The following is a 288,358-nucleotide window of genomic DNA, read 5'->3' as shown; positions in this document are numbered from 1 at the left end:
CGATGCGGTGGGGGAGAGACGTGCCAGCTCACAAGTGATGATCTCTCCGAGGAGGCAGCATAGAAGAAAACCATTAAACCACACGTGTACGGTCAAAGCATGGCTTTTAATAAAAGTCAGCAGCAGCATCCTCCACTCCAAGGGCATCACCTCTCTACTGTGATGTCACCCTCTGCATTCTCCTCCCTCCCCATTCCTCACCAGATCAATCTTTCAATTCCGTATATAAAAATAATTGCACTCATTAAATAAAATTTTGTCAATATCATTTGCAATTTTAAAGCTTTGCAAATTATTTTATATGACCATTATCTGTTGAGTTTTCTTGTTGGTGTGTTTGTTTTCTTGGTTTGGCTTGGGTTGGGCTGGGTTTTGGCATTTTCTCTGGACCAAAAACAGTTCATTTTTTTCTCCTGATTAACTTCAGACACCCTCACGACTAATTTTCATTGAAGAATCTCTTTCTCAGTCTTCACTTGGGCAGAAGTGCAGTTTCCACCGAACAATATGCCCTTCCTACCTTGTCTTGGAGACACGCGTGGTAGACAGAGTTCTGTGACTGACCTTGTGATTCTCCGTCTTGGAGAATTTTCCTTCCTAAGTCAGTGGAAGAGGAGCTTGTGAATGCATGATAAGGTGCATGTCCAGGAGGTGGTTACAGTATACAACAGCAGAAAATCACTAATCAGCTAATCCTGTTAACCCTTTAAAGCACCTTGATTCTCCCTCTCTGGAGAATAAGAAATCCAAGAGATGTGAACTTGGAAAAGACAACGTACCACTGCTACTGGGAACCCAGTGGAAGCCATGTGCAAAGGAGAGGAGGCAGCCGCTCGATTCGGAGAGTGTGCTGTGGCTACCAGCCAGCATAATGTGGAGACCCCACCTCTACAGCTACAAGGAGCTGAATTCATCTGAAAACCTAAATGAGTTCGCAAGCACAGCCCTCCTTGACACTTCCACCAGAGTCCAATCCAGCTCAGACCTTGAATCTCGCTTTGAGCAGGGAACTCGATCAAGCCCAGAATTTTAACCTACAAAATTGTGAGATGATAAATGGGCATTATTTTTAGTCACTAAGTTTATGGTAATTAATTATGCAGTAATAGAAAACTAATACCACATGTAACTGGATTTATCAACTTCAGTGTTCTGCTAAACGGCTAAATAATGGCTCTTTCCCATCTTTCGAATGTGCACCATTAATTCTCCTGAAAGGAAGGAATTCACGTGGGACAGAGTAAGGAGGTCAGTGATGGAGAGGCTGGGCCCAACGTGGGGCAGACTAATTGCAAACATCATCAGCCCACTGAGCAGGGTATGCTTAGGGGATGCAACCAATGGCTGGGAAGGAAGGAAGAGTCAAAAAGACCAGGATAAACGAGCACACACTGAGCCACGGCGATAGGAATCTGGGCAACGCAAATGATTTTCTTTTCATTAATTAGCATGTGGGCCAGGAGTAGCCAGGAGATCATGAAATAAAGATGTCACATAGTCATGGTAGTTTCTTCATTGTGAATTCATGAGATCATATGCTGATAGTTCAGAAGCATTTACATAATGTAGGACATGAAGAATCATGTCCATCCAACGCTGTTTTATTTCTCCTTTCTCTAATACAAAGAAAGGCTTTAGTCTGGTTCCTAGCCTCACTGACCAGTAGATGGAGTTACGGTCCGTGGGGTGGAGTCAGAAATAACCAGTCACATCCTGCCTCACTCTAGAAAACAGTGTTGAGATAAGTCATACGAGGGCCGTGAATCCCTGAGTCCTAAGATGGAAGAAAGCTTTCAGAGACACCACCCAGGACTCTGTCCAGCCCTAAATGAATATTTAATATGTTACGGGTTTGAGTTAGAGGTTGAGAGAGCCCAGGCATTTTCTCACTAAAGGATAGCCTGACTTATCCTGAATGCTCAGAGGTCCTCTCAGCTGTGTCATCCACAGCTTGATAGAGCCTGTCTTCCTCAGACCCTTTTCTTCCTTTACACAGGAACTCATGTGTCAAACTTAGTTCATGCTACAAGAAATGTATGTTCTAGGCCAGGCATGGTGATGCACACCTTTAATCCCAACAAAGTTGGGAGGCAGAGGCAGGTAGATCTCTGTAAGTTTGGAACCAGCCTAGCCTACACAGTGAGTCCCAGGAAATCCTCTTCTGCTCCATCCTTATACCTAAAGTGAATTATTTCTTATATCAAACTATAAGAAGCATAAATCCTAATTTTCATATGTGTATGTGAACACACTTATGTACATGCAAATCTCTACATGATTACTAAAAATAGGAATAATGAAAAGCTTCCTCCAGCAAAACCAAATAAATGTATTTATTCATAAGTATGTTTCCACCACCACCTTTCAGTGATCCCACCCTAATCAGAGGATCCCACCTCTCTGACTTCTTGGTCTCTTTAAAAAAATGTGAACCTGGAAGTCTGACAAATCACAGTGAAGAGCAGCACTTGTTTAGCTGGTGAAAACCCATGGCGAGAGGTTAAAACAAGGTACGTTCACTGCCTGCAAAGCAGGGGGCAGAAACGACCAGACCAGGTTCCCTCTCCAACTTCTCCCATTCACTTGAAATGAATTTCAAAGGACCTAAAAAGAGACAAAGGGCTAATACCCATTCTTTAATGTACAAGATTATAATTAACCTAACGTCTGTTTCAAATTTACTATTATCTATTAAGAAATAAATAATTTTACAGCCACTAATGTAGCTCTTAAGCCTTAAATCACTGACCATAACTAATAAGCAGCTAAATAGCAAGACTTACCCTACATAGAGCCACAGACCACAGTTTCACTGGGCATAAATCATCATCATTTTTAATGCAGAGGCAACAGCAAATCTCTGTAATTACTGGGTGCATTTTGAATCATTTTTATTATTACTGCGCTGGCCCCATTAAAAATCCAAAACACTGAACTGCATGGAATATAAAACTGGAATTATGATACACTACAAACTCTAATTGAAATCCATAAATTTCCTACTAGTATTCAGAATTATTTTGTTGCCAAAAGAATTTCAGTTCTGCTGACTTAAAGAATTAACCTTGAAAGCATTTGCTGTCTGTAACAATGAGAAAGGACATTTCACACTGCAAGATTTGAGGAGTCGATTTTGGAGAGAAAGGAAGGAAGGAAGGAAGGAAGGAAGGAAGGAAGGAAGGAAGGAAGGAAGGAAGGAAGAAAGGAAGGAAGGAAAGATTGAAAGAAGGAAGAAAAGAAGGAAGGAAGAAAACCCCACAAAATTATGAGGGCTATTTCCTACTCACTCAGGATTTTATATTTCTAAAACCAGCAATGTTATACAAAAATAGAATTAAAATAATTTAACAGGATATACTATATGCATCCCAGGTTACCAACAAATATACCTTGCCCACCACAGTCAACTCTAAAAGATCCTATAGTATCAGCATCAGAATTTTTTTCTGTGAAAATAACAAAGGCATGGCACTAAATCTGCAAAAAAAAAAATGATAGAAAGAAAAGAAAAGAAAAAGAAGAAGAAATGCATGATAGCAGCATCACTCTTATTTATGCAACCAGCATACATGAGCATTCAGTGTGAGTGGTGAAGCCATTGTTATTGTCAGCCATACTCCGAATAGAACTTTAATGACTAATAAAAATAACGACCTCATAAAGTATCATAGTACTCCTCTGATAAGCATTTTTGATAACTAGGGTCCAAGTTGTTTCACTAGGCATATGAATTTGCATAAGCCTCTCTCCCCAGAACTGCTCCTTAGACAGGAAAACTGGTGTCTTAAAACTGAATCACCCTTGCCCAGTTTTGCTTTGGACCCGGTTTCAGATTGCTGGGTTGGGGAATTTGAAACATTTGCATATCCAGGATGAGCTACTTTGATGAAGGGACTGAGATCTGAGTTTGAACTACACGGGAAGTTTATTTGCTTTGCACACACACCTCACACACATCACCGGGTGGGAACTCTGTCCAATAGTCTTGCACGTTCCTCACATGAAACAATTATATAACGTGGAACTTCTCACTTCTGCTGTTGCTCAAAATCCTTCGGGCCTGGGAGCAGTTTGGTCCTTCGACTTTTGGCCAGCAGATGGTCAGCCTGCTGTCTTTCAGTCATATAAATAAATATTCTCTAAGTGCTGGAATTTGCATAAGCATATGTACAAATATTATTTCTATCATGAGACTGATTTTGCAGTACAATTTATCTTTTTTAAAACTCAAACTTCCCGGCCAGGTGTAGTGTGGCACGTACCTGTGATCCCAAACACCTGAGAGGCAGAGTCAGAAGGGTCAGATGGTGAGAGTAATTCTTAGTGCATTAACCAGTCTGAACCACATGAGACCCTAACTCAAACAAAGCAAAACAAAAGTAATAATAGAAGTTGGAAGGATAGCTCCCTTTATGACATGTTGATAGTCCTTCCTACTCTGATTTCTTAGTATGTTCAGTAAGCAGATTCTCAAATGCATTGCTTGAAGTTGATCTTAACTCATGCGTTACATATCCCACAAATCCCTATCTTTTCCTATCAACTGTCTGCTCAGTGTGGTGTCGTTCTTAGTGTTGGGAATCACAAAGAAAATTGTGCATACGCTTGTATAATGCGCTTCCTCAAGTTATCTAAACTTTAGTATTGTGAGTATGCTCACAATTCTAGTGAGTGTGTTCACAATTCTAGTGAGTATGCTCCAGTTTGCTTCAAGCACTTCAAACATATCAGCACCAATATGAACAATTTGGACATTACAACAGCGAATTTTTTGAATGTTAAAATTTCTCACTTTTACATAAAGCTAAGTTCTAATTCTGGCTCCACTATCTTGAGAGATCTCTTAAGCAAAGGACCCCTGACTCCTGTGTGCTATCATTTTAAGTGGTATAGATATTTCTAGACGGCGGAGGCTCTGTTTAAGCAGACCAATGCACAAAAGAGCAAAACTACGGGCCTTGAAAAGAAAAGTAACTTCAGGTCTTGATCTCGTCATGCCATGATCTTGAGACAGTGGTTTGTTCAGCGAGGTGGGGTAAGCATGACCCTCTCCAGTCTTTCCAGGGCAGACGGGCTCAAGAGGGCAGTTCTTTGCCATTTCCCCCAAATCATTCACTTAGATGAACAGCTGTTAACTGCTGGGGGAGGGCAGGTTTCTCAGTGGTATCCCCTTTTTCCAAAGGAGTTACATAAGAGAAAATAATAACAAAGCTCTCAGTCCATTTGCCTCTGGCAGGGTAGGTCTCTGAAAATGTTCCCACTTTATGCAGGAGAATTCAGGCTTGAGAGAGAAAAAGCCATCTCCTCCTTCAGACTGAAAACTAAAGCAACTCACAACAGAGTGGAATTCTCAACCCCCAACTCAACTGCTGCCCCCTTAGACAGCTCCATTTTAGGTGACAGAAACTGTTGTCAGTGTGTCTGGCGGTGGCCTGCTCCTGTAAGACCTCCTTATGATGTTTTGACTGATCCTCTCCCCAGCTCCAGGCCTCCCCATCTCCCTTGCCCTCACCTCCACGGTATCCCTCAGGCTCCATTATTCCTTCTTCTATCCTCAAAACCATATGTGTTCTACTTCCTTAGTGTAGGAAAATGCTACAAGGAAATCGGATACTTTGTAATCTAACTAGAAAAAGAAAACCAAATTTTAAATGTTGGGATGTAGCTCAGTGGCTGGGTGCTTGCTCAGCATGCAGAAGACACTAGCTCCATTTTCCATTATAGGGAAGAGGTAGAGAGAAAAGAAGTCACTACATTTGCGTCCAGTAATTTTCCTGTATAATATAATAATATGAGCAGGTTTCATCTAATCAATTGAAAGCTTCAGAGAAAACATTGACGTTCCCTATGAAATAGGGAACTCTGCTCCCAGGCTACCGCCAGACTCAACACTGCAGCATCAGCTTCTCCTTGAAGCTCAGTCTACGGGGGAATTCTTCAGATGGCCAGACCTGCAAAGGCTCCTCAACCCAGTGACAAAGTCCCTTAAGAGAGAACACACAGATATTCTATGCTGCTGCTTACCTAATACAGGGTTCTTTATCCTGCCAGAGTTTGGTGACCCTCCTCTTGCTGTCTCCTGTCAGCACTGACATCTAGCCCTGCTATCTACCTTCATGATAAAAGGCTTTAAGCATGATTTCTTCAACACTCTCTTTGCTGATAGAAGGCCGAGCTAACACAAGTTTAAGCCTTGTGGCCTATTGCTCAAATCCTTTATTTAACTTTTATTTTTTCCCTAACGTTTTGTTTTGTTAGCTTCTTAAGAAAAAATTTCTCTGGACCAGTCTAGCCTTGAAATCACAGATACCTGCCTGCCTCTGTCTCTGGAGTGTGTTGACTGAGGTTTCTCTCCTGCCCGGTTCCTGCAGTCATTAGGTCCCAAAGAAATCACACAGAAGTCTACATTAGTTATAAACTGATTGGCCCATTTGCTCAGGCTTCTTATTAACTCTTATAGCATATATTAGTCCATTATTCTTGCCTACGTTAGCCACGTGATTCGGTACTTTATTCGGCGAGGCAGTCACATCTTGCTTCTTCTGTGGAGTGGTGCAATTAAAAACGTGTATGACTATTGCCTGGCTCCCTAAAGCTTTTCTTAAGTATCCAGCCTCAGAATCCTGGTTTTTCATTGATTCAGTAGATTGGCTGTGTCCAAGTATCATGTCTGAAACTCCCATATGCTGTCAAGGCCCTTTTCTGTCTAAGAGCTGTACTGGCTTCCCAACATGAACACTGGACTTTGTGGTGTGTGTGTGTCTGTGTGTCTGTGTGTGTGTACTACATTGGTGAGCAAAGCTGACCCTCTCATTTAGGGCTGCACACGCTAGGTGCCCACCAGGACTTGTCTTGGATTCAGCTGACCGCATGACTAAGACACGGGGTCCTGCCTTCACATCTTATGGAAATATGAGGACTTAGAACGGTAATTGTCCTGATAATAATCTAAGATTACAATCAAACACTGTCATTTCAGGCAGGGTATTTTAAATGCCTAGCTAGATCCCGTCCTACAATTTACATAATCACAACTGATCATTATGGCTTCAGTGTAATTCCATATGTGGACTGGACTTGATTCACATAAACAAGAGTCAAGCATTCTTCTGAAAAATTAGAATAAAAACTAACACACTCTGAGGCATAAAAAAGCTTCTCTTAACTCTAAAACTGGACAGAAATGAAAAAGAAACTATTATTTTTAAATCCTCAAAGGTTTAAATGTCCTGAAATAAATGAAATTGCCATTCTGGCTTTCTTATCCGGGCTTCTCAAGCCAGAAGGGATCTGGGAAGGCGGTCTGGGTTTTATAAACAGGACACTATTTCATATGCTAGAGTCGAGACAGCAGTTTACATTTTTAAACAAGGCTAATTCTAAATGAAACCAGGTCAAGTTCAGAGGTTAACTTGGATTAACTCGGATCTGCATTTCATGATTTTGTAGTTCTCAGAATAACACATTAAGACATCAAATAGAAACCACATAGAAGGTTGATTATGCAAAAATGCCTCAGGCTCGGCACCCAGGATATGCCTGCTCTGCCATTGGGAGCCACTGGTGGGGCCAGACTCATTCATCAACTCCACTCCCATGAGACTCTGCAGGCTTGCTTCACTTCCTTTCAGCTGGTGTCTTTTTAGCAATTATAAGAACTCTCCCATCTGCAAGGTTTGCCTCTTGCTGCTGTTCTGCTTATTAAATTAATTGCACAGATCTCTTTAAGGGTTACAAGACACAAAACAAAACCGCAGCCAGTTTGCAAGTGGGGAGGCAGGCGTTGGTCGGATGGCTTGTCTCTGGGATGCCAAGGGAAGGATGGAGCTGACTGGCCCCAGAAGGCACAGCAGGCTGCCTTTTTCTTACTCCTCAGCTGAGGGGAAATGAGAACTGACGTGCCCTATCACTAAAGGGGGAAAATGCCTTCTGCACCTGCCTCCCGAAGGCTGCACACAGACCTTGCTCCTCCAAGGCAAATTCCACTAATAAGTGCAGGAACATGCACTCATGTGTTCGTATGTGCCCTGGATATGCACACATACTTATACAACAGGATAGTCTTTTCCTGCACCACTAAAATGCATTCCTCCTGCGACTCCTTTCCATATTGCCTTTATTTAGAGTTAAAAGTGTGAGGTTAATCATTACTGAATAGAAATTGCCAGTCCAAATCATTTCCTTGCTGAGGTAAAAACCTAATGCAAATATTTGATAGTTCCGTTGCTAGCTTTGAAAACATAATCTTGGTATCAGGACATTAGTTTCCCCATATACAGTAGAGCTAAGCCATTTTGAAGGAAATGCGGCTGAAGAATCTTAGCAGTATATGCTTTTAAATGTCCTCCCAAACCAGTTCTAAAATTAGAAACCATTCTTTACTAACATCACTCTTTCATATTTCTAAGATTTATTTTATGTATGTGTTTGTGTGCACATGTGCAGTTGCCTGCAAAGGCCAGAAGCTGGGGTTACAAACAGGTAATTGTGGGCCACCTGGCATGAGTGCTGGGAATTGAATTCAGGTCCTTTCCAAGAGCAGTAAGGACCTCTGAGCTATCGCTCCAGTTTTTTTAAGTTCTTTCTTTCAAACACACTATAAAGTATGTGTATTTCAGTGACATTATATAAACTGAGTAAGGTCTGAAGCTATTATAATGATAAAATTTTAAAAGAATGTTTTATATTAACATTTATATTTTAAATATATTTATAAATACATTAAATATGCTTATAAATATATTTATATTTTAAAATGCTTTATACTACAAAATATTTCAAAGTACCCTATCCCATTTTGTTTAATTATATCAAGATTTTGAAGTTTTTCTTTGTGTGTATGGATCTGGACAGGCATATGTATTTACTAGTACTTACGGAGTCCAGACAAGGGTGTCTACAGGAGCTGGAGTTGCAGGCTGGCGTGAGACACCTAATATGGGTGCTGAAAATTGAATTCATGTCTTCTGTAAGAGTAGCAAATACTCTTTCTTCAAGACAGGGTTTCTTTGTGGAGCCCTGGCTGTCATGGAACTAGCTCTGTAGACCACCTTGCTTCCCCCTACCCCGCTTCCTCCATCCACAGCACTTCCCCATCTACCCTGCTCCCCACTCTACCTGCTTCCCCCTCCATCCTGTTCCTCTCCCACATGCCCCATGCTCTACTTCACCATAAGCCCAAAGCAACAAGGCCAAGGACTATGGGTTGACCCTTCTGAAATCACTGGACAAAATCAACAGCCCCTTCTTCACATGATTTATCTCAAGTATCTTGCCCCAGTGATGGACAGTGGACACAGCCCAAATCTGGGCTGCTTCTCGTAGCAGACAGATATTCAGTTTCACCACTAACGTGAAAGAGGCTGCTAGCCTGTCTGAATCTTGGATTTGCTATTTCATTCATACTCACTCACTCAACAAATATCTTCAACAAGATGCTGAACATAGCAAAGCTCATAAAATGGGCAAGATCTGCATCTATCCACAAGCTCACAGCTTCTGAAAGCTTCCAGTGCTTAGCCCACACAGCAGCTCCCCTAGTGAGATCTATTACCCAGTCTTTACATTAGGATTCCTCTCCAAGGTTTCTTCAGAGTGCAGGCAAAATGAACAAGGTTCTCCTTGGCATTCCCATAGAGCTCTGTTTATATTTCTTCTTGGCATTCACAGTACACTAAAACGGCATATATACTCACATGTTTATACATGGGCATGTCTACATATGCATATATTCTTCTATATTATAAATTCTCTTAGGGAAAAGTTATACCACAGCCAACTTGGAGTTCTCCCACATAACACCCAACAATGCTTTGCATATTGGAATATGATAAATATGTGCTGAATGTCATCATCAACACTAATAATAACTAGATAATATGTTAAGAGCAATTTTTAGCAGAAGTATGCAACCTGTCATATCTAAGCCTTAAGAACACTAGACTTGTGCAGTGTCATCTTTTTGCCCTCTGCACATGGCCATGCTTTTTAACTGGAGCTTCACAGATCGTGCTCCCCATCCAAGCCCTGTCCCAGGGATTATATTCTGATAGTCCATTCGAAGGGGATGTGTGAGTGACGGGGATGGAGTGCCCAGAGGCTGCCAGCTGGTATCTCTGTGGTATACTCAATGATCACGTAGCCCTGTCTTTGCATCAGGAACTTATGATTGGGCTAGAAATAATGCCTTACAACCACCATTAGAACATCTCCATTTCTGGGATGCAGGTTGATTTTCTCAAAGGTGTTTTTTTTTTACCTGCATATGGTCAACAGATCAGTTCTTCTCAAGAGGCAGGAGCTGTTGAGCACAGCCAGCGGAGTGGGCAATAAACAATATTTTCCTAAGACGTCTTCATCAGACTTTAATATAGACATTGCCAATATTAATCACACAGTATTCAATCATATGGCTTATGCCTTAATTAAAATCCACGTGACTTTCTTTAGAAGGTTTTGGGTTGTTATGTTCAGCCTTCCACAATGCCAGGACAAAAATGAGGGAAAACTAGAATCACATTCTTTGTGTTCTGTGGTTATCAACTGTTGACCGAGATTTCTGTCCTGCCCTGAGCTGCAGCCATTTAGTCCCAAATAAACACACAGAGGTCTATATTAATCATAAACTGATTGGCCTAGTATCTCAGGCTTCTTATTAACTCTTCTAACTTATATTAGCCCATAATACTTGTCTGTGTTAGCCACATGGCTTAGTACCTTTTTTGGCGAGGCAGTCACATCTTGCTTGCTCCATGTCTGGCTTCCTTTACGTGTGGGTGACTACTACAGACCGAAAGTTCCCTCTTCCCAGAATTCTTGTTACCCTGCCTCTACTTCCTGCCTGGTCACCCTGCCTATATTTCCTGCCTGGCTACTGGCCAATCAGTGTGTATTTAAAATATAAGTGACAGGGTACAGATCATTTCCCCACAGCAATCAATATACTGATTCTATATGTTTCCCTCGAGTTATTAGTGCCACATAGATGTTTATTGCTATTCTTTTATATTCTCTGATAGTTTGACACACACACACACACACACGATGAATATATATCACTACCTCTTATCCTGTCTCATCCTTTCCCAACTCTCTTTCCACTGAAATCCTTCTCCCCAAGTCCCCTTCCAACTTTCAGGTCTTTTGTGTGAGAGAGAGACTCACAGAGTTAAACAGGGTTGTGTGCATGGGCATCAGTGGGATGATTTACTAGAACATGGGCATCTTAACCACAGTTATACCGCAGAAGAAAATGGTGTTCCTACCCCACCCCCGCTGTCACCACCCCATACATACACACACAGGCAACCACCATTTACTGTCAGTAGTCCCTTGATGGAATGCTGATGGCTCAATGTTGTGTAGGTAACCCCAGGTGCAACAATTCATGTGTGAATTCACAAGCGTTCTGGCCATGCCATGTTCTAAAGACACTCTCTCAAAGCAGTCCTTCCTAACCTCTGACTCTGTCATCTGTTCCATGGTGTTCCTGGAGCCTTGTGGGAGAGGGGTTTCTATGGACAGTCACCCCAAGAAATAAAAATTGAAGATCCACTTGTTTGCAAGACATCTCTCTCTGAGGCCCAGTGGCATTATCACTTTTTCCATGGGAATGTTCCTCTCTGCTTTACAGGATTCTTTTGTCTAAGGATCCCATGCCTGGTCCACAAGTCTACTCATAGTAATTAACAGAGTAAACATTGTGAGTTCTTGAGGGCAGAGACAGTATTCAACTTCATAGTAACTCTATTACATCATAACAACACTAGAAAGAATGTCAACAAGAATTTTTGAATGAGGGCAGAAATGGGGCCATGCAGCACTATAAACATCAACTTTAATATCAAATCCTAACATTCTCCATGCTCTTTTCTGCAGGGACTCAATAACACATAGTGATACAACACAGCTGCCTCTTGTCCAGCAGAATAATTAAAGCAACTTCAATGTGACAGATACATTATTTGAGAACTTACTGTGTCCTGAACATTTTTTAGGTACTACATACAAAATAATATTGTTATCCTGTTTTATATATAAGGAAACAAAGGCACTGGGGAAATGTGCCCTGCTGCTAGACAGCACGGCATGGTTATAGACTATTAATAACTTTTTAAATTTCATTTTAATTAGGAATTTTTATGATGGTTTCGAGATGTTCTCCTAGAGTTTAATAAAGCTTTATGCAGGCTTTTAAAATAACCTATGCATAATTGTTTATTTTTTTAAATGAATTTTAGCAAATCCTTGTGGTCCCATAACCAAAACTGTAATCATGATATTTTTCACTGTTATCGCAAATGTTTGCCCTGGGCCCCTTTGTAGTCAATCCTTTCCTTCCAGCCCAGTCCAGGACAATCATTGCTCTACTATCAGTAGAGTATGGCTTTGTTTTGCCTCTGGAATCAGACACAATCTTTTGTGTTTGGCTTATTTCATTTGGTACCCTAACTCCGAGATTTATCCACATTGTTGAAAACATTGGCAGTATGGGTCTTTGTATTGCTGAGTTTACTCTACACCATGAATATGTGACTATTTATTTTTTGCATTTGTGTTGATTCTACTTTGAAAATATTTCAAGTGAGGCTGCTGTTCATATTCATTCATAGGTTCCTGTAGGACTCTGTTTCGATGGCTCTTGAGTAAACAGCTAAGAATGGGACGATGAACGGTTATTTGGAAAGTTTATGCTCAGCTTTGTAAAAAAACTCTGACATTATTCTCCATTTTTTTCTTCACCAGGATGTTTAAGAGTTCCACTTGTAAATTTTTGATAGCACTTGATTCTAATGGACATTTTAATTATAGCCATACTAACTGTGGCATGTCTCGTTGTGTTTTAATTTGCATTTCCCTAATGACTAATGATGTTATCATTACATATATTTTCACATACACAATTTTCATCCATACACTTCCTTTGTTGAAGGTCCAAATATTTGTCAATTTTCTTTCTTAAAAGCTTCTTTTGTGTATGAGTGTTTTACCTACATGTATGTATGAGCACCACATGTATACATTTCCTGCAGAGGCTAGAAAAAAGGCATCAAAGTTCCTGGAACTGGAGTTACAGATGGTTGGGAAGCACCATATGGGTGCTGGGAACTGGACCTGGGTCACCTGCAAGAGCAACAAGTGATCTTAACTGTTGAGCCATTTCTACAGCTATACGTTTGTCCATATTTTTATTGCCTATCTTACTAGTTTGTTGTACAGATTATTTACGTTGTCTAGTTATAAGTCTTTTATGTTATATATGTTTTAAAAATACTTCCTCCTGGACTTTGTCATGACCTTTATTTCATTAAAGATTCATTTAAAATATATTTCTTAAAAATATGATTTCCATAGAAAACACTATCCTGAGTGAGGTAAGCCAGACCCCAAAAGAGGAACATGGGATGTACTCACTCATATTTGGTTTCAAGCCATAAATAAAGGACATTGAGCCTATAATTAGTGATCCTAGAGAAGCTAAATAAGAAGGTGAACCCAAAGACAAACATATAGGCATCCTCCTGAATATTAACCTTCATCGGGCGATGAAAGGAGAAAGAGACAGAGACCCACATTGGAGCACCGGACAGAAATCTCAAGGTCCAAATCAGGAGCAGATGAAGAGAGAGCACGAGCATGGAACTCAGGACCGCGAGGGGTGCATCCACACACTGAGACAATGGGGATGTTTTATCGGGAACTCACCAAGGCCAGCTGGCCTGGGTCTGAAAAAGCATGGGATAAAACCAGACTTGCTGAACATAGCGGACAATGAGGACTACTGAGAACTCAAGAACAATGGCAATGGGTCTTTGATCCTGCTGCACGTACTGGCTTTGTGGGAGCCTAGGCAGTTTGGATGCTCACCTTACTAGACCTGGATGGAGGTGGGTGGTCCTTGGACTTCCCACAGGGCAGGGAACCCTGATTGCTCTTTGGGCTGACGAGGGAGGGGAACTTGATTGGGGGAGGGGGAGGGAAATGGGAGGCGGTGGGGGGGGGGGAAGAGACAGAAATCTTTAATAAATAAATAAATAATATTATTTTCATACATTAAGGTTTATGAGGAAATTATGAGGACTCTGTGGAGAATTGTGTGCATGGTTTATATAATTATTGAAATTTTAAACTAGTATTTTTTATTTTTATATTTAGCTTCCATTTTTTAAATTCTGCCTGATAATTCCAACTTCTTGACCACTCTAGGTTTAGCTATTTTAAACTTTTCTTTTGTAACTCAAAGGAACTTCCTATGTTTCATCATTATTTATTGAACACAAAACACTGCATGAAAAGATTAGGTAACCCCGATATAAATTATATCTACTTCGTAAATATGCCTATTTATTCTGCTGGCTATTATTTGGGTTATTTGATTTAGTGTGTGGTTATCTGGCCACATACAGAGAGTAGTGGAAAGGCTAGGGATACAGGATTAGTAAATGCTCATTTAGCATACACAAGCACTATGGCTCAATCCCCAGAACCACATAGATGAGGCAGGATGGAGAATGCCTACAACCCTAACACTTGAGAGAAAGAAGCAGGAGGATCGAAAATTCAAGAGCATCCTTTCTACATTTAGTAGCAAGCTATTTAGTTTCCTTGAGATTGTATACAAGTTTAATCCCTGGTTGTCAGATAGGATACAGGGTGCTATTTCTTATATCTGTTGAGACTTGCTTTGCTTTGATTTTTTTAGAAAGTTCAATGAGCTGCTAAGAAGAAAGCATATGCTTTGGGATTGGGGTGAAATGTTCTGTAAATACCCGGTAGGTCCCTTTGATTTATGACATTGTTTAGTCTGTTTAGTTTTTGTCTAGGTGACCTGTCTATTGGCAGGAGCGGGATATTGAAGTTACCTCTATCAGTGTCTGAGGGCCAATACATGGTTTTAGCTACAGTAGTGTTTCTTTTATGGGTACCCTTGTGTTTGATTCATGAATATTTAGAATTGTAACATCTTCTAGGTGGGATTTTGCTTTGGTAAGTATGTGGTATCTGTCCCTATCTCTTCTGATTAATTTTAGTGTGTAGTCTATTTTATCAGATCTGCTGTACCTCTTGTTTCTTGGGTTCATTGGCTTGGAAAATCTTTTTCCAATCATTTTATTCTAAGGTGACGTCTGTCCTTCACAGTGAGGTTGTTTCCTGGAATCAGCAAAAAGATGGATCCTGTTTTCAAATCCAATCTGTTAGTCTGTGTCTTTTTTATTCGGGAATTGACACCATTAATGAAAGCTATCAATGAACACTTTTTACTGATTCCTGTTACTTTATTGTTGTGGTACGGGTCTCTCCTGTACCAATTTTGATTTACTATTCTGGTATTATTTAGTCCTTGAGTCTTTTTGAATGTGGATAACCTCTTCAGACAGGGTTCCTTTCTAGTGCCTTCTGTAGAGCTGGATTCATAGAGAGATACTGCTTAAATTAGGTTTTTATCAGAGAATGTGTCTTTGTTTTTCTCCATCTATTATGATTGAAATTTTTGCTGGGTTAACATCTGTGGTCTCTCAGAGTTTTTAGAACATCTATCCCAGCCCTTCTGGCTTCCAAAGTCTCTACTGAGAATACCATTCAAGTGTTATTCTAATGCGCCTGCCTTTATACGATACTTGGTCTTTTTCCCTTGAAGTTTTTAATTTCCTTTTTTTGTTCTGCAAAACGTTTACTGTTTTGATTGTTATCTGTCATGTGGAATGCTTTTTGCTGGTCTTGACTATTTGGTGTTCTGAGTGCTACTTGTATGTACCTTGCTAGGTATCCTCTTCTTTGAGTTGAGGAAATTTCCTTCTATGATTTTGTTTAAGATGTTTTAAATGTTGTCGGTTTATTTATTTATTTATTTAAGATTTCTGCCTCCTCCCCGCCACCGCCTCCCATTTCCCGCCCCCTCCCCCAATCAAGTCCAGCAAATTCTGTGCCTTTGACATGGCTTTCTTCTCCTTGCTCTGTTCCTATTGTTCATATCTTAGTGCCCAGACTTTCTAGATGCTTTATGTCTGGATTTTTTTTTTTTTAAGATTTGTCATTTTCTTTGACTGGGGGTTTTCATCTCTTCTATCTTATCTTCACCGCCCTAGATTTCCGTGTTTTGGGCTCTGTTGTTGAGGCTTACTGTTTAAGGTTTCTGTTGGCTTCCTAAAATTTTCATGTCTAGTTTTATTCCAATTTGGGTCTGCTATGGGGTTCTATTTCTACTTTCACATCTTGAACTGTTTTCATTATTTTATTCAACTGGTTCTTTATGTTTTCCCAGTCATCACTAAGTGATTCATTTGTATTCTCTTTAAGTTTATGAACATATACAGAATTGCTATTTTGAAATCCTTGCCTTGTGCTCTGGCTCTGCTGTACCTCCCAGGGCTGGCTGTAACAGGATTACTGGCTTCTGGTGGAGGCATCTTGTCTTGGCTGCTCCTGTTTGTGTTTTTGCCTTGGGGTCTAGGCATCTGGAATGAACATGATTGAGGTGTTTCTAGGTGGTAATGTCTGGTCTTGTCTTTGTTGGGCGAGTGTTCAGTTCTTTGGTCGCTGATACTCTCTCAGGCACTTAGCCAATAGGGAGTGCTTCAGCAAGTCAGTGGGTGCAGAGAAGAATAGATACAGAATGGGTTAAATGGAAAGAGCTAGATAAATCTGGTCCACACCAAAAGGAGAGATACTCAGGGCGTGGAGGAGTGTTAGGAGGAGGGGCTCCTGAAAGTAGGCTATAGTGGGGCAAATCAGATATCTGGTGAGACAGGGATAAAAGGGCTAGGGGGACCCTGGTCTGTCTTAAGAGGAGGAGTCTCCGGTGAATGGAGATGGTGTAGGAGGAGGTGGACTCTCAGGCATGCGTCTACAGACCAGAGATCATAATGAAGGGCAGGAAGGTCAGTGAAAATCACCAGTTTGAGTTCCAGACTTATGTGGTTATTGGGAGTCCATAGTCAAAATTTTGATGGTGCTCTAGCCCTGGTCCCATGAAAACGCATTCCTTCACAGATTCAATGCAGGCCAAGCCTTACCAGTGCTATTTAAATAACATCTAGGAATTCGGTTAAGCTTAAATGCCCCCTACACAAGATTGAGGAGAGAGTCCATTCCCCAAGTTTCTAAAAGGTTCTAATGGAATTTTAAATCTGTCAAGATTTTTCAAATACATGACTATATAAATTAGCTGCTTATTAGTAGTTTTAGGTATATTTTTAAGCAAATAAACAAAACACCATATTTGCCAAGTTATATCTTTGAAAATAATTATTGCTGAGATCCCTTGCTTATGTTATCAGTGAAGCTACCCATAGGATCAAGACAAAGGGTCATTCCCCTGTACATGTCCACTCCTTAAAACCAGACTAGATAATCACGCTTTCATTTTATTGTTATTTAAGTGTTGGGATTTGGATCTTACAATGAGACTACTCAAAAGCTAATTTGTCTACAAAAATGGCTATAGACTGTTTCCAAATTCAACCTCAGATCCAAAATAGCCATTATGAATACTCAAAACTATACAGTGTGTTATAATAACAGCCTAATTTATGTATAGAACTGACCTACGAAAAGAACCATCTGATTAAATGGCTATTGTTTTATATTGCCAAAAGAAGGAGAGCTTTGGATCCTAAGAGTATATCCTCAACTAACCTAGAAAAACATGGATTTAAAACTCATTGGCAGGCTTAGAACTCTGTTAAGAAAGCTCATGTTTGCTCTATGTGCAACAGTCACTGTCATCCATGGGTCATGAGGACAAACTAATTCTTCTAGCTATAAGCGAATAAGGAATAAGACCATGGATACCCAAGTTTAATAAGAACTTTACTTATCAAATTGCTATGATTTGACTGATAGATCACCGTTTGTACATCTTCCTGTTGTCTATCATATTTAAAACATATTTTGAAACAATGAAACCATTATATGCTAACTCAAATATAAAACATGGGTATATTCTACTACATCATTGAAATTTAATTACTGTTCTACATTAAATTTTTTTAAAAAACTACTAAAACAATGCACTACTTTCTAGGCAGAATCACAGTCATGGGTTTTGGTGTCTGAACATGAGGTTTCCCAGTGAAATTTGCTAATTGTAGGACTTTTGTAAAGTGCACTCAAACTCTTTAAGCTTCATTTCCCTCATCTATGGAGCAGAAACAACCAAAGCAACCTCTGCCTCCGAGCCTTGTCCTGGTATTTGAACGAAACAGCACACTACAGTTCTTCCCTGGACAACAACAGCTACTCTCAAATTACAGCTACCATCTGACTTATCCCAGACAGTGGTCTCACTTGTACAAGGCTGATGTACAAAGCAGATCGGGGTGAGAACTGAAACCAGCATTTTATTTTTCCAAGCTCATGGGGGAAGGGAGGAAAGGAATGCAAACTAAGATTTCTTCTCCTGATGTGAGAAGGAAAATCAAACATGTAACTGATTCACATATGGCCACATGAAGAATAAGTCTAACTATCACAATTAATAAAAATGAAAACCCCGTGAAAAGACCTTCAGTAAACTGGCCAGCTCTTGCTTTGCAATAAGCCGGCTTACAAAAAACACCATCACCCTCTGCCTTCCTTCTGAAGTCACTTCTAATATAATTCTACATATGGCTCCCGAACTAGTTTTGTTGGGGTGACTAAGCATATCATAATTGTTGTTGTTTTATTTCTAGAGACAGGGTCTCTTGTAGCCCATGCTAGCCTTGAATTTGTTACATAGCTAAGAATAATGGTAAACTCCTGGTTTTCTTGTCTCTATCTCTCAAATACTGGATTATAGGCGCACCCTCACCACAAGACGCTGGGGATCAAACCTATGGCTTTTCACCTCCTAGACAAGCACTCTGCCAAATGAGTTACATCTCCAGTCCTGGATAGCACATTTCTTGTCAGAAGTCCCTGATACGGTCCATCAGTTCTAGGGTGGAAGGGTTATATTCACCTTGTTTTAAGAAGTGGTGGGAAGATAAAAGATTCAATTCAGCACGTTTCTAGGATAAGCATATCCATTCAAGGATCCCATTAACAGAGATCTAGCTCTGGCCCAAATTGCCATGCCAAAAGCAGCAGTAAAAACTCTGATTTAAAATGACACAGCAATAAAAACTGAGCGTGAACATAGCCAATCTAACAACAACTCTCCACCACCTCTCTGTAATGAAGTAGGTCTCCAAGAGTAAATTACTTTGCATACCCTCTGGCTCCGTTCTAATGTATAATGGATGCAAGAGGCATCTCCTGACTTGTTTCCTAGTGCACAGACCAAAGCAACTACTGATACAGTGCGCCTGTCATCCCGGGTGGCGACTAATCCCATTCTCTCTTCAGATGCCTTCGGATGCCGGGGTCCTAGATGTAATTAGCAACTTATCAAATTATCAGCTTTCACATTGGGTAGAGCTACTTCCTGCCTTAACCTAATCCTGTAGGAAATGTGTCCTAAGAACTGCTCTGGGGGTTTTATGTCAAATATTTTCTTTTCACGGAGCTCATCTATAGCTTTATTACTTTCTGGCCATGAAAATATTGCTACTACTTAAAGCAGTACTATTTTTGTCAATCAGGGGCTTCCCGGAGGAGTGCTTCATAATACAGCACTGTTGGAGTCTGCATTGATACATGGGTCCCTTAAAGTGGCTATATCTTTATCGCATGATTGATGGCTAGCTTGCGGAGTATTGGGTGTATCCATTTTTGCAAACTCAGCTGCCTTCGGCACCTGATTTACACATCTCCTCTGCAAACGCACTATTCCTAAGCTTCAATTTTAATCCTTACTTCACTGACTTCTTCTATTTTTAAAAAATCTCCATCTATTTGACCTTTCAGTCAAAGTTTAAATGTAAATTGAGGTTTGTTAAATTAGTACTCCTCGTAGAGTTTTCCAGTTTTCCCTTTGTTATGCATTGAGTTGTTACTACTGTGCAAAGCCAAATATTTCAATGAAAATGAATGCCACTTTGGAATTTCTTATAAGGGTTTTCAATGTGTCGTAGCATCTGGCAAGAAGCCCGCCGTCTGTATCTTCTGTTAAGAGGCCTGGGACTTGACTGGAAACAGGAAAAGGGCAGAGCATGGGAGGGGAAGAACAGAGTGGACAAGTGGAGAGGATGGAGGAGGATGGGTTTCCAGAGCCTGGGAGGAATTTCCTTAACTACATAGAGCAGCGAGAAAAAAGTTCTTCTTTGCTATGAAAAAAGATCCACTGCCTCCCACTAGTCTGGAATGTCTGCTTTTGGTTAAAAACAAGACTGCCATGGAAGCCAGGAACAGTTAATTATCACCTGTATCCCCTAAACAGACATCACTATCTTTTAAAAAATTGTCATAAGGCCAAATATAACAACATCATGACAACGATTGGTGAAGACACTAAATGACTGAGTGCGAATGCCAAGAATTACTCACGAAAAGACACAATAGAGAAAATATGATAAGGACTGGATAATAAGATTCTTTTTTGTTTTGTTTTGTTTTTCGAGACAGGGTTTCTCTGGAGCTTTGGAGCCTGTCCTGGAACTAGCTCTTGTTACCAGGCTGGCCTGGAACTCACAGAGATCCACCTGCCTCTGCCTCCTGAGTGCTAGGATTAAAAGCATGTGCCACCACCGCCTGTAACAAGATTCTTATTAATTCATTATTTCATAACCAGTTTACTTCAAAAAACAATAGTCATCAAGTTGTGTAAGAATGCTTCCATATTGGGAAGTGTGTTAGTTCAAAACTCTCTCAACACGGAGCTCAATAAGAAAAAGGTTATCTATTTTTAATTTCATACGTTTATGATTTGTGTGTGTGTGCAAGCATCAATACATATTCACCATGACACACTAAAAGGATCAAGGGACAAAATGAAGGAATCAGTTATTTCTTTCCACCAGGAGTTCCCAGGGATCAAACTTAGGTTGTCATTCTTGGCCACATGAGTCTTTACCCACGGAGCCATCTTGATAACTTAAAAACTTAACTATTTTTAAGTTGTCAAAAACATGTTTAATGACATTTGATATCTGTTCCTAATAGAAACTATTTCAAAGTTAGAAAAAGAAGGATGCTTTCTTAACACCATGAAGGCCTACACTCTGAGTGGATGAAACAAGAGTTGAAACAAAAATCCTTACAATTTTACATTAAAATTTGTCATAACTCTATTTAACCCTGTTTTATAAACTGAGCCCAAGGCAATAACACTAGAAAAAGAAACAAGAAATGCAATTTCAGCAAATAGGGTAGACAATGATGAGTCTAACAAAATTATGAATAGTATTAGCATATTATATCACATGTACCCAAATAAAATTTAGACAAATTAACAATTAATTTTTTAAAGGAAACCAAGAAAGATACTTATATGCATATTAACTGACAATGGACTTGAAAAGGGGTTCTGTAAGGATACAAACAGTCACAAAAATCAAATAGGGTCTCCTTACTCTGTAAAGGAAAGTATACAAGGCAAATGAAGATTCAAGTAAGATGGTATTTTCAATAGTTATAACAGGGCCAAAAAGTTCTTGCTTGTTTGGTTTGATTTGGTTTGGGGTTTGGGGACTGTTACTCGGGTTTTTTTATTATGTGTTTGTTTTGTTTAAGCCAGAGTCTCATGTACCCAGATGGCCTAGAACACTGTTGTAGCTAGACTGGCTTTGAACTCCTGATCCTTCTGCATCCAATGCCCAAGTAGCTGGATTACAGGTGGGTACTTTCAGTAGTCTGGGTCTTGCCATGTATCTGAGGCTAGGTTGGAACTCACTGTGCAGCCCGGGTTGGGCTTGAATTTACAGCCTCCTCTTGTAAGCCTCCTGAGAGCTGGATTACATCATGGGGCATCATATTCAACAAGTTGTTGTTCTTGTTAGTTATTTTTAAATTTTTTTAAAATTAATTCAAACTATGAAGGGATGATCTTTTCTCAACAGAATGGCAAAGAGAAAAATAACTGAAGACATAACCTTCAGATTAAGAATAATTTACAGTCATTAGTATAATATCAGACTACTGGCTAGATGTTTATGAATGACCACTCTGCTAGGTATTACATGAGGTGCTTCTCACATAGTATCTCATTCATTCATCACAGGAGCTTAAGAAATGGGTGAGATTATAACCATTTTATGAATGAGGTTCAGTGAGATGAAACCACTTCTCCAAATAAATAATAAAGAAAAGCCCAACTCCATTCTACTTGAATACCTGTCACCTATATCCCTCCAGCTTAGAATAGTTTAAAGATTACTGATAAAGAATCTTATGTTAATGGACATACAAAAATCCATAAAATTTTAAACTAAACACATTCTTACATTTGGAAAAATCTTTGCAACCTCTATTAAAAAATGATTAATGTCCTTAATATGTAGAAAGCACTGGCAAAATAAACAGAAGAGGGCAAAGAACAGGAGGGAAAAAGTGCCAAGAATAGGAAAAACACAGCTGTAATTTTAAGAAAACCACAAGCATAGAGGGGTATTATCTGAAACTGAAGAAATGCAGTGTGGAGGGTGAGAAAATGCCATTTCTTAAAATGACATTTTCAAATAACAGAGATTATAAAAATCATCAACAATACGTGTAGGTGTCAGCCCAACGAGGGAATGCTGAAGCCAAGTAAGACTGATGAGACATAGCATGACTCAGTATTAAAATCACTTTTGAAGTGGGGTGTAATTGGGAACATATTGGTTAAAACGTATGAAGTTCCAATTAGGATGAATTGTGGAGATCCATTATGCAGTACAGTGATTAGAGTTAATATTGATGTTTTGTACATGTAATAATTGCTAGGAGATTAGACCTTCAATGTTTTTATCACAAAGACAACATGATAAATATGTGAGGTGATGAGCAAACTAATGGCTGATTGAATCATTTCACAATGAACTCATATATAAAAATATCACACTGTACAACACTATAAATATGTTTGGTTTTGTCAACTGTACCTTCACAATGATGAGAAAAGTCCATTTGCAAATGGTAATTTCTGACACAGGCTCAGCTTTGTGTATCTATCTAGACCAGGTATTTTTAAACATATATGACTTTAAACATGAAATCTAAAAATTTTCAAGCAGTGTCATGCTAGAAATTTCCACATAGGTTATTTAAATTTTCTCTTAATCCACCTCATTGTTCTCCAAATTTCTTCAGGGAAGTGGTCCTATTCTTCAACATTTAAAAACAAATTCATATCAGCAGAATATGATTTACATTGCCAACAAGAACACCTTAAATCTGAAAAGTTCATTAATATTTACAAAGTAGCTTCATATGCATTATATCATTGAGTTCATATTGCTTGTCTTTGAGATGGATTTAGGCATGGTTTCATAAAGAGATAATTCTTCTAAAACCATCAGGATTTTATTTTTTACTCTAACAGGAAAGTTGTTACCTGTAGGAGTCATTAAGAACAAAATGACTTACTTTTTAAATTAAAATTTTTAATTTATTTTACATACCAACCACAATTTTCCCTCCCTCCTCTCCCCCACCTCCATTCCATGCCCCCCTCCCATCCACTCCTTCTCTATCTCCATTTAGAAAGGGTAAGGACTCCCATGGGAGTCAACAAAGCATGGCATATCAAGTTGAGACAGGACCAAGCTCCCCTCTCCCCCTCGGCATTAAGGCTTGGTGAGACATCCCACCATAGGGAATAGGTTCTAAAAAGCTAGCTCATCCTCCAGGGACAGGTTCTGGTACCACTGCTAGGGGCCCCACAAATATACCAAGCTACCCAACTGTCATTCACATGTAAAGGGCCTAGGTTGATGCCATGCAGGCTCCCTAGCTGTCAGTCTAGAGTCCAGGAGCTCCCTCCCATGAGCCAGGTCTGCTCTCTCTGTGGGTTTCCTCATCGTGATCATGATCTGCCCCTTATGCCCCCTTGCTCATATAATCCCTCCTCCTTCTCTTCCACTGGACTCCCGGAGTTTGGTCAGGATATAGATGCGATCTTCTGGGTAAACTAGGGGTGGAGAGGGTAGGGGCATGGGATGGGGGATGGGAACAGAAGGGATCATGAGGGACCAGATGTTGGGAGCAGGACGGAGTGGGAGAGTAATGAAATAGCTGTCTTGATAGAAGGGGCCATTGTAAGGTTAGGGAGAAACCGGGTGTCAGGAAAACTTCCAGGAATCCACAAGGATGATGCTAGCTAAGACCCTAGCAATAGTGGGGAGAGTGCCTGAACTGGCCTTCCCCTGGAATCAGATCGGTGACTGCCCTAATTGTCATTATATAATCTTCATTCAAGCAGACACAGAGATCTACAAAATGACTTCTTATCAAGAGTATGTCCTATGGGAACTGAGAGGTGGTTTAGTAGGTAATAGCACTTGATGCACAAGAATGAGTCTAGATTTCTAGCACTCATGGAAAAAAGCCAAGCATGGCCTGCCATGCCTGTAACCCCAGCACTGGGGAGGACAGAGACAGGAGGGTCACTGGCAAGTGTTTGCCACCAGACGAGCTCTGGGTTTAAAGGAGTAAAACAGAGAGCGAGGTAGATTAGGACATCCATGTCCTCCTCTGGCTTTCATAGACATACATGTATATTTATATCATACATCATGTATACCACACTTATACACGTATACACTTATACAGAAAAGCATCAACCATATCAATCACTTTCAACAATATCAGTGATAAGAGTTCTTCTGGGCAGGGCTGGGGGAATGTATGCTGAACTCGAGAGGTCTGTATAAACTTTAAATTTACATCTCTTACCCACTGTCATTGATAAGTGTTGTGGTCTACAGGGATAGTAATGCAGACACTCCCACACCTGCAGATGTAGCTCCAAGAGTGCTTTCAAGAGAGTAAACTTAGCATGTCACACCTGCATCAGAGCACCACATAGTCCCAAGAGAAGTGGTCGATCTGAAGCAAATAACAGTAGTATCATGATTTATAAAACCAAAACAATAACATGTGCGTTACTTCAATTCTGTTATTCTTCTGTGACCACTTGGAGTTTATGTATTAAGATTTTTAAAGAGTAAAATGAAATACAAAGTGCAGGGTAAAATATCTAAGCAATAATTCTATTCAATAGATGACACATTTCTATTAAATTTGAACAATTTAAAATTATTTCATTTTAATTATTTATTGCTTTAAAAGTAAGGAACGAATAAAATAATAATAGTGAATTATTGTATGACTCTTACTTAAAATAATTTGTCAAATAGAGATGAGATATTGAATGATGATGTGCTGGATGTCAAGCATGGTAGGTTTATCTTTAGCCTACTGTGTTCATAGAGTAAAAAAAATCTTAGAATTTGTCACATCTGTTCATTATGAGTTTGGCTAGTAGAGAATACATAATTATTTTTTTTATCTTTCTAACCTGATCCATATGAAGTAAATCTTATTTTGTTTATATTTGTAACATTATGAAAATTTAACAGCAAGCTTTTAGAGATTCTTGGACCATTTATTTCAATTAGAAGTGGTAATGAGATCTCTTTAAACTATAAGATGTCACTTAGTCTTTATGGAAGACAAATTGTATTCTTAATGCCTCTTGGCATGATCCACAGTCATTGGTCTTTAATAGTTTTTATATTGACTGAAAACAAATATCGTCTTTTTCCCTTTTCTAGTTCTCCCTAACCCAATCAGAAATCAATTCAAATAGCATTATTTCATAAAACTTAGGGAAGGCCTGATAAAATCATTTCACCTCAGTCCTAGAAGTGGTGGTAAGACGTCTGCCTCACTCAAGGAATACACGTTGCTTCGAACTTTATCCAGGTTCTGAGCTCTGGAAGCGTTGAGCATCACAGTTTTCTTCCAAGTACCCTGGGATAGCATTTGACTATATTAAGAGCCAGCCCTAACCTTCGGCATGGGGCATGCATCATAAAATCCACTCTATACATAACAATAAAATTACATTATTTTGTTGACAGATTATCTTTCCATCTCACATTTATTAAACATCACTCCTCTTAATTGCCTGATTTTGTTTCAATTATATAGTTGTTTACCCCAAATCACATCTACCAGAGAAGAATAAGAGCTTCCTACCATCCAAGAACATCTTGGTATGCATGGAGTTCAAGAAATGCTTCAAATATCAGCCAACTAAAAATTGTCTAAGTGAATATTTTAGAGATCACAACCCAATTTTGAAAGAACTTTATTTTGAAGAAATAATTTCCATTATCATAATCTTCATCACATAGAACTGATTCAACATCATTTGCATGAAAAGTCTACTATGGGTTTATTATTATTAAATGGGTATTACCAAACTTCCCCTACCATTGGTGTCAGGAGGCCCTTGTACATATAGAGTGTTTGCATTCCATTGCATATAGCTCTGTGTGTATTACATAGCATATGGATTTGGGGTACCAAAGAAACTGGGGATAACCTAGCCAAGCACTATCATAAGCCAGACTCTCCATCTGCCAAATGCTCTTTCAGAACACCTGTTAATACAACTCACCAGAAGCCTTTTGCTTTTAGCTAGCAACACTAGCAGGGCACCTTTCCTGCCTGACTTTACATGTATATCATCTCTAGCCAGATTTAATGGTTCATGTCTGTAATCCCAGCACTGAAGATGTAGAAGCAGGCAGGTTTTCTCTGAATTCTAGGCTGACTTGAGCTACAGAACATTCTTTCTAAAAGTTAAGAATAATTTAAATCTTATAATTTAATCTCCCTGTTTGCACAACTCTAAATTATATATGTGATGTGTTCCTTTAACAAATATCACTAAACTTAACCATTTTCAAAAGCAGTAGTGTCATCTCTCCAAGGCATGAACAGTATTAAGTTCCTGAGGTGAGAAACCAATTAGAGGTCTATGACGGTGGTACCTGAAAACTCAGTATGAGCAAGGAACTGTTGAAGATGGAGTAGAAAATTTAACATCTCTTTTACCTGACAGCTCAAATTCCATGGTTTTTCAACTATGTTTCCAAGACTTTGAGTGCATTCTTTGTGTTTGTTTCTAGATTCCCTGAAGGTGTGTGTGTGTGTGTTGTACAGGCTGCTACAGAACCAACATATGTATATATTTTAAAGGTATCTTGACTTCAAAATTTTGGTCTAAGGATATGTTGTTTTTGGAAAAGAGGTTCTGCTTTTGCTTCCACAGAAGTTGAGAACCTGTGAATTCTTTCCAGTCTAATGTGGTTTCATGGAACAAGATCCTCTGAAAGGTTTCTCTAAAACCCTAAAATTACTTTGCCCAATAAAAAGCAGGAAGCAATTTGGAGAGAACTACACCCAATTTCCCAAATATTTCTTATAAATGTTTGTTTACAATTAAGGGGGTTATGTTATAGATATGAATACTTTGCATTGGTATGAATCTTGGTCTATTGATAAAATGTTTAGGTCAGTTTTGTTATATATATATTTCTGCTCTTGATTACGGTACTGTTTTTGTGCAACTCATTTAAAAATAAAATGTATAATTAAGAAATACAGGTTAATAGTCATCTATAACAGTCAAGCTTGTAGTCATATTAGTTAGGTTTTCTTGATGTACAGAAATATATTTCAGATGCACAGTTATTCTTCAAACATTTCAAACACTAACAGAATATGGCATTTAAAATATTTAAAAACTTATGACTTTTCATGACAATGAGACACATCTGCTCCTGTCCTGACAGCACTAATCTATTTCAAGAGGATGATGGGCATCTAAAGGGCTCCTTATTGACTTTGTTACTCATTTGGGCAAGAAACTGCTCTTGCCTAGACTGTTTCACTGGACATGCAGTATCCACAGAGAGATGACTGCTAACTTGTCTAAAGGGGAGATGGTCCTTTAGGGTTCCTGTTTCATGAAAGAGTCTGCCAGACATTCTGCAGGACACAGAAGAAAGTGACTGACAAACTGCCAATATAGGTGGAACTGTCTTTGAAATTTCCTGCTTCATGGAAAAGTCTTCTGGATATTATGGGCCTGTAGGTTGAAGACAGATGCCACAATGTTACAAGGCATTGATGTCTTGGCAGCAAGATGTCCCTGTCAATTCTAGAGTTTTGAATGTTGCTTACAATGCACTTCCTGTTAACTTAGGTAGTATTATATCTTTCTGGAGTCTTTGATGGAGTTGAAGAATAGATAGTAATAGTTACAGTTTTCTTCAACTATGATAAAAATAAATTAGATGTAAAACCTAAGACTCACAATGATAGGATAGATGATAGAGTATTTTCCTTAATTGTGAAATGTAAATGGACTAAATAATGTAAATAAAATTGTTGCTTGATAAGTGTTTTGGTACATGTAATTTTACTATGTTAAAGTTAAAACCGTCCTTTTTATCTAGACAGAAAAGGGGAGGTGATGTGGGATGTCCTTCTCTATGCTGTATGTAAATTGTTGAGAGCATGAAAAAAGCATCAGCTCTTGTGTCCTCTCATTTCCTCTTTCCAGTGTTCCAATTGGACCAAAACCAAAAAAGCCTAGAAGGATCTAGACTTGAGGATATTGGTTGAACTGGAAAAACTGAAGCTCATCAGCTTCCAATCTGTCTTGGTAATGTCACAGAGGCAGAAAGAATTCTTGGGAGGAATAATATTTATTGTCATGCTGTCTTCTGCCAAGACCCCAGGCAAAATTCCAAAGGACACAGCATGTCTTTGCCAGAATATCTTCTTTTCTAATGCTCTGTGCCCTCCATGCAGAGAAGTTTTTGTAGGAACATCGTCTCTCCAAACTTCTTCATCTTGGACTACCTCCTCTGAGTATCCCTCACAACCTTATTACTGCGGAGTTAATTTAATTTATACTAATGTGTGAATGACTGCTAACATTCCTACAACATTATTAAATAAAGCTACTCCATTTCAAATAGCTTTCCACTGGTAGAGAAACAAGGAAACATTTTCCAGGGAAGAACTCCGGAAGGCTGTCCAGAATAAGACGGCTAAGCAGAATAAGAGCTCACTGAGCAAACCTGACCTAAACTCAAACCCAAAGAGAGACTGAAGAGGAGAATCAACTCCACAAAGATGTCTTCACGCGGGTGCCACGGTTCATACAACCCCCCCCCCCCGCCATACACACAAATCACACACAGAGCGATAATAATGATAAATAAATTAAAAATTTAAAGAACTCTATAAATTCACCATATTAACATCCTACTTGGCCACAATGTCACCTCTTGAACAGTTCCTCTACCTTGAAATATTATGGCTTCCTAATGAGTTCCAGTAGTTTCTAGAATTCTGCTTCCTCCGACTTCTCTGCTAACATGTCCCCATGTTCTCAGTTTTTTGTAATAAGTTGGATGCACCTGTTCGTGGTATCCTATGCTTCCCAGCAAGGCAATGCCACACATAGAATCACAATTTTGGATTTTATCTATTTGTTCCCTGTTAGGCCTCACAAATCTGAGGGCAGGATACCTGCCTGAGTCCTGCCAACCACAGTAAGCTATAGCCTAAAGAAGGTATGCAATGGGGAAACTCAGTCACATAAAAGTTATATACACAAAATATATATAAATTATATGCATTTATGTTTGTGTATGTGTGCATATAAGTACATCTTATCATGGAGGTAGAAATCACAGCTATGTCTACCCCAAAACAAACAAACAAAAAACAAAACAAAAGGAGCAGCCGTGGGGTCCTCTGTGCTCTTGACTTGAAGCTTGGTCTTCCCAAGCTCTTGGTTTTCCAGTATAAAGAAAACCCTAGGAAAGGTTTTTTGTTTTGTTTTGTTTTTTTGTTTGTTTGTTTGTTTGTTTTTAAAGTTAAGTTCACTGATCAGGAAATCTGGACTGTTTTACTGATGCAAATTCTACAATCCCTTCAGGTCGTTCTTGAAAAAAATTACTCAATTCAGACTTCTTCGCAAGAGGTTTGTCATCCCTACTGTGACCATTCTTGGCATGATCACCTCCATGTCACACAGTATTCTCATTGCAGTACAAAGTCCCAAGGATGGGCCATGCTAATGGCTACTGGGCAGAGAAAGCCTGCTCTATCAAATTGAGTTCCAAAGCAATATAATGAACAGTGCACGTTCTGATCATGACCATGACAGAGCCGAGGAAATCATGAAAATCAGAACTACAATGTGATCGCATTTTAAAGGAAAAGTCCCAGCACTGTTCGTGGGAGAAAGAACTGCATCAGAAAACAAATTCCCACACAACTGAAAATCTAGAACTTAAGAGGCCATCACATATAAACAGCAAATTCCAAATGAGCAATATGATTTGCTACTTCATGGTTGTATGTTTAGTTTAATATGTATCAATTATGCGTTGATTCCCATGTCTATGTGTGTTTTTCTTTCTTACAAAAAAGTTTTCCAGCTCCATTCTTTTGGTCCCCAGAAGGAGCTTTTTGAGGGAGGTAATGAGAACATTTCTGCCCTCATTTGATTCTTCCCATCAGTTAAAGAAGGAACATATGGAAAGCAAAAGTGGCCGGGTGGTGGTGGCGCAAGCTTCTAATCCCAGCATTCAAGATAGAGCCAGGTGTATCTCGGTAAATTGGAGGCCAGGCTGGTCTACAGAGCTAGTTCCAGGATAGTCAGGACTACACAGAGAAAATTTGTCTTGAAAAACAAAACAAAAACTAGAAAGTGAAAGTGGACAAGTTTTATCATTAAATATCACTGTTGTGAGAGAGAAAGGTAGAAGTAAACTTGGAAGTGATGCGCTAAGGTGCAGGCCTAAAATCATAGACAGGGTTTCTCTGTTTAGTCATGGTTGTCCTGGAACTCACTCTGTCGATCAGGCTGGCCTCAAACTCAGACCTCAGAGATCTGTCTGCCTCTGCCTTCCAAGTGTTGGGATTAAAGGCGTGTGCCACCACTGCCTGGGCAGCAAGCTGAATTCTTTTCATACAAATCTGACTTACAAAAATGTACGGTCATTAGGTGTGATAGTCACTCCTGTGATTCCAGCACTCAAGAGACAGAGGCAGGAGGGGATGGAGTTCAAGACCAGCCTCAGTTACACAGTGAGTTCCTAAGCTACAAGAGATTCTGCCAAAAGAAAGGGAAACCCATTGCCTTGTTACTTAATGCTGTAAGCAGGACTCATAGCTCAAAGCATCTGCTTAAACATGGCATCTGTCCTTCAAATGCTTTCCAGCTTGTAAATGCGATGTTTAGGCTTGTTATTCTGTGCTTTATGATAACGGAACCAAAACGCAGTACTTTACACCATCCGCTCTCACCCCCATCCCATGACTCCCATCCTCCCGGCCACATCTCACTGAGGTTGTCCTGAAGACCAAACCAGCCCTAGCTTGCCTCTTGGTGCAACCTCACTTTACCTCCTGGGATATTAGGAACAATCATTGAGCTGGGCTCCTGCTCCTTTAATCCTGGACTAATAGTGTGTTCTGCTCACCGTGATCCTCTCGCCACACTGGGCATCCCATAAGGCTAGCCACCAATGCAACACGTGACTGTCCCTCTCCGTTTCTGATCCCCATCAATGGGACCAGCAGAGCAGGTGGCTGGGACACGTGTTTGAGACAAGCCTTCCTTGCCTATCCTTACAAAAGCAATGTATGCTATCAGGCAGGTGATGTCAGCGGCCTCCCCTACCTGCAAGATAACAGGTGGATGATAATAAACCTTCATTTCCTTTTTACTGTATCTACTTTCGCAAGCGCCGACCCTTGAACTTGCTTCCATTAGGCATTATCACCTTCCCTTGAGGCTACAGAGCACCTCTGGAGCTGGGGCACCCACAGGTATTTTCCCTTGCTGTGCTGCCATAGCAATCCTGGCCAGCTGCCTGTTCTTGCCAGGGCTCTTTAACTGGGCTTCTCCAGGCCCTTTCTTTCAGCCTGAGATGTTCGTTTTCCTATGAGTAACCCAGCATCTCTGCCACCAAACAGACATACTTAACTAAGCCAAAGCACTTGGAGCTACAGACAGCACTCCGCTGTGAAAATGCACTTTCTGGTACTTGTTCAAACCCCACTCCTTCGTGTTGCCGTGTCTCACAGGACAACTGTGAGAACTTGTAGCCTGGTCTCACCTGTGAAAATGTCTTTCTGGGCGCTGAAATGCAACTTCCTCCTGTCCTTTCCCAAACAGGTCCACTCGGACTTTCTAGAAAGATCTCCCTTCCTTTCTTTTGGATCAATAACCACAAATCCCAAAAGCATACTCTGAGGTCTAATCACCCTATTTGTTCAGCATTCCACTACCCCAGAATACGCTTAGGAAACCTGTCTCATGCGAATGGGCACCTGTTTTGTGTTTACCACCCTCCCCCCCCCCTTAGGTTCATTGTTAATGGCAAACTTCTCAGTAGCAGGGAACCAACAGAGATCAGCAGGACCTGAATTTCCCTCCTCCCTTGGGAATAGCCACCTACTTCTCTTGAAGTTTCTCAAAACTCAGAAAAAGTAAAGAAAAAGAAAACAGAAGGTTGAAAATAAGGCAGATGTAACCCAACCTTTTGGTATTCTTCAAACCCAAACACTACTAGAGGCATTCAGATTTTCCCCGGGGTCACCAAAAGCAAGTACCCATTGCCCTGAACCTGACAACCAAGCCCATATACCATCAAGTGCCATATGTCAAGTTAAGAATTGTCTAGATACAGACACTGACGGAGTGGCTATTGGTGACGCCGGCACAGAAAGAATACACAGATAAGGTAGAAAACAGAAGAGAGTCCCAGACAGCCCAAATACCCTGGCTTCTCAATTGTCACCAAGACAACTGCCGAGTTGCTGGAGAAGCGCCAGGCCTGGTCCCCACCTGCCGCGTCCCTAAGGCCGCCCAATGGGCGCCTCCTTACCTTGCGCGAGTACGGGGGCTTGCTCAGGTGGATACCATCGCGAACCAGCTTATCCCGGATCATGATCTTCAGCTTCAGCTTGGGGTAGCTCACCAGCTCCCTGCTGCGGGGAGCGCTCGTCTGGCCACGGGGGTCCCCGCGAGTGCCCTGGGCCGAGCCGCCACATGACTCCCCCCGGCGGCCTGGTGGCACCGCTTCCACCTGCGGTGCTGGTGGTACCGGCTGAGGTTCCAGCGTGAAGTAAAGGCCGGCGGCGGCCGCATCCTGCTCCCGCAACCGGCGCACAGCCTCCAGGATGCGCCGGCGGTGCGCTGGAGCCAGGACCCCGATGGCGTCCAGGTCCGGGTCTCCGATCTGCTTGCACACTTCCAGGTCATCGTAGCCATTATCCACGAAGGACTCAGCGTACTGCGGGAGCTGTAACGCTTTCAGCCACTCATAAACTATGTTGGTGCACATGGCTGAGACTGGGAACTCACCGGCGAGTACCCAAGTGACACTGGCGGTACCAGTTCTTGGAACTTTTAATCCTCTCCTGGAAGGAGGTGGGGGAGAAGAAACGGCTGGAAAAGTTTCTCGGTTAGTGGATAGGATCCGGCCTCAGAGCAAATGCCATGGGAAGCAGCCTGGGAGAGCGCGAGCTTGAGCGAGAAGCGTCTAGCAGCGAAGTGGATTCCCCGAGCAGGCGCGGCGCTCGCGGGCACAGGCGGCTGGGCGAGCCGCTCGGTTCCGCGCCGCCCCTGGATGCGCGGCCTCCGCGGGGAGGGGCGCGCGGGCGGGGCCGGGCACACCCCTCGCACCCGCGCGGGTCACCGTCGCGCCGCGCCGGCCAGGAGTTTACCCAGCCGGGACAGTCCGGGGGCTGCGCGCTGCATGTCGTTTTCTGGCCGCCGCCGCGGGCGTCAGCACCCACGTTCCCCGCGAGGGAGGCGGCTGGGACTGGCAGACCCGCAGATGCGGGCGAGCGCCTGGTCTGCTCGGGTGTCAGTCACTGTCGTTCCTGGGGTCACAGTGACCCGGCGGCTATTAAGCTTCCGGACTCTGGTGGCTACCCTTGATATTTTTCGACATTTTTATTGAATCCGACTTCTCTGAATCCTTGGATTTCTCTTTGCTCAGTTCCCAAGCTTATAGTGACTCTCGCTGGTGTGTCCAAGGGCAAGTCCACACCACCCTACTGGGCTGAGCGAGGCTGTTAAGTCCAGGGTTCCTTCTCCTTTCTCGATGCACGTAGAATGTCTCTTCTACGGAGCAGCTGCCAGGCTCGAGTCGCACGGTGTGTCTACCTCTGTGATCCTGCGCTCTGTGCCCAGAGCAGCAGCGTTTTGGCAGCAGGGTGGGCGCAACGTGGGGACTGTCCAGCCCGATGGGCGTGCGGCCCCTCCTCGCTACAGCTAGTCATGCGTGTGGGCCTCAGGAGGGGCACTCCTGCTCCTGATTGATTTTCCCTTCTAGGACCATCAGATCTGAGAAAGTTTGGGATGGTTTTTACTTTCTCCTTGACCAGCATGGCCCTACCTGGTCCATATACCCCCCATCTACTCCCACCCCCATCCTGACACACACACACCGTGTTGTGTCAGGCCCCCTCAATCTTGCCTGCTTTTTTGCCTTTTCTCCACCTCTCATCACAATCATTTTGCCCCGGGTGGGCGGCTGCGTGCCCAGGGACACGTGAGGTTTACAGTCTCAGAGGCAGGGATCACAGCAGACTGTCCCTTTCCTGCCCCAGGATCGCCTGTTAATCCATACACCACCATGCAGTTTGCTTTAAAAAGAACGCTAGGGCATCTAGCACTTTCTGTCTAGATGAGAGCAACAAAATCAACAGAGATTCCTCCTGGTGCCGATGTCCCAACTTTGAAGGTGTGGGGCGGGTGACCCGAGCTCCTGCACAGCCTTTCCCTGGGTCTGATCTTTTGGGGGATAAGATAAAACCTTAAGAAACCTTGCAGGTGGCAACAATTTCCTCCCTTTTCACAAAAGTAAAGACTCAGCTCACTTGACTCCTATCTTCTTCCTGAAGAAATCTCAATGGGGCCGTGATTGTCACTTGCCACGACATAGATGGGTGGACACTAGTGGTTTTAGGGTCGTGTCCCTATCCGCAGGACTTCAGGTTGTGGGGAAGGGACTATGTCTCTCTTCCTCTAAACTGGCGGAGCCTAAACCCGCTTGGAACAGGGACACTGAAAATCCGATGATATCTTTATGGCCTGGAAAATGCCTGATAGACCTGGACCCAAAATGCTCCTGTATTTCTACAGTTATAGGATGTGTGGGAGTGGGTATCCGTGTTTCCAAGCTCCTAGACCCAAGAATCTCGCCTTGAAAAATAGCTGCGGGTATTTTATTTGGGGAAAGAAGAGAGGCATCGCGGGCAGTTGTGGAGCTGCTCTGTCCCCAGCCCTAGATCACCCGAGTGGCCCCTTCCAGAGCCTGGATTAAGGTCCTGATCCTGTGCAAGACTGTGGGTAGCACAGACCCTCCCTGTCTAACACAGATCACAGCAAGCCCTCCATCCCTTGCCAAAGCAGGCTCACAGTGCCCCCTTGTGTACAAGTGCTGGAATTTTAAGGCGTTGCCCAAGTCCCAAACCTGTTTTGTTCACCAGAAGGAAGAGGGCTTTGTGGTTCCTAGTGTCCTTAAAGTACAAATAATGTTCTCACGTACATTATATGACCACAATGCTTTGTCATGAAAACCTTTGAATTTTGGAGGGGGGAATATTTCAATAGGTTCAAAATAATTCTGCTACAAGGAAACAGAAGTTATCAGCAGATACTTGTTTGTAAGTTGTTATATGCCAGCATCTCCATGTATGACTAAACATATGTGGTAAATAATCACATTATTCACTATCTTACAGAAAAAGACAATACATCTCTGAAACGTTCACTCCCTGTTTGTTCACTGCAGAACCAAGGGGTGGAGAACTATGAAGAAAGAAACCCAGGGCCAGGCTTCCTGCTACTGGACTTTTAGAACCCCAGCAGCTGCTAGAGAAACACGCAGGAAATGTTGGGCTAGTTGTAACAGCTGCGTGTCTTATTTATTTTTGATGCTTGTATTTTAAAAGAGGAAGCTCAAAGCTCCTGAGTTTATTGCCGTGGTTTTTCTTTCCCAAGTTGCCTGAAAAGTCCAATAACATTACTTAATAGTCCTTTGCCTTCTCAAGCACAGACTCTTCCCCTCAGGGAGCCTAGGGGCATTCATTTTGTCTCATTAATCTTCAGCAAGCCAGTGAGTATTTTTATTTCCATTTTACAATTAGGGAAACTGTATTGGAGGAAGATGAATGGCTTGCCCAAGGTCATATGGTAAATCAGGATAGAGACAAGAACAAGCCGGTCTTGTTGAAGCCTCTCCTCCCTCAGAGGCAGCAGGGATTGTCCCTTATTTATGTTCAGGGCACTGTCCAATTGGGAAATAAAGCATCCCTCTCGGGAGGGGGCGGCTTTTATGAATTAATCATTTGTTAATCAGTCATAAATAAAATCTCCTGGCTTATGACATCTCGTTTTCCTCTTTGGCACACTTTTCCCGTGCTTGCTCAAGTCTCTGTGTGAAGCGGAAGGACTTCTATGGCTCTGCTGCTGGCATAGCAAGGCTCTTAAGAGACTTCCCTTATTTCTGAAGTCACAAATGCATAACTACTACAGTATGCACTTGCCTCTACTTCCTACAGAGGTGCCTGGCTATAGTCCAGAATGGAAAGACAAAACAAGAATGGGGTGGGGGTGAGTCGATGGTTCAGTGGGCAGAGAAACTTGCTGCATGGAGTTCTGATCCTGAGTCCAAATCCTTCTGCATCTAACTAAGAAGAGTTCAGCTGGGTGCAGGGGCATGGGGGAGGGGGAGAAGTCAGAGACAGGTAGAACCCAGGGTTGGGGAGGTCCGGGTTCACTGAGATACTGAGACCATTTCTCATACAGTAAGGTTGATAGTGATCTGGGAAGTTTTCAGAGGCTGACTTATGGCCTTAGACATACACCCAGGAAATCACCACGTGCACACAGACACACACAGACACAGACACACACACACACACACACACACACACAAACACACATAAAGAAGTGACTAATTGTAAGATTTAGAAGCCATCAGGAGCTAAAAGCCCATTCCATAGCAATTCAGCATCCATATTTGCACAGAGGAAGTAGAGTTCCAGAAAACTCAGGTTTCCTATTGAAGTTCACTTACGTGATGGATCCCATTTCTCTTTGCCCTGCCCCGGACTTCGTGCAACATTATCTCTTTTTATGTGGTTATTGTCAAAATCATATTTATTCATCAGTGTTTCTTGAGTAGACAGTTCCAGACACCAAAGCAAAAACCAGTTTTTTTCTTCATTAATGGGAACTGAAGAGGTTTAACTGGCAGGGTTTTCTGTTGTTGCTGTTGTTGTTTTTTAATGTGCTCTCCCATCCAATTACTGACCACATCTAACCCATCTTAGCTTCCAAGATCAGACACACCCAGGGGCGTGTGGCTGGAGACCTGTGCTCTGTGAATTGTATCAACTTGACACAAGCTACAGTCATCAGAGAGGAAGGAGCCTCAGTTGAGGACATGCCTCGATGAGACTCAGCTGTAAGGTTTTTTTTTTCTCAGTGATCCATGTGGGGAGGCTCCAGCCCATTGTGAGTGGTTCCATCCCTGTCCTGGGTTCTATAAGAAAGCAGACTGACCAACCCATGTGAAACAAGCCAGTAAACAGCACTCTCCCATGGCCTCTGCATCAACTCCTGCCTCCGGGTTCTAACCCTGCTTGAGTTCCTGCCCTAACTTCCTCCAATGATGGACCGGAAGTATAGGCCATATAAACCTTTTCCTCTCCAACTTGCTTTTGGGTCATGGTGTTTTGCCACAGCAATGGAAACCATAACTAACACACATATTATTAACTAGATTTTGAAATTGGACCTTGAAGTTCAAAGGCCCTCACACTTCTCTTAAGTGGCTATCATGGTCCTGGTAATAAACACCAAGATAATTTACCCCACACACCTTTTCAAGTACTTTTAGTTTTTACAAGGTATTTTTGAGGAATACTACTTTCTAGAGTTTTTCATTAAAGAAAATTAAAGAAAAAAACCCAATACTGATTATTATTTAGTATATTGAGGTTTGGGTTCTTTCCATTTGATTGCTTCATTGATTTAACCAGGTTTTGTTTTGTTTGCAGCAGTGACTCCTCTTTAAATGAAAATCACTGGGAAAATAGATTGTGGAGAAAGTTTCTATTTAAATACCATTTCAGAACTATTTTGCAATGATAATAACTATGGAACATGCAAAGTTAACACTGACATTCTCGGTGTAATTAATGATAATTAGATTCAGGTTTTAAAGTCTAAATATCAAAAAAGCAGCTTTTTGGCTCAGTAACTCGATTCGGGGTTGCCAGATGAAAAAAAATAATAATTTGTTTTGAAATTTTCCTGGTGTTACATAAGGTTCCATACTATTTTATTTTAGAAGATAAATGTTCATACCTAGTGTGTATAAAAATTAAATTCCATTAACATCTATTAAACATCAGTTCCCTGGGTATCTAGCCTTGTAAAAGTCCGGAATATATAATATTAATCTTAAAATGCTAAATATGCCTTGCCTTTGCTTAAACCACAAGCAGAAAGCATCTAAAATGGCCACACGCCAGAGGGAGAAAAGAGAATTACTGCCTTGAGTGATTTAACAGGTAATCTGTTCCTCAGTGGCTGGGAGTGAGGTGTGGGTTTGGCCCCTTAATTGGGGGCAGGCTGGGTGGGGGTTTCTGTTAATGGGTTTGGGCTCTAGATGTTATATTTATGTGTGACAACATATTTGAAAAAGGGAGAGACAAGGAGCAGCGGGGAGTACCAGCAGGGTGCCATTAGATTAGGGCTTGCTATCCTCACAGGCCTTTCTCTTTTAAAGGAAGGCACACAGGGCGGAAAGAATGCTCTAGAAGTCTTTGGCTTAGAGGTCACCAAGAGGAGAACAAGAAACTATATTTGCGATAGAGAATAAAATGAAACCCACGAAAGAACACTCTTGTCCTATTATCTCCGCTCATCTCCAGATAGTCTCTACTTGAAATGCACCTCTAAGATGAACCCAGCGTTCCCCACGGTGAACATAGTGGGTACAGGGCTCTGCTAGGCAACACAAGCGACACTTGGGAATACCGCCCCCTCCCCGTTTCTTTTCCTTTTCAGTCTAAGAAAAACTAACTTAGCACTTAAAAGTTAGGTTATGTAACTTTTAACAAGTGATGTGATACTGATAAAAAGCTCTTTTAGGCAAGTGAAAAATTAGTCAAATTATGTAATCAATCACAACAATGAAATCCTTCCACTTAAGCAGAAAACTGTTGCTTCCAGGTGAGGGTTTATTTCTAAGCAGGAGACAGGACAAATGACTCCGATTCCAGGGCGTCTGGCTCCTGAAATGGACTCGGTTCCTGAAGACTGGACAGCTATCGATCTCTTTTTGTAGGTAAAGAAACCTTGTGTTTTTGCTGAAACATTCTGTTCCTTCTTATATGGAACGAGGAACATGGGCAGGAGTCTCACGAACACCATGTTTTCCTCCTCTGGTTTTGCATTTGACTCCTTAACCACCTTGGATTTTAAGAATAGGGTGGATGGATAAACATCTTTACGACAAATATTAGAAACTGCTTCCAAGCACTGGGCCAGTAGCCTGCAGGACAGACAACTCCTGAGGGTTATTATCCATGACAGCAGGTCACACGCTGGAACAAGAATGATCAGATCCTGAGAACCAGACTGTTCCCCTCGAGCAAAAACAAGAACAACTTCTGCAGGACCAGAAGTGAGGCAGTAATCACCAGACTGCTTGGACCAGCACTACTTAATCATGACAACCTCTTATGCTCCTTGCCACATCTCTTCCTCTCCATAAACCTAGAGTTCCTGTCCATCAAATGACGACCCCTTTATCTGTTCCACCCACAATTTCACCACATTGATGAAATCACCTCTCTGTGCTTTTAACTGTTGCTTTTGTCTTTAACTGGTATATTAGGAATGAGTGGCTGACCTACCCTGTTGGTATTACCAGAACTGTTAGGGTCAAACAGTCTGCCCTGGCAGCCCTAATGAGCTTGCCCCAGCCACCTGACCCTAATAGATCAATTTAACTGATGAGAGAGAGATGGAAAGACAGACGGAGAGAAAAGAGACAAGACAAAAAGACACAAAGAGAGACAAGTTGTCCTCTGACCTCCACACATAAGCCAAGATAATATGTGCACATACAACCCCACAAATAAATAAAAAAATAAACTCAAAACACAATGATAGAGAAGCATGGGTTCCAACTATTCAAACAAGCCTATTGTTATCTATCAAGTTCTCAAAAATTCAGAAGTTTAGCAACAAACTCTTTGGCAAGGTGGGACGATGCAGAGGTGTTCTCACAAACTCAGAGTTAGAAAAAGAGAATGAGTGTGGCCTGCTGGCACAAGACTATAATCCCAGCTACTTGGAATGCCAAAGCAGGCTGGATCCAAAGTCTAAGGTCTGCCTGGGCTACAGAGAGTGTCAAGACCACTTTGGACCAATTGTGAGGCGCTGTCTAAATATAAAGGGTAAAAAGAGAGCCTCAGTTTCAGGCACTAACCTAAATGAGTCCCTACCCAGCAAAGTACAATCATTTGAAGATTACCAACACGGATGATAAGTAAGATGGATCAAAGTTCATCAACTATGGGACCCTGTATTTAATAAAACTTCAGTTAACAAAGTAAAAGTTGCCGATATTAGGACCAACATCTTCATGCCAGACACAGACAATTTCATCGCTAGGAAACAACTAAGGAAAAGGCTCATGCCTGCCTGCCTGAGATAATCCCTGTTTCAAGTGAAACAGACAAGCATAGGGAATACTTTAATAACTGTAGACTCCTCTTGGCTTGGGCTATGCACAAAACCGTCTTTTAATAATGTATTTGATAACTTAGATTCTTCTATAGCATGTCCTGTGTATACACACACCTCCCTGAACAATGTCCATAGCAACCTGTTAGCAACCTAGGATCCCTGCCTGGATGCACACCCCATTCAGAACAGTGGAATAGGTTTTCCCTTGTCAACAATAAAACCTAGATTCTATCCAATTGTACTCTCCTTTGGTATGGATATGAAACCAGAAGGCACCATACACTGCAAGTGATATTTAAAAAAAAATATGAAGTGAACAAAGTGGAGGAAGGAATAAAATAATACACACAACAGCTGGGAGAAAATGCTGAGCAACCAGCTCCAGGTCTGGTGTGTTTGGAAAGCCTACGGCTGGAATAGGGTGAGGCTGGAGAGGGGCAATGACTGTAATAGTAAGGGAGGCAGGACCAAGTCACTGAAGGTTATGGAGCTTCTTGCATGTGTGTTGTTGGAGCTCTTGGAGGTCTGGTCATAGGTGCAGTATGAGCTGCTCCAACGTTTAGCAGGACCTCTCTGGATGCCTCATGGAGTAGAAGCCCCAGTGGTCCAGAGTTGAAGTAGTAAGACCAGTTAGGAGCCAAGTTCATAGGCCCAGAAAGAAAGGATGACTGGGCCCTGGGCATGACAGTAGGAAAGATGCCAAGAAGCCTGTGGAATGTACGGCGTGTTGTTAGTATTTGCTGGAAGTAGACAGGGAGAAAAAAAGGACTCGAGGGCGACTCTTGAGCATGTGCACTTCCCTGAGCGGGTTGTTGCGACCTGTCATGTTAACCTTGGTTTTCAGTTTCTTTGCACCTGGACCCAACTAGGAGAAAAGCTGCTGGGCACACATGTAAGGGACGGTTTTGAACCGCTTACTTGACAAGGAAAGGGTCACCCTAAACACAGGTGGGACCTTCAGGTGGCAGCCAGATAAAAGAAATTCTGGTTATAATTTTGGTACACGGACCTAGATGAGAAATTTAATGAACAGTGAGACATTCATGCTTATTGTTCCTTGGGAAACCCAGAACTTTGGGTTCAAAACAAAAGAGATGTTTGTGTACCAGTCTTTCTCTCTTGGGCCAGCAACCAGCTCCCAAACCATGACACAGAGACTTGGTATTAGTTATGAATGCTGGGCCTTAGCTTGTACTTGTTTCTGGCTAACTTTTTTCCTTTAACTTAAATTGACCTGTGGCTCTTCATCTACAATTTGCCTCAGGGCTTTAAACTTTCTTTCTGTATGTCCTACTTCATGTTTGCTAGCTGGTAGCTGCCTGACTGGCTCCAGGGATCTCCCTCTCTTTCTCCCTCATTCTCTTCTTCTTCTCTTCTCTCATTCCTAGATTTCTCCTCCTATTTATTCTCTCTGTCCACCAGCCTGACCTATCTCTCATCTACCTAGCTATTGGTCATTCAGCTTTTTATTAGATGAGTACAGTCCTTGGGCAGGCAAGATGAAAGAGTATCACATCTTCTCATAATTAAACAAACGCAGCAGAAACAAATGTAACACATCTTTAAGTTGTTAAATTAATATAACCCAACAGTTTGGGGATGGACTAGCTTTTGAGTCATTCACAGAGAGCCTGTGAGTTGCATGGAGAAGAAGCATACTGAGAGAACTATGGGAATTGGGATGGTTTTCTACCACATAAGGCCAAAGGAAGAAGCTCACAAAGTAAAAAGCTAGGGGAGAGCAGTCAGCAGCTTGTTATCTCAACCAGGGAGGTGCATAGACGGAGAAACCAGTGTCCAGTACGGGGAGGCAATAGGTCAGAATGAAACCAGACAGAGTTTGCAGGATCTAACATCTGCAGTGTATCCTATTGATGTGTGTTGTTGCTACAAATGTGTAACATTTTTTTCTTAATGATTGAACACAATCCATGCTTCCCGTTTGTTTTAACTTCATTGTCTTGAAATACTTGCAGAAGAAAAAACCAATTCAGAATTTCATAGTTTTATGAAAAATAGAATTTATCTGAAACAAGTTATATCAACCCAGTTTGTTTATAGATCACTCTGAACCAAGAAAGAATATTTTTAAAATGTGCCTGATGGTGCGCATGAGTGTGAGTGCCCACAGAAGACAGAGGAGCCAGGACACCCTGGAACTGGAGTTAGCAGGTCATTGTGATTTGTCCAGTGTGGGTGCTGGAAACCAAACCTGGGTCCTCTGAAAAGCAGGGCTGGCTCTTAACCACTAAGCTATCTCTCCAGCCTCCCTGCACCACCCTAGAGCTTGCTTTTAATATTGACTAATTTCTTCGACTCATCATATTGCGTTAAGTTTCTCTGAACAGAGGAGTCAGGCATCTTTTCTCTATAGAAACTGCACATATTTTAAAGAGAGGCACAGAATTTCTACCACACACTCTCACTGATATCATTTATTTCAAAGAACCTTGTCCCCCCACCTCACAATCCCATGAGGAGCTAAAAGATCTATGAACATATATTCATTCAAGGTTACATAATCTATCATTGTGTTCTTATTTATCATCTCGTGTCTTCCTTGTTGGATTTCCATTTTAATGCATACTCTAAGTTTTTTGTCAAAAAAAAAAAAAAAGGAAAAACCTCCGTCTCCATTAATCTAGTGGGGCTTCTGGAGAGCATGGTTTTTGCAAAGATCTTAAATTTTTACCTCTTCAGGAAAAGTCTACTTTATAGCTTTTATATTTTATAAACCCCTTGTGGTGATTCTCGTGAGTTATTCTCGCCTCCCTTTTACCAATCAAAAGAACAATCTTTTGGATTTTCTGGAAAGAAAAAAAGAAATTGCCTTAAGTCATTTTCTATTATTTCCAGGAATAGAATTAAATTAATGCAATAAAAGTTAAGAAAGTCTCCCTTTCATCTAGCCTTTGTGCTCATTTTTCTTTTATTTCTTTTGTACCTGGAATTTATGTCGCTGTGCCCAGTCAGTGACTTGTAAATTGTCTTCGCTCAACCGACACCACTGATCTCAGGCCCTGGGAAAAGACTTCCAAGACCTGTAATTTCTGCTCTTGCAGTTTCTGTAGGGTGGCGGGTTATGTTAAGGTGGTTTTTTTTTTTTTTTTTTTTTTTTTTTGAAGAGACTGTAAGTTGGATTCTCTGGAATTCCATCAGGGCTTCGCCTGCCCTTGTTTCTATGATGTCAGGGCTGGCACTTCCTCACTGTGCTGTAACTGTTCTGTATATAACTGTAACTTGTGCCAAGTGACACATTGCCTTCTGGACCACCAAGGTTACCAGTATGGCTTCCCAAGGTGATATATCAAAACAAGCCCTTTCAAAGTTATCACCTCGTGTCCTACGTAGGTGTCTGTTGCTTTGATAAAAACACTATCACCAAAAGCAACTCAGGGAAGAGAGGGTTTATTTCAGCCTCCAGCTTCTGGTTCCTTGTGAAGGGAAGCTTGGGCAAGACTCAAAGCAGAAACCTGGCAGCAGGAACTGAAGCAGAGACCGTGGAGGAATTCTAGTTACCAGCGTGTCCCCATGTCTGGCTCAGCCTGCTTTCTTATGCAGCCCAGGACCACAGCCCAGATGAAAGAAACTTGAAGAATGTGTGATGCACATGCGTGAAAGGGGGATTTATTAGCCTAGCTTATGCAGGCCAGCAATGGCTGTTTTTACACAGAAAAAGCTGAGAACCAAGTAGACTAGTGGTTCAACCTTCCTAATGCTGCGACTCTTTAATACAGTTCTGCATGCTGTGGTGACCCCCAACGATAAAATTGCTTCATTGCTACTTCATAACTGTACTTTTGCTACTGTTTTAAGTTGTAAGTTATAGTGCAATACAAGTATCTGATTTGTGATTCCTGTGGGAGTCAGGACCCACAGATTGAGAACTACTGCAGTAGACATTCGGTACCCAAGGCTGGGTACATTAGCAGTCTTAACCCACTGGTGAAGAGCTACAGGATTCTTGGAGAGCCCTGGTCTTTGATTCATTTTGGAAACTCACGGAAGCTTGGTCCTGATGCCAGCTAAGGACCACTGTGGCAACTTCAGTAGCTGTGACAGTAGCAGCAAGACGATAGACGAAACTTCAGATGACATCGGTGAACATCCCAGCATCAGTGAAAGGGCCAGCACTCCCTGGCCTCTGTGTGCTTGTAGCCGTATCATAAGACAGCACCTGCATTCAGCACAACTCAGGTCCCCATAATCCGTAATAGAGTAACAGTTTCAAGGAGCCACACCTCCTAATGTTTCTAATTCTTTCAAATAGTGTCGCCCACTGGTGACTAAGCATTCATATCCGTGAGGCTATGGCAGGGGGGGGGGGGGCTTCTTATTCAAACCACCACACCAAGCTTCAAACTGCCAGACAGCCTGGAACTGGCATCGGAGCTGGAAAGAAAGTTTGACTAAATGTTGGTTTTTCCCTGTTTAATGTTTAAAAAAATAACAACGAGGACCAGTAAGAGGAAAAGATGATTGCCTGCAAAGCCTGGTCACCTGAACTCACATAAAGGTAGAATGAGAGAACTGTCTCTGCAAAGTTACCTCTCTCTCTCTCTCTCTCTCTCTCTCTCTCTCTCTCTCTCTCTCTCACACACACACACACACACACACACTTACATACACCTCACACCCCAAGCGCCCATATACATACAAATAAATACATTTTAAAATAATAAGATAAAATGACAACAGTACCAATATCTCATTGAAGAAAGATATATGTACTTAAAAATAGCTGGAGCTACACACAGAAAAAAAATCCATGTTGTCATTTTTTTGATAATTTACTTTTCCTAATGATCAAACTCACCTAGAGGTAAAGTAATAAAAATGTTCACAGTGTTTACTTTGGATGGCAAGATAATTAGTGAAATTTAATTTTTGCTTTATACGTTTCAATTGTTAGCAATTACCATATCTGTACCTGCTGCCCTAAGCAATAACAGACAGATGCGTTGTATTCAAGCTCTCCTGCATGAGTGTTCTCAGAAAAGTTTCCTCTTGTCTCAACCCCAGCAGCAGACTCAGTTCCTGTGTTCCCAGAGGACAGTCCAGAAAGATGGTGAGCACCTGTGCACACGCAACAGTTGGGAATTTCCCCACAGGTTTTTAAGAATGTGGAACATCATTCCTTCATTTTCCTTAGCTTACAGGCTATACCATCATCAGGGGAAACTTACTCTTGGTATAGTCCGTGTGCCACTGTACCACTCGCAAGCTGGGCAAGGGCCTGGAGATTGAAAGAATACACGAGAGACCTGGGTCATTCGAAAGGAGATCACCGAATGCCGTTTATTCAAATTTAGGAAAAACCTTAAATACCTAGCTGCTGCACAATGGAATACTTCCCAGGCAGGTGAGAAATTACCACACCCAAGCTGGAGTCAACAATGCCCTATAGCTAATCACTAGGTAGGCAGAGCAGAGAGAGCACAGGAACAAACAGGAAACCCTGGCTGGCCAGAAACTGTCCTCAAAATGAACCCCAGGAGCAGGGGCAGACCCATGGGCCCTACACCAAGGTTTGATGTTAAGGCAGGAACCTTGACCAGGAACCTAAATAGAACCATGGAAGAATGTTACCCACTAGCTTACTCCCTCTGATTTGCTTAGCTACCTAGGCCCGTGTACCTATGGATGGAAATGTCCACAGTGGAATGGGCCCTCCTACAGCAATGATCAATTAAGAAGACATCCCATAGATATGGTCACAGGCCAATCTGAACTAGAAAGTTCACTACTGAGGCCCCTTCTCTTCAAGTGATTCTAATCATGCCAACCTGACAGTTGAAGCTAACTGTGACTGATGATCACTTGTCTGTTGTTGTGAGAAAACACCATGGCCAAGGCAATCCGTGGAAGAAAGAGTTTATTTGGGTTCAAGGTTATAAGGGGTTAGAGTCTATGGTGGTGGACACAGCAGGGCATCAGGGGCCGGCATGGCAGCTAGAGCAGAAAGCTGAGAGCTATTATCTTCCATTACAAGCACACAGCAGAGAGAAGAAAACTAAAAATGGCAAGAGACTTTAAACTATCCAAAGCCCACATCCTCTGAAGTCCTTCGTCCAATAAGGCCGTTCCTTCTAAACCTCCCGAAACAGCGCCATCAGCTGGGGACTTAGTGTTCAAAAACAAGAGCCTATGGGGGACATTCTCACTCAAACCACTACAGGGCCATGACTTTTAAGGATTTGTCTCATCTCAGGACTCTTTTCCTTCTAGCCTCTGTCTACTCATGCCATGAAGTGAGTGTTGCTCCCCCTGATGTTCTGCCTCCCAATAAAGCCAACTATGCACAGGCTAAGGGTCAAAAATGAACTCTTATTCTTTTAACTTGTTTTCCTGGAAATTGATGACAGCGATGCAAAGCTGTCTCACATAACTAGAATCCTCCATACTATTTGTCATGGTCCCTTTACTTTTGTTCAAATGTGTTTAATTAAAGCCAGATGTGTGCTAATAACTCATTAAAATGTTAATGTAGTTTTCTAGTGAGTAATGATATACACCATAATTTTCCTGTATTTAAATCTTTTTGGTAAAGCACTGACTTGTTGCCCATCTTGTTTAATTAAGTTACTTTTAAATGGCATAGAGACCTCTATTAAACTGGATGTATGTTCTTTATCAAGATGCATATCTGCATGGTTTTGGATTTTCTTGAATTTTCATTGTCAATGTGTTTGTAAATTTTGACATACAGGTTTTAAAAACTTTTATGGACTTATTTCTAAATATTTAATGTTAGTGTCATTATTTTTGTAAATATTTTGATTCTATTTTATAATCATTGATATTATAAAAAATAGGATTTTTAAAAATTGACTTGCTAGTCTGTGAGCCTGTGACCTTGCTAAATTCACTTATTAGTTTAAGAATCTTGCTTTTTTTTTCACATAGGTTTCCCAGGACTTTTACATGGGTGGCTTTGCTACCTAAGACTAAACAAGGCTGTAAAAGTAAAAGTATTTCCTTTCTTTTTCTGGTGCGATTACTCAGGAACAGGATCTCCAGTCCAGAGTTGAATGTCAATGAGAAGAAGAGCAGACATATTGGCCCTTCTGCTTCCGGTGGAAGGTCAGCAAAGGCCTAGTTCCCCTGCATCTCTGCAACTGGGTTCTGTTTCCTTGCAGACTCTACTCTCTCCTCTCACACAGGCAACTCTGAATCACGTGCTCATGCCCACCACGTTGTCTCTGCTTCTTTGAGTCCTGAGGACAGCACCTCACACTGCTTCTCACACTTTCTAATAACACCAGAGCCACAGATTCTAGGTGGATTCTCAATCCAATGACCAAAATAACACCCCTTGTTACTTCTATGTTTATCCTTCTCCAGCAACAGGAATGATCCTGTTAGGATGTGGCATCCCATCTCCTCTCTGCTCAGTGTCCTCTGGTTTTTCCATCACCTTTTCTTCTAGTTGAAAAAACTGGTGTGGACTTTTGGATTTTACTGGAGATCATCATGTTTACCACCCCAACTGCCTTCCAGCTTCCTCACCCCACATAAGGACTATTAGAGCATCTCCCTGCTGATGCTCAACCATGAGAGGCATGTATACACTATCCAGAACCCTTGCAGTTTCAACTCCTTTGTCTGGAATATTCTTCCCTCGGCTCTCAATAGAGCTTTCTGCCTAAAAACCTTTGCTTCAATGGGATCTTTTCCATTCTAATTATATCATTATATATATAAGCACATGCACATTTTGCTTGCATCTCAACTTTGATAATTTTTTTCTCCCTAAAACTTATTATTACTTAACACTTAATGGAAGACAGTAGAGATTTGGGGGAGCTAGCAGAGAGAAAATGGCTATTTTATGTGTTGTTATATGATTATAGCCTTGAACTCTGATATATGGCAAGTGTTTTGTGGATAGTTTGGAAGCAAATAAAGGGATAACAAACAATAACGGTTCTTTTTTTTTTATTTGGTTAGTTGGTGAGTTTGAGAAAAAGCCTTGCTGTAGAGAGTGGGGTGGCTTTGAACTTCTGATCTTCTTACTTTAGATAGCCAAGTGTTAGGATTCTAGACTGTCCACATCAGACCTGTTGTGCTTTTGTTTTGTTTTGGTTTTTAAAGAGCAATAGTAGCATGTGCAGCAGACAAATTTGCAGGGTATTTCTAGGAATACCAAACTTATGTTAAAGAGTGCATAATTTTGGCAAATTTTTTGGTAAAGGAAATAGTACATAAATAAGTACATAAAATAGCATCATACCATAATTATTTGGAAATCCACATACAACAGAATTTTTTAAACAGTAGGGTTTTTTAAAGGGCTCTGTTTAAGCTATTTTGTTGTCTTGCTCTGTTTAGCAGGATAATTTTACTTTTATTTTGAACATTCAGGGCCTCTTATATTTACAGATTTACAAGAGAAGGGTTACAGCACCCTCACCGAGCTGTGTGATGCCATGAAAAGTGTTCTCATGCTTACTAACTCTTTGTTACAATTTTCTAATTTATCTCTGTCATTTCTTCATTCCTCATTCAGCGTTCCACATTTCACACTCTTCTGCCTAGCACTGCGCCTGGACCCTATAGATAAACCAGCAAAGAATGGGGCGTTGCTGTGTGGGCTCCAGAGGACGGTTGCATTAAGGCTTCAGCATAAACTGAGAATATTAACAAAGACAAAATAGCAGATTCAATTATAGATGTGGAAGCCCACAGAGACAGCAGAGGAAGAGAAGACAAAGAAATAGTAAGTCTTAAAATAATAAGAGTACGAGTATTTCACAGTACAGAGCACTTTAGAGAACTTTATCTTTTGCAAGATTCATTCACTGGAAGCTTTGGAATAAGCATTTTTTTTCCTTTGAAGATATGGAAACCATGGCTCAGAGGAGCCACCAATCAGCGGCTGCCATGTCCCCATAACAGGAGCAGCCTGTTTTCCATGACTCTACAATCTATGCTGCTCTGCCTCCGTTGAGCTAATGTGCCAACTGGTTCTTGATCAGAAATTATCAATCCCCTTGAAACAAAAGACCTTTGTAAAATGGCTCAGATATAAAGAAAAGGACAACAAAAGCCTGTAAACAGGGGTCAAGCAAAAGGAAGAGGGTGAGATGAAGAAAGAAAAACCAAAGGCCAACGTCAAAATAAATAAACATTTAAAAAATATATTTCCTTAAGTTTTATTTATGTGTTTACTTGCTGGGGAGGGTGCAGATGTCAAAGCCCACATGAGAATGTCAGAGGACCATTTTCAGGAGTCTTTTCTTTCCTTCCCCTATGTGGGTCCTGGGAATGGTAGTTAAGTATTCAGTCTTGGTGGCAAGCTTCTTTACCTGCTGAGCCATCTTGCAAGCCCCATCGGTGAATTCTTAAAGAGTCAACATCAAAGAAGAATGGAGCTATTGAAGAAGCAGAAGAGGTAGCAAAGGAGATAAATGGGCTTTCCAAGTGCTACTGGTGTGAGCGAACAGAGTTCTGCTCAGTTGAAGAGCTTTGCCTGTATTCAAGAGGGTCGGTCTTGCTATCAACGGTGCAATGAGTTTAAAATTATAGGAGAATTTCCCGGGGTTTATTTGTCAGACAGTCCTAATCACATCGCAATCTATCACACCATTTCCTTTTAGCAGCTTTGTAAAATATTTCATAATTTATGTTTCATATTAAGAAGATATTTGCTTGCTTTTGGGCTGCCTACCTAAGATCATACTGGGGGAAATATTTGTCACCAATTACAAATTTAGACACAACTAGAATTTTAAAAATGAAACCAGTTCTTAGATAATGTAGAAATATTTCACAAATAAATATCTTGTGAATTTTTTAAAGAACAAGAAAATTAATATCTTATAAAAAATAAAAGAGCAGATCCTACTGTGGTAGTTAAGTCGTATATGCAACAGAGCAGCTTACTTCTTTAATATTTCAGTGAACAAACTCTTCTAGAAGATAGTCATGAAAATTAAATTAAATGTAATATTGTGTTGTGAAACCATTTGTAATAGAAATGAGGTCTTAGAATATACATAGAAGAAAAACTAGGTTTATTTCCAATGTTTCCAAGCAGAGCCACACAAATCAATTACATCCGAGGGTAAATTACTCATTTGTATTCTAGGCATCTACTTTTTTAAACAACCTGATTAGATTCTAATTATGAGTTTTAAGTTGGTCAATCAAGAAAATGGTAGAATTATAATACTTTAACTGTTTAAAGAATTTTTCTTAACTATTTGGTTCACAGGCTTAGTTCACCTCAAGGTATTTTCATTCATCATAATTTATGTACCTAACCTAATGTTTGTAAATGTTCATAAGTCATTTGAGTACATCATCCATTCACATACAGTGTTTATGTGTCTTCTGGGAAGACAAGATCTCTTTGAAGCATAATAAAGACAGCCTGTGAAGTTATTTTCAAGGTTCAAAACCAGATTTTAAAGTGAATATACATTTGTCTATAGGCAATAATTCTTGTTTTATTGATCTAATACAGCTAGTACTATCAGGAGACATTTTCACATAGCCCTTATAGGAAGGGTCCTCAGGACCGCCTCTCATAGTTTTAAAAGATGAACAGGTTCTTCTAAAACCACCTTGGAAAAAAAAAATGAAACAGCAAACTTTTATTTTTCTCAAAACAGTCATAATCTCCAATAAAAGCAAAATAGGTGTTTTTTACATTTTTATATTCAGGAGAATCTGTTGGACAAATTCACAGACTTGTCCGGAATGTCCTTTAGGTATTGACCACACTCATTTAAAAGTGTTTTTCCTTAATTCAAACAGTCTTAGACCATCATTTGATATTGTTTGTAAAGATCCTGTTATTGCAGTAATATATCCGAGAGGCAAACTAATTAAGTGCCTTTTTGATTTTAGCAAAGTGAGAACAGTTAAAAAGGCTGGAGTCTAATTTGTTTATAAAGTTAATGGAGTCCCAGCCTGGTGGGAAGTGAGGTGTTGAAGGAGAAAGTCAGTAAGGACAGAGAACAAAAAGACACTCCCCCTCCTAAATTGGGTTACTTCCTTTGTCGGAGGGGAGCTCTTGTTGATTAGGAAATGCTCATAAATCTGCCTCAACTTAAGTGCCCAGTAGCCCAAGATAATGGAATGAAAACCAATTTAAATGACATTAGTAGCAGGGAACTGAATAATGTATTTTGTGCCAGCTCCGTGAATCTCGTTACTTCAAGATGACAATTGGCTCCCCCATCTTCAAACAGCAGAATAGAAACACTTGGATTACAGTTGTTTTTGAGTCAAGTTTCTCAGCAACACACAGCACTTCCTACAGGAAAGGGCTCCCTTTCTGACGCTTGCTACCAGTTTATAGTTTGAATTTGAAGGACTTTTAAATGTGTTGAATCTGTTATATTATACATGTTATAGATAAACATATATATTAGCATTTTAGATATAATATTGTGGTCTATGACAACAAAATAACCATTTCAAAAAAAATTGAAATGATGTCTTAAAACAAACAAAATGTATGAAATACTTTCAAACCCAAAACTGTGATTTTACCTCTGGGTCCTATTAGAATCAGAATAAAGAGAGAATAAACAAAAACAAAATACCAAACCACCTAACTTTCAGTTTGATGTAGTTGCTTTCACAGTATTTTAAACTGGAGTTTCAGTGGTCAGCAGCCACATGCACAATCCATGCAGGTATTGGAATTCTTACTTTCTCTTTCTAAAGGAGAATAAACGAACCATGCAGGTCAGAGAAAACCTACACTTTGGAGTAGAACCATTTCAAAGTTAAAATTAAGTAAGGTGAAGAGATGTCTGCGGACCTCCCAAGAGGGACCACTTGATATAAAAAAAAATGTTGAAATAACCTTAAAAATGAGTACTAACATCTGAGGATCCTGCACAGTTAGGAATTCCCGCACCTAGGAATCATGGCTATGTGTATGGATCCCCATAGGGATCATTTAGTTTCTTCTTGTTTCTTAAAGTTGAGGTTTAGAAGGAAGAGAGAGAAGCAAACACTCACCAAAAGTCTAGCTGCTAGAACCAGTATCAAATCCTGAGGTTTCTAATGTCAATGGGGGATTGATGTGGGAGGTGATATATGCTGTGAATATGTTTTATTCACATTGGTTATTTGCCATTGGTTAGTAAAGAAGCTGCTTTTGGACAATGGCTAAACAAAATTTAACCAGGCTGGAAGAGATATATAGTAAAAGAGTAGGCAGAGACAGAGAGATACCATGTAGCTGCCCAAAGGAGACAGAAACCTCCACTGGAACCCACTGGAACCTTGACTGTAACCCACAGCCATGTGGCAATGCACAGATTAATAAAAAAATGAGTTAATTTAAGGTATAAGAGTTAGCCAAAAATATGCTTAAGCTATTGACCAAACAGTATTGCAAATAATATAGTTTCTGTGCAATTATTTCGAGTCAGGGCAATCGGGAAACAAATTTGTGGCCTCCGACAACAAGTTGGTGTGCCAACATGGTCTAAAACATTAGGGGTTTATGCCTGCTACCCACTATGGGTCTGGATGCTTTTGTGCCCGTTTGGTGTCTGGAGAAAGTAATTGAGACCATGTCGGCAGCTCAGCCCCACTCCCCGCCTGGGCAGTTTGTGAATCAGGTCTGCTAGGAGTGCTCAGGTAGGCTCAGAGATAGTTCCAGGTTGCAAATTTAGCTTTTACTCTGATCAAAAGAGTTTTTATGCTGCATGGTGCTACCCAGAGTGGAGGTGGTGAGGAGGGCTCCCACCTGGCAGTCACAGAGGTGCCAGTAATGGTACCTCTGCCATATTGAAAGGCAGAGAGAGGCAGGGCCAGCATCTAGGGCCTCTGGAACCAAGTCGCTTACTATTTTAAAAGCAATCCCAGTCAGAAAGTAATTACAGATACACAATAAAAAACAGATTCAGATGGAAAAGACTCTAACTGGGTCATAGTTTTGGATAAATGTACATAGGACTGGGAAAGATAAGACATAGTTAAAATTAAGTATGAGTTTTCAACATGAGTATTCAACTCATTTGTGTAAATACCAAGTAGTGAAATTTCTCTAGCATAGAATAAAATATATTTTGTTTTAGAAGAAACCACCAAATAACAAAAGTCATTTTTGTCCCACCACTTCCTCATTGTTTGCTGTTGCAAAGTTGGGCTGCTTGTGTAGGTATGTGGTGGTATCTTAACTGTTTCTGTACACATTTCCCTTGTGGCGTATGATGTAGTCATCTTTCCCTATGTTTATCTATGTATTCAGTGTATCTTCTTGCCTGTCAAAGTCTTTGGATCTTTAAAAACATGTTAACTTTCCTCTTGTTGAGTTCAAGTGTTCTTTCGAATAGTTTGAATTACAGGCGATGATTTTTCTGAGTTCTGTGACTGTCTTTTCGTTCTCTACACAGTGTCTCCCATACAGCCGAGTATTTTGATGTTAATGACATCGACCTTACCACCGTTTCCTTTTACAGGTTGTGCCTTTAATATTGTTTGTGAGTCATCGACAAACCCAACATCCTTTATGGTTCTTGCTGTAGTATCCTCTAGGAGTTTCAAAGCTTTCATTTTATATTTGTATTGGTGACATGATCATTGATAATTAATACAAGTCATTTAAGAAGGGAACAACAGCCAGGCAGTGGTAGCACACACCTTTAATCCCAGCACTCAAGAGGCAGAGGCAGGTAGATGTTTGTGAGTTCGAGACCAGCCTGTGTCTACAAGAGCTAGTTTCAAGACAGGCTCCAAAGCTATAGAGAAATTATGTCTCAAAAATACCAAAAAAAAAAGAAGAAAAGAAAAAGAAGGAACAACAGTAAAAGTACTAAAAATACAAAAATAAGATTTTAGAGGATAGAATACAATTAAACCTTCTAGTTGTGATAAAAATTAAACTAAGAAACATTGTATATATAATAGTATAAATAAATATTTAAAATCTGTAAAATTTCTATTCTGAAAAGTATAAAGTTTACAAATTAAAGAACTAGCGACGTGGAACAACGTTCTACATTCATGGATCAGAAGACCTAATGCTGTCAATGTGAAAATATTTCCCCACGTTAATCTGCAGATTCTTCACAATGTCTATTAAAACTGTAGATTATTTGTTTGCAAAAAATTCCAAAATTGGTATATAAATTCAAGGAAATAAGAATAGGCAAAAGGAAAAGGAAAAGAAAAAAGGAAAGAAGAAAAGAAGGGTGGCAAATTGATAAAGAGAGGAGAGAATAATGTTGAAGAATTCAAACTTCCTGATTTCCAAGTTACCATAAAGTTACAATGCAAGGGGGATATGATTTGGACTGATATAAGAAGGAAAATGAGAATGCTTTGCAATGATTTAGTATCTAATAGAATACTCAAAATAAAAGATGATCAAAATAACTGCATGAATTAAATGCATTAAAGATTCCTCACACAGGGCACCAGAGTGCAATTGGTTTGAATGTATTAATAATGAACTCTGATTCTCCAATAATGTGTTGCATTAAGGAAGAAATCAAAGCATTTCCCCTTAGCATCATTTAACCAAGCTCAATCTTAGACTTGATTTCATTACTGCACTTGCTGCATGTCTTCCATTCTCCATCCTCCATCGGTTGAGTCTGAATCTGCCTGCCTGCAGGCTGACTTGTGAATCTGTCCCTGTGTCTGTCTGCATGCACCCATCCTTAACAAAAAATCTTTGTTCTGTATTTATTGGATAGCATCAAAAGCATCACATGGGGAGAGCACAGGGAAAACTTTACAGAATTCTTTAACAAAGTATTTCAAGGGATTATGTCCCTGGCTCCATCTGACCCTAGCAGACCCAGATAACAGTACATCTAAACATTACTACAAACATTGTTTCTCAAGCAATATCCAAATGTTGGTTCAAAATCTATAGTGGACATTCATTGCTGGTTTTACTGTGTTCAGAAAATGATTCCTAGGATGCACATGCACTACTCTGTGTCATAGGCATGGAAGAATACACAATAAGATTGCATTAGCTTAGGTTGTAAAAGTTGATTACATGGGAAATACAAGACAAGTAAGGTTGTTTGGTACATTATCCCTTAACAGGATAAATACACAAACTGTTCACACAGTTGGCTGGTAGTCTTAAGTGATTTCAAGGTACTTTATTAACTCTGGCTATGATGTCCAGTAAAAATTCCAGTCTCTTAGAATGAAGGAGATATTTCTATCACAGTAGATTGCCACAATAACAAGTGTTGGCAAGAATATGGAGATCTTAGAACATATATATCCAATGTTTGTAAGATGAAAACATGTGCCAACAATGGTAGTTTCTCAAGATGTTAACATAAAATTACCATATGATCCTGCAACTCACTTGTGGGCATACTCATATGAAAATATGTATCAAAACAAGGCTTACTACACACTAGCAGTATTCATAATTTTATGAGTACAGAAGCAACCCAAATTTAAATCAAATGTCGAACAAACACAAGGCTGTAAGCATGCACAGTATAGTAGTCAGCAACAAATGAAATATAGATACATGTTACAACACGAATAGCATTTAAGCATATTATGATGATTGAAAACAGCTCCCAGTTTCTAAGATCACATTATGTGATTTAATGCATGTTAAATCTCCAAGACAGCAAGTCTATAAAGCCAGAAAGTAGATTAACTGTTTTCTGGAACTGGGGAAACTTAGGGAAAATGAGAAATAACTAAAAATGGACCTATTCCTTGGTGATGGTGTTTCTGAAAATGCCCTAAAATTAATTATAGGGCTGGTGACACAACTATTGAATATTCTCAAATCTACTTAATGAAACACTTTAAATAGATGAATTTTATGTTTTGTGAATTATTTATCAGCAGAACTATCTAAAAAATGAGTAGATGTGGGAAGGCAAGGAAGATTTATGCTAGAGTAAATCTCTGCCATTTCTCCATCCAGGGATTGCAATCATTCTGAAAACTAGAGAACTTTATTGAAAGCATAAAATGACCAAGGTGAGATTTTGAAACTGAAAAATAAAATAATCAAAATCAGGGATGAGTGAGGGATATTAAATATTACCATTTCCATTAACTATAGACCTGAAGGTTTAAGTCAGTTCAGAAAGGTAAGATGTAGATGGTAGATGATAGATAGAAAGATAGATAGATAGATAGATAATAGGTAGATAGATAACAGATAGACAGACAGATAGATAGGTGATAGATAGATAAATAGAAAGAGAGATTAGATAGATAGATAGATAGATAAATAGATAATAGATAGAAAGATAACAGATAGACAGACAGATAGAAAGGTGATAGTTAAATAGAAAGATATATGATAGATAGATAGATAGATAGATAGATAGATAGATAGATAGATACATACATACATAGATACATAGATAGATACATAGATACATAGATATATGATAGATAGATAATAGCTAGATAGATAACAGATAGACAGATAGATAGGTGATAGATAAATAAATAGAAAGATAGATGATAGATAGATGATAGACAGACAGACAGATAGATATGCAGATAGATGCATGAATTAGAGATAATAGATAAATAATTAGAGAGGAAGAAATAAGATTGTTTTTATTTGCAAAAAAAGATCATCTACAATGTTGATTCTACATGAATACAAATCCAAGGAGTATAATAAAAACCTCTAATATGAAAATAGGACTGTCTTAACAGGGTCCCTAAAAGTCCAGCTTATAGAAATTATCTCCCAGTGTTCAGAAAAAGGACACCATAATAAGCTAAGTAGGGGTTAAAAATCTGAGGGTTAAGAAGTTTACTCACAAGTTCTGTCTATCCATATTTTTTATTCTCCTCTCCATTCTTATTCTTTATTCTCCATTGTTCTTCTTGTTCTCCCTGTTACAAACATTAACAGTCCTACATACCCTTAAACCAGCAATTCCCCAGCCCTAGCAGGCTCCAGGGTCAGAATTCTTTTGCCCCCAAAAATTCAGATAAGGATTTAGACACACAAAGAAAGAGAGAGAGAAAGAGAGAGAGAGAAAGAGAGAGAGAGAGATCTGTGTCTGTCAGCTCAAAGGTAGGAGTGACTAGTGCACATCTGGTGAACTCCTTAATGAAAAAAGTTAGTTAAGAAAGAAATTAGCTCATCAGGGAATTCTAGAGGGTAAGGTGAGTGCACTACACTGCATTTTTAGGTGATAGATAAAAGAACTAAAAAGGTTTATTTTCAGTACACCACTTTTTCCCTTTCCCAGCATGCACGGAATTGGGTAACCAAGCAACCTATGTAAACAGTCAGAGAGAAGCCATAGCTCTTGGTCAGATAGTAAATACACCAGAGGCTATAATTTCTACGGGCCTAGGTCTGGAGTTAGACTTACTGCTCTAAGCAAAGAAGAAACCCAGGCCTCTAAATTATCGGTTCCAGGATATGTAGTTATCAGCCATTCTGATCATGGGTTAAGAACAGAGCATAAGCATGGGCAATTAGTAATTCTATGTCCTTGGATACCTGTGAATACCTTAAATAGAATATTCTTACCTTGACCCTAACCACTGACCAAATGCCTGCTGATAAAGATAATTGCAGGAAGGCAGATCTATGCATTTACCTAGGAGAGAGAAATGAAGGCCTGGCAGTAAGAAACTGTTTTCACATGAAGCTAGGAGAAAGAAAATTCTGAACTGTGGGAATTAATTCCTAAATATGTAGCAGAAGTGGAGATAGCTACAGTGAAAGTCTGTTTCAAAGGACAGCCACTTATTTACAAAGCAATAATGCCAAAATTTCCTTGAATCTTGGTTTAACCTTTACCAAGGTCACCTGGCTTAGATAAGTCACTAGTGAAAATATGGTTGAGCAATTTCTGTATAATGTTATGACTGGTAGCACTGTCTTCATTTGTTTAATTCTGCCTCTGTAATAAACACCATGACTAAAAGAAACTTGGGAACGAATACATTTATTTGGCTTACAGTTCCAGGTAACAGTCCATCACTGAAGAAAGTCAAGGGAGGACCTTAATCAGAAAATGAAGCAGACATCCTGATGGAACCTTGTTTACTGGCTGGCTCTCTGGTTCATGCTTAACTAGCCTTAGACAGCCCAAGCCCACTTATCTAAGGGATGGTGACACCCACAGTGGAATTGGCTCTCCTACATCAAGCAGCAGTCAAGAAAATCTCTTATAGATATGGTAACAGGCCAATCCAATCTGAGCAGTTCTTCAGGTGAGGTTCCCTCTTCTCAGGTAACACTAGGTTGTGTAAAGCTGACAATAAACTAACCAACTTAGGGAGACTGACTAAAAGTCACAGGGTAGGACATGTGGTCAACACCACATGAACACCATCCATATTTAAATGTAGTCAGAATGTACTGAAAAATCATTTGAAAGTCTTGTTCATAATAATTACGAGAAAGAGAAAATTTAGGTTCAGTTTCAACAAGCAAACACAGAATGTATATGCTAAACTCAACAAAACACTGGGATAATATGATAGAAAGATTTAACTTCATCCAAGAAAGGATACAAATGGAAAATAAACCTATAAAAAATCCTCAAACTACTAAGTAGAGATATGTAAGTTAATATGACCAAATTAGTATCACATACTACCAGGGTGACTAAAATTAAATAATAACTGAGAACACCAAATGCCAACAAGGAGAGGGAGCTGAGAGTAATATAAATTCCACAGTCTCTTTGCATAAAACTTTGACAGCTGTCTTGGTTCAGCTGCTGTAAGAAATGTGGCACAATGGGAGGTAATAAATGAATGATTTACTTTTTACCATTATGGAAACTGCAGCATCCAAAACCACGTGCAGTATTGTGAAATAATTCGGAATTGCTCAGAGGAACTGTGGAGCATGGTCAGGAGCCTCCAAGATGGCAGAACAGATCAATTTCCGGTCTGTGTTCTGTGCGTCTTGTTTCAACACAACAGAAAAACCTCTTGGTCTATAGATGCAGATTGCGATGGTTGACTTCAGCTCCCAACATTCTTCACAACTTGGCCCTTTCACCTAAAGTTCGTATTCAGTTCCTCATCCCAAATAAATGAAAGTAGCTCTATCGTGTCTTCTACTGGCTTGTTTTGCCACCGTTTCCCCAACAGTCATTTCCAGACGCGGAGTAGGAGTGAGCTGGATCTGGAAAAGGCCGCTTTCCTACTCGTGTGCTTTTTTGCCGTGGCTCAGTACAGACCGAGCTAATTCAGGCTTCCAGGCCATCCAGGCACAAGATGCTAGCAAGATGCGAAACAAGAAACCAGAAGGAGCAGTATACACTGCTTTTGACTAAACGACCCCCTTCCCAGCAATATCAACCCACCCTTGGGATCTCCATTCCTCCGAGTAGTAACATTGTCATCTAAACCAGCTGAAGGATATGGCTGGATGTCACTGTTTATGAATTTTAAGTCAGCTTGAGTCCTTTATCTTTTAATACATTTTTACTTCTGTTTTTTATTTTAGTATTGTATCTTTAAATGCAGAGCTGGTAGAAAGGGAAAACTTCTCAAGTAAAGTCCATATGCACTTCTTGCCCGTCCTCCTCACTCCACCCAATACCTCAAGTGAGACCTTTCAGGATCTCTAACATAAGCCTCCTGATTCCATGCCAAATTGTTCTGTTGGCCTTAAAGAACTCTCCTAGGAAAGATTCTCAGCAGGGCCTGGAAAGTGTTGGAGCTGAGGGGTTGAGTCCAGCTTGAAGGGAAGTGGAAAAGACAAAAGGGAGGCTGTATAAGGCTCACACAACATGTAGACGGAACTCCACTCCACACCACAGAGACAGCGTGATCCTAGGTTTGCAGGGCAGCTGCAAATGGGTTCCAGAAGAGATCCTGGCCCCAAAACCAAAGTGCAGAGCAATGGAGGAAGACAACCAACTTTAACTTCTCACACATGAATACATACATATAGGGGGTATGGGGAGGAAGGTGAGGGAGGGTGGGAAGGGAAAGGAGAAGAGGAAAGGGAAAGAGAAAAGAAATTTTTAAAAAGGCAGACCATATATTAATGAGGAGCAGAAGGAGGAAGAACATGAACAAAGAAGTCGGGACCACGAGGGGTGCACCCACCCACTGAGACAGTGGAGCTGATCTACTGGGAGCTTACCAAGGCCAGCTGGACTGTTACCGAAAAAGCATGGGATAAAGCTGGACTTTCTGAACATGGCGAACAATGAAGGCTGATGAGACGCCAAGGACAATCGCACGGGGTTTTGATCCTACTTAATATGCTGGCTTGGTGGGAGCCTAGCCAGTTTGGATGTTCACCTTCCTAGATATGGACGGAGGGGGGAGGACCTAGGACTTACCACAGGGCAGGGAACCCTGACTCCTCTTTGGACTGGAGAGGGAGGGGGAGAGGAGTGGGAGGAGGGGGAGAAGGGTGGGAGGAGGGGGAGAAGAGTGGGAGGAGGGGGAGAAGACGGGGAGGAGGGGGAGGGAAATGGGAGGCTGGGAGGAGGTGGAAATTTGTTTTTTTTTTATTCTCCTTTTATCAATAAAAAAAAAAAGAAAAAAAAAGGCAGACCATGTCTGATCCCTCAAGAATTTCCATTAACATTCTGACCACCTAGATCTTACTATAACTTTATGAACTGATGGGGCTCTGATAGTGATATCTGCAATAACTGAAGTATGGTCATCTTTCCAGAACTAGTGACAAATTAGGCAGATGACCACAGTTTGACTGGGTTCTCCTAGAGATGAAAGTAAGGATTCATTGCAGAAACCATTCTCAAGACTGACCTGTAATTCCAGGATCCCTTGAGCCTGGGAGCAGCTGAAAATCAGAAGTAACAGGTTGGCCATGAACCTCAGATGCAATGTATCTGTATAAAATTCCTGAAGATGATTCTATGTTAATGTTTAGAGATCACTGCTCCAAAATAACCAATCTGCTAATTATTTCATTCTGCTGAAAGGGAAAGCCCATGGCTACTTTCTGGAATCTGTCATAGATCAAATATGACATTTACCGTAAATCCTACATGATCTGACAGGTGTGTCATGGGCCAGAGGAAAAGCTTAAATAATTTCCCTTGGGTTATAAACATGTGAATGTCAAGGCTAGAATTCATATTCTCTGCATTTCGATCCTGTTCTATGTTGAGAGCTGCTGTCGGGCGTCATCCCGACACCCACACAGTCAAGTGGAACGAGAGGACAAGCTAAGAAAACAACCGCCGGAAAGTCTGTGCCTTTGAGTTTCCACTAACGAATTTTAGGATCGAGGCTCTGAATTCTGTGAATGAGGAGGGAGATTCAGTGTGTGCGCAAGTGCATATGTCTCAGCCAGAGGATACCTGAGGTGTTGTTCCTTAGGCATTGTCTACCTTGTCATCTTTATTTTTAGCCTTGAACTCACCAACTGGCTATTCTGCTGCCCCTGTACTCGGAGTGCAGGCATACACCAACACACTTGGCTTGTTTTTGCATGGATTCTGGGGGATAGGAATGAGGTACCATGCTTGCCACAAGCTCTTTACTGACTGAGTTGTCCCCCAGACTGAGATTTTTTTTTTTCGAGACAGGGTTTCTCTGTGGTTTTGGAGCCTGTCCTGGAACTAGCTCTTGTAGACCAGGCTAATCTCGAACTCACAGAGGCCTGCCTCTGCCTCCCGAGTGCTGGGATTAAAGGCGTGTGCCACCACCGCCCGGCTACAAACTGAGATTTTCTTCTGTTTGTAGGAGACAGAATTTTGCTATATAGCCCTGGCTATTCTGAAACTCGATACGTAGATTAAACTGACCTGGCACTTGCAGAGATCCACTTGCCTCTGCCTTGCATGTGTGACAATTAATTAAACACATGTGCCACCATATCTTGCCCACCCTGAGGTTCTTAAATTCACAGTCAAACTACAAATAAAATGATGAATTAAAAAATTACCGTATAGTTAGACATTGATGAGGCAAGCTTCTAATCTTAGCTATTTCAGAGTCTGAGTCAGGAGGGTTCCAAGTTCAAGGCCTGCCTAGACGACTTAGTAAAGCCTGGTTTTAGGGGGGAAAAGGAGGGAGTTAGAACTCAATACTAAAGTGCTTTTCTAGCATGAATGAGGCCCTAGGTTCAGTCCCAGTAAGAAAAAAAATTAAAATTATAGATGAAGGGTATAGAACTATCAGAACTGACTCTTGACTTGGGCCTTTGGGGTTCCTATACAAAAGGAAGTTAGGGTACTAGTTGTGGAAGCAAGCAAGGGTCTAAAGGTTGTGCAGGATATAGGGTTTCTGACCCAGGATTAAAGCTAGTCACATAGTAAGAACCACTTCCAATAGAGTTCCTGAAGCAATGGAGAAATGAAGCAAGCTCCTATGTCCTCTGTCTTCACCAGAATGTTTCTGTGCTCTAAATTCATCCCAAGTATTATCCTGCTCATTCTGGAGAGACATTTCAGATAGGCAGGGATGGACCCCCGAGGCTCACAGATCTGATTTACACAGACTTACAAGCTTGGATTTCCAAACCCAGAGGCTTGGATCTTGAGGCCTTGAGAGAGGCTCTTCAGTTCAAGCTTCAAGCTTATTGCTATAGGTGCCCAAATCAGAGCATATTGCACTGGGCTCAAAGTACCAAAATTCAGTGGCTACAGTTAAAAACCTTTGAACCTCAGCGATTTAATTATTGGTGGCTCTTCTAGATTCTTTCAGGGGTCCAGAAATTAAACTCTTCATAGTCTTGGCTCTTACCCTCAGCTCTTTATCGACTTTCACCTTCCACCTTCTTTGCTGTCTTTTGCCTTCTCATTATTTCTGCCATGCATCATAGACTCAGCATCCTGTAGTTTCTGTCTTCTGACACTCTCTGGAGCTCTTCGGCATCAGCCTAGTGTTATAACCCAAAGCTTTGGGTATCAGGATCCCTTAGCTCTAGGGCAGTGGCTCTCAACATTTATAAACCGCAATGCTTTTTAATACAGTTCCTTATGTTGTGGTGACTCCACAGACCATACAATCATTTTCATTGCTACGTTATACCTGTAGGAGCCTTGCTGCTGTTGTGAACCATAATGTAAACATCTGACATGCAGGATATCTGCTACATGACCCCTATGAAAGAGTCATTCAGTCCCCCCATATACACACCGGGGTTGCAATCCATGTGTTGAGAAACACTGGTATGGGTGGGTTTTTTTGTTTGTTTTGTTTTGTTTCCTTTACTAGAGTTTTTCAGCCTCCCCCTCAGTGTCACTGCCGCTGCCAGAGAGGGAAGCCCTGGGTGTTTTGCCCACTCTTCATGCAGTTAGTTCATCCCATTCTCTCCAGCTGTGAGAAAGACTACAAGTATCCAGAAGATCATTTCATTCAGAGGAAGCTGATGTTGGAGCATAGTGCTAAAATACCAAGGGAAGGGGTATACACAGATGTCTCCTATACCTGCCCTGAGAAATAGCCTATTCATATAGCTCAAATGGATGGGTAAATCCCTGTATTTCTATCCATCAAAGCCTTACACAATCAAACAGATTCCAGTTCTACTCATTATGGTCCTTTGGTTGAGCCTCTGAAGTGGCGACCACACTGAATGAGAATAGTTGCAGGGTTAGGAGGGTTTATCTGAATTTTGCAGAGGGTAATCTTGCTCAGAATAGATCTTTACGATCAGGTCTGAGTGTGTGCTGCAGTGTTGACTACAACAGGGCTTTCTGAAGTGGGAGTTGTGGTTGGAGCAACATCCTGACCGCAGTGATGTTTGCAGTCAGAGTGTAGGCTTCACATGAACTATGACTTTCTTCAAGCAGCAAGATCCCACTCTAGCACCAGAGCTGAGTGACAGAAGAAGGGTTATCCAGCTGATCGCTCTGGCTCAAGGCAGCTAGGCAGAAAGGAAGGATCTGGCTGCTGCAATCAGAGGGCCAACTCATCTCCTCTCCCATGTGCAGCTTGGCCTATTTGAAAGAAAAGTAATCATTAAAGGAAGCTTATAAAATGGACCTACCATAAAAATTAATTTCTTTAAACAGTTAATAATTCTTTTCACTTTGAAAATGTTACACATTTACAATCAATAAATGGGACCTCCTGAAACTGAAAAGCTTTTGTAAAGCAAAGGACACAGTCAACAAGGCAAAATGACAGCCTACAGAATGGGAAGACATCTTTGCCAACCCCACATCAGACAGAGCTCTGATCTCCAAAATATACAAAGAACTCAAGAAATTAATCATTAAAAGAACAAAAAATCCAATAAAATATGGAATACAGACCCAAACAGAAAACTTTCAACAGAGGAATCTAAAATGGATGAAAGACACTTAAGGAAATGTTCAACATCCTTAGTCATCAGAGAAATCCAAATCAAAACAACTCTGAGATTCCATCTTACACCTGTATGAATGGTCAAGATAAAAGACACTGATGACAACTTATGCTTAGGTTGTGGGATAAAAGGAACACTTTTGCATTGCTGGTGGGAGTGCAAGCTTGTACAGCCCCTTTGGATATCAGTGTGCTGATTTCTCAGAAAATTAGGAAACAACCTTCCTCAAGACTCAGCAATACCACTTTGGGGTGTATATCCAAAGGATGCTTAATAGTGCCACAGGGACATGTGCTCAACTATGTTTATAGCAGCATTGTTTGTTATAGCCAGAACCTGGAAACAACCTAAATGTCCTTCGACCAAAGAATGAAGCTAAATGCCCTTAGACCAAAGAATGGATAAGGAAAATGAGGTACATTTACACAATGGAGTACTATGCAGCAGGAAGAAATAACGACATCTTGAATTTTGCAGGCAAATGGATGGAGCTAGAAAGCATCATTTTGAGTGAGGTAACCCAGTCCCAGAAAGACAATTACCACATGTACTCACTCATAAGTGGTTTTTAAACATAAAGCAAAGAAAACCAGCCCACAAATCACAATCCCAGAGAACCTAGACAACAATGAGAACCCTAAGAGAGTCAGAACTAATCTACATAGGTAGTAGAAAAAGACAAGATCTTCTGAGTAAATTGGGATCATGGGGACATTGGGAGAGGGTTAAGGGGGAGGGGATAGGCAGAGATGGGAGCAGAGAAAAATGTAGAACTCTGACCATCCCACAGAGTAACTGCAGTTCTAACTGTTAGAGCTGAATCCTTTAAATTCAAAAAAAGAGAGAGAGGGAGGGAGGGAGGGAGGAAGGGAGAGAGGGAAGGAGGGAGGGAGGGAGGGAGGAAAGGAAGGGGGAGGAAAGGAGGGAGGGAAGTGGAAGGAAGGAAGGAAAAGCCCTCCAAGTGCTTCTATTATGCATAGAAATATAGAAATGGTCATTTTTAAAAAACATTGTTATGGTTTGAATGTAGGATGTCACCGTCACCTAGTCTCCATCTGGTAGCACTGTTTAGGAGTCTACAGAACCTTGGGGACTTGGTACCTAGCTGATGGAGGTCAGCCACTAGATCCAGGCTTTGGAAGAGTTTATCAGTTTCCCATTCAAACTGAACTCTCTGCTTCCTCCTTCATGTATAAGGGACTTCTGCCCTGTGTTTCTGGAGACTTAAGTAGTGCTGAGACTGTGTGAGCATGCTGCGGACCCAGGAGAGCTGGCCATACATGTTTGCAGTCCTGACCCCTGGCCTAAGAACAAAAAGGATGAAAGATGGCAAGAAGAGTCTTGTTGTTGTTCACACGGGTACAGTAGATGAAGTCTCCTCTACTTGTCATTTCTGTTCTTCTCTGGTCTTTGGTTAGTTGCATGGGGCTCGCCCACATCAGTAAGGACAGTGTGCCTCTCCTTGGATCACCAGCTTGAATGCTTAACTCATCCAAAATGTGCAGAACTGTGCTTGCTCCAATATGTGGACGCTCCATGGTCTAGCCAAGTTGATATAAAAATCAATGATCACAGAAGTGTTTTGTCAGACAGTTGCATCTTTTTGGAATAGATGAGTGATGGGATAGATTGAAACCATTTTCGCCAAAGAAGTTGTGCAGCGAGTAACAAAGCAAAACAGGGAGCTCAGAAGTTAGCATGAATGCAATTACATTTTGTTTATGTTTATTTTGGAACACACCATTATAAAGTAAATCGTATGTTTCAGTGGGCAGAGGCAGCTGTGAATTATAGTATTCGACAAGAATTCTATTGGACCATAGTCATAACAGGGGCAAAGTACAATTTGTGCTTTTGGCTCCCTTGGCAGCTCCATTAGAAAGAGACCCATCCATCAGTGGCAGGAATGCAGGAAGTCAGCAGAACAGAGTTTCAGCTGAGAGATTTGGGGGCTCGACAGTTTATAATAGATGTAAGAATCATGGAGAGGCACAGTCAGCCACTAAAATGCATCTAATAAAGGGGATATTTTTAAAGGAACTGATGTCATCCCAGAAGATAAATGAAGACTGTGTACTTTTATGGAAAGAGAATTACAGACACATTTGTCTTCATTTGTTAGCTGGGACTTGAAATACTTTTTCATTATCACTTAGTACGAAATATACTTTCTGTGGTTTTAGAGGTGTGAGAAGCATTTTCGGCTAAAATATTATTCAGCTTATGTGGATGATTAAAGGATTTAAGGATTTTTCTTTTCCCCCAAAGAAATTCAAGTCATTAAAGTTATAAGAATTCTATAGGTTTCATAGGTTTAAGAATTTTTTTCTGTATTGGAAATAAAGTACTAGAAAAAAAGCCATAAAACCTACTCTATTCTTTCATAGCAAAACATGACAAAGCGTGGCCTGGAGTCACCATGGGCATCCAGACAGCAGCGGCTGGGAAAAAACCTTGGTCTCAGGTTCTCACTCCTGCTCCTTGTTTTCTCGGACACCTTCTAGAATCTAGCTGATATTGTCACACACACACACCACACCATCGTGAAGCTCTGACATCTCCTTATTTAGGCTTCAGATCAGTGCCGGAAATAGGCAAGACTGAAATTTCCATCCTCTTATCAATGAGCCAGTTGAGCCTCAGGGAGATAAATGATGTCATAGGACAGGTAGCTGGAAGGCACACAGAGGAGAACCAGCCCATTCTGGTGACTCTAGTGTAGAGGCCTTTTAGTGACCTTTCATGATGGAGGAGGAAAGCTTGGATGGGCAGACTAGCTATACTTTAGTCTCTTTTAGCTGGTATCATGGTACTAATTTCTTCATTATTTAGATATGAGAAAAGCCTTTAAGTTGTGCATGGGCAACTAGTTTTTAATGATTGAACTGAGTAGCTAAGATGACAAAAGTGTTGAAGATAGACTAAGATAGAAAAATCGGGTGAACTTCCTCATTAAACTTTGCCATGGATTACCGCGGGAACTACAACCAGTTCCTTTATTGCAGACTTGATGATGGTATTGACAAGAGAGTTTGAGTGGGGAGGCAACATGATCTATTTCTTCCTCTCAAATTTTTTTCAATTTTAATTTTAAATCATAAAGCAATAATACTGGACACAGACAAGACAATATAAAGAGTAACCATGCCCAGTCTCAAGTGTATTTTTGGATAATCTCTGGTCCATGATCATAAAGATATGAACACATGTAAGTGTTTTGTGTATTTGGGGTTTTGCCCAAATAGATTCATACTTTAATTTAATTTTTGTATGGCCATTTTTTAAAAGAGCATGCATACGTGTGTGTGTGTATGTGTGTGTGTGTGTGTGTGTGTGTGTACAACTTGTACAGGTGTTTCTGTACAACTTCACAGGCATGTGTTTCCATATCGATGTGCACACACATATTTGGAAGTCAGAGGAGAACCTTGAGCATCTTTCTGTATTGCTCTCTGCCCTATTCCCTTGAGACAGGATCTCTCATTGAACCTGGACATCACTGATTGACTACACTGGCTATCCACTGAGATGCTGGGATCTGCCTGACTCTGTCTCTGGGATTACATGCACAAGAGACCACAGCCAGCTTTTCATATGGGGTGCTGGACATCTGATCTCAGATCTTTATACTTTTCAGCAAATACTTATATATCCATGGAGCCATCTCCAAGACTCTATTTAACAATTCCACCTCCCCCCAGGCATTATATCAAGTTAATCAGAGACACAGATGTCTTGTTTTCTCATGTATTAGAAGGTATACATTTTGTAGAAAGACAACGTTATTGTGTTATCTTTTCCCCCTCTTTACTTTTCACTCTACTCTCTAAACACAATGCCCTCCAAGTTGTACCAGTATGCCAGTGAGACTTTTTCTTTTTTCCCCATCCCATAAGATATGCATACATGGTGTATTACATCAAATCTGAGATGCAATTATTTTAACATCTCTGAAACTGCCATATGTCTTACAGCCGGAGATTTAATGAAATATGGCATGCAGATGTGAGTGGTGACCTTTTCCTTCATTCTTTGCTTTACAAAAAGGATCATGTTTTACATATTTCTCTCGATCTAACTTTCTGACTCACTGTGGTGTCCCTCCCAGACAGCTGATGTCACTTAAACCTTTCTTTCCTATGCGCTGCACCACACTGTATTCAATATTCTCCATTGATGAGGTCTCTTGTGTTTTTTCTGCAAAATCAACGCTTTATATTTTACATATGTCCTCATATTTTATAGACTGCTGCTTTGAATTTTCTGGGATAGATTCCAAGGAGTGGTATTTCAAGTTTGAAGGGTGTTATATAAATATTTTTTGTTCTAGCAGTATTACCATTACTTTACATACTGGTCACAGCCATTTTCTCCTGTCTTTGTTTCTTAATAAAACTACCTCAAAATGCAATGATTTGAAGTTGGCAATTAACTACTTTCCAATGACTCTGCACGTTGGGCCCAGTGCAGTAGGAGAGAATCAGGCTGCTTCTGCACTGGGCATCAATGCCCACAGCTCAGAAGCCGTGAATGCCTGTGAGCTGGTTTGGGAGCTCATGGTCTGTTCTTGCATTCTCAGGGCTTCTGTCTCATTTCCGAAACAGAGGTCTCTTTAACATGAGGCCTCAGTACTTCAAGAGGAAGCCACTAGGACATTTGAACTTTGTTCTGGACCCACAGGTAGTCAGTGCCCCTGTATTCTCTCCAGCCAGTCATATTGGCCCATCCCAGAATCCAGGGGAGGAAGAACAGTTCGATCACGCAAGTACAAAGTCCTTAGTGAGCAGACTCCTTGCTTGTTTCCTGGGTCTTTCTCAGCTTGGGTACCCTTTAAAACTCTGTGCACATGTTTGCTGGCCTCAGTCTCAAAAGTGCTGGGCTTATAGGTGTGTGCCACGATGCCTAACTCAAGGCAGCAGCTGCTAAAATCAGGTAGGATTTGGCAACACTGTGATGGTTTTTGATCATGAATTAGAGTAAGTTTTAGGAGAAGTTACTTTCCTTTTTAAAAAAGTAATGTATTGAGGCCATGACTTTAAATAACTCAGTCATTCTGCCGTGAGATGGGAGTGTCACTGGAGGGTGTTAGCCTGGGCTCAAGGGAGCATCTTTTTCAAATTTAGAGCCTGTTGTGCACAGAGGACGAGGGTCCAGAAGAGAGAGACACTGGCGTAGTACAGAGAAGAAAACATTACTTGAAATGCCCTTGTGAATATGGAAGAGAAAGAAGTGGGAGCTGGTGGGAGGGTGGCCCGGCCAGCACTTTTGTGCACCCTTGGAGACAAGAAGGACAGGTGGATGACAGGTAAGCAGGTTCACTTCATGATCATCCAACTGTTACTTGAACTCTTCAAGGAAAGCAAGGTCAGTGGGATGCCTAATCTTTCCTGGGCCCTTCGACACATGGCATATTGGAAGAAGTGACTGCCATGCCAAACTGTTAGAACAGTTACTGTTAGAACAATGAAGGTTGGGGACCACTGAGGAGAAGGGTAATGTGCTAATGACTGAGTTTTTAGGGACAGAGAAGAAGCTATGGGGAATGCGTGTGTGCTGGGGGTGGAGGAAGGTTTCTTTCTGTAGAAGGGCAGAAGAAGAGACTGAGGAGAGGATCCTGGTGATGAAGACCTATTATTATTGTTAATTTATTTTGTGTATATGTATGAAAGAGAGTTGGGAGGTGGCAGACAAGGTTTCATTATGGAGCCTTGGCTGACCTGGAGATCCCTCTGTAGACCAGGCTGACCTCGGATTCACAGAGATCAACCTGTCTCTGCTACCCAAGGGCAGGCCCAAGGTCTGGATCACCACATCCACCATAGAGACCTGGTTTTGACACTACACGGGATAAAAGCAATAAGGCATGGCTGGAAACTGGTAGAATGGATTCATCCTAAGAGAGGTCTCCTGACAATCAGTTCCTCTCCACTAGGGATCTTTAAGCTCAAGATGAGGTCTGTGGAGGAGAATCATGTCCCGCTAGGAATGTGGGAAGCGAGTGGGCTTCTGGAGCTCGCAGTCCAAGCTGAGATTCCTTCCTGGACACTGGACTCCCCAGTTACAATGAAGAGGATGACCTGTCATTCTTTTCCTATGTCTAGAATTAATACTGTAGCCCAGTCTTAACTAAGGGACCATCTCTGTGCAGACAGAATGCCACACAGAGTCTTCTAGAAGCTGCCAGCAGACTGTGAATGCATCAGTTTTTAGACATTGTTAATTCGTAATTTAATTTTGCTCGGGGAACTGATACTGGGGAGGAACCATTGTAGTGGATTATGGAGATCCTGGAAACATCTGTCCAGATCTAAATCTGTCCCTTATTATCCATGTGTCACTGGGAAAGTCATTAAACCTTTCCCCCCAAACACCACACTTTTCCATCCATTCATTAATCTCCTTCTTATAAAATAGGAAGATGTGAATTAGTTACACTGGTCAGCACCTGGCATTTAGTAGCAGATGGGTTTGCTTGTTGCATGGATGTCTAAAGAGACAAGAGGAAAAGCGGGGAATACAAAGGAATGTCTTTCGGAGCCTTTGGTCTATTCTGAAATGGGGTTTAAAGAAGAAGAGTGGTACTCTCAGGACTGCTGCCAGGGCAGAGGTAGGAGGATGAGTAATAGGCCCAGGGAAGCATGAAGGGAGAGGCATTGAGGAGGTAATTGTGCAGAGGAAGCTAAACACACACATATATTTCAAATCATGGCAATTCATTTGAGAAAGTGAAATTGAAGCTGGGTCTATCTGAGACATCAAGGCTGATGTACCCGAGGGAGGTTTGATATGGATATAATTCTAGCCTGGGGTACAAAGTCAGAGTGGACCCATTAAGAGGAGCAATTAGGAGGAAAATGAGAAGAAGGCAGGTGGGAAGATTGTTGTCAGCTGAGCGAAGGTCAAGGGTGTGTCTGCTGTGGTCAACGGTGTGGCTAGAATGTAGAAATCAGCCCAGTGAGTAAGCTTGGAGAAGCTTGCCAATAACTGATCTGGCCATTACACGTTAGCGCATGGCTTGCAGCTCATCTTTGAAAATGACAAGCTATTCCGCTGGCTGTGACTCTCAGGTTTGACCCCATCAGAATCCTATGAGCATCAGCCAGAAGTCACTGATCCTCCCTTCTGTCAAGGCATTTGGGTCTGAAGGAGGAACACAAATCGTGTTGAGCTTTCCTTCCTACCGCAAAGAGAAGCATGAAGCATAGCCAGCACACAAACCTTCTGGCTAGCTGGCTTCACATCCCAGAGAGAGCTTAATGAGATACAATACAAGTGACTTTGGAAGGAAGGCGGTGCCCACCGCCAGTGGGAAAACAACTGCTGGAAAGAGGAGTGTGATTCTGGCAAGAGTCTGTTTCCTCCTCCTCCTCCTCTTCCTTGTCATTCCTCCTTCTGCTCTTCCTCCCCCTCTCATGTGTGTGTGTTGCTGGGGATTTTACCAAGAGCTCTGTGCATGCTACAAAACTTCTTTATGACCTAACTATATCCCATACCCTTTTAAGAAGGGTATCTCTTACTAACTTAGCCAGGCTGGCTATGAATTTGCCCTATAGTCCAGGCAGGCACTGAACTTGAGTTCTCCCTAACTTAGACTCAGAGCTGCCTCACCAGGCCTGGTGATTCAAAGAATATCTCGAGAACAAGACAGCTAACCTGCCCCAAGAGCTTCCCATGTTCCTTCCCCTGAGCGCGGCAGGAGGCAGTCGGCAGTTGTCTTCCCAAATGGGAAGTCATCAGGGCTCTTGGTCTTTATTATAAGGATTGTTTCAAATTAAAGCACAGACTTCAGGTCAGAGGACTGATTATGATTCTCTAGGGTGTGTTGATGAATAACAGAAAGAAAAAATAATAAGATTTGAGTGGGAAACAAGTGCTGATAAGAGAAAGGAAGGGAGGACAATGAACTGTATGGCCCAGAGGGACTTCGTCCTAGCTCTAAGGGTGGTGTCTGAACCTGAACCTGTGACTCTCAGACGTGCTGAGAGACTCGGGTTGAGAGAGTCTTTATTGCAGTGTGTAGTACCATGGATGCAGCAGGAGCAACAACCCTACCTTTGCCCAGACCTTGGCTAAAGCATCAGTGCTGGGGAGATCACAGGGCTCTCCTTAGAGGCTTGGCTAGCTGTGCTGGGAGAGGAGAGGGTAGAGAGAACACCACCAAGGGAAATGTGTGAAAGAAGCGCCACCTGGACCACAGACAACAAACAGTCTAAAAGATGATGCCCTTTCCCTGCTCACTGTCCACTCCTGTTCTCTTTGTTTTTCTCCCCCCCCCCTCGCTCCTCTTTCTCTGTGATTTTCCAAGACAAGTTTTCTCTATATAAAAGTTCATCCTACTTCCCACAGGGCAGGCTACCCTGCCCTCTCTTAGGATTGGAGTGGGAGGGGGAGGAGGGGAGTGGGAGGGAAGTGGGAGGAAGTGGAAATTTTGAACGGTATTATTTATAAAGTAATAAAAATTATTAGAAAAAATAAAGTTAAGCCATGAAACTTAAATAAATAAATGAATAAATAAATAAATAAATAAAATTTCATCCTAGAACTCTCCCTGTAGATAATGCTGGTCTCAAACCCAACTGCCTCTACTTCCCAAATTCTGGGGTTAAAGGCATGCACCACTGGTGTAGGAGTTCCTTCTGTTTGTGTGCTGCTTCCACTGGTTAATAAATAAAGAAACTGCCTTGGCCTAGTTGATAGGGAGGAACTTAGGTAGGTGGAGAAAACAGAACTAAATGCTGGGAGGAAGGAAACAGAGTCAGAGAAGCCATGGATCCTCTGCCCACGATGGACGCCGGTTAGAATCTCCAGTAAGCTGCTGCCAGATTAGTACACAGATTAATGGAGATGGGTTAAACTAATATGTAAGAGTTAGCCAACAAGAAGTTAGAGCTAATGGCCAAGCAGTGTTTTAATTAATACAGTTTCTGTGTGGTTATTTCAGGTGTAAGCAAGCCGGGCCACCGGGACAAACAAGTGGCCCTCTCCTTACAACACACCACCATTACCTGGCTACTTGCTCTTTCTTAATAAACTATCTCTATTTCTAAGCATGTGTGCCCAGTGCAATTCCTTGTTCCAGGACACAGGAACCTAGGTTACCCTTTCCCATGCCTGTGGTAAAACTTCAAAAGGCAGCTCACTGTGTACTGTTTGAACAGTTCTGTAGTCAGTCAAATAAAGTAGAGTACTGAAAATTTACCTCGCTCCCAGGAGGTCACCAGTTTTGAGCTAATATTGGTACCTTTGAAAACAGAGCAAAGGAAGAGTAAATTTCCAAGTGACGAAGAGGTTCTACCATGTTCTCAGAGACAAGCAAATAATTTGCTTAGTGTGCATTCCCTGTTTTGTTTTAAGCTATATTTTCTTAAACAAACAAATAAACAAGCAAACAACCTCAACAAAACAACAACAAAACAGGTCATGTGACCCTCATGAACGACATCATTATGCTTGAAACCTTTCTTTCCTTCCTTTTTTTTTTCAAAACAAAAACTTTTTTAAATGAATTAAATTTACTTATTTATTTTATCTTTTTTGGGAACAGTGTCTCCTGTATCCCAGACTGGCCTGGGACTCAAAATATATCAGAGAATTACCCATGATCCTCCCCCCACCTCTGAAGGGCTGGCATCTCAGGAATATACCACCAAACCTTGTACGAAAGAAGAAGAGATGCTCTTAAAAGTGTCATTGTTTATTGTGAGGAACATAGATAACTACTTAATCAAAGGAAAATAGAAACAGTAATTTAATTACAAAAGTAATAAGTAGAGAAAAAATTGCAATACTCCATGAGCTGGGAGAGGATATAGTTCAATAGTAGGATGCTTGTCAATGTGCACGAGGCTCGCAGTGCCATCCTTAGTGTGTTGGACAGCTTTATGTCAACTAGACACAGCTCGGGTGCTTTGAAAGAGGGAAGATCTGATGGGATTTGTCCATCCTAGGCAAGCACTCTCCCAGCAAGCTGTATCCTTGTGACAGGAGATACCTCTCTTCTGGCCAGAATTCTCCTAGAATGACCACTTTAACTAATGAACAGAAAAGCATACAGTTCTGGTGAAAGAGCTATAGGAACAAAGTAAACCCAGGTCCAGAGGAAAGCTCCAGCCATTCAGTCTTGGAACCAGGGAGTATTGTGTTTGTATGGCAGTTCATCTTTGTGCCAACAGTTTCAACACCCTAAAAAATAATACTGACAGGACACGATGCAGGGACTCCAGACAGTATCAAGGGGGTGATGAGCAGTCTCAGCGACACCCACACTTTCTTTACCGACGAAGAAGGACTGGTCATGTGACCAAACATGCTAGAATTACTGTGAAAAAGTAAATTCATTGTTCTTACAGTGGCTCAGGCTGTTTCTGTCAATCAGAATTCTGCTATTTATTCCTCCCATGAACTTTTGCTATTATGTATTTTAGTTCTTGAACTGTCGTTTTGATTCCTTATGTGTTAGCACCTGTATGAAAATTACCTTTCACATCTTCAACAATAATGAAAATTGGTGTCATCTTGACGTTGGGACCCACTGATTTCCTTTTCGAGTTTTTTTTTTTAGATCTTTTTATGACATGTAATTTTCGTTTCTATTTTATTCACTTAAGATTTCTATTTATGTGTACATTTGTGCAGGTGCCCATTAAGGCCAGAAAAGGGCATTGGATCTCCTAGAGCTGTAGATACAGGTAGTCGAGAGCCACCTGATGTGGTTGCTGGAAACTAAACACTAGTCCTAGGCAAAGGTAGCAAATCCTCTTAACCATTGAGTCTCCAAATCCTGGTTTAGGAATTTTGAGTGAGACTTGGGTGTTTTTATAAAGCCTGTGGACATCTGGATATTTTTGTTGCCACAGCCAATTGACTGTGTTAGGTGTGAGTACAGTTCTGTCCCACCCTTCCTGGTCTTCGGTAGCAATGCCAACTAGATTTCTAGAGCATTCCATGTGTGCTGATGTTTTTTTCTGGAACTGTTCAGCTCATTCTCCAAGATTTCTGCTGGCTGATGGTGATCAGATTCATGTTTGTGCAGTTCAAAGACAAGCTGAGAGTTTGTAAACCAGTTGCCAGGGTTGTTTTTCTGAGCTTCTCCCTTTCTGGCACTTTCTGATTTTCTGGGGCAGCTCCATTTGGCTCTCATACCCAGAAAGCTGGGACTGTATTTAACCTACTTTTCCACAAACTTCTATAATTGCATCCACATCTGGGGTCAAGTGGTAGGAGGGTGAGGGGAAGGGAGGACGCTGGGTTCTTTGCTTGGAGGTTTCCCTTCTTACAGATTGCCTTCAAGACATTTTTTGTTGCGACCTCTGCTGTTATTACCACCCCAGTATTTCTTTCAGGCTACAGAACAAGAGAACAAACACTAAGGGGTAGTTGTGTATTCTCTCAGTGTTTCAAATCTTTTTCCCAGCCGGGGCGGCTGCAAAAGTCCCTTCTTCCTTGATCCAATGCCTAGCATCTAGGTCTCAGAAGGAGCAAGTGGAGGTGGGGTGCCAGAATGATGGGCCTTTAAATTCCATCCTTCTCCCATAATCTGACTGCTCTTATTAAATTTTCAGAGTTCTCTCTGCTGCTCTGTGCATTCCATACTCTTTGACATTTGTATTTCATTAGCCAGAGAAAAGTAGTCCACACACTCCATTTTCCCAGCACTGCAACACAAAATTATCTCGTAGGCTCTGCAAAAACTGCACTTGCAACCATGGGCCAGGCTCGGAATTTGGAAACACATCTCCAGGGCTGTTTTCCCTGAATTTCTCCTGCTCTGCTGCTGTGTACTTTTCCTGGGAAACTCTGTTTGGGCCCCCAGCCAGAAAGCTGTTAGAGGAGAAATAACTAGTGCAAGATTTACTTTTATTTTCACTGTTGTTATTTCCAATGGGACTTAACTTTTGTGCAGACACAATTGTATGTTAGATAATAGACTTCCCACGAAAACATGAAAATTTTTTGTTCAGTGCAATTTTTCAGGGAATTACTTTTGTCAGTTTTTGTTAGTCTATACTGTAGAGGCTTCAGGAGTATTCTTGGAGTATTTTTGGAGGCATTTTTATGTCTTTTTCTTTGGTTTGTAGTTTGGGAAATTTCTGTTTACCTATCCTCAAGGGCATTGTTTCCTTGTGCTCCATGGAATCTCCTGATGAGCCCTGGAAGGCAGAAGGCATCTGTATTCCTATGCTCCATATCGTTTCTTTTTCTTTCCAACTTTATGGGGATCTAAATGGAAAATAAAATTGCATGTATTTAATGTTTAGAGGTAATGACTCCCTATATGAAATACTGTGAAGAAATTAGCACAATCAAGCTAATTAACATATCTAGTTTTGGGATGTATGTGTATGTGAGAGAGAACATTTAAGACCTACTTGTTAGCAGAATCAAATATGTAATATATCTTCATTGAGTATGGTTATTATGTTGTGTATTTCCAGAATATTGACTGTTGTGGTTTGGGTGTGAAATGTTCCCCACAACCCCATGTTTTGATGATGGTTCTCCAGCTTGTAGTGATGTTTCAATAGGCTGTGGAAGCATGGATGTAGTAGAAGGGCTGCTTGTTTGTTTCCCAACTGCCCGCCAGCTCAGACCTGAAATAACCACACAGAAAGTGCATTAATTAAATTACTGCTTGGCCCATAGCTCTAGCTACTCATTAGCTAGCTCTTATATATTAACTTAACCCATCTCCATTAATCTGTGTATTGCCACAAGGCTGTGGCTTACCAGACAAAATTCCGGTGTGTCTGTCTCCAGCAGGGCTACATGGCTTCTCCTCATTCTGCCTTCTTCCTCCCAGCATTCAGTTTAGTTTTCCCTGCATACCTCTGTTATGCCCTGCTCTGCTATAGGCTCAAAGCAGTTTCTTTGTTAACCAACAGCATTCACAGCATACAGAGGGGAATCCCACGTCACATGGAGACATCTATTTCCATCAGATATTCTGTCACAGTCATGGGAAAGTAACTAGTGCATTCATTCTTCATCACTGAAACTCTGTGTTTTTGATCATCATTCTCCACTTCCCAGGCAAGCTTGACCATGAACTTGCTATTCTTTCTGTTCTGATAAGTTCAAGTTGTTTTTTTTTTTTATTCCACATGTAAGTGAGACCTGGAAACATTTTGTTTTCTGTGCTTGGATTTTTTCACCTAGAATAATGTTTTCCAAGTTCATGGCCCCCATTCTCCCCCTACCCTAGGCTTAAATTTTTGAACAAAGGTCTCCCTTTTTAGCTTATTCATGATTCTTCATGCCTGGATTCTCTTCCTTGTTATGGTTGGGAAATATTCTTCTCCATGTGTTTCTTTATCTATTCTTCCACTGGTAGATGCTTAGATTTACCTAGGTTGAATCCAATCTTAGACATTATGAGAGGTGCTGCAGTGACAAATGAGGAGGCATACATGGGTACTATATTTACATAATCTACACCCCATCTCCCTACCAACTCCTTCCATGTGCCCCTATTTCCTTCAAATTATTAACCATTTTTCTTTCATTATTATTTCTACATATTATTGTATGACATGTTTTCTGAATTCCAAAAAATCCTTCAAAATTGAAACAATTGCTCCAGAAAAAAAAAGGTGAGGTTTGAAGTCTCAGGAGCTAGTCAAAAGGTCACATATGTCAGAGAACAAAGAAAAACTGGAAGACTCTTGAGGGCTCAACCTTAACAGTAAGTCACTTAGGATTTTTATTGCTGTGAAGAGATACCATGACCACAGAAGCCCTTATAAAGGAAAACATTTAATTGGAGTGGCTAACAGTTCAAAAGTAAGTTATCATCATGGTGGGACATGGCAGCATGCAGGCTTTTGTGATGCTGGAGAAGTAGCCAAGTGCCTTATATCATGCAGGCAACAGGAAGTGGACTGAAATACTGGGTAGTATCTTGAGCATATATGAGACCTCAAAACCCACCTCCACAGTTACATACTTCCTCCAATAAGACCACACCTACTCCAACAAGGCCACACCTCCTAATAGGGCCACTCACTCTGGGGCCATTTTCTTTTAAACCATCAGAATATAAACAGAACAAGCCATCGCTGAGGGTGGAGACTCTGACTAGCCAAACTGTGGACAGAAGTTCTGAGTGTGGAGCTACCTGGAAGGTACTCACAGATGCTGCAATCTTCTGGAGTCATCACCCATGTTGCGATGAGCTTTGAGGCAATGTGGCTGCTTTTGAGTTATCCCTGCTCCCTGCAAGTTATCTCTTCACCCATAATCCTGTTAGTAAGGCAAATAATAAATGACACTAGTTCACCAAAATGAACATTGGTGCAATTGTTATGTTGGTCTGTCCTGGACTCCCTCTCTCAGGTGAGCAAAGATGAGTGTTTCATCTCTCTCCAGAATATGTTAGCCACCTAACAATATCTCTATGTGTAAAATATGTATATCTCAAACACATGTATGCATGCACTTATAAATGTACAGACACATTTCTATAACTTGCTAAGCTCATTTAATTATGCTCCTATGTATATGTGTTTAGGGCTAGTCACTTGGGATTGGGTAACCTGTGGAAAGCTTGTTGTTAGAGAAGACTGACCTCATCTCTTGGCAGCCACTCATTGCCTATAGCTCTTCATAGGGTTAAGGCCTTGTGAGATTCCCCCCCCCCCATCACTATTGGCGTGTCAAATGGATGCCATTGTGCAGACCTTGTTTAGGCAACCATATTTTTGAGATTTCATGAGTACAGCTTCCAGGTAATATATAGAAGGCATTATCTCACAGCATCTGTCATGGTCCTCTGGCTCGTACAATCTTCCTGCCTTCTGTTTCAGGATGCCCTAGATTGAGGTATAGTCATTGTATTGTAGGCATATCAGTTGGTGATGGGAACCCCACAGTCATTTTTTCTCTGCATTTTGACCAGTTGTTAATTTTTATATTCATCTGCTGCAAACAGAAGCCTCTTTAATGAGGAGGAAGTTCTACACATTTTGTGTGTGCAAGGATAAATACTCAGGGAGCAATTAGAAAAATTATACTAGTTAGGAAAGTTACATTTGTAGGTTCTCCTTTAGAGTCCATGACATCATCAGCCATGGGTAGTTGAAATAAGGCAAACTTGTCTTGTTATTTTTAAAAATATAATTGTTACAGTTCACTTTAGCTGTCAACTGACACAACCCAGAGTCACCTGGGAAGCAGAAGCCTCAATTGAGGAGCTGCAAGATCGCACTGGCCTGTGGTCATGGTCTGAGATACAGTCTCTTAGTTGCTAACTAATGTAGGAGGGTCCCTATTTTGGGCAGTGCCATACCTCGTCTAGTGGATTTGAGTTGTATAGGAATGGTCACTGAACAGGCCAGGAGGGAGCACACTAGTAGGCAGCATTTCTCTATGACCCCTGCTTTAGTTCTTGTTTCCAGGTCCCTGCCTTGAGTTCCTGACCCAACTTCACTTGTCCATGGACTGTAACCGCCAAGGCAAATAAGACCACTCCTCTCCAAGTCCATTGTGGTCAATGTTGACCACAGACACAGAAAGCAAATGAGAACAATAGTGTACCTTTCCATAAACTGTATCTTTCAGAGTGAATTTTAGTGTATTTATACATTTTTACAAACATTACTAATTTTAAAATATTTAATCATTTCCCAAAGGAGTCCTTACACATTACCAATCATATTGTATTATTTCTTCCACTGGCATCTAGCAAGCAGTGATAAATATCCCATATCAGTTTGTTGCTTTGGATCATAATTCATAAGTGAGGTAACATGACTTTTTCTGTCTAACATCTTCTATTTAGCATAATACTGTCAAGCTTCATTCACGTTTATCCTTATTGCATTTTTACGGGCAAATGCTTCACTGCATGACTATATCATTATAATGATTATCCATTCTTCAGTTGAGGGAACTTTAGTTTTCTTCAACTTTTTGAATATCATACTATCAACACTTCTACAAGTTTTTGTGTGAACATTTTTTAAAATGTATTTTTACTTGTGTGTGTGTGTGTGTGTTTGAGAATATGTGATGGGGATGCAGATGCCCATGAGGGCCATGAGACAAAGGCTGATCCCCTCAAGCTGATGTTGTGTGCCATCTGACATGAATGCTGGGAACCGAACTCAGGACTTCTGAAGGGTGAGCAGCAAGTGTTCCTAACTGCTGAGCCATGCCTCAAACGCCTGAAAACGTTTAAAATTCTCTTTGGTTTATGTGTGGAATCCTTAGAAGATGGGTTAAATCTGCCTGATGCTTTGAGGAACTCTTATTTTTTTTTAAAGTACCTGTACCTGTTCCAACACATTTGACAGCAAAATTTGGAGTTTGCAATTACTCTATGCCCCTGCTAACTTGTTACTGTCAACTTTTTTTAAAACCTATACTCCATTCTAATTATTTCAGTCTGTTTGCCTTTTTCTGGTTCTGTGAAGTCGAATATTGTGATGTTAGTCAAATTCTCTAAGTTTGGTATGTTATGTTTTAAGTATTTTCTGCTTTCCAGTTGTGTTTTTCATTGGCCTACTAGCTCTCATTTAATTTCCACATATTTACTAATTTGGCAGATTCTATCATTGATGTCTGATTTCATTCTATTGTAGTTGGAGAACATCCTTTATGACTTCAATCTTTTAAAATTTAATGAGGAGGATTTTTTATTATTTAACATATGGATTTTATCTTAGAGAATGTTCCTTGTGAGTCTGAAAGCACGTGTATTATGCTAACTCTGTGTAGAATGTTCTGTGTATATCTGCATAAATCATGGAACTTCCCTAATTCCTCTTTCACCATATCTAGCTGTTCTATCTGCTATTCAAAGTTGGTATCGACATCCTCTATGGTTACAGTTGAATTGCCTTATTACTGCATCAAGGCTTCAAATATCTTACAAAATCGATCAAGCAAAAATCCAACTTCAACCTTTTGATCACACGAAAACTTACAGCATCGTTTCTAAAGAGCTCAAAATCACAAGTTTCGCCTAACTGAAGAATGGATAAACACCATGTGATATATTGATACAGTGAACCATTTACCAAATAAAACAGGGTAAAGATGAGCCGTACAACATGTGTGAACCTTGACAATATTATGTGAAAGAAAAGATACTAGACAATAAAGAAGCCCAGAGCTTTAAGGGGAGGGTAGCAGAGTTACAAGAAATAGTGGGAAGGCCAGGCCAAGTGAGGCATCCCTAGAAGCCCAGTCCACTGATTGCCTCTTGCATCCTAATCTCTCCTATTCCTGACATCCACCTTTTATTCTGCCTACAAGAGACTGATCTGTTCCTTACCTCTTTAGTTCCCCTTCTTTTAGTTTTTATGGGTGTCAGCTTCATCTTGTTTACACGGATGGGTTTTTTTTCTTCAGGCTATTCTCGTCCTGAACCACACGTTTATTATCATGGATTTTGGAATGCATTTTGGAAGCACATTTCCAATGCAGTTTCACATGTAAAGAAAAAAAGACATGTCCTCTTCTTGTGATGATTTCTAGTGACCATTTCTTACTTTTTCTTTTTAGTCTCAGAGAGCAGGTTCTCAGCTTATGAGTCGTGACCCCTTTGGGGGCTGAATGGCCTTTTCACAGGTGTCGCCTAAGACCATCTACGTATAGACATGTACACTACAATTCACAACAATAGTAAGATTACAATTAGGAAGCGTCAACAAAAATAATTTTATGGTTGCGGTTGCTACAGCAGGAGGAACTGTATTAAGGGGTCACAGCATTAGGAAAATTGAGAACTACTGTTCTAAGATTTATGCATTTCAAGTTGTATACTAACATGCTCTTCCAAGTGTCTGATGATGAGCTCTCACTCGGGGCTCAGGAGATGACAAAATGGGGGCATACCATTCTGGGGTGCTGTCCTCATAGGAGCATGGAAAACCTTTCACAGTAGAGGCCAGTCTTCCAGAAGAAAATGGGGTTCCTGTTTCGTTCATTTTGGGAATCAATGTGAGGGCTAAAAATGGGGGCATAGGGAAGACAGGGAGAGGGGAGGAAGAATGGGGGAGTGGGGAGGAGGATAAAGATTGCTTTTGATCTCAGCTTTGAAAAGAAGTAACTTGTTCAGTTGAGGAGAGGGAGGAATGATAATACGTGCAAAGGGGTCAAGACCATGAGGAGGAAACCCATTGAAACAGCTTACCCGAGCTAATAGGAGCCCTACCCTCTCTGAGGAGTGAATGGGGGGTGGAGTGGGGAGAAAGTGGAGGGAGTGGGAGGAGGGGAGGAAGTGGGAACTGGGATTGGTATGTAAAATGAAAAAAGATTATTTTTAAAAAAATTAAATTTAAAAAAATAAAAAAAACAATAAAACAGAAGCAGCTTGCAGTGTAGGATGAGCCTCCTTATGTATCTAGAAACCCCACAGCTGTGTTACAAAGCTTTACTCCTGGCCCTCACTCCAGCAGTGAAGAAAAATAATGAGAAAGCCTTGAGCCTCTCTATGACCAAAGATTATAGAAGTTCCCAAACATATGTGGGTCCCACCCTGGACTCCCCTGGGAAGCATTAACCTACATGCTCCCCCTGGAACTACGAGAGGGTGGGGAGTGATGTGGATGTGACTGGCAGGGCGTGCAGAACCAGAAGAAGTCTGGGTGGCCAGATGGGGCAAGAAGGGACCTTTGTCATGCCTGGACACAGAGGCCTGTGTTGTGGGACAATGGTCTTGTGCCCTGGGATGCTTAACGCTTACTTGTCCAGGGCTTGTTCTGACTGCAGAACTCTCTTCTGTCATGTGCTCTAACAGCAAATGCCCTGGCTGTGGAGGTGACATGTTACATGCATGTCATCTACACAGCCAGAACTGCAGTTGGCGAGCTAGCTTTATCTCCAGGACCATCTTTGAACGCCAAGCCCTGGAAAGACCTGGTTTGAATAAAAGCAAACTGGGCTGATCCTGGGATTCACAAGCACGTTTAGGAGATCCCTGGGGAGTATTTGTGAAGATGAACACTAGAGAGATAGTTTAAGGCTATCAGGCCCTGCAACACTGAAAGAATTATGCCAGTGTTCTGTGCTGAGGAAGCCGGTTATGCTCAGAGTGTGTGGTGGAACAGTTGTTATGGTTCGTGACAAGCTTCTCTATCATTTCAAGTGGGTGGCCCCACTAAGCAGCTGAACAGCCTTTAAATATGGTTGAAGAATTCAACTCTATCTCCTATATATGAAGGCCCTGTCTCTCCACTCATATCTCACGATTTGTAGTTCAATATATGAACTAAGCAAAGGTATCAATTAGTTTAAAAAAAATAGGACAAGAAGGTATCTCTTGTAGTGGACACATTCGAATTTCTTATCAAAACCCAGACAGCTAAAAATTATCTAACGAGCCAGGCAGTCATGGTACACACCTTTAATCCCAGCAGTCTGGAGGCAGACGCAGGAGGATCTTTGTGAATCTGAGGCCAGCCTGCTCTACAACGTGAGTTGCAGGACAGTCAGAGCTGTTACACAGAGAAGTCTTGTCTTGAAAAACAAACAAACAAATTCTAACTAGAGAATTATATATAGTATGCTAGTATATTGTATACAGTATAATAGTATACTGGAGTATAATTATTGGTTCATCTCTTTCATTTGATGGACAAGGACACTGGGGACACTAGGGTGACTTTTTTGTGGAGGGGCATGCTTCTATTTATAAATCATTTACTTTTTGTATGTATTATTTATTTTTCCTCTCAGCAGCTCATAGAGGAACTATCTTTTCTGCTCCAAAAGTGATGGCATTAAGGCTAGTGTAATATTTGACTTGCTAAAACTCAAAGCTCCTTCGAATTTTAACACTCTTTTCTCCATCCCAGTTAAACTGGATCATATCTCAGGAGACCCTGGTCCACTCAATAACTAATGGGCATCTGGCCCCATTCTGGGCTTATGAATACAGCAGGCAACAAAAGACTTTATTTATTTATTTTATGTTTTACATGGGTTCTAGGAATCAAACTCGGGTCCCTATGCATGCAAAATAGCCCTTTACCAACTGAGCTATCTCCCAAGTTCCAGGAAAGGTCCCTTGGACAAGAACTGTTACATTGAGTCCTGAGAGATGAGAAAGAGCCAAACACGTCAGGACATGGGAAACTTCAAAGAAGCCTCAGACAGGAAGAGGCTCTTTCTGTGTGGAGAGCCTGGAGTGGCTGCCATTTTGGGTTTTTCTCTAAGCACCTTTAATCTTAGTTTTGTGGGTGTGTACCTCCATGAACCTGAGCATGGGGCATTGCTCTTTGATGCCAGTGGAGACTTGGAGCTCCAGCCCAAGTGATTTTGTTCTTGCAGCAGCTATAATGACATCTTTAAACAATTTCACTTACAGCCTGGAGAAATGGTTAACACCGCATCCTGCTCTTGCAGAAGACTGGTTTGGTCCCCAGAATCCAGTCTCAGCAATGCACATCCTCATCTAACTCCAAGGGTTTCAGGCGCCATCTTCTGGCTTCCGTTGACTTTGCACTCCCATGCTCAAATAAGCACACACATAAATAAAAATAAATCGTTCTACAGATTTCATTTAGTATCAGTTACAATCACAAATCAAATATTATGTGTGGTGATAAAACATATTTAGAAACTATAGCTAATGACATTGATTATGAAAAAAAAATTTTACCCAACCCAAAACTTATAATTAAGCCACTCAACCACCAGCCAGCAAACAAGACAATTTACCATTGGTGTTTGCTGTGGTGGTCGAAATGATAACTGCAGCCTTACTGGCTCGTGCATTTGAGCCCCTGCTCCCCAGCTGGTGATTGTTGGACATTGTTGGTGAGACCTTGGTGGAAGAAGTGTGTCCGTAGGGGTGAGTTTTGAAAGTTCATAGTTTGGCCCTATTTCCAGTTTCCTATCTTTGCTTCATGTTTTTAGTTTAACGTGTGATCTCCCTGCTCCCTGCTCTTGCTGCCGGGCCTCCCCGTTATGCTGGATTCTTCTCCCTCTGAAACCATAAGCCCAAACGAACCCTTTCTCCTGTAAATTGCTTTGATCAACGTGTTTTACCACAGCATCAAGAAGCAAACTAAAACACACGGAGAGTGATGGCTTGTCAAGGACTAGCAATGCCATTTTCCCAGGACCTGAACCCCATTTTTTATTAGTTCTACTATTCTAGTTCCCATTTTTTGCCTTTCAATGAAATCTTAGATAAAAATCTCAGATGTTTCCGGGTGACACTAGTCCAAGGGCTCAAGACGGAAAACAGGAACACTAATATCAATATGATTCCCCTATGGATTGCATTTTTAGGTCCTCCTAGTAGAGTTGTGCTTAATCGTTCCTCTCTCAAAGAGACTGAACCGTGCTCATGAAATAGGACATGAATCTGACAGCCTATGGGGGATAGTCTCATTCAAACCACCACAGAGTGTGTGAGTCTGACAGTAGATTTCTCACCATCAGGTTACCTGACTTGGCATTGCCTAGAATCATGGCTATGACTCATGTATTTGCCTTGGATCTCACTAAACATGGAGGCAATTTTATCTAATGGCACATTAAATATAGATACATAATGCAGAATACAAAATAGGACAGCTTGTTTCAAAAATGGGGTTTGGGGGAAATTTTGGGATCTAGAAACAGTCACTACTTGAAAAATCAATTCATTTATCCCAAGTCTGAGGGATAAATAAGATTCATATAGAAGGAATTCACATCTCAGAAAAACATCAGTAAGGTTATTTCTTAGTTAACATAGCTGTGCATGTCATCAGACACTCATCTTAATCTTTCTTATAAACCCGATTGAAAACAGGTTCTCAGACATGTTACATGCACGCTGCATCAGTTAGAGAGCTACAGTCTCAGATTCAAAGCTATTGTTCTCTGCTCTTGAATAATTACCTTCAATGGCCTTTTAAATCCTTTTAAGGCAACAGAAAATCTGCATGCAAACTAAGAAATTAAATAGCATGATAAAAACATACTCAGTCACTAAATAAAGTCTCACAATACTTGAGTGCACAAGTGCACACACGCATGTGCTAGTGAGCATGTGTGCACACACACACATATGCAGAGTAATAGAAAGGGGTTAATTTTAGATATAAGAGTTAGCTAGGAATACTCCTGAGCCATTGGTCAAACAGTGTTATAATTAACTAAATTTTGTGTGCTTATTTGGGTCTGGGTGGCTGGGAAATGAGGAAGCAGTTTCCATTAACAGATGGTGCTCAACGTGGGGCAAGAATATCCACATAAAGCCTACAAAAGCTTTTTAAAAAAATGTTTCTAGTCCCACAAAAATGGGAATCAGTTGGAGCTTCTTGGCAACCTCGTATTGTAGTAATATGGGCGGCGGCGGGGCTGCGTCCCCAACACCCCAAGCCGCCAGCCCGGCTAGCTTTACCCCGAAATAATTACACGGACACTGTATTCTTTTAAACTCTGCTTTGGCCCATTTCTATCTAGCCTCTTCTAGGCTAATTCTCACATATTAATTTAGCCCATTTCTAATCATCTGTGTAGCGCCCCTAGGTGCGCTTACCGGGAAGATTCTAGCCTAAGTCCATCCTGGGTCGGAGCTTCATAGTGTGCGCCTTCCCTGGAGCAGGTAGCATGGCATCTCTCTGAGGTGTCTGCTCCCGAGAGGAGAGCTGTCGAGTCTGACCTCACTTCCTCTTCCTCCCAGCGTTCTGTTCTGTTTATTCCACCCACCTAAGGGTGGGCCTATCCAATGGGCCTAGCAGTTTCTTTATTGCTTAGCCAATGAAATCAACAGATTGATATATGACACTCCCACATCATCGTATTTTTAGATAGGCTCTATTTACTGACGGTGAGCAGAGGCATGGCTCCTTTAAGAGAAGGCTTCCTGACTCAGTGTTAGCAGCAAAATCAGTACAGTTCCTTTAAGAAACAGCTTTCTGGTTCTTACTGGTGGCACAAATGGCTGGCTCTTTCAGGAGGTCCTGTTACAGAGCACTTTAATGAGGTTTGTGGGTTGCGTGCTGCAAGTAACTTGGTGGTGGCATGGGCCAACTGCTTCCAAAAGTTGGAGTGGTAAACATGGCTTCCAGAGCTTTTGGCAAATGGATCTCTGCCATGCCGGAAAGCTGAGCAGAGTGGAACCAACAGCCAAAGCAGCTGCTCTGGTCCTAGGCATGCCTGCTGAACAGTTTACAACAGTGATCACAAAAGGACTACAGCTACATAATAAGGACAGATTCAGACAGAAATAAACCTCTGAATGGCTGTGTTTTAAAAATGTACATAGGCTTAAGAAAAAAAAAAGAAAATGGGGATAGGCAGTTATAGAAAGAAGTAGTTTTAAAATTAAACAAAGTCTTTTAAAGAGACAGTAAAAGTAATACTAAAGAACAAAGATAGTCATAGATTAAAGGAGTAAAGAAAATAAAATAAATATTAGAAAGTAATAGAGTAAACACAAATAAGCCATGTAAAAATGAAAAATACAGACCAGATGATGGTATCACATACCTTTAATCCCAGCACTTGGGAGGCAGAGGGAGGTGAATATTTGTGAGTGTAAGGTTAGTCTGGTCTGCAAAAGTTAGTTCCAGGACAGAAACCCTGTCTCAATAAAAATAAAACAGGCAAACAAAATAAATGAATAAATAAATAAATAAGAAAGAAGAAAACACACAGAATCTGTAATATATATATGCTTTCTTTGGATTTTTTGATTGCAGAGATATATTGATTCTGGGGCTGCTAAGCTAAACTAACATATATATTTTAAAGGTATCTTGACTTCAAAATTAAAGTCTAAGGCTATATTACTTTGGAATAGAAGTCCTGTTTTTGTTTCCACAAAGGATGGGAACCTATGGACTCCTTCCAGGCTAATGTGGTTTTGATGGAACAAAGACCCCCTGAAAAATCTCTGTAAACCCTAAAAATACTTCACCCAACAAACAGCAGGAAGCAGTTTGGAGAAACATCTCCCAAATTCCCAAAATGATTGTTTATGAATGTTTGTTTTCATTTAAAGGGGATTGATTATAAGTGGTTAATAGTCTCAATGTCAAGCTCTTTCTAAAGAAACAAAAGAAAAGAAGGGGGATGAGATATAGAAATTAATGCTTTGCATTGGTATGGATCTTATTCTATTGACAGAAATTTAAGCTCAATTTTGTTATGCTATGTATATGTATTTCTGCTCTTGTTTAAGGTATTGTGCTTGGGCAGCTCATTTTAAGAATGTAATGGATCATTAGGAAACACAGATTAATAGACAGAAGTCTATAATAATCAAATTTTTAGTCATATTAGTTAGGTTTTTTTAGATATACAGAGATGTATTTCAGTTAGATAGATAATCTTCAACACTTCAAAGATCTACAGAGTATGGCATTTATACTTAGACTTTTCTTGACAGTGAGACATCTGCTTCTGGCAGCACCAACAACTTTAAGAGGGATGATGGACTCATTATGGAGTCCACTCTTGCCTAAACTGCTTGGTGGTATGCTGTATGAACTGGTGGTAAATGACTGCTGAACTTGCTTAAAGAAGGTGAGACAGCCTTTCAGCATTCCTGCTTCATGAAAGAGTCTGCCAGATAATCTGCAGGACACAGAAGAACGTGACTGACAAACTGCCAGTATAGGCAAAACTGTCTTTCAAATTTCCCGCTTCATGGAAAAGTCTGCTGATACTATGGGCCTATAGGTTAAAGATGGATGCCCCAATGTTACAGAAGAACTTTGGGTGACTGTTCAGGCAGCGAGATGTCTCTGTCAATTCTAGATTTTAGAAGCTGCTTACAATACAATTCTTGTTTACTAAGGTATAGGAAGTTAAGGACTACCAGACCAAAAGGAGTCAACCTGGAGTCTGCCTGGAACTGTCAGAAGTCCTGCCTGTGCCTAGCCGATAAGAGATGAGCATGAGATGTCAACTGCCAATGGATCAGAATGCCTGGGTGCTGGGAGGGTATATAAGTTTTCTCTGTTGCTAATTAAATGAGTCTGCTGTGAGCCTTCTATCTGACTCCCAGCATCTGTGTTCAATGACATCATGCCTTTTCAACCCCTCCCCTGAAGAAGAAATTAGGACCCAGCAACACTTAGGTAATATTATATCCTTCTGGGGTCTTTGATAGAGTTGAAGATAGATATAGTTATAGTTCTTCTTAGATATGATAAAAGATAAATTAGATATGAAATTTACACTGACAAAGAAATATTGCAACTGTAATTCTTGTTTGATACCTGTTTTGTTATATGTAATTTTACTATGTAAAAATTGAAACATTCCTTTTTATTTAGACAGAAAAGGGAGATGATGTGGGATTACCCTCTGTATGCTGTGAATATGTTTTATTACCATTGGTTAATAAAGAAGCTGCTTTGACCTATGGCAGAGTAGAATATAGCAAGTCATGTAGTAGGAACTGCGGGCTGTGTTCCTGCCGCCCCAGCTCCTGGTCGCCTGGCTAGCTTATGCCCGGAAATAACAACACACAAACTGTATTCTTTTAAACACTGCTTGGCCCATTATATCTAGCCTCTTCTCGGCTAACTCTCGCACCTGGACTAGCCCATTTCTAATAATGTGTGTAACACCCTAAGGTGCTCTTACTGGGAAGATTCTAGCCTACGTCCATCCTGAGTTGGAGCTGCATCACGTCTGCCAGGGAGAGGGGAGCATGGCCTCTGAGCTCACTCCTCTTCCTCCCAGCATTCTGTTCTGTTTCCTCCTCCCACCTATGTTTTAACCTATGAGGCCAAGCAGTTTCTTTATTACTTAACCAATGACCTTCCTCCATCAAAGTCAGAAATGCAAGCAGAAAAAAAAAAGGAGGAAAGAAGGTAGAGTCAAGGACATGCCATGTAGCTACTGAAGGACAAATACACCAGAACCTTACCAGTAAGCCACAACCTCATGGCAATACATGAATTAATAGAAATGGGTTAATTTAAGATATAAGAGTTATCTAGGAATATGCCTGAGTCATTGGCAAAGTATTATAAATAACATAATATTGTGTGATACTTGGGTCTGGGTGACCAGGAAACAAAAAATCCATCTCCATTTACAAACACACAACACACACACACACACACACACCACTGTGTGTATCTTCTACAAATAATAGATTCTGCAGTGAGTAAATGTATGCTTTAGATTATGTCTGTAGGGTTTGGATCAATTCTTGTGGGAGATATTAGCTTCTCACAAACTGCTTCCTTGATTGGTAAATACTTTGATGTTTCATTAGCTTCCCTGAAAAAGGCAGGTCAAACATGCACTAAGTTAGCAATTTTGCTCTCTTTGTGATACATGTCTTTTAAATGTAGGTCCAGTCAGGTTCAGGGAAAAGCCTTGTGTCATTCATCCAGGTAAGCATCTCATCCATTCTGAAGATGGACAGCAAGGGCCGGGAAAAGCCGCTAGAAGGCTTTTCTTAGGACTCATACTCAGGCTTCAGTGAGACTCCGTGATCACACAGTTCACCCTAAACAGAAGTGTTTCAAGGAATTTACCCTCTTTCCTAGATTTTAATCTATGTCTATATAATTTACTATATTTGACCTTAAAGCACTTCTCTGAGTATTGTCCTTTACAATCTTTTGTATAGGTCAGTCACATGGCTTACTGGCCTTCTAAACGGTTCGCTCTCCATCCTTCTTTCCTGACACGCATTGACACAGGCCACCATTGGCAGCTGTTTACACATCTTACTGCGTCTGTCACCCTGAACTCAACCTAAAGGCAGCACTGTGATAAATCTCTCAAATGCCTCCAAACCTTTCAGACGAAGGTTGCTGACACAACTCATCAGCAACTCCTACATGCCCACTGACTTCATAAGGTGGATCTTGGTCGCCATCAGCTGTCTGGGTCCAAACAAATCCTGGTGCCTGCTCTGAATGGATGTCAAGGGCTTTCCTGGCCCAGGCATGTAGAAGGAGCTATTGGCTGAGTTCCTGCCACCCAGCTCCCGGCCGCCTGGCTAGCTTATGCCCCGAAATAACAACATACAAATTGTATTAATTTAAACACTGCTTGTCCCATTTCTATTAATGTGTGTAGCACCACAAAGTGGTGACTTACCAGGGAGATTCTAGCCTATGTCCATCTTGGTTCGGAGCTTCATCATGTCTGCCCTGGAGAGGAGTGGCATGGCATCTGCCTCACTTCCTCCCAGCATTCTGTTCTGTCTACTCCACCCACCTAAGGGCTGGCCTATCAAATGGGCCAAGGCAGTTTCTTTATTAACCAATGACCTTCCTCCATCACAGGCAGAGTCCACAATAGCCATATGTAGTCACATGGTTCTATGTGGTAGCAGCCACAAAGGCCCCAAAAACGCACTAATAAAACACACACACACATATAGCAAGTGATAATTATTATTAAAATTAAAAAAGAAACCCTAGGTCTTGAATAATGAGATTCTAAACAGAGATTCAGATTCAAATAGAGTTCTAACACATGTAGCAAGGGATACTTGTTTATCTTGGCTGCCCAGAACCAAAATAATCACACAGGAACTGTGTTATTTAAATCACTGCTTGGCCCATTAGCTCTAGCTTCTTATTGGCTAACCCTTACATATTAACTTAACCCATTTCCATTAATCTGTGTATCGCCACATGGCTATGGCTTACTGGGTAAAATTTCCAGTGTCTGTCTCCTCGAACTACATGGCTTCTCTCTTCCTCTGCCCTTTTTTCTCCCAGCATTCAGTTCCATCTTCTGCACCTACATCTGCTCCACCCTGCATTAGACTCAAGCCAGCTTTCTTTATTAACCAATTGTATTCATAGCATACAGAGGGAAATCCAACATCAAGCACATTTAAAATAAAACAGAATTTTATATTTATGGCAAAGTTCCAGGTAAAATGTCAACAGCTACTGAACATTTGTGGCTGAAATACAGATAATAAAATATGAAATATATAATACTTTCTGTGCATACAGGTATTGTGAGAACTTCTTAACATAAACAAACATGAAAAGAAACTCTTGAATTGTCGGCAGTTACCAACAAATACTAGCGAACACTTTTCTATCGACAGGCATCATGGTATATGCTGGCGTGACAAAGACAAACAAGAGTCTCCTTTGTCAAGGAGCTCACAATCTAGAGAGCAGTTGTGCGTGGACAAAATAGGCCACTTTACAATAAGGAGTCAGCTACAGGTAGCAAGAAACGCTTGTTGTAGCAGAGAAGAGAAAGCAATTAATCACTCCAGCTACAGAAGGCTTTCGAGAAAAAATGGCATTGCAGCCTGACCATAAAGGGATTAGTGTTATGAAGGATGTTCTAGGAATGAACATTAAGAACACAGAACTACGGCATGGGCGATGAGGGCTGGAACCAGCGTTAGCAAAGGAAAGCAGGACAGCATGTGGAAGAGGATGACTGTTAAGGCCACACTGTCAAAGAATCGACTTTACTAGAGGTCTCAGGAAGAACCTGGGATGTTTAGGAGAGAAGCAACTAAATAGGAAGTGAGATGAGAGAATATTCTAGAATAATCCAGAATCTTCCAGAGAAGAGACCAAAGACGCTCACCAGTGAGGAGTCACAACTTTTAACTCAGAAGTTGCAGAGGTAGAACTAAGCTTTAAACAGGAAAGCAAAAATGACTGAGAACAACCAATGAGGGGCAGAGAGTGCCATGGTGACCAATGAGGTGTGCGGAGAAAGGGGAAACAGGTGCTTGGCAGGCATGTACGACAGATAAGATTTCATGTTGTATTTTCTCACTTTCCTCAAAAAATTTCTTGCTCTCCTTGCTCTGTCAGCTGGATCTCTCCCATTTGCCATGGATTTAGTGTTAGCACTGAAGAAGTGGAGAGAAAGGAAAATGTCACTGTTGTGTGCAAATTTCTCTATTTCCAAGTTATAAAACAGAGTGTCACATCTTAATGCCCAATAAATATTCGTGGAATAAAAATGTCTGGAGTTTGGTATGGCGGCACAAACCCTGTATTTCCAGAGTATGGGAGGCTGAGCAAGAATGGAAAAAGGGGCAGGAGGGGGAGAAGAATGAGGGGAAATCCAGTCGCCAGTCTCTGGACACTCTGTAAAAGCAGAGAAAGGCAAGGCTCTAACTTCAGGCCAATTATGCTTAAAGAGGTACATTACAAATGGCCCATGAAGGGAAAAAATTCTTTATTCTATAAGAGCTATACAGATGATTTTTTCTCTCAGAGCAGGGCCTGGTGTGAGCCTGCTACTGGCCCACGTGGTATAGATCTGAGGAGGATTAAAGATGGAACCAACCGGAAGAATAGAAAGATCATGGCTCTAGTCCCTTCTGAAGGCAGAGGAGAACCCATACCATGATGACACGGCTCAGAGAAGTAACAGAAAGCACCCCACGTGTCTAGCAGCCTAGAGTTAGTCAGCGGAACCTCTTTCCTGAGCTGTAGAAGAGAGAATTCCCAATCAATATAAGAGCTACAGTTTAGGGAAGAAAAAAAGGGAACATTCTGAAGGTGTGTGGGGGCACTTGGAAGTCTTCGAGGAGTATTTGGTGACTAACGGTCAAAATGGAAAGGGCAGTGAGAACCAACTTGGAGGCTGTGGAGTAGTTTCCTCTTAGCAACTTCTGAGAGCTGAATAAAGAATAAGACTCAGTAAGCTGGGGTGTGGAGAAAATGCCTTTGATCCTAGTCCTCCTGATGCAGAGGCAGAAGACTCTCGCGTTGGAGGCCAACCTGAGGTACACAGCAAAACCTCGTCACAAACAAGCAAGCAGAATCAAATGGAACTCTAAAGAACCTATTTTCCACCTCTTTCATGCCCTTAGCTGGGATGGAGCCTGGTAACTGTTTCAGGGGCACCCGTTAGAGACACCACACCGCTCTTCTCCTTCCCATTATCCTTACTTTGTTTGCCTCATCTATACTTCCTGCCTGGCTACTGGCCAATCAGCATTTTATTGAACCAATTTGAATGGCAAATCTTTTCAGTGTACAGGAGGATTATCCCAAAGCAGGTCATGGTGAAGCAATAAGGCCATATTATTAGTTCTGCTGAATGGGAATGCTGAGTGAGCTGAGTTTTACTCTCTGGCAGAGGGTTCAGATATTAAAGTCCTGATAGGGTGGGGGTTAAGGGATGAGTACTTACAGGAGAGGCAGTCTGAGATTCTTTTTTCTAACCTTGGAAGTGTTTGGCAATTCGTTAGGACTTTAAGTACTTGTATATATGTTGGGGCGTACCAATTGCTTTTATTCCTATGCCAGTTGTATTGGGTTCAGATGTTATACTGATTATCTGTTGATCCATTATCTAATTATTCTTTATCAATAAAAAATTTGGAGTCAGATATGGGGTAAGGATCCGAATGATCAAAGAAGTGATGGAGAAGCAATCAATGACCTCTTTTGTTCCTCCATCCAAAAGGCCCAAGATCCTCTCTAAGCCCTGCCTTACTACCCCCATCTACCTGTCCTCAGTCTTACAAAACCTCTGTTTAATTTTGGTCAGCTAGTAGCTAGCTCTACCTTCTGATTCAAAGCAAACTTTGTCAGAATGCAGTCAAAATCTCACACAACAATCTATGACAGAAGAAACTGCTTCTGTGGCTTGGCTCTAGGTCAGGACCCTTAGTGTGGTCTGGACTGGTATACCAAGCTACTTGGGAACTTCAGAAGAATACACGTCTTCCTGCTCGCCTCCCTTCACCCATGTTTACTGTACAGGAATTCTGAAGGTGGGAAGGAGAGGGAGTTTGTGGCCCAGCAGTCTACATCTATAGGTTGCTTTTCTATGAAATTCTCATGCTCAGATTTGAGCATGATGGGTTAGTCAAACGGCTTTACAAACACATTCTGGTTGAAGGCTCATGGAGGTTACAGTTTTAGGAGTGTGCTCTTACCACTTAGTATTCGATGCCAGCACTTCCTGGAATCTTGAATTGTGAACACCCAGGCATGATCTGGCTAAGTCCTAGTGAGGCAGCTAGGACTAGGCCTGCGGGCTCTGGCACAAATCTTTCTGCCCCACCGCCTGTCTCCACCACTCATTACGCTGTCTCGGCACATTTCCTTTATGTTTAATTGATTTATTGGTGTAGATTTCGGAGTGTCTGAATGTTGCAAGCAGTAGGGAGTAAATTATGTTCATAAAAATATTTACAAATTTACCTAATATTTAAGAATAAGTCCCCGAGAAAGGGAATTTATAGTATTTTCTACTTAATGAGCAAAGAAGTGTTTTCTTAAGATAAATTCAGCTAGGGTGAGGGCATGGCAGTCAGGGATGGACTGACATGGAAGATGCAGAATGAGATGGGCAGTCAACACAGACAGCCCAGGGGATCTGACATTTGGAGGAGGATGCACACAATATTAATTCAGAACTCTAGCTCCATGCTATGTTAAGTTTTCACACTCTTTTTGATAACAAATATTATTTTTTTCTCCGAGTTTTTTTTAATTTATAAAATATATTTCTTGCTTTAAGATGTCTTTCAGGGTAGTTAGTACATAAAGTATCGACAAGACAAATAGAGAAAATAAAAGCTTGGAAGTAACTCAGAGAGGTCTTTGTGTTTTCAAAGACGCCTTCACCTAAACAGCACACACTGGAATAGCTTCTGCTATAACAGCCAATTTTGGTACAGAGACTGCCAACAGAAAATGCAAACAACATCTTTTAATTCATGGAAAAAAAAACCTTAGAATCTTCCTATATACTTCTAGGAAGTCAGAATAATGAGTACATATTCCTATCAAAGCACTGAATCACACAGCACCACTTTGACAAGACATACTCAAATAGTTACCCTGCAAAGGATCCAAGGAAATCTTGTTTTCAAATTTTTACTTGTGTATGAAAGTACGAGAACACTTGATAATCAATCAGACCAGTATGAAACGGTACACACCACTGTGTAATAACATAAAATGATGTGCTGCAAAGCAGACCTCTGCAAAGGCTGTGGGCTTTCCTTGTAGATCAAAAAGCCTTTTGCTCAGGGCAGGACTGCCCCCATGTGGAACAGGCGAGCATCACAGTAAGAGGCAGAAATGTTTAACAGAAGCAATGAGAATTACCTGTCAGCATTCCCTGAGAGACTATTCTGGATCCATTGATCGAATGCTCCTCTTTTGGTAGAAGTAGTCCCACACTGACACTGACAGATCGATTAGGAAGTGATAACTATGGAAATAGCCGTTATCCTCACTACTCCAGAGATGTAAAGTGACTTCCCGTCCGAGCTTGTAAGAGACACCAGCTCAGCCCCTGCTCGGATGCACTGACTCAGGATCAGTATTTTAACAACTCTAAACCTTGTCTCCATTCCACCCCATCCACCTACCATGTGGCTGCCTAGGTGCCTTTCGCCAAGAACCCTACCTCGTCCAATGTCAGTGGTCTCAGTTACCTATAAGCTTATCTTTGGAAACGTGACAATCTATTTTATAGGTTTATTTTCTCCAACTAATGTGTTAATTCCACAATGCAAAAAAATATTAAAATAAATTCCCAGAAAAAGGGGCTTTTTTTTTGGTTTCAGGAGAGATTTGAGTATTTTATTTTGCCCAACTAGAGCCCTTCAGCAGAATTCATATACATATATATATGAACATTTTCCAGAAAAATTAATTTGTAATACATTCTTAAAATACCAGAATAATGGTATTTATTTACAAAAAATATTTCATTATTTAAATTTGAACCTTTTGGCTATGATGACAAGTTCTTTTTTTCTATTAAGTCACAGGAATGCAAATAGCTACAAACTTTCAAGACACTTTTAGCATTGGCGATAGTGCTACTTAAAAAAACGAAACAATACATAGATAATTAAAAATACTTGGAAAGCATATTCTAGTGATTATCTTCGAGTTGCTGGACTGAGCAGACATAAAGAGAGGATGCATCAGCTGGACAGCACACGTGGTGTTTACACATAGGCGAGCACTCTGGACCAAACATGCTCGTCCTCGGTGTGGACGATGCTAGGAAACTAAATCTGTCTTTTAAAAGACTTTTTCTTTGAAAACACATTTACAATGAACCAATGGTGTAACTAGAAAGCCCCCCACCCCAGTTCTAGCTTCCAGGTTGAGCAGAGGCCACATCTAAAGTATCCCCTGTTACTATTCACAGACACACAGAAATCAAGTCACTATTTCTCATCTTTACGCTATTTCCATTGACATGTTAAGTTTGTTTGAAACTCATTACATTGTCTTTAATTGAAGCAAGGTTTAGATAAAATACAAATGATATTTAGAAAACCCCAAAAACATCAAAACCCACAATTACATAAATAGAACTTCACAGCAATTAACCTACACCTGTTTTTAAATGCCTGAGTCAAATGACCTACAGTGAATGAATTGACACTATTTATTCACATCTTACAGATGAAAGAAATTAACTTTAAACGACGTGTCTCGCTGAAAAATATTGGCAAAGAACATTCATGCTTCCTCTGAGAAACAGACACAGGACATCTCCTAAGCAGCTCTGGTGATGGCATCTAATTCAGGAATGAACCGGTCGGTAACCTAAGACCCATAACTGGGAAGTTACTAAAACCATTTACTTCCTCAGGAAAGCTCAGCTCTCGTTTTCCCTGCCGGCTGAAACAACTCTTTTCTGTCCACAGAACCTTCACAGCATCTGAGGCAGACAGCGGGGATGCCCACGGCACTGTGCAAGCAGACCCCGAGGAGAGAGCCGCTGCAAACCCCAGCAACCCTGTACTCATTTCCAAATCAGAAGCACATGTGGGCATAAATCTCAACCCAGAACAAACGCTGGAAAAAAAAGGACAAAACAGAAAAGAAGAAGGGACACCAACTACATAGGCGTATTCTTTTCAAGATAGAGATAAAAAGCCTAGAGATATTAAACTGATAAAGAACAAATTCTATAAACCACAAAATAAAAAGCCTTCATTGACAAAAATACATAAGCTCTGTTCCTATTTTTGGAAATTTATTTTTAAAAAAGGTAGAAGAAAATATCTGGATAATCATTTTCAATATATATATTAAAACAATAGCTAAGTTAGGCAACCAACAGCAAGCTGAAACTACAGATAAAGTTATAGAAATTATTGTTGTGAACATTTTCCCTCAAAAATAAAATCAGTATTTGAAAATATTCAGCAGTCTTTTTTTTAAAAGAAACTATATAACTGTATCTTGTCATGTATGAAGACTTGTCAACACTGCATGACTTTTAAAACTTAATTGTATCTCTATAGGAGATATCAGTATTTCTTATTGTAAGTGTAAAACATAACTTCTTGTATGGATAATATGCATACTTTTTAAGTACTTTGATTTAACAAGTTCATCATTTTTAAAATTAAAGAAAACATTTATAAAAACTTATTTAAAACTAAAAGTACTTTCTCTAGCAGTGTATAAAGATGACGCGTGACTATGTGACCGGAAACAGCTCTGAAAGTGTCGCAACAAAAACCAAGAACACCGAAATGTACAGCAAATAATTTCATTTGTTTTTAATCTTCAAAAGCTATATAAAACCCTATTAAAGGTTTTGAAACTGATAGGTTTCAGGTGCAGCTAGCAGCATAGTCATGATTTTGGTATGTTTCATACACACATATATCATTTGATTTAAACCGAAAATGCAGATTAAATGACAAATAAAAAGTCATTATCTAAAAAAGTGCAGAAAAATATTCAAGTTTAAAGTTCAGTGCTCTTTATTTTGCAGAAACAAATAAACAAAATCCCCCATTAAAATAAATCTTTGCCACAAAAAAAATGTTCCCTTTGGAGATTGCTTTACTAATGTCACATGCGAAACCCTTGGGCAAAGCAGATTCGAATACAGAACTCAGGATAAATGTGGAACGAATCCCCCAGTCCTCGGCTGTCTCCCAGCATTGCCTCATCCTAAACATCTGCACACTTCAGGCTTGTTTTGCACACTTGACGTCTACCTGCGCTAAGATTTCAGTAGATGCTTCTTTAAGAAATGTCCTGATAACTCTGCAGTCTACTCGCACAGAATGACAGGTGGACATAGCAAGTATTTTTCCATGAAAACCTCAAATCTAGAGGAACAGGTTTTGTTTTTAAAATCCATAATCAAATTTTTTGAAACACAGTATGTCTGCAATGTGAGTGAATGTTAAGGTGATGCCATATTTCAAACAGAGATAAAGATTTGACAGAATGAAATACTTTTAAGAACAGTATTCTAAGCAAACACAGATTGATTTTAGTTTGAAGATGAAATGAACTGGATATGTGGTACATACAGAGAAATCTCTTCCTGTTAATAATGTGAATTGCAGAATACTTGAATTTCAGAATCAAAGACAAATGTGATCAGCGCTGAGGGAGCAGAGAAGACACACACAGCACACATGCATGTGCACACACATTTTCATTTTCTGATATTTTTTATTTTGACCTCTTGTTGTTGCTGTTAGAATTCCTGAAACTTTGGCTTGCTGGTGACTACTTCTTTTTGCATCAAAAAAAAAAAAAAAAAGACAGGAGTGGGTTGGGGGAGGCAGGCTGTCTCTGGCTGCAGCAGTCAGTGCCCTGGGTTGGTACTGCAGACTGGTTTATTTACAGAATCAAGCACAGCTTGGGAAGATCATTTTCTCTATTCAAAAATACTTTGTACTCTCTAATCTAGTCTCTTAGGTTGTTGTGCACAATATGTAGATTAATTAAAATAAGAAACGAATGACTTAAAATAACGCATTCGGATGATCTTATAAAATCCATCTCAGGTAAACACATCTACTTCTCTACTAATAAATAATTACAACTTTGATTCATTTTATTTACATCAGTTAAAATGACTATAGAAAGGAATTCGATACACAAATAATGCAACAGATAAATAGGCGAGGCTCCACACAGAGTCAAGCAGTGTCTTAGGCTACGTTAGTACTTTTTCACCCTTGGAAAAGTCCCCGCTATTGGTATTCATAAAACTGCACCCTTTAAAAGGGACACAACTCTTCCTATGAGGTATCATGGGACATGGGATTAGTGGATAATGTATAATGCAAATTAAGCAATTTGTAAGCTGCCAAATGCTCAGAGCATAGACATGAAACAGAAATATTATTCACCTTCTACAGATTGACAAACTTTTAAAAATGATTGCAGTTATAAAACATTTTGTCTTGATCAGTTCTCTACCACATATATCTAATCCTTACTTGATGCTATTTAAAATAAACTTTGATGTAAACTTTCATATCCAGTAGTGCACATTATAAAATGTAAACAAAAGAATTCTTAGCGAAAGAGGAACAGGTGAGTGACAGGCTGCGGAACTGAAGATGTCTCACAGGGACCTTCACACATCACATGGAGGAGAGAACATGCAGGCGCCCATCAGTTCGAGCCCTGCTTATTTCAGGACAATGACTCAGTGCAGACTTTCATAGAAGACAATATATAAATACCACGCTCCCACTTCACTTCTTCCTTTGTGGCTTTAACAATTATATCCTCCAACTGTGTATAACAGGCGTCTTCCTTCCTAGGCTGCAATGCGACTGCAGGAACTGACCGGCGTCTGCCATTTAATACACAGCTCCCCTCATGTTACTCCAGTGATCATACTTTCTTTTCCTTTTTGCTTTTAGTATTTCCAAAGGATATGTACAGATTTGCAATGTATTTCTACAGGAGATATTTTGTAGGTCATTAGACTAGACTCTTGGACAATTACTGACAAAAGAGGCTTGCAGTCTTCCATGCAGCAGCTATGTGCACTAAGATTTAACTGGCTCATCACCTGAGTGGACCGGAATTGTTAGCAAATACAGGACAGTTTAAAAGGGGAGCTGAGCACTTTACTGAAACGATGAAACATTGTTGTTTTAGCAATTTTAATTAAATAATGCAAGGGTACATTTGGTTGAACATTTTATAAAAATTCAAGCAAAATTAAAAACGTAGCCAATTTCAACTTTTCTACAAATTTAAACAGTAACTCTTTTGGTCAAATCTACCTGTAGCTGAATTAATGTGAACGACGACAAAGGACACTGAAGAATTCTCCTCACCACAATGGAGGGTTTCTGACTTTCCACGCCGCATGGCCACTACATGGAAACTCTCAGAAGATGAGCGATTCAGTCATGCGTTACACTTTTCCATGAAAAGTGATAGATCACCTTGTTTGCTTCTGAAAACAGAGGAACGGAACACAAATATACAGTAACGAGAACCGAAGAGGATCCCATACACAAGCGTGTGTATGCTCAGATTACTGAAAGCCACCATTCAGCACAGTCTAAAGGTAAGGGGACAGTTTGTTGTTTCTCACTAATGATACTGACGGCCAGTCTGCCTGAGAGAGGGCGAGTCCAGACAGCTGTGCACAATTCAGTCCCGACACAAGTATGACCACTTCCGACTCAGAACTTCTCATTTATTGCCTCTCCCCACGTCGGATAAAACACTGACGGCAGGTACCACGGCACAAAATCTTTTGGCATATGAAAGTTTAATACAGGAATGATCCAAGGACTTCTCCACATCCCTTTGGATGTTCCATCCGAGAATGGGAGCCCGCTAGGCTCTCCGTTGTCGTCTCACAGCCAGCACAGGCCATATGCTGCAGTCTGCACGCCTGAGTTCTCAGGGAACCATGAGACTGAGGTGAGAGAGTGCATGACTGTGCTGGGAGGGGACGGTTTTCAGCGACGCGCTTCCTGCTTGTGTTCTTTCCCCAGTACACCAGTGACTGCAGCAAGGAAACTGCCTCCTCCTTCTGGCTGAAGTTAGTTTTATTAGACTCTGGTTGTCAGAACTGGTACCACTTCTTATCTTTGTATTTCAGCATCATCTAAAGGAGGGGAAAAAAATCAAGAAAAATATGTTTTCATGTTTCCAGAAAAGTATTTATAATTGGTGTCTATAAAGCATACTACCTTGAAACATTCCAGACTGATATTATGCCCTGCTTATTTCAATTTATTTAAACTAGCAAGAATTATTCTATTTAGATTAAAAATAGCTATATTCACTAAAAAACTATCCTAGAAGATGCTCAAGTTTCTAATACGTATCATAATTTTTTTGATGTGTGAAATAGTTTGTTGCTTTAGTGAATAACTTAAAAATAAGGCAACTGCCATGTCTCTAATTAGAAATAAAAGTAACACTTTATAAAGAATCGGGGAAAGAAAGGCTGGAAAAAGTACTTCCGTGTCAAATTTCCTAAGCCCTCGCTGTGTGCCAGACAACAAATGACACACTCTTCTTACTTGATTTCAATTGATTTTACAATTCTTGGGGTTTGTATTATTTCCTCAGTTTCTCAATAAAAAAATCCCCCACGGTTTCAGGTTTTACTCAAGGTTAAGAGAACACTGAGTCTGAGGTTTGGGCCTGATTATCTGAATTCAAGAGTCTCGGATCTCACCTCAATGCACTGTTCTCATTAGACTCTCAATTATGTCTAAAACCTGCACCTACAGAAGGGAAAGGCACCCCTGCTTCCGTGGCTTGGGATGTAAAGATACTGTGAAAGTGACAGAGCTGTTTGTATTGTGGCAGCAAACCCTGCTCTTTGCTGAAGGCTATTGGCTCACACTGGAGGTGCTCATGGGCACCCAGGACTCCCGCAGATGCTCTAGACAGATGGTCCAGGTTAAATTATGTCCTTCATGCAACGTGAGCAAAGAAGAGAGGGCTATTGGTTGAAAAACTAAAGGAATGCTAGTATTATAAAGACTGGATAATCCAAGATAGAAATAACGTTGATACTGTTCACCTGGGCAAGTATCTAAGACACCCTAGAAGGCCAGTCTAGGAAGCTGAAATGAGATGTCAGCAGTCCAAAGCGTGAAGTCCAAGAGTGACACACACATGCAAAAATAATGTGCACTTTACACAATGGTTTTGAAGCCCATACAAACATTAAAAATTTCTTTTTATTTCACACACATGAGGTTTTTGCCTGCATTTTTCTATGTGAACAACCTTATGCTGCAAGCAGGCCAGAGAAGGGAATGAGATTTTCCAGAAGTGGAGTTAGCAGATGGCTGTGAGCTGCCATGTGGGTTCTGGGAACCAAGCACAGGGCCTTTGCAAGAGCAGTAAGTACTCTTACCTGCTGAGTCATCTCTGCAACCCATACGTTAACTAAACGTAACTAAACGTACATAAAGCCCTGTATCAGCCAACAAAATATAGTTGTGCGAGCATCATTTAGAGATCCCTACACTTTATGGCATCTGTTTCTGAGGTCAATGAGTGCACTATGAAGGCTGGGCCCCTACCTCTCCATGAGCCTTAGCCTACAACACACACAGATACAACATGCTAACTAATTTTTAGATATTTAGAGCTACCTGGAAGAACCCAGGAGACAACTGATTTCCTACTTAGGTCAAGATGGTTGCAGGCTCTGGCGAGTTAAGGAAGGTTAACATTTTTATTGAGGTCACTGACAACAGCTGCATATCTTCTGTATTGCTTATGAAGGTCCTAAATGGGCATCTTCCTTCAAAAATGTACAGATTTCGGGAGTCAGAAAGCACTGGCTTATTTTTTTAAGGGTTCCCTCTTGTGGTAAAAATTGGAACTTGCGAATTTACAAAATACATGCTTGTAAAAATAACAAAATATGCAATATGTAGTCATTTTTATATTATCTTTCTCTAGTTCTTCGGGTGACTGTCTGCATGTCAGACATACCTCATGAGCGTGTTTAGAAAATGAATCTGCACTGGATAACATAGCTGCAGTTCTCTCTTCCAAGTCACCAAGCTTCTGCCCTCTTTCATCCAAAGCCAACCTGGCTCGGGCTAATTCACCCACAACTCCAGATGCAGCTCCTTTCACACCTTCAATGCCACCAGGACCCGGGATGTGCTGTGCAAGGCTCCTCGAGGCCCTTCCTGAGGATGACTCTCCAACTGGAAGGTGAATAGCGGAGAAAAAAAATGAGCAAAAACCCTTCCAAAAAGCAGCGTTAAATTACAATTTGAATCATGTGGCAATACAACTAGAATATTAATATTTAACTTTATAATATACCTTTATTGTGTTGTAAATTATTTCTAGATGCTTTTCCAAACATGCAAAACAACAATGCACCACGATAACATCCTACTCTCTCCTCATTCACACAGCAGAGCTCTGGGAAATCAGGGCTAGCGAGCCACTGTTGGAAGAGGTAAGTATATCGATGCAGGTTTTGTAACTAAAATTGCTTTCTGAGTTGGTAACATTATAGTTTATGAATTTTAAGCTTTTAACTTTAAGCCATAAAGATCTAAGTTTTAATTTTCACATTTGATTTATTGTTCTTATTCCACACATGCTTATAAAATTACTATTTTCATTTGGTAGCCCAGATCTGTAGACAAGTTTTCTTTGTCTCCATTAATGTTTTCTAGATACATGAAATCACATTTTTCTTTAAATGGCTTGCTTCTCTGCTTCAGTACCCAGGTCCGTACTCTCTAACACACAGATTGCAACAAATCTTAGGTCCCTGAGATCAGACTCAGTTATAAGCCCTCTACTTCTTCATGTTTCCTTGACTCCTCACACACTGCTCAGTCCCAGAACGCCTTCATCAAGGAAGCCCACGGCATGTCACCATCACGTTCCACTCTTCCTGTCCTGCTTGTGCTCACTACTCTATTTCTCTATATCTGCCCATTGTAAATACTCCACATAACTATATCACACAGCCTGGGCCTCTCTTGGCTAAAGGATCCACACTGAAGATAAGGTCTCAGTTGATCTGTATAGAAGCACACATCAGTGCCATTTCTTCTTATGGCTGAAAAATGAATCACTTTTGGAGCACACCACATTTTGCCTACACTGTCATTAACCAATGAGTAGTTTCCACTTTTTTTTGATTTATTATAAACAATGCTCCCTTGGAAGTGTTTGTGTAAACATACATTTTTCAGTTCCCTTGGACATATATGCCCAGGAATGGGATGGCTGAGACATGGGCTGGACACTTGGTAACTTCATGTTGAACTTTCTGAGGTCTAGGGGACAGCTTTCTCAAGAACTGCAGCATTTTCATCATTTCTTCCAGCAACATGAGCTGCAGTTTTTCTACACCCTTCCAACACTCCTGTGTCCTGATCGCAGCTATCCTAGTGAACAGGACGTGATGCTTCTGCCACACACTGCTTCCTTAATGACAAATGATGGTGGGCATCTTTTGATGATTACTGATCATGAATATTTCAAAAGAAATCCAAATTTCTGCTCATTCAAAATTGGGCTACTTATTCTTTTATTGGTGAATTATAAATTCTTTGTATATTCTGGATAGTAGACTTCATCATGTATCAGATATGATATGCACATGGTTTGTCCTATTAGTGGAATTACCATCTTCTCTTCTTGCTATTCATTTTCTGAAACAAAGCTTTCACACAGATGAACTACAATTTATCTCATTTATTCTCTGGTTGTTTGTGAGGTAGGTGAAGCATCTGTGAACCACTGACTGAGGTGAAGATTTTCTTCATTCCTTACAAGAGTTTTGTATTTTAATCCTCATGTAAAAGTCCTTGATTCTTTTGACTTAATTTTCATGTTGCTGGTTTTTATCCACATGAATATCTGGTTGTGTCAACATCAATTGTTGAAAGGCCATTATTTCATCTCATTGGATTTTCTTAGCATCCTTGCAGAAAACTGACTGAGTATAAATGCAGTAGGCTAATGTCTGGACTCTCAATTGTTTTCTATTGCTTATGTACATGCCAATACCCCCACGTCTTACAGACCACAGCTTTGTAGTAACTTTTGCCATGGAAATGTGTCTTCTCGAGTCTGCTTTCAGACTCTGCTTATGGAAGGGGTATCTTCACTTCCTTCATTTCATATAAATCTTACAAGCTGTTTATTGTTTTTTTGCAAAAATCCAGTTTAGAATTTGATGGGGATTATTTATACTGGTTTGAGGAGACACACTGATATAGCAGCGGGATAAATAAAGTCTTTAAATCCAAGAACATGAAAATCTATTCTGTTTACCTATTAATTTTTTAAAATAATATTCTCAAGTTTTAGAGAGAATGTCTTTTCCTTCTTTGGTGAAGTTATTTCTAAATGGTTTATTTTATAATGCAGAACTCTACCAGACCTTCCATGAAGAGCTAACATGATATAATGTACTCCCCTAGTTATCCCATAGAATGTAAAAGGAAGAACATTCCTCTTGTCTCAGGAAGTCTACACTACTATGACACCAAGACCACGCTGAGATCTAATAACTTTTTTTTCGTTTTTGATGCTGAGATACATGAAGCTTTTTCCTGTGTTTTCCTTTGGGATTATTCATTGCTATCAAATAGAAACCCAGGTATCTTTTAGAGACTGATCATAGATCTTTTGACCTTGCCAACTTGTTTATCAGCTTTATTGATTTTTGATTGGTTCCTTAGGCTCTTCTACAATCAAAATTCTGTTATCTGCAAATACAGACAGTTTGACCTTTTTCCACTCTGATTCCACTTTTCTCCCCCTCCTCTTGTGTAATTATCCTGGTTTATGCTTCTATGACAATTTCACAAGAATTGGTGAAAGCTCTCTGCACTTGCACATGAATTCACTATTAGCCACACTGTGGGGGAAAGGAGTTCAATTAGAATGTCATTAGGTATGTGTGTATACATGTGCAGACATGCAGACATGCACATACATGCTGCTCCTCAGCAGCACCCATGAAGCATGCTCCTGAAAGAAGAGGGAAGCACATGAGACTTGGAGGTAAACATAACTTCCGGTCTAGGGAAGCAGGAGTTTAGATGGTGAGTCTCTAAGCCCTGCCTCCAGCCTTACAAGAATGAAGATGAGCTGCCGAACGGCATGGTCAGCAGAGCTACTGACAGAGACTTCTGGACTGTCCGGCTGTCTGCAAGCTTCGTAAAGAGTTCTACGGTTTGAGATCTCTTAGATATCACCTGCAATGGGCTGTTCCGTGTTGGACTGCTTTTGAGGCATCCTTATTCCTGTATAAGAAACCCCTCATTGTTTGGCCTATTTACTAGGAACCCCCAATAAAAACTCATTGATTCATCAAGTTGGAAATGGGTGCAATTATTACTTTGGTCAGTGACGGGATCCCTTTCTGGGATGAACACATGTGTGCACATTCCATTTTCCCAGGAAGTTTCTCATGTAGCACATGCATATATCAGGTTTTTTAAGAATTCAGCCATTCCAAGAAGGCAGTATTCAAATCCATTCAATCCTAACTTCTCTCAACAAGTGTTACAAAATTTAATATCCCAAATGGAAGTTTTAATTTTTGTTAACATTTATTTCTAGTTCGTGCATCAACGTATGCATCCAATCAGGACCTTGTGTGTGGTGGGCCAGCCCCTTTCTACTGAAATTAACCATTGACTAAATTTCTGTAGAAATAAGTAACTATTGTGAGATAAAAAAAATGCCCCCTTCCTCAAGATGGGTACACTTCAATTTCTGGAAGGCAGGGATATGGTACCCTATCATAGAAAAGGGCTCCACAAGTGATTGAGCTAAGACTCTTGACCTGGCCTGGTGAGTGTGCATCATCTAGGCGACTGCAATCAAATCACAGGACTTCTTAAGAGCACAGTGTTTTTGTGCTTTTGGTGGGCAGGGAGAGACACAGATTCAGAAAAGCAGAGAGATGTGACACTGCCTTGCAGAGTGAGAAAAAGATGGGGCGCCATGGATAGAGATGACCTCCAGATGCTGAACAAGAAAGGAAATGCCTTCTACCCCAGAGCCCCCAAATGAAGAACACAGCGATGGTGGCACCAGGATAAACTGCGGTTATTTCTAACAGACATAACTGAAGCCTAGTAAGCTGGGTTGTTTTAGGTCAATAAATTTGTGGAGTAACAGCAGTGTCAGAAAACTAAGACAAATAATAACGTATAAAGATCTCATTTTAAGGTTTCAGGTATTGATTTATTCAGCAAGTCCTAGAACTTGGTACTGGTAAAGTCTTAGCTACAGGTTATTTTGCCCTGGATGAGGACAATAAAACCTTGGTCACTCCTTACTCTCCATTTCTCAGCTGCTATGAGGAAACAAGCTTTGCTTCCAGCCAACTGTTCTTCCTCATCCAGCTGGAAGTTGGAAATGTAAACCACAGAGAATCCTGGGCTACGGCTTACAGTGGAAGAGGGCTTGTCCAGCACACGAAAAGCCCAAGGTTCAACTCCCAGTAGCAGGAAAAACACCCCAAACAAATAAAACCAACTTTTCTCCTTTCTGTCAACTTCTCTCTGGTGTTTTATAAAAGTGACAGAACTACAACACACTCATCAATTAATGGTAATCAAAAAATGAAACAATAAATATCACATGTAATATAAATAAAGAACATGATTTCTAAACTACCAATTAAAAGTTGTAAACACCCTCTTTTAGCCATTTGAAGTTGTGCTGATTTTGGTTTCCTGAGAAAAACATTTTCCCGATTGAAAATAGAATGACACAGTAATTTTACGCCTTTTGTTAAACCATGAGTATATCAATTATTGCGATAAATATAAAAAAGTAAGCATAGCTTATACATGTAACAAAATATTTATAAGGATTGAACGTTTTTGCCTTATAGGAACATAAGCCAAATTAAACTAGCCGACTTACATAGCTCTTCTCTATCCAGAGACTGTGCGCCACCTCCGAACAGGCCTTTAAAGAAACCTCTGTTGGGTGCCTCTGGTGTTTCTACAGGAGTGAAGAGCTCACCCAGCATCTCCTTTAAAAGCAAAACCAATTACACTGTTAAAGATCCAGGGAAACAGAAATGTAATTATCAAGGTCACCACGGTAAATGTCGCGATGTAGTGACGATTCCTGGAGATTCCTAACAATTCACAAGACAATTCCAAGTGGTCAGAGCAGAAACACACTGGCTCACTCTAACAGGAGGGTTCAAGACCAGATCTACTAGGATAATCTATTGTTTTCCCCTCCCATTGATTCTTTGTTAGCATGAGTCAAGACAGTATGCCTGCCTAGAGGGTGAGGGGACCTAACTTGTGCCTGAGACTGTCTTGGTATGTACCCCAGGCTGGTCGGGAACACAAGATCTTTTTCTGAGTTCTGGGACTGCATTGCCATGCCCAGTAGTATCTGATTTTCAAGATAACCTTTAAATCTAATTCAAGAATCTGATAATTAAAAGATAACCAGATTTTCTTCTAACAGAACATTCTCTACCAGCAGGCCAAGTCATTCAGGGTAACAATGGCCATAGTCAGTTTCAGAATTGCTATCTTGCGTGGGACCAGAGAAATGTCATTTAGACAGGTCAACTTCATTTTCATAAACATGTCATTTCCACAAACATCATGTGACACATGGAAATTCAGAAACCCACAGGAAGAGGGAGGAGCAGCTTTGACACTGACACTATGGTCAACATTCTTCAGACAGAAGAAAAATAAGAGCAAGTTTGGAGAGAGGAATGGAGTAGCCAAGGAGCCTAGGGCCAACATGACACTAGAGGAAATAAATGCTCTACTCTTTCCCACTCAGCCCTCTGCATTTCCTTCACTACAGAGTCTGCAGTCTTCGTGAGAGCACGGGGACAAGAAGACGAAGGGATGCGGCTGGAAAGGAACACGTCCTTCATATGCTGGCAACACAAAGTCTGACTGGAAAGAGGCACGACCAATGTCTTAATATGGCTTTGGCTTGTCTTACTTTCTTACGTGCTTCTGTCTACAAGAGGAGGAGTTTATGCTCTGACGTTATCAGCTGTGTTTTCATAACAGAAAGATGCTGGGCTGCAGCTAACAAGCCGTTGCTAACCCAAGGCGACAAAGACCTTTTCCCTTTCGTTTCCTTTTAGAAGCTTTATAGTTTTAGGGTTAAAATGTAACTCGGTGATCTATTGTGATAGTTGTGTTAAACAAATTAAGTAAGTCTTAGACAAAACTTACATGTCTTTTATCTTACTTGTAGGCTCTAGATTTTCTATTGATCTATAAAACTGTGTATGTATAGAAGACATGTGAGAAGAAGAAAAACATACTGTATAGGGTATGATCAGGACTAATTAGGGGGCAGGCAAAGAAGAAAAGGCAAAGGGATGTGGGTGTAAGCCCCATGTATATTGTATGCCTACATGAAAACTACCCTCTGCAGCCCAGCATACAAAAATAATGTGCAAAACATAAACCAAACAAAAAGGTTCTGAGTTTCCTACATTGGCTCCAATGGGCATTCCAGGAGAAAAGGACACAGATAGTATGAGGGCCCTCAGAGAATCCTTAAGTTCTATAAAAGTTCTAATACTTGTGTTGCTCACTTGAAGATTTTCACACGTCTCTTGACTGTAGGTGAGTCTCTGGATTTCTGTAGGTGAAACAAGGTATAACGCTTGTCCATTGTTGGTGAAGCAAAAGGTCCTGGCTATCCGCATGTTCGTAAGGGGCAAGTAGTAGACGTCCAACAGAGGCCTTAGGCTTGGCAAACTTGAGGGAAAGTAAACAATTTGTTAGTAACAGGCAGCAAGTTATTCGTAGGGTGGGTACACTGTACAGTAACACTATGCATGAAGATGTGACAGCCAAAACCACTACTCTGAACGCTCATCTAGAAAATTCATGAAAAACAATAAAAAAAGGCTGGGGCTGTCAAATCATTTAGTTTATATAGCTGAGGGAGGTAAAATAGGGTTTGCATTGCTCATACCCTTGTTTGCTATATTACCTATATAGAAATAAATTCTTAGTGTATAAGATGAACAACTCAGTATTTTTTTTTCAAGCTGAATTAATACTGTGATCCAAGCAGGAATGCTGTATGTGTTAAGAAATGACCTCTTCATACCTGAAAGTCATAATGTGGCCGTTGGCGCAGAAGCAGGCGAGGCAGACACTGTTGCTCAATGCTACGATATCTCCACGAAGCACGAAGGATGTCTCAGTAATGTTCTGCTTGTATGCACAGTTCTGGGTCGGCAGTGAGATGACCTTAGCTTGCTTTTCAGAACATATCACTGCATACTGGTTTTCACTAATTTCCTGAGAAGAGGAGGGGGACACTGAGACAGGGCGCCGCTTTTTCAGCTTCTCCTTTTCGTCTTTTTCTTCGGGAACGTTGTGCTCTTTCCAGGGTTCGGACGCAGGTGGCATTAAGCAGCCCGTGGCATCCAGAAATGCCATTCTCAAGATTGCACCTTTTAACCTCAATATAGTACCTAGAACGTAGAAGTTTAGTATATACTTCCATTTTTAAATTCAGAGTAAATATGCTTATTCCAACTCTGACACTAAATACACACAAATATGCTGGGTGCACCCTGTACTGAATATGTAACTGTATCAGGTTACTGAGAAAAATCATAAACTCAAGCCATGTTACTTATGAGTCTGGAAAAATATGTCATCCTTACATGCTCCAAACATAATGTCAACAGTTAATAATTTATAAATTAATCAAATAATTAACTCTGCCCACACATATCTGATTAATAATGAATGATTAGGTGTTTTGTTTAATGTATAACTAGAAAATTTATTTTCCTTAAAAACATTAAAACTAATTTGCGGACACAGACACCTGTGGAAGAGAGAGGACAACGTGGAGAGTTGAGTCTCTCCTTCCCCTTATTTCTGAGGCAGGGCCAGACTGGCTCGCCTGAGAGCTCTGGGCTAGTTTCCCTGTCTTTCCTCTTACCTGACACGGGAGTGCTGAGATTACAGATGTGCTCATGCTGAGTTCTGGGGAACTGAACTCAAGTTAGTAGGTTTGAGTGACAAATGATTTTACTGGCTGACCCTTCTCCATAGCCCTAGAAAATTTATTTCTTAAAACAGAAAGCTGCCACTAATAGCATTTGTCCGTACAGTGCTTAGATCAGTAAGTGCTAACTGGGTCAGAGCATGTCCTACACGGGGCCCCATCTGCATGCAGAGCCAGGGCATACGCACCACTTGGAGACACAATCACTGGCTGAAGGAGTCTTTGGTCGGGCCCTGGAGGAAGGTTCAGTGTGATGATGAACACTGTTCCCAGCGTTGTTCCCACCCACAGACATGGGGACGGGGAAGAGTCCGCCTTCCGAGTGTAAGTTTCACAGAAATGAAGAGCAGAGATGGCCTCTCGGGATTCCTTGTCAATGCTGGTTACACTTGAACTCCGCGATCTGCTGAAGGAATTATCTTTTATATCTGAAATGATTTAAAATGTGCGATAGTTTTACTTATAACATGTCACACTTTTTTTTTTGTTGTTGTTTCAAATTTGATCAAGTACTTAAATTTTCCCCAAAGCAAAACCTATGGCATGTGTAGCTTTTAATGTCCTTTCAGGTGAAAAGATAAACAATTTACTTTTATGTTAATTAAATTTCCTTTTTGCTTATATACAAAATGCAAATTAAGTTTCAGAAGAGGAGCCAGAATGTGTGACCTCTGCATGACCTTTGTATCCAGCACCCACTGTCCTTGCAGGGCTGTTACTTCCTGGCCATCAGAAGACGTGATTAGATAAAAGTAGAGATGGGAAGATCCCTTCACATCTTTCCGTGTACAGACTGCACCTGGAAGTGCTTGAAGGCTGAACCACGTCTGTTTCTCAGTTTGTTCACATGAACACCATAAAAACCAGAGGAAGATTTCCCTTGATAGAAAATATTCATCTACGATATTTGGCTTCAATATGTGTACGTGGTACCTGGCTCACTCTTAATGCCAAGCATATTTCTCCAGTCAAGTTTGACTGTAGCACTAGCCACTCACTGCATTTTAACCTGCCTGAATGTCTGTCCGTGAGGGTAGCAGTCACCTGGATGCGGAGTTAGGACGGCTGTGCGCTGCTGCACGGGTTCTCTGTCTACTGAACCTTCACCAGTATATATTTGAAAATTATACTCACTATTTTTCTTCCACTGGCTTCTTAGGTTCAGCTCTAACTCCATCTGAAGCCTTGGCCTCGTTTCTCTGAGCATGCCCAAATGCTTACCAGGCACGCTCTCTGCTTTGTCTCCTAAGAAATCCTACCATCAACAGAGCTTTAAACTCTACTGACGTTGGTGAATTCCAGGTTATCTTAACCAGTAGGCCACAGCCCTGCTTCCATGCTTTCACTTTACCCACACAAGAGTGGGGATGCTAAGTTCCATGGCAATATTGTTTTCTTTTTTTCTGTCGGCGAACTAGTTCCATTATTTTAAATTCAGGTTCTCATCTCCATTTACTTAGACTGACAACGCCTCCTTTAGTTTCTCACTGCTAATACATCTCAGTTTTATACAATTATAATCACTGTGATTAAAAACATCCCTCAGTAGCTTCTACTTGTCTATTTGATCATGCTCAGTCTTACTATGATCGCCCAGAGCCTCTCAACAAACTTCGAGCATAAGTTCCTGGCTCTGTCTCAGATGTTAAGCCTCTTTAGTTTGTTATGGAACCTAAGTGAAGACTCCTGGTTTTTTCCAAACCTAACCCGTATTTAACTTCTGGGATCTTCTGAAGATCCTTGCATCTGACCCTTTAGTGCCAGCAAGAGTTGTCATCTCAGCCATTCTTTAGGCCTCTGCCGTTGTGGGAATTCATTCGGCCAATAACTTTTGGGGTACTAGCCGTTGGGCGCTGTCTGAGTTAGCTAATAAGAAGCCTAAGCCATTGTCCAAACAATTATATTTAATATACTAGCCTTTGCGTGATTATTTCAGAAGTGGTTACAGGGACCAGGCGGGCAGAGAGAAATCAGCCCAGTGGGAGTGGGCGAGACGGAGAAGTCTCCATCCATTTGCTCTCTGCCCTTGACTCTAAGCTACTGGGGCTTGTTCTCTCCCACAGCTGTCCCACAGCTATTTCTGACTTGTCTTATTTCCTGTTCTAAGACTGCTGGAGTGCAAGGATGGTATTGTTTTGATGCTCTGCAGAATTTGCTAATGTTTCACTTATGAAGTTTATTCATCAAACACTTACTAAAGATGGATCGATAATCGATACTTTAAGCCATTTTGTTCAGTGGTGTCATTAGGTGTATTAAAATTCCCAGAGGCCTCCATAAATCAATCCTAGTGCACCTCACTTCTGAAATCACGGCTTTCAATGCTTTTTAATGTCATTAATTAAAAGTGCAGGAAAGTTTTCCAAGGTGTATCTTAGTAATTTAAAAAGGTATAACCCAATCCTGATACTCCATGGGCTTCCTGCAAACAAGTTTAGACTCATAACTAGAAAATATTTCCCCAATAATTTCATGTGGCAGATTTTGATGGTAGCAAGCCTCTAACTCAGTAGTAACGACAGCAGCCAGGGCCATATCTAACTGCAGCTTCTGAACATTGCCTTTCTTTTGTTCAAAGGTCTGTCCTTCCCTGACAGGTGACACCATGGTGGAAAAGAGGACTGCTCTGGTGTGGACAGGAGTGAGTGTGTCACCCTGACACGGGTGACTGGGAGTCTCGTCCCCAGAGTGCCAATGCGGACATGACAGGAGTGAGTGTGTCACCCTGACACGGGTGACTGGGAGTCTCGTCCCCAGAGTACCAATGCTGACAGGAGTGAGTGTGTCACCCTGACACGGGTGACTGGGAGTCTCGTCCCCAGAGTGCCAATGCTGACCTGACAGGAGTGAGTGTGTCACCCTGACACGGGTGACTGGGAGTCTCGTCCCCAGAGTGCCAATGCTGACCTGACAAAGTCTTTAAGAGCAGGGCCCAGTGGGAGCTTAGCAGCCACTGTGGCATCACCCACAGAGGACATGCATGCAGTTGTCAAGGAACCCTGGACTGGCTGGCACAAGAAGTACTGGAGAACAATCTGTAAGCCTGGCCCCTGTCTGTCTCACCTCTAGCCTTGCCACCACAGGACCTATCCCTCTGACACACTTTCCCACTCTGATATCGTACATCATGTGAGAGCCAGAAAGCTCTGACCAAAAGAAAGAAGCAGATGAGGGTGCCAAGTGAGCAAATATTTAAAATATAAATTATTAATAAATAAACTATTAAAGAATTGGGTATTTTGTTACAGTAACAGAAAATAACTAAAGCCGTTCATGTAAATGAAACAAAACTTTCCATAATCTATAAATACCACATTTCAGCAGTTAAGAGCACTTCCTGCTCTTCCTAAAGTCCTGAGTTCAATTTTCAGCAACCACATGATGGCTCACAACCATCTGTAATGAGGCCTGGTGACCTCTTGAGGAAGAGACCTGGTCAGTCATCCTCATCAACTTAGACCACGACACTCAATATGGACAAGTTCAACAGAACCGCCACATACAGGCTGCCCATGCATGCTTCAGCATTGCCAGGGAATAAACTTCATTTCATTTTTAATAAAAAATACTAACTATAAGAATTTATGAATGTTTTCAAATCTCCAAAGTTACTTTTCAAAATTAAAATTTAAATGTATTTTCCAATGATAATATGTTTTGTTACATAAACAATACACCTAAAGGACAGACAAATTTAGTTATGCCCTAGTGGTAAGAACGGAAAGTAATGCTACAAGAAAAGTTGACAGTACAAATTTCTGTAAACTAACATGTGGAAAACGACATATTTGTTAAAATTATAGGGCAGTTAACAATAATTTAAAATTTGAATGTTAATTCAGTGAAGTATACAATGTATTAATTTAATAGACTGATTTAATTTTAAAATACTAAACTATATAGCAGTTTTTAGTATATGAGTTACCTATAAAAATTATATCACCAGAGAAACTCCTCAGGCTGTATCAATATGAGAAAAATGGATTTGTCGTAATGACAAAATTCCATCTTGATGGACATCAGTTGCCTATTTATCATCTAACTAGAACTGTTTAAAATTAAGTTAGAATTCTCAGTGTTTCATGAAACACGACTCCACCTATTAAGTCAGTTGGTATGGGTATCTGTGACTTGATTTATTCTTAGAAAGTGAGCAAGCTAAACAAAATAGAACAGTTAATTAATTTATTTGTTTGAGACACTGCCTCAGTGTGTAGATTAGACTGGTTTCAAACTCTGGATTTTCTTGTCTCAACTTTTAAAAGCTGGCATAACAAAAGCACTATTAGACAATATTTAGCAGTTCTAGTATGAAGAACAGAAATGACAATGGCTAGAATAGAACAAGGCTTGCCAAAATCCAGGTATGATCATAATATTATATATCACCATTTTTGTTGAATCTATATAATCACCTTGAAAAATACTGTCACTATTTAACTAGTAATGAAAGAGGTCTAAAGAGGCTTATGAAAGCAGGGTGGGCACACACTGACTAAATGATTTCTATGATTTGACAGATAGTATGTGTTTTTAAAAATAATTGACTGTACCAGGCGGTGATACCACACACCTTAAGTCCCAGCACTTGGGAGGCAGAGGCTAAAAATCTCAGTGAGTTCGAGGCTAACCTGGTCTACAAAGCAAGTTCTAGGACAGCTGGGACTACACAGAGAAACCTTGTCTCACAAAAACAAAAAAAAGTTTATTGTAATAGACATACACACACACACAAATATACACACTCTACTAGCTTAAAAAGCACTTTGAAATGAGTACTTGAGAATATGAGACTTTTAAAGATACTGAAAGACTCACAGTCAGCTTAAGTGGCAATATTGAATGTTACTGAAATCATGACCCTCTCCAAATGTGTGATGAAAATCCTGGATCCTCTTCTAGAGCAAACATGTACAACACAAAGTCTGAGAAATGCTTGAGTTTAAATTATGACTTTTATTTTTTTAGTTACAAATCTTACTTCTATAGTTATACTATACATAAATGCTTTTAATTAAAATTATTCTTTAACAATTCTCTTTCTCCCTCTCCATGCTTCTTTCCCTCCCTCTTTTTTCTTCTCTCTCTGTCTCTGTCTCTCTGTCTCTGTCTCTCTCACACACATAACACACACACACACACACACATACACACACATGCGCACGCACACACACACATACACACACACATACACACACATGCGCACGCACACACACACACATACACACACACATACCTACATCTACATGGCACTCAGATTTTCATTTTTATAATAAAGAACATTGCTCTTCTGGAAACAGGAGCTAGCTTTTATTCTATGGTTAATTTCATTCCCCTTTAAGAGTGAGTGGTACTGTAGAATTATACTAAATTGGATTTCCTACAGTCAGAACTCCTACTGATGATACCTATGTATATAACAGGCCTCTACTGATTACCACATGCTTCCTCTCAGTACAACAGAGGTAAAGAAAATGGTGAGAGATAGGTTAACGTTAGTATGTTATAGCATACAGAACAAATTTCTTATGAAGCACTGTCATTGTTGACAATAATTTAGAAATACTCTCTTATAATACTTTTATGTAGCTCATTCACTATGGAATCAATGGGAAGGTACCCACACACTGTGCTCAGTCTGATGCCTGAGTCTGACAAGGACTCTAGCTAGCACAGAGGAAGGTTTAAGGAAAGCAGTGCAGTCATCCTTAAGACCACGCTCAGGAAAAGCATCCTTCACTGCTACTTCTTCCACCAAACTAAACGGGCATTTCAGGGAGGGGTTTAGAGGAAAAGTGGCTTCACCTGTACTACATGGATCTTGTTCCCTTATTGCAATCCTTTACACGAAAGCCTGGGAGCCGTTCCGAGACTAAAGCACAGTGTGTGGATGGACTCTTCCCACTGACTTCAGAATAAATGAGCTGCATGAAGTACCATAGGGAGCATCTCTAAATTACATCCAAGCCAACAATGACAATGCTTAACAAGAAACTGTTCGATATGAAAAACTAGTTATCTATTTCAGAAATATTAAACTAGTATAAAATTAAGTTTGTACAGTTTAAAATGGTTTTTGAACGGATGGGATATAAACAGTTTTAGTAAAAACTAATCTGTAATTGAGAAAATTTTACTTAGAAAAAAGCAAGAGAAACAAGGAAATATGGATTTTGTCTTGCCTGAGTGTGCATCCTAAATGCTATTTTAAAAGGTGTTACATGAGGGATCATCGTAACATGGACTTTCAGTGGGATTTGCATTACAATGATCTGTAATATTCTGATCTCCACTTTCCTACTATTAAGTTCAATTACTTTGCATTTATTCTACTCACCTAGATCAGGCTTTAGGTCAGTTGGCAAGCTTAATTTCCTTGACATCTTTGCTGAAAAACAAAATAAATTTTTAAAATTCTGAGAAATATTTGACTGATATTTATCATAGCAACTGATTTTCAAGAGAGAAGTGAATAGTTTCATTACTGAATCTAGACCTTGGGATAATTAAAATACATTTATAATGATATCAGGAGTGGAAAGTAAATCTTAAATTTTCTAAAAGTGTTTACTTACTTGATGTAATATCTCTGTATGCTTGAAGCTCTTACTTCAAGGCAGCATTTTAAACTCTTAACTTACAGTTACTGCTCAGGACTACGGAGCAAAACCACTCCTCAGAGGATGTGTTGCAGACGAGGCAACAGCCACAAATACAAGCTAGGGCGCGTGACAGAACATTTTCCTAGCTCCTGGCTCCTGGGCATTGGGCTCCTTGTTTTTGTTTAAAGTTAATTTTTAGAATATAAGACATGCTTATATCTCTAAACAAATCAAAGTATTTATGCAATTAACATATTTGATGGAATCACTATTTGACATAAATTAATACTTCCATTTCTATTTTAGTGAGAAAAACACAAAGTCATACTTAATCTAAAATTATGGTATTTATATAAAATATCAATACGGTCCTTTTATATAAAAGAAACTTCTAAACTTCATCCATAAGTTTCATGGAATTCACTTTCCATCCTCAAAATCAGTTATTGCCTTCATTTAGGAAGTGGTTTAAAGTTAGGAGTCAGTTTGCTACATCTATTTGTTAGTGGTATGGCATGCGGCATAGACTAGTGCTCCCAATGGGAAAGTTTGAAAAAAAAATACTGGTTAATACACGAATGCACACATTTGGTTACAGTTGGGACGGTTAGGAGATACTTAAAGCACAGACCCTGCTAGTCCACAAGGGCGCCATGTAAACAAAGAGAAATCCAGTCACAGTACATGACTTCCACATCTAAAAAAACCACAAATCCAACGTTAGGAATAGGCATAAGGTAGGCTGGAAAGGTCCTAGGGCGGGGGAGGAGAGTCAGCTTGTTACTTCTTAGCTTGACTAAGCTAATTAGAATATTCTAACAAAACAACTGGCCACGTTTATCCATCAGCTGTCTCATCTTCACCAGCTTTCCAAATCTGAGACAAGAGATAAAGGTAACACACAATCAAAGCCGCTGAAGATAACTATAACTGTTGACCTTATATACCTGATTGCTACTGTATTTGATGTACAATATGCTTGGAGTCAGAAAACATTATGTCCCTCAAACAGTGCTCTAAAGGCAATATTATTAAGTCAACACTTACAAAGAATTCACAGAAACTTTCACCAGGTATCACAGGCCCGATATGGACAGATTGATAAGTAACATGACATAGAAAAACCTGGCTTACATAGCTCAAATATAATTTTTAAAAGACCCTTTGTCATCTCTCTGACCCCACTACTCTGCTTGGTCAGATTATTGTGAGCCACTAGGACCCATTCTCAGATGTGAATGTGTTCATTCATCACTTGTTACTGCATCTGTGATGCTTCCTTACCCTAAACCTGATGACATTTCTAGTAAAAGAGGCGAGGGACCTTTAAGACAAACATACAGAATTTCATGCATTACTCAACTGTTTTTGTTGTTGTTTGTTTGTTTGTTTTTGAGATGGAATTCTCTATGTAACAGTCTTGGCTGTCCTAGAACTTACTCCATAGAACAGGCTGGCCTCAAACTTACAGAGATCCACCTGCCTCTATCTCCCAAGTGCTGGGATTAAAGGTGTGCACCATGATGCCTAGCTCAACCTTTTAAGTTATTTCAAATCCAAAATTCAACATATATATATATATAAAAGAAACATCACAACTACTTGTTATAAATAACAAGTTTATCTCTCTTGAAGTAATTTACATGAAATGAACATTTATTAATTAGAAATGTTTTATTAATACTTTCAATAATCCGACTTGTGGTCCTGCTAAAAAATTTTTTAGTAACAAAATTCTTAATTTCATTAAATACTTTTGCTTTCTTTAGGATTTCCACTAGAAGAAATTCATATAACCCAGGTATCTTTAGAAATGTAAACAAATCTCTCTAATAAAATAAAAACTTCTGTCTAGCACTATGATTTCTTTATTATATAAAATATGGACTATAGTAAATATTTCGGTATTTTTTTTAATACCGAGAAGATAAAAGGACACATACAATGACAGGGAAGATTGTTCACTATCATCTTGTTACAATTTTCAAAACATTTTAATTACGTACTTCTGCTAATTGTTTTGTCTCCAAACCCTCTTAACTGTAGAACTTTATAACCCAGTGTCCACCAACTCGGCTGATCCTGAGGTCAGCACCACCCAGTGAGACTGTGGGCACAGCACCACCCAGTGAGACTGTGGGCACAGCACGACCCAGTGAGACTGTGGGCACAGCACCACCCAGTGAGACTGTGGGCACAGCACCACCCAGTGAGACTGTGGGCACAGCACCACCCAGTGAGACTGTGGGCACAGCACCACAGAGGAAGACTGTGGGCACAACATTTAGCTTCTCTGAGTATCTGTTTCCTGAGGTAAACACGGGTGAGAAGACTGAAGATGTAGGATTTATTAAAGTCTGCAGAAATAAAGGCAGAGAGAGGAAATTTAAGCTGTTAGAGCCATCAGGACTTACATGAAAAGAACCAATAAGAAGAGCACATGACCAGTGGACAGCACTCACGTCACTTACACTGACTCAAAAACGACTCCAGACTTTACTGAGAAATGAGCCATTGACTGAATATCCACGCTCTTAGAATTGGAGAGATAAGGGGCCCCTGAGCTTTAATCTTCTCCATTAACCAATGCCATAGAATAAAAATTACCTACCAGGTAACACAGAGAGGTGTCCATTAAAAATACAGTTGTATTTCTATTTGTTTTGCCACAATACTTACTAAGTAGCATTATTTTTGAATATTTATAGTTTAATTTCTAAGATTGTTCCCCCTCCCCCCTGGTTTTACACATTCAGGCAATTTGGTCATCTTTCTTGACACACAGAAACTAAAATGGACCTCGAGGCAAGATAAGACCACGAGAAGCAACTAGAAATCTACTTTTAGCATGGCATGAAACAGGATAATCACCAAATAGGAATCTCCAGGAAAGTTAATTCTGATTTTCTTACCAAGTAGTGCTAGCATATGGATCATAGACTATACACAAGGATATCTTGGAATGTTATATATGTGTGTGTTATTACATAATATTTCTATGTATAACCATTTCTATGTAAGCCAAACTATCAATTTTTTTATTTGTAAAATCTCACTTCTAAATCTTTATAAAATGTAAATGAAGAGTAAATAAAAACAGTGATTTATGGAAACCGTTAACAGTTAAAGAAAAGTTGTTTATTTGAAAATTACTGGTCTTTAAGATATTACTATAACATGAAGAGGAAAGCATGCTACATGTGAAATACATGCATGTAACTTCCTTTGTGCACGATGTTGCTGCATTATATTCTGCTTTAATTTCTTTAGAGGTTGCTTGTCTTACACAAAAGTGAAGAAGTCATTGCCAGAGCCATTTCCTGGGGTAGCAGCAATAAGGAGCTAAGAGATGAAGTGGGGCTCTGGGTTCAGGGGTCAGTGTATTCCGCTTTACTCTTGTTCACTGTCTTGAGCCTTGTCTTTGAGACAGACTTCTAAGAACTATATAATATGCTTAGGCAATGGTAGCAAAGTGGTGGGCAAGATCTGGTATTCAGACAGAATTTGCTGTTTCTCTTCAATAAATGTATTTTGCATTTTTATAAACTTTATTATAAAAACCATGTAAAACTTACACATAGAATTTGGTAATGAGTCATTCTCCCCAGATTATTGTGTATCAGATCAGGGCCATAGCAAGATTATCTATCAATGAATTGAATGATATGTTTCGCATGTACACACAGTGCCAGCAGTGGAACTGGACCCTGGCTTACATTCTGCTCTGTCATTTGGCTGTGGAGCCAACAGCTAACTCACGCTCAGTCCCCTCATCTGTAAAACACAGAAATAACAGTCCCCGAGATTACTAAGTACTGGTACGATGCTAGGAATAACACATAGATAATCGTATTAAAAAGCCGTTTGAGTCATCTTCCTCTGCTATATGGAAGAAAAAAAAGGTTTATTTCCCATGCTTGGGGGAAGGGAAAACATGATCAAAATATACTGTATGAAAAAAAAAATTATTTCAATGAAATAAATTTAAAGATAATTCTAATGTATGAAGGGCACGCTGTACCACACACAATCTCTGGCACCAGCACCGATTATTCTCCAGCATGAGGAACCTAAGAACAATGCAGTTCAGTCAATGGTCCCAGGCAGCTCTCTCATCAGTCTCTATCTCACTGCACAAGGCCACTGCAAAGTCCCCTAAACCATGTCTGTGGGTGTTCTGTGTTATGAGGCAATGGAGAGGAAGCCAAAGTGGTTTTCATTTTTAAGATGAGAAACATATTTTAATTTCTGTATGTAGGAGTGCTTTCCTTGCATGTACCTAGTGACTTTGGAGGTGAGAAGGGGATCAGATGTGGACGCTGGGAACTGCATTTGCGTCCTATATACGAGCAATAAGTGCTCTTAACTGATGTTGAGCCACCGCTCCATATCCAAGTTCTAGTTGCATGTTTTGTGGTAATTATTATTATAAAATAGATAGTAATGTAGAAAGGTAATATAGAGATTACATATCTAATGGAGAACATTTCAACTGTAAAACCTTCACAATAGAATTTGGGGCAGACTTCATTTGAAGAAGGAAAACCTTGAGATGTTAGCTTTATTTTTATATACCAAAATTGTTAAATCAAGAAAGACACACGACAAAATCTTCCAATATATAATAAAGATACTGCAAATGAGGAAAATGTTCCTGGTTAAAAATAATTAGGAGGAGTCACATACTAGTATAACTTTGGATAGCTGGATAAAGTCAACACATTTCCTAAGAAGCAATCCTAAAAAAGTTGGCATTACAGAAAGAAAAAACACAAAGAATGTAGAAGAAATGAACACTATCCAAGTATTACCCTTTCACACGTGTTGTCTAGCCTATTTGTTCATAAGGTTTTTCAAATAAGGGAACACAAATATTTCCAGTCATGTATCTACTTGAAACAGAAACAAGGGGAAGGCACACATTAATAAAGCTATTTTGTGGCATAATAGACATCAGGCAGAGGCTACATTAACGAATTTAACCATCTGCAAGTTCTTTCAGGTCAGGCAATTTACCAGTATACGTTACACAGAAAAACTGCTGCAGAAAAGACCTTCTACAGTGGTGACGGAACCAGAACGTAACAGGATACAAAATGCTATAAAGGAAATTAGCTGCACAATTAGTACATAATTAAAGTGATTTAATTATTATTACCAAAAGATTTACTAGAAAACCACAATAAAGAGTAAATAATTGATAAGAAGCATTTTGCCCGAGAATAAACCATTTTATTTAAGATTGACCAGAAGACTAACAGTTATTCACCATTAATCTATCTAAACAGGGTTCAATTTACAATGCTAAGAAAATAAGGGTTTTCCTGCGGGAATTTTTGAAAATTCAACCATATATTCAAGGTTATAAAGTGAGAGAAAGCAAACCTCTTTCAGTCATAGAGAAACTCATCCTCTTTACTCCATTAGAGGAGTATGTGGTAGGGATGTTGATACACTCGCTTCGTAGAAGTGCTTGTCTTACAAGTATTAGGACCTGAGTTCGATTCCCAGAACCCACATAAAAAAGCTGGGTATGGTGTTGTGCACTAACAGTCCCTGAGCTGAGCAGGCAGAGAAAGAGATCCTGGGGTTTCCTGGCCGGCCAATCCAGTTAGTGACTTGGTGAGCTCCAGGCCAAAGGCCCTGTCTCTGGCAAAGCCAAGCCAAGCAAAAGGAACAACAAAAAAGTAGATGGCTACTGAGGAATTACAAACAGGTTGTCCTGTGTACAAGTACGTGTACATACACACACACACGTACACACAAGTGATTTTCTCATACTATGATCATGCACATACACATATGCCCAACAACCCCAAAAATATAAAAAGAAAAAAAAACAAAAATCAAAACAAATGTGGCCATGGTGTAGGGAAAATTAAAAAATACAACAACAACATATTAACTGTATAATGAACGTTTCATGGTTAAGTCAAAGGTGAACTAGGGCTTTTCTAAATATTATTTTGTCAAGACTTTCAAAGTTTTGAGCATCCTTAAATTTTTATGACAAAATAAGACAATTCTAATTTGATTATGTTTCCAAGCCTGGTGGTTATATATTTATTTTTAGGCTTTAAACTTCAAGGATCTTAGACCGAGGAACTCATTACAAAATATGCACAAAACATCAAGAGTAGAATAAAGATTTTTGTCCATGGGAGGTGTTCAGTAGTAAACTTGCCAAACACCCTGACACCAGTATTATTATAGACTGAAAAATGCCATCTTTCAGAAGATTGTTTCTTTGATACGGGACCTTAAAAATATGGGAGATAGGAGTAAGGGCACAAAAAATACAAGTAAAACTCTAAAGGAAAAGCTGACTCAGTTTAACATGAATGTAAGTTGGGTATTTAGAGCATAAATTGAACCCTGCTTTATTTTAAAACAAAGCAAAAGTTAACAGAATAATTCTTAAGTTCAGAGAAAGATCCACAAACCCAATTTAACTGATTTTAAGAATTATTTTCCAAATGCATTAAGAATAGACATAGCCCCAAGATTATTATTTAGCAAAGGAATAACAAATTAACACACAAGATGCAATGCAATGGATCAGTTTCTGCTGTTGGTTAGCATTGCATAGAGCAACAATTAGAAACAAATAAAAACTTCTATTTCCTACCTAGATCACTGGCTACCATCTTGGAAAACTTTCTGCTTTTGGTCTTCACTGAAAATAATATTTTAATATAAAATGTCAAAATCTATTCAGAGTAAACTAAATGAATTAAGTATAAAAAGAAGATACTTTAAAATAAAGATACTATACCCTTTTCTATAAAATTATTCACTTTTTGCTCATCATCTGAATTGTGTGGTGATGAAGAACCTACACAAATGAAGACAATGGAAGGAACAGGGGCACATGGTCAGTGACAAACGCAGTGATGGCACAGCAAACAAACACAGATTAAAATCCTGGTGACCACCAGACGTGGTGACCTCAACTCTGAGAATATTCCAGTACTGCCTTCAGCAGTATACAGTCTTGTATAGCAGAACCAACTATATAGAAATTTATTTCTAATAATTTTTGATTCATAATAACTAGGCAAAATCTTGTTGTACTTTATATTATTTATAAGTCAAAGAACACAGAAAGAAAAATATAACCTATTAAGTACATCTTGACATATCTTATAGATTAAATTATCCACTACCTTCCCAATTGGAGATTACTTCCCCTTCTACGTCCTCATGATACTTTACATACTTCCAATACAATATTTACCATTTAGTTATGCAGTATTTTCAAATTTATTCACACATGACCTTCCTTCCCTGCAACAAACTTGGAGTCAATTTTACACCCCATTTGTGATCAATGGTGTGTATTTCATGTAGATGTCACTAGTTAGTGTTAGGCAAATGAATGAAGCTTTTCTGTTAGGAGAAAATATATAAAAAATAACTGAAAGCAAATAAAAAGATATCCTATTATGCTTAAAGCAATCCCAGTAAAAATATCAAACCTTAGTTAATTAGGTAGAAACCTGAAATCTTGAACTTGACTTCCCCCAAAGTCATCTTTCTTTACTATGGCCAGGGAGACAGTCTCACTAAGAAAAGCCTGCCAACAAGGGCAGAATCCAATCGCCCATGCAGAGGTTTGCAAACACTACTCTCTGAATAGTCTATGCTGCTTTTATTAACAGCATCCATAGATTCTCCCCAGTCTCACTCAGAACTATCACAAAGCCATTGGTGACCGCAGTGACAGTTCCAGAGCAGAAACAGGGACAGCTGTTTTTCATATAAATACAACATAATTAAAGAGGATAAAGGCCATAGGAACTTCACATTTTAAAATATTGTCATCTTTGATACCAAATGGCTGCATAAATTTATGGTAAGTGTATATTATTTTATATATTTCATATCAGAGCAATAATAGGCTAGCATGTCCATATATTAATATTAAAAGAAGTTTGGTGTTTTCTAAACATAAACAGGCAATATGGTTGAAAATGCTTACTACTGGTTGTTGTAATTTCTATGATAACATACGACAAGTTACCATTTATTTGAATAAATCTACCAGATTACTGTAATTTAACCAACACAAAAACCATATACAACTTCTTATTTTTTTCAGGCCACATATAAATACCAAAAGTCACCGTTTTTATCAAGCTATACATGAATCTTCATTGAAAAGAGCCCAGCAGATTTCTAAACTCATCGCAGCATTCTATATGCCTATATAAATGCAAACAGATGGATTACAGAGAGACCGCACAACTTCTGAAGCGCGAGGGCAAACAGTCAGCGGTCCCCAAAATAAGTCTGTGCAGTCGTCACGTCCACCTGCTTCTGTGATGTCAGCTTCAGAAGACCACTGTTTATGAAAGGGTTTCTGAAAAGAGCCCTTACAGAAATTATCTGAGCAGCTGACTATTTTGGTTACAGGATTTAAATGACCCTCAATTTTCTTCACTGCATGCATAAGTTTGGTCAATGTTGGTCTTGACAGAAGGCACACGGGCATTTACACTTCCAAAACACTGATCTCTTCTCAGTACTTCTGAGGAACTCATTCTAAGTTCCAATTCATTTTTATACATATATTTCTCTTTTACACATATTAACTTTTAAAATACCAACTATTGTTTTTAATAATTCATTATGGCCATTTAAAAATTTTATTATCTCATTGTGAGTAATTCAGTCAAGCATTTTTGTTATTTTCACTCTATTGAAAACAATTAAAAAAATAAAAAGCTGTCTGTGTTCACTTTTAATCCCAGCAGACAGGGGGCAGGACCCAACCTGGTGTGAATAGTGAATTCCAGGCTAGGAAAGCCTGTCTCAAAATACCAAAGATAAATAGATTAAGAAAAAGAAAATTGTGGCTTTTGAGTCACCTCAAATTAATTTAATCCACTTTTATCAATAGACTTTAATTTGGTAGTAAGATAAATGAATGATAATTTTTTCCTTTATTTCTTAACTAGGTAGTAAAAATGGATGAGGCAAAGCAATTGTAAATATTAAGAGTAAGATAATCAGGCCATGGCAACAAAGAATATTAGTAACTATCATAACGGAAAAATATATCCAGGCTGCCACGGTAGCGACCAGAGGGGGCCTGACATAGGCCTTCTAGCGCCCACTTCAGTGTGCTCAGCTCTGCACACTGAATCCAGTGTTTTAGATGTTATCACTGTGAAGTTGGCCTTTATGAAGAACACTTTTTCTTGATGTGTAAGAACAGACTTGATTCCTCAGAATTCTGTCATCTGAGCATGAGCAAAGGCTAATCCGAATACACTGCAGGTTTTGTTTTTAAGAACAAGAATTCATTTCTAATCATCGATCTCTTTGATGTTACAACTTTAACTCTATTTCAAACTGACAGAAATGTTAGAAACAATAAAAACAGGCAGCATCTCATCAATGTTAAAATCATACCGAGTCTGTATATGAACCAAGAAGCAAAATATATTCTGAAACGTTGAGCCACATTTGAGTTTCCTCTACTTGGACGATCTTCGGGGCAGGATTTAGAGTATAAATATTTTATGTAATTTCTATACTTATATTTAAGTATCATTTTGAATTTATCTAAAATTTTGTGTATTAAATGCTTCATTCACCTGCCATTTTAAAGTTTGGCCTAGTATGAAGAGATATTAATTTATTTGGGCTGAATATAAAAAAACAAATTAGCAATTTAATAATGATATGTTTCGTGCCCAAAATACTCACTGTGCTCACGCCCTTAGTATACTGACAACTGTATTTGGGGAAGGTCGGAAGAGTAGAAATAAACTTAATGTACTTGGAAGGAACAATGAAGATAAACTACAGTTCCAACTCCAAATGTAGAAAGATTTCAGTCTACAAGAGGGAAAGTAATTCCTTTCTATTGTCCACAACTTTACTGATAGGCAGGCAGCAGTGTGGTTTCTGGGGCTCTATGTTTTAGGAGTTTAATGGGCAAAGTGAAATAAGAGGTTTAAATAACAAAGTACCTGTGTGGATATCTATGTGAGTGTATGTTCATGTGTGTGCTGTGTGTTGGTGTGTGTGTGTGCACATGTGCATGTATGTACATATGTGTGTGTGGCACAAGTGTACATGTGGAGGCCAAAGAGCAATCCCAGGTGTCCTTCCTCGGGTGCCGTCCACCTTGTATTCTGAGGCAGAGGCTCTTATCTTGGAACTTGTCACACAGGCAAGGTTAGGAGGCCAGGAAACCAAGGGGATCCACTGTCTTCACTTCCCCAGGGCTGGGATTACAACAGCCAATCACTGTGCTTGGCTTTTCTGTGTGGGCTCTGAGGAACAAACTCACATCTTCCCAAAGGCAAGCACTTTACCCATGGTCCCTCTCCCTAGTTCACTCTTCAAGCTTGAAACATCAAATGATCAATTTGTGCAAAATCAGAAAAAAAGCAATTGTAAAAAGAAAACAAACTCTTTCATCAATGTAGGGCTAACAAAGTGGAAGCAGAAATTATGACAGGGATAAAAATACTCCGCACAGTGCACCCCTACAATTCTTCCCAGTACAGGAGAATGGCTGGCGTAAGACAGAAGTCTAAACAAGGGGTTACTGATGCTGAGAAAAATCTTGCTAAGAGAAAAGCTAATGAAGATTCCTAGGTAGAAAACATAATAAATTTAATTAAAATAATAAAGTTAAATTTACTAATGACTAGCAAAGCTACAATCTTGTACAATAACAAACTCAAGATTGTACCTCTAAGGATACTCAAATGTAGTAAAAACAATGTTGCTGTGAAACAGTAATATGCGCATGGGTCACAGGAAAACCCTGCAGATAAAAAGAACCGCTTTGACAAGAACATAAATACACAAGAAATGACCTTGATCAAAATGAAAAACAAATGCAAATAGGCTGCAATTTCACTAAGAGTCCATTTTTTCATACTGTAGCAAACTATCAAAATCTTTAATTCCATTTGGTTCTGGAGGTGTCATGAGTGACAAGGGGCTAGCCTAGTATGTACAAGGTCCTGGATTTGAGCCCTATCATTGAGCAAAAAAAGGGGGGGGGATCTGTCATAGCATTAGATTGGACATTATTTTATAATTATCAAAAAGGTGAATTTTCAACTAAAAATTCAACTTTCCATGATCCTACTTCATTCTACTAAACATCAGGAGTATCTAGAAGCATAGATCTGAGATAGCTAGAGCATCGATTCAATGGTAGGTGGGAAATACATTTAACACTGTTATCTGTAAGAAAGCTAGCTGGGCACTCAATCATTCAAGCCTGAACAGACATAAGCTATGGATTTTTATTAACATGAGCTACATTTATTGCCCCTTATTAACACTGTTATGACTTTAAGACAAATGATATGTTTCTCATATGTAGTTATAAATGCATAAAATTGTACTGATAAGCCATCTTAGTTTTTTTTTTTTAAATCTTAATTGTTAATGAAATAAAAACTAGATTACCGGAAGTTGGAGATTTGCAGCGATCTTCTGTGACAACAGTCCCTTCAGTAATATCACACAGGCCTGCTGAAAGGCAAAAAAAGAGCAAATGACACCACACCCATTTATACAAGCTCGTCTTCCACGCAGGGTCTATTTCACTGCTAACGACACTTAAAGACAGATTAACAGATATGGCAATGGTGAGGCTTGAGATGGGAGCATTCTGGTAATAAACTATCTCCAATTAATATGGCTGTGGTCCACTGAACAAGAAAATTTAGAAACTGAATTTCTAAACAAAGTGATTTATTATTCTTGGATATCAGATATGACCCAAGACCTGTACAACACCAGAGCTGTGGAGACATGTGACTTTCGCAAGGGAGAAGAAACACTTATATTTGGTAATTTTTATATAACAAGAGTCCTCAACTTATCTTTCTAAGTGGTTTTCCTTAAGTCTTAAATACATTGCTTAAATATTTTTAAATTATTATGAAAATATTTTGTATCTCTTAAATTTGCAGTATATTAAATATTGCTCATTATCTATCCTATTCAGTATCCCTCTTCAAAAACTACAGTATCACATTTTAAAACCTCTTAAAAAATACTTCTCTCAAGGCAGATATGAATTGCATAAATAATGTATGATCTATACTATAAGTCGGCAGAAATTATAGAAAAAAACACTGCAAAGTATTTTATGAGGAGGTAAATGGAAAGGGTTAACAGAAATGAAGATATCTGAAAAAGTCACATGGAAACCTATCATATCATAAATCAATAGTAACAATGATAATAATAATAAAGACTGTAAAGGGACGTACACTGGATAGGTGGATAATGGTGCTCAGACTACTCAACAAGAAGGCCAACATGGCATGCAAGATGCCTCCCTATGAGCTGTTGGTCTGGAAGGCACTAGAGACCCCCAAGCAGGGCCGGTCACTGCTGAGGAGGTGAGGACTTTCTGCTGGACACAGCACATGCTCTGGCTTCACCCACATCAGCCACTTTCTGATTGGACTGAGGCCTACCCCACAGAAGAAAATTCATGCTTGGCACTGTAAAAGTAATTAAAATCCCATGCCAGGGGAAGTGATGGGGCACATGTGTGCCTTGTGTATGTGGGGGGGGTATGTTGGTGGGTGGTGTGGGTGTGAGTGTATGTGTGTGTGTGTGCGTCTGTGTGGGTATGTAGGTGTGTGTCTGTATGTATGAGTGTGAATGTGTATGTATGTGTGTGTGTGTCTGTGTGGGTATTTGAGTGGGTGTCGGTGTGTGTCTGTATGTGTGTGTGCATGTCTGTGTCCATGTGGGTATGTGAGTGGGTGTGAGTGTGTGTCTATATGTGTATGTGTGTGTCTGTGTGGGTATGTGAGTGGGTGTGAGTGTGTGTCTGTATGTGTATGTGTGTGTCTGTGTGGGTATGTGAGTGGGTGTGAGTGTGGGTATGTGAGTGGGTGTGGGTGTGTGTATGTGTCAGTGTGTGTGTGTCTGTACGTGTGTGTGAATGTGAGTGTGTGTAAGTGGGTTTGTAATCTCCTACTGTTTTTGCTAAACTGATCCAGTGTCAAACTTCCTTCTAAACAGTTATGTTTGTACTCATAGATCAATGCTCTCTGACTCTTTTTGCAGTGGGTTAAGCGAGAGACCCATAATTGGTCATATGTTGAGAATATGTGACTTGCGTTCTGGGCCCTAGACAGGACATCTGTACCAACTCCTCCAAGGCCTGGGGGACACTGCAGAAGAGTGGGCAGAAAGAATATAGGGCTGAAGGGTGGCAGCAAGTGTTGTGGACTGCTATCTTCTGAACATGACATTGCTGTTTCACCCAGGAACCCACAGCAGTGGCAGTTTCGTACACAAGGCCTCATGTGACTGGGCCAGTCACCATTCCATCACAGGTGTGTAGGGGACTCTTGCGCCTCTATCACTCTTTTCAGAGTTACAGGCAACTAATGGTGGCTGAGGGTGAGGGGACCACATTCCTCATTGGTTTAGCAACTGGTAAACTGACCTTGTTCAAGTAAATAACCTTCCCTACCTATTTCATGAAAGAAACCCTAACTAAATGTAGTAGGATAGAAACACAAGTGTGCACTAGCGCGCATGCACGCACACACACACACACAAACACACACACAGACACACACAGACACACACACACAAGGGGCACTTATTGGGAAATTTGGATTAGTTGAGAAACTGGACTGTACACTAAAGCCCCAGAAGAAGACAGGTGTCATACCACGGATGTCACAAGACCATTCAGAACCTGCTTCCTATTATTTCATGAAATAACAATCTTACAACTGTGATGCATACTGCATATGCATAGTACATAGTACATAAGTGCATTTATACATTCTTTAAAATACTTTTATATCCGTCTCTCTATTCAGTGAGTATGCATGTGTGTGTGTGTGTGTGTGTGTGTGTGTGTGTGTGTGTGTGTGTGTAAGAGCATGCTCCAGGTCATATGGAAAGGCTAGAGGACAACTTTTGGGAACTGGTTCACTTGTCCCACCTTTAGATTTAGGGAACTGCACCAAGGTCACCAGGCTTGGCAACTACTGTCTCACCCACTAAGCCACCATCTGTCAGCATGCCTTTTGTAATCCTGTAAACCCATTTTACTGAACACATATGCACACACATACACACACACACACATACACACACACACACACACACCTCTTCTTACAGCTTTACTTTCTGTGGTTTCAATTACTCACTGTTAATCTGGTCTGAAATACTAACTGGTAAATTCTAGAAATAATTCTAGAATTTTATAAATTTATAATTCTAGAATTTTATAAATTACATAAATTTTATGTAGGCACCTTGTTAGGTAGTGTGCTAAAATCTCACTGTATAGGGCATTACTGCTCCACCTAATGCATATCTACCTTCCCATTACTCAGAGAGGACTAGTCCTTCTCACTGACTAAACAGTCATAGTGTTGGAGTGCTTACGGCCAAGTACCTCACAAAGGTGCAGATGCTGATGCGCCTACGAGAGCCATAAACTGCTTTGAGTACCATGCCATATCACCACAGGGAGGAGGAGCATGCACAGCAATAAGACATTTTGAAGTAGAGAGACCATTTGCACATAAGTGCAATATAGAAATATGAATTGTTCATTTTAGTATGTTATTGTTGATAATCTTACTGTGCCTCATTCTAATTGAACATTATCACAGGAATGTATGTAGACAAGAAAACAATACACAGGGGTTCTGAAATGGGTTCGGGTATCCCCTAGGAACGAACATCCCCGAGATAGTTTTACAATAATCCTTGTGAGGCCTCAATCTGTATAATAATTTAATGTTAATGTAATAACAAAGTTAACATTTTCAAACTTCAAATGATAATATTTTATTTTATAAAACAAATTAATAAGTGACTCTAGAGTCCTAATCATAATAGACTCCATCTGTTGGTAGTAAATACAATTCTCCATGCAAACTGACCTTTAAAAAGGTTGAACACAGTGTGACGGCACTTGTGCTACAGAGCAAGAACAAACTACAAAAAGAAGGAGGAGGAGGGGGAGGAAAAGGAGAAGGAGGAGGAAGAAGAAAGCAGCAAGCTAGGTTCCATAGCACATATCTGTGACCCCAGAGCCAGGAGAGGAAGGCAAAGGCAACCCTTGAGTTCACTAGCCTGCTTCTAATTTTAAGACAGGGTTTCAGCAGTCAGCCTTGAACTGGAGGAGAGCCTCTTGTCTCGGCTTCCCACATCCTACAATTGATGCATGCACCCTAATACTTGGGTAAGAATATCATTCTTTTTATAGCAATACAAATTTTAGTGCCAATTATTATCTATTAATTTTATATGAAAAATAAATCAATTTTGAAATCAGAGGCACAAATATTCTCAAGATATTACTAAAAACGTCAAAAATTAACCCTCCTTTCTGTCCTTCTATGAAGTAGTCTCCTCTACATAGATGTACACCCCCAGTTTTTAGTTAAGAAACCTTAGGTAATGAGAGTATGGCAAAATTACAACGTGAAACATTTTAGCATAATAAAACCTTGACATAGTTCTCATATGCATAACATCTTTCTCTTCAATTTAAAATGAAGCAAATAACATTATAAATTATATTAAAGAATTTACTATAAATAAATAATAATAAATAATAAAGTAGGATGCAGTAAAATTTAAGGAAAAATTAATTGTATAATAAACCTTGTCCTATTCTTACATAAGTTCAGACATTCAATAATAAGTAATTTAATGTAAACCTTCTGAAGTATAAAGGGGAAAAGAAATTAATTTTAAGACTAGTAAGAATTTTACAAGTTTGTAAAATCTGAATTTTTTATAACAAAATGTTTTAATATTCTTTCATAACTATTTCTTTCCAGGCTTTATAAAGAAGCTCTGTTGGGGCATATTGCTCAATTAGCTGTTATAAGATAACTCTAAATAATGAGTTTAGTCTTTTAGATGTAAAGTATTTTAGTTAATTAGTAAAATGAAAAGGGAAACAATGATCTTACAGAGAACAAAAATGTCAAGACATAAACGACTTACTTATAAAAGAAGAACGGAGTCTTTTCACTGACTCAGAGCTAGGAAGGCCGCACATGCAAGAAGCCACAGCCAGCATACCTTAGTGAAGCCATGAGGAGGGAGGGAGAAAGAAAGGAGACAGATACCAGAATGGCATGGCTGAAACAGAACTTCTGCTGGAGATAATACATGACAACATGATCAGACTCAGACAGACAAGGCAGAACAAACTGTGAAAAAAAAACCTGACCATTAAGCAAAATGCCAGAAAAGCCTAACATTACCTTTCTTTTTTGTTTCGTTCCCTCACATGTTACAAACTTGGTAGCGATCATTAGCCAACAATGTACTGAGAGCAGCTTAAATCTGAGAGAATGTTAAAATGCTCTGTGTGTGTATGGCAGATATGTATATGTGTATGTATGAGTATATATATGTGTGTGTGTGTGGTGCTAGACTTCATGGCTTCGAGCACCCTGAATCAAAAAGAACTTTAATTCCGTGGGTATGCGGAGAATGTGCAGACAGTTCCTTAAACCAATGCTTACCAGGATTCCGCAGACGAATGAAGCAAGCCCTGAATAAAGCTCCTCTTAATCCTGGTCCAGCTAGGAGGGTCCCCAGGAAAACTAAGCTCACTGTCAATTATTGTTAGAGGTCTCCTTAGTGTACCCCCATATCATATGCATGAAGTTATCTGCTGTATATCACGAAGTAAAACACAAGAGGTACAGGATACTTAGCCAGAAATATGTGTATTCTATGTTCTAAGAGATATCAGCATTGAAGCAGTATTAATACTAGATATTTAGCAAACAGCAAAGAACACTACAAAGATTTTTTTTGTATGAGCCCGAGCTTGTGTCTAATCAAGGCTATCTTTACATGCTCATTATCAGGGAAGCAAATCACCTCTGAGCCCACTTTCACACAGGAATGATTGCTTTCATTAGATGGTTCAAACTCAATTATTATCTAAGAGGGACCAAACAGAAATCTATTTCTATTCTATAATAACTGGACATACATTCCTAGTATTATGCCTTAGCTGAAGTTTCCTTGGGACATTAAAAGTAACCCTATATTATTAAGAACAAAAGAAAACAAACCATAAAGGAAACACAAAACAAAAACAAGACTCCTATGTCTAGCTGGTCTTTGGTTGTTTACATATCCAGTTTAAAGCAGACTCGCTCTTTGCTTAAGGGAAGCACTCACAGACACAAGGGACATATGCATGCGAGCATCTGCAGCACTTAAAGCTCAGGAAGGTTTTCCTTTCTTTTTACCTCCTGAAGGTTGGCGTGATTTCCGAGGCGACCGGGGTTCTCTTCGGTAAGGATCGTTTGAGCCGTACAGTTCTATGGTGCTGAGGTTGAGCAGTACTGCCTTCTGGAGGTAGTCAACCATTGCGATGCCGTTACAGTTGCCAAAAACCACACTGGCAATGGGAAGCATAAGTATCTCAGTGCAAACAAGTTATTAGAAGAAATGTGAACTACAGAGCTGAAGGATAGACTGGTGGGCCTTTCAGAAATTCTTTTTCCATTTATTTTATTGACTATTAGTGTGTGTGTGTGTGTGTGTGTGTGTGTGTGTGTGTGTGTGTGTGTGTGTGAGCTCACATGTGGAGTTAGGGCATCTGGGGACTCGCCTCAGTTGCCTGAAACTAAAGGCAAGGATAGGCATGGGAGTACAGAGTACACAGTCTTTCTCAGGGAGCTATTCATATCTCTGTAGATATTATCTATATCATTAAATCAAGCATTAGCACCATTTATAAGAATATTTGACATGAAAGCTGAAGCTTGATCAGACCTCCCTCCCCCCCACATACACACTAAGCAATGTAAATGTCTATTTTTCTGTTCCTGAGAAAATGGAATTATAGGTTAGAATAATCTCTGGTAACTCCTCTGTCCAGAACAAAAAGGAAATATAAGCCTTGGGATACACACTTTGAGCTGTGCAAAATGCTTTCTTCATTACAGTTTAGGAACCACAACCTAACTTCTGGTGTATAATGGATTCTTATTCATACATATTCTAAGAGCTCTTAAAGCATCTTGGTAGCTGGCATGTATAGGGGAGTGACGTCATAGTCAAAGAGGATGGACAAGACGTTGACTAGCAGACGAAGGACTCAGAGAGGAAACCTTGCACTCGGGTGCAGATGAGGACAGTAGGCATGAACACACAGGAGCCAGAGGGGTAGATGTTTCAACTGAAGCTTTAAAAATGAGCTACACATTATATAGTCTTGGCAAGTAATTTAAATTTCAAAACTAGAGACAGAGAAAAAAATTTCCACCAAATAAACAAGCCCACAAATATAATAAAAACGTATAATTAATTGTTAAGTTTTTAACTACTTTCGAAATTCCCTATTCTTTCAAGTCTGTAGTTTTTTATTGTTGTTGTAATGCTCAATAAAGTATTTAGAAGGTAGAATCTTTTGTTCTTCCATAAGAACTGCCAATAAAAGGCAGCCAATAAAAGATACTAGGAGGCTTCTCAGCTTACAACCAAGGTTAAGTTGGATGTACGAATCCAAGAGACAGAGGACTGATAGTGAGTTAGCAGATTAGCAGGAACAAAAGTACAGGTGACTCTCCATGGCTACCACTGAGGTCAAGACAGGTCTGTGCACAAACACTACTGTAACAGAGACCACAGGTCTGTGCACAAACATGGCTGTAACAGACAGTACACAGCAGTTTCCTACTGTGATGCTGAGGTTCTAAACATAGACAAAGTATAACAACTGCTTTATCTATATGCTGAAGGCATAAGGACAATTGCAGTTGTGTACAGAGGAGTGTTTTGTTAAGACTGCTGCTATACCCTTAGAAATCTGTACAAGTTGACTTTGGAAGCTGAGAAAACACGACACTGTTACAGTTCCATTTATACAGAATCCATTTATAAAATCTGTTAGAGTTTAAGAGAAATGTGAGAACATTACTTCTCAGGGAGACACTGAGAGGGTACACTGACTTTCCCTCTGGTAAGAACGTCCAATACTGTACATCAGTAGTCATGGCACAGACCTACAAGAACTCTTCACAACAAAACCATGTCCCCCCAAAAGCAGAAATTATAGCTACACAGCAACACTTTAGGCGATGATACAACAAAACCCAAGTATTTTTATATTTTTATACTTAAATGCAAAATTACATAGGGAATACTACAAAGAGACTAAAAAAAAAAACAACAAAAACCAAAACCAATAAAACAACAAGAACCCTCATACTTACAGCCCGTAGGAAGAATTGAGTGCCAGGCTGGTGATCTGCTGTGGAGGTTCTCCACCCACCCACACCAACTGAATAACTAGTTCTGTCTGATAACCCGGAGACTGTTTAAGTGGTGAGCTTTTGACTCTGGAAAAGAAAAAGGAAGACACATTAGCATTTTAACACATTTCCAATTAACTGATTGCCTTTCGCACATGAAATCATACATCGTCATGCAAGAATAATTTTATACAGGAGACCACACTAGATTTCCTAAAATGTAGAAGTCAGAGCACTGTATTCTAGAAGCATTTACCCTTGTTGCAGAGATGAACACATGCCCGAGTGACAAAGGTAGGGAAATACTGGCAAATTATGGATATAATGTTATGAGACAGGAAAGGATGATGGATAAGAGAGAATAAGTGGGGAAGAAAAGAGGAAAGGAAGAACAAAAAAACAGGAAAAGGTAGGTTTAAGAATGAGCAAAAGCAGCAACAAGCAACCAGAAAGAAAAAAAAAAACCAAAAGAATAAATGAATGAAAGAATAAAGCTTAAAATCACCACTCCCCCAAAGCAAAAATGAGTATAGAAGTCAAAAATTAGTACAAGCAACTGATTTGTAGTGGGTAACTTTTTACCACCTAAAGCGAAATAAAGCACTTCTCCACACTCTGCTGTTCATTTGTAGATAATGCCAGACCCAGCAGATAAGGTGGACCAATTAGGAAATTGTTCTGATATTAAACAATATTTCTAAAGTAGACTTAGAATACAGTATGAGGTAAGACTTGATGTGGCTTATAACTTTCTGGTAGGTATAAATCAAAGACAATCATACATTTCTTTACTAATTTTTACTGTGTGCACGATGCGCAAACCTCCACGCAAAGGACAGTTTGCATGAGTCAGTTCCTTCCTTCCATGGTATAGGTTCTAGGGATCAAACTCAGGTCATCAAACAAGGTGGTAAGCACCTCTCCCCTAGAAGACAGAAATCCTGTACTAATTTTAACTTCTGCATACAAGATCCACAGAATAAGTGAGTAAAGGAGAGGTTGGACTGAGTTACATGAAGAGAGAAGAAGTCACAGTGACTGTAAGGTCAAAATCACTAAATAAATCCATTAGGTGCATCAGTAATGAAGGCTTAGTTCAGAGGAATATCTAGGAAATTTGAGGTGATGTTACGCATCTATGAATCTAGAACCACTTGGCAGAGAGGTGTCAAATACCCAAATCTCACAAATAACGGATTAATTTGTACTAAACTTGTTTTGGCTAAGTCTATGATATTAGAAAAGAAGGAGAGGGAGAAATTTATAGAAATATGAGACTTTCTGAAGAATCCTTAGACTTCACCCCTGCCATACATGTATCAGCAACCTTCATGTGAAAGAAATAGATTTAAACAAGAAGAGCAATTTATTTGCATGTGTAACTATATTTTAAGCTGAGGGTACCTTAGACTGCACAAATGCTTGCAAAGTCTGGTCTTCCACTGATTTTTTTGGATTCTGCCTTGGAGTGACGGAGTATAAAGGACAGCAAGATGACTACTCACTGTCAAACAGCCTGCAGCTTCATTAGGAGGCAGAAGCACTTTTGAATAATTTTGCTGGTACTTCTATAGTGAGAAGGACTAAGATACTTGTTAGCAATGTGCTAAGAAAACGATAAGAGTCGGTTGTCAAGTCTACCAGGAGGATGAGAGTCACTGTACACACGTGTAACAGGAAGTGAACTGGAGTCACCTCTGGCCCTCAGAACTGTACCTGCTGAGAGAGAATTTCTGTTGCTTTTAGGGGAACTGGCCAATATCCACCTGCATTTGTTGATAATAAGGCATTAAAATGAGAATTGAGGCATCTGACCTCTCACCTAAAGGTAGTTTTGACACATACAGGCTGAGCCCAAATGGGGCTGGCTATTCTTGCTCGAATTAGGCAAGAAGCAAGCCTCCAGGAAGCACGCCTTGGACCTGGCATACAGAATGTGCATACTGGATTAGGTTCTCAAGGGCAGGAGCAGATCTTCCAGTAATAACTTTGAAAGCACATACAGGCTATACTTAAGACCTGTGGTGAGGATAAAGCGATGGATGCAGTTAGGAGCATGTAGTGCTCTTGTAAAGGACCACAGTTCAGTCCACAGGACCTATGCCAGGCAGCTCATAACTGTCTATAATTCCAGCTCCAGCTGATCAGATGCCATTTTCTAGACTGCACTTATAGGCATCAACACCCATTGTGTACATAGAAATATACAAACACCAACATACACAATAAATCAAACACAAAATAAATCTTTTTAAAACTTCAATTTGCTAAGAATAAAAAAATATAAAGAAATAGCAAACCAAAAATTTCTCTAAATACTAACCTCTTGCCAAAACATTTTTTTTTTTTTTTTGAGACAGGGTTTCTCTGTAGCTTTGGAGCCTATCCTGGAACTAGCTCTTATAGACCTGACTGGCCTGGAACTCACAGAGATCCACCTGCCTCTACCTCCCAAGTGCTGGGATTAAAGGTGTGTGCCACTACTGTCCAGCTTAAAATCTCTAATTTGTATTTAAAATAAAACCTAGAAACCTGGGCTGGCTAGGGGAATATTTAAGTAGTAGAGTTCTTGCCTGTGTGGCAAATTTAGGTTCATCCCAAAGGACTAGAAAACAAATGAATAATCAGAAGCGCACTGGACTGAGCTCCCAAGGCACAGATGAAGAGCAGAAGGAGGGAGAACATGAGCAAGGAAGTCAGGACCACGAGGGGTGCACCCACCCACTGAGATGGTGGGACTGATCTAATGGGAGCTTACCAAGGCCAGCTGGACTGGGACTGAATGAGCATGTGATCAAACTGGACTCTCTAAATGTGGCTGACAATGAGGGTGGACTGAGAAGCCAATGATAATGACACTCGGTTTTTTTTTTTTTTGTTTTTTTTTTTTGACACTCGGTTTTGATTCTACTGCATGTACTGGCTTTTTGGGAGCCTAGTCTGTTTGGATACACACCTTCCTAGACCTGGATGGAGAGGGGAGGGCCTTGGACTTCCCACAGGGCAGGGCACCCTGACTTCTCTTAGGACTGGAGAGGGGGAGTGGGGGAGTGAATGGGAAACAAGAGGATGGGAGGAGGTGGAAATTTTTAATAAATAAATAAAATAATAGAAAGAGACAAACCAAGAAGATGGCTCAGCAAGTTACGGCACCTGTTGTTAAGACCAAACACCTGATCTTGAAGCCCATGACCCACATATGGAAGGATAGGGTGGATTCCTACAATCATTTTGACTTCTGTGCTTGCTGTGGCATGTTCTTGTGCCCACATATGCATGACTGTGTGAGTGTGTGTGAAACACACACACATAAATGTAATAAAAGAAGAAATGACAGAGCTGGATCTTAAAAACAGAAAGTGGGAAGGATTGATGAATTGTTGTCTACAACTATTAAAGCTATACACTTAATATTTAAAATATACTCAACTTCCTTACTTGCTAATGGTAAGCTATAAAACATTTATAAAAGGTTTCACCATTTGTATAAATACATTTTAAAATGTTAAAATGATATTTGGAAGTATAATAATTTTAAAATAACTTTCTATTTGGACAAGTACTTTGCAAAGGGTCACTTAGAATATCTAAATAAAGAAACCATAAAATTGGATTAGTAAAAGAAACAAATAAAACAGCTTGAAAATATTTGTTTAAAAAATAAGCCGGGCGGTGGTGGCGCACGCCTTTAATCCCAGCACTCGGGAGGCAGAGGCAGGCGGATCTCTGTGAGTTCGAGACCAGCCTGGTCTACAAGAGCTAGTTCCAGGACAGGCTCCAAAACCACAGAGAAACCCTGTCTCGAAAAACCAAAAAAAAAAAAAAAAAAAAAAATAAAATAAAAAATAAAAAATAGCCAGCTGTGTACAAAGGCATTGTGTGAGAAGCAGATGAACTCCCGAGTGAATGCACATTGCTGATATGAGCCCTGCCAAGCGAAGGATCCCAGTGCCCCAGACCCATGAAAGGAGAAGGCCTCTCACTGGTCGAGTGTGGATGCTTATTACTGCGCTGGAAAAAAGTAACCACCATAGCTTCTTCCTCCTGGAAGACTGCAGCATGAGATGGCTCCCTACAGTCTCTCTGTGGATATTAGCTGAACTGCATTTTCTTTCTTTTTTATTTATTTAAAAAAATATCAATACAAATTCCCACTCCCTTCCCTCCTCCCATCCCTCCACACCCCCTCCCACCCCACCCCTTCAAATACTAAGAGATGGCAAGGCACTTTGCTTTGTGTAAGGTCCAAGGCCCTCCCTACTACATCTAGGTCGAACAAGGTATATGTCCAAAGAGAATAGGATCCCGAAAGCCAGTGCATGCAGCAGAGACAAATCCCATTGCCATTGTCAGTGGCCCTTCAATCTGCTCCAACTGTCAACCACATTCAGAGGAACTAGTTTGGTCCTACGCTTGTTCCTTTCCAGTCCAGCTGGAGTTGGTGAGCTCCCATTATTAGCTCAGGTAAACTGTCTCAGTGGGTGGACCCTTCATGGTTTTGACCTCTTTGCTCATATTCTCATTCCTTCTACTCTTCAACTGGACCTTGGGAGCTCAGTCCAGTGCTCTGATGTGGGTCTCTGCCTCTGTTTCCATGAGTTGTTGGATGAAGTTTCCATAGTGATATTTAAGATAACAATCAGTCTGACAACCGGACAAGGCCAGTTCAGGCACCTTCTCCTCTACTGCTTAGGGTCCTAGCTGGGGTCATCCTTGTGGATTCCTGGGAATTTTTCTAGAACCAGGTTTCTTGCTACCCCATAATGGCTCCCTCAACTAAGATATCTCTTTCCTTGCTTTCATATCTGTTCTTCTCCATCTTGACTATCCCATTCCCTCAAGCTCTCCCCAACCCTCCCCTTCTCCCCTTCTCTTTCCCTTTTCCTCTTCCTTCTACCCCCCTCTCCCACCCGCATGCTCCCAATTTTGTCAGACGATCTTGTCTGTTTCCAATTTCCAGGTGCATCTACATATGTTTTACTTTGGGTTCACTTTATTATTTAACTTCTCTAGGATCATGAACATTGTTTATAGCTAGTATCCACTTATGAGTGAGTACATACCATATTCATTTTTTTAGAATCTGGGTTACCTCACTCAGATAGTGTTTTCTAATTCCATCCATTTGCATGCAAAATTCAAGATGCCATTTTTTTTTCTGCTGAGTAGTACTCTAATGTGTAGATTGCCACACTTTCTCTATCCATTCTTCCATTGAGGGGCATCTAGGTTGTTTCAATGTTCTGGCTATTACAAATAACGCTACTATGAACATAGTTGAACAAATGCTTTTGTAGTATGATTGAGCAACTTTTGGGTATATTCTTAAGAGTGGTATTGCTGGATCCTGAGGTAGGTTGATACCCAATTTTCTGAGAAAGTGTTTACTGATTTCCAAAGTGGTTGTGCAAGTTTGCATTCCCACCAGCAATGGATGAGTGTTCCCCTTACTCTACATCCTCTCCAGCATAAGCTATCATTAGTGTTTTTGATCTTAGCCATTGCAGAGGATATGATAGTGTACATAAGTGACCCCAAAAACTCTACCAGAGAACTTCTACAGCTGATAAATACCTGCAGTGATGTGACAGGATAAAAGATCGACTCAAAAAAATCAGTAGCCCTCCTATACACAAATAATAAAGAAGCTGAAAAGGAAATCAGAGAAACATCACCTTTCACAATAGCCACAAATAACAAAAAATATCTTGGGGTAACACTAACCAAGGAAGTGAAAGACCTATTTGACAAGAACTTTAAGGCTTTGAAGAAAGAAACTGAAGAAGATACCAGAAAATGGAAGGATCTCCCATGCTCTTAGATAGGAAGGACCAACAAAGTAAAAATGGCAATGCTACCAAAAGCAATCTATCAATGCAATCCCCATTAAAATCCCAACAAAATTCTTCACAGACCTTGATAGAAAAATAATCAACTTTATTTGGGAAAAAAAAAACAGGATAGGCAAAACAATCCTGTACAATAAAGGAACTTCCGGAGGCATCACCATCCCTGACATCAAGCTCTATTACAGAGCTACAGTAATGAAAATAGCTTGGTATTGGCATAAAAACAGAGATGTTGAACAATGGAATTAAATTGAAGACCCAAATATTAATCCACACACCTATGGACACCTGATTTTTGATAAAGAAGCTAAAATTATACAATGGAAAAAAGAAAGCATCTTCAACAAATGGTGCAAATGGTGCTGGCATAACTGGATATCAACATGAAGAAGAATGAAAATAGATCCATATCTATTACCATTTGGACTCAAGTCCAAATGAATTAAAGACCTCAATATAAATCTGACCACACTGAATCTGATAGAAGAGAAAGTTGGAAGTATCCTTTAATGCATGGGCACATGAGACCACTTCTTAAATATAACCCAGTAGCAGAGACACTAAGAGCAACAATAACTAAATGGGACCTCCTGAAACTGAAAACTCCTGTAAAGCAAAGGACACTGTCACTAAGACAAAAAGGCAGCCTACTGAATGGGAAAAGATCTTCACCAACCTCACATCAGACAAAGGACTGATCTCCAAAATACATAAAGAACTCAAGAAATTAGACATTAAAATTCTAAATAACCCAATTAAAAACTGGGGTACTGAACCAAACAGAGAATTCTCAACAGAAGAATCTCAAATGGCCAAAAAGTACTTAAGGAAATGTTAAACTTCCTTAGATATCAGGGAAATTCAAATCAGGACAACTCTGAGTATGCTAGAGCCATTGGCCAAGCAGTGTTGTAATTAATATAATTTCTGAGTGATTATTTTGGGCGGTCGGGAAATGAATGAGCAGTATCTGACTATAGCTCTGCTGTTCCCACAGCTACACCCTGGCTTATAAATCAGATCAGAAGGGGAAAAGGAGGCACAGTTACTTCCCCTCCTCTCTCTGCATTTCAATCTAGTCATGTTTCAATAAAGGATTAATTATGACAAATCTTTTTGTTATTGAGACATCTACATATGTCACCTGTGGGTTGTAACTCCATTTCACATGGATTATATACCAGTTATTTATTTACATTACGATTTATAACAGTAGCAAAATTACTGTTATGAAGTAGCAACAGAAATAATTTTATGGTTGGGGGTAACCATACCATGAGGAACTGTATTAAACAGTCAGAGCATTAGGAAGGTTGAGAACAACTGAAATGTAACATTCGCTCTGGTCCTCAATGACCCTTGACTATCTGACAAAACCACAGCTGAGGAGCTACTGACAGTTGGAGGAAGAAGAGCCAGTTTTCGTTAGAGGTGTTTCCCCTTACAGGTTGGCCATGATCCAGTGTGCCCACACTGGAGGAATATATGGGCAGCATACACTGGACTCAGTGGGTTATTAATAAGAAAAAAAAGAAGAGGGCAGGATGTTGCAGGGGATCTGGACAGGTCTAGAAATCATATTTTATTCTGTTGTTACACTCTTCAAGAAAGGAAGTTGGGTTCCCTGAATTCCACGTGAAGATAAGAAGAGGGCAAGAACTACATTATCTTGACAGAAATCAAGATTGGTCATATGAGGCTAAGGGAGAAACCCCTTCAAAGCAAGCTTCCCCAAAAATGGAGACAACACCACAGTGAATTTTCAAACTCAGTTATGTCCTAGAAGTTTAAAATGTCACTCAAAGTGAAGAGAATGAATATAAACCACACAGAACCTGAGTTCAGAAGGCAGCCACGGCTGGCAGAGAAGGTATGGTGGGTGACCCAAGGCCATCAACCTCGTTATTGTAAACCTTGGCAACATCAAGTGTAACAGCATACCATAAAGAAACAAGCTCAGTCAACCACAGCCAAACACAGAAACACCTGTTCTTACAGGAAATGCCACCAGGGGTGTACTAATGATTACCATTTTCCTAAATGAAGAGATAACATGTAAAGTAGACCTAATGTTTTCAACTTACTTTAAGCAAGGTACATTATCACGAAGCCCATCAGAAGAGCTGCTACTGGTGGACGGATGAGACTGAGGAGGAGTGGGCTGAGGGTTGGAGCTGCCCACGGGGGTGGACAAAGGTGGCGGCTGCTCACCCTCTGGCGTTTCCACATCATTTATTTCATATAACAGTCGAACTTCAAGCATCTGTCATAAAAGAATGGCTGTTTACCTATTCCTAATAATTAAAAAAAAACTTGTAATATAACATACCAGAAGGAATATCTTTAAAATTTAAGGTTTAAAAACGCTATATTTCTAGAGATAAAAGAAAAAAAAAAGAGTTTCTACTCAACCTTTAAAAACCGTGTGCCTGGGTGGGAATTCACACATGCACACGTGTGCATAATGGTTTAGACTCTATGGGATACCAACAGTTGATATTCCTTAAATAAAAGACATAGCATACTTAAAAATTCAGATAGTACATTAATATATATGCGAACGTGCTATTTTCACAAACTAGATGGCAGCATAAATACTGAGATGCTTTCACATTTTTTATGTACAAGAATATTATTTAATAAATAATTTTTAAAAGCTTAAAAATATCAAACAACTGACAAGGAAAACAGTGAAGAGGTGATTACCGGAATGACTTCTGTAACTACTTCCTGCTTGCTGAATCTATAGACGATGACATGAGCTGACACTCCAGCTATGCACAGCATTCTGCTCTCTGGGCACCAGGAGATGATCTGAATGGCGTATGGATCTTCATCTACAATGTCGGTGTTTGGTCTGTCATCTTTATTTCTTGACTTTTCAAATACTTTAGACGTTTTTAATTTATAAAGTACTTGTAGAGTTACTAGGAGAAAGTATATTATAAATTTTAGCTGAAAATAAAAAAAAATGCTAGTTCTTCTCTGCCAGCCCTTGCAGCTATTCCTTGTGCATATCCATTTTTGTGACCCCCTGCCAACCCATAAATCTCTCTCTACCAGGGACCAACAGCTCTCATACTTGGCTGGGATTTAGTCTCCCCACCCCCACCCCAGATGCCACAGTCGGCTAGAACTCAGACTGGGAAACAGCAAGCAAAGACCGGAATAAGCACCCAGCAAAGATAAGAGCAGATATCTACAAGAAATACTCTAACTATCATAACCATAGATACTTAGATTCCAGTGCAAAATCCCAAGGATGGAGAACCATGATAATGATAGCAACCGTGGGAACCTACCTCCTTCACAAGGCAGCAAACCTACTGTAACAAGAACCCAGAAAACTAACTTAGCTAAATCACAACACAAAGACTTAAAAATAACAGTCATGAAAATGTTCAAGCACATTAAAAAGGAATGGGATGAATGCCCCAATGAAGACTGAACATATAAACAGACAATTGATGAGACAATGGAAATAGTTCAAGAAATGAAAGTATAATTTAATAAAGAAATAGGAAAACTAAAGGAGACGCAAACTAGAATCAAACTCAGGAAGTCAAACAAAAATCTCACCTATAGCTTAGAAGACATGAAATAAGAGAATTTCAAGTCTTGAAGACAAGGTAGAACTGGGTAGGTCAGTTAAATTAAAAAAAAATCATGAACAGACCATCCAGGTAATCTGGGACACCGTGCAAAGACCCAATCTACAAATTACTGGGATAATGAAGGGAGAAAATATCCAGGTCAAAGACTCAGAAAGAATTATTTAACAAATTCAGAGAAGCAAAGTTACCCAGTCTAAAGAAAGAGATGCCTATCAAATTAAAGAAACAGACTGAATACAAGATAGGCAGTGTCAGAAAAGAAATTCTCCGTAACACATAATAACAAAATAATAAATGTGTAGAACAAAAAAAGAATATTAAATTTTTTAAGGTAATAAAAAGCAAGTAACATAAAGGCACGCACATGGAAATAACTCCTGACTCTCAAGGAAGACTCTGAAAATCAGAAGGGTCTAGAAAGATTTTGTATAAGCTCTGAAAGACTACAGATGCCAGACTAGACTCCCATACCCACCCAAACTACCAATCACAACTGATGAAAAAAACCCTCAGGATAAAAGCAGTTTAAGGAACTGCTGATCATCAATCCAGCACTACACAAGCACCACAAAACAACGTCAGTCTAAAGAGGATTACTGTATCTAAGAGGACACAAGGAATAAACTGTCCTAGAGTAATTCATCAAAAGTGGGGCAAAAAACACTGAGACCACCGCAACAAAGTATCAGGAACGTACAGATATGTCACCGATAATTCTCAATATTAGTGATCTTGATTCCTAATAAAAAGACACTGACTAGCAGACTGGATTAGAAACATGATCCATCTTTTTGATGCATTCTAGAGATATACCTCACCATCAAGGACAGAAATCTACTGAGGGTAAAAGGACAGAAAAGGTATTCCAAGGAAATGTGCTTAAAATGAGCTAGGGAAGGACACTACATATGTGTTAAAGGAAAATTTCACTAAGAGCTATTGCAAGTCTAAACACTTCTACACCACATACAAGTTCAGAAGCACCACTGTAGATAACAATCACATGGTGACCCCCATAAAGAGATAGCAAACGACTTCAACATCTTACTCTTGCCAACGAACGGGTCAAGAATTAAGTAGGGAAACGCTGGAGCTAACTGTTGTCAGAAATGAACTGGACTTAACAGACACCTTCAGAATATTTCATTTAAGCACTAAAGAATCTACTTTCTTCTCAGCAGCCCATGGACATTTCTCCAAAACTGAGCACATGTTAGGATACAAAGAAGTCTTAAGAGACACAGAAAGCTGAAATAGCACTTGCATCCTCCTTGAACACCGTGGATCACAGCTGCACACTAACAACAAAAGAAGCGGCAGGGAGTAAACAAAGTCATGGAAATTGAACACTTTATTACTGAATGAAAACTGGGTAAAGAAAGAAATCAAGTAGGAAATTACAAACATTTTATAACTGAATGAATGTAAGAACACAGCACACACCCACGCTCATGGAGCAATGACACTGGCTCTAAGAAGGATGTACATAACACTAAGACAGAACTAAGCGCTACACCAACAGCCGGCAGAAACTGCATATTAATATCTTATTTATGACACACTTGAAAGTTCTAAGAAAAACAAGAAGAAATAGTACTCAAATGACAAGAAATGAATTATCAAACAAGAGAAGAAATCAATGAACAAGAAACAAACAAACCCAATACAAAGAATCAAGGAAACAAAGATTTGGATATTTGAGAATATCAACAAACTTCTAGCCAAATAAAAAAAAGACACAGAGAGAAGATCCAAATTAATAAAATTAGATGTCAAAATGGAGGAATTACTGAGGAAATTTAATAGAGAATTTTAAGGACATAAGTTAAAAAATCTCTTCTCCATCAATCTAAAATACCTTAAAGAAATTGATGAATTTCTAGATACATATGATCCACTAAAATTAAAATGAAATAAATGATTTATACAGATTCATAATCCATAGAGAAACTGAAGCAGTATTAAAAGATTCTCAACCAAAAAAAGCCTGGGCACAGATGGTTCAGTTCAGTATTCTAATGACCTTCAAAGAGGAGCTAATGCCATTACTACTCAGATTATTCCACTAGATAGAAACTGAAGAAATACTTCCCCATTTGTTTTACAAAGCCATTATTACTCTCATACCAAAACCATATAAAGACCCAACAACAGAAAAAAAGACAAACACTCCTTTCAAACATATATTCAAAAAATGTCAATAAAATACTTCGAAGCTGAATACAAGAACACATCAAAAAATGATTATCCACCATGAACAAACTGGCTTCATTCCAGAGATGCAGCAATGGCTCAGCTAGATTAACAAGTAATCCACCACATAAACAAGACTAGAAGACAAAACTGCACAATCATTTTATTAGATGGAGATAAGTTTTTTGACCAAACCTTTCATGATAAAAGTCCTGGAGAGACTCAGAATAATGGAACAAACCTCAGCACAATAAAGTCAATTTATAGCAAGCCTATAGCCAACATCATTCTAAATGTAGAAAAACTCAAAGCAGTTCCGCTAAAATCAGAAACAAGACAAGGATATTCTTTTCATAGCTATTCAATATAATCCTCGAAGTCTTGATCACAGTAAGACACCTGAAGGAGAGCATAAAGAGATGTGCACAGGAAAGGGAAAGTAAAGGCATCTTTATTTTCAGACGTATTGTTTTATACACAACAGACCCTAAAAACCCCACCAGGAAACTTCTATAAATACTTCAACAAAGTATCAGGATACAAAATTCACACACACACACACACACACACACACACACACACACAGACACACACAGCTTTCCTATACACAAATGACAGACAGTGAAGAAATCAGGGAAACAGTACCTTTCACAATCACCTCAAAACAACAAACAGCAAACACCCAAAACAAAACAAAAAAACTTGGAATAGCTCTAACCAAACAAGTGAAAGACTTGAATAATAAAAAGTGTAAGATACTGAAGAATAAAGTTGAAGACAATATCAGAATATGCTGGAAAGACCTCCCATGCTCATGGGTCAGGAAGATTAATATTGTGAAAATGGCTATCATACCAAAAGCTATCTAGATTCAATGTAATTCCCATCAAAATTCTCAGAATTCTTCACAGAATTTGGAATAAATAAATAAACAGACAAAAACCTCAAAAACAAGAAAATTTCTACATTTTATGTAGAAACATAAAATGTTCAGGATAACTAAAATAATTCTATTTTGTTGGTTGTTATTGTTGTTGTTTGTTTTTTCAAACAGGGTCTGTCTATACAGTCCTAGCTGTTCTGGAACTCACTCTGTAGACCAAGCTGGTCTACAGAGGTGTACATGCCTCTGTCTCTGGAAAGCTGGAACTCAGTCTTGTTCATCTCAGTGGTAGATGGCCACTACCTGGATTAAAATAATTTGGAATAATAAGAGAACTTCTAGGTACCACCACCATTGATTTCACACTGTATAGTGGAGCTATAGTAATAAAAACAGCATGGTATTGCCATAAAAACCAGACATGTTGACAAGAAATAAAAGATTAAGATATAAGTCCGCACACCTACAGATACCAGAGGTTTTACAAAGAAGTCAAAGTTGTACACTGAAGAAAAGACAGCAACTTCAACAAATGGTGCTGGTCAAAGTACATAGTTACACGTAGAAGAATGAAAATAGATCCATATCTATTATCCAGCACAAAACTCAACTCCCATAGAAGGCAGGCAGTTATTAAGGGGCAAGGATGGGAGGAGAAGAATTTCCAAGGAAAAGGAACTATCACCGAACTACAAACTCTGTGACCTACAACGACTGCCTGCAAAGCACCCTGGTGCAATAGTGGCACAAAGAGCTGGAAAGGAATCAACCACTTTTTTTTTTAAAATTGGATTTAAGCCTACTTGATGGCATAGAGCCCATACCCAGCACTGCTAAATTGGTCAAGAACCCGAGAGTGGCTAGGACACGGGCCGAGGGAAGGAGATAGTACTGCTCTACTGGTAAGTGACACAGGAAGAAGCTGACTCAGAACGACACGCTGTTTCACCCATACGCCAGCGCTGTGCCCATCTCTGATCAGAGACGCTTCTTCCTGCATTAGATGGTGATTAACAAAGACACCCACAATTGGACGATGTGTAGAGTGAAAGACGTTAGCACTTAGCCCTAGAGGTGAGGGCTGTCTCAAATCTTTCCTCTCAAGGCTTAAGGTGCTAACGCACACATGAACTCACAGAGACTATGACAGCAAACATAATTGCTGCACAGGTTCAAACCAGACAAAGTCCCAGCATGGAGAAGGAAAGCAGACACAAAACCCAACCCTCACCAAAAGCTATTCCCAAGTGTTACATGCTGGGAAAGAGAAAAGCAGTATTCTCCAGTAGTGATATAAACCATGCTCCAGGGTAGGCCCAGGAATATTTGGCCAATATAAAATGACTCCATTGTGTGTGTGTGTGTGTGCGTGCGCATGTGGGGGTGCTTTTTGTTTTGTTTTGGAATTCTTTTTGTTATGATTTTATTACTTTCTAAAATTTTTGGAGAGGCGGCATGAACTTTTAGATGCATCGGGAGGCAGGAAGGATCTGGGCAGAGCTGAGGGAGGGTAAAGAATATAACCAAAATATAATATGAAAAAAATCTGTCAAATCTTTAAAAACCAAATATAACAGCTAATTATCATGTTATGAAAAAGCCTATATTTACTAAATCATATTTTCATTTCTCTATCTATTTTCCAGCATACTATATATTCAGACATTTCCACCATTACAAAGGATTTAGATAGCCTGAAGAAAAACTTCAAAAGGAAACCGGAGCAAAATCTTTACTGTAAAATATGGAGAACGTATTTATTCCCCGAAATGACATTCTCTATATAAACTTTCTCCCAAAAGGCACCAGTATTATCAAACATCCCTATAAAGCACCAGCTCTCCTGAGTTAGGTGATTTCCATAAATGCTTGCTATAAATGGTCTCCAATCTCTAAAGGTGTCTCTTCCCTCTTTAATACTATCTAATCACAAGGTCTGTTCATAAGGACAATATAATCTCTTGTGATAGTAGTTTAGAACTGGATAGAAGCATTATCTAATTTGAAATATATTTTCATGTCTATTTTTGACTTTTAAAGAGGCGTTCTGAAGATATTTGAAGAGATTGGAACACTGTTGAGAATTATTATTGGGCTTACTAATAACATTAACATATCTGGATTCTTCAAAATTCTCAACTCACATATTTGATAATTCTATATTGAGCTGATAATCTAGTACTTTCAAGACTAATGCTGTTTGCACAATTATTGAAATCAATATGTATAAGGGCGAAGGCAATGAAACATGACCAACAGTTAAATATTCAAAGCACTTACTTGCAGAAGCATCCCAGAACTTAACTGACCCATCAGCATGCCTAGGACCAAGAAAGGAGAGAAGAATGTGATGAAAAAGGAAAAAGCCAACACAGAAAACCAGTTACATTGTTACTTGTCAGCACACTCATTCACAAGGACCAGTGAGAGTAGACACCTGGGAGAAGCACATCTCACCAGTAACTTGCTTTTCATTATACTCTAACACTGAGGGAAGCTTACCTTACCAAATGAGTTAAAATTCAAACTGTCCTAAGAAGCATATTAGCAATTAGTTACTTAATTGGCAAAAAATATACTTTCACTTACCCTGTAATAATTATTTCTGGGTAACTTTGAGCACCCAAGCCCCAATTACCTCCATTGATGGGCCATTCCTATAAAAAAAAATTGGAAATTGTCTTCAAAATATATATTCTAGATAGTAGATATGTAGCATACAATGTATAGGAATATTATATAGGTATGAACATAGTACACATAATTTACTCCTAAAAATAATATCCCAAAAAGCTAACAGTGTTCCCAATACCTCAAGGTGAGAAATTTAAAATAATACTATGTTACATTAAACAGTGAACTCAGGTTTGGTACCTTTTTGCTGTAGCCTTGACGTTTCTGTCTAGCTCCAACAGAATAAAGTGCAGGAATGAGGTCCACAGGACAATCAGCAAAATATTCACAACATGTAACAGGGGACTCGTGTATGCTCAAAGGGTAGGGATTCTCAAATATAGGGTATCTTTAACAATAGGAATAGGAAAAAGAAAACCATTACACATTGTAATCTGTGACAATGTAACACAACCATGAAGACATTACTACACATTCTACTAAGATTACACTGATTTACTTTATGTAAGTATGAAAAAACATTTAAGAGTTTTATTACAGAAGATGATCTTTTATCACCAATAAACAGAAAAACAATGGTTATACCTATATATCACTACTACACACAAAACTGCATGCTACATATGTATTTGTCTTATTGCTTCTTACACCCAACTATGGTACATTTTCCTGAAAAAAAAAAGGCTTAATGTGTCAGCTAGGCAGTAGCTGAGGCAGGACTCAAACAGCTTAAAACAACAGACATCATAGATCAAATTCCTCACCTACCGCCGCACACCTCACATCAATTTCAACTCTCTTTCTTCTCCATCAATGTGATACCTCTTCCAATATCAGACCCAGAAAGCTGTTTTGTTTTAAACATGAATGTAAGTCGCTGAACTGAGAGAGTAAGCGCAGAGCACGTCTCTGGGTCTATCGAGGCCATCTCCAGAGAGGGCTAATTAAAGGGGGAAGACTCACTCTGATGGGTTAGGGTCAGTACAGGTCCCCTGCTCTCTGGTGGCGGGGAACTTGTGAGCCTAACTTTGCTTAGGCCTTCCTTCCTGCAATGGTAAATTGCTGCCCACACCAATGTGAGCCCACAGCAAGGGGCCAAACCCTCTCAAACACTGATGGAGAAATAAAGACTTTCTCTCTGAAGAGTTTTCTCTCAGGCAGCTTGAGACACTGCCAAAAAGCTAACACATTTTAGTTCAGTATAAGTCTAAATTGTAACTTTACTTTTCATAGTTTTTAAGACATGAAGCCAGGAACACTAAAGTTGGCCATGAGGTTCCCTTGTTTTCTGGTTATGTAATTAATTTATCAAGATAAGCAAAAAAATGCTTCAGTCATGAAGTTAGTAAATTCTGTCTAGACACAGAGTAATGTGTCTAAAACTAAAAGCACAGCAATGTCACGTAGAATGTCATTAGTTTCTTTAAAATATCTGGAAAAAACCTAGGCACTAGCTGACATAATTAAAAAGTAAAAAATGAGTAGAATATATATTAGATTTATTAATATTACTTTTAATAATACTAAATAAGTGATAGTTCAGGAAAAAAAACCTTTATAAACTATAAAATGAGCCCAATTATCTCCACATTTACACCTAAACAAAAGATGGTAGACACACAAAAAGAGCAGTGATAAAAAATAGTTTTTTATTTCTTCATCATAAACCTTTCTGTTAGCTCTAAGGACCTAGTATGTTACATATTCAACTGACAGTTCTGCAAACATAAAGCATCTTATCCCATGTGATTTGAGTTAATATTTTTCTTGACTTAATATCGCAGTACAGAGCATGTGCATCAAATTTTGCTATTAAAACAACTTACCTAATAGATGAAAATGAAGAAAAGTACATTAATAACATTTTTCTAGAACTGTCATATAGAATTATTTTTCAAATGGTCTGTTATTTTTTAAACCAAATAAAACTTAAAAAATATTGCTATAAGTAACAGATAACTACTGTGAAATGCAGTCAGTATTGTCTTAAAAAATCACCAGGTAAACAGCACCACACCCACACATTAGATTTCCAGCCTTGGTACTGTCCACATCTACAGAAGCCTCTACTTGGGAAGATGTCCCAAGCACTGTGGATGTTTGAAGTATATTTGTCTTTTATCCACTAGATGCCAGTAGCATTCCACCCAATAAAATGTCTATCCAGAAACAGTCAAACAGTCCCCGGGGCGGGGGGGGCAAAATCCCCTTGGCCCAGGGGTGACTGTGAATGATGGATGCAAACTCCAAGGAAGCTGTGCTCAATGATTATTTTTCAGGATCAAATAAGTAATATAGCAGTTCCATTCATAGCTCAGAGAATGTCACTGTATATCACAGTGTATGAGTATAGCGAACATTAGAAGCTGTTACAAAGAACTGAGATGGAGTCTAGGGATTTACAGATCAGACAGGCATGTCTGTAATTTAGGAAAGTCATAACGCACATGGTGAAAACTGTGTGGATTTTAACCACAGTGAAACAAGCAAAGAGTCCCAGCTGCCAGAAACTGTGTAGGGGAAGATATGAAACATAAGGTATGTTAACCATCAAGCTGTTGCATTATTCATAATAGCCAGAACCTGGAAACAACCTAGATACCCTTCACCTGAAGAATGAATAAAGAAAATACTGTACATTTATACAATGGAGTACTACACAGCAGTAAAAAACAATGACATCTAGAAATTTTCAGGCAAATCCATCCTGAGTGAGGTACCCCAGACCCAGAAAGACAAATATGGTATGTACTCATTCATAAGTGGATATTAGATGTAAAGAAAAAGATAACCAGGCTACAAACCATAACCCCCGAGTAGGTAGGTAACAAGAAGGACACTAAGAGAGACATGCATGGATATCCCTAGGAGGGGAAATAGGTAACATCTCCTGATTAAATTGAGCACACTGGGTGGGGGATGGGAGTAAAGGGTACTGTGGAGGCGGTTGAGTTGGGGGAGGAACAGAGGGAGAGCAAGGAAAAGAGATCTCTTGATAGAGGGAGCCACCATAGGGTTAGGGAGAAACCTGTTGCTAGAGAAACTCCCAGGAATCCCCAAGGATGACCCCAGCTAAGACTCCAAGCAATAATAGAGAGGGTGACTGAACTGGCCTTCCCCTGTAATCATATTGATGACCACCCTAATTGTCATCATAGAACCTTCATCCAGTAACTGATGGGAGCAAATGCAGAGATCCACAGCTAAGCACTGGGCCGAATCCAGTCAAAGAGAGGGAGGAGGGATTATATGAACAAAGGGTGAAGATCATGATGGGGAAACACACAGAGACAGCTGACCTGAGCTAGCAGTGCTCACTGACTCTGCACTGACAGCTGGGGATCCTGCCTAGGACCTCATTAAGCCCTCTGAATGTGGGTGACAGTTCTGTTGCTTGGGCAGTCTGTGGGGCCATTGGCAGTGGGACCAGGATTTATCCCTGGTGCATGACCTGGCTTTTTGGAGTTCATTCCCTAAGAAGAGATACCTTGCTCAGCCTAGATACAGGGGGAAGGATTTTGGTCTTGTGTCAACTTGATATGCTAGACTTTGTAGACTCCCCATGGGAGGCCTTATCCTTTCTGAGGAGTGGATGAGGAAGGTGGATGAGGAGTGTTAGAGGAAGGTGGGGGACAGCAGTGGGAGGAGGGGAAGGAAGGGGAACTATGGTTGGTATGTAAAATGAAAAAAAAATTTAAATAAAAGATTTTTAAAAAAAATGAAAAAAAATCAAGCGGCTGGCCAGTCAGTGGTGGTACACACACACCTTCAATCCCACTACTAGGGAGGCAGGTGGATGTCAGTGAGTCAAGGCCAGCCTGGTCTGCAGAGCGAGTTCCAGGACAGGCTCCAAAGTTACACAGAGAAACTCTGTCTCAAAAATATATAAGTTGTTATCCCATAAATTAAGGTCACTATGGGGAGACAGGAAGAGAGCAGGTGAGAAACACCACCACGGTCTTTTTATATCAGCAGGCAGAGAAGGTAAAACAAGAATAGCAAACAAAGGTTTAACTTAGAGTAATTAGGATCATGGCGTAAGTCACAGCTAAGCTGACAGGGACCTGCACCAGACATCGCAACAGACTGAACGGAGGGAACAAGGCTAAAGAGTTCATCAGAGAGACACTGAGATGGCCCATTTTGGACAGGCTTGTTGTGTATGGCTTTAGCATGAAGCTGAAATGTAAGAAATTCTAGAAACTTTGAGTTAAGTATCACCCTTCCCGTTGCAGAGTCATTCACCCATGGAGAAGCTGAACTGGTGCCTACACAGAGCCCTCACCGCTCTGTGCTAAGGCCTTTGGTATGGGAAGGTACTCTGCAGGCTACCAAAGGGAAACCATAAACAGCAACCAGCCACAAGCCCTCTGGTCTACAATCGGTCCTGCCTGTGAACCACACAAGGGCAGCGGTTGGCAAATGGGTTGGGAATAACCAATCAGCATCTAATTGAACTGAAGGAACACACTGCACAAAGTGGAACTCATACTCGGTATTGAGACCACATAGCCCAAGGACCTAGTGTAAAATCAAATAATGCTAGTCTATAAAAAAGTAGCAATAAAATTATTCTTAGTGACATTCTTATGTATTCATAGAAGAGTGTCTTGCTTAGCCATCATCAGAGAAGCTTCCTCCTGCAGCAGGTGGGAAGAAACACAGAGACCCACAGGCAGACACTATGCAGAAAATGAGAAACCTCACCTAGCCCTAAATGGGTTGTCTCCACCAAGTTCCTCCCCTCATGTCTCAGGGAACCCCAGGGAAGAAGAGGCAGAAAGTGTTAAAGAGCCCGAGGGAATGCAGGACACCAAGGAAACAAGGCTCTCTAAACCAACATGACTGATGCACACACGGAGGGGGAGGGGCAGGCACACAAGGCTGGTGCAGCTCTACACCACATGAGGTCCCGGAGCTGCAAGGGAAATGGACACAGGCGTCCACCACTAACACAGAAGCCATCACCAGTTATGAATACCTGCAAATGAGCCGATGGCCTCAGAAAACAAGCTCATCAGTATATCTGTCTCATAATGACGTGTTGAGGTTTTATTTTTTGGTCTTTGTTTTATTCTATTGTTCGTGTCTATTAATTTTAACTTATTTTATTTATATTTTATTTGTATATTTTTTCTCTTTTTACCCTTCAGGTCTTGTGTGAATAAACTACAACTTTCAGTTAGTGTTCTATATGGGATTCTTGAGTATGTGAGTAAGTGGGTCACTTTCTTCTGCCTTCTCTTGGGTTCTCTATCCTTCTGTTTGTTTTGTACAATTACAATGTGTTGTTAGATTTTGTTTTATCTTATTATATTTATTATTTCCCTTAAATTAAAAGATTGTTTATTTTTTAATTAGAGACAGAAAGGGAGCGGATCTGGATGGGAGATGAAGAGGGGAGAAAGTGAGAGCAGAGGGAGGAGAAACTGTAATCAGGATATATTAACACAGGGGGTAACATCTATTTTCAATAAAAGGAAAATAAGAAACAAAAATCTATTAGATTCATTATAATAAATAAATTTAAGATTATAGAAATGTGGATCTGGAGCACTGAAAAGAGATCATGTATGTAAATATGAAGTTTTCAAAGGAAAGTAATAGCTAATGACATGCTAAAAGATCCTATAGGTTTTAGTCCCCCGGACACACACACATAGTAATAGAATTGCTCACCCAGTGTTCTTACCCATTTTGTGCAAGGTCTATCAGTACTAAATCCTTTTCCAGAAGAACAACCACAGCATATGGTTCTTGAAAATCTAAAATATGAGAGTAATGAATGACCAGTTGGTTGCTTTACAGACATAAGAGGGCAGTCACAGATAGTGGGCATTTCTGGCTTCTTTTCCTTATTCCAATTTCCGAGTGTTTAGCATTCTGATGAGCCCAGGATAGTTCATACAATTTATATTTCTTGGATGAGATACATTTACAAAATAATCCATTCAAAATTCTTGCACATATGAGTAAGACAAAAACATCAAAGAAACTTCTGTGACATTACTTATTTCAGGAATGTGGCAAAGACATCAAAACCACAATTTAATCCTGACCAATTCCATTATGGACTCTCAGATAAACTGATAGAGTTCTGTTATCTTTTTCAAATGTTAATATGTGTCCCTTAGTCACTATAAAACGTATTCATTACATCTTTAAACTTCAGAGAGATCCAAATGAAATGAAAAGATACACATTTGAGCTCATTCTCTGCGTTAACTTGTCTAGAGGCTGTCATGAAGGAAACTTTTAGAAATGACTAACATTTGATCTGCTAAACTGAAGAAAGTGTTTTCTCTGAATGGCTGGGCTGGCTGGCCTAGACCTATCAGGTGAAGGCCTTAAAGGAAAAGGCTTTCCTTCAAAGACATACTTCTGGGTGAGGTTTAAACCCACAATTCCTCCCCAAGGTTCCCGAACCATGACTTGAACTCACTCTGGAATTTTTAGACTGTTATTCACCCCCAACCAAGTCCTTCATATACACACACAAACCTATATCGTCTCCATTTCTCTGGAGAAATATAGCTAATAGGATGCACTACTGTGCCACAAAATTGAAAATACTTAATAGGGGCAGTGTCTACTTTAGGAAGGTATTTAATATTAATGTACAATACAGACGAGATAAAGTATATTGAAAAAAAGAGATGAAGTAAAATCGGCCATGTTGGACAGAAGGAAATCTTCCCTTAAAGCATTAGGACATTAGTATGTGGAAACTACTTAAGACAGCATATGTCTTTTTTGAATATTAATATTTATGAAGAGTGACTCTTACCGTTTGGGTATGGTGTTTCACAGAGGGTGAGAAAGTCAACAATTGAATAGTCCATTTCCAGCACAGCCGTGCTTTTTCCGTGCATCACTGTTAAGCAAGGCCTTCTTCCCACAGTGTCATATGACAAGCCCCCCGACAAAATAATGAAAGGTTCCCTGGAAACAGAAACAATACCATGGATCACAGATGTTAGAGTGGACAACCTTTTCTGCTGTATCATCCAGTTATTCAGTGGCATTATCATCTAAAAATTTATATAGCATGTAATGGAAGAATTCTATGTGGAATTTTTAATGTGATTAAGCTCAAACCTAGTTTGCTGAAGATTAAACTACAATAAAAATGAGCATGATCCACATGACTCCTTAACCTCCTCCTGGTTCTTATTTTGTTTCCTATGGACAGTTGCCATAAAGTTTTCTCTAAACTTCTGTGCAGTTTCTACCTTAGTCCTAATAAGGCTTCTCAACAAATGCTCCCCAGAAAGTTTTATGGCTTCAGATAGCTGCGGTACATAACATACTGTCCTTTTAAGGATGCATCAAGAATTGGACTAGCTACAAACCACTCAACAACCTGGGAAAGAAGTCACTCAAAAATTTTCCTATAGGCCTTAATGTTTCCTAGCACAGCTGCGAGGGCTGCGGCTTGCCTTTTTAATACTTATGTTCCCAGAACCACAACAAGGGACACCTATCCTCACTCCCCATATTGGTCATGATAAAACTAAATGATTGATCTAGTGTCTGGAACCTAGACCTATACTTTAAAAGCTGCACCTATATATCTTTTCATATATCACAATATGGGTATATTTCTTTATCTTTGCCTTAACTTGATATTTGTTTGTATGAAGTTATTTAATATGTGGCAGGCAAATCATTCAAAAATCATCTACGTGCTTTTTAAAAATCTCTTCATTTATACATTCTATGAAAGGTGTATTTGTGGGAAAGTACGCATGAGTGCAGGTCCCTGAGGAGGCCAGAATAGAATGCCATATTCCCTGGAGCTGGAGTGACAGGCAGTGTGAGCTTCCTGATGTGGATGATGGGAACCAAACCTGTGCTCTCTAAAGAGCATGCTCATCGGGATCTCCAGCCCCTCATTTACAATGCTTTAGTTTTAAAGAAAAACGTTTACATTAAGGTTGGAATATTTCTTTTTCATGGTGGAATCCTACTTTCTTCACATGTGTGGGATTTCTAAGTCTTCACATCTACCATACGCAGCATGTAATGACACGTAATGGTAACAGGGCCAGGTCTGGAGCTCAAGCACCAGCATTTACCTCTGCATGCTGGATTCCACATCCATGACACAAAGACATACCTAACCCGCAGATAACTCTATAATCAAGAAATTCCTTGTCCACAGAACCCTAAGAGCTACCTATTATAATTATTGATGTCAGCAGATTATTATGATTGTCCACTGTGATATTTCCCTTTTGGGGCATGCACCAAAATACATACACAAATAATAAAAAATAAAAATAAAAATTTTAAATTATTTTATAGTAAACAACAATAAATTTTACTGAGATTTAGTTAGTTAGATAAGCAGTTAGTTAGATACCTTATAAATAAATATAAGTATTGGGGCAAATAATGAATTTTTTGTTAGTTATGTACCTATTTAAAGTATAGAAAATGTGGGGAAATAAAAAATATATGTGTATGTTTGTGTGTTTATGTTCCTACGTACGATAATACTGTAAAAATATACCCTCATGTATCCTACCTTCCTGTTGCTTTATTTTCCTATAGTTCTTATGATTTAAAATGAATTTATTTTGCTCATGGTCTGTTCCATCAAAATATAGCTTCCATGAAGCCTTTTTAACTATGTTGCTCTATTTACAACAGTGTCTTGAACAGTGTCCATAACACTAGAAAAATGTTATACTGTCCTTCAAATGAATTAATAAACAAAGTCTATGCTTCATGACCATTTTAACCTATTATTTATATTTATCATTAATATGATTTAGATAATATTATTTTTCTGGATAAATTCCAAAACTCAAATTTCAAAGATTTATCTTGAGTAAAACCACGCTCCCACAGCCATTGTTTCAAACCCTAATCACTGTATAGTTATAATCGTGGTAAGCAGATACTATTTAATTTTTTTGTACTTCCTATTACATAAAATGAATAAAATCAAATTTATCTTTATTTATCTCACCGCTACTTTGCCTCTCCTATAACTTACAACTAAATTGAAAATATTTAAAAAGTTCACTGGTTAATAACTATTCCTTAAATGTCTACAGAGTGGGATTGCTGGGTGGTTTTATAAGTGTTATTCAAGGCTGTTAGGTAAGTATTTATTTACATGCAACCAATTTCAAAATCCAAACAAACAATGACATCAGCGCCGGCGCTACGAGCAGAGGACAGCTGAGCTACATCACAATGTCTACAGCTACCCTTAGTCCAATGAGCTACGCGATCAGTTCACAGCCTTAAATAACACTGTGGCAATTAGTTGGGACTATCCTCATTAGACAAGTGACTTTTTTTGTTTTGTGGCTTTGCAGGATCTATTTCTTTCCTGAAGGCAGAAGGAAAAGAATGGTGTGAATTTAAAAAAAAAAAAACAAAAAACACCAGTTGAAGGGAATGCCGACTGACTCATCACTCAGTCATTTTCTATCTCCCTGTACGCTTGCTAAAGCTAACAGCAATACCTTTTCATGTCACATGCTCTTTCTCTATTTGTAGTGTGGCTACGATGACACTCATAGTAAGTTCATTATACCCTAAGCTTAAGAGAAAATATTAACACTTTACCAGGATAAATTAGTTAAATATAACGACAAGTTTCAAGGATTTAACTCTACATACCAAAATCTGTAAAATTTCAAAGTTTTACCTGGCATTTGAGCCAGGTCTAATGAGCTAGATTATTTATAGGTAACATATGAATTATGGAGGTAAAGAAGATTTGATCTTTCTTAAATGAAAAGGCTAGGCTTTCTGATGTCATGTGGAGTCCTAGAGGTGACATAATTTTATTCTATGACTTTCAGAACAATGTTAGCTCAGTCTGCAAATGGCATCAGATGTCAACCAGACCCTAATTTAGAAGCTCCCTATGTCCCTTTGCAAGTCTTCTATTTGTTTAAGAAGCTAAGCCCATCATTTGGTGCACATGCTTTCTTCATTTTATGAACCTCTCCAACCTAGCCTTAAGGTAGCTTTAGGGTAAGCTGTGTTCCAGTCAGAAGCTGTCCTCACCAAATGAACCAACTTCAGGTGTCCACAAAGACTCACCTACTACAGTTCCATGAGAACATCTGTTCACTGACTCAAATATTTTTGAGTATTTGTGTTTTGGGGGATAAACAAGTGTTCTCACATCCAGTCTAGCCACACAGTTTCCATCCTGAAGAAATCAATAGAGTGGAGAGATGGGCTGGCTGAAGCTGTCAGGCCAAGCCACTAAGGTGGTGAAAGATGAGATGAGGCCAGAATGAAAAGAGACCAGCTGTTCAGAGTAGTTAGTTTGGTGGGGAGAAGGAAGTACACACTGTCTATTAAAAATGACCAATGAAGACTGGGGAGACGCCTCAGAAGTTAAGGACACTGGCTGCCCTTCCAGAGGACTTCGGTTCAGTTGCTAACACCCACATGGCAACTTAAAACCAGCTGTAACTCCAGTTCCAGGAGATTGTGTGCACAGGCTCACTTACACACATCCAGGTGAACCACTCACACACAAAGAAAAGAAAAACAAATAGGGAAATTGCATAGATCAGGAGACAGTTTAGTCTGAGGAAACAAAGGGCCATAACAACAGTCAAGGTGTTCATGGTAACAGGATGCAGGGTTCTGATCCTGCAAACACTGTGCGCTCTGTTGGTGTCTATGGAATTAGCCACCAACTTTCCAAGTCACAATTCCTTGGGTGTAGCCTTTATATAATATTTGGAAGGTTATTCACTTTATTTGGTCAAATCCTGTTTTAAAACAGCTCAGCCAATATTTCTACTGCCCCAGAAGCCTTTCTTTATTTATCCATACAACAGGCAGTCTTCTCTGGCATGTTCCTAAGAACCTTCCTCACACTTCTTTCTTCCTTAATTGCCAGAGTTTATCTATTTTCCTTCTGTAATCTCTGATATTAGAGAACCTGCCCTAGGTCACAAATACACATATAAATTTAAAATGGTTTTGTGAAAGGCATTTTGACAATGACTAAAGGATAACCTTACTTTGACAGGAACCCCAGTGCTCTCATTACTGGCCTGAGGAATGACTCCGTGGACTCATACACCAGAGTGAAGAAGGCACACGACACAGAAGCCTCCAGTGAGCCTCCACATGCCTCGTCCTAAAAGCCAAGACCAACACTCACACTAAAGCTGCAGAAACTCGAGTAATTAGAGTCAAGCAGTACATGACTCTCTGCCTTCAAACATACTAAAGAAGAACACAAGCACTGACTGCCTATAATCTCCTGCTTCTCACTGTCGGCATCTCCACTCCTTCCCCCTGCTCTCTGATCCTGCCAATTCCTTCACTGTGGTTCCAACTTGCTCTGATTTCAGACAGCCTGCTGGGATTAATCATCTAGCTACTACTGAATAAACATTTAAGAATAGTTTACTTAAATGATAAACTATTAAAAGTAATTAAAAATAAAAGTAAATAAGCAATCATCAAATTATCAGTTTAAACTATAAACTGTTACTGATAATTTTTATTTAATTATAAGCTACTAAAGATAATTTTAAGTATGCACACAATGTAAAGCAGAGCTACTTGCTATGCCACCACAGTCCAGGTACCTGATGTCACTACAGCAGAACTACAAGATGTCCTTGTGGGCTTCAGTGGAAACACTAGAGGATAGGCGCACAATGGTACGCCTAACCTTATCATTCATTAATCAGACATGAAATGCCACATTGTCAATTCTGCCATTGTCCACATTACTAATCTTTGAAATCATCAGTACTTGATTGCAAATGGAAAGCACGATTTTACTTCAGAGAGAACAAAACAGTCTCTAGTGCAAATTATTAATATTTAACCTGGATGGTCTGGTGGAAATGCCCTGATATTTTGCATCAAAAAAGTTATGTTTACATGTGACAATAGTAAATCGATTTGTGAATAAATATGAGCTATGGCTTTGATAAGTGACTGTGGTCACATCCATTCTTCCTTTCAGACATGACATTTACTCTGTATTAGTGTATACTGTAAATACTGAGGTTTTGTTTTGTTTAAGACAGGTACTTGAGAGAATTTTCTGAATCCTAGCAGACGCTGAATATAGATTTTTGAACAACGTTGGAACTATTAACACTTTGCAGATTTTCCAACAAACCAAACGTGTGTTACACAGAAATGAACAGAGGTGGGAGATTATGGTTTTAAAGCGGTATCTTTGGTCTTAAAACCAACAAGGGCAAACTTGTGCCTGTTGAGCTTGGTTGTCAACTTGAAAGGACTTAAAATCATCTCTGGGTGATAACATCTTAAGATAAACCTCTGGGTGTGGCTGGAAGAGTGTCTGCAGTGAGGCTGACCTGTGACAGGAAGCTCACCTTGCCTGTGGCTGGCACCCTTCTGTAGGTGCTGGTTCTGGAGTGGGAAACAGCGCGGCCTGAGCAAAGCAGAACCACTGATGGCTCTGCTTCCTGCTGGCGCAGAGATATGACCACTATTGTATGGCCCTACTGCCTCAGGCAGAGCTGCCCTCACGGTCAGGATCCCTGCCAAGATGGACTGCAGAGCCTCGTGATGTCAGCCAAGATAAGCGCCTCCTCCTGACGCTGTTTCTATCAGATATTCTGTCAAAGCAACAAGTAGCCAATGCAATGTGTGAAGTACTTGTTTTGTTGGAGAGACACATCACACAAAAATCTCCATGGTATTTAAGAAAGAATGTCTTCTCTATGTCTGTACTTCTGCTTCACTCTGACTCTTTTCGGAAATCTTCATTTTTATACTTTGCAGTTTCAATAGCCCTTTCTTTTCTTCATTATTTGTATTTTAATTTACCATGAGAATCTCCAGTTCCATCCATTCTCCTGACATTGGCATAATTCTTTATGGGCAAATATAATTGTGTTTTCATTCTTTATGGGCAAATATAATTCTGTTATATATAAATTCTACATCTTCACTCATCTGTTGATGAACCTCTCGGCACGTTCCATAATGTAACTATTGTGAGCTCTAGTGATAAACACAGGTGTTCAACTATGTTAAATACTTTTCTCTGGTTTGTTTCATTTTGTTCTCTGACGGTCACACACACACTATAATATTCTGAATACTCTTCCTCCATGTTCTTTTTTTGTTTTTTGTTTCCCGAGACAGGGTTTCTCTGTAGCTTTGGAGTCTGTCCTAGAACTTGTAAACCATGCTGGCCTCAAAGTCAGAGATACACCTGTCTCTGCCTCCAGAGGGCTGAGATTAAAGGCATGCACTACCACAGCCTGGTTCCCTCCTCTCTCCTATCTATCCAAGTCCCTTTCCTAGATGCATGGCTTTTGTTCCCATTTTGTGACTCATTTAGTTTAACCATCTGTGTGAGCACTGGATTGAGCCCTAGTGGGGCAACTAGTGGTACACAGCAGAAGGCAATGACTTACCTCCCTGTTTCTATCAGTAATAAACAGTTTAGTGATGAGACACAGAGGCTCCCTTTACTCTTCCTCCATACATGCTTAACTATAGACAGATTTACTCTTATGCAGACATACAGGCATGCACAGGCTGTGTGTTCATGACTCCAATGGCTATGTCTTGCCAGGAGACAGGGATTCACTGTGTAGTCCAACCAGCCAGAAACTCAGTATGTAGAAATGGATGGCCTCAAATCTGCAGTGATTTTCCTGTCTCTATTGTCCAAGTTATAGAAGCATAAGTATATGCCTAGTGCAAGTTATCTCTATGGTATATTGATTTATCATTCTTTGGATATATATCCCAAAGTGGTATATAGTTGAGTATTTGGTACTGATTTCCAGTTTATATTCTAGTCATATAAGTCTACATCCACATTAAGCATACAAGGGACCCTTTCCCACATCCCTGTCAATATCTGTTGTTATAAATACCTTAGTAATAGCCATTCTGACTGGGGCAAGATGGAGCCTCAAAACAGTTTGAATTATATTTCTCTGATGAGTAGAAATGGTGAACATTTTTTCAGTAAATATTGGTTATGTTTCTTCTTCTGAGAAGTATCTACTCAATTCAAATGCTCACTTTTGATGGAATGACATGGGTTTTCAATATTTTATTAAAATTTTATTTATCAGGGGCTGGAGAGATGGCTCAGTGCTTAAGAGGACTGACTCTTCTTCCAGAGGTCCTGAGTTCAGTTCCCAGCAACCACATGGTGGCTCACAACCATCTACAATGAGATCTGGTGCCCTCTTCAGGGGTGCATGTACACATGCAGGCAGAGTATTGTATTAATATTAATATTGTATTAACATTAATATTTATTTAATATTTATTTATTTAACAAATAAATAAGAAACAAAACATTTCTAATAAAGTGTGTAGCACCGAGGTGCGCTTACTGGGAAGATTATAGCCTACGTCCATCCTGGGCCGGAGCTTGATCGCATCTGCCCGGGAGAGGGGAGCATGGCGTCTCTGAGCTCACATCTACTCATGTATGTGTTTGAGCATATATGCCATGGCATGCACAGGAAGTCAGAGAACAACTGGTGGGAGTTAGCTTTCTCCTTCTACCACGTGGGGCATGGGAACTGAACTCAGTTCATCAAAGTTAGTGCCAGTGCTTTAAATGGCTGAGCCTTAAACAGATGAGGTTTGAATGGCCTGCTATTGCTATTTCTTGACCCCTTCCTGTTCCCCCTCCTCCTCCTCCTCCTTTTTCTTATTTCAATGATCCGACTTCTCCTTTGTACCCTGAAGTAGGTGTCTCATGTGCAAAACCAGTGTTTGGGAACTGGATTCAAAGGGCTCCAGGCTGACAGGAAGTCATTCTTTCTGTACGTGTTCCTTTTTCTAAACTCCAACAACATCTGACCCGTTTTAGTACTGGTTAAATGTACTCCGTAGTTCAATAAGTGTCCATTTTGGTAAAGCTTTAGCCAATAAATTTTCCAAAGGGATTAAAAAGGGTGGTTTGTAAATTAAGAGTTAATGTCTGATATCAATTTTAACACTAAAAAAAAACAAACAAACAGATAAAGAGGTAAGTTTTAAAGTGTGCATATGTGAGGGACATGGAAAAATGCAGCTCTTGAAATTGCTAGAGGGAGACCTGGGGAAAGACCCAAACTTGGGCATATATTATATAACTAGTATATGAAATATTCTAATGTTAAAAACAGCAATCAATCTAAAAGATAGCTTTTTTTTAGTGTTTTTTTTAAATTTATTTATTTATTAAAGATTTCTGTCTCTTCCCCGCCACCGCCTCCCATTTCCCTCCCCCTCCCCCAATTAAGTCTCCCCCCAGCCCGAAAAGCAATCAGGGTTCCCTGTCCTGTGGGAAGTGCAAGGAACCCCCACCTCCATCCAGGTCTAGTAAGTTGAGCATCCAAACTGCCTAGGCTCCCACAAAGCCAGTGCTTGCAGTAGGATCAGAAACCCATTGCCCTTGTTCTTGAGTTCTCAGTTCTATCCATATATCAGAAAATAAAGTAACAGACTCCCCCTCATAAAACGAAGACTTAACAAAAGCAGCAAGCAGTCTGATGTGACTCCAGGAGAAGTCACACTGCAAGCATAAAGCTTCCAAATTAGTGAGCAGAGTACTGGATTTGAAAAAAGTGTCAGGTCAAGGCTTCCATTACTTATACTAATTCAGAGGCTTCCTGTCTTTTTCTTACCATGACCCATTCTAAGAAGGGCAGTTTTCTTTCTGATTCAGTATATAAATGTATGATGTGAACCAGAGTATCAGGAATTAACGCCAACCACTAAAGGCACACACTCTGTTACTTCCTATTCTCCTTTACCAATTAAAAACAACCAACACAATTCCTTTCACAGCCCATAAGGGGATCACCATTATCTGATGTTTAAAAATACTTTTTAATCACTGCAGCAAATCAGTGTTTCTCAGCTGAGGTGATTATTAACTTAAGGACAAATATTAGTTCCTGACTGACAAAAATCACTCGGGCTTGCCACTTGTTCATCTACTTTGGACAAAATGAAAAACTGCATTCTGGATGTTTGTCGGAAGTATTAAATATTACTTGGAGACAGTATTAAGTGAGGTATAAGATAGGGTTAAGTGAAGAGCATGCTAGAACATTATAACATTTTTTGCTGACAGTTGTATGAGGTGGTCCTTATTAAGGGTCCCACTTTAAAGATAATGAAACAGGCACAGACAGCTAGCTGGTACCCCAATTGAGCAATGAGAGCAGCGGAGGCAGGATGCATACCTAAGTGGTCTTTTTATATACACCCCACACCTCCGTGCTGATGATGGATATGTATTCACCACAGAACTCTCCACCTCTCTTTTTCGAAGAAATAACTTCAGCGGGTCTCATTAGCATTTGACTCCTGAATTTTTAAAGATTAAAAAGGGGGGGGGGACTTGTACGTATATACCTATGTCTGTGTGCAGGCCAAAAGATGGTGTCAGAGCTCCTAGACATTATGAACCAGCACTTAATACACATGACTGCTGGGTACCAAACCAAAGTCCTATCTATAAGAGCTGTAGGTGCTCTTAACTGCTCAGCTATCTTTCTAAGCCCTTGCTCTTGCTTTTAATAAGAATCGGCTGTTTAATGAATAGTGCCATATTTAAATAAACTACTAATTAAATAAATAATTTCTTAATCTGTACTATCACTAACTTCATTGCATCAAAAGAAGAATCCATGTTTTCTAGATTTTATAGCAATATCAAGAGTCCATATATAGCTATACTTTATATATACCTACCTGTATCACCCATACCTATTCGTATTTGTATCCTAACTCTTCACATTCAGCAACACTATGCTAGGATCTGGACAAACAGACAGAGGCTGGGGATGCATCTCAGCAACAGAGAACTTACTTAGTATGCATAAGGTCCTAGCTTCTGTCCTTAACACAGGGCTGTAGGATAGGTGGGGCTTTAAACTGACATAGCTGTGTTTCATGCCTCATGCTTCAATGACGTTTAATACTTGAAGAGGATCCAAGCACTCAATAAGTAACTTTGTTACTAATGGCATGTGTAAGTCCTAGAATGGAAAACTGCATCTCTCAAGAGCATATTTCTGGAGACCCTAAGCCAGCCAAGGAGGCCATTATTCTAAAAAGAGAAACATGCTGAGATAGAGGGAACGGAGAAGGGTCCTCACCCCTAGAAAGACTTCTAGGTGAGGAGAAGAACGTGACCAGGACCCCTGCATGTGCGATGACAGCTCTCTCGAAAGCCTCAGAGTTTGCCAACAGGAAATGAAACTGCACACTTGCTATGACAGCACCAAATGATGCTCTAGGCGGGCAGGGGTGGGTTCTTACACTAGCGAATCTAAGACGAAAGTTGTGGAGCACAGCAAAATAAAAACTTCCTTAATTTATTCAATTTCCTATCCAGGGAAAAAGAAATTTAAGGAGACAGTTAAAATGCTATCCTACTGCTCGTATTAGATAATTTAAATAATTGCCTACGTATTTTAAACTTTTCCTTTCAAATCTGTGACAGGAAAGCAGCGCTGCCATCTTGAGTAAGGGGACTGAAGCAGCGGCATTGTCATGAGAACGAGCAGGTGCGGGCACAAAGGATGGTGGCCTGGGCTTGCTCCTTGGTTTGCAACATTTAAAGAACTCACTGTATGATGCATGTAAATCCAGACTTTTGTCTGGGCTGTTTCCTTTGTTTATCTTCTGCTAATGTTGCTTTTGCTATTCCTTTTTTTCCCTAGTTTAATCTTTTGTAACAGGACAAATGTGACAAATGCTGATGAACGGAGGGTTTCCTAGGAAAAAGGTGCATGTGTTTACATGGGCAGCTCACTAACTCATCAGTCACCCATGGTACATGTATGTAAAAACAAGAACATCCCAGCAAAAAGAAATCAGATAACTGTGCCAAAGATTATACAGTGAGGACCAAGGTCAAATAAGCAAATTCTGCCTCTTGGAATTCATTCAACTTATTATCTGTTTCTACATCAATTCTAGCAATGCACTCCTACTAGATCTCACAGGAAGGTAGGAATGATGAAAAAATAAATAAGAGCAATCTGTTCTTCTTTTCCAAAAAAAGTCAGGGCCTTTTCTCCCAGGAAGACAGAGCAAAGCTGAGTCAGGAGGCCAGGTTGAAAGGGACAGAGGGCAGTTCTCACACCTTGTTCATAACCTGAAATATGTAAATGGGCCAGCAGCACCATAATTTCCTGCACATTGAATTAAAACTGACTTCTGGACCTCAATGCACAGTTTTCTGATTCAATTTGAGAACGCTGTACTATACTATGTAGATTCTCACTCTTTATTAAACACAAATAATAATAACTAGAATAAAAATTTATGAATAAAGAAATCCTCTTCCTTTGGAAATTAAAGAGATACAGAATTTTCATAGAAACACTTTAAAAAATTTTTCTATGTATATTAGGTGTACACATTCAGTAGAGCTTTTGATACATAAAATTAAGACATTTAGATTGTGCGAACTGTCTAATTTGTATAACTATTTCATATGAACATCAGCATTGTAATATAATTAATAATCTTTTTAAAGTATAAGTTGCATTCATTTCTATAACTCAAATATTATGAAATTTGATTTCTGAATATATGACTTTTAGTTAACACATGTAGGGTAGATTAAATCTTAATTAGTTCCTTTCATCACCTTTTCAACACTGTTCACACTAGCAAATAAACATCACTGTTTCCAAGTACCAACAGAATAGATTAATTATTTCTGGGATGAAATAATTTACTTTACAAGAGGTAGAAATCAACTGCTAAAACCAGAAGAGCCTCAGGTAATTTTCCTAATTATGTGTTTTATTAAATTATGAAAGCATAGAAATTAAGACAGGGTAGTCTAGTCTAAAGTCGGGCTTCAACATTCACTCTGTAGCTTCCAGGGCTATCTGCATCATCTGTAACAGTGAACGCACACAGAAGGACACTTACCCAGATCTAGTCGTTTTGAACTCCACCTTGAGGATAGGCTTGCATGGCTCTGGTTTCTTCCCATCCTTTAGCTGTTTTCCTAAAATATATTGTCCTGCATTACATTCTACATTACTCTAAGTTCTTACACTGATAATTTACAAAGGGAAAACAAATATATTAAAATACCCTTTTAGACAAAATAACTGCTAACTTCATATATGAATAGCTGATAAGATAAAAATGAAATATAATGAAACCCATCAATAAATGTCTTAAAATAATTTTGAAAGAAATATTTAGAATGAAATAAGACATTTTATAATCATGAAATCAAATTACTTGAAATGATGTGAAATACTGTCAAAAAGGCAAACAAATTGAATAACCTAATGTTTATGTGATTAAATCCTAGCAAGAGAACATGGTAGTCTTCCCAGATGTTATCTGTGGCTACTAGATAAGTAATATAGAGTTTCAACTCGCCTAGTGAATAAACATTTTAAAATAGCACAATTTGAAAAATAATAAATCTCTATCACATTTTCACCCAAGTACCATGGTCTGCAAAATAAAATTGTTAATACATTCATTGACATTTCTTCTAAAGAAAAATGATTATAAACCAACTTATTGCAAAAAATATTTTTCATTTAAAAATATTGCTATTTATTATCTAATGTTAGAGGTTCATGACAAAAACAGAAAAAGAACACATGTACCCTCCCTTTTTTAAAAGAAAAAGATTAGTACTCTCTGTGACATTACATTTCTCCTGACAATTCAAGGAAATAAAAAGAAATTGGAGACAGTCTTGAGGACCCTTAGAAACTCCCATCCCAGCACACTCTGGGTCCTCTTACAACTTGAGCTTTGTGCCCGAGTCCCTACCACATTCTGTTCTTCATGTGTGCTCCTTTCTTTGCCATTGTTTAGCATGAGAGAAAGAGATAAAAGGGGGGAGGAAGGGGAAAGAAAGAGAAAGAGAGAGAGAGAGAGAGAGAGAGAGAGAGAGAGAGAGAGAGAGAGAGAGAGAGAGAGAGAGCGCGGGCGGGAGGTGTCTTCTGTTTTTTGTTTTACAAAGAAGCAAGAAATATAACATGGAAAAAAGAAAGCATACTTAACAAACAGTGCTAGCACAACTGGATAACAACATGTAGAAGAGTGATGAAAATAGATCGATATCTATCACCACCTCACAGAAGAGAAAGTGGGAAACACTTGAACACATTGACAAAGGAGACCACTTCCTAAATATAACCCCAGCATCACAGACACTGAGAGAAACAAGGAATAAATGGGACCTCCTGAAACTGAAAAGCTTCTATAAAGAGAAGGACAAAGTCAACAAGACAAAACGACAGCCTACAGAACGGGAAAAGATCTTCACTAACCCCACATCAGACAGAGGTCTGATCTCTAAAATATATAAAGAACTCAAGAAATTGGTCATAAAAAGAACAAATAATCCAATAAAAAAATGAAATACAGACCTAAACAGAAAACTCTCAACAGAGGAATCTAAAATGGCTGAAAGACACTTAAGTAAATGCTCAATATCCTTAGTCATCAGAGAAATGCAAATCAAAACAACTCTGAGACTCCATCTTACACCTGTAAGAATGGCCAAGGTCAAAAACACTGATGACAACTTATGCTGGAGAGGTTGTGGGGCAAAGGGAACACTCCTCCATTGCTGGTGGGAATACAAGCTGGTACAGACCCTTTGGATGTCAGTGTGGTGATTTCTCAGAAAATTAGGAAACAACCTTCCTCAAGACCCAGTAATACCATTTTGGGTATATACCTAAAGAATGTTCAATCGTGCCACAAAGACATACACTCAACTATGTTCATAGCAGCATTGTTTGTCATATTCAGAAACTGGACACAACCTAAATGCCCTTCGACTGAAGAATGGATAAGGAAAATGTGGTACATTTACAGAATAGAGTACTACATATCAGAAAAACATAACAACATCTTGAATTTTGCAGTAAAATGGGTACAGCAAGAAAACATCATTTTGAGTGAGGTAACCTAGATACAGAAAGTCAATTTTCACATGTACTCACTCATAGGTGGTTTTTAAACATAAAGCAAAGAAAACCAGCCCATCAATCACAATCCCAGAGAACCTAGACACAATGAGGACACTAAGAGAGACATACATAGATCTATTCTACATGGGAAGTAGAAAAAGACAAGATCTCCTGAGTATATTGGGAGCATGGGGACCTTGGGAGAGAGTTGAAGCAGAGGGGAGAGGTAGGAAGGGCAGCAGAGAAAAATGTAGAGCTCAATAAAAATAATAATAATTAAAGAGAAACAGAAGTAAAATTGTTTAGTTTTTAGGTATTGAAACTGCATTTCTAAGCATTTATTGGGAAGACACAAAGGTTAAGGGGGCATGTGCACCAGGACAGAAATACAGCAGCATGGCAGGTGTCTGTGGGTGTCGGGTCCCCTGGAACTGGAGTCACAGTTACTGTGAGCTGCCTGACAACGGTGGTGCTCACTAAGTGGACTTTCCAGCCCCAAACACTGTCAGTATTTAGAGGACACTAGTGCATGACTGAGGTTTTCTGAGACTAAGTCTGTATATCTTCTATAAAAACTGTCTAGGGACAAGAATGTTTTATCTCCTTTTCTTGCTCAACTGTCTTTTGAAATTGCTAATATTGTATTTTAGCATCCAGTCTTTTATTCTTATTCATTTGTAAGTTTACTTAAGTAAAAGCACAGGCCAGTTCTTTGAACTCTGTAAACTGAGTTTGCCTTGTCAAAACACTGAAAATCAAAATACAGCTTCATAAATCAAAATAACCCTACTCCACATCTTCTTTCTTTCTCTTTCTTTCTTTCTTTCTTTCTTTCTTTCTTTCTTTCTTTCTTTCTTTCTTTCTTATCAGAAAGATAATTATTATATTTCTTTAACTTCTTTGGTCATCTAGCTACAATGAGTTCGTCTAAGACCTACTGATATTTTATTCCAGAATTTCATCATGTATATCCATTTTCCCCTGCCAATACTGAAACTATCCTTATTTACTCTGAATACAACTGATCACTAACTGGCAGCCAAGTCAGGTCATCCTGATGTATTACCATTAAAGTCACGTTCAAGATGTCAATCTTATGTGTACCACTGGAAAGTCATTTACTACATCTTGGGCATGAGGTTCAAACTTTTTATTATACTCTGATATAAATTCTTTATCACACATGGCTCTGTTTTCATTCCTGATACTTGTCAAAACTCTACCCATTCTTGTCAAAATTCCTCCACTTGTCAACATAGACTAGTATTGATTTGCAATAATGCTCTTCTTTTTATGCTTTTGCTCCTTTATATATTCTCACTAAAACAATCTTGTGGTGCTCTTTTCTACTTCATAATATCCCTCTTCTTCAAGATCCAGCTTAAATATCCTGAATTTGTGAAATATTCCTATTTATCCTCAGTCCAAGAACATAGCCATGTAGTATTACATATGCTTTTATCAACAGCTGTGTAGTAATAAGGGCGACTGGGGCTGTGTCCCCAATACCCCAGCCGCCTGCTCGGCTAGCTTATGCCCCGAAATAATTACATGGACACTGTATTCTTTTAAACACTGCTTGGCCCTTTAGCTCTAGCCCTTACTGGCTAATTCTGATATCCCGATCAACCCATCTCTAATAATCTGTGAGCACCGGTCTTACCGGGAAGATTCTAGCCTAAGTCCATCCTGGGTCGGAGGTGGGGCATGGCGTCTCTCTGAGGCGTCTGCTCCGGAGACGAGAGCTGTGGAGTCTGAGCTCACTTCCTCTTCCTCCCAGCGTTCTGTTCTGTTTACTCCACCTACCTATGCTCTAACCAATAAAATGGGCCAAGGCAGTTCCTTTATTAGCCAATGACCTTCCTCCATCACAGCTGTTAAAACACAGCCATGTAGTATTACATATGCTTTTATCAACAGCTGTTAAAACATAGCCATGCAGTATTACATATGCTTTTATCAATAGCTGTTAAAACGTTTGGAGTTATCAGTTTATCAATCACTTTAACTATTTGACTGTGAGTTTATCAAGGCTGACAACATTCTAGTAACTGATCCACAGGAAACTGGAGGTCTTCAATAAACATCTGCTGAGTAAGGTTCATTTAAAAAAAATCTGACAAAAATTAGCCTATAATTATTAATTTCACTAAGTAAATTGAATTCAAACAGTTATACCACACATACATCCTCCTTCAAGAGCAATGTCCAGTGTGACTGCCACAGATTGCATGCGACTACTGGGTACCTAATATGTGTGTGGTCAGTCCAAGTTAAGATGTGCTGTGGATGTAAAATACTAGATTTCAAAACTCTGAACTATCCCAATCCTGTATGTTTGGTTACTTAACAAAATATGTTTTGCATACTGAAAAGAATGAGAAATATCTCAGTTTGTATATTTGTCACATAATGAAATATCATTTTCATAATTTAGAGTTAGATCAAATATAGTATTAAATTAGTTTTGTCTGATTTATTTTACTGACTTTAACACTACTGTTAGTAAATTTTAAGTTACCAAAGTGGCTCAAACTATATTCCAATTAGGATATGACTTTCTAAAAAATTAGTTGGCCAACTGGAAAAACACATTGCCAATACTAATAACATTATTTTGAAATAACAGCCTGGGAGACTTTATCATGCTTATTCGGTGAGGAACAGAAGCTCTTTTCAAGCATTAAAGGCTAGCGATGAGGTGGAATCTGGGCTCTGACTATAAGACAAGAATATTATGATTTATGATGCATTGTTGAAAGTCCATATTCCCCTGGGTATGCCCCAAGCACTGGAAGATACTAGTCCTGCCCACTCCAAAAGAATCCCTAAGAGTTTCTCTTTGAGCTCCAGGAGCCAGATGTTATTGCTACAGCCAGAAACTTAGAACAACCCTGCCATGGGGAGCTGAAATATAGAAAGCTTCTAAAGTTCTCCATGTGTCCATTCTTCTGCCTTTTTGATTCTTTGAATTTAAGAGACAGTCTTATTTAAGATTATCATCAGTCTGACCACAGAGCAAGCAAGGACAGTTCGGGCACCCTCTCCTCTATTGCTTAGGGTCTTAGCTGGGGTTATCCTTGTGGATTCCTGGGAATTTTCCTAGAGCCAGGTTTCTTGCTAACCCCATAATGGCTCCCTCAACCAAGATGTCTTTCATTGCTCTCCTTCCATCTCAACTATCCCATTCCCTCAAGTTCTCCTAAAACCTCTCCTTCCCCCTTCCACTTCCCCTTCCCCCTTTCCTTCTACACCCTGACCACATGCTCCCAATTTTGTCAGATGATCTTGTCTGCTTCCAATTTCCAGGTGGGTCTATATATGTTCTTCTTTGGGTTCACCTTATTACTTAGCTTCTCTAGGATCATGAACTATAGGCTCAATGTCCTTTGTTTATAGCTAGTATCCACTTACTAGTGAGTACTTGCTCTGTAATCAGATTATCGTACATATTACCATAGAACCTTTGCCCAACAACAGATGGAAACAGAGGCAGAGACCCACATCAGAGCACTGGACTGAGCTCCCAAGATCCAGTTGAAGAGTCGAAGGAATGAGAATATGAGCAAAGAGGTCATTCACTGAAGCAGTTTACCTGAGCTAATGGGAGCTCACCAACTCCAGCTGGACTGGAACAGAACATGCATAGGACCAAACTAGTCACTCTGAATGTTGTTGACAGTTGTATAGCTGGGGTAGACTGAGGAGCCACTGATAGTGGCACTGGGATTTGTCTCTACTGCATGTACTGGCTTTTACTGCATGTACTGGCTTTTTGGGATCCTGTTCCCTTTGGATGTATACCTTGCTCAGCCTAGATGTAGTAGGGAGGGCCTTGGATCTTCCAAAAAGCAATGTGCCTTACCCTCTCTTAGGATTAGAGAAGATGGGGTGGGAGTATGTTTGGAGGGAATCGGAGGAGGGGAGGGAGTGGGAATTTGGATTGGTATTTTTTGTAAATCTAATTTAAAAAAAGAAAAGGGTCTGCAAAGTTCTTTGAAAGATAAAAGCTAGAGTGGGTGTGGTGGTAAACACCTTTAATCCCAATGCTTGGGAGGCAGGGGCAGACGGACTTCTGTGAATTCAAGGTGTGGTAGCACACATATTTGGGAGGCAGAGACAGGCAGATCTCTGTGAGTTCAAGGACAGCCTGGTCCCCAAAAATGGACTATGGATGTTCTTGTTAAAAAAAAAAAACAGAGGTGGAGGTGGTGCAGGACAACTGTCTATATTCTGTCAGTTATGTTTTAAATACATGCTGATTGGCCAGTAGCCGGGCAGGAAGTAGAGGCAGGACAACCAGACAGGAAGTAGAGGCAGGTCAATGAGAACAGGAGAATTCTGGGAAGAGGGAATCTCCCTCTGCAGTCCTGTCCAGACACAGAAGAAGCAAGATGTGACTACACCGCTGAAAAAGGTACTGAGCCATGTGGCTAACACAGATAAGAATAATGGGCTAATGTAAGTTATAAGAGTTAATAAGAAGCCTGAGCTAATGGGACAATCAGTTTATAGTTATGTAAACCTCTTTGTGATTTCTTTGGGACTTAACGACTGCAGGAACTGGGCAGAACAAGGACTGGGCAGGACAGAAAATCCCGACAACACTAGAGGAAATTTTTTATAACAGGTATAGTTTTATTTTTAGGCTTATGGTGAATTAAATGTAGATAAATAAAATTCTTTGTATCTTTCATTCTTAATATATAATACTAACTTTCAGATATATGAACTTCGATGTTATTTTAATTATGTGACCCTTGAATAGAACAAAATCTCCCCTTCATGTACTATAGATAAAACTGTTGATTGAATTGATGAATATGTTCTAGAAACTTAAAACAACTGGAAAATGAAACCATTATTTCCTATTGAGGACATCTATTGATTGTGAATATCTAGCATCTCCATTTCCTCAGGGAGTCAACTACTCTAGTGAAGCTGACAATCACCAACATTCTCATCTAATGGTTCCTCACCCCAGCCCAGGGCTACAGTACAGACCTATGTGGAGACCCTGACCCAGCAAATCACTTAAGCAGGTTAATAGTTTCAGGATAAGAACAGCCACGGCAGGACTATCAAACATTCTCTTCTAAGTAAAAGCTTTCCTGTCACAGCAAAAAAGCTAACCAAAGAGGAACAGCAGAGCACTATCTGCAGATAAATGACTTTACATTTTCTATTAAAATTAAATTTGTGAAATAAAATTCTCCTCAATTTCCACATATTGATAAACACTTGATAATTTATCTTTCATTTCTGCCATATTATAATTAATAAACCTAAGTCCCAGAGGATAGAGAATAGAAATTATCTTCACAAGGTGTGTGATACATTGTATACATGCATGTGTGTATGTATGTATTCATGTACACATATGCATAGGAACATGCGTTCATATATGTATACATATACATGGAACCTTGAAGCTGATGTCATATATCTTCCTCAATGACTCTCCACTTTTTAAATTTTAATTCCACAGGGTCTCACATTAAACTCAGAGCTTGGTGATTCCTGCTAGCCATATAGGTCCAGGAACCCCCTGCCTCTGCCTTGGGAATGCTGCATTTATAGGTGGCTGTCATTATGAATTTGACCTTTTATATCAGTTTTAGAGATCTGAACTTTGGTCCTCACATAAATGCTTTATCTACTAAACCACCTCTCCAGCCCCTTTACTAAGCCTCTCATGTATATCAAAGTTAGAAAAAGACCGATTGCTAGGGAGATTTTTTCATATTCATAAGAACTATAATAAAAAATACTATTTTAGCTTATTTAGACAATCAAAAATCATCTGATATTTAATACCATGAAGAAAAATTTCAACTTTAATTCAGTCAGTCCAAAACTTCTTTAACTATGTTATACTTACTGTATCAAAAAGGTCATCACCTACAACAAACAAACAGATGTGTGTAGGAAAAGGAAATGTATTTTGTGGGAACATTAATATATCCCACTCAGTAAACACAATTCCAAAATCTCTATCCAGTAAAATCACATATGCACACAGCATATCATAATGTCCAGGTACTCTCAGTTATATAGCTTATGATCATATAGTAGAGTCAATAGATATTTGTTGAATAAATAAATTTAATTCTCAGAACAGCATGAGGAAACTGGATTAAGTTTCATTATCATTTCTAGATACAGACAATAAGGAGATTCAGAAATGCTAATTGGCTTCCCAAAGGTCACAGACTTTCTGCTTTGAAATCCCACATTAGGCTGATGTCTTATTAGGTATTCGGAATACATCTTTTAAGAATGTATTAACCTTGGGGCTGGAAATACAGCTTTTCTACTTCTTCACATGTACCACAAGAAAATAGTGCACTGTATTTATGTTGTTTGTCTTCTAACTTTGAAAAAGACTGTAACTCGAATGTTCCTTGCCTTACTGTGCAACAATAAGTCCAGTAGGGACTTTTCTGCCGAGAGACTGTAAGCACTGTAGAAACTGACCTGACTACATTCTCTTGATGTAACAAACACTGCAGGAAGATGCTATGTGCTTGCTAAGTCCCCAGGGATCCACAAACTCTGGATGGCCTTCAACACTCACACACCATTCTCAAATGGATAAAATTACCTGCAGTTGAGGCCTTGATGTTTCAAAGACATTGTCACATATACATCAACAGCTTGTGGCAATTTTAAGAAGACAAAAGTTAAGTCTCTTACAATTAACAACATAATTCGCCTTTGGCCAAATGAAGACACGATATTCAGGCAATATCACAGTATTAGTTCCATGAAATGATCATAACATTCTTCACCCACTAAAACTAAGACAAAATCACCCCCCACAACCATACAACAGTCTATTATAATTTGAGTAGTCTTTAACATGGAGGTATCCTTACCATGAGGAGTGATGGTCTGTACAGGTTTAGCAGGGGACCTCACATTCCATATGGTCAAAGTCCCATCAGAATGACTGCAAATAAATTGTTTTCCTTCATGATGCCAAGCCACAGAGTGAATAGCCTACACAGGGTGAACAATTATATTATCATACTAGTGACAAATGGTTTGGCAATTGATTTTAATAAATTTTTATACTTTCCAAGCTAGATAATATATTAACTACATTCTCAAAATAACTTAGTCCTCCTACAATAGAAACAAGACATTTCATATTGGAACTGTTTAATTCCCCCTAATAATGCATTTATTAAGCATACATTAGGACACTGTGACAATGACATATACAATATGACATACAACAAGTTCAGGAACAGTGTTCTTAGAGCATATCAGAATCAGCCCCACCCAAACATAAACTACCAAGTTACTACAAACAATGCAGGATGGAAGAAGTCAGACGCCCTGAGATAAAAGAATCTGTTTTAATGAGCTAAAAATCTATCCTAAAATTCAAAAATTTTATTAAGGATTAAGATCAATGAAAACTCCTCAGAATGAATATCAAAGCTTATTTTCAATACCTCAGAATAATTATGGAGACAATTTTTAATCTGAGGAAACCATACTCATTTCCTTTGAATTACTTTATTCCATGTGTATTAGTGTTTTGCCTCAATGTGCGTCTGTAAACTAGTGTGCTCCTAGTGTACACAGAGGCCAGAAAGGATATTGGATCGTCTGGAAATGGGGATTACAAAGAGTTGTGAGGCCCCATGTGGATGCTGGTAATCAAACCTGGGTCCTCTGGAAAGCACCCAGGGCTCTTAACCATCTTTCCAGTCCCCCAAGGAGACCCTTGATCCCCGTACCATCTCTTCAGACCCACGAGAAGATCCTTTCTGATTATACTTCTAATCCACATCTGGAAAGTTTATGTGACTGACGTGTTTGTCCTCTATTTTTTCCCTCTAAATTATGACTTTTCTCTAAAAAATCATATTTTTAGAAAATCAATTCCTGAGGTTTGCCAGGACTAAGCCAAGACTGAAAATCCAATTCTTGAGAAGCTGTTGGGAGCTATAGCAATGCGAAGATCTATACGGGATAGCATTGCTGTTACCTCGTCATACGTGTATCTGTAGTCAGCCTTCTTCGACTTGAGGTCCCAGAGGACAACTGTTCCAGACTCAAAGCCCATCAAAAGCTGGGGAAAGGAAAGAACACCTTACTGAGAAGTGACTTGTTTACTGTATAAAATATTTATTTTGGACAATAAAGCTAATCACTATTCATATCCTTCATACATAAAACTTTAATATAGTCAAACACCTGCACTGGGAGTTGCTAATCACACAGATGACAAATGAGAACATGGCAGGGCAGAGTTACATGTCTTTGATGATTAGTGACTCAAAATTCAACTTATACTGCAAAGAGAAAGCAAGTTTCTTGAAGTCATGAGCCTATATTCTGATACATTTCTAAAAATTACTAATAAAATTGTGCATTTATATGTGTTTGAGATATTACAATTTCAAAGATCTAAATATCATCAAGGAATTTCACTCAATGTACCTACTAATTAATTTCAATAAATCATCCCATATTCTTTCATGAAATTAAAGCTGAAGGTTCCAATAACCATACTGCTTCCCAACATTAAGCCAGAATGTATCTTCTACACTATGTACACCCTCTGGAGCCTGATGGCTCTCTATACTGTGTGCCCTGATGACCACAACGAATCAGCTATCTGTCACAGACCTGGCAGTCATCATGAATGTAGTCCTGCCTTCAACAAGAAAAACCATTAGCTAACTTTAATATGATGTTCTGCATCTTTCTCATTTATATCCCCCATCTCTAGTACCTATCTCCTGGAAAAATACAGAGATCTCCTTTCTGACCCATTTCATATTGGAAGACTGGCTACAATATCCGAAGCTGAAAAAGAAATATGTATGCTTCTATTTAAAATCTGTCAGCCTCACCATTCTATCATGATAAAATAAAAAATCAACTATACAATATCAGATTTATCACTGTCTGATTTCTACTAAGTTCCCCAAAATCGGCCCTCCCACCTCTCCTGCCCAACACTCCATTTGCTGATTCTGGAATTTGTTTCTCCAAGCATTCTCACATCTAACTTTTGTCCATGCTGCCTTCCTATCTGGGGGGGGGGGCAGGGTGCTGTTTAAATGGAATCCCCTGATTAGCCCCTCTTATTTTCAGATGTGCTCTTAGCAGTTGCCTCTGGGGAAGACTTCCCTGAACAACCACATGTTATATCAATGGCCTTCCACTGTGCTCCATCCTTTGATGGTCTGAAGGTTAGTTTTTACTATACCATTTTCATCTGAATTCTCCTGCAGACTATAAAACTGGCTCACTGGGTAAGGACCAAAACTATCTTGTTCACTATTATACTTTTAACATATGTCACGGAGGCTGATATGTTCTTGCCTTATAAATTGTATACTGTCTATCTGTGGCCCCATACCCCTGCCCAGTGTGATAGTTGTTAATACTGACTGTCATTTTGCTAGGCTCTAGAATCACCAAGGAGATATGCCTTTAGGTATGGCTATAAGAGGTTATCGTGATTATGTTAACTGAAGAAGAACAAACCATTCTAAATGTAGACAGCACCCTCCATGGGCTGGGGTCCTAGACTGAAAGACAATAAAGTGAGCTAAACATTAGCTACATAGGTGAACATTAGCTACGAAAGGCGAGCATTAGCTATCAGAGGTGAAACACGTACTCCTGAAAAGACCTTGCCATGGTTTCCTTTCCTCCAGAAAGCCTGGATACATGATATGGCAATGTCCCATAGAGGATGAAGGACATTCAGAAATTAGAAAAGGAAAAATTTACAAACTGATAAACTATGTTAGCAGCTCAAGGTATAGGTAAAGACAGAGCTCTTGGTGTGAAAGCGCCACTTCATAGACTTGTACCTGTAAGGAATTTGCTTTGATGGTTCACATTTTTAATAATCTAAGGAGGTCACAGTACTCTTTAGCCTCTTGCAGCCTGACACAACATCCAAATTAAGTCAGAAATATGCCCAACAAGTTAGGGTTGAATGAGTGCAAGCTTCTCAGATCTTCTCTACAGAAGCAAGTCAAGGAAAATAAGAGCCTAAGTTATGTAAGTCCTCGGAAAATCTCCACAGGATTTATTCCTACTAGAAGGCTTCATTTGGCAGTGGATGGCAGTTAATGTATGGGGCCCTAACTGGTCAAAGTGCCGAGAATAACTATTTAGTGTTTAGTCCTAAAAGGGACATCTATATCATGACCGCTGCCATGCCCGCCCCCAGACTCACAAATACACATAAACACACACACACACACACACACACACACACACACACACACACACACAGAGAGAGAGAGAGAGAGAGAGAGAGAGAGAGAGAGAGAGAGAGAGAGAGAGAGAGAGAGACTAAGTTGGTGAGCATCACAGAAGAGGAAGCACAAAGAATAAGAAAGGCAGGGGAAGGGAAAATGCTATGGGACAGTTTTCTGGGCAGGACATGGCTATTGCACTCATTAACTCACAGCCCCTGTGGTCACCTGAACTAGAGCTATCCTGCCAACACTGTAGCAGGCATGGTTCAGGGACAACCAGAGCTCCATCCTAGCTGAGGAACTACAGACAGTTAAGGTGCTGAAGGGGAGGGGGGTGTCATTTTCCATAAGTGGTACAGACACTTGGAAGTTGTCAATGCCATATTCAGAAAAGCCACCCCAATTAGACCCAGTGGCAATTTAAAAACTAATAAAAATAAAAAACCGTAAAAACAGAATGGGGACTTTTTAGGGTGAAAATGAGGTATAGAGAGAGGAGGGGGAAGTAATAGAGAGTAATGTGATCAAGACGCATAACATACATGCAAGAGAGCGTCACACATGTATATGAAATTAACACACATTAAAAAGAATTGTTGCTACTAGAATGTTACATAACTTAGAAAGATGTAAAAGATCTGCAAATCACTTGCTAATGTCCTAATTTTTCTCCTCTATAACCAAGCATGGTGGTTAACACTTCTAATCGCAGCACTTGGGAAGCCTTTGAGACAAAAGGACTGGGAGATCCAGGCCAATCTGTGCTACACAGTGAAATCCTGCATAAAAATCAAACAAATAAATAAGCAAAAAGCCTGGAGTTAGAGTGTTGGTAAAGCACTTGCTTAGCATGTGCAAGGCCCCTAAATTCAACGTCCACCACCAAACATAAATACATAAACAAGTGGTTGCACTGAGTATGAACAAGGCTCTATTGGGTCATGGCAGCAGTGATATGCATGCATTTCTACCACGGCAGGGAAACATGCATAATGTAACATGTGCATGACTGAAGTACTATGGATGTAGAGGAGAATATATTTTCTGTCAGAATTATCTGGCCAGACATTATTTATATATACTTCTAATTTGGACCTTACATTATAGAGAAGTCAGTAGTGGTGAGATAGCCCCACAAACAAGACTGACAGAAGCCAAAGCAAGGAGGCAGCAAAGAGCAGTCTGCAACTGGGGAAAAGTGACTAAGCCTTCAGCACGGCCTTCTAGAGAGGATATTGTGAAAAATAAGGAAATCCAGACTACACCGTAAGGAAAACTCAGTCACCCTGTCAGACAGTGCAGACACACTCAACACTTAAACAAGGTACCACCAAGATGAGAATGACCCTCTAGGAAGGTTGGACTCAGTCCTAACTGGGATGTCTTCATTAGACACTTCCCCTTCAAGGCTCAGGAATCTATGCAGAAGAGGAGGTGGAAAGACTGTGAGAGTCAGGGGTGGTGCATGGTTCCAAGGAAACACAGTCTTCCAGACCCGGTGGAACTGAGGCCCACAGGGACTCACAGAGACTGAGGCAGCACTCACAAGATGTGCATAGGTTCAAACCGGACACTAAGTCCAGGAAGCTTTTTGCAGTTGATACCTGCTGGGAATGACAAATTAGTTTTCTCCAATGGAGTGCCACTGGGTATATCAACCACATGTCAAGGCAGTCTCCATGCGCAGGAACAGTTTGACAACACAAAAACAAACTCCATTTTCTGTTTCACTTTGTTTTGGTATTTGTGGGTCTTACTGATTTTTTGTGTGTTTTGATTTTTATTTTTTGTGTGTGAGTGTGTGTAAGGTATGAAAGAGAAAGCGAATGCAAGAAGTTGTTGGGGAGGGAGGTGGAGAGGTGTAGGGAGGGTTTTTAACATGATTAAAATATGCTGTATAAAATTTTTAATCAATGGAGAAAAAGAAATAAAAGAAGAGTATTGTGGATTGCCGTCAACTGGGACAGACCTCACGAGAAGAGACACTATGAAGAAAAGCTGGAAAGACTTAGGGAGTAACTCCATGTCAAGGGAACCTTGCTAATTCTCTGGGCTTTCCAGCCAGAGGCTTGGCTTTTAAACAGACATCTTTGGTAAAAGAAAAAGAAAGCAATAAGCAGGATACTGTACATTTGCTGTATGTGATGCTTCCTTTCAGCCATATAACCCACGGTCACTAGCCAACTCCAAATAGTCCAGGTATGCATTTGTGTTTCAGTGGCAAGCTGAGAATTGTGGTAAATAATCTATAGGTTTGCCCTTCCTCACAGAGAGAAGAAAACATTGAGTCAAATCCCTTCACAAGATAAAGTTTTCCATCATTGATTTCTGACAAACTTTCTGGTGCTCATTCAGGTTAACATTTTAGAATTATACAGGCAGGAAAGTGCCATTATGAAGCGGGACTACGTGAAAGATGGTTAGTCTAAGAAAACAGAAATTCACAGAAAAGGAACTTTTATTATTGTTAAATGTATTGATTAATCCAAGCAAACAATACCTAGATACAGGCGGCATAAGTATAAAAAAGTTGAACAAGACTTTTAGAACATAACAAAATGTCTCTATATTATTAATAAGGCTTCTTTATGAAGAAAAAAACTTAAGGAAGCTGACCCGTAGAAGCTATTTTATGATAATGTAACATATGATAAACACTATAAATCTGTAAACTAGATTAAGAATCACGATCTCTCCCTCCAAAGCCCCCCAAAATACCTGTATACATTATCAGAAAATCAGGGAAAATATTCCGAGTCAGTTGAATACAAATGAATACCTGATATTTATTAAGTTCTATTTACGCTTTAAAATTTTTAACCCTTTTAATTAGAAATCATTCTAATCCTTCCACTTGTTCTTCATAATGAATAACAAGCAGTTACATTATTCGATATACAAACCTTGGTCCAATCTCAACTTTTTGGCAACAGTGCAGTCCTAGGACAGTTTGCATATTTAAAAGTCAAAACAGCATGGAATACTTAACAAATGTTTATTTAGGAAAAAATTCTACCTTCCCCTCATCCATGGGATTATCACTTATATGGACAACAGGGCCGGGGTGAGATTTAGACGACCTGAAAAAAAGAAAATAAGGCTTTTTACTCAAATAAAAGTTTTAGTATTCATCACAATAAAAAAGACTAACTTATGAAGAAAATATTTACACTGTCAATCAAAGAAAAAATGGTGAAATTCATTGATTCTAAGTTAAAGTTTATAATTGCATTTTCTATATAGGAGAGATCTTCAATTTAGTCAAACATTTAATTTGGCATAGAAATTTTCCTTTCAACTTTAAAAAAAAAGAAATTTTCCTTTCATTGTGAAATTAATATTTCAAAACAATGTAACTTCAGTGCTAGGTGTCAGTTGGAATATCCCAAACAATTCTACAGCTCATACCAGAAGCAGAAAAAACTCTGTTTTAGTTTTTCTGAAAACCCAGAAATGATTGGTACCTACACCTATACCAGAGCGAGAGAATAGAGGTAAAATCTGAAAACCCAGAAATGATTGGTACCTATACTTATAACAGAGAGAGAGAACAGAGGTAAAATATTTCTGGATATGTCCAAGCACTAGGGAAAAGCATGTCCCTTTTCATGAATGCTGGAGCCTGGGACACTGCACCACTTCAGAACTGCCAGGACTTAGAGCACCTTGCCCATTAGATGTCATGATCAACGCAAAGAACAAACGGGAAACCCACACTTCCAAGAAAGGCAAGAATGTCCCTGTCACAGAAAGTTCTTCTGTTTCAAAAGATTAAAACTGTAGAATGTGTTTGAAAAGAGTTTTGCAAACAGCTTTAGACCTTTGTTCTCATATTTAAAGACTGTAAGTGAAAACGTACAAAAACAGATGGCACAAAACCTTTAGGAAGTGAAAACTGGCATTAGAGATTCTTGGCACCACAGTTCAATCCGATTTTTGTTAATTGTGGGGATACACTAATTTTAATAAACATTTACATTGCATAATTATTAGAAGATATAAAAGAAACATAATTAGAAGGCTAAAGAAAAAACTGAATTAGAAGATAATAGAAAAATGAATGTTTTCAAACTAACAGGGACAACTAGCATTGAAACTATTAAATGTAAAGTTTATATACAGATGAAAACTTATATTATGCATTTATAAATATATATGAATATAAAAGGCTTAAATTTAACAACTGTCCTGACAATAGGATAATATTCATTAAAAAACCAAAAGATTTATATCTAATATCACGAATTCCTGACATGTCCATCCCACATGGATTCACAACATGAAGCTATAAGATACTACTTGATATTTTCAGATATGGAATATCGGCTCAGACTTACAGTTCAATGGCTTTATTCCACATAATGACATAGCCTGAGAGTGTGAAGGACTCCACGTTGACAATATGTATGTTACCTCGTTCAGTACCCACATAGAGCCACTTACTCTGGAAAGGCAGATGGCAAAATGTAACCCTGAAAGAGAAAACATGAATAGAAAGGAAATTAGAATATCTGATACCCTTTCCTGTATTACATGGTTACTTATGAGGTAATTAGTGTGCTTATTATATATAATAGTTATATACATAATTTTAAAAGGAAAATATAAAATAATTATGTTTATAATGAGAAAAAACAAAACTGACAATGAAATAATCTGATTCATCTATACACTGTCATCAATATTTAATCATGCTAATTCAACTTGTATATCAAACATACGGCTTTACAGTAAACAATAAGGCATGGTGAAGAGAGAATGGATTTTGAAGTAAGAACAGGTTTCAAATCTGGCTACATTATCCACTGTGTCCCCATGTGTACATCACTGATCTAACTTTGAAGTCAATATTCAACCATAATAATAATGCTCAAACAATTATACCAATAACATCATTAATAACAACAAATAATACAAACTGAGAATAACTACTACGAGGTTATATGTACTAATGCAATGCTAGGCCTCTGGCAAGAGCATATATACAGCATGTTTGTTACTTCATTAAAGGCACAATTTCATTACAGAGATTCTGCAAGATGAAAATACATATTTAAGCAATTAAATATAGCTTGTTTTTATTCCTTCTTAGAGTTAAAGTTCAGGCAGACTTTAAGGTTTAGACATTTGTAGTTTCTAATATCTCATATGATAAAATATACTTTTTCGAAAAGAGTTATATGAATTTATTACAATGAACTCTAGACATACCTATTTAGCCAGCAAAATAGTTTTATAGCACAGTCTGCGTAACACTTTTCTGACATTCTTGGGATTAAAGTGTTTTAGATTTCAGACATTGTCACATAAAGATATTTTTGGAATGGGATATGAGTCTACAGACAACATTGGTTTAAATTACATCTATGCCTTGTAATATAGCTTGAAGGCAATTTTGTACAACTTGTGTGGGCCTACGTTTTGACTGAATCCTGTCCTATGAAGTAAGTGTAGAATTTTCCATTTATTGTCATATGGGTACTCAACATTTCAGATTAGAGATCATTTCCTACTTTATGAACGGTCAACCTGTACTTTGCTGTTTCCAAGGTTTACATAACACCTTTTTGAAAACCTTAAGGAATAAGGAAAAGGAAGACATTTGGACTAATGGTAAGTGTAATATCTTAATTGTAACAATGGTTCAACAAAGTGTGCAGATATGTATCAAAATTTAAACAGCATACATTACGTTTACATTTTTAATTTATGTTACTTACAACTCAAAAAAAACCCTGCCTAACATTTTTGTTTAAACAGATCTGTGGATTTAGGAATTATGAAAAATTATCTAGCTCTAGTTAACATATAGACAGAAGCAATAGCGTTAGGCTGCCTAGGTTCAATTTCCAGGTCTTCCATTTATTAGTATATATTCTTAAGCAAACTATTCATTTTTTCAATCTCTATTTCTATGTAGCAAAACACATTTACTTCACAGTATCCATCACTGATCAGTAAGACAAAGCATTTAAGATACTTAAAACAGGGCCTGACGTTAAATATTCAACAAACGTCAGCTGTGTATTGTTAAAAATAAATTATATTCTCAGGCTGGAGAGATGGTTCAGCAACCAGATAAAAGCACTGGCTGCTCTTTCAGATGACCTGTCTTTGATTCACAGCCCCTACATGGTGCTGTACAAAATGGCAGTTGAACTGGCCCATGTGGGTGCTAGGGAACCAAACTCTGGTCCTTTAAAAATGCGGCCAGAGCTCTTAATAGCTTAGCCAACTTCCTAGTCCCCCAAATTATTGCTTTCTAAAACTACCCTCATTATTTAAATAATCTAAGGGAGAGGGAAGCATAATGGTGTTAATTACAAGTTATCTGACAATTTCTTATCCATTTTCTTCCTGTTTCTGAGCATATAGTTGTATGACGAGTGGAAAAACTAAAATTCCTCTAACAACCAAGTGAAAAAAAACTGAAATAATACCCTGCTAGGCATGCTAGTGAAAGGACAATGAGAAAGTATCATTTCCCTAAAAAGACTTCTAGGGGGAAGCTCAATATCTTACCAATCCTACCTAAAATGTCTAACTATGTATAATTCAATAATTTAGTGACACAATGCCAAGTCATGTTTGGGACAAAATGGATTCGACTCGCTATATCTAACAAGGTTCTTTCAATCTGCTATATAAAGTTAACCATGTTTCTCAGCTTATAAATTTAGAATCTTGCCTTTATATTGAGAAATTAAAGGGTAAACTTAAGGTAAAGCAAGCTTTTTTATGTAGTAACAAACAAACAATTTAAAGAGACTGAGATGAACTTAAAAATTTTATATATGTATATGAGTGAGCAGAAATTGCAAGGGATTTTTTGCCATTTAATGAATCTAAGAAAGTATTCCATAATAGAAATATGACACTGTTGACACAGATCAGCCTGGAGACAAATAGATGTCAAACTTGGAATATCTTGAACAATGGCTGAAGATCACATGGTCGATAACATTGATCCACCACTGAGTTACTGTATTATTAGCAGCTGTGCCAAAGACAAGTCTTGGATAGGTATTTGCGTACTCTGGCTAACTTGTTTTTTAATGTTTCTGGGACCCAGATAACACACGATGATGTCCACATGAGGCAGACACTGCTCAGGCCCGCAGGCAGAACCAACCAGGACATTTGAGAAAGGCAGGCCAGATCATCTGACAGTGGAGCAGCTGACTGAGGATGGGGAAAACCGCTCCAGCTCCGTCCCCAGGGCTGGGCTGCTGACCCAGAGGACTATGAGCGAAGGAACACTCACAGCCATCTTGGCAGCTTGAGGATGTTTTCCTACGACTACTACTATCATAACTCAAAATTATCTTAGCTGAAAATGAAGACAAAGCATACAAATCAAACAGGAAAATAAATTCTTACATTTATAAAATCAAGTTTTAAAAGGGACAGAAAAACTTGTCAGGAATACATACAGTTCCAAGTAGCAGGAGGCTGAAATACTACCTTGAATCAAAACCAAATTCTTGTTCATTCTCTCATTCTCATACTCTGTCTATCTATCTACCTATTACCTACCTACCTATCTACCTACGTACCTACCTTCCTCTCCTTTCTCGTCTCTCTCCACATTTGCTCGTGCACATACACACACAGAAACACCACACACGCACATACACACACAAACACACACACACATACACACACACGCACACACATGCCCCTATTTATGCACTTACACAAACTTGCTATATAAAGTTGGTACTTATGCCCAAATTTGCTATTCCTGTAAGTTTTATGAACAACTGGAATGCTTTCTTATCTTTCTATCATATTTCCAAAAAAAGCAAAACATGAAAGATTTGAGGTTGGGAGACTTGTTCCTCCCTCCCTTTTTAATTTTTTTTAAATTATTTGTGTGTGTGTGTGTGTGTGTGTGTGTGTGTGTGTGTGCGTGTGTGTGGTGTATGTACTTGTGGATATGTCTATACCACGATACATGTGTGCAGTTTTGGACACAACTTTCCAGAAGTAGTTCTCTCCTCTACCATGAGTTCAGAGATCAAACTCAGGTTGCCAGTATTCTGTGGCAAGTCCCTTGTACCCACTGAACCATCTCTCGTTTTGCGTTTTGTTTTTCGGTCAGTGTCTACCTGTCTACACAGCACAGGCTACCTGTCACTTGACATATCACACAGCCCAGGCTACACTTCCCTTTAACAGGTGCTTGTCTCTCCACACACGGACTCCTGGACTCATTCTGAGTTTCGGTCCATTTATTCTCTCCTGGAAATTACTGCTTCTAATTTCTACCAAGTTTTGGTGGAGGGAACAGGGGTTCCTAGTTTAAAAAGTACTACCACCTTGTAGTTCTTTTTCAAAATTATACTATCTTGGGTATTCTAGAATTTTTTTGTCATGTGAGTTTTAGAATCATGAGTAATCTTTCTGAGCTTCTGATTGTAGTGCTACCAAATTTATAGACGGATCTGGGCTGTCTGAGCACTGGATTGAGACTATTGCCAGGGGGTAAACAACTGAAAGCAATCAACCCTTCTCTCCCTGATGTACGGAGAGGAATAGTAGGTCACCAGTGATGGGTAGCCCCCTGGGCCCCTCCTCTATCCATGTCTTGCTCTTAATGTCTTGTTTTTAAATTTGACCAACTGCATAAGCACGAGGTGGCTCTTTCAGTGTAAGCTTATGTCAGCTCCAAGTTTTCTTCAGCTACACCTGACCACTCCTTTCCCTCCAAGGTTCTGTTTTTACTACCGTTTCCCTGGCAACTATTTGAAGAAAATCTCTGTATCATTCATCTCATGGCAGACTCGGATTCGCTTTTTATTCACATAAATTAATCTTAACTTTATTGGAGAATCATAGAAATGCGAACCGGCACTAAAACATTAAATCCCCGATAACAGGAAACTAATAAATCCATGAGCTGCTTATTTTAGACACCTAAGCAGAGCAAAGTCTAACAAATTGTATCAATAAAAATAAGGCAAAATAAAATATAAAGAAACACAGTAAGCATAAAGGGGAGCATGAGCCCTCAATACAGTGGGGTACAAGCCTCTCTGATCTTCATGGTATAGAAGCTGATCATAAAGCTCAGTCAAGAAAACCTCCAAATGGAGAACCAGCGAAGGGAAGACAGCACATGCCTCCGGCTGAGCAGCCACAGCCTCCATCACCCTGTCCTAGCTCTTCTGAGCCAAGCTAGCAGTGTTCTTGCTGACACAGCTTTCTTACTAGTGAATTAAATAAAGAAATACCATAAGCTCTCACTCTGATGCACACAAATCGTGTTGCTTTCCAAGAGAGATCCCCCCTAGGCTCTTCCTAATGCAGGAGGATGAAATTTTAAACTTTACATAGGCCTTCAGTCTGGCTGAGAGTGGTGGGGTTACCTTTTATTTCTCAAAGGACCTTGTGCAAATAAATACTGTGGGGAGATTCGGAGACATTCAGTGTAGCCGTCATCTTCTATCTTTCTCTAGGCTACATTTTCACAAGTCCTCTCTCCTTTGCCACCTCACTAAAGTGAGAATTCTACTCAAGTACGTTTCCTTCAATTCAGCACTCTCTACTTGCATTTTATCATAAAGAAGCAAGGAAAAAATATCACACCTCCAACATTTTCCTGGGAAGTATCAACTAAAAATAGACACTAATCATGCATTCATTATGAAGGAGACAATTTTCTGAGGCCTTTTCCCCAGGTAAAGGTGAAGCCCTTTCTCCAGGTCCCACTAACTTTCTTACTCCGTTCTGAGTTCTACTGACAACCAACAAACAGGTTTGCAAGAGTAACACACACACAGCCTGCTAGAGGCAACCGAAGGCTTTTCTCTCCTATGCCTCAAAATTTAAGCCCTATATAGCCACTGGTGCATTGAAAAACCACTTCCATATGGTTAGGCAGTCAACAGGCACATACAGCGTAAGACTATTTGCTAGTGATGTCACAGTGCTCCTAAGTTCATTTACATTCATTCTACAAATGCTGCTGTGAAATATTTTTCTCTAGACATAGTATGGCTGCTACCACCTGGAAATTAGAGCGAGGTGATTGCTCCAAGCAGAGACTCACAGCTGTGGCCTATGAGCCTCACCAAGCATTAGAATCACTCCCTCCCTCCAGCCTGTCTCCAGCCTGCACATGATTCTGCCCCAACTGCAAAAGTTTCTGGGCGGTGCTAGAGAAGACAAGAGGGAGGGGGTCAACTCAAGGAAGGATTCCATCCATGCAACTTTCAGAAGTGGGTCATCCATCCTAGGATGGGACTTTTCCATGATAAAGCTGTTTTGGTATCATTTACATTCTGGTAACCCTTCACCCAAAGCTCCTGTAACCCAGCCCTCTAAACTCTCTTGTTTAGAGCAAGCTTGACTTAGGAAGAATCATTGTTTTCCATTGTCAGTGGGACTTGTTGAGTATATGTTTGTTTCCCCCAAGGAGAAGTACCAACAGATGCTCACAATATGAAACCATAGAACGATTCATTTCTCAGAACACAGCCCGCTTGCTAAGTGATACCCTATTCAGATTCTAAAAATCTGTGGTAGTTTTTACTGCTGTATAAATTACTATAAACATAGTGAATTCAAACTCATTTACTGTTTCAGTTTCTGTTGGACAGATGTCTAAACCCTGCGTCTGGAGACTCTGTTTAGAAGCCCAGAAGCCTGAAAGGCAGGTTACGGAACAGCCAAGCTACACCCTACATACTTTTCCAAAAACTGAAAAATCTCCAAGTTCAGTTGAGTTCCTAAAAACAAATCAGCTTCTATAGTTGCAAGACAGTCAGTCTACAGGTCCTAGCTCTCCCTCAGATCCTACAATGTGACTCCCTCTGTTTTCAAGACCAACACAGAACAAGATCCTTTTACTAAATCCATCTTAGACTCCAAGCTTAAGGGCCAGGAAGACTCCAGGGCCATTTTAAAAAGTCACCTGATTACATCAAACCCACTGAGAATTAATGGTCCATGCTGAAGGTGAACTAAACTGGGAACTTGGTCACACCTCACTTAGAGGAATGTGGGTTTAAATAACAAAGGTCAGGGGGCCTCTTAGGTCCCAGGCTAGCAGTGCCTCTAGGCCTTGCTTAGGAGTAGAGCTCTCAGGAGCCTCTGGAGACCTTGACAGTTTTCCCAGGATGCCTGGAACAGTTTTCCTACCAGCAAGTCATGAGAAATGAAGTTTCCTTGCACTTTCTGAAAGGTGACTGTGGTTTATTTAGTATTTTCCTGCTGACATATTTCCATTTAAAAATAATTGAAAAAGACCACATAATTATTTCACTACGTGTTTTAAATCCCAAATCTGAAGCACTCATGCCAAGTCACATGACACAAGAGAGTCTACTCGCACTCCAGGCCACACGCTGTCCACTGTACAAACATAATGAACATCACAATTTCCAACTGTACCACCCACTAAGTATTTTATAAAGGAGGGCGTTCATTTATTCATTCTTTGTTTTGTTTCATATAGGACTTATTCTATTTAATAAAACATATGAACCCAGGCTTATATTTACATCTTATTTATTACATCTTTCATTTAACCTTTTACATGCTAATTTATTGCAAGTCTTCTACATGAGCTACTAGTCTCTTTGTACAAAGTTTTGGCTATGACAGATACTTCATCTCAGAAGTTAGCCAATATTTTATAATCATCTTTTCTTCTACAGTTTCAAATTCATCAAATGGTGAGGATTTTTATTTAACTCTGCACACCGGGAGTGCTCACCCCCACTGCTGCTTTGGTACAGGAGGGAGTCACCCCACTTGCCAAGCAGTTCTTTTCTTACGAAATTTTTATTAAATATCAATGATTCTTCCACGATAGTTAAACCAAAAGAAACTCTGAGTATGAAAACTAATATATCAGATAATTTAATTTAGAATACATAAATGATTACTCTTTAAAAATATGCATCTATGATTAAATTAAATAATCATATATGAAAATGCATCTTTAGAAATGTATTTCATGGGCTGGAGAGATGGCTCAGAGGTTAAGAGCATTGCTTGCTCTTCCAAAGGTCCTGAGTTCAATTCCCAGCAACCACATGGTGGCTCACAACCATCTGTAATGGGATCTGGTGCCCTCTTCTGGGCTGCAGGCATACACACAGACAGAATATTGTATACATAATAAATAAATATAAAAAAAAGAAATGTATTTCAGTATTGCCTGCAACTATTAGGACATCTGAGGAGAAAGAGTTACCCTACAGCATTTCAGTGAGGAACGTTTCCTTGATTTCCTGAAACTGAATCACATTTATACGGAAGAGTTTCACAAATAATAAGAACTATGAGTTCAAGATAAATATTAAACAACTTTAACCCTGAATCTGAACAGGGAGTCTATACATTTAATTCAATTCTTAGTTTTCATTTTTTATCTTAGTATTCAAAACTCATGGAAATAATAGCACTGTTGAGAATAATGCTCATTCTAACTCATAGTGATGAGTTCAAAGGAGGAGGAGGTAGTTGTATCTGCTTATTAACCCATGACTTCTTCCTAATTAAATGTCCTTCAAAGGAAAAAATATCAAAGTGTAAGCCAAGTGGAACATTTTCTACAAGTGCCAAATAGAATTGCACTTATCAAATTCTCTGTTTCTATCAAAGCCAAGAACGTCTCCTTTGCATGAATAAATTCAGTGGTGTATGACAAGGTTGCCAATTCCAGACAAGAACAACAGAAACATGTTAGTTTCTAGGGCTGGCACAGTAAATTGGCACAAGCAGAATTTCTTCGTTTACAGTTCTGAGAGCTACAGACAGACATCCAGATGTCAACAGGGTTCTTAGGGCTCTGGAGCAGACTTTGCACCCAGATCCCTGCCCCTTTCTTAGCTTCTGGTATTGCCAGTTATCCTTTATCCCTTAAAGATTTAATTCTCCAGTCTGAAGAAGATATTATCTCAAATATCATTACATAATATTCATTCTCCCCTTCTTCCCGTGTGTGTGTTGTGTGTTGTGTGTGTGTGTGTGTAAGAGACACCAGTCAGATTAGTGTTGGCCACATTAATTAGTTTCATTGGAAAGACCCTACTTTCCAATAAGGTCACATTTGGGAGTTAGAACTTGAACACTATTTGGGGAAACACAATTCAGTTTATAACAGGGGTCAGGGCAGTAAGAATCACACCAAAGGTCTCCCTAACACATATCACTTTACCAATTCCTTCCGATGCTGTGGTTCACACTACTGGCAAATTAATTTCTGTGGTAAATTACATGTTAGATTAATTTCTAAAGGGCTCTGAACCTGATGATAACATATGAAGCTATATACTAATTATAAAAAAATTAAAATAAGTTTTTTTTCTGAGTTTTGAAATTATGAGTACTTTTTCTTTTAAGTATTCACTTCTAACCTTTATTCTGGTTGGTTGGAAACTACTTCCTTTTGTGATAAATCAACGTCGATCATAAGTTGAAGTCCTAGTCATCCCTGTCCCACAGAAGAAAAGACTATATTTGGATGTTACCAAGATAAAGTAATTGTATCATCCCTAATTCAAAGTGGCTGGTGTTCTCATAAGAAATTAGGGCCCAGCACCCAAGGAAACAATGGAAGACAGCGAGAAGATAGCCAGCTGCCCATCTACAAGCTATGGCTTCAGAAGACAGCAGGGAAACATAGCTCTGGTGTTTCCCCTGCCTCTGGATAATCAGGTAACTCAACCAGGACATTCCTTAGGTTTTTTTTTTACACATTAAAAGTCATTCTATGGAAACTGAAATGCATATTTATTTGTTCAGTATTAATAAATGGCATTTAATTGGGCATCAGGGAAGTTTATCTAGTCTGCTTAGCTTTGCCCAATATCCCAAAAGTAAGACTCATGTTCTTTTTTTATTGCACCCAATATCTGCCCAGCAGTCAAGACTAAGATGCATGTTGTACAACCACCCTCAGAGAAAACGGGAAAATAGTGGAAAAAAAATGCTCAGCATTGAAGAGAAATAAAACTGGTAAGACTATGAAACTTAGAGAAATTTTCTGTGAATCAGAAAAACATCACACAAAGCTGCAAAGTAATTTTCTCAAATTTGCAGAGCTAAGGCAAGACTCGAACTTAACTACCTGTTTATTTTTTCTTAAACACCACCAAAGCAGAACCTATTAAAACATATTCACATTACAGGTTTGTGCAGAACTATATGCTTAACACTAACTGTAAGCCAAATTTCTAAAGTGGAAATTTTATATACTACAATTTACTACAATTCAAAAATTAAACTATAATAAAAATATATATTATGGAAAATATTTTAATTACTATCTAGAATTTCTACTGTATGTACAGAAATTTTTACTAGCATATAATCTAATTATTACTGAAGACAAAACAATGCACAAACATGAAGGCTTAGAGTAACAATTCTTCAATATCTTACAAATAGCATTTAGTGCATTTTTCATATTTTTCCTACCTTTCTTAGTTTCAGAAGTAAAAATGCAAATGGCATAATAGGGAAATAGTAATTTAGACAAGTTAACTCAGATTCATACTGGAATGAGAGCAAACTAGGTTCCTACTCCCAAGAGTTTGAAGCCAACTGTAAAAGTAAGCAGTGTGGTCATCACCCCTGCTGCAGCGTGGTCATCATGACCTCTGCTGCAGTGTGGTCATCAACCCTGCTGCAGCATGGTCATCATCACCCCTGCTGCAGCGTGGTCATCAACCCTGCTGCAGCGTGGTCATCATCACCCCTGCTGCAGCGTGATCATCATCACCCCTGCTGCAGCGTGGTCATCATCACCCCTGCTGCAGCGTGGTCATCATCACCCCTGCTGCAGCGTGGTCATCATCACTCCTGCTGCAGCGTGGTCATCATCACCCCTGCTGCAGCGTGGTCATCATCACTCCTGCTGCAGCGTGGTCATCATCACCCCTGCTGCAGCGTGACCATCATCACCCCTGCTGCAGCGTGGTCATCATCACCCCTGCTGCAGCGTGGTCATCATCACCCTCTGCTGCAGCGTGACCATCATCACCCCTGCTGCAGCGTGGTCATCATCACCCCTGCTGCAGCGTGGTCATCATCACCCCTGCTGTAGTGTGACCACCATCACCCCTGCTGCAGCGTGACCATCATCACCCCTGCTGCAGCGTGGTCATCATCACCCCTGCTGCAGCGTGGTCATCATCACCCTCTGCTGCAGCGTGGTCATCATCACCCCTGCTGCAGCGTGGTCATCAACACCCCTGCTGCAGTTAGGGATAGCTCTGGCCCTTGGAATAACAATACAAGAGATGAGTATCACTTCAATGTAGGATCTTCCTTAAGGGTTATAGATACAGGTTTCTCTCCCACCTGGTCCTGCAGCTGTTCAGTCCCAAAGAAACACACAGAAGTCTACATTAATTATACGCTGTTGGCCTAGTATCTCAGGCTTCTTATTAATTCTTTAATTTACATCTTAACCCATAATTATTTTCTGAATTAGCCACGTGGCTTGGTACCTTTTAGCATTCCCATCTTGCATCCTCTGTGTCTGCGTGATGACTTCAGACTGAGCTTTTCCTCTTTCCAGAATTCTCCTGTTCTGGTCACCCCACTTATACATTCTGCCTTGCTACTGGCCAATCAGCATTTTATTAAACCAATACAAGTGACAAATATTTACAGGGAATGAGAGCATTGTCCCACAGCACTTTTTTTTTTCAAAATAAAAACTCTGAATCTAATCTCCTTTGTTTAGTTTTCTTCTTGACCATTATATCCATAAAAACTTGTAACCAACACTCTAAACAAAGACACACATCCATAATCCATTTTGGGGAATGTGGGTATAGTTTTCCAGGCTACTTCCTGCAGTTTGGGGATGCTGATAATCTTATGGGGACCTAAAGAAAATTTAGGATTATGGTCAAGTCCTGACTAGAATATTCTGTGAGGCTTGATCATGTCAGCCAGCAATCTTGTGGCTGTTCTGGATGTAGAATTCAGAGGAAACTCCTACAGAGGTCCTCTGAAATGGTGCATCATCTGGGCCATTCGCTCCTATCAGGGATTTCTTCAAGGGGGTCTTCCTTGATCAAACCTGATTTTTCTTAACCCAGAATGAATCTACAGTGCTTCATTTCCTGTGGAAACAAAAGCAAACCCTCTTCTCCAAAGTAACATATCTTTTGACTTAAATTTTGAAGTGAAGGCATTTTCGAAATATTTATGTTGGATTAATCCAGCAGCATTTATGATCAAATGTCTTTTAGCAGCTGTTGCTCCTTCCTCAGCCATCAAACAATTCAAAGACAACACAATAACATACAGTATCCAGACTCTCTGTGTATTTTCCATCTTTATGTGATTTTGTTATAAACTCTATTTCTTTTATTTTTAATTTTTGTTTTTTTGAGACAGGGTTTCTCTGTGTATCTTTGGCTGACCTTGAACTCACAGAGATCCTCCTGCCTCTGCCTCCCAAGTGTGGGGATTAAAGGTGTGTGCTACCACACCCAACTACCCCATTTCTTCCTTTTTAAGGACTTTATCCTTTTTCTTTTCTCTCCCAAGCCTACATATATTTTTAAACACACTGTAAACTGTATAGAGGTTTTTTTGTCTGAATCTATCTTTACTATATTTCTCTCTTTTTCTGATCCTGTGAGGCTTTAATTTGCTAAATGATATGGTTAGGATTAAAGCCGCAGCTTTCATGGCTAGACCTACCGCATTCCTTAGCTTTCTAAGAATCTAGCTTCATGGTAGAGGTACTGGCAGGAGCCATGTTTATTGCCACAACTCTGTGGAGTTTCAAGGTCCCTGCTATCACAATAAGCCTACTGTCAGCTATTTATGAACACCATTAAAGTGTTTGGTGGCAGGGCCTCTTAAAAGAGCTGCAAGGTTTTTGCAGGTAAAGCTGAGTCAGGAAGCCTCTCTTAAACAAGACATACTAGCCTCTACAAACAGAGCCCACCTGAGAAAATGCTGCTACCAAGAAGCTGTGCTTAACTCTGTTCCTTTGTGTCTAGAATTACTTCCCAAACTCCCTCAGGTTTTATATGGATGTAGTTGTCCATGTTGGCGCCATTTATTGACAGAGTTTTTTTTTTTATGTCAGTGGTTTTAGGGTGCTCTCTTTCCCTTTTGCTTCAGTAACTGACAATATTTAAAGACTGACTGTTCCTCAGAGATTCTGGGGTAAAGAGGGCAATGAGGAATAGTGTTTTCAACAAGCCCACAAAGGATGTACAGAGAAGCAAAATAAGTTATTGAAGCAAATCACTGAGAATTTAAGAGTTACTACAGCATAATGCAGACAATATATCCTGTTTAATGTAGAATATAAGTACCAAATATAGAGCACTTGTATTAAGCAATGAAGAACAGATTCCTACAAATGAAAGATGGAAGAATAGCCAAAGCATTGCAGATTTTGGCCCCGTTTGCCTCTTCCTAGTTTGGGAAAGCTACTTTGATAAAAATCTTCAGAGCACCATAGAATTTCTGAAAGCCAAAGCAGTCAGGTGGAGCCAGTGCTGCTGCAGTGGGCAGCCCCACAGCTCTGGCAAACCCTTTATTCTGCCCTCCTTGTCGAGAGCCAATGCTGAGAAAAACTGGAATCCTGGTCCACTACCTCTCACCGGCAGCCACGTGAAGACACAGTACCAGAACAAGGTCTGTATGTGAAGACCAGGGCCCATTGCTAGCAAGGTTCTATCCGTCCAACTGTTCGCAGCCATCACAGGGAATCTCTTTCTAAGGATGCATTTAGTCCTGCCCCAGTTCCTTGTATACTGCTGCTCTCATAAACACTTCGGCCATCTGAACTTTGAGCAGGCTTCACCTTGCTCTGTGAGCTGTGTGGGCAATCCTCTTACAGATCTAGATTTGGGAACTCCATCAGTTCACTTCTTTTATCAATTTTACATCCATGAACACCACAGTGCAAAGTGCCAAGCTATGCCTTATATAATAGTGCTAAGTCAAGGATGGGGGAGGGGTAGACAATAAACACCAGGCTTTGTTTACTGTAAAATGCCCCTCTTGTGTATTTCTCACGAAGGGACCTTTTATCTGCCAACACATTTTAGACTGGCTTGTAACTCCCCATCAATGTCTACCACATTTTCTTAGAGACTCTGTATTAGTTACCTTTCATTGCTGTGACCAAAGTACCTGATTAAAACAAATCAAGGCAGGAAGGATTCATTTGGGCTCCCAGTTTCACAGGCTCAGTTCACAGAAGGCTGGCCCCATGAGCTTGGGCAAACATGATGGCTGAAGGAGCACGTGACAGAGGAAGTTCACCACTTCGTGTGGAACAGGAATCAGAGCAAGCAACAGGAAGGGGTGAAGGATAATATATTAAAGACCCCACACCTAATGACATTCTTATTTCCACTAGGTCCACCTCCAAATTTTCACAACACCACAAAACAGGGCCTGTAACTGGGGGACAACATTTTAGGATGGGACAGGACAAGCAGGGAGAGAGCCACTTGTTTCTTCTCAACTGCTTAGCCCTGAAATAATCACACAAAACTGCATTAATGAAATCACTGCTTGGTCCATTAGCTCTAGCTTCTTATTGGCTAACTCCTACATTTTAATTTAACCCATCTCCATTAATCTGTGCATCACCACGAGGTCGTGGCCTACCAGCAAAGTTTCAGCACATCTGTCTCTGGCAGGGGCTTCATGGCTTCTCCCTGACTCCACCCTTCTTTCTCACATCATTCAGTTTAGTTTTCCCCACCTAGCCCTGTTCTTCTGCCCTATCACAAGCCAAGACAGTTCCTTTATCCATTAGCCAAAAAAAGCAACACATAGACAGAAGGGCCTCCTACATTACCACGAGAAAACCATATCAAAACTGTAACAATATCCTTAAAAATAGTACTATGCAAACAACCCATATTTGATTATCATCAGTTCCTAACACTGGTTCCCTTAATGTTCAGTTATTTCATTAAGAGTATTTAACAGGTTTCCCACAGTGAACTTATTTGTGAGACTGGACAACATACTGCCATGTTTTTCTGCCCAGTGACATGGGCATGCCACTGACAAATGAGGCAGCAGAGACATCCTTCTGTTGGAATTCTTATTCCTGGTAAGCTCTCTCTAATGAATAGTAGCCAACAAGAATTTCTATATCACTACACTGACCAAATATCATCATTTTGACTTGCAACAATTCAAGGTTTCTTGATTTTGATGCGTCTGATACTTGGACCATATGGCTCTTTGTTGTCGGTACCATCTTCTGCACTGCAGCAGAGATAGTGGATCTCACCTCCTCCTACCTGTAACAGTGAAAGTCGTCTCTCAACATTGCCAAATGATGAGTGTGACAAGCATCCTGCTAGATCTCCAGCTCCACAGGAGCACGCACTGATGACAGGGTAAGTACTAGGACCAAATGTCCATCTGACATATATTCTTGACATGGAAACTGACACAGAGCTTCCCCTGAGATCCCACTGGCAAACAGATCAAAGAACTCTGTGTACAAGTCAAGAGGTTAGACTGATTCTCAAGAGAAAGAAAACAACTGAATCTTGACTTTTTTACTTGTTTTCCCCGTAGACTTCGCTACTAACTTCTTTTCACTTCTGCCCTTCTAAAGCAAGCATGACGGAACTGATGTAACTTATGTGTTTTATCTTCCCAGTCAGGTTTAATATAATAGCAGCAGTTACTGACCTCTCACTAGGTCTGCTTTGTATTGCCGCCCACTCACATTTAACGTAGCTATGCCCTCAGATTGGTGGCACTATAAGATGCTGTATTTTCAGAGGTCACTTTAGCTTGCCTTGCCCTAGTGTGGAAGGCAGAAGCCCAAAGTTAAAGACTGATCTGTACATACAACCTGACCGGCAAATACAACACTCATCAAGATGGCACCATAGGCTAATCCTTGGAGAAAAGAAATGATTTTATCTTTAATGCCAACTATTAATATACACAACATACACACATACACACACTCACATACACACATCTAGAAATAGTCCCATAAACTGTGGAGATTATATACTATGAATATTTCATGCCAAAAGTACGTTCCGTATGAATCAAAGATGAAGCATAACAAAGAAAACTTAAGAGCTGTATGAAAACATTTGGAGGACAGTATTTAATAAAATTGGGATGAAGATTTCTTCATTCAATGTCTAAAGTTCACAAATCTTATGAGAGACTTTTCATAGCATTTTACTTCTAGAAATTTATCTTTTAGCTATATTTACATGTGCATATGTACATACATCATAACACACAAGACGATACAGCAACATGAATAAGAGTCTGAAATGCTGTGAATGCTGAGATGCTAGGGAAGTGACGAAGATTTACTGAACACATTAGTCACTGCCTTACAATGGGAAAATGACCAGGAGAGGTGTAAAGATGCGGGTATAAGATAACAACAAAGATAAGATAAAGATGCTGGTATGTAGTTAGGTGAAACAGGTTAAGAAAGCCTGTATGCAACGCCCTTTCTACTAAGAGATTTGTTTTCACCTCTACGCCTATACGGTAACTACTATGAAGAAAGGACAACTTGTACCATTCTCTTTGGAAAGGAAGATCTCTGCTGTCATTGTGTATCCTGTGACACAGAAATTTCTTCTTATGGTCTACACTGAGTGTAACACACACAACCCCAAGAGAACATAGCTCAAAAGAGTACATCACAACAGAATAGCAGATATCCTATTTGTATGTAAACAGAGAATTCTTACCTTTCTCTGCAAAATTTGAGGGAATGTAGTATGGCAGGCCTTTTCTGACGTAAATTCCACAAGTGTAAGGTGTCATCAGCCAAGGCACTCACGAGGGCTCCCTTGAAAACAGAGTGTATCTTATATACAACAATGGATTTTATATGGAACAATGTCACAACCGTGTTTCCAAAGAGCTGCCAAAATAGCTTCACTATGAAGCCCTTTTGCCAATAGATTATAGTTATAAAAATATTTGTCTCATCCAAATTCTCACCAGCAGATTTAGAAAAGTATGTTGTTACACACACACACATACACACACACACACACACATATTAATTTTTTAACTTCTATGGTGATTTAACACCTTATAATCCAAAGTATACTAGGATCTGGTGTGAGGGTTAAAATCTCTAAAATTATTAGATATCAGACTGCAAGTCATCTGGTCGTTAGTATAAATACTTGCTTTACTAAAAACAAAATATAAAATAAAGGAACCTTATTTTATCTATGTACATCAAACACAAATGGAAGTCCTTTATTTAGATTATAGCAACAAAATAATGACACTATTCAGCCCCAAACAATCGAACCCCCTGATTAACTGGTCACGTTAAAACGCCCTGTTAGTTTATACTATCACTCATGGGTAAGACAGTGAGTGGCCCGAGAGCCACACAAGTGGCTCGGTCTTGCTCAGGTCCCACAAATCAGAATTTTCAGAGCAAGGACCTTGGCTTGTGCATTTCCATTAAAGTCTCAGAGAAGACAGTGATACATAAAAAGGAAGAGCAATATGTTGATTAAGGGGTTGACTTAGTAACCTGTCTAAACTTATTAAAATACCTTTGTCAACTGAGCCATCTTGCTGGCCCATCTTTCATACATATTTTGGGACTTATTCCATAGACCCTAAGCATCTGGAGCCAAAAAAATGTCTTTAGACTATCCTCAAATTTAAAGAAAGTGGAGCCTTTCTCAAGCAGTCTCCTTGGAAGTTGTCTCCTATACTGTAAAATGGTATTTTCCCTAGCTCCTTTAGCACTTCATTTTCAGAAGCAAAACCAATAAGCAACACAACACACTTTTGAATAGAAACTGCTTCCCGGGATACGTTCTGCAGCGCTGGGTTAGAGGATATTCTCTTACCTATAATGTACTCTGTACTTAACACTATCTCAATATGAACTTTTTGATGTTATGTAACTTTCAAAGTCCTTGAAATAATAATTAAAATATACCATCAGGAATCAAAAATACCTACCCACACAGTTTACTTGCAACATTATTCCAAGAAAACATATTGGGTGACTATCTGTGGTAACACCTTAATATGAATAATGACTGCCTCTGACTCACAAGAAATTACATTTTTGTTCAAATATTTAAATATGAGTATATGTAAGCAATCTGAAAAACCAGACATGTTCTAATTTCAGCTCTATGTAGGAGGAATAAACACAAGTCACTAACCTCATTAATCAAGAACTGGAGTTGAATTACTGCCGCTCCACTGTCGTGTTGGCAATAACACTCCACTCCTGGACGACCAAAGCTGCCATCGGGCCCATTAAGGAGTTTTTAGCATGTATATGTTTTAAAGAAAGTTTCTGATTATCTAACTAAGAAACATTATGATGTGGTGTTTAATCCAGAGTACTTAATGAGGCTGAGATAATCAGGGCTTTAATTTTCTTTTATATAATCACAATTCTTTTTTTTTTTTTTTAGATTTTTCGAGACAGGGTTTCTCTGTAGCTTTGGAGCCTGTCCTGGCACTAGCTCTTGTAGACCAGGCTGGCCTAGAACTCACAGAGATCCGCCTGCCTCTGCCTCCCGAGTGCTGGGATAAAGAATATAGTTTTAAAACAAATAGGAAAACTGCTCCCTCTAGAAAAAAAAACATAAAGCATTAAAATCAGTAATAAACAAAACAAGATAATATAAAGTTCATTAATATAACTTTACTTTGACCCAAACTATTCTGTTCCTCTCAAAGTAACAAGAGGAAAGATGGTAGTTGATCTTCAGAGTACTGATTTTTCCCCTAGCAGGCAACTGTCACTTTGAAATATCCTTTTTCTTCTGTCATTTTTCAATCCCACAGTGTCATTTTTAAACTAAAAATATAACCAATAACTAACTATATAACCATGCTGCTCAGTGCAGCATGAGAATAACACTCAGTGTTCCAATGCTTTTCAACTAGCGTGGAAGGGAACTGTTAAAACTTTGCGTATGTACAGCATACATTAACTAATATACTTTGTGTTGGGTATTATTGTAAATGTCATATAAATTAATTCACTTAGCTGTCATAATCCAGAAAAAAATATTATTTTTCCCCATTTAAACTAAACAGACAAGGAAAGGGAAGCACAGAAGTTAGTGAAAGTGAGATCTGTGTATACCAGAAACTGGCAGAATACAGTCCTAACAACCATCATGGCTCCATGGTCTCCACTGTCCTCTCCTCACTTCTCCTTCTGCTTCCCAGTGCTTGGGATGAACCTCAATTTTGCACATGTTAAGTACATATTCTACTAGGTCATATCCCTACCTCTATTCTCTTAGATACACTGAATAAAGATTAAAACGTAACAAACACACACACTTCCAGAATTTTCTGTGAAGTACTGTTGGAATGCGTTATACTTTCATTAACCTGAAACCAGAATGCAGTCATTTTAACACATCACTATTCTATTTTTGGTGGTTAGGAATAATACAAAGTAAAAAGGCAAGTTTAAAACATTTGATGTGTTTTAATACACTCCAGCCTTCTGTGGAGGTGCAGAGACCATTTTGCAATCTAATTAGGCATGTCGTGAAGCTCTGCTCAATGCAAAAGCAACTGCACCATAAGTTAAATTCTATTTTGTATACTTTTCCTTTCTTGCTATACATCAACCTCAGGGTCCCACTCATGAAACCAGATGCTCTTCTACCACTGAGCCATACATCCCTCCAATCTCTAGATCTCTTGACAGCAGTCAAAGACATTTTCTTCAGCTTCGGCTGTTACTGGAGCTCAACATTGTTTTTTAGAAGCAAAACACAACCACAGCTATCTGACTATAAGATTTGTAGATCAGCCTTGTCTCTGAGAACTTTAAAAGATACTAGCAGTGAGACAGGAATACAGCCTTATGAGCTGAGTGTGGTGGTGCATGCCTGTAATTGCAAGGCTGAGGTCAGCTGGAACTTTGATTTTCAAAAACCAGAGGCTAAGGATATAGCTCATTTTACAAACTTGCCTACTTTATATAAAACTGTAGACTTCCATCTCCAGTAACATAAACACCAAAGATTCTTATTATTGTTTTCCAATCGACAGTTATGTTAACCACATGGGACAAGATGGAAAATTGTAAACAATAGTTTTCTGAAATCTTCTTAAAGTATACATTCTTGATTTTCTATAAAACAGACATGTTCTGCAATTCAGATTTTAACAAGTTATGCAATAGTATGGAGAATTGCTTTATAAGAATATATAATATAATAGACAAAAACAGATTTAAAAATAAACAAGTGACTGCTAGGAGCAAAGACTATAAAAGCAGCTCTCCTCATTGGGGCAGTCTTAGAAGAAGCCTCCTGGACTTGAAAATTCTCTTTACCTTGGGTGTTGATTAGTAGTTTAACATAGAAAACATCTTTTAAGTTCAGATGTCAATCACATTCAAGTCAAGAAAGCTTTTATTCTTGTGCTTACAGATCCACAGTGCTACACAAAACTGCCCTGTACAACCTAATACAGTCGCCTAAACAGAACAACTCTTACCATCCACCAAACCATAAGCATTATGCCTTAGTACATCTTTGTACTTAGTCTAAGAAGTCATACTTCCCAGAGTTCCTGATTTCATTCCTTTCCCTTTGGCTAGAGCAGTACTATGCAGATGTAGCCAGTCTCAAGGGCTACTACTAGCATGGCCCTATGGCCAGAGGATGGTTAGGGAGACATCATAGTAAGTCATTATTGACATTTAGCAAAGAACTTAAATAACTTTAAAGAATGGATATGGTGTGTCTGTGTGTGTGTGTGTGTGTGTGTGTGTGTGTGTGTGTGTGTGTGAGAGAGAGAGAGAGAGAGGGGGGGGGGGAGAGGGAGAAAGAGATAGATCACGGAATATAGCACGGGATAAACATCATGTTCAGATCAAGTAGTGCTGACCCTGGTAGTATGTAAGAGTTCTTACTCTACTGCAAACACAGTGAGTCCCTCTGCAGGAGGAAATGTGTATGTGGGTAGAATGGTTAGCTAGCTAATTCACTTTGGGTGTCACAAGGGCATCTGGGGCACAGTGAGAATTAAGATTTCTACTTCCGAGTCAGTCTATATACCAGCTCTACCATCTTCACTGTGACCTTCAAAGAACTGATCATTCTATCTCTTAATTTCCCAATCCACAAATGCACAAAGACCTATGCAGTCTGGGGTACAGAAATGCAGTGAGCACTAAGATACACATGGACTCATCAAATAATAGCCTTCATGTTATTTAACTCAATGTATTTTTTACAAAATTATTACACCAAAACAAAACATCAGTTGAGAACACACTAACCATGAAACAGCAAGTCATAGCCACAAACATCCACATCTATTCATACCAGTGACTATGCATGTATGCACTGTTACTACAAAATAACCCAACTTTCTAACAATCATCTACTTGATAAAATATTTCCACCATTCACAACCAGATGAAGGCACAAATCTCAAATTCAAGTTAAAAACAAGAGAACTATACATTGAATGATTCTGTTAACATATTTGTTAAATGGAGAAATATCCATTTATTATTCTGTACTCTGATATATTAGTTAATTATGGAAGAAAGGTGACTAATGATAAATGTTTTCCATAGTGTTATTTTGCATTGTCACTCCGAATTCCAGTAATTCTGCTGAAAAGGATACAGATTTCCTCCAGTTTTTCTGCTCTTTGCCTATCAGTAACTAGGATGCCTACCTAAGTAGTCACCTTTGCCTCTGAGGCAAATCTATTACTTTACTTGAGGACCAGCATCTGCCAGTCACTGCTTGTACAGTTTGCCCAGCTTTCTTCATCCAGCAGAAGAGCTGTGGATGCCAGAACTGAAACATGCAACAGTCTGACAAAGATCCTCTGTGTATGCAACAGGGGAAAATACAGAATTACAATAAAAGTAGAAATGAATGAGGAATAGTAAGGAAGTAGTATACAAGGTGGATAAACAGAAACGAATATCAGAACTAGTGAAATCTTAACTTTTGGGTATTGCTAAGTATGGAATGAGTCTTAATTACATGCTACTGCTGATCCACATTAACAGCCCGGAGGGTTCTAAGGACTGATTGATAGAATCAAAGATCACGTGTGCTGGGGAGATGGGTCCAGGATAAAACGCTGTAGGATAAGTACAAGGACCAGAGTCTGGCTCTCCGAACCCATGCAGAGACTGGAGATGTGTGGTGGCTATCTATATTCCTGGAACTCAGAAAGCAGAGACGGCATCCTCGAAGCAAGGTGGCTACCCAAAATAACGCAATCAGGGAGTTCTGGGTTCTAAACGGCCTTACCTTAATAAGTAAAGTGGAGATGATAGGGGAAGACAGCCAATGTCAACATTAAGTGTCTAATGATACCCACTGAGCATGCACACATCCACGAGAATACACACATACATACACCAATCACATAAATCATAGCTAGCAAAGTATTTTACTTATTGTACTGCATATCCATTTCAAAATAAGCCTGAAGTTCACTGTCTAATGACTTCATTGTTGCTATGACTGGGTGGGTGGAAGGGAGGGATAAAGGGGGAATTTAAAGATAACTAAGTTCATTATGCTCCCAACTGAGATACATGGAACATTTAGTACACAAAAAGCATTGTGCTACAGTGTTATGCAAATATAAACATTTATACATGTACTACATTATACACACATGCACGCATGCGCACACACACACACACACACACACACACACACACATACACCCCTAGACACTGGAGAGTAAAGTACAGTGAGTGCAGGGATTGGCGGTGCAGCGCGTTAGCAGAGCTGGCTGTCTCGCACATACAAGACCCAGGCTCCCTGCATACTATTCCATTTATATTGACATCACAAGGAATAAAAGGACTACAAATACATTCGTCCAAACAAAAGCAGGGCTAACATACTATGCAATCTTGCTGACTAAAAGATATGGAGATATCTCACATTCATGGTCAGACAAGTTATACTATAACCACTTCGACAGAATTCCAGCTGTTGGCTGAAAGGAACTGATAACCTGATAAACCTAAAACTCCTATGGAAATGCAAGACACTCAGGATATACAAAACAATCTCTGGAGGCAGCCCAAATATCCTCACAAGAGTGTTCCCAGGAGAAAGAAGCTTCAGTACTATGCCATCATCAAATTCTGCCTCATCACTGAGTCAGCCATGAAGACGATATAACACAATACACTGTGTTCACCGTGGATGCCAAGGCCAACAAGCACCAGATCAAAGAGGCTGTGGAGAAACTCTATGGCACTGATGTGGCCAAAGTCAATACCCTAGTAAGGCCTGATGGAGGGAAGGCCTATGTTCAACTGGTTCCTGATTCTGATGCCCTGGATGTTACTAACAAAACCGGGATCATCTAAACCGAGTCCAGCTACCTAATTCTAAATACACGCCTTTTCACCATTAAAAAAAATAAAATCTGCAATCTTTAAATATTATTCACATAGAAATGCACGATGACAGCAATTTTAAAAGCGTATTGGAAAGCTGGCTGAGCACTCAATTCTAGAGAAGGCGTGGCTAGGAAGAGCATCTACAACCTTAATTTACTAAAGCAGCATAATCCGTAGCACTTTATATACACTTGCTCTTATGCCCACACCTAAGCATAGTCTTCGCCCCCATCAAAGAAACTGCTCTTTGTAACACACGAAGACCACCTGCACCTAAGGCTGAAGGAACACTGCAGAAAAGGGATTTTAAGAGTCCATGGATCAGAGAGTTTGCTGTGAGATTGTATCTCCTAGGAATTTTGGAGGCTATACCACAAAGTCTCACCAACACAACGACATGAGCTGAACAAGGATGACACCAATGACCATGCCACACTGGATGAAGAGATGTCCACGGACCTCAACCCTACACAAAGCCCTAGAAGCAACTGCAGAAAGCTGGGAATGGGAGAGATAACGTCCCCAGGGAAAGAGCACAGGAATAGTTTGTCCAGTGCCAAACACTCAGTTCTGACAACATAACACAAGTAACAGTATACAGACTGGACAGGCTATTTTTAGGAACACAGGTATATGTACATACACAGATATAGAAATACATATACATAAACATGATCAGTGATTAACGAAAAAAGAAGCCACAAGTTTAAAGAAGAGCGGGGAGGAGTATATGGAAGAGTTGAGAGGGAGGGTGAGAGGGAGGAAAGGAGGGAGGAATGGAAGGAGGGACAGAAGGAAGAAAGGGGAAAATATTGCAATTAAATTATAAACTAAAACAAAAACAAGACAAACAAGAAACCACACTTATCACCAGGACTGGACATATGGCTTAGTGGTTAAGAACAATATCTACTCTAAACGAGGGGCCAAGTTCACTTCCCAGCACTAGGATCCAATGCCCTTTCCGGCCTTTGTGGCTACCCCACTAATACAACATATGGGTGCACATATGCAAACCCCCCCCAAAAAATCTTAAAATTATTTTTCAGTATAAAGAACAGAATTCAATTTTGAAGAGATTTGAAGAAAATTTTGAATTTGGAGTTTCTAATTTTAAAGATGTCTGGTTCAACAGAATTAACTGTGTTGACAAAAAAATCTGTCCCCCAAGATATGAATAATAGAAAAACAAGTCACAATATAGTTTGCTCATTCTCGACTTTTATAAACAGGAAGTCTATAGTAAGTACATGTGCATGACTGGAGTTGAAAAATCCAGTTGGAAATCAAAACAGGGAGAATGGTGGGTACATGCTCGTTTGAAAATGCAGGGACACATGGAAGCACAAGGAAGCTATACATGCTTAATAGAGCAAGAAATACAGAATTAGCTGTGATGTAGATATTGACATTCACAAAGATACCCAGCAGAAGCTAAGAACAATGGATGCCTGGGAGAGGAAGGAGAGAAGCAGCGAAGCCTTTAGTAAGCCAGGAAACACGCAGGTCCTCCCAGGAGTTGGATAACGCAGGAAAGATGGAAAGCTAGCGAGTGAAGGCATCAGCATGACCAGAAGAACTTACATGGCTTCCTCTGAGAAGGCCAGGACATGGCCAAGTGCACGCTTTCTACCTAACATCTTTAAACATGACCATATCTACTGATGTAGTGTCTCTTGAGTCTGTTTTTAAAGTGCAGAATAGTTGGAGGACAGAGGTAGCAGGACAGAAGCAGGCCCAACATTCTGTTTTTCCCTGACTATGTCGCTGCAGTTGACTGACTTGAAAAACGGAATTGAGAGTCTTTCCCTAGATCCTGCGCATAGAAGAAAAAGCCTTTCGTGCACACGTCACGCCGCCTCACATCAAGGACTGATGACCAGCTCATCCAGTCTCTCTTCCTTATCCAAAACCACTGGTTTCTTTCCCAGTCGAACTTCTTTCCTCCACTGCTTACAACTCTGAGATCATGGGCTAATTAAATTAATAAAGAGTTAACAGTACTGAAGAACATAAATTTACCTCTGCTTTACCATACTGCAGTTCCTGGAGAGTATACACATGGCAAACCATGAAACAATACTCTGTAACCCACTCAATTAATTTTTCTTATTTGAGAACTTTAACAGGCAAATTATAGTCCTCATCCTCAGAGGTCTTAAGGTTCAGTAACAGAAACATAAAAACAATACAACCATTAGGGACAGACACTGTCCAAGACAAAGCATTGAGTGAGTAACACTGCTTGCAAAGACCAAAGCATGATCATCTGTGCAAATCCCAGCTCACTGAAGAATACACTCGAACTATGACTGTGCCCACATTGTTCTTGTTCCCGCTTACTGATTCTACAGCTACACTGAATTCCGTAGCCACTACCTGATTTCCTTCATTTGGAATTGTCTTAGAGCTTCTATTGCTTCAATGAAACACCATGACCAAATAGCAAGTTGAGGAGGATAGGGTTTGGCTAATACTTCCACATCATAAAAGGAAGTCAGGGCAGGAAATCATACAGGACAGGAACCTGGAGTCAGGAGCTGATGCAGAGGCCATGGAGGGGTGCTACTTACTAGCCTGCTCCCCATGGCTTGCTTAGCCTATTTTCTTATAGAACTCAGGACCACCAGCCCAGGGATGACATCACCCACAATGGGCTGAGCCCTACCCCATGGATCACTAATTAGCAAAATGCGGTACAGGCTTGCCTACAAACCCAGTCTTATGGAGGTATTTTCATTGATGTTTCCTGTCTCAGAAGATGTCAGCTGTGTCAAGGTGACATAAAACTGTGTAGCACAGGGATCTACCCACAGCTTCTGTTTACAACTCTTCTAGTCTGAGGGCTAGGACATCATTAGGCCAGTCTCTGGTAACAGGGAGATAGCAGGCTCTTCTCTTTACTCCCGGAGCTAAAGGAAAAAAATATGCACACAGTAGATATTCAATAAATATTTATGACTAAATGAGCTTTTTAAAACAAGAAGCATGTTTACACGCAGGCATATCTTTTTGGTCTAATATTAGCTCACTTTTCAGATAAACAAAAGTATAGACTGTACTTCTGATTAGACTAGGCTAGGATATAATACAGCTATTAAATCTTCACGGATTGACATTTCCAGCCCATTCATTTTACCCTCTGTCTTAGGCTCCTTTCCTGTGCCTATGATAAAACAATCCAACAATTTAACAGGAAGGATGTGGCTCACATTTCCCAGTTCTAGTCTATCGCTGCCGTAAAGTCCAGGTGGCAGAACGTGAAGCAGCTGTCACATTATAGCCACAGAGAAGAGCAAAGCGCGATGAATGGGTGCCTACGCCCCAGTGCTCGGGCTGCTGTCCACACTCTCAGGCAATCCAGGATGCCCTGCCTAGGGAATGATGCTACCGACAGGTGGCAGGTGTCCACATGATCAAGGTGTCCCCACAGGCCAGGCTACACCAGCCCTCATGGAGACTCCCTTTCCAGATTATTTTATATTGGGTCAAGCTAACAATTAAAACTGATTACCACACCCTCCGATCATTTGTTAGGTTACTTTTGTTTTACTTATAGTATTTTGGGGATTTGGATTGTAATATCAACAAGGTGGAGCCAAGAAGCAGTGAAGAGCAGGAAAGGCACGCTCAGCTCTTGGGCAAGGTGTCACTGAGACAGTGAGTTAAGACAACGCCCAACACGTGTAACATAACCACCATTCCAGACAGAGTGCGTCAAGAACGAGACTGGCATGCAGCTAGTAAACTATTAATGATTTAAGGAGTATAACTTCTCTGAGCATTCATTCAATTACTAGCGATTAAGACAGAGGCAAGGGAAATGGCATTACCCTGAGAACTAAAGCAATGAGCATCAGCGCTGGACAGAAGACCAGAAGGTCAGAGTGCATAGGAAACAGCAAAACCTGCATTACTCTGACACCCTGGATGTTTCTGAAAATACAAATTCTCCACTGATGAGGTTTGAAAATGAATATGATAATGAGTATAATTTCCCCAGTCCTGCAGCATTATATATTTAGTCAAATAATATTCCCTGAAGGTAAACAGAGATAGTCTGTTTCCAAGGCGAGAAAGGATTCTAAGGACAAATTGCAGCCTCCTGTCATCCTAGTACAGGTCAATAGCATCACATGGCTTTAATTTGTAAGAAGCACTGCACACATACTGGTATGGAGGCTCATGCCTATAATCCTAGCACTTGGGAGGCTGAAGCAGGAGAATTAGAATTCAAGGTCCATAGATGTTCGGGGCCACTAACCCTGTCTCAGAAAACTTCCACTGAGCACAGCTCTGGAAGCTTTGTGGAGGCTTCTGCTCTGCCGTCTGGAGGACTGCAACAGGAAACATCAGCGAGAGCTAGTGTTAATGGCAGAAATCCTACAGATTTAACATGAGATTGCTTCTCCAGTAACCAAGCTTACAAATCACTGCGATATGATCCAAGAACGCTGACTAAAGTCTCCGTGAAAAGGATGAACTTTAGAATAGGTTCAGCATTTTATTTTGTAATATAACTGCAATCCCATACTGCTATGAAATATAAATGAAAGGGAACATGTAAAAGGGGACACTACATCACACACTTAGTTCACTAAGAAAACAAAGTCTGTTTAAAAATGTGACGTTTCAAGGCAGCCGTGGTGAACAACGCCTGCAATGCCAGCATCGTTAGGCTGAGCCAGGCAATCGGTCTCAGTGCCAGGCCAGCCTGGTCTGTACAATGAGCACCAGGCCAGCAAGTGCTACATGTAAGACCCTGAACCAATAAATAAATAAATGAGAAAAAAAACTTTAAAGTAAAATAACAAGACTAATATTTCTACAAATAGCAGGTTGGGGGTAAGGCAGGACATAAGACAACACAGATGGGGAGGTAAATGACCCCTGATGACAACAGCCTGTCTGTCCTGTCATTTGTGGCATTACACTGGCATTCAGATGCACATTACCACCTGACAACTCAGGGCTGTGCTTCTCAACATCAGTGTTAATGACATAAAGTCTTTTCTACTGCTGGCTTCATGTCCATAGATAAACTACCAGGAAGAGAAAACAGCACAGCTCAAACCCAGAATGCCAGCTTCTTCCCAGTACAGTTTGCTCCGCAGATCGCGGCACAACAGCCGAGTGTCTCTCCACTCACACAGGCTTGGGTGCTTCAGGATAACGCCCTCTTTAAGCAGACAGCAATGAATATGGCTCTTAACTACCATCTGCCTCACTGAGAGTACTGCTGTCCATATGGCCAAACATTTAATCCAGTATTTCTCAGTTCTGATTCGGAATCGCAAGCAGCCATGGAGATTACAGGAAAAAAAAAGGAAAAAAAAAAAAACCTGCAGATGCCACACGTCACGCCAGTCTCGGGGAGCCAGAATCTCAGAAGCAAGGGATGTGCTTGTGCTTGGACCTGCTGTTGTTTTCTGTTTGTAAATGACTATGGTGTGGAACACTCTCTTTAAATGATTTATATAAATGTGAGATACATTAACTTCTAAATATCATCTTTCAACAATCATGAATTCCCTAAAATACCTCCTCACAGTTATTTCCAATACCTGTAGGAATTTCCTACTCCTATGTGACTCCTCCAAACTGTCTAACAAAAATGTGCTCCAAACAACTGTGTAAGGAATATTTATCAAGTGATGTCACTGTCAAAGAACAATTTACACCTTCATAGTTTTAAACTAGATTCTATAGTTTCACTTACTTGGCAAAGGTCAGTTTTAAGACCTCATTCTGAAAGTTACATTTTCCCCCAAACCATTAAATATTAATATAGAATCACAGTTTCTGGGCCAGTACATGAGGATCTTTGGGAGTCATCACACTGTTAAGAAGCAAAAAGCTGAAAAAACCATTTGGTTTTTCCAGACAGGGTTCCTCTGTAGCTTTGGAGCCTATCCTGGAACTAGCTCTTATAGACCAGGCTAACTTCAAACTCACAGAGATCCACCTACCTCTGCCTCCCGAGTGCTGGGATTAAAGGTTTGTATCACCACTGCCTGGCAACAATAAATAATTCTCAAGTCTGTTAGAGAAGCAAATTTACATTGTAAAGCACTGTACCGACTTGGACCGACAGATGACTAGAGAGAATCTGGTTACTGGGGAAGCCGTGGAGTGAGGAAATGGGCACTGTCAGTGATGTGCTGTTGGGAGACCAGAGTGGCCAAGTTTGAAAGTCAAAATCAGACAGCCCAGTCATGGGAGAAAAGAGAAGTGAGCCACAATTCCATGAATTTTACAGTCAAAGCTAAAGACGTTCTCACAGTAAATATGGCAAAAAATATTCTCTTCTGCTCTCAACACAAGAGACAGTGAAACCATTCTCAAGTACATCAGAGCAGTCAGTTCCCAAACTGCCTTTTCAAAGGAAGAGTTCTGCAAGAGCCTAAGACGCAAAGGCTCTCCTGGGCCAGCAAACACCCAGGAAAAAAACAAAACAACAATTCGATAGGCTGAAGCCCTGCAAACAAAGGAAGACAAATAGTAAAGTACAGCGTAAGGAAGGCCTAACCCATGGAGTTGGTGAGGAAGGGAGGAGGAACAGAGACAATGTGTGTACAGGCTCACTGAAAACCAGACCTAAGCAGAGAACTACAGATACCTCCCTTCCCCCAATACCTGGACCATCCATTAATAAGATGCCTGCACAGATTCCTCCCTTCCCCAGTACCTGAACCACCCATTAATAATATGTCTTCACAGAAATTCTCTTTACTCAGTATACCACATCCAGATAACAAGAAAAATAATAACAACATATTCTGAAAGGTTAAAAAAAAGTCTCAAAGAGACAAAGCAAGAATAAAACCTCAGAAGCATGAGGGGACTCAGGCTTAAACCAGCTACCTATGACAACCATGACCAAATAAGAGCAGTTATAATCTATAACACTGTGTTCAAGTGCAGACAACAGAAGTCCTATGATGGAACCAAAAGCGACCTTGGGCTATGAATTTATATTGCAAAGTCAAGAAAGAAAATATTAAGAAGTTTAACAGTTAAGTGGGAGAGGAACGGAACATAAATGAGCCATCTAGAAAAGTCAGTGAGCAAAACAGTGAAAGAAATGTCATATGATCTTAGCGGTAAATCAGATAACCAGTAAGGAAAAGAAGCCTGAATATAAATGGCATCATGCAAACCTTCCAAGCTTGTAAAATAAAAAACAAAAACAAAATCAAATGAAAAACGTAAGCCCTGCTCTGCCCCCAAAAAGAGCAAAACCAAAAAGTCAAAGAACAAAATATCAACAAATTGTGGAGCATTTACAAAATAGAACTTTTGTGTACGTGGAATTCTAATTCTAAAAAGAAAAACAATGTTTGAGGCAAAACCTGAAAATTTCTCCTAATTAGTGTAAGACACTAAATCATGTGGTAATATCTTATTTGTACAAATAAAGCTTGCCTGAAGATCAGAAGGCGGAGCTAGCCACTAGCTAACCACAGAGGTCTGGAGGTCTATACAAACAGACAGGAAGCGAATGGGTGGGTGGCTAGAGGAAGTGATAAAGGCAGGAGGGAGGAAACAGGAACTCGGTCTCTTTTCATCTGGGAGAGTGGAGTAGGTAAGCTGGCTTTGGTTTTGCTCCTTCATCTCTCTGATCTCTCAGCATTTTCCCCAATATCTGACTCCAGGCTTTTATTATTAATACCCATTAGAACTTGTGCTACAAGAAGTTATAAAAATTTAGTAAACAAAACTGCTATAGCTTACTGTTAGTCATCTGTCCTAACAGAAAAGTTTTAAAGGTTATCTTCGGAAGAAGTAGAAAATTAAATAGGTTATAAATTCAGATCTGCAAACAGGAAAAACATTTGGGAAGAAACAGAAATAAAAACTTACTATTTCTTATTCTTAACAGATCCAATAGATGATAATTTGTTCAAAATAATAGCAATGCTATACCAAATCATGCATGCTTACTTATAAGTAAAATGAGTGTCATCAACACTAGAAGAAACTAAGAATAAAATTTTTATCATAAGATGCTCATAGGACCTAAGAGTCTGCATGGTGCTCTGTGGAAACGGACTCTGATTATATTCCACTATATAGTGCAGAGGTTCTCAGCCTTTCACAGGAGTCACATATCAGGTACCCTACAGATTATATAGTTACAGTATTATTCTTAACAACAGCAAAAATTACAGTTATGAAGTAGAAAACAAAAATAACTTTATGGTTAGGGGATCACCACAACATGAGGAACTGTATTAAAGGGTCGCAGCATTAGGAAGGTTGAGAACTACTGACTGAAAGTAATTGCTACAAAATGTTTAAGAAAAAAGAAAAAGGCCTGTTAAATAATGAAGGGGAAAAAAGGAGCCATATATTATAAAATGCATAACTAAACTAAAAAGGTAGAAGACAGAAAGCAGGACAAAATTAAGGCAAGCTCCCAGCTGGTTTGCAGCAGTAAGTTACTTCAGTCAGCTGCTCAGGTACAGAGCCCACTACTCTTGCCTGTCCCTCAGGACTGCTCCTGACTAGACCTGTGCAGAGCTGCCCACTCGACTATGCTTACTTTATCGGACTGTTCTTTTTCATCTCAATTGTGTTACCTCTTTATGGCCCAAAAGCAATGCTACCTTTACAGCATTAAATGGCAAGAATACAGAAAGAGAAAAAGGAGGTACAGACAGTCCTTTCTCACTGGAAGCTAACAATGAATTTGGGGGAATCCATCACAAGCAAAAGTAAACAAGATTCATAAAGGCAGCATGTGTCCTAGGTGATCAATGGAAAGAAAGCCGGAGGGCATAAACAGGACTTTGAAAAACTTAACAAATATGGCAGATACAAATTCAAGTTTGAACATCAATGATCTAACTGCACCAATTAAAAAGACCAGACTGCAATGAGCACAGGAAAGGAAGATGGACGCCAAGATTCAGCTATTTGTTGTCTACAATCTGCTTTAGTTTTTGTTTATTTTGTTAAGAGAGAAATCAGCTTTACATACAAAGACACATATAAATAAAAAGTAAATGATTGAAGAAAAGTGTAACAGTCTATGAAAAATCGAAACAAAGTGGGACTGCACGTATTCATCTCAGACATAGAAGAATTCAGAGGGATCAAAATGGACCTTAAACAAGGTAACGAAGCCAGTTCTTCATTAACAATAGTAACAATAGTATGTAGAGTATACTTAACAACATAGTAAAAAAAAATTTGCAATAAAAACTGTAAGAATTGTAAAGACCAGAAGTGAACTGACTACATATAACAACTGGAGACATACAACACATTTCCATCAGAAAAAGATCTTGCAGAAGTGGGAGATATCTCAGTGCGTAAAGTACTCCTGGTGTCCCAGTTCTGAAGTAAAAGAAACCCAGCATAACAGAGGTAGAGACAGCCAGATCCCTGCAGTCTGACAGCCAGGGCGTCTTGCCAAATGGCTGAACTCAGAACTCAGTGAGACACGCTCTCTTTAAAAATCAGGTCAACAGCAACACTTAGCATTGACTTCTGGCCTACACCCACAACCCTACACACAATTAAACAGATCAAACAATACTAATCAATATTTATAGGCTACTTCACCCAGGAACAACAGATTGCTCTTTCTTCTCAGACTCACATAGGACAGGCTACTGCAAAGGTGGACAATATTCTGGGAGCTTACATTCACTCTCATCACCCCAGAATCACTGCCCCAGAAATCCTTGCTGATAATAAGAAAACAGAGAAGGAGGAATACACTCGGCAGGTGACACAATAACTAGCAAAACCACTTGGAGAGAAGCAAGCGGCTGCTAACACGTGATCAGTGTGAAGCTATGGAGCACTTTCCTTCGCATTCTAACAAGGGAAATTTCAAATGAAACACAAATGTTACTCATGCGCGCGCGCGCGCGCACACACACACACACACAAACACTCCAAAAATGAATTAGATACTTAAAATGTATAAAATCTATATGAAGAAAACTACAAAATTCTCCTCAAAGAATTTAAGTAGAATTAAATCAATGAAGAAACATTCCACATTTTCGTATGTTGAACCATCCCTGCATCTCTGGGATAAAGTCAACTTGATCATGGTGGATGACAGTTCTGATGTGTTCTTGGATTTGATTTGTCAGTATTTTATTTAGTATTTTTGCATCAATGTTCATGAGTGAGATTGGTCTGTAATTCTCTTTCTTAGTAATGTCTTTCTGTGGTTTGGGTATCAAGGTAATTGTAGCCTCATATAAAGAGTTTGGCAATGTTCCTTCTGTTTCTATTGTGTGGAATAATTTGAGGAGTATTGGTATTAGTTCTTTGAAAATCTTGTAGAATTCTGAGCTGAAACCATCTGGTCCTGAGCTTTTTTTTTTTGGTTGGGAAACTTTTGATGACTGTTTCTATTTCTTCTTATAAACAGAAAATCAGTCAACATAATCCACCATATAAACAAACTGAAAAATAAAAACCACATTGTCACCTCATTAGGTGCCAAAAAAGCTTTCAACAAAATACATCATCCCTTCATGATAAAGGTCTTGCAGAGAGCAGGGATACAAGAAACATACCTAAAAATAATAAAGGCAATATACTACAAGCCAACATCAAACTAAATGGAGAGAAACTCCCAGTGATCCCACTAAAATTAGGAACAAGACAAGGTTGTCCACTCTCTCCACATCTATTCAATATAGTTCTTGAGGTCTTAGCCAGAGCAATAAGATACTAAAAGGAGATCAAGGGGATACAAATCAGAAATAAAAAAGTGAAACTCTCACTATTTGTTGATGATATGATAGTTTACATAAGCGACCCCAAAAATTCTACCAAGGAACTTCTACAACTAATAAACACTTTCAGTAAAATAGCAGAATACAAGATTAACCCCCTAAAAGAAATAAGTAGCCCTCCTGTACACAGATGATAAAAGGGCAGGGAAAGAAATCAGAGAAAGAACACCCTACACAATAGCCACAAATAGCATAAAATATCTCATAGTAACTCTAACAAAGCAAGTGGAAGACTTGTATAACAAGAACTTTAAATCTCTGAAGAAAGAAATTGAAGAAGACACCAGAAAGTGGAAAGCTCTCCCATGCTCTTGGGTAGGTAGAATTAACATAGTAAAAACAGCAATCTTACCAAAAGCAATCTACAGATTCAATGCAATGCCCATCAAAATCTCAGCAAAATTCTTCACAGACCTTGAAAGAACAATACTCAACTTCATTTGGAAAAGCAAAAAACCCAGGATAGCCAAAACAATCCTGTACAATAAAAGAATTTCTGGAGGCATTACAATTCCTAACTTCAAACTCTACTACAGAGCTACAATACTGAAAACAGCTGGGATTGGCATAAGAACAGACAGGAGAACCAATGGAACCGAATCGAAGACCCTGATATTAATCCACACACCTTTGATCACCTGATTTTTGACAAAGAAGCAAAATATATCAAATGGGGAAAAAAAAGCATATTTAACAAGTGGTGCTGGCATAACTGGATATCAACATGTAGAAGAATGAAAATAGACCCATATCTATCACCGTGTGGTGCAGGAGAATTGTCTGTATTCTGTCAATCATATTTTAAATAAATGCTGATTCGCCAGGCAGGAAAATATAGGTGGGAAAACCAGACAGGAAGTAGAAATGATGTAATGAGAACAAAAGAATTCTGGGAAGGAGGAAGTTGATTCCTCCCACTCCTGCCCAGACCACTAAAGCAACAGGATGTGATCTGCTCCACTGAATTCATTCTCGAGAGGGAGGGGGAATGGAGTGGGGGGAGGAGGGGAGAGGGGTAGGGAAGTGGGAAGAGGGGGCGATGTGTCCGAGGAGGGGGAGGGAAATGGGAAACAGGGAGGAGGAGAATTTTTTTTTTGCAACAACTAAAAAAAAATAAAATAAACAAATAAAATAAAAGGTACTGAGCCACATGGCTAACATAGATCAGAAAAATGTGTTAATCAAGATGTGAGAGTTAGCTAGTGAGAGGCTAGAGCTAATGGGCCAATCAGCTTATAATTTATGGAGACCTATGTGTGATTTTCTTTGGGGCTAAACAGTTGTGGGGTACCGGGTGGGTCAGAAACCCCAACAAACAGGACTGCTTATGTTACAACCATGCACAAAACTCAAGTCCAAATGGATAAAAGACCTCAACATAAAGCCAGCCACACTGAACCTTACAGAAGAGAAAGTGGGAAGTACACTTGAATGCATTGACACAGGAGACCACTTCCTAAATATAACCCCAGTAGCACAGACACTGAGAGAAACAAGGAAAAAATGGAACCTCCTGAAACTGAAAAGCTTCTATAAAGCAAAGGTCAACAAGACAAAATGACAGCCTACAGAATGGGAAAAAATTTTCACTAACCCCACATCAGACAGAGGTCTGATCTCCAAAATATACAAAGACCTCAAGAAATTGATCACCAAAAGAACAAATAATCCAATAAAAAAAATGAAGTACAGATCTAAACAGAAAACTCTCAACAGAGGAATCTAAAATGGCTGAAAGACACTTAAGGAAATGTTCAACATCCTTAGTCATCAGAGAAATGCAAATCAAAACAACTCTGAGATTCCATCTTATACCTGTAAGAATGGCCTAGGTCAAAAACACTGATGACAACTTATGCTGGAGAGGTTGTGGGGTAAAGGGAACACTTCTGCAATGCTGGTGGAAAAGCAAGTTGGTACAACCCCTTTGGATGTCAGTGTGGCGATTTCTCAGAAAATTAGGAAACAACTTCCGCAAGACCTAGTAATACCACTTTGGGTATATATCTAAAGGATGCTCAATCATGCCACAAGGCTATGTTCATAGCAGCATTGTTTGTCATAGCCAGAAACACCTAAATGACCCTCGACTGAAGAATGGATAAGGAAAATGTGGTACATTTACATGATGAAGTACTACACAGCAGAAAAAATAATGACATCTTTAATTTTGCAGAAAAATAGATGAAGCTAGAAATCATCATTTTGAGTCAGGTAACCCAGACACAGAAAGATAATTATCACATGTATTCACTCATAAGTGGTTTTTAAACATTAAGCAAAGAAAACCAGTCCACAAATCACAATCCCAGAGAACTTAGACAACAATGAGGACCCTAAGAGAGACATACATAGATCTAATCTACATGGGAAGTAAAAAAAGACAAGATCTCCTAAGTAAATTGGGAGCATGGGAACTTTGGGGGAGGGTTAAAGGGAGGGGGAGAGGCAGGGAAGAGAGCAGAGAAAAAATGTAGAGCCCAATAAAAATAAGTAACAACAACAACAAAAAAAAGCTCTCTCAGCAAAAAAAAAAAAATCCACATTAGTAAGTAATATTAAGAAATCAGCTTTTGTGATTGACCTAAAGATTCAATATAATCCCCCCTCTGAACTATTTTGTGTATATTAACAAAACCATCCTAAGGTTTATGTGGAGAGGTAAAAATGTCTAAAATTATATCACAGGAGGTTTGCCATTTTCAAACTTCAGGAGTTACTACAAAGCTATAGTAATCACAATGCAGTAGTACTGGTAAACAATACACAGATCAAGGGACGAGAAAGAGGGAGTGAAAACAGATGTATATAATAGAAAAAAAACCACATTACATCCTGAACAACACTTTACTAAAAATACCCTGCAGATGTTCGGAAGCCTCGTGACTGGATGGGCACCGTGGTATATCTAGACAATGGGTTATTAGATGCTCCAATGGAAGACATGACCAGAAACGTAAAGATGTTCTTAAGTGAAAGTAACCAAAATGAAAGCAATTCATGATTTGTGATCCACTATATGACTTTCTAGAAATAGCAAAAGTATACAGACTGAGAAGACCAGAGGCTGCCAGAGGCTGTGAGAGGAAAGATAGGCAGAGCGGCGAACACAAAGAGCACTAAACTGTCTCCATACACAACAGTGCATGTGCACCATCACTGATTTATATAACCCTGCAACTCGCCAAGAAGAAACTCCACCTAAAGCTCTGCAGGCTGTGTGGAAAGAACCTGTCTATGATACATTCACCAGTGTGACAAAGGCAGCATTCTGGTGGGACAGCTGCCATTACAGACATGGCAGAGAATATACGGGAAATCTTCAGTATCTTTAAAGATTAATGGAGTAAGTAAAAGACAGTCTCACAATGATATATAGAGAAGAGGCTTAATTTTTTACTGCTGATTCATGAGTCTAACATTTTATTAATCTGTCATTAAAGTGAAATTTACTATATCTTATTTCTGAAGTTTAAAAAATGCTAAAAATAACTATGAGAGATGCACAAGTCCCTTGACGTAGCATGGTGACTCACACAGGCTATCAGGAAGCTGAGGTAAGGCTGTCAGCAGTTCCAGACCAGCCTGGGCTACAAATGTGAGAACCTGACTGCTCTAAACAACATCAACAGTAGAGGTAGCAATGCCAAACCTTCTTATCTTAATAAGCGTTGACATTCTACTATATATGCCACATAGTATTTGAACTGACTCAACTGCTCTCTCTTAACCGAAATGAAAGCAGCACTGAAACTGTAAAGTAGCTGTAACCGTTTCTGAGCCTTCTGGTAATGGTCAAGTGCAGTAAGGGACAGCAGCTCTGCTATCTTACCAGGTAGGAGTGCCCGTTAACTGTGGATATGGACCTCTGGTTACTTTTAGTGGAGAATTTTTGTATTCATAAATGAAATAGAATGGCTAAATATGTTCATTCATAGTTACTATTTTGGAGGTAAGATTATCTGCATTACTGCATAGACACTATTTCAGAACAGCTTTTGGTGCACTTTGGTATTTTTAAATGAACTACTTACTCAGTCTACTATGAAATGTACTCAAACATAACAGTTGTCTAGGTTAAAGGAACAAGGAATGCTCATTCTCACACATAAGCCAAAGCCATCTATTTTCCTCTCAACTATCTAGAGACTCTGTTTGTTTTTCTAAGAATACTAAAGTGGGCCTTGTGTGGTGAAGTGTACTTTTAATCCCAGGATTTGGGAGGCAGAGGCAAGTGAATCTTTGTGAGACTAGCCTGGTCTACATTATGAATTTCAGTTAGCTAGAATCACAAAACACAACAACAAAAAAAAAACGAAGTTAATTTTACCACAAAAATTCAACATATTATGGATAATGTAGCCCACAGAATTAGTACATGGAGAAATACGTTTCAACATGTTTTCTTCATCTTCTTTTCAAAAGACAGAAAAAAAAAATACATGTACAAAGTAAAGCCCATTAGCCGAAAGAACCGCAGTAGCTGATGCCACCAAATGTCGGTTCTCTTTGGCAAGGATTCTAGTGACAAAAACAGAGGCACTGCTCTTAGGGGAGATATGCTCTTTTATGGAGCAGGATTAATCACTCTTCAATAGATGGTCTCACAGCAAACGCTTCAAATGTCCCAGCTGACACTTATTCAAAAGGGAAACAGGATCAAAAGCTATACGAAAATTACTCTAGTAGGGAAAAATTATTTGATAATGACCACAGAAGTTCTAAGACTGGTTCTACTTTGCAATTGATATCATGTTTTGCGCAAACCTCATTTTTCAAATGAAGAATAATATAAATCAAAATGACTAGTTACTTATTTAAAAGCTTTCATTCTCTCCATTGTGAAATAATATCACTTACCATAGAATACTATGGATTAAAAATTACCACAAGCCAGGCAGTGGTGGCACATGCCTTTAATTCCAGCATGTGGGAGGCGGAGACAGACAGATCTCTGTGAGTTCATGGCCAACCTGGTCTACAGAGTTCCACGACAGGCTCCGAAGCTACTGAGAAGCCCTGTCTCAAAAAATAAAAACAACAACAAAAAAATACTTACCACAAAGAAACATAAATAAATACACTCAGAATGTTGCCATTTTTTCAATGCATATGACATACACACCCTTCAAAAAGGATTAATACTATTTGGAAATCTGGAAGCAAGTAGAACTTGTGGTTTTCTGCTTTTACATCTACATTTGCTATTGGAAAATTATGCAGAGAGCATCTTTACAACACTCTCTTAAAAAGTAGCTACAACTTTAGTTGCTAGTTTATGGGCCATACTTGATTCTCAAGAAATGACAAACTGCCTGAATTTGCTTCTAGGAGTCTACGAGTGAGTTTTTGCTTTTCAATATGTGTTCATTTTTCAGGTTATTTTTTTTCACAAGTGAAAGGCATTTCTAATAAAAGTTTGAACACATCTGAGGAATCATATTTTAGTTGGATGCTTTCATTCTTTTTACCTTTAAAGCTAAAAATATATACATCTATGTTTATTATAGGAATGAAAAGATTAACTCCCCAAGCGCTATAAACTCAAATATCTTTTTACAAAAGAGAGGTGAAAGGCAGGCTGTCTGCTATGAAGATGCAACTGAAGGCAGAGCTGCTCTCTACGGACAGCTGAGGAAATAGCTTTATTATTATACTAATTATAATTCAATGGAAAATCATAAAGACCTTCCTTATGTTTGAAAAGCACTTCTGCAAATACTAAATATAGTTAGGAATTTACTCATACTTTTTAAAAACAGCTTATTAATCACTAAAAGTTTTCATTTCAACTGACATAATAGTAAAACTTCTATAGTTTAATATAAAAATGTCAGCAGTAAGTCTTACATACAAATCCCTCCACATACATATATTAGAAATAAGGTATACTGATCAGTCAAACCAGTGCAAAATCTACTGCCTGCTGCCTGATTTTGGAAGCAAAGTTTTATTGAAACATACTGTCTATGGCACATTTTGTGTTGCATGCAGGAAGAGTTAATATTTATTACAAAGACCATATTGTCCACTCCCTGATAAAAAAAAAAAAACCTTACTAGTTAGCCCTCTACAGCAACTGCTGCTGCTGGCTCCTGAAGTTGAGAAAGATATTGCTTTTACTACCTGTGTACAAGTGCATATACACATAGCTAATAATAACCAGAAAATATATTGAGCTGATTGAGGAGAGTTCCCCACTTGATTTGGTCAACTGTACAGTGAATACTGTCTACCTTATGGGCTCCAGAGAATATCAGGATACGGACTGATTTTGTTAATATGCTGTCATTTGGATTATGCCACAACTTCTCACATACATTAACACTAATAACTTTTTAGGCATGAAATATATGTTTTAAAGACTGAAATGCAAAAACTTTGATTTTAATGTTGATAAAAGGTTGCCTACAGGTACCATATAATCAAGTAAAAAATATGATATGGTATATATATATATATATATGCATACACACACATACATACACATGTGACCATGACTCTAAGCTTTAAACATAAGAATTATTTCAACAATGAAGAGAATGCTCAGGGTTCAGGACTCGCTGGACATAACACGATACCTGCTGTGGAACACTGAGCAGTAACCAATGTTAACAACTGTGTCCCCAACTCCAAGCATCTCTTAAACTTCCTTTCCACCCATAGCCAGAAGGAAAAAAAGGATACATGATAAACAGAATTAGTATCACAATTTCTTTAAAGGAAAACTAAAATGTAGAGCAATTAGAATTACTAAATCTGAAACTAGATGACTGTCACGGATTTAACTTCTCCACAAATATTAAAATGAAAACATATGCAGATATTCCTACTTTGCCCTTTTTCCTGCTCAATTTCTGTCTCTGGGTTTTTATTATTTGTGCTACAGTTCAAATCCAAAAGTCAGTATATGGTGAAATGTACAGGTTAAACCAAAACTAGTCCCTTACCCTGCAATCCCACAAGGCTAAGAACATGTATTCTGAGGGTGCTAAATGCCAATCAGCTCAGAGAATGCTTATTAAGGCACTGTAAAAAAAAATCAATACCAAAGGCCTCATAACAAACTGTCCTTTCGTAAATAATGTGTGTCTTTCCCTGCATTACATTAATTAATTGCACAACAACCAAAGATTACCTTCTTCTCTTTTACACAGAGAGAGAAGTGTGAGAGTTCCCCTAGTGCAAGTAACCCAGTAACAAGAGAACAAGTAACAGGTGCAACAAAAGAAAAACTTTACTCTGGTTAAAGGCAAGAAGCAGACTTTATTCAAGAGGGTGCTATGGCAGGGAGCAGGGGAGGTCAGATTCAGCCTGAGCACAAAGACATGCAGAAACTTTTAGCAGGGGTGTGTGTTGGTGGTACTGCAGTGGTGCTGGGGTTCAAACCCAGAGTTTAGGGGCCAGCCTGCTCTGGGAGCCACATCCCAGGCTTTGGGTAATCCTTTAATTACCTTCTATTCAATGGTACACTATCCTATAGGCCAGTCACATACACACATGTAGTAAAAGACATTAGCTTTCCAAGTTACTCTATTGTTACCAAATTTATAACCAATTCCATACCATCAATTCAAGGAAGACAGTCTCCATACTAAACAGTAAAACCACTCAGCATGTTGTCCACACCTTTAATCCCAGCACTTGGAAGCAGAGGCAGGCAGGTCTTTGAGTTCTAGGCCACCCTACACAGGGGGTTACATGATGAGACTCTGCCTCAAAAGAAAGAAATAAATGGGGTAAACCATATGTAATTAGGAACTGTTTTTAAAGTATACTTACATCACAATTATTAACACCCAAAAAAGAAAGGCAGGCCTTACTAAATGTTACTAAAAATGTTCAGCAGATCCGTCAGTCAGGATCCAGCATGAATGCTGCGTTGACTCGCATGCACCTTCCTGATCTCTTTGGCAAACACTTACACATCTATTGAAAGGTTATGAATGCATTCAGGGGACACAAAACAAAACAGGCCACAACAGGATGGAGGCAAATACTTCATCCGGTGTGACAGGCACTCACAACAGTTAATCTGACCCCTACAAGCAAACAGTCCAAAGAACCACAAGGCCTTCCACGGAGAAAGAGACCACAGCATCGCAGAGCGAGAACGACTCTTCGAAACCTGACTCACAGCCAAGGGAACAAACACATCAAGATTTCAGTTCACCTATCAGACAAAAATCAGTCTTAAGACTGAACACTAATCTAATAATGAGGTAATTCTTCTGGGATTTACTTCACACCTTTAGAACAGCAATAGTAATTTTAGATAGAATTACACAAAAACTCAAACGGGAAACAGTATCAGAAACTATGCCATTTAACTTAAAGCAAAATAGGTTTATAAAGCACAGACTTGATTTTCCCATATGTAACATGATTTTTTCAAGTCAATATACTTTCATGTTTTATTTTTCATCACACACACACACACACACACACACACTGCAAATCTGTTTCCAGAGCCACACTTCTTTTTTATTAAGTGAGCTGAGAACCTTGTTTTGCAGTTAACATGGGGCTCACTCTTCCCTTTAAGCAAAGTGCTCTTAGCAGAGAACAGACTGAGATGTGAATGTGTATTGAGCTGCTTACTTCTCCTCCACTGCTCCATTTCCAAAGAGCTCACTTAGAAACAGACACAACCCCTAAAAGGGGAGCAGATGAAAGTGTGGCTAAGTATCAACTAGTTTATTTCACTAGTTTATTTCGACTAGTTTATTATTTAATTATTTCAAACCAAGAGCCTTTCCCAAGTCTTTTTTTCAGTACTATACTTATGTTACAAAAAATAACATTAACAAGCAGGAAACCAAAACATTCTAATGCTATCTTACAAGCATAAAATCATTACATTAAGTACTATATGTACTATACATTTTCTTTGGTTTTTCGAGACAGGGTTTCTCTGTAGCATTGGAGCCTTTCCTGGAACTAGCTCTGTAGACCAGGCTGACCTAAAACTCACAGAGATCCGCCTGTCTCTGCCTCTGGAGTGATGGCATTTAAGGTGTGTGCCACCACCATTCCCAACCAGAACTTCTACATATGCTATTTATTTCTCAATAGCAACATTGCAAACTCACAGTTGAGAAGAGTGCAGCCATTTAAAAGGCACACTGGGCTGGAGACATGGCCTCACAGATTAGGAACACTAGCTGCTAGCCCAGACTTGGGCTCAGTTCCCAGCCTACACAGTGGCTCCCAACTGTGTGCCTCTCCTGGCCTCCAGGCCTGCAAATAAGCACAGACACATGCAGGCAAACATCCATACACATAAAAACACTACAATAAAGGGCAAAATTAAAGCAAAACCCAGCTACTTTCATGAACTTCTTTCCAAAGACTATATCAGCTACAAAACTGACGAAACGGGGGCCATTCCAAGGCCTGGCACTGAGCTGTTCCTCATGCAGCATTTGTGGAACACACGAATGAACAGACTGAGAATCCACACTGCACAGAACTCTCATAACACTGGCAGTCACGCCCGAACATCCAACAAGCAGCCCTGCAGCCCCAACAGCTGTGCACGCTTGCTTGTACTGAACCCTGGCAATCCCATGAGGTGGAACGGACTCCTTTTTAACTAAGGGCAGTGATTTACAACCAGACACTTCTGAAGCGTGTGCCTGGAATTGTCATACTGACCAAAAAGCTGGCACTGACATTTAGTAGGTGAGAGCCAGTTTTAAATTTTCCTAGTGTCCTGAACAAATCACAGAATTAAACTGTCCAACCAGCTACCAACTACTGACAAACACTAAACAGATCCCAAAAGCTAAACTGCTACGGATCACTCTATATATTCAGTTATAAAAGTCACAATATCAAACATAAAACTGTATCAGATTCTCATGCTCAATCAGCAGCCCAGTCTGCTTTCTCAGAACGTCGCTGCAGTAAAGCAGAAAGTGACATAATTTCCAACTCAACATTCATCCATCTCCGTTCGGTAATTTCCAGGGCACTTTCACCCTGACTCACTCCCTGAGATTTCATAGAAAGCAGCCAAGCCCTTTCCCAGTGCCCGTTCTGCCACATCTGTCCGGGGTCCACGTTACTACCTGTGTGATTATGGTAACCCAGGAAGTTTCATCTGCTCTGTTCTTTCATCCATGATGCTGTTGCCTGACCAAACACACACACACACACACACACACACACACACACACACACGAGAACCACACTTTCTTCCTGTCAAATGTTCCTAAATGACTTCGAGGGCAAAAACACCTTGTCTCATTCTCTCTCTCTCTCTCTCCCTCTTCCTCTCTCTCCCTTTCTCTCTCTCTCTCTCTCTCTCTCTCTCTCTCTCTCTCTCTCCCTCTCCCCCTCCCTCCCTCCCTCCCTCCCTCCCTCCCTCCCTCCCTCCCTCTCTCTCTCTCTCTCTCTCTCTCTCTCTCTCTCTCTCTCTCTCTCTCTCTCTGCAGTCTCTCATGCTATGTGGTGTGTGCAGTCCACATGTATGCACATACACATAGCCTCTAGGCCAACCTCAAAAGCTGTCCACCTTTTTTTTTGAGACAGTGTCTCTTACTGGAACCTGAAATTCACCCATTTTTCTAGGCTGCCCAGCTACCTCTGCAGCATTAGGATGCCAAGTGCACAGCACTATTCCTGGCTTGTACACGGGTCCTTGTGCTTGCAGAGCGAGCACATTACTAACCCAGCTATCTTCCCAGCCCTCTAATTAGCCTGTTTCTACTCTCAACGCAATTAGGATCATTATTCCAATCAGGAGCTCTCCCCAACATTCCCTGAGTCTACTATCATTCCCTACAGCACGGTTGTGCTACCGCATTCCCGCTCAGGATTCTTCAGATTCTCCACTCTGCCGTTCGGCACCTTCATCTACCAATGTGCAGCAGCGGTTATCAAGGGCTAGGGACTTAATCTAGAGTCTGACTCTGTGAAGACAGTGAATCTCTATACAAGTTCCTCATTGCAATATTTGACTAGTTCCAGCCGTAGAAGCCTCTACAATGGCCATACATTCATTTCTTTTGAATTACTTGCCTAGACACATGGGAATCTGAAATTACAAAACTGCCTTTGAATGAATGCTTAATTTTAAACAGAAAGACTAATTCCTTGCTGAAAAAGTCGAGAATGGGGCTGGAGGGATGGCACTAGGGTTGAGAGCACTGGCTGCTCTTTCAGAGGACCCAGGTTCAATTCCAGCACTCACATGACAGCTCACAACTGTCTCTAACTCTAGTTCCAGGGGATCTGACATCCTCACACAGACACACAAGCAGGCAAAACACCAATGCACATAAAAAAGTAAAAACAAATCATCTAAGAAAACGTAGAAAAACAAATTGAAAAGAAAGAAGGCAAGAACTAGAGTTCGGCCCACACAGTCTGCAGTCCAAAGTCTGTGGCCTTGTTAAGCCTTACAGACACCATTCTGTAACCCAGTACCAAGAGTGCATGGCGAATGAAGGCTTCGCTACAACAGAACAGACTGCCCAGTACCCCGAACTCTGCACACGTCAGGAGTACCATAAAGGAGGTTATCTGGTAGCTTCATCTCTTACTGCGCATTGAGTAAATCTGAAGTTCTAGTTTCCCTTAGTCCTTTAAATAGTCGCAATAAAATGCCCTAACTTTAACCCCCCCCAATTGTTTACAGATAAAATTTTACGCTTAAACGTGATCAAGGCCATGGTAACTTAAGGTGAAGCAATGATCAATTGCACTTGTGCCCCAGTCCACAGAGACAGCAGCTCGGTGAGCTAAAATGACTCCATTCGTTAGTGCGGCTTCTCTTTCCAAAGCCAACATCCAAATTACTCATAAAAATCAAATTTTATTTCTTTCCCTGTGGCAAACAATGGAAGACAAACTATGTCAGTATTACATAAAATTGTGTTTCCTTGTTTATTATCAGTAAACACATGGCAGGCACCCTCGTGTCCTCTTCAGAGGCCAAGAAGGTTGATGAAACAAAATGATATCATTCATGTGTTGTACATTAATGCAATAAATAGATTCGATATTTTGCCTCAGTATTGGTTAGCTATTCATTAAGGATTCGATTATCACTACCTTTAAATGCAAACACTAGCTATCAGAAATAGTTTACTCAATCAGTCTTTTGGATTTGTTTTGCTTTTCAACTCCATGTGAGACAGTCAACTCAGACTGCACTGCCAGCATTTATGAAGGTATCGCATTAACAAACAGGTCCAATCCCACTTACGAAATTAGCTATTTTCTGCTACATAATTAATCAAAGGATATTTTATTTAGAAGAATTTTTCTTCCCTAAAACATTCGTCTTCCCTGTTTGGGAAAACATATTCTAGACAATAAAAGTCTAAAATAGGAATGCACACAAGGACTGGAAGAAACCAGTTAGAAAGAGGAAACCAGAACAAACATGATAACGGTAAGTCAATACGGAGTTCTAAAATTAGAAAGCATACGTTTAGATATCTGCCTAGTTTCCAAAAATAAAATAAAAACCTAATTAATTAATATACGTGGTGAACTTTTTAAAAGGTCTCTGTTGTTTTCTATAAATCAGAGCCAAGATAAACAGAGCTTTAGGCTCATCCATCCCTAACAGGAGGAATGAGGTTGAATGAAGGGGTGTGGTTGGGGGAGGGGTGTAGCAGGGAGATGTTCTGCTGGTAGGCAGGATAACTTGCCAATCTAGAATGTGTGAGCAAAGCTCTCAAAGGGAAAGTCCAAGAGACTCAGTCAACAGGTCTCAGGATTTCATTCTAAACACAGCAAGGAGTCTAGAAGAAAACGACAGAGGCCCTGGAACCGGAGCTCCACTTTTCACTCACTAACACTGGACTCTAAGAAGACATATAAGCCCAAATGCCCCTGGGAGCGATCATTTTGGATGCCTGATCCTTTGAACTAGCAATTACCACAGCCTGCCATGGTAATCGTTCTGTTGGGTCCACTTGCTAATTATGCAAATTAGAGTTTAAGGTCCTTGTAAGACAAATAACTGCAGCTGCTTTACAAAGTCAGTTTTGCTGGTTTTGCTGGTGGCACATATAATTAAATACCAAAAGGCTGTTAAAAAGTTATATAATAAAACTGCTGAGGCCAGAGAAAACAGGAAGAAATAGGGGGGAAAAAACAACTCTTTCAGAAGGAAATCAAAAGAATACATGGATCTAATCTACATGGGAAGTTGGAAAAGACAAGATCTCCTGAGTAAATTGGGAGCATGGGGACCATGGGAGAGGGTTAAAGGGCAGGGGGAGGAAAAGAGGGGAGCAAAGAAAAATATATAGCTCAATAAAAAAACAATTTAAAAAATCAATTAATTAATTTAAAAGTTCAATTCAATTTAAAAAATTGAAAAATAACTGATTAAATTCATTTTTTCCTTCAGTCACGTAGCAGAATGCTTTTGTTGGAGGGAAAAATATTACAGTTCCAAACAGAACCCTGTGGTCCTGAAACCGAATTTCACTAGACACTGAGAAAATTCACTATGCTTATCTTTACAAAATTAAAATAGAATGCCTTTGTAAAAATAAAAACATCTATGCAATTGAAGTCAGAGAATGTTCTAGTCTCAACAGTTTAGCCGTCTGGCCAGGAGCAACCTGTGCACACTGCAGAAGGCACCAAGTTCAGCCTTCACCACTAGAGACAGGCCTGGACTGCCTGTGTTCACTGTGCACTTCCCTGAGAGCCCATCGGGCTCGCCAGACAACATCCTCAGAGTTAAAGGGGAGCATATTCTGATGTCTTAAAGGACACCTTTGAAATGCTTTAAAAGTTCATAAATGAAATTCCTGGTTCACGTTTAAATCAAATGCTGAAAACCCCGAAATGTAAACAGAATAGGCCCAGCCCCTCCCAATATCACCCCCCTTTTTTTTGTCAATAATAACGTCCAGTGAGGTCACTGGGTGGCTTGCCGGTTTATTACAAGCACAGCATCTCAATAATGGGCTAGTCAAGCATGTTTAAATGTCAGAGTGAAAGCAATCACACACTTTATTTGAAGTTAAATAGTATAACAGAGGAAGTAAGAAAGTCCTCATTGTTCACACCAAAAAGATGCTCTTGAAAAAATTCTCGTAAAGAATCTGAAAAATCCCTGTGCCAAAGCTACACAATTCACAGATAACCAGAAGAAAAATCTTCTACAAGCTAATGTACTTCGTAGCTTCTACTACACATAACAAACAGAAAAAAAAAAGACAAAGTCAATATCACCACAGTACATTCTGATCTATGCATTTTACAAAACAGTGCCCTGAAATCTCTAGAAATATTAGCCCTTCTTATTTATAGAAAACTAATTTGATAACTTGTCACCGGTTAATGTTTTTTATCTGGAAGGGCATGTGGAAAACAAATCAAATTCAAATCCAACATCTAATTCCTGAGCGTGATGGGCAGCTGAGTTTAACACCCACTGGATACAACATCTAACAAGCTGACCGTGCTCTACCCTCACCGTCTCTGGTCCTTGAACTTTATCTTTGGCCACTAGGCATTAATCCCCTAAAACACACACGTGTATTCCCCTCAGGATCTTAGAGTCATTACAAACAAAGTAGTCACAATGAACTTGAGACTGATGTTTTGGTTCCTGCTGAGGAACCCCTGAGATCCCAGAACTATCCTTAGAGCAGCATACCCTCTAAACATAGCTACTATCATAAGGGGAAGCCGGCACTACATGAGTTCTTAAGATACAAACCCAAAGAGGAAACACAGGATTAATGAGCAATACTGAATGGCTGGAGATGACAAAGCAAGCAAACAAAAACATTTCTTTCCTTGTCTTTGTTATTATTATTATTATTTTAATTAAAGAAAGGATACAGCCTTAAAGCACCAGTCTGAGTTCCTACTGCCAGGATCTTCTGTACTGGATCAAAGGCCAGAGCTGAGGGCTGATAGGGGAATCCATGGCGAACAGTCTGGGGATGGGCAGTGACATCACAGGAACCGAGGCAGCAGGCAGAATCAGAAAACAGAACAGCCCACAGGGTCGTTAGACTGGGAACCAACTACTACACAAAGCACACACAGGAACTTAACACTTTATGGGGGAGCTGAGGGTTGGAGGGTGGACTGCAGCCTAAGGATCACAGCGCCAGAAGAACAAATCTACCTAAATTCCTGCTTTGCTACTATGCTAGTAACTCCACAGAGGGCAATTTCCTATGAATAGCGGACACTATTCTGCTTGACTCCAAGTCAAGTTTGTAGTGGTTCAGAATTCTGTAAAGTTCTTGCAAAAGGAGATTCGTGTGGCATCTCAAGAGAAATCACCCAAATCGTAGCTTTGTTTGAATGCTAAAGGGGGTGGGGGGATTTCTAAGAAAAAGTTGTAACGAAAACTACTGAAGGATTTAGTCAAAGAGGCATCAACCTCAAAAACAACACGAGCAATTCTAACGATGGAAATGGGTGCAAAAAATAATCTTGCAATTTTCTATTAAGTCTGGAATAATTTTAGGCCATAAGAACAAAAATTGTGCGCAGGATTGTAAGCCCCCGACATAGGAAGGACCGAAAGGCTATCTGTGATCAGGCAAGGAGGTCTGGAAACGGAGGCTCGTGTGCTTTTCTCTGTGAGCAGCTGGAAATTAATACGCTGCATCATTCTTTCTGAATACAGGACCGTGGGGGCAATCGTCGTGCCATTCGCAGACAAAAAATAATAATAATTAAAAAAGAAAAACCTCTGCTCTAACTTTTTAACCAAACAAGGTGAAGAATCCTGCCACTTCAGGTGGTGAGCCGCTTCGCCCGCATTCTAAAAAGTGATGCGCATTAAAAAAAAAAAATCTGGTTGAACAGGTTTGCCTTGCCCACGAACGACGTTCATCACAGACTGCTGGAAAATTTCGACGTCAGTGAAAGAAAATAAAATATGCGCGAATATAAAAGTATTTCCAGACCATTGTTACCAGTGGCTGGATGGGAATTAAAGACAAGGGAGTATGCTTGGGTTGCCTTGAAATGACTGCTTTTTATGAAAGGGACTAAAAGAAGTAGGGGGATCTCTATCCAAAATCCCCCGGTAAGGCACGTCTGTCAAAAGGGGGGGGCGCCTTCCTAGAGCTCTGAGCTCTATTGGCGCGCTCTGCCCTCAATCTCCCGGGTACTGCCCAGCGGCCCCCTCAAAGGACCCCAATCTTCCCAAGACAGCTCGGCGGGGCTGCGCGCTCCCTTCACCTTGCAGAGTTGGAAGTGTTCGGACTGGAGCGTCTCCTGGATCTCGGGCTCCCGGTTCCCAGGCGGGTGCTGCTGCTGTTGCTGCTGTTGCGAGGCCGAGGACGAGCCTGCGGTCAGGCCGTCCAGCACCTTCCTGATGTTGAATTTCCTCATGGTCTCGCCGCCCAGGGGGAGATCTGTCTGTCTCCTCGAGGCCCCCGGGGGAGCGGAGGCACCGGGTGGGAAGGAGTCCGAGCCGCTGGCGGCTTCGATCGCGGAGTGCGAAGGAGCGGAGAGCAGGAGATAATCCCAACAGGAAGGGCTGCGACGACGGGCGCGCGGCGGCGAGTCCTCTTCCTCCGAGGCCGTCGCGGGCTGCAGTGGCGCCGGACGCCGCCTCCTCACCTGGTCGCGGCTGGGCTCCCGCCGTCCCGCGCCGCTGCCGCTGCCGCCGCCGCCGCCGCATCCATGGCCCCGCGGCCCCGCAGTCCCTCGGCGCGTCCCGGGCTCGGCCTCCGCTCAGCGCAGCCGCCCGGCCCTCATGACCCGGACACCCGGAGCCGGTCCTCGCGCCTCCCGCTGCTCTCTCCCAGGCCGCCCGGCCGCTCGCTGTCACCTCCCGGCAGCCTCGGTCTCCGGCCCCCAACGCCCGGCCGAGCAGGCGGCGAGCCGCGGTTCCAGCGCCGGCCGCGGCGGTGGCGGCAGCTGGGCCTCCGCGGAGCGGGCTGCCCGGTGCGCATGCGCGCCGCCGCCCCCGCCCCCGGCCCGCGGCTTAAATCATCCTCAGCCGAGGGCCGGGGCAGCAGCTGGCGGACCGCGGGCTCCCCGGCCCGCACCTCCAGCCCTGTCACTCAAGCTCCCGCTGGGTGCTTTCAGGTGGCTTTGTATCTGGGCTCGCCAGGGAGCGTCTAGGCGACGATTATGTCAGTGGCGAGATGACAGCTAGGAGACACCCAAAGGGAGAAGCCCAGCCTCCTTCTTGAAGGTGTTGCTGGAGGTAAAAATGAGGGTGGCGGGTGGCGGCTAGACCGAAATCGGTCCCCGTAAGGGGAAGAACTCCAACGCCCCGACCTTGGTCACCCACCACTCCGACCGAATCCATTCGGCAGGCAGAGTGGGTGGCAGCCAGCACTCCCCGCCACTCCTTGTTACAAAGTCCTGTCTACCTGCCAGTTTAATTAGTCAATCAACAACCCCCTGGAGGCTCTCTGATCGTCGGACAGGAGAGGGAGGTGAAATTTTTGCTCAGGTCTGCCCGCCAATGTTCCTGCGTGTCTCCTCGAGTGCTAACTGACAGAGGAGTGGTTCAAGTTTGCAGCGGTGGAGAGAAATTGGTGTGGGGGCGGAGAGAATCCTGACCAGTGCTTTCTACAGGCGAAGGTGCTGGGCGCAGATCATCAGAAGGGGAGAAATGCTGGAAGAGCAGCGCTTTCAAGGGTCGCAGCGAAAGGCCAGTGTTAGGCTTACTAAGACCCGCCCCGACTAGGAAAAAAACAAAAACACCAGGTTTTGTTAGTTCCGCACCAAATTCAGAAGCACCTCCCTTTGCCTTGTGATTGGCTACATTCTCCCCTTCAGGACAGTCTCCTCACAGCATTGGCCTATGGGCAGATAGAACCTGCCTTCAAGAACAGGCAGCAAACCAATTAGGCTCGGGGCATTTCGGGAAGTGTAGTTCTCTAGAGTTCTGTGGTCCAAAAGGATGCCTTCAACTTGGAACTTGTAAAACTTTGATTTGTAGTATCATACTTGTTGAAGTAGGAAGTTAATTCGCCGAAGGGAGAGGACAGAATAAAACAAGTTTGAAGCCTTTCTTAAGCTATTTCTGAGTGGCTCTACACTTTTGGTTTTTGGGGGGTTTTATTTGGTGGGGGTGGGGGTGGTGGAGTGTTTTTTGTTGCTGTTGTTCTCTGAAACACATTTTGTCCAGTTTGACACATTATATTGGGCGCAAAGGGTTTAAAAACGCCATACTTGTCTTCAACAGATTTGCTGCTATGTCAAGGGGACAACCTCACATAACCAAATGTAAAATCGTATGAGTTCAGCAGTGGAAGGCTGAGGGGGGCATTGAATTAACCAGGGATGGCCTTCTTATGCTGAATGAGCAGGCAGTGGTCCAGAGAGAATCAAGGTGACAAGAACTTCCCAAGGGTGGCGAGGGAGGCTTTTAAAAATTGAACTACCTCAATAGCTTTCTTAAAAATCCAAATGACTCCCCAGAGCAATCACAGAACAGGTAAGTCACACCCCTAAATTTTATGATATGCTTTCCCATCTAGGTTTAGGATAAACTTGTTGAGAAATATTGTCACTGAATTAGGAAAAATTACGGAGATCACAGTTTTCTGTCCGGAAGTCTCGTGATGTAGCAGACGATTTCTGGCTTCCATATGCCTGACGGGAAATTCAGTGCAAACCCTGGCCATCCCCACAAACTTATTTATTTCCATCAGAAACAAGTTCATCTTGTGAGATGCTTCCTGAGTAAAGATGAAATCGCTATATCAAATGAGAGTGGGGGAGGGGCGACAAAACCGTTAGCGCCACATTGCTTGGCCCTCTGCTGCTCTTCAAAAATGTCAGTTTCTTGGTCCATCACGCTCTTTGAGATGAAAAGAGTTAAGTCAGGCCCCTATTTTCTCTATAGAGATATTGCTTTGATTTCTATACCTTAGCAATTTCATTGCATTCTGAATTCATCCTGCCATGCCCACATCAATCCAGAAGAGCCCTAGAACTGAAGGTGAGTGTAGATCCGTTTTTATGATATTACAGGATAGTGCAGCACATCCAGAAATCCATTCAGCAAAAAAGTTGAAGGCCTTAAATAGTTACTATTATAATGGCAAAGATAACATGGTGTGTCCTAAACTCCTTTTATTTCATTTTATGTTATGTTTCTTTATTTTCCATGTGTGTGTTTTTGGGGTGGGATGAGTGCCCACATAAAAAGAACATGGACAGAGTAGACTGAGAACAACCTTCTGGGGTTGGTTCACTCTTCCATTTTGAGGTCTAGGGAGGGGATTGACCTTGGGTTATCCTACTTGGAGCATGCACCTTCAGCGACTGCACCATTTTACTAGCCCTTACTGGTACTTTATAGTCTTAGAAATCAGTTTCAACTGATTGCTGTTTTAAAAATTAGGATTGAAAATCTTAATAAATAAGTGTTAAATTATTAAAGTGTGAAAATTTGGCATAGAGTAAAACCTTAGTAATTTATAGTTCTGTTTAATTTTTAGCAGAAAGCATCTAACTTTACCTGTAGTGAATTCTCAGCAAAGTTTATGTTTCCTTCTGATGAATGAGTCAGTATGTTGACTTAGAGCAGTTCCATAGCTTTATTTCGTTGGGCAAATGATGGTCTCCTTCTCAAATGGAAAATATTCTTACCTACTTATTGAAGAATAAACTGGGACTGGGTGTTATATGACCTTACCAAGAGGTAGACTACATTTAGCCAAGTCAGGCTGACACTAAGCAATACTGTCTAACTTGATACAAAGCAAAAAGAAATCTAAACACACACCAGAAAGACAGTCCATTACATTATGAGGCCTAGAATGCTGAAATCCAGAAAGGTGTGCATTGCTGAACTTGCCAACCTAAGTTATCAGATTTAACAGCCACCAGAATAATGAAGACTATGTACAGGGGCAGCTAGATGAGGCTATATACAGACACAGCTTGATGTTCATTGAAATAACCTGCGAGTAAGTATTTTTTTTTTAATTTTTGTTTATTGGTAGACTTTCTGGAAAGTGAATGAAATCTACATCACTGAGTAACATTCATTTTTATTGACTTAACTTCAGTTTATGAAGTCCCAAAAGGTTGTAGGAATGACAGTAACTGATTCACTGTGTGATTTCGCAGAGTATTGAATTTAGATCATTTGCCAGTTGTAGCACAGATGTTAATTAGTTCAGGCTCCTTTTTGGAAAGTGTTTTCTAGATCCTGTTAGACAATGAACCTGAGTGTCTGTTTTTAGTCAGGGAATGCTGTGCCCAGTGCACAGAATCAGAGGTGAGAATCTGAAGTCAGTCAAGCCCAGGAGGAAGTATTCTGGGAATTTGGAATTGAATGATGAAGCTCCCAGGGAGGGTGAACTCTAGAGTCATATAGTGTCGATAGGCTTGGTGGCTTATTTTGCTTCTTGTATACTGAAGCTTTGAATGGCCATGACACATGAGTCTGAAGAGCAACGTGTACCACATCATCGGTTCCAGGCAGGCGAAAAATAGGCTTGCCATTTCCAACAAGCCACTCATGTCGCAGCTGCTCCCTTGTGCAGTCATCTCCTATACCTTCTTCCTTTGTGTGTGTGTGTGTGTGTGTGTGTGTGTGTGCGTGCGTGCGTGTGTGTGCGTGCGTGCGTGTGCTTGCGTGCCTGCGTGTGTGTGTGTGTGTGCGTGCGTGCGTGCGTGTGCTTGCGTGCCTGCGTGTGCGTGCGTGCGTGCGCGTGTGTGTGTGTGTGTGTGCGTAAATTAGCTAAATAGATTTCTCCTTTTACTAAGTTGTTTAAACAGACATTTAGACACCGATTGCCTCCATAAATAAAAGGATGCAAGGTTTTGTAGCCATCTCCCACTCGTCATTTTTACATTCTCCTGTCAATTCTCTCTATGTTTCAAAGGCTTCTGCAAGAATCCTTAGTAATTTGGGTTGATAATTTGGGCCAGAAGAGCTAATAACAATAGCAGTGAAAACTGTCAGTCAGATTCTGAATTACATTTAACTAGTGGTACCCAAGGATTTGCTGATGACACGGGGAGAGAAAGGATAGGAGCAAAACACACACCTCAGATTCAGCCTGAGGACTGCAAAGGTTGACGCCGAAGCTCCCTTTCCACAGTTATGACTCATGGGTAGGTAGTTTCCAGTCACCATTTGTTCCTTAATGGACTCCACAAACACAATTAGCTAAATAAACAAGCCTTGCCTGAGAACAACAAGCAAAACCTATTACATTGTGATCTTTGTCCAGCTCTAACTTTTCCAGAAAAACAGATCAAACAGACTTTAAGTCAGACAAAATAAACTCACACACTACCTTTGACACTTTTATGTTGTTGGGTTTTTTTTTTTTTTGGCTTTGGATTTTTGTTTGTTTGTTTTTTGTAAGATATGGTTAAACTATAAGCAAAAAAAGTCATAAAGACTAGTAAGGTCAAGTGAAAAGAAAATTCCAGAAGTAAAAATCAAAACTAGGAGAATCAAGTGTATGTAAACTATGCGGCATTTATATAAGGTGTGAAAGAACAATCTTGTCACATTCTCTACAAAACTCTCTTAAGCAATCAGTTCTCCAAGCAGTTCAATCATTTTTGATAAGGAAATGGGTAGTTCACTATTTTTAATTAGGGTAACTTATTTGGGAATTTAAATATTATATTTGAAGTATTTTGCTAAATTTTTATTATGGGGTTACCTTTGCTTTTAAATCACTTGTGGAAGCTAGATTTATGGGCTGAAAAAATCGCAACCAAGTATTTTATGCAATTAGCTCACAATAATAACATGTGTTAACACAGTAAATTCTTAGCAGAAATTTAATTTCATATTTTTTTGAAGTGGGCTATTCTTCTGTATATATGTTGCTTTTATTGGCTAATGCATAAAGCTACTTTGACCTATAGCAGGGCAGAATATAGTCAGGTTGGAAGAGATTTATAGAAAGAGAGTAGATAGAGTCAGGGAGATGTCCTGTAGCTGCTGAAAGAGAAGGAGAAAGATGCAGAAGTTTTACTGGTAAGCCACAACCTCGTGGTGATACATAGATTAATAGAAATGTGTTAATTTAAGATGTAAGAGTTAGTTAATAAGAATCTTGAGCAAATAGGCCAAGCAGTATTGTAATTAATATAGTCTCTGTGTGTTTGGAAAAGAGGTTCTGCTTTTGTTTCCACAGAAGATGAGATTTCTTACAGGTTAATGTGGTTAATAAGAACCCTTCCCTAAAGGTCTCTGGGAATCCTAAAATTACTTCACTCAACAAACAGCAGGAAGCAGTTTGAAGAAAATAATGCCCAAATTCCCAAAATGATTATTTATAAATGTTTGTTTTCATTTAAAGGGGATATGATATAGAGATAAATACTTTACATTGGTTTGGATCTTGGTCTATTGATACAAATTTAAGGTCAATTATGTCATACTGTGTATATGTATTTCTGCTCTTGTTTAAGGTATTGTGTTGTGCAGCTTATTTTAAAAATGTATGTATAATTAAAAATTACAGATTAATAGATAGTCATTTATAATAGTCAAACTTGTAGTCATGTTAGTTAGGTTTTCTAGATATAGAGAGATATATTTCAGTTAAATGGATGATCTTCAATACTTCAAAGACCTACCTCCAGAATTTGGCATTTAAAAGATTTTAAGAACTTAGACACTGACTTTTCTCAACAGTGAGACATGTCTGCTTCTTGCTTGATAACTGTTTTGTGTATGTAATTTTACTATGTTAAAGTTAAAACCTTTTTTTTATTTACACAGAAAAGGGGAGATGATGTGGGGTGTCTTGTATATGTGTTGCTTTTATTGGCTAGTAAATAAAGCTGCTTTGACCTATGGCAGGGCAGAATATAGCCAGGTTGGAAGAGATGTATATAGAGAGAGTAGACAGAGTCAGGGAAACCCTATGTAACTGCAGAAGAAGACAGACGCTAGAACCTTACTGGTAGGCCAGAACCTCGTGGTGATACATAGATTAATAGAAATGAGTTAATTTAAGATGTAAGAGTTAGTTAGTAAAAAGCCTGAGCTAATCGACCAAGCAGTGTTGTAATTAGTATAGTTTCTGTGTGATTATTTGGGTCTGGGCAGCTGGGAATGAACGAGCAGTCTCTGAATATTATTTTTCCATGGCCTCACCGTTTTTGTCCTCTTGAAGTTTATCCCACACTGAATCTCTTACCTCATGAGCCCAAAACAAAGAGATTCTGCTTGACATGATGCTGTTGCCAGGGACAAACACACAGTCAAAGGAAAATATCCCGTTTAGACAGCATGTCACCTCCAGGCATTGTGGCCTCTCCTACTGCTTCTGGGCATCTTGGAGCCCTATCCTCTCAGGTGGGCTCTGCCTCCATCCTTTTGTGGCCTTGCTTAGGCCCTTAGGAGTCTTCTTGCGTGTGGCTCATGCTGCATGCTTCTCAGGTATCCCTCACATGTTACCCCCTCACTTGCTCACAGGCCTCCAACCTGACTCTCACATGTATCACTCAAATACCCCACCTGTCAGAGGGTTCTCACAACCTCTCGTGTCCCTCTCATGTGCTTGGCTTGTCTCTCGCAGACCTCTAACCTGACTCTTGTGTAGCTCACATGCAGCCTTACATGCCTCGGCTCACATGGCCGCTCATGCAGCCCTCATCTGCCTCCTGTAGTGCTCACATGCCTGACTGGTCACTCTCACTGACCTCTACCCTGCCTCTCAGAATCACTCACATGCCTCAAACACCTCACACGTGCCTCAGCTGCTCTGCAGCCTTGGGCGAGGAAGGATGAGAGGCTGTGACGTCTTTGATCTGTCCAGGAAGGACCCAAGGGGCATCTGCTGTTGTACTGCATACCTGACACTTTCACACCATCCTAAAAAAATCGTACCTAAGTGCAAACAAAAGCTATTACTAATCGCACCCCACTTGGGTACTAAAAAAATCCCTTAGACCCAATCAAGTATATTAAATGTGAATATGAGGTAATTACTAAGGTCTCCATCTCCCCCTAGTCTTCCACAATTTAATTACCACACAAAATATGTCCTTTATCTAGGAAACAGGGCACTCAGTGCCAGCTCACTAACAGAAAACTGCCTACTTTTCTCCCTGGTAGTTGCTGAGAGTGCCCTCCAGCAGATAGCATCTACTGAAATTGACCTGGCCTGCTCCAACTTAGGCTCTGAGACTCTATACCGGCTAGTCACAACTCTTAGTCTCCTGACTGTCGACTTTTAGGTGCCAAGTCACATTTCTTTCTGGCCAACTCTTAAGACAACTTGAAGAAATAAAAACAAGCAAACAAAACAAAAAGCAAACACAAACTGTAATTCATGGAGAATAGGAACACTCCTCTCTCCTAGAACCCATTGGAGCAAAGAGGGAGAGAATAGTATTAAAAATGAATACATGTGTAGTATCTAAGAGCCTTTTAGAGGATTAACACAAAGGATGGGAAAGTATCTTCACTCCCGTCTATTGGCTGGAGTTCCACAACAGAGGATCTAGCATCTAGCTGTAATTTCAAATGAATTCCTTGATGTGTTTTTAGTAAACACATCATGCTTTGCCCAACAACAGCGGACCTACAGGCTCGCAATTTGAATATTTGTTTCTCTACCTCCAACTTCATCATCTCCCACTCTGAAGTAAATTTCTAATGTTCATTTTAATTGCACTGTGTTATATTTTCAAATTGTCTTACTTTCAGATCTACCTCCAGTGTCAGTGGCTACCACACTGTTCTTGGTTCTGTGACAAATGGCACAAAGTAAGTTTTGTGTAGGGCATGCAAGTTTTAGTGCAAAATCTTAAAAAGCTGTTAGCATGTCAGTAAAACCAAACATTATTGAAATGAATATTAACTGTACTCCTGTTAAAACCAGGCATGATTACAGTCAGCCAAAGATACTGAATATATCTCTGATAAAACTGGATCTTTTTATTCCTTACACTACAATACGGGTGCTTGAGCATGTGCACACACACACACACACACACACACACACACACACACCCCTAACATATTTCTCCAACTGTCTTGGAGAACAGTTTAGATATTTGTCTATAAATTTAAAGTTACCTTGGGAAGTAAGATTAAACACTTGCCATCGGGGGAAATCCCAGGGATTCTCTTTACCCCATATGTTCACTAATCTCCCCCATTGCATTCATGGTAGTTTTTCAAATACCTCCTGTCAGAAAGCCAAGCTTTTGTTGAATAACTTTCTCACTGCTTATGAATTTTTTCTCATTCCAGCCCCTAGACTTCTCTGTTCTTTGAAGTTTTTAATACTGTTGTAGAATAATCTTCTTGTACACTGTGAAGATGTGTCTTTTCCAAGGCACCTTCTGATTGGTATAATAAAGAGGGGAATGGCCAATAGCTGGGCAGGAAGAGGTTAGGTGGGATTTCTAGGCAGAGAGATACAGATAGATAGATAGATAGATAGATAGATAGATAGATAGATAGATAGATAGATAGATAGATAGATAAAGAGGAGATAAATTGAGGGTGAAGTATGGAGAAGACACCAGAGGAAACTGAGAGCAAACAGGAGACACAAGATGAAAGAGAGGTAAAAAGCCATGAGTCAAAATGTAGACTAATATAAATGAGTTAAGTTATAAGAGCTAGTAAGATAAGCCTAAGCTATAGACCAAACTTTCATAATTAATAACAAGTCTCTGTGTTGTTATTTGGGGCTGATGGCAGAAGAGAAAGTCCATCTACATAATACGGTATTTACTGTGTGTTTGGGGGTAGGGGAACACAAGGAGCACTTTCCATGTCTAGTGTTTGGAGGTCAGAGGACAACCAGCAGTCCTGGGTTTCAAACTCAGGTGGTCAGACTTGTCAACCAAGGCTTTAATTTGTTGGGCCATCTTCTTGGTCCTGACTTTCTGTTTTAGGTCTTGTCTCAAGCCGTATCATTTACTCCATTATCTAATAGCCTTAGGTAATGAAGGCACTAAAGGATGAGTAGCCTGCAAACCCAAAGAAAGGATTAGTCTTTATAAAAGAGGGACAAAGAACTTGATTGTTTGTCTATTGGTAGTTTAGTTCCAATTTGTTCTTGCTTCATAAATCATCCAGAAAGAAAAGAATTATGACTTTAAGGACATAAATACTAAAGTTCCCAAAGCCAAGGAGGTTCAGATAGCCAAATACCTGTACAATTTCCAAAGAGAACCTGGTATCTGAGACTTTCTGCTTATGTTTTATAGGCAACAGGCTGATGTTCTGTGCTTCGCTCCACAAGCGGCTGCTGGATGAAGACCACATGTCAGGCACTTTGGTGAGTATTGTGAGTTTTACAGTCATGACAACATGATAAAATCAGCTTGGAGCATCCTAGAAGATAGTGCTAAACTGACAAGGAGGCAAATCCTTAAAGGAGCAGCAAAATCCAACACAAACAAACCATTTTTATTTTTTAGGCTTATTATTTATTATTTAACAGTTACCATGGCAACACACACACACCTGTTATATATGTACACATCTTCATGAGATTTTTTTTTCTCCACCATAGAGTGAGTTTCCTTAGGAATAACACTCTAAGATAGAACACAGGTAGGTCAAAAGAGGAAGGTTACTAGAATCACTTGGTTCCTGATTATCCATCCCAAATCAGCTAATCTCCCTTTTGTTCAACCCAGCATAGTCCATACATACATACAGCAGAGTCCATACTTGATTTGTTTTAACAAGCCACAAGCATGGTTTTGTTTGGTTTTCTCGTAACTGGGATGAGGGTTTTAGCCTCACAATGTGGCTTTCTTATTACAGTATGTGAAAGTGTTGGAACTCTCATATGGGATAGTGGCTCTTCAGTTTTCAGCATGGGTACTGAATCTCTATTGAGCTACCAGGATCCATTTAGCCCCGGCCTGTAGGGGGTATAGAAAGGGGATGGGGGAAGGACTTTTCTTTATTCCACATTATTGTTCCAGTGGTTAAGTACAGCTGCACTTTTGACAAGTCTACGAAGAAAACAGTAATTTGAGACTGGATGCCAAGCCAAAAGCTTTTGCTCAGGGCCAATGTATTTGTCAAGGTAAATAGAACATCGTGAAGTATTTGGTGCCACTGTGGGTGTAAAGGCCTCTGACCTTTTGTGGTTTCTAATGATTCACATTTAGTTCTAAGTCATGAAGTTTGCTTTCTCCAATTTAAAGTGGTATTTTTCCAGGGTCCTAGGACAGCGTTGAACGTCTGAAACGTGTAGTTTGGCTAAAATGCAGTGCGTGCGGTTGCTTCATGGCTCCTTAAGTGACTGTTTTTTTCTGCTCTCCAGCTCTCTCCAGCTAGAACTATTCTGCCTGTTCATGCTGGGAACACTTGTTAACTTCAGGAAACCGAGGAGGAAGCTTGTGAGAACTTTATCGTAATTCATAAGTCCAGTCGGTTTCCTGAGAAAGGACTTCTCATTGGAATTGAAAGAAAGAGAGAAGTACCTACCGGTGCCAATATGAGTGCCAGTGTGTACCTATCAGATCTTCAGCTGAGGTTCGCCTAGCTAAATTCCATGTGTTTGTGCTCATATTTTTAAAGTCATGTCACGAAGGAGAGGGCTGAGGCCATTGAAGTGAAGATCCTTGAACTCTAGGTAAATACAGTCAGACAAGTCATGTGACAGTTAAATTTCTGTTTCTTATGTAAAAAACTGAAGGCACAAATATTTACCGATGGAGTCAGGGTAGAAGGTTCCCATTCAAAAACCAGGGGTTTGTGCTAAGATTAAGTGGTGAGTTTTGACATCGTTTTTTGATGCCTATAGCCAGGCTGGGGGTGATTTTAGTCTGTTCTTGTGACTTACAAGTTGCCTACATGTGCCTATCTCTCACATCTGAATGCCTGTTTGAAGTTCTTCCCTGAGCTTCAGGGTTGCTCTGTGAAGCCTCTTTCAAATTTCTACTTGGTCTTCAGAAGACATCTCAACTTCAGTGTTCCAACTCAACCCATCTTTTCTGACTGGAAGCAGTATTTTAGGCCTCCCACAATCCTTCTCTGTGTATGCGCCCTTTCACGTATTTAGGCTCACACCAATCAGCATTGAGGACCCTCTCCACTACTCCCCTTCACTGCTTGCATACACACAAAACCCTCTACGAAGTCCACAGGTAAGTGTGACCACCTCTTCTTTTACTCCTTATCGGGAACTGAACAAATTCTCACCACCGTCCCCTTCTATTGCTTGATCTAAGCCAAATCATTTTTCATCTGCACTCTTGTAGCTTGCATCAAACTAACCCCTGTCATCTCTTCTGAAAAGAGCTGTCAGTATAAAATGTGAGGTGGGATTCGCTTCACCTGTTTTAAACAACCCTAGGGCTTTCCCAGCTCCCCGTAAATAAAGGCCGACATTCTTCAGAGTGACCTGAAAAGGTCAGGCAGGTTCTGTCCCCTCTCCTGCCCTCATCTCCTCTCACTGTTGTCCTCTCTATTCACACGGGGACACTTGCTGTCTTGCTGCTCCCCAAAGACTAGTGTACATGCAATTTAAAGGTGTGTAATTTTATTTCTTCCTCTAAATAAACCACAGGTCAGTTTTACCAGTTAGTCAGGCACTAACTATTTTCAATGCTGTGGAACATGTATTTCCTGAAAGACAGCTGCTCAAGGCTGCCGAAGTGGCCAGAGATAATATGTACATACATGACTGAGGATGGGTGACTTCTAGTAAAGCTTTGTAAGGACAGGTGGCTGGGCTAGACTTGGCCTACCCTCCTCTTGCATCAGATATTTTTATGACACATTCCAATAATTCCTTCATGTGCTTGCCTGGTTGTCACAAGCTTATAATATTACAAATCCATGGTAATATCACCTCATTAATTAGCTCTCCTATATATTTTTTCATAAAATAGGAACAATCCCCCCCCCCGCCACACAGACATATAGGCTTTTCCCATTTCCATCTAGTACCTATTTTCCTCCTTAGCACTAGTCTCTGAAGCGCTGTACATTGATGTGTAAGATACTTTGTTTCTTTTTTAACTGAACCCCTGGGACAGTTAATTGGGATAGAATGAATCAATAGACTCTGGACTAAAAAACAGAGCTTTCTAAAGCCTGCAGTTTAACTAACCCATCATAATCTACCACCCAGCTGATAAACATTTCTCTGAAATGGGAAGAAAATAAGATCTGCTATAGAGATCAAGTCTAGCAGCGAGTGCTAAAAATTAAAGATTGCTGCAAGCTACAGAAAAGCCACGCCTACTTGTTGCCACCCCTGATCTCTCACAGGAAAAATGTAAATACTTTTCACATCAAAACCCTCTCTCTGACTTAGTACCAACTTCTAAGGAATCCAAGTAGTTGCTGCTCTATGCTCAATTTTTCTGGTCATCATTTTTATCTCGAAGAAATTTTATATCTTCATAAATAATTGTGTATTTAATGTAATCTCTTTTCCCTTTCCCCAACCATTACTGAATAGTCAAAATACCTACTACAAAGACCAAGCACAGCAACCATTTAGGTTCCCATGTTGTTATTTAAGAAATAAAGGCTATTATATTTTAATGAGCTGATCCTACAGTAATATCACTGACCCACCTATTTCTCTCAGTAATTCAACTTGAAAGCCATCAATTGTATTTTAAGTGGAATGATCATATGTCATGGATTGTATCTGACTTGCACTTCCTTATGCACTAATTCTAATATTAGCTTTTATTAATTCTAAAGTGATTAAGTTTTCAAGACACATAAAGCCATGTCCAATATCAAACTCTCATCTCCCAGAAAAAGTCTTGGCATATTCGGATAAATTAGAATGAGTGAATTCTATGCCTCATCCTTAAAGAACTGGGATGCTATTAGCCAGAGAAGTGCATGTTAAGGTTCAGAAAACTTGGGAAAAAGACAGTGGGTGGGGCTAACCAATGAACAGAAAAGCAAACAAATAGAAACATAAGTCTGGCAGAATAAAACCCTTTTGCCTGCTGCCCTTGAGCATGGATTGTTACGTCCAATTAGCAAACACAGGACCTGAGGTTTTCTTGGCTTCTGTACAACCCAGATTATTGCTTTAGGAGCAGCCAAGTGATTATCCAGGAACACACCAGGGACAGGGACAGAAATCCCCAGAAGAGCCCATCCGCGGCTTTATTATTACAGTGACAAACACAGGGGTCCTAGTGTACAGGAGAAGCTCTGCATTTTCAAATGCTAAAATTAATATCTAATGTGTAGACCAGCCTCTTTCATTTTTCTTTGATGTGGAAAATTAATCTTGTTATATCAGATAAACTTAAGGGAGGCCATTTGAAGTTTAAAAATCAGCCTTTTCAAGATGTTTGCTTTTTGTGTACATTATAATGACGCCATGGTGGGGAGAGACAGCAACATGGATTTCCCTGCTGCATTAACTTTCATTACAGATGAAGCAAAACAAACAAACAAACAAAAAAAACTAAGGAAGAAAAGGTTTACTCTGGCACACAGTTCAAAGGTACAGTCCCTCATGGCCACAGAAACTTCAAGACCGCTGGTCACATCGCATCCATAGTGAGCAAGCAGAGATGGATGAATCCTACTGTGGAGCTCAGTGTCCTGGACACAGCCCATAAAATGCTCTTGTGTCCAGTTGGGATAAACCTTCCTACTTGAATTAATTTAGTCAAGAACTTACCTGACAGGTCAGAGGGGAACCAAATCCCTCACAGGTATGCCCAAAAGCTCCTCTGCCTGGCAATTCTAAATCTTACCTAGTCGACAATCAACATAATCAACATAAACCATCATACTCACCTTGGTTTACCTTCCAGGCCTTTAATTTGGTCCTCAAAACAAAAAGATGACAGTGGTGGGAAGCTGACGCAATTCTGTGTAGCTGACAAAGTTGTCAACTTGTGAGGGATGCAAGAGACTTCCGTGAGGAAAGCCTTGTCACAGCACCTCAAACGTCATGCCTTTGTATAACGAGACACAACTGACTGTGGGGAGTCTTTCTCCTTCTTGTCTACTGTCATGCTCTGTTTTCATGTCATTGTCGACAACACATCGCTGAGGGAAGTGACATATCCCTGGACCTCATCAGGACAGGTGACGCAGGTTGTCTCCATTGTCTCCAGATATAAAACAAACCTTAGTCCACGCATTGTTTCAGATCTCATTGGATTTTCTACGGCTGAAATCGTAAGGCTGAGAGCTGAGATTGCTTTCCCTTGTGCACAATTTCTGGTCTTATTATTTTCCTAGTTTCACCCATCACCACGGTAACTAAGAGACATAGGCAGGGCATCTGTGTTTTTCCTACTTGCCTTTGTGTCATGTCCTTCGGGACAATGTTATAGCTGAATATACTGGAACATGGTGATGGAGAGGAGAATGAGTCCTTGATATATAGATAGTTAGGTAGATAGATTTACTTTTTCCTAAGGAGTACATGTTAGTATAAATGTATAAAGATTTATAGGCTGAGATGAGACAATACAATATCTCATATGCAGTATAAATTAAACTAGTTGTTTAAAATCTGTTTGGGGTCTTTTCTGATTCCAAATCAAGGTATCTATCCTTCCTGGTCTGAGTTGGCAGAGTTTATATGACATAGGACTTGTGTTGAGCTGTGGGCTCAAAATTTTAATTTTTCCCCCGGGTTCAGCTTAGTTGCATGATGTGGAATTCCCCTCTGTATGCTGTGATTACCATTGATTAATAAACACAACTGCTTTGGATCTATGGCAGGGCAGAACAGAGCTTTGTGGGGGAAACTAAACTGAATGCTGGGAGAAAGAAGGTGGAGTCAAGAGATGCCATATAACTACTGCCAGGAAGCTGAGCTAGAACCTTGCTGATAAGCCACAGCCACATGGCAATACACAGATTAATAGAAATTGGTTAAATTAAGATGTAAGAGCTAGCCAATAAGAAGCTAGAAGTAATAGGCCAGGCAGTGATTTAATTAATACAGTTTCTATATGGTTATTTCGATTCTGAGCAGCTGGGAACAAACAAGCAGCCTCCTTTTCCAGTCACACTTTATCTCTTTGTCATCAATTGCCTATCCACTTAAGAATTTCAGAAGCTTTGCAAGGCAACACTAAGCTGATACCAAAATAAGAAGCAAAGAAAAAAGAAAAAATATTCAATAATAAGCTGAAAAGAACTATGTTGCTATCATTCTGTCTGTATAGAAGATCACTGAGATGTATAGAGTTTGGAACTGGGCATGTGGTTATTTGGTTACCTTAAGCTAGCTATGTGGTTTTTTTATGTGTTCATTATAATAAAATGATATTTATATTAAAATGTTTATTTTATTGTCTGGTATTCATAACAACACCTACATATGATTGACCCTGTTTTAGGATTGAGACAATAAAGCTCAGAAAAGAGAGATTTGTTAGTCACATAGCCAGTAAAAGTAAGGGCAAAGGCAAACACTGAGCTCCTCTGACAGCTGTGGTAGAGAATTCATTATTGTTTACCAGAGTGCCTATGAGTAGTTCATGCTACGGGATTACAAGCAAACAGAACCCAGAGCTGTGTCTTTCACTCTGGTTTTAATTCACAGTCCCTGCTGGCCACCAGATTGTCCTCATTCCCTTCATAAACTTTTCCCTTCTATATCCTTCATCTTCCAGGTAAAATCTGATCTGGATCTAAAAGTTCTTTTCTTTCCTGCTGATGGGCTGTTTTTCCCCCTCATTGAATGTCTTTGATTAGTCCTAATTGTTAGGACTATCCTACAGTATATTCTTAAACTGCACTTGAGTAAATAGATTTAGAAATTAAATTTTATATACTAATTATGTCCTGGTTTCTATTAATTTAAAAAAAATTAAAGATTTTTGAAAATTTTTATTAACATGTAGTAGTTGTGTATTTGTATGAGTCAGAGCGTGATAAATCAATACATATATACAGTGGCTATATCAGAGTAATTAATATTTTCTCCTCCTATCATTTCCTTGTATTTGGAGTCTTTGAACCCTTCTAGTTCTTCATGAAATATATAACAGGTGGTTGTAACGAGAAAAGCTTCAGGTCTAAATTGGAAAATAGTGCTCTCATCTACCAAGATCCCCATTCCACAAAGTAAAATCATCACAGGGAATTTATATTTTTTTATCATGTTTTATTGTTTGAAAGTTTCATATATGCATACAATGTAAACTCAATGTGGTGGGTTTGCATAGAAATGACCCCCATAGACTCATAAACTTGAATGCTTGATTACCAGGGCGTGGCACTATTAGAAAGTGTGGCCTTGTTAGAATAAGTGTGGCTTTGTGAGAGGAAGCATTACTGGGGGTGGGCTTTGAGGTTTCAGATGCTCAAGCCAGGCCCAGTGCCTCTCCCTTCCTGCTGCTTTGGGATCCATATGTAGAACTCTAAGCCCCTCTCCAATGGCATGTCTGCCTGCATGCTACCATGCTCCCTGCCATGATGATAATGGACTAAACCCTGGAACTATAAACCAACCCCTTTATAGAAGTTGCTGTGATCATGGTGTCTCTTCAAAACAATTGCAATCCCTAATTAAGACACACATTAATCAAGTCTACCCTATTCCCTCCCCTTGAATTTCTTCACTATTCCCCCCACACACACTACTTCTTCTGAATTTCATATGCTCTTTTAAAATAAACCCACTGGATCCACCTAGTGCTGCCCGTACATGCATGATTGTAGGACTATCCACTAGAGAGTGTGTAGCTCCTATAAAGAAACCCTGAAGATACCAGCATCCCTGAAGAAAACAGTCACCAGTTGTCAACATCTCCTCCAGTAGGGCTGAGATTGTGCGACCCCTCCTGTCCTATCCATGCTGTGATTTTTGTCTAGCTTAAGCATGTGTAGGACTTGTGTTTGCAATCACTGCTTTCATGAATTCAAACGCTCACCTGCCCTGTTGTGTCCTGAAAACACTCTTGCTGATGTCAGCCACCAACTCTGCCTCTTGCAATCCTTTTTTCTTGTCTTCCAAAATGATTCCCTTACAGGGGATTTACGAGGCTTAAAATAGGACGTGAAGAACACTTAGAACAATGCCTTGCCCAGAGCGAGTGCCTCATAAACTTGTTACTGTTTCCACCATTGCCATTGTTATAACTGTTTCATAAGCAATGGTGTATGAGAAATACATTTTTTAGATTACAGTGAGAAAGATTTAAAAATATCTTTTATTTGTTTTTTAGCTTGTTTATTTTTCCTCTGGTATATGCAAGTTTAAAGTAGTACAAACTAATAAGATAACGTGATGCTTTAATTCACAAACATACGAATAATGTTTATGGATCAGAGTAATGACTCACTAGCAGAAACTTGCTGTGCAAGCCTGCTGATCTAAGTTTGATTTTCAAAACCCATGGTGGAACGAGAGAATGGACTCCAGAAAGCTGTCTTCAGACCACTACAGAGTTCTATAGCGCATACGCACCTACATACACACACACAAATGATGATGATGATGATGATGATTTTTAAAAGATAATATTTAAATCAAGTTAATACCCTCAAATATTTATCGTTTTCTCACTGAGAAAACTTTTAATAAGCTTTCTTCTGGTGATTTGGACAGTACACTTCATTATTTTTACCCATATTCACCCTAATGTGTAGTTGCTCACAAGTGCTTTTGCTCATGGCTAACCATGACTAGCCTCCCATCAATCACTCTTTCTCTATCTCCTTCTCCCTCCTCTTTCTGGTATCTGCCATTCTATTCTCAACTTACATGCACTTGACATTTTTATACTTGGCATATAGCAACATCATGCTGTCTTTGTCTTTTGGAGTCTGTATTTCTCTTTAGGATATTGATCTCTAACATATGCATGTCATCACAAATGATAAAATTACATCCTTTTAAGAAGGAAAAGTATCCCATTGTATATAGGTGCCATGTTTTTCTTTGATCTGCTCATCATCTGTTGAACATTTGGTTGGTTCCATTTCTTTTTATAAAAAAACATTTATTTATTTTTGTGAGTGCAGGCGTTCTGCCTGCCTGTGTGGATGCGCACCACATGCCTTTATGATCTCTGAAGAGGCCAGAAGAGGTTTGGATCCCCTAGAACTGGAGTATCAGAGAGTCATAAGCTACCGTATGGAAACAGAACCTGGGTCCTCTGCAAAAGCAACAAGTGCTCTTCCACAGAGCCATCTTTCCAGCGCTCCTGTTTTGGCTATTGTGAATAAATCTCGCTACAAATGTTAGACTGTATATTTAATTCCAAATGAATATCACGTAATATCATTGTGAACTGTGGTTTTGATGTTATTTCTGTATTTTTTATTAAGTTAAAATATAATGACATCATTTCGCTTTCATTTGTCCATTCGCTTCCATGTACCACCCTCTCCTTGTTCCCTTCCCAAATCATGACCTTTCTGTTGTTATTTTTATACACAGTCTGCTCAGTTCATTTAGTTACTTATACGTATGTAATTTCAGGGCTTTCCACTTAGTACTGAATAACCACTGGGAGACTCATCACTAAGGAAGACTATTTCTCCCAATCTCAAAATCCCTTAGTTGCCTTTAGCTGTTTGCCTGTGAGTGGGGTTGGTGAAACAGCCGCTTCTAATGTTAGCTTGTGTGTTGATGTTGTACTTCTTTAGATATTGATTAGGAAGCCATATTGTTGAGGTATCGTGGGTAGAGCTTCTTTGTCATTTCTGGGAGATACATTCTTACAGCAAATTTCCTGGTCTGTTGCTTGCAATCTTTCTAACTCCTTTTCAGAACTGTTCTCTGAGCCTTAGGTGCAAGACTCGTGCTGTAGATTCATCTGCTGTGGCCAGGGCAGCCATGATCATATTCTCTGCATTTTGAGCAGTTGTTGTTTTCTGTGCTAGCCTCCAACTGTTGCAAAGAGAATGAGGAGTGATACCTATACTCATCTGCAAATATAAGGTTTCGGAAATGTTGGTTTAATACAAAGGCAGTAGTAGGTTTCTCTCTAGGCCAATTTTCCAATGTCAGGCATGGTTTCTTTCCTGTTCAGGGGTCTTTAAGTCCAATTAGAGGGATGATGGTTACCTCCAAGATCTAATGCCACTATTGCACCCTGGGGGTTCTCATGCCTTACTAGTTGTGGTTCATAGATGTTGCAACTGGATTTCTCTTTGCTTGCCTGCTTTGGGAGCTTGCACTGAACTTTCTGGTATTATGAAAGGTAGTCCTCAAGGTGGAGGCTTTCATGTCAGGTCCATCCCGAGCCCTCCAGATTTTACATACAAAATAAAAGTGGTGTCTTCATCAATAGGGGCTTACCCTCAACTTCTGGAAGGCAATAAACAGTGGAACAAAATAAGCTGTTGTTTGTTTTGAGACAAGGCTTCAGTCTATATAGCTCAAGCCTACCTGAAACCCCTTATGTAACCCAGGCTGGCCTTGAACTCTAGGCAATTCTTCTACATCTGCCTCCTGAAACTTGAATTACAAGTGTGAGCCACCATGCCCAGTGTCTTTTTATTTTTTTATCACTAAGGATAAAAGAAATGAAAATAATTTCCTTGCTATTCAAGGGTTCTTCAGCTCAAGCTGTTTGGTTCCCTGACCTGAAATAGAAATGTATTTTAATTCCTAAACTATGCGTGCTGAAACACATCATCATTATACTGAAAAACTCAAACAACAATAGAAATAAAAAACTTAGATGAAGCCTGCAGAGAATGTATAATCAAATGCTGTGATATAATTCAAAAATTACTTCTGTTTAACGTGGTGCCATGTGGGATGGTTTTACAGAAGCCCACCATTGGTATCGTCCATTAGAACAGTTTTCAGTGTGGAATGGAGATGAGGTGTCAGCAGTACTATCCCAAGGGCTCTCTTGGCTGCAGTGTTTCCATCCTTTACTTGTGAAGTCATCTCCCTATAAATGGTTTGCACTGAATTATCTCACTTCTCCTTTCAAATCATTCCAACATTGTTTCTCCATGTTTTATTTTGCCTCCATGTACGTCATGCCAAGCCTACCATTGCTCAGAATACATACTTTGATACATATGCACTTGGTCATGTTTACTAACTTCGGTCTAGGGTATTGGTTTATGTCAGTTTGCCATGTTTTATATACAGTTCAGGTCTCCAAATGTCTTGAACAATAGAGCTTATTTATGAAATACCTGCAAGAAGATTTTGTCAAACATATTCTTAACCACTGGGCTTTCTCTCCAGCTCCTTGAACATATTCTTAATAAATGTAGTTTTCTTAATTTCTGGTTTTTTCCCCCTTAATTGGATGCTTTTGAATGCTCATTTTGGGCATTTCCAACTCACTCAACTCTTTCACATCTGTTTGGTTGGGGCATCCATTTTGGAATGTTGGGTAGAAAGTTCTATTTCAAGCTACCTTCCTTGGGAGTTGCCTGCAATCCAAACTCCACCTCCAAGAAAGCCCACAAAATGGTGACCCCTCCTCAGGTAGGGTCAAGACCACTCCCACAGGCTATTTAAACTGCCCCCAGAGAAGGAACATGTGGTCTTTCCTGTCCTCTGTGGTCTCTCCATTTTTCCTTTCCCTCCTCCATGTTTTTTTGAGGGCCTCCCAGGATTGACAGCATCCATTAAACCTGGGTTGCTTTTGTTTTAATTCAGTCTGATTTGATCTGATTTGAATTATTGCATCAGTGGAGAGTTTTGTCAGGCTGGAAAAACTTAACATTTGGAGGTCCCACCAAGATGGGCTGTTTTTCCCCATTGGCCCAGGGATACATGTTGGAAGATGCCCTTTTCGCCCTATGCTCCCCGCCAGGTTAAGATGGGTTTCGTCTGGGTGAGTTCCCCTTTTTCAAATATATGCCCCTAGGGCCCTTACGTTTATCGGGTAGTCTGCAGAAGTCACAGCCTGTGCCAGGCACCCAACCCCACCACAATTGGCAAGGCTGTCCTCGCTAAGGTGAGATTCCATGTCTGCCCACACAATTCTCACACCCCTCTGTTTTTTGACTCAAGAATCCTATCACAGTGGACACACTGTGGTAGGCATTGAGTCCTGAGACTTGGCATAGACTTGTAAAATGGACACTTGCAATACGAGGTCTGATCTCTAAACACCATTGGGCTGCCTTTTACAAAAATCATTTGAATTGGTACCATCTAATGCCTAACATAAAACAAACAAGGCTCCAAATGCCTATGGATGCTGTGCTCTTGCTCCCACTCCTGTTTCCTGCTCCTCCTTCCTACTTCTCTAGCTGTTTATTGTTTGTCTCCATTCCTGACATTAATCTGGCCATGCTGGGACTCTCTACAATGGATCCATTTTCCTCCTGTCCTTCCATTCTAAAACTGTATAGTTATTCTGTCCTTATGTTTCTGTTTTCTTTTTTTAATTTTTTTCTCTTTTTCTTTTTAATTTATTTATTTACTAAAGATTTCTGTCTCTTCCCTGCCACCGCCTCCCATTTCCCTCCCCCTCCCCCAATTAAGTCCCCCCCCCCTCAGCCCAAAAAGCAATCAGGGTTCCCTGCCCTGTGGGAAGTCCAAGGACTACCCACTTCCATCCAGGTCTAGTAAGGTGAGCATCCAAACTGCCTAGGCTCCCACAAAGCCAGTACGTGCAGTAGGATCAAAGACCCATTGCCATTGATCTTGAGTTCTCAGTAGTCCTCATTGTCGGCTATGTTTAGAGAGTCCGGTTTTATCCCATGCTTTTTCAGACCCGGGCCAGCTGGCCTTGGTGAGTTCCCGATAGAACATCCCCATTGTCTCAGTGTGTGGGTGCACCCCTCGCGGTCCTGAGTTCCATGCTCGTGCTCTCTCTCCATCTGCTCCCTAACACAGAAGAAGTGGATATGTTTCTGTTTTCTCTTGCAACGTCTACTTGTCTGGTCCTTATGGGACCACCTATGTGCTTCCCTGGCTTCTGACGCCGGCCTACACCAGTATTTTTAAGTTGGTCAGGTGACACAGGTTCCTTAAAAAAAAGTTTGTCTGTATGTTAAAGTAATGTGGCTACACGATATATTTATGTCTATATGTGTGTATGGGTTTGTTTCAATTGTATGCTTGTCTTATTGATTTGTGTGTGTGTGCATCGTTTTTAGACCTGTGAAACTTATAACTCTAGATTACAATAGCTCTGAAAAAAACAAACACATAGGTAACCTCCATTTTGACCTCAACACCATCTTGGGTAAGAGTACCCACATGAGCTAGTATTCTTTAACTTACTAAAATATTCTTTTTAATCTTCTTACATTTACTATCATTGGTAAGCTATAACTCATTGGGTAAAATGCATATCTAAATTTCATGTATATATCTAATTTAAATATAACTAACAGGTAATGGTACCTACTTCTCAAGGGCCTTTACAGATCTGAGAGTACAGTATTTAACAAAAGAGTTTCTAACACAGAGACATGCCAGCTCCTACAGCATCCTATAGCTCCTCCAAGAAGATGCAAAGTTGCAAAAGACCTTCTACCTAGAGGCTTGCCTTTGGGTGTGGCAAAGCCACCCACACACCCTAAAGTGGCCTTCCACCTCATCAGCTTCCTGGACACTACACTAGGGAATGACCATCTCATCCTGCCAAGACAGGTAGACTAAATCTTCCCCCGACAGGGAAATCTTCGAGCCTCTTGTACTCAGCAGCTAATGGCAAGCACTGCTTCTAAAGCTGGTGTTCTCCAAAGACTACAGAGAGACTTGGGACTGCCTGTATAGCAAAAAAAAAAAAAAAAAAGCTGTCTCATTTCTGCTCATTTATCCCTCCCAGATCTGTCCAACGGCATTTGATGACTGAAGGTACTAATAACTCATTACTTCATTTGTTAAGTTTCCTACTAAAATACAAACAGGTGTGCTTCTTTCACAGGCTTCACTGTCCAGGATTAACAGGTTTCTGGTGTATCTTCAAAAATTCAGAGTTCCCAATTCCCTTTAAGTGTCTTCTAAAATGTTCCTGATCTATTTGTCTTACAGATACCTGCAGGTTCCTGGGGGAAAAAAAAACTACACTCATTTTCAAGTATATTCTACAGGTCACTCCTGCTCTCTGGACAAGACCATCTTACAAAGGGCTCTCCAGACCACCAGCTCCTGGGAATTCACCATTGGTACCAACTCTCCTGGCTCAAAAGGACACCAACCAACTAAAATCTGGTTTTAAAGGGCATATCTGCTCTTGCGTCTCACTTAGTCACCCAAGCCTCACCTGTACAACCAGGGCACTTCTCTGTCCCGTTCTTTTTGGTAGTTAATGACCCTTCCCATGGCTAGCCTCATTCATAGGGACAATGATAATAATATATATATTTTTTCTCCTAGCTACCTGCCTTCTCATCTCCCTCAAGGAACAGGTATCTGAGTCTCCAGGATGGCAGTAACCAGATATCTCTCCAACCACACCTCTTGCTGAGCATGAGCCCTCCAACTCCCAATGCTCCCCTCTCACACATCACCCCATACCCACAGGAAGTGACCAGACTTGAGTCAGTACCCCATTTATCCAAGGAGTCTGGAATGATTGGTTGGAAGAGTCACCTCAGCTCCCTTGCACCTCTTTAGTCAAAGAATCTGGAATGTTTGGTTGGTGCTTCACCCCAGTCCCTGACACCCATTTTGGAATGTTAGGTGGAAAGCTCCATTTCAAGCCACCTCCCCTGGGAGTTGCTTCAGTCCAAACTCCACCTCCAAGAAAGCCTGCTAAATGGTGACCCCTCCCCAGGGAGGGTCAAGACCACTTCCACAGGCTATATAAAATGCTTCCCAGAGAAGAAACACATGGTCTTTCTGGTTCTCTGTGCTCTCTCCGGTTCTCTTTTCTCCTCTCCGTGTTTTCCCAGAGAGCCTCCCAGGAGCACTGGCATCCATTAAACGTGGGCTTTTTCTAATTTGGTCTGATTTGGATTATTGCATTGGCAGAGAGGTTTTTTGGGCCAGAAAAACTTAACAACATCCACAAAGATACCAGCTAAACACTGTCCTGATCATAGAGAAGACAGATCCCACATATTCTATGCAGTCGTTCTGCCTGCAAAGAAACAAATGGCCCACATTATTCAGGGTCAGCATGAGGCTTCTCTTAAAGGACATCCCATGTTTCCAAGCATACTTCCTTCTGCAGGTTGTCTGATCCCCCATGTATACACCTAACAGATCTTGGGAAGCTGTACATCCCAAAGACACCTATTCTTCCACGTCACAGCTGCCATCTGATCATTCCCAGAGGAAAAATCACACAGGGATCACTCTTTAAGAACAACAAACTGTGATCTACTCATCTCTTCGCTTTGTGTTCTCTTCACAGAAGATGATTGCTGTTTAACTCCCCCACCATATCCAGACACAAAGCCTCAGCACTCAGCTTCCAGTCACCAAGTTCCAGCTCTCTGCCTCTGGTTACCAAGCATAAGCACTCTGACTCCTGCTACCACTTACTCTCCTTTGGGCCCTGATGATTTCACTTAGACTCATGGCCTCATTCTGTCCCCAATAAAAAAACTCCTCTGTGTGCCCAAAAATTATTCTATTCTAAATTATCATCTGCTAATGTCTGTCTTTATTCATCTACTAATGTCTGTCTTTATTCAAAGTTCTTCATGTCTCTCTGCTGTGGGAAAATGGTCTGTACCCTGTCATTTGTATTTTAAATAAATGCTGATTGGCCAGTAGCCAGGCAGGAAGTATAGGGGGGTGACCAGGCAGGAAGTAGAGGCAGGGCAATGAGAATTCTGAGAAGAGGGACGTTTCAATCTGCAGTTGTGACTACCAGCCACAGAGGAAGCAAGATTGCAAGATGTGACCGCCTCACTGAAAAAGGTACCAAGTCACGTGGCTAACACAGACAAGAATTATGGGCTAATATAAGAGTTAATAAGAAGGCTGAGCTACCAGGCCAATCAGTTTATGATTAATATAGACGTCTGTGTTTACTTGGGACTAAACGGCTGTGAGACTTGGTAGGACAGAAGCCCCGTGTCAACATCTCTCCATTACCTGCCTCCAGGATCCGATCTTACTCTGTATGGGCACCAGCACCATCTGCTCCCAGCATGCTCCTCCAGCATGCTCCCAGCATGCTCCTCCAGCATGCTCCTCCAGCATGCTCCTCCAGCATGCTCCTCCAGTTTATCTCCTGCCACTAACCACCTGCACTTCACATTTCAGAACTATGGTGAGCTTGCCTTCCTCTGCCAAGTCTTGTTTTCACTTGTGCTTGGGAAATTTCTTCCTTCTTTCATCTGCTGATGTCAAGTCCTATGTCATCTGATCCATGAAACTGCCATTTCTTCCAAGACATTAGGTTCTTAGTCATCCAGTTCTCCATGGCCTGTGCTTTCTTTGCTTTTGTAGCATTTTGTGTCTGCTGAGAAACTCTGAGTTGTACCATTCATTCCCTAGTCTACAGCATGGGCGGTCCCTTGGATTTCACAGACTCCTGAGCACACCCCTTGCTGCTAGAGTGCAGTCTCTTGAGGGACTAGAAGAGCTTTTATTTGTTACATCGCCAGCAGTTAGTACTATTGTCCTTCTCTCCCTTCCCTTCCTTCCTCCATCTCCTCTCATCTGCCTGTCAACACAATCACTACTAAAAATTAATTGCCCTTCTTAGGTAATTTATGCATAAAATATAGTGGCAGATAAGGCAAATGTGAATTCAACTCAGTTGGAGTAAATCTCACTCAAATAGAAGGAACCCAATTAAACCTGTTTCAGTGATTTCATGACATAGTTGGAGTAGTAAATGAATTGCATTTTAGGGTTTTATTTTCATTTTTATTTGAGACTGGGTCTCCTACATACCCTAGTCTATTCTCCAACTCTATGTGTAGGCCAAACTGTACTCAGCTTCCTGAAGGCTGGGAATACAGATATGCTCCAATAACCTTAGTTTGGCTTTAGAATTTATAAGAAAGTATATTTTCATCAATGTAAATGCTCTTAAGTTAACTTTATTTTAGAGCACTGTTAAGGATTTTTAAAAATCACAAAACTAATCAAGACTAATATTAGAAATTTTGAGAAATGAAGACAACATACACAAATATAAACCAAAGTAGTCTACGGTGGTTAGTCATTAGTGTGTTAACATTTCTTTTAGTTTCTAGTTTATATTTTTATCTTTCTCTATATGTCTGTGTGTTCATAAACACGAGTGCATTAAACACATAATTACTCATGTTTATATAAGTATACATGTTTGAACCACACTTCCTGAGGAATTTTGTATTCTCTTTTTTTTTTATTAATGAAATGGTGTGCTGGCTAGTTTTTTGTCATCTTGATGCAGATTGAGTCATCTGGGAAGAGGGAACTTCAGTTGAAGAAGTGTTTTCATTAGATTGAGCTATAGGCAAGTCTGTGGGCATTTTCTTGATTAATGACTGATGTGGGAGGGCACAGGTTTTCATGGACCATGCCACCCCTGGGCAGGTAGTCCTGAGTTACGTGGAAAAGAAGGCCAAGCAAGTCATGGGGATCAAGCAATTGAGCGGCATTCCTTCATGGGCTCTGCATCATTTCCTGCCTTTAGTTCCTGCTCTAACTTCCACTTGTGATGGACTGTAAGCTGTAAGATAAAAAAAACAAAAAACAAAAAAAACCCTTTCTTTTCCACAGTGGTTTTGGCCAAGGTGCTTATCCCAACAATAAAAAGCAGCTGAAACACCTAGTATGTAGTTTCTTGTGATCATTAACTTCTCAACAAATTGTACTAAATGTACTGTATTTAAATGAATTATATTATTTGACATTTGAGTTATTTTATACATGATTTTGTCAGGCTGGTTAGCTGTTTAGGTGTATCTTCTCATATGCAGTGTAGGCTTCTTCACAGGGAGAGAGTTTAGAAAGGCACTGTTGGGTGAGAGGATAACACATGGACTCTTGTGGAATTCCATCCCATCCATCAATCAAGTAGCCTTTTTTTTGGGATATTTTCAGTCTTTGGTATTCATGTTATTCAGAGAGGGGAATGAAGGCAAAAGGAGAATTGACCTTGTCTTTCTGGTGCTACAGGGGTAAATTTCTAGCTCAAAGTTTATGTAGGTTGTATGAGCTTGGAAAAGCCATTCAATATAACTTTATTTTACTTTATCACTTGAATTCATTTTGTAGTATTGGGGATTTGAATTCAGTGCCTCATGCATGCTAGGTAAGTGTTCTGATACCAAATAATATCTCCAACCCTTCATAGGTTAATTTATGAAACTTGAATAAGAAAGTTTTGTACTGTTCCTTTTAGGGGTATAGCTACATTAAATACATGGGATATCTTTAAACACCATATTATTACTAGTAAAGCTGGATTATAACCCCAAAGCTCTGCTGGAGTAAAATTCCCTAAAACTCCCAGTTCCCTGAAAAGACATCTCACTTCAGTATCCTGCGTTGTGTGGATAGGGCCTGAGATTCCATACCTGTAACATGTTTGGATTTTTTTTAATATTCCAAATCACAGTCTTTTAGCTTGAACAACTCCTTTTCTTATTTTGAAGTTATGTTATTCAAACCTGACTACCATGTGATTATAAATGAGAGTATATTCTTTTCGGTATGGGTTAAAATTACATCAAATGAAAGCACAAGGTTGATGTAAGGAAAGGAGACCAGTCTTTCCTATTGTTTCCTGTGTACATCACTCATGGGAACTTCTTGATTATTGGAGTAAAGATGTATTATCCACTGAATCTATTTACCAGATTCAGAAAACAAAATTTGATAACTCCTTAAATCACATTTAAACCATTTTCTTTTTTTTTCTTACAAAAAAAATGTAAAAGTAATTTTATTGTACTGAATTTTTAACATTTGCTCCATTTTCTTAGCATTTGTTCCCCTTTGTTTCTATGCTAATGTATAACAAATAATGGAAATGTGGTTCCTAAGGACATTTTTTTTACAGCACCAAAAAACTTTTGTAACAATCAGCAACATAATACAATGTCATTATCTAATTCACGAACTTCTATTGATTTTCTATTAATTTGTTTTTAAATTTCTGGTTCATGATACAATCAGTATAGGATCAGCCCCCACAGAAAACACAGCTCTCACCTCAAAGGTAGTAAGAAACCACTTGTTCTAGAGCTATGTTACTCCATGTTCCATGTTCCCATGTGGAGGCAGTTTCATGAAGTTTAAAGTAACAGAACTAGGAGATATCAAACAAAGCATGTGAAAAATCAGCTGGTGGAAAATACAGCAAGATGGGGGACTCTCTCCAATCAGCCTCAGATGCTATCTGGTGACTTTCTTACCTTTGGATTGGTGGAAACTAATTGTCTTATAAATTGACAGATTTCCAATGGTTATTAATCTACTGGTCATGGAATGTTCTTTTTGACACAGAGATTGACAAGAAATGGCTATTCGGGGTAAAATCAGCCCAAGATAAAGTAGAATTGGTCTCTGACATGCTACTTCACTACAACTTTTTTTCTCTCCTAGAATAGGGAATTGAGCTAGTCCTTTTCTCATTATAACAGAATTTCATAGTTTATGTCAAGCAAGGGGTATATATTTACTGGCCCAACTACAGTAGATATAAACTTTGGTGTCTTTCAGCAGCTTATAGTGCAACTAAAAAGCAATTCACATGGTTCACCTCTACTTAGAGAAGGAAAATGATTGGGCCTTAGATTCCTGCTCTTTTTCTGCACAAGGATCCTAGAGAAACATGGGACTTAGTCACTGACATGAAATACCTATGTTGATATATTATGTGATTTTATCTGAGTCACCTTCTGTCTCGTTTGAGCAATCACGCTTCTCATGCTTCTCTTGAATGCTTCCCATTAGTTCACCAAATAACTGTACTTTACCCACCAAGGTTGGTGCAGATCTGACATATTTTCAACTTCTTTTTTCCCTATCAGCTTGCTATTGGCAAGTAGAGGTATTATTGATTGTCTCTTTTCTCTTTTGTTTGCATCTACCCTGAACAAGATTTTTTGTTTCTGTCTGACTTGTTTCTTCCTCCTCCACCTTTATTCTCCTTCTTCTGGTTTAATGCGTCATATTAAGCTGAAGTCCTCTTAGGCAAGGATTAATATAACAATGCCATTAACTGGCTTTTTTGGTTTGTTTTTAGTTTCTAATCTTGTTTCCCTTAGACCTGTTCTTGACTGTGATTATGTATTTACTAGCATCATGCTGGAAGGTAGGGCCACTGAAGTGCCTGTCTCGTGGAGCTCCAGAAGAGCTAGCTGAGATGATGCCAGTCACGCACTTACCGTGGTACCGGCAATATCTGCTACCTATTATTTATATAGTCTGTAGCAGTTTAGCTGTGTCAATCATGAGACCCTGTTTTATTATTATTAGTGTTCCCATGTCATAAGTTTTCTTAACATTGCCTCTAGGATGAAATCAAATTTCCTGGTGATCATGGCTAATGCTCCATAATTTATTTTCCAACCAGCCCCCAAGATTTATCTCTGGTTTTTATTACCTTTGTAACCTGAGATCACGTGTATTAAAATACTCTTAGTTGCTTCAGGATGTGCCAGACTCTTCCCTACTCCTGTGCATGCTTATTCCTCTGATTAAGCATCCTAGTTCATAGTCTTTCCCTAACTTATATTGTCCGCCTCTTTTTCAGATACATTTGACTATCACCACCTTTGTGAACTTCCCATGGCGATTTCTGCTCTAGTTGAAGTACGAGTTTATATTGGTTCATAGTAGCATACACTCTCTTTCATTGCAACAAGTAGGATAACATTCACTTGAGCTTCACCAACACAGGCATGTCTTGTTTTCTTTGCTCATCTTCCTTTCCTGAGAAATTATTCCAACTTGGTGGACTTTTCTGACATTAGTTATATGAGGTGTTATATTATATTATTTGTTATAGCTGGTTGACACATACCCAGAAACTGGACCTGGGAAAGATGTTATGTCTATTGAAAACTTGAATTGCTGTGCAGTTATGATTGATGAACATATAGTCAGGAACTATATGGCATAGATACATATTTAGAGCCAGACTCTAAAGGTCTTTAAAAGAAAAGGAAATAGAAAGCTTTCAATATGAAACCATGGGCAAAATATAGAAAAAAAGGGGTAGTAAATAGGTAGAAAAACTAGATCTTTAGAGGGAAGTTTAGGACTAAAACTTAAGAAGAAACTTACTAGGAGAGTAATTTTCTGAACAATTTGAGTTTGAATTCCTAAACTTAGAAAATCTTTGCCAATAGCAGAGAAGAGCCATGCTCCCAGTGTATTTTGATGTTCACTTTGATGTGTATATTCAAAATAATAATACAATAAGACACCGATGATGTTGATTAATAAACAGTTACAGGTGAATTACATCATTAGATAAATAAAGTAGTAAAAATAGCTGAGGTCAATGTTACTTCTACTGTGACTACAAGTTTCAGTTTAGAACGGCAATAACTGGTAACTCATGGTCACGTACCAGTCATTTCCCTTCTGGTGCCATCATAGACTAACAAAAGAAACTGCAAAACTGCTTTGCTTGTCAGATACTGTTACAAGAGGAACTGAAACTTAAGGCAGCCTCGTATTCTCGCTTTTTTTTTCTTTTGTGGCTATAAGTCCCATTATTCCAGAGAAAGTGTTTTCTTTCATGCCTAAGATGTGATATGGTTATTATGTTTTTGCTTTTCCACCTACTTTTTCTTTTAACTCAATTTCCTATTCTGCACCGAGTTGTCTATTTCTGGAATAGTTAAATTCATCAAAGCTGTAGCATACAAGGACTAGATGGGAATAGATTTACAAAGTTTCTGTAGGCATCTACATGAAAAATACTGAATGAGCCATCCAAAGGGCAAAGTTCTAGCTCCAGATCTGCTATTACTTTATTGTTTGTTCTTGAGTTCAATAGTTTTGTCTTAAGACCTCACCCATTTCTTCAGTATATGTTCCTGGGTGTGGCAATTTCCTAGAGGGCCCCCACACCACTTCAGCTGTCTAAGAGTAAGGTTCAGAATTTGTTCACTGTGTACCTCAGTTCTAACGATCAAATGGACGCTCTGCAAGCGCGAGCAGTTTGCATGCAATATCCTGCCGTAGAATATTTGCTAAGGCTGAGGAACCTGCCAGCCCACAGATGCTCTGTTGGTCACAGGAAAAGAGACTCCCAGTTACATACCACATCTTTGCAAAGCATAGGGCTCCGTTTTTCACAGTTCACGAGTGGTGGTTAACAATTACAGAAGCAAACAAGACTGTGAAGAGTTTAACACAACTCTTGGCATAAGTAAGAGTTCTTGGAGTTCTTGGAGAGTTAGGTGGAGAAGTAAAAGCTAACTCAGTTATTTGACCTGGGGTAAGAATTTAGAGAAGGGGATTGCTGATAAAAAGCTGGCCAGGTGTAGAAATGTGTTTTCAGGTGTGGAATTTCACAGCAAGTCATGTTTTCTGCTTTCTGTAAGATTCCTTAAGGAACAGGAGGACCTGGGTCCTTGTGTTGGTTACATGAGCCAAAATGTGATTGATCTTTAATTCCTGTGTAATGTTTTTTAATCAAGTGATCTTAGTCAAAAAGCCCCAAAGAAATTTTAGCTAGATAGAGAAAATTATAGATACCTTTTTTATAAAACATTATGGAACCAATCCTGTGCAAATACCGAAATTTATCCAGCACTGCCGAGTTTATTTAAGGTTGTTAAACAAATAGTTATACAAAATTATCATTGAAACTCGCTTGTATTTTAATAGATTGGTAAATAAAATACTTAAAAAAGCATTTGAGATGGGGTGCAGAAGTTGAAAAATACTCAGAACCTCTTAAGGAATATGACTCTATAGATATACAACACCTTTTTCTATGTTTTCTTTTTGTTTCTTGTTTTTTTTATGTATTTTTTTATTGATAAAAGGAGAATAAAGAAAAGAAAGAAAAAAAAAACAAATTTCCACCTCCTCCCAGCCTCCCATTTCCCTCCCCCTCCTCCCATTCTTCTCCTCCTCCTCCCACCCCTCTCCCCTTCCCCCCACTCCTCTCCCCCTCCCTCTCCAGTCCAAAGAGCAGTCAGGTTTCCCTGCCCTGTGGTAAGTCCTAGGTCCTCCCCCCTCCATCCATATCTAGGAAGGTGAACATCCAAACTGGCTAGGCTCCCACCAAGCCAGCACATTGCATTGGAACAAAACCGCGTGCCATTGTCCTTGGCGTCTCATCAGCCCTCATTGTTCGTCATGTTCAGAGAGTCCAGTTTTATCCCATGCTTTTTTTGGTAACAGTCCAGCTGGCCTTGGTAAGCTCCCAGTAGATCAGCTCCACTGTCTCAGTGGGTGGGTGCACCCCTCGTGGTCCCGACTTCTTTGCTCATGTTCTCCCTCCTTCTGCTCCTCCTTGGGACCTTGGGAGCTCTATCCAGTGTTCCAGTGTGGGTCTCTGTCTCTATCTCCATCCATCGCCAGATGAAAATTCTAGGATGATATGCATGATATTCGTCAGTATTGCTCTAGGATAGGGTCATTTCAGGTTCCCTATCCTCAGCTGCCCAAGGAACTAACTGGGGGCCTCAGCTTGGGCACCTGGGATCCCCTCTAGGGTCAAGTCTCCTGCCCATCCTAAAGTGGGTCCTTTAACTAAGAAATGGGGTTCCGTGCTCCCCTATCCAACCTTCCTTTATCCCGATCCTCCTGTTTCCCCAAGTCCCCCCTCCTTTCCTTCTACTTTTTCTCTCCCCATCTCCCCTTACCCCCATCCCACCCCACCCCCAACATCCCACTTTTCTCCCCGGCAATTTTGTCTACTTCCCTTATCCAAGAGGATAACTATATGTTTTTCCTTGGGTTCACCTTCTTACTTAGCTTCTTTAGATTCGCCTATTGTAGACTCCGTGGCCCCTATTTATGGCTAGAAACCAATTATGAGTGAGTACATCCCATGTTTCTTGTTTTTGAGACAGGGTCTCATTCTGTAGTCTAGATTGATCCATAATCTACTGTGTAGAAACAGGTACAAGGCCTCAAACTCACAAAATTTTCTTGTCTCAACCTCTCAAGTGTTTATATTACAGGCATGAACTACCATGTGATCTTAAATGGACTTTCTGAGAGTTTTAGCTTGTTTATTTCTTTAGATTGTTGTTAGATTATTAGAACTATTGTTTTGAATTACATTCATAATTTCCTTTAAGATGTAAACATTCTAAATGCCTATAAACAGAGGCCAGGATATTTAGATTTCTTTAAAAGACTAATTGTCATTGAGGAAACAACTCCATTGTGGCAATAATAATTATGAACTATGTATAGGAGAAATAATATATCATAACTTTAACAGGGGAACAATCAGATAATATTAATCCATAGTCAGAAAACAGTGAGAAACAACTTGATTATAAAACAGTGACCTACATTCTTGGGGATTTTTCTAATCATTGCTATGTTAAGACATGAAAGAATTAAAGTTTTTTTTTTGTCTTAAATCTTCAAAGAAAAAGATAAAGAACGAAGCCCAAATGAGCATTATAGAGGATTTTCTGTGGATTACTCATCTGAAGTGTGATTTCCTGGTTTATTGAGCTTTAATGTCATGTTTCTAACTTTGACCTATATCTTAAACTCTAACCTTTAGTAGTATTTAGTTTTAATTAAGCTATTTTCTTTTTAGAGTAGCGAATGCATTAAAAGGAGAAATTATGTAACAGAAAGACAAGGTTACTGATGACAGTTTCTATGCCATTATTTCCATTTGAAATACCTGTAGCATTTAGACTGTCTTTGCTGAGACACATTACAGAATTAATTGGGGGCTGGGTTTACAAGCAACAAATACAGTACCTTACTTCTATAATAAGCTACGTGCTTCCATTGGTTAAGTCTTAAGTTTGGGTGACTCCACAGATCAGAAAGTAGGTGAGAAAACAGCCCTTTGAAAACTCACTGGAGTTTATAGAGAAAGTGCTAGGACTTTAAAGCGTATTGGTTTTCAAGTAAATTAATGTTTTTATCTCCTTAGATTATTCCATTCATGTTAATGTCTGTAACAGAGTCTGGATATTAACAGTTCTCAAATTCCGTTTTTCACAACAATGTCCTGAGTTGTCTTTCAAAACTGTAGACTTTTAGGTTCTATACCTCATCCCATCTGGCAGGTCCAGGGCAGATACAAGAATCTGAGATTGTAACGAGCCCTCGAGGGATGTCATATGGATGGTCTACTCAACATATTGGAAAAGCACTGATGTGTTTTGTTTTGTTTGCTTTTTCCTCCAGGACAGAAGATTAAACTCAGGGTCTCACACTTGCTAGGGAACGCTCTAGTACTGACCTACACCCCGAATCTTGTGTTTTCTTTTTTAATCTTTTGAGACAGCATCTCACGAAGCAGTGCAGGCTGACCTCCAACTTGTGATGCACTTGCTGGAATTACAGGTGTGCACGGCCAAGCTAGAGAGAAGGTAGAAATACCTGTGAGAGAGAAAATAGCTTGTTTGCAACTCATGCACTGTCAGTTTTAATATGCCCCTAAGCAACATGTAGACGCATTTCAAGAGAGTTGATGTAAGGTCTGAAGGCAGTGCACCAAACTCTAGATTCTGCATTGCCTTTAGGTTCTGCATTGCCTGTGTGTGTCTTGATTTTGTCTCAGAGACTTTCCCATCCATATGATTGCGCTCTCCTTGGCTTGCAGGTTAGATTTCACATGAGCCGAGGCACATTCCCAAGTGACGATGTGAGCAGCATGCCTCACAACCAGAGTTACTTCTGAGAGTTTATGGTTACCTTCTCTTACCTTCGAAAGGAGAAAATTGATAGACAGTACCATAAATCTGACTTTTTATTTATTTGTAGGAATTCGTGAAATAAGAAATCAAGCTATAGAATCCTTATAAGACAGAATGCATCTAAACTTTTCCAGTGAATCAGTATCCATGCCTGAAAATTAATTTTATGTCATCGTTTATAGTTTATAAACGTATATGACGTTCTGAATAAGGTAGAGATGTCATGTGACTCTGTTTTTCTGTTTATAAGCATTCAGAAATGTTTTGTTACCCCTTAGAAATTTAAAACCGCCAGTCATTCAATGCGAAAATGAGCTTGAATGAAATAGCATGGCAAATTATATCTAGCTCAAGCATCTGTTATTAAGTTCCCATGCTTCACTAACCCGTGGGGAGGAAAAAAAAAGGCTTTTGATTTTTTTTAAGCCTTCTAACTTCAGAAACAAAATGTCCCTAACTTAAAATGGATCCTCTCCAAGATGTGGGGGGAAGATAAAAAGATCATGGCACAGTAATAATTGCTCATGTTTTTAGTTTTTCAGAAGCTTTCTGTGTATCTTCTCTCATTGAAATGTGCAGTCATGACATTTTGAAGAAGCAGTGACATCTGGTGTTAAGGACAAAGACTGGGGATTTGCCACAGGGACCTGATTCTCCTGCATGTTCTGTCTGAGGAGGAGTGTTATCTGAGGCCACATATGGTATCAGGTACTGCTAATGTGAAAGAGACATGCAAAAGCTCGGGGCTGCTCACCAGCTTTGCCGCTAGGGAATAATAACAAATATCACAAACACTTGTAAGTCTGTGCATGCACACACGTATAAATGCCCATGCACTTAAACGTAAAGTTGTAATAGCAGTTGCCATCACTGCCATCTTGCAGGTGTAGAACTGAGTCGTGAACCTTGCACAACCTTACTTGTCTGGCCAGTGGCAGAGACGGGATTGAAATACAGCCAGTGCAACTCCAGAATTTTAGTTCTGTTTTTATCATTACTTCTCAATGTAAAATCATTCGTTCTTTTAAGTGGACGTGGTAGGAGGAAGATTACAGAAATTCTACCAATATTGACATTATTGAGAGCATCCATGCATTGCCTTTAATGTGACGGATTGCCAATGAATTAGAAGGTAGTCCAGACAAAGAGGGAAATACTCCAAACAGCTCAATCCGGTAATTTAGAAGGACGGTGAGCCATCCCTCTGGCTAGACACAGTCCATAGCCAAGCTTTGTTTGGTCTGGGGCTTTGACCTTTACAGTGTTTTACATTTCAATTAGTTACCAAAATAGACACAGTAAAATTTAAAAGCCTTATACACAGATCCGAGTTTCTGCTCTCTTAGAAAACTGGAGGCTTCATAACACAGTCCTTGCCATTTCTCCAGCAACCTGGGCCTGCGTGTCACTCTGGGACATCTACACTTATTTCACTGTGTCAAATTTGTATGTTTTGGTCCTTATGCATTTGATTTTTTGACTTTGAATGAAATCATTATTTTTAAGGGACAAATGAAACAAATTCTTGTAAATTGTATACATATAACTTCAGAAGGGCTGCTGTTAGGGTGGAAGGACATTTATTTCTGAGGCACATCACAGATTATTAAAGTCAGTTTCTCAACTACTAGGAAGAGCAGCGTGATTTTTTTTTTCTAAATTCTGGACACTAGTCACACCGACAAACGGCTTAAAGAAGTGTCTCCGATGCGTTTGTCAATATGTATTTTTCCATGGAGGATCCGCTTATGAACAGAATGACAAAGGAAAGATACTCCAGCAAATCACAATCCTTTCTTTTTCCTCCAAGGATAACATCAAGTCTTTAACAAATGATTCCTCTTGGCGTAATGGCAAGAACAGACACAGTTTAGAAATGTTTTCTGCGTTAGAATTGCACACATGTGTTTTCATAGTTTGATATTTTCACCGTAATTGTAAACATTCCCAGCAACTGTCCCGTGTAGAATTATGCAGCTAAATGTGCATTAGGTGGTGTCTGGAAAATGTTTGCATAATCCATTCTCCAAGTTCAGTAACTGCACTGAAAATTACAGGTCAAAAAATGTTTAGAATTCTGGTCTTCCCCTTCAGGTGTGTGTGTGTGTATGCGTGGTGTGTGCAATATGGGAGCCAATTTTAAATACAAAGTTTATTTTTGTTTTATACACACCATATATAACTACCCAAAGATAATTTTACGCAGTATTGAAGGCGAAGGCATAAGTTTCTAGCACACCTGCATACTGATGATGACCCACCGCTTGAGATTAGGTGTGGAGTTTCCCACATGTGCTATGTTAGCACTCAGAAAAGTTTCTGGTCTTGAACCCTTCTAGACTTTGGTTTCACGTTCAGTTTATACCTGAGGACAGATCTGTTCCATGTGTCAACTGGACTGACATGTGTGCTTCTGTAACCTAAACCTCCAGCTATTAATAACTCATGCATTACCTTCTATTTTGATAATTACTCTGTTGATTTAAATGACAATGTCCCCCGTGCCAAAGGATCATATATTTGAATGCTTAGTTATCAGGGAGTGGCACTATTCAGTCGGTTCTAAAGTATTAGGAGATGTAGGCTTGTTGGAGCAAGTATGGTATAGGCTAGGTTTTGAGGTTTCAAAAGCCCACACCAGGCTCACGGCCTGCCCCCCTCTTTCTTTGTCCCTATGGATCAGGATGTAACTTCAGGGTCATGTTCCTTGACATGATGATAATGGACTAAGCCCCTAAAATGGTTAGCAAACTCCCAACTAAATACTTTCTTTTATAAGAGATGCCTCGGCCATGTGTTTCTGCATAGCACTAGAACCCTGACAAAAGCAATTACTGCCTGCCTGCCACATACTAGCGTATTTCAGCTTTGTGGTTCCAGTTTAGGGCTGTTAAAATGGTGCCGGATATCTATTTAATATGCAGGGTGCTTTATGTAACCATTGCTTTTTTTTTGGTAGTTTGGTGACACTGATATTCGTAAACAAATTTGTACCCGATTTAAGTTTGAAAGTAGCTATCAAAGTAGCAAATATCATATACTTACACAGTTTTTAATGCCTGTGACCCAAGCTAAATGCATCTGCATAGTGGTATAATAACACCAATCTCTCACCAGTCTTTTGGCATGGTAGGGGAGAGATTTTAATGAACCAATGATTGTACATTGTGAAAAAGTGATGTTTCTCCTGTATCCTGTGAATTCTCAGCTTCTCAGTACTTTTAAAGATATGCTACACTTGATTGCCCAATTGTTTCTTATATTTCTATTGCATTTCCTACTTCCTACCTCATTCTTTCAATGTCACTTGTTTGATTATATTGAAGAAGTGTTTTCTGTCATGCACGCCAAGGCTTCTTTCCTACTATTTATAGATGATACCTGTAAGCCAGATTTTAGTATCTCCGGAAACTTTTCCTCTGAGGTGAAAAGGAGGAATTTGTAATTTTATCTAAATCTCTTAAAGCTTCCAAAGTATAATTGAGTCATCGCCTATTAGGAATTACTTCTAAGCTTGTTTCCTGTCCTTGCTGCTGTTCGAACCATTAACAGTGTCTTGGTCAGTTGTGCACCAAACAACTGCAGCTGGTTCCAGTTGAGACTGTCAGCCTGAAGAAGCCCCTTGGGGCTCTAATAGGAGCAGTTTATGTCCGCAAAGTCACAGTAAGACACAAGAGGAAAAGGGTTATCTCTAATAGGAGCAGTTTATGTCCGCAAAGTCACAGTAAGACACAAGAGGAAAAGGGTTATCTCTGTAAACGATGTCTTGCTTTCTTTTAAAATGAAAAGTGCACTAAAGTAATCATCTTCAAGAATGTGAAAAAATTAAACATGCACACTTCATTGCCTAGAAGTGTTTTGAGTTGTGTTTATTTGTTTAGCTCTTATAGCTTAGCATGACTTCTCTTGCAAAAATCTCTACTTTTCCCAAGAGCGGTATTGCTGGGTCCAGGGGTAGGTTGATCCTGAATTTCCTGAGAAACCGCCAAGTGCTTTCCAAAGTGGTTGCACAAGATTGCATTCCCACCAGCAATGGATGAGGGTACCCCTTCCTCCACAACCTCTCCAGCAAAGGCTATCATTGGTGTTTTTGATTTTAGCCATTCTGACAGGTGTAAGATGATATCTCAAAGTTGTTTTGATTTGCATTTCCCTGATCGCTAAGGAGGTTGAGCATGACCTTAAGTGTCTTTTGGCCATTTGAACTTCTTCTGTTGAGAATTCTCTGTTCAGTTCAGTGCCCCGTTTTTAAATTGGGTTAATTAGCATTTTAAAGTCTAGTTTCTTGAGTTCTCTATATACCCAAGAGATGCCCTATCATATGACAAAAGCATTTGTTCAACTATGTTCATAGCAGTATTATTTGTAATAGCCAGAACCTGGAAACAACCTAGATGTCCTTCAATGGAAAAATGGATGAAGAAAGTGTGGAATATATACACATTAGAGTACTACGCTGCGGTAAAAAACAATGACTTCTCAAATTTTGCATGCAAATGGATGGAAATAGAAAACACTATCCTGAGTGAGGTAACCCAGACCCAAAAAGATGAACATGGGATGTACTCACTCATAATTGGTTTCTAGCCATAAATAAGGGTCACGGAGTCTATAATTGGTGATCCTAAAGAAGCTAAATAAGAAGGTGAACCCAAAGAAAAACATAGTTATCCTCCTGGCTATGGGAAGTAGACAAAATTGCCTGGGAAAAAATTGGGATTTTGGGGGTGGGTTGGGATGGGGGTAAGGAGAGATGGGGAGAGAAAAGTGAGAAGGGGAGGATAGGGGGAACTTGGGGAAAGAGGATGATTGGGATAAAGGAAGGTTGGATAGGGGAGCAGGGAAGCACAAATTTTAGTGAAAGGAGCCAACTTAGGGTTGGCAAGAGACTTGAAACTAGAGTGGCTCCCAGGAGCCCAAGGCGATGTCCCCAGTTAGTTTTTTGGGCAGCTGAGGATATGGGAACCTGAAATGACCCTATCCTATAGCAATACTGACGAATATCTTGCATATCACCATAGAACCTTCATCTGGCGATGGATGGAGAGAGAGACAGAGACCCACACTGGAGCACCGAACTGAGCTCCCAAGGTCCCAATGAGGAGCAGAAGGAGGGAGGACATGAGCAAGGAAGTCAGGACCACGAGGGGTGCACCCACCCACTGAGACAGTGGGGCTGATCTATTGGGAGCTCACCAAGGCCAGCTGGACTGTGATTGAAAAAGCATGGGATAAAACCGGACTCTCTGAACATGGCGAACAATGAGGGCTGATGAGAAGCCAAGGACAATGGCACGGGGTTTTGATCCTACTTCATGTTCTGGCTTGGTGGGAGCCTAGCCAGTTGGGATGTTCACCTTCCTAGACATGGATGGAGGGGGGAGGACCTTGGACTTTCCACAGGGCAGGGAACCCTGACTGCTCTTTGGACTGGAGAGGGATGGGGAGAGGAGTGGGGGGAGGAGAGAAGGGTGGGAGGAGGGGGAGGGAAATGGGAGGCTGGGAGGAGGCGGAAACTTTTTTTTTCTTTTTCTCAATAAAAAATTTAAAAAAAAAGAAAAAAAAATCTCTACTTTTGCTTCACTATTGGAAAGTTTCCTCTGTTTCTTAGTATACCTGAGGGGAATGATTAAGAGGTGTGTGTGTGTGTTGTAGGGAAGGTTGGAAGGGAATGGAATCCCCCCCCCCACTAATAGAACGAGCTCTATCAGTGTCTTTGGGGACTGAAAACACAATGCAATTGGTAAAGTGTTTGCCATATCAGCATGAGAATCCAGATTCAATCTCCAGCACAAGCATAAAAAAAAAATCAGAAAATGATAGCACACATATAGATTGTAATTCAAGAACAGTTCCTAAGGAATACTGCCAAAAGTTGATACCTGAGGTTGACCTCTGGCCTACACATACAGCAACAGCAACAAACAGTCAACAATCTAAACAAAAAACCAAGTACACAGTAGGTTCTACTTTTTCAGCTACTATAGCCAGAGGAACACATATTTTCTTAGATATCTGTTGATTTCCCAGACCATAAATCCATCTAATGGGTTCAACTCCATCAAAATTTATGTAGTTGTAATCAACAAAATGTGAAAACATAATCTATATTGATTTACTTTCTTTTTCTTGGGACATAAAGTAGATACTATATGGTACATTATCATCTTCAATGTTTGTTAGCATTTTAGCATAGGAATAGTATTTAAGGCTTAGAAATAATGCATAAACACAAGGGAATGTGGCCATCACCTATTTTTGTTTTATTTTCAACTACCTATGAGCATACAATTTATGTAGGAAAACACATAACATACATCTAGAAATGGTTAAATATGTGTATTAAACATGCAGACATGACATAAGAACAGGTGAGAGAGGAAGTTAAAATGTAGAGTTTTGTGGACACTTACTAAATAGTTTTCTAGAGACGAATGCTCTTGGAGCCTAAAACTATCCAGGAAAATGACCACTGAAGAGAATTTAAGAAATACCAATGGAATAGAAACACATTTACTTTGCCTCTTTTCAGTTGCTCAACTAGGGTTGACTTCTTTTGGCCAGATGACCTTTTGCATTGCCTGATAAATTGGTTTAGAATTGAGGCCAACTTGATTTTTCTGTTAAGTGCTACTAGTAAATATTTTATGCTTTTCAATACATGCCATTTTGGCCAAAAGTACTAAATTATACAATTATACTGTGAAAGCAGCCATAGACCTAAAATATAAGAAATGGAATGAAGAACGTATCCAGGATTGCTCACAGTTAGATTATACTCCTCACTCTAATGTAAATATATTTAAATGAGTCAACAAACAATATAGGGTGCTGAGTCCATTCAGGGTTTCATACTGTATATGTTTCTAGGACTGAACACAGCCTTAATAAATATCAAAACTTTAAGAAACCAGTTGGCGTTCAAAGGAGAAGCAAAGTGGAAGAAATATAAATTATATTTTCATTAGCTAACTAAGCTTACAGTAAATCTAAGGGATACTGGGATTTCTGAGGTAGACCAGCAGTAATTTTCTACATCAGATATGGATAGGGGCTGCTTAAATGATTGTGACAAGATAAATCCTTTGGGCTCCACCCCCTGGCATTCTGATTGACAGGTCTCATCATCTGCATTTTAGAAGCCCTTGCTCAGGCTGCTGCACAGACTCTTACAGATGAAACCCATACCTCTCCTTTGGAGGAGGCTGGAATAATGGGAGGATAAAGGTTGAAGAACTGAACTGAGCAGAGATGGGAAAACTGAAAGCTGCATGCGCCCAGGGAGGGAGAAAGGGATAAGCAGCTGCGGTTTGAAAATGGTTCTGCTGCTATCTGCAAAAACACAGAAAACACTGAAATTAGAATTTGCCAGTTGCTTTATCTGTCTTCAAAATGACTTCTTCTGATTCATGGTTTGAATTTTAAAATGTCTCCGTGTCACAGACTTCATACACAGCTTACTGTAAGAACAGAGCAGCCATCGGGAAAGCTCTGCCACTTCCCAACCCGTATTGACTGATAGCATCCTACTGTTCCAGTATCATTTTATTTCCTACTACTTAGGAAATACTTTTGTAGTAATAAGATAAATTATATTTTCAGATTTAACACTCCTTTGTTAAGCAAATTTTGTAAAAAGGCTTTTTACAAGCCATGTTTTTTAAGAAACCACATAAACCCCTTTAGTAATGATTCATCTCTGCATGCAAGACTCAGAGAATCTATAATTTATCGCATGAACTACTATTGAAAAGTTCACCTTCATTTCTGACTAACAATGTATGATGCTTTTGTGAATATTCTCTATAAGCTATCTAAATGCCATTTTCTTCTTCGCTTGTCTTGTTCTATAAGGCAACTAATGCAACTGAAATCTTCATGATAAAATGTCGTTATTAAATGGTTTGATGTAATAAGTGATAAACGCATATTAACCAAAGGTAGGTTACTGGTAAATTTGCCAATGAATTTGTTACAAGAGATGATAATGAGCATGAGAACTGTCCATGCCTGCTGTGTGTATAGATAAATGAAGAGCAACCATGTGAGAACAATCAAGGACTACGCACTTAGACTTCAGGTCAGTATCCATTAGCGGTGTTGGCAAATACTCAAAGGCAGGCAGGCGAGCAGGAAAACTCTGTCAAAGGAAGAACATGGGAGGCTTCAGTTCTGCCCTGAACTGTGGCTCTTGGCATGAAGAAAAGTAGGCTATCAGATGACTAACCGGAAGCTGTGCATCCATGTGATCAGATATGTGCAAATATTTGACTTGCTCTGTTTGACTCCAAGGTTAATATTTTTAAAAATAGAAAATTTGGCTTGGCATATTGGTACAAACCTGTAATCTATACTAGGGAGCCTGAGGTAAAAGTCTGGGAATACAGGGAGATTCTGCATATTAATTTCAAAAGACCAGAGGGAAGCAACTCACGAAGGAGGGTTTACTGTGGTTCATAGTTCCAAGAGTTACTGCTCTATTGCAAACTATTTCCCCGATTACTTGTTGGAAGTCCCTTACAAAGAACATCTTTCTTCCCTCAAAATCATTCTCAAGTTAGTTGCCTATATATTATAGCTTACATAATTCATGAACATGAACATTCTCTTACAAATCAAAATACAACAACCCAAACCTAGAGATTAGCATCATTGTCCTCCAATCTTCAAATCTGGTTATGATGTTCCAGTTACCAATTAAGGAGCCCACTCTGGGTAATATATGTCATCTGTTGATCTCCTCAGCGTCATCTTTCACCGTTCTGGCTCACGTGGGTTCTGAGTCCTCTGTTTTTAAATACTATACGTGAATGGGGGTGATTTCTTCTGATGCTTTGCATATACTGTTTCCTAGCTTATGGCTTCTTCTTCTTTGCCACTATACCCTTTTCTTCTCATTATATTGCTTGCCATTATTATTTATTTCAAAGTAATTTTCTATAAGACTTATAAGGGAAATAATGGCAAGATAAAAATAGAGATTTTTGTGTATGTGTTTATATATGCATGTGCACATGTATGTGTGTTCATGTGCATGTGTGTGTGTATTCTAGAGTTCAGTCTCAAGTGTCTCCATCATTCATTCAACAGTATTCTTTGAGACAGGTTTCTCACTGAACCTAGAGCTCACTGATTCACGTAGGCTGGGTAACCAGTAAGTTATAGAATCTTTAAAGTCATAAAGACCAATTTGACTTGAAAATAAAAATACTAACTCTAACTCATACTAAATTGGAAGAATTTTTTGTATTTTCTAATCTTAAGGGAAAAGCAGGAGTAATTTTATTCTTATTGGTTTTATAACCACATGTCTATAAGAGGGCAGTTTTCTGGTGTAAGGGTATGCATAAAACATAGAGAGAATTTACACTTAAAATGCCAGATGACTTCACTGAAAAGGATAAATTAAAAAGTTCTCTAAAATGGATCTGTTAATTAAATTTATAAATGAGGTACTTGTTTTCAATAAGTTGAAGCAAGCTATATTAGCAAGACAGTAATTTTTCCCTTACCACTGGAGATAGAAGACAGACATGAATGATCAGTTTCTATTATATAGTACAGTCAACAATATATATATATATATATATATATATATATAATTTAGTCATGCATAGCACATTTTCTACTGAGCTATACATTCTTATACATTGATTCTTATAAAGAACTACTAAGAGTAAATCCTATGCCACTGTGCATATTCCACGACAAGCAGTAAGTAGCTGCTATGTGTTGCCAAGCAGAATAAGAAACCAAATGTACTTAGTGCCAAGCAAGTGCTCTTCAAGTGTGTGAGGCATATACACAACCTCGAAGTGTTTACTGTTTCATTGAAATAAATGCTACTTGCTTGTTTTACTCAGTTACTTAAAGAGAAGATAAATTTTAATATATTTTATTCAAATATTTTAGTGAGTAAATAGTGGAAAATTATTGATAAGCCACTTTATATTTTTAAAACACTAAATCTGTGAAATTAGTCGTGTCTTTTATATTAAACACACATTTCTTCTCGCCACATTTAATTTGTTTAATAAACACATACTGGGTATAGCTACTATATAATCAGTGTGTATATTAAGTTTTGTACAAAAAAAAGCAAGAACAATATAACAAAAGGCAGATAGACAAGAAGGGAAAAAATGAAAAAGAAATGAATAAATTGGTGATGATTCTCTTGAAACACGATCAATGGTCTTTCAAAACTTCCTCCCTCCCTCCCTCCCTCCCTCCCTCCCTTCCTCCTTTCTTACCCTTTCCTCCTTCCTCCCTCCCTCCCTCCCTCCCTCCCTCCCTCCCTCCCTTCCTCCTCCCTCCCTCCCTTCCTCCTCCCTCCCTCCCTTCCTCCTCCCTCCCTCCCTTCCTCCTCCCTCCCTCCCTTCTTCCCTTCCTTCCCTCCTCTCTTCCTTTCTTTTGTTTGTTTTGAGACAAGGTTTCTCTATATAACAGTCCTAAAGTCCTGGTTGCCCTAGAACTCACTCTGTATACCAAGTAGGCCTTGAACTCATAATATCTGCCTGTCTCTGCCTCCCGAATGCTGAGGTTAAAGGCAAGCACCACCACTGTAGGGCCCCGTCACAATTTTTAAGAGTTTTCTTCAATCGTCTTCTGTCTAGGCTGTTACTTGTTTGGGGTGTGGGGCGTGGGTAGGGGTTGTCACAGAAGCCTGCCATTGCCTCTTTCTCAGCTGTGAGTCTGTGGTCATCTAACATAGCGAAAGTGGCTTCCTTGACCTTCGCAGTCAGCAGAGGCATAGCTCACAGACTTCCACAAGGTTGCTGGTGACAGCATGGACAGTGGTTATCTCCAGCATCAGCACATGACACAGATGTCAACATGGTCTCTGGTGGCAGTACAGACCTCTGCTGCTGCATGAGTCATGAAACCCATCATAGCCCTCGGCAGCAGCACAGACCATAGACATCTGCATAGCCTTCAGTGATATCACAGGCCATGGACATCAACACAAATCCTGGTTGCAGTAGGCTCACAAACCCAGACATGGTCGTTGGTGGCAGTCCCCACCAACACCATTATGGCTCACGGCAGCAACATATCTCAGAGACACTAACATGGTTTCAGGTTACAGCACAGACCACAGACATGACATGGCCTTGGGTGATAACACAGGCCATGAATATCAACACAGATCCCTGCTGTAATAGGGACATGTGTATTCCATATTTAAAGGGGATCTCGAATATCCTCATCTGCTTTCCTTTTGACTAACCAGATGCCACTTTATAGCAAAAGCAGTTTTGCTGAGTATGACCCTTAGAATATCTTTGTAATAGCACTTACATTTTCTTACTCAGGTAAGAAACAATTCCTCCTCGTGGTAAAATATTTACAGAAGACTACGAAAAAGTAATGATAAGCCAAAATCTCTTTATTTAAAATAACTGTAATAATTTAGTATATTTTCTCCTAAAATAATAAAAATTAAAGGTTTTTTATTAATTGTCTGATAATTTCATATAATGCATTTTGATCATAGTCACCTCCCTCACCCAACTCCTTCTGTATCTACCCTCCCCACCTTCTCTACAAACCCAAATTTGAATTTTCTTCTCCCTACCCCCAGCAAGTCTAGTTCATGTTACTCTACTACTCTTAGGTGTGGGGCATGCCCTAGAATTTGGTTGATCTACCAGGGGTCACATCACTAAATAATAACTTTAAGAATTCAAGTATATATTAATTGTATAAATTCTGCATTACATATAAGCTTATCCCAGCATAGGAATTTTCAAGTCTACGATCAGTTTTTAAAACTAGGAATTGAATCACTTTATAAGATCTCTAAGAAATTTAATATGTATAATGATATTAAAAGCATATTATTCATACCATTTATTTGTATAGAAGGAAAACTGTCAATTATTGCAAGAATGTGAGCTAGATGTCTCAGTAGTTGAAAATATGTATGGCTCTTCCATAGGATCTGAGTTTATTTCCTAGTTATCCAATTTGGATGATACAAAATTGCCTGTAACTCCAGTTCCAAGGGATCTATGCCCTCATCTAGCCTAAGCTGCACACACATAGCATACACCCCCCCGACACACACATACACACACATACACACTCATGAAAATAAATTTTTTAAAAATGAAAACATGTGCTTTTGAACTGTTTCTCTCCTGACTCCACAGTCATCAGTATTGATGACATAAAGTATTAGTGACCTTGGTAAGACTTGGTAAGTGAGACAGTAAAATGAAGAGATTGGAAGATAAGAGGAGGCCAATGGCAGAAGGTGGTATGGTATGAACTTCTGCCATTGGTTCATTGTCTCAGCTAACTCTGGTTAGTTAAGATCACCAGGAGATTTATACGACACACTTTCACTGACAGAGTCATACCAACTCCAGGAAAGCCACACCTTCTAATATTGCCACTCCCTATGAAATTATGGAAGCCAATTACATTCAGACTATCACATTCCACTCCCTGGCCCCCATAAGCATGTAATAATATAATGCAAAATGCATTTAGTCCAACTTCAAAAGTCCCCATAGTCTATCACAGTCTCACAGATATTTAAAAGTCCAAAGTTCAAAGTCTCTTCTGAAATTCATGCAATCTCTTAACTGTAATCCCCTATAAAATCAAAATAAAGATACCACATATTTCCAACATATAATGGCACAGAATATACACTACCATTCCAAAACACAGGGAAGGGAGCATAGAGAGGAAATACTGGACCAAAGAAAGATTGGAAACCCGTTGGGCAAACTCCATACTCCTCATCTCCATGTCTGATGTCAAAATGCTCCTCAGATCTCCACTTCTCTTCATCTCTGGTGACGGCAGCACAGTTACTTCTCTTGGGCCGGCTCCACTCCCTGTTATCAGCTCCCCTCATTAGCTGTGCCCTGACTCTGGCATCTCTCACATCTGGATTCCCCAAGACAATCCAGGCTTCAACTTCACAGCTTGATGAAATGGTCTCTCTGGGATCATTCGGGGACACTCCTGACACATCCCTGACCTCAGTAGCTCTCCTTACATGTGGAGTCAAAACATAACCCATTTCCTTCACTCTAAAGCCAGAACCACATGGTCCAGACCTGCCAAGTTCTGCTGCTTACTGGGGCTGGACCATGGCCCTCTCATTCAATTACTTCTTCACCAGTTTTCTGTCTGTCACTGCCTATGTTTGGCTGCCCCGAAACTTGCTCTGCAGACCAGGTTGGCCTCAAATGCAGAGATCTGCCAGCCTCTGCTTTCTCAGTGCTGAGATTAAAAGTGTGCCTTTCCACACCCTGCTCCAATTTTGCTTTAATTCTTTATCACCGATTAGAAATGTAACTGGGTGGGATCTTGCCCTGAGGTCACTGCTCCCTTTACTCCCTTTCTTCATCTGTTCATCTCTTGGAACACAGGACTCCATCTACTTTCTGATGTTCTTTCTCTTCTAAAAAAATTTTTCCTTGCACAGCTTCCTTCTTTTCATTATAAATCTTCATCAGAGTTATCACTAATAACCATATGACAGAGGCTATACCAGGTAGTTTTGAGATTTCGTCTTCCAATGGAATTAATCCAAAACTCTTCACTTTTAGCCTCAGGCAGACTCTTTGAATAAGGGCAAAAAGCAGCCAGATTCTTTGTCAAAATATCGCAAGACCAGTCTCTACGTCACACACCAACCTTCTCCTCTGAAACCTCTTGGTTCCCTACAGTGCATCAAGTCACAATCAGCACCACTGTCTTCCATGCTTCTACTATTATGGCCCACTAAATAGTGCTTAAAGCATTCCACTAATTTCCAAACCTAAAGTACCAAGTCGGTATTCCTTCAGCCGAAACCATGGTCAGCAATACTCTGGTACCTGGTCCTAACTTCTGTTGTAGTTAAGGTTTCTATTGCTGTGAAAAGACACTATGACCACACAACGTTTATAAAGAAAACATTTCATTGGAGTCGCAGTTTCAGAGGTTCAGTCCATTATCATCATAGAGGAAGCATGATGGCGTG

At 39.9% G+C, this 288,358-nt stretch overlaps 2 protein-coding genes across 7 annotated transcripts in view; both read right to left on the bottom strand.

Moving 5' to 3' along the window:
- Samd5 (sterile alpha motif domain containing 5) overlaps window positions 1-33,504 on the bottom strand; it is a 416,281-nt gene extending 382,777 nt beyond the window's left edge. Inside the window, exon 1 of one of the 2 annotated variants that reach the window (XM_075949172.1) lies at window positions 32,769-33,504. In XM_075949172.1, coding sequence (XP_075805287.1) covers window positions 32,769-33,227 — 459 coding nt within the window. In that variant the 5' untranslated portion in view covers window positions 33,228-33,504. The remainder of the gene's footprint in view (window positions 1-32,768) is intronic. The other variant, XM_075949162.1, reaches the window with a different exon arrangement.
- A 65,748-nt stretch (window positions 33,505-99,252) lies between these two features.
- On the bottom strand, window positions 99,253-239,329 carry Stxbp5 (syntaxin binding protein 5). Of its 5 annotated transcripts, none has more exons than XM_075949118.1 (28): window positions 239,025-239,319; window positions 237,663-237,760; window positions 206,861-206,942; window positions 205,403-205,503; window positions 189,041-189,175; window positions 187,720-187,783; window positions 182,465-182,548; window positions 181,341-181,464; window positions 172,442-172,520; window positions 160,329-160,483; window positions 159,234-159,306; window positions 153,782-153,929; window positions 153,497-153,564; window positions 153,188-153,228; window positions 146,924-147,144; window positions 146,302-146,480; window positions 138,330-138,455; window positions 136,359-136,510; window positions 130,546-130,611; window positions 125,879-125,938; window positions 125,732-125,779; window positions 118,839-118,889; window positions 112,690-112,929; window positions 111,587-111,956; window positions 111,063-111,228; window positions 109,394-109,505; window positions 104,462-104,682; window positions 99,253-102,605 (listed from the first exon to the last, which is right to left on the bottom strand). In XM_075949118.1, the coding sequence occupies exons 1-28, from the start codon at window positions 239,175-239,177 to the stop codon at window positions 102,564-102,566; spliced, it is 3,459 nt and encodes a 1,152-aa protein (XP_075805233.1). In that variant the 5' UTR covers window positions 239,178-239,319; the 3' UTR covers window positions 99,253-102,563. The 5 variants fall into 5 exon arrangements, with proteins under 5 accessions (XP_075805233.1, XP_075805241.1, XP_075805250.1 ...); XM_075949126.1 differs by having other exon boundaries at window positions 130,546-130,608; XM_075949135.1 differs by lacking the exon at window positions 125,732-125,779.
- Window positions 239,330-288,358: the final 49,029 nt, after the last annotated feature.

The sequence above is a fragment of the Microtus pennsylvanicus genome, chromosome 1 (genome assembly GCF_037038515.1).
Source record: "Microtus pennsylvanicus isolate mMicPen1 chromosome 1, mMicPen1.hap1, whole genome shotgun sequence".
NCBI lineage: Eukaryota > Metazoa > Chordata > Mammalia > Rodentia > Cricetidae > Microtus > Microtus pennsylvanicus.
Note: the sequence above shows the minus strand (reverse complement) of the source record. Positions and strands in the feature narration are given on the sequence as shown.

Coding starts and splice junctions, on each gene's coding strand:
- Stxbp5 (XM_075949118.1), bottom strand. CDS start 239,177: ATGAGGAAATTCAACATCAGGAAGGTGCTGGACGGCCTGACCGCAGGC. Junction 205,504..206,860: donor TCCAGTTCTTGATTAATGAG/GTTAGTGACTTG, acceptor TCTGTTTTCAAG/GGAGCCCTCGTGAGTGCCTT. Junction 102,606..104,461: donor TTTCTAAACACGCTCATGAG/GTATGTCTGACA, acceptor CCCCTCCTTTAG/ATGATGCTGAAATACAAAGA.